Source organism: Thamnophis sirtalis, unplaced genomic scaffold (assembly GCF_051295495.1).
Source record: "Thamnophis sirtalis isolate CommonGarterSnake01/CBP01778 unplaced genomic scaffold, rThaSir2_p1.2 scaffold_8, whole genome shotgun sequence".
Lineage (NCBI taxonomy): Eukaryota > Metazoa > Chordata > Lepidosauria > Squamata > Natricidae > Thamnophis > Thamnophis sirtalis.
Genome location: NW_028261388.1, coordinates 39,466,660 through 39,745,939, shown reverse-complemented (window position 1 = coordinate 39,745,939; position 279,280 = coordinate 39,466,660). Strand labels below are relative to the sequence as shown.

At 37.7% G+C, this 279,280-nt stretch overlaps 6 protein-coding genes and 1 long non-coding RNA gene across 15 annotated transcripts; 3 read left to right on the top strand and 4 right to left on the bottom strand.

Moving 5' to 3' along the window:
• Positions 1–41,304: 41,304 nt before the first annotated feature.
• On the bottom strand, positions 41,305–42,237 carry LOC106557370 (olfactory receptor 5V1-like). Its single transcript, XM_014076595.2, has one exon. The coding sequence runs from the start codon at positions 42,235–42,237 to the stop codon at positions 41,305–41,307; it is 933 nt and encodes a 310-aa protein (XP_013932070.2).
• Positions 42,238–49,712: 7,475 nt separating this feature from the next.
• On the bottom strand, positions 49,713–61,039 carry LOC148044374 (uncharacterized). The gene is made up of 3 exons (XR_015697493.1): positions 60,904–61,039; positions 52,423–52,488; positions 49,713–51,516 (listed from the first exon to the last, which is right to left on the bottom strand). It is a non-coding gene; the product is annotated as an uncharacterized LOC148044374 (long non-coding RNA).
• A 4,256-nt stretch (positions 61,040–65,295) lies between these two features.
• Positions 65,296–86,454, top strand: POGLUT1 (protein O-glucosyltransferase 1). Its single transcript, XM_014076599.2, has 11 exons — positions 65,296–65,466; positions 67,181–67,271; positions 69,654–69,797; positions 72,883–73,018; positions 73,149–73,270; positions 73,957–74,016; positions 74,491–74,590; positions 77,790–77,848; positions 78,903–79,070; positions 81,394–81,450; positions 85,139–86,454. The coding sequence occupies exons 1-11, from the start codon at positions 65,382–65,384 to the stop codon at positions 85,293–85,295; spliced, it is 1,179 nt and encodes a 392-aa protein (XP_013932074.2). The 5' UTR covers positions 65,296–65,381; the 3' UTR covers positions 85,296–86,454.
• A 2,234-nt stretch (positions 86,455–88,688) lies between these two features.
• Positions 88,689–96,103, top strand: TIMMDC1 (translocase of inner mitochondrial membrane domain containing 1). 2 transcript variants are annotated; one of them, XR_015697492.1, is made up of 8 exons: positions 88,689–88,877; positions 89,071–89,236; positions 89,753–89,841; positions 90,736–90,803; positions 92,149–92,227; positions 93,104–93,214; positions 94,120–94,278; positions 94,741–96,103. XR_015697492.1 is itself a non-coding variant. In XM_087721498.1 (7 exons), the coding sequence occupies exons 1-7, from the start codon at positions 88,717–88,719 to the stop codon at positions 94,193–94,195; spliced, it is 750 nt and encodes a 249-aa protein (XP_087577624.1). In that variant the 5' UTR covers positions 88,689–88,716; the 3' UTR covers positions 94,196–96,103. The 2 variants fall into 2 exon arrangements, 1 of the variants encoding a protein (XP_087577624.1); XM_087721498.1 differs by having other exon boundaries at positions 94,120–96,103.
• Positions 96,104–98,723: 2,620 nt separating this feature from the next.
• On the bottom strand, positions 98,724–154,751 carry LOC106557383 (programmed cell death 1 ligand 1). 4 transcript variants are annotated; one of them, XM_087721495.1, is made up of 7 exons: positions 154,679–154,751; positions 124,835–124,938; positions 108,459–108,803; positions 106,567–106,866; positions 104,455–104,583; positions 100,113–100,212; positions 98,724–99,013 (listed from the first exon to the last, which is right to left on the bottom strand). In XM_087721495.1, the coding sequence occupies exons 2-7, from the start codon at positions 124,923–124,925 to the stop codon at positions 99,001–99,003; spliced, it is 978 nt and encodes a 325-aa protein (XP_087577621.1). In that variant the 5' UTR covers positions 124,926–124,938; positions 154,679–154,751; the 3' UTR covers positions 98,724–99,000. The 4 variants fall into 4 exon arrangements, with proteins under 4 accessions (XP_087577621.1, XP_087577620.1, XP_013932091.2 ...); XM_087721494.1 differs by having other exon boundaries at positions 154,614–154,726; XM_014076616.2 differs by lacking the exon at positions 154,679–154,751 and adding an exon at positions 154,001–154,127.
• On the top strand, positions 153,968–165,317 carry ADPRH (ADP-ribosylarginine hydrolase). 2 transcript variants are annotated; one of them, XM_014076614.2, is made up of 4 exons: positions 153,968–154,107; positions 156,773–157,118; positions 161,788–162,148; positions 163,369–165,317. In XM_014076614.2, the coding sequence occupies exons 2-4, from the start codon at positions 156,806–156,808 to the stop codon at positions 163,775–163,777; spliced, it is 1,083 nt and encodes a 360-aa protein (XP_013932089.2). In that variant the 5' UTR covers positions 153,968–154,107; positions 156,773–156,805; the 3' UTR covers positions 163,778–165,317. The 2 variants fall into 2 exon arrangements, with proteins under 2 accessions (XP_013932089.2, XP_013932088.2); XM_014076613.2 differs by lacking the exon at positions 153,968–154,107 and adding an exon at positions 154,634–154,763.
• IGSF3 (immunoglobulin superfamily member 3) lies at positions 165,297–268,315 on the bottom strand. Of its 4 annotated transcripts, none has more exons than XM_087721490.1 (11): positions 268,095–268,315; positions 266,653–267,384; positions 243,628–244,005; positions 214,826–215,236; positions 211,381–211,770; positions 207,607–208,008; positions 202,666–203,070; positions 178,658–179,068; positions 174,830–175,237; positions 169,590–170,015; positions 165,297–168,130 (listed from the first exon to the last, which is right to left on the bottom strand). In XM_087721490.1, exons 2-11 carry the CDS (start codon positions 266,723–266,725, stop codon positions 167,880–167,882), a joined length of 3,555 nt encoding a protein of 1,184 aa, XP_087577616.1. In that variant the 5' UTR covers positions 266,726–267,384; positions 268,095–268,315; the 3' UTR covers positions 165,297–167,879. The 4 variants fall into 4 exon arrangements, with proteins under 4 accessions (XP_087577616.1, XP_087577617.1, XP_087577618.1 ...); XM_087721491.1 differs by lacking the exon at positions 268,095–268,315 and adding an exon at positions 267,879–268,014; XM_087721492.1 differs by lacking the exon at positions 268,095–268,315 and adding an exon at positions 267,795–267,865.
• Between the last annotated feature and the right edge of the window lie 10,965 nt (positions 268,316–279,280).

Here is a 279,280-nt window from a genome sequence, read left to right as displayed (position 1 = left end):
ATGTCATTTACATGTCTTCATAAGAACTCGAAGAGAGATGGTTGCAGTATTAAGAAACAGTGATTTAGCGAAACTGCCCAGTGAACTTTAGAGACAAAAATAGCTCCGGGCCCGAGTCCCATACATTGATCCTGAAGCTACACATTGTGCAACAGAAGCTCCTATGAAAACTCTCAACTCTTCAAATTACAGGAAATTATACGAGAGAAGGAGGTCACTCAAGGTCATGTACAAGACTACTAGTAGAAAAGGATCTAAGGGTAGCACACCTTTTACTAGCTGTTTATTGGTGATCACTACCAAAGAGAATAAAAGGAAGAACCAGTGTAAAATTGGATTGAAACTAAGCATGCAGAATTTGAATATGATATAATCCAGATCACACCTAATCTTGTCTCACAGAAGTGTTTTAATTTTTAAAAAATGGGGAGAACCATGCAGAGTGTTCCAAGTTCTTTGGAAGAAAATGACAAGTGGAGAAAAGTGTAGTAAAATTTATGAAAGGTACTTTCAGAAAAAGGATTTTATTTAAAATATTATGCTTCCATAAATCAGCCCTATGGGATTTCTAGGAAAATGAGAAATAGGAATTATGTACCATGAAATTAAGAACAGTAGTCAATGGTCACACTCATATAGAAAATAATGTCTACTTCTCAAACATTCATTTGAATCCAAATACAATTTTTGATAGAACTGTAAGTATGTTTTCTTAAACCCTCCTACCAAGTCCCAGAACATGATGATATTCAACAAATGATCTTTACTAAAGTTGCATAGATATCACTGCCTGACTAGGGGATAATTCTACAGCTTAGAATAAAGACAAGTTGGTTAATAATATGAACATGTCATTTAATAATAAAGGGCTGGACAACAGAAAAAGATATTGATGTATTTCCATGTCATGTAAAGTTTAGTAAATAGCAATAGATAAAATTCTATGACTAATAGATTGTTAAGATAATATAAAAACTTTTTCCCCAAAAGTTTTGCCATTAAAAGATACAACAATAAGCTGCCACTAGTTTGACTGAACTTTCTGGTGGCCAAAGTTTGTTCATCTGGAAAAAAATTAACCTTCTACTTTCCATTCAGCCCCAAGAAAATTCATGAAATTAAAATATCTTTGGTCCTACCCAAAACCCATGTAAGAAATCTTGCAAACATCCTGAAACCCAAGGGGTAGCTGTGGAACTACGCTGCCCTGCATGAGAGTAAAGTTTTATGGAGAATTTTACACCCAATGTGGCCAAAATTCTAGATCAAATCTCTCAATATATAAAAGAAGTTTATTAGGAAAAGGGACACACAAGAAAGTAATAATAACAGAAACAGAATTGCAAATAGAATCTAAACAATGTAATTAAATTAGCTATTTAATGATTCATTGACTGTGATCTTGCCTAAATTCAGAGTTCATTGCAGAAAGTATAAATCAGTGTTATTCAACCTTGGCAGTTTGAAGATGTATGGACTTCAACTCCCAGAATTCCCCAGTCATCTTCAAGCTGCCAAGGTTGAGAAACACTGGCCTAGTTGAAGACAGATCATCCTGCTCTTGTGTTTGAATATTTGTAGATAACACTTCTCCCTAAATACAATTTTCTTCCTGTCACCTTTTTTTCCTTCCATTTTCAATTTTACAGAATATCGACAATAAATAGAAGCAAAATATTTTGAGAAGATGGGTTATTTCTTTGACTTATCAAGGAAAACACTCCGCTTATGACATCCTAGATATATAATTTTATTTCCAACAAATCTGGAATCATCTGCTAATTATATCCAACTTTAATAGATTCATTTCATGAAATAATAAGAGTATAAATCAGTTTTGCACAATGTATAAATGGTATAATATTGGATAGACTGTTTTTGGAGAACCAGAAGCAAACATTACATAATTGCCCCCTCAAACATGTTTAGGAGTATTGTTATCCTATATCCTCCTCCCCCCCCCCCCACACGCACAAAAACTACCATAGGAATTTGTCACATTAGGCTTGTTGGGAACTTTCACTCTTTCTTCTATGCCTTATGAAAATCTGCTAATGTCATGCCCGCACTACTTTATTACACTAGATACAAAATGTGACTGTTAAAGAGCATACACACTGTACCCATGGCAGTCCAATATTGAAGGATCTGTTCTGGTGATACTTTATATTGTTTTAAAGGCTCAGTTCAAGGTTTTACTCTGGGAAACGTTTAGTGACAGAGCTTTTCTTCTTTTTTATTAACCTATTATTGTTGTATTCTGTGTTTTTAATTATTATGTGTGGATTGCTTGGGTGAATGTATGTGTATGTTTGAGAGGACTGGGGCTACAGCCTGGTGCCTCCTTCACTGAGTGCTATTGCAGAAGTGTTAGGGGGCCCAGGCTCAATCCCAGTCTTAGAATGGCTGGTTTAAATGGCCTGGCGGAGAGAGCGGCGGCGATGGGGGGGGGAATTAGGGCTACGGACACGGGGGTGGGCCGGAGTATTACAGTCATGATGGGGAGGGGCAGGTATGGCGGGAACTTTAGGGCTAGCCATTACCAGGGAAGGAGGGTCCGCTACGTCACAGCGATCCCTCCTTCCAGCCGTACTAGTTCCACTCCAAGGCCAGATGGCGAGAGTTATCAGGGCCCTGGTCTCAGGCTGTTGTTGCTAAATGCCAGGTCTGTGGTTCACAAGGCTCCCCTCGTCCGGGACCTAATATTAGAGGAGGGGGCAGACCTGGCATGTATTACTGAAATCTGGCTGGGCCCAGAGGAAGGAGTCCCCCTCACTGAAATGTGCCCAGAAGTATTTCAGGTGCTTCACCAGCCGTGACCTCAGAGAAGGGGTGGGGGAGTGGCTATCATCATCTGAAGGTCTTTAGTTCCTCGTAGGATCCCTGCTCCGGAGCTTGTCGGGTGTGAGTCCTTGCTAGTGAAGTTGGACCTTGAGGGTCAAGTGGGCTTGTTGTTAACGTACCTTCCTCCCAACAGCGTTGCAACAGCCCTCCCCTCGCTCCTCGAGTCAGTAACCGAGCTGGCAGTTGAGTTCCCCAGATTTATGGTACTGGGGGATTTCAATCTGCCATCACTTGGTGATCACTCTAATGGGGCGCAGGAGTTCATGGCTTCCATGACAGCCATGGACTTGACCCAAGTAATTCGGGGTTCGACTCACTCAGCGGGTCACACACTTGACCTCGTATTCCTCTCGGAGTATTGGAGACGTGATCTAGATTTGAGGAGTATTAAGATCTTGCCCTTGTCATGGTCTGATCACTTCCTACTGAGGCTTGACTTTCGGAAACCAATCCCCCACTGTAGGGAGGAGGAACCGATTAGGTGGTTCCGCTCCAGGCGCCTGATGGACCCTACGGGATTTCAGACGGCGCTTGGAGAAATACCTGACACTCTCGTCCACAGTCTGGTCGAGTCCCTGGTCGCGGCTTGGAATACGGCGGCGGCTGTAAACCAGATTGAGCCTTTATGGCCTCTCCGAGGCAGCGGATCCAGGAGGGCCCCTTGGTTTAACGAGGAACTCTGGGAGATGAAGCACCAAAAGAGACGTCTAGAGCGCCGCTGGAGGGCCAGTAAGTCAGACCGAGCACTGATGAGAGCCTATGTCAGAGCCTATCTCGTGGCAATACAGGCTGCGAAATGTGCGCATTTTGCCGCTCTTATTGCGTCCGCTGATTCGCGCCCAGCCGCCTTGTTTAGAATAACCCGCTCCCTCTTGAAAGGGAGGGATGCGGATGACCCTTTACAAGATAGAGCTGAGGAATTTTTTCAGTTTCTAGTGGATAAAGTCGCTCGGATTCGGACAGACCTGGACTCCAATTGCTCAGAGCCAGCCGAGGTACCGGGGGAAGGTCTTGAGTGAAATTTATGGATCGAGTTTCAACTTGTCACGCCTGAGGAAGTGGACAAGGCCATGGGAGCGGTGAGTGCCTCCACTTGTATACTGGACCCATGCCCCTCCTGGCTGGTCGCGAACAGCAGGGAGGTGACACGTGGCTGGATCCAGATGATAGTTAACACCTCTCTCCAGGAGGGATCCTTCCCACTCCTTCTAAAGGCTGCGGTGGTGAGACCCCTCCTGAAGAAGCCGTCTTTGGATCCAGCCATTTTGAGCAACTACCGTCCAGTTTCCAACCTCCCCTTTGTTGGGAAGGTTGTTGAGAAAGTGGTGGCCTTTCAACTCCGGCGGTCCTTGGATGAAACTGATTATCTGGATTCCTTTCAGTCTGGATTCAGGCCTGGCTACAGCACAGAAACTGCTTTGGTCGTGCTGATCGATGATCTGTGGAGAGCCAGGGATAGGGGCCATGCCTCTATCCTGGTTCTCCTTGACCTCTCAGCGGCCTTCGATACCATTGACCATGGTATCCTTCTGCGGCAGTTGCGGGAGGTGGGAGTGGGAGGCACCATTCTTTGGTGGTTCTCCTCCTACCTCTCGGATAGGTTGCAGTCGGTGTTGGTCAGAAGGCAGAGATCGACCCCCAGGCCCCTCAATTATGGGGTGCCGCAGGGTTCAGTCCTGCCCTTCCTCCTATTTAATATCTACATGAAGCCGCTGGGCAAGATCATACGTCGGCATGGGATAAAATACCATCAATATGCGGATGATACTCAGCTGTATTTGTCCACCCTGTGCCAACTCAGTGAAGCGGTGTCAGTGCCTGGAGGCTGTCAGGGTCTGGATGGGAATGAACAAGCTTGCACTCAATCCAGACAAGACTGAGTGGCTATTGATGCTTCCTCCCAAAGATTGGCCATGTACTCCATCTCTCAGGCTGGGGGGTGAAATTATACGCCCCTCAGAAAGGGTTCGCAATTTGGGAGTCCTCCTGGACCCACAGCTGACTTTAGAACATCATCTGTCGGCTGTGACCAGGGGGACATTTGCCCAGGTTCACCTGGTGCACCAATTGTGACCCTACCTGGACAGGGAGGCCCTTCGAATAGTCTCTCACGCCCTTGTGACCTCAAGATTGGACTACTGTAACGCGCTCTACATAAGGCTGCCCTTGAAGAGTGTTCGGAGACTTCAGCTTATCCAGAATGCAGCCGCGCGAGCAATAGTGGGTGCACCTCGGTACACCCACGTTGCACCTATCCTCCGCGAGCTGCACTGGCTGCCTATTGGACTCCGGACATGCTTCAAGGTGCTAGTCGTTACTTTTAAAGCCCTACATGGTATCGGACCTGGGTACTTGAGAGACCGCCTCCTGCCAATTACCTCCCTACGACCGATCAGATCCCACAGATTAGGTCTCCTCCGAATTCCATCCGCCAGCCAGTGCTGACTGGCGACTCCCTGGGGGAGGGCCTTTTCTGTGGTTGCTCCGGCCCTTTGGAACGATCTCCCCGTGGAGATTCGGACCCTCACCACCCTCCAGGCTTTCTGCAAAGCCACGAAGATCTGGTTGTTCCGGCAGGCCTGGGGCTGAAGAATTTCCAGCCCCACTTGAAATGTTGTGACTGCTGTTGTTTTTACTTTCTCTGTCTTTTCTCTTATTTGTATCCCCTCCCCCCTTTTGGTTGTTAGCCGCCCCGAGTCCCTCGGGAGTGGGGCGGCATACAAATTAAATAAACATTCCAAACATTCTTTGACAGACAGTTTGGTTTTTATAAACCTGCCCAGACAGCCCCATTTATTCAGATGATTGTCTTCACAGGTATGCATTTCCCTACACCTTTCCAAATCTATTATTTGCTTCTATTCTCTTGACATTTTACAGATAAGTGACACAGATGTTTTAATTTACCTTTTAAGGATTGTTAGTGAGTTTCAAAATACTTTCTCTGTGACTATTACTTTTAAGTGATTCTTTACTTGTAAATGTTTTGTGGTGTGCTACTTGTCAAAAAACCTAAATACAATATAGTACAGGTGGTCCTCAACTTACAACCACGATTGAGTCCAAAATTTCTGTTGCTGAGACATTTGTTAAGTAGATTTTGTCCATTTTATGACTTTTCTTGCCACAGTTGCTAAGGGAATCACTGCAGTTGTTAAATTAGTAACACGATTGTTATATAAATCTAGTTTCCCATTTACTTTGCTAGTTAGAAGATCACAAAAGATGATCACATGACCCCAGGACACTATCTATCTTAAATATGAGTCAGTTGCCAAACATCTGAATTTTGATCACATGGCCATGGGGATGCTACAAAGGTCATAAGTGTGAAAAATGGTCAGAAGTACTTTTTTCAGTACCATTGTAACTTCAAACCATCAGTAAATCAACTGTTGTAAGTTGAGGAGTACTGTACAATAAATGCAATTACGTAATATGTTGAATTTTCATAAGAAAATGTTGCAATTAGAAAAATTATATGGTTAGAGTTAGGATGAACCTTAACCCCTAACCCCTAACCTGCAGCTATCATATGACAAGTTTTAGAAAGACATTAGATGCCGTTATATTCCTTTATTGCTAGAACTAGTTCTTGATGCGAGGCCAGAAAAGGCAATACAGTACAGGAATTCAGAACAAAGTGGGGAAATGATGATATATGTGTCATAACATAATGCAAATTGCATGACTTACTAGTACAGAAAGATATTATGAAATGCATACATCATTATATCATTTAGGGAATTACCTCATGTTCAGTGGTAGATTCTGGATCCCTTTCCGACTGGTGTCACCCACATGGACATGCGCGGCATGCGTGCACATACGTGCGGCACGTGCATGCATAGTTCTTGCCTGTGATGTTTTCACAAGCCTCCACGATGCTCCAGCTGCTCAGCAGAGCTTCGCGCAGGTGCCATACGCGCCATGCATGTGAGAGGAAGCACCAAAGGTTTAAAGGACAGGTATGGAGCTTGGGCTGGTGGGTGGGCCCTCTGGAGCACCGTACCAAAACATTACCCGGTGCTCTGGACAGGCTCCAGTATGCCCATACCGGGGTGTACCGCCTGCAACCCACTACTGATCATGTTCCACATATTGTCATTCTAACATCATTGTGCTTATAATAGTTGACACCATTATTCAGATTTAAACCAGGAAAGGTGCTTTAAATCCAGTTTAGGCATACTCACTCTACCTGTCAGTGGCCCTTTATAGAATGCATACCTTTTCCCGGTCTCATACAGTAGCCACAAAGTCCAAACTGCCTATTTGATTTAAGAAGACATAAAAGAAATACTGACTGTGTGTGATCACATGCCACCAAATTGTCACTGTCTCTATGATGTCTCTTTAACCCAAATCACACCCACCCAAGTAAATGCACAGCTTCCTTAATCTGCAGCTGATAGGTACAGTGAACACACATAAACCTGACACCCCACCAGTGGTGGGTTTCATTTTTTTTAGAACCTCTTCTGTAGGTGTGGCCTGTCATGTGACTGGGTGGGAGTGGCTTGCCAGCCATGTGACTGAGTGGGCATGGCCAACTTGTAAAATGTGGTGAAACTCACTTAACAATGCTCTTGCTTAGCAAACAAAATGTTGGCTCAGAAACTCTGGCATTGAAGTGTGTAAGTCTTAAAGCTGTCAAGTTACAAGACCCTTGCACCTCTAACTCTTTAGAAAAAAAACCCAGGGGTGTTCAAACTCGACAGCTTTAAGACTTGTGGACTTCAACTCCCAGAATTCCTCCTCTCGCTCTTCATCTTGATGATCTGCGGATGGGTGGGAGGAGGGAGCTGGAACCAGTTCCAAAACGGCACTGGAGATTTGTGGAACCTCTTCTATAGAAGAGGTTAAAACTGGCAGGAACCCACCCCTGCACCCCACACACCTCATTTTGGGTCCAAACTGCTGCATATCCCATGGCAGAAAAATGAAGCAAGGTAGGGCAGGATTGGGTCTTTAGAGATTGTGCCTTGGAAATTTGGAGTTCAGCTTATTATTTTCTTTGCTTTCTTGCAGAATGTTAAGGCTATTTGGAGGCTTTCAATTTTTGAAAGTTATTCACTAGCAAATAGATAAAATATACCAATATATTTTCAACAGTGATGGTTGCAAATTGTTCCAACAGCACAGAAAATAGGAACCACATATGACCCTGGGATCTCAAGATGTTAATTCCTAATATATGTTAATAATTAAGATTATTCTAGTTGTCCTGCATGAACATATGGATTTCCTAGTCATCAGAAATGTAATATATAGAAATGTATATATTATACTATGCTATTTGAGAAAACATATGCAGAATAAAACAATCCAATTACTGTTGTGAATAGACTATTTGGCATATATTTAAGCTTTAACTGAACTGTGATATATTGTTCTTATTATACTTGTTTGAATTTGACCCAACATTTTGCAATCCTTTTCCTCCTTTGCTCCATGTGCTTATGTGCCTGACAACCAAGAATGGCATTTGATGCATCTGAGGAAAAAGATTCTCATCCATGAAAAATTATGCCATATTCGTACTGTAAAAGCATTTGTTAATTTAAAATGTGGCATTCCCAAGCATGCCAAAATCATGTACATCTAACACCTCCCCCTCATATCCTCCTAACCCCAGCACATACTCCATTAGCCATGTTTATACACCACCTCCTCATGATGTTGCTTTTGTCTGATGCCCAGCCCAAGTCATCTTTAGCTGCCAAAACAATGTTTTACTTCCTCTTCCAACAAATATTTATTGTGGAGGTGATTCCTCAATACCTGTTAGAGGTTGGGATCTGCCCAGTCTCTATTGGCTACTTTACATTGTTGTAGACATGTCTCCTTTCCTCTAATCACTGCACCTCCTGTCATATCTGCATAGAGATTGATTTAAATGGGGAAAGACCCTGGTTTGGTCAATAGTTATTTCTATTAATGATGAGTTAATCAAAAAATTTAGTGCTTCTGCTGACAAACACTTCCTCTTGGGAATATTTTCTACTGTATTTATTAATTTGGTCAGTACATAATGGTACAGGTAGTCCTCAACATATGACTACAATTGAGCCCAAAATTTCTGTTAAGTGAAATATTTGTTAAGTGAGTTTTACCCCATTTCATGACTTTTTTTTGCCACGGTTCTTAAGTGAATCACTGTGGTTGACCTTGGGACACAGCAGCAGTCATAAATAGGAACCAATTGCCAAGCATCTGAATTTTGATTACATGACCATGGGGATGCTACAATGGTTGTAACTGTGAAAAACGATCATAAGTCAAATTTTTCAGTCCTGTTGTAACTTTCAACAGTAACTAAATGAACTGTTGTAAGTCGAGGACTACCTGCAATGTTTTCCTGCTCCTACACCACTTTTCCTGCTCCACATGGACTACTTCTCACTGCTGCCAGCAACAGTAGCACTGCCCTTTCCTTGAAGCACTAAGAGAAACTCACTCATTATTAATCACACTTTCAAACTTCACTCTACGCTTCTGTTCCATACCTAGAAGCTTTAATAATAGACAGCAAGTATAAATGGTGGGTGCAAGTAGATATAGAAAGGAGCTGCAATAGGAGAATTCTTTTCTGCTTTGCCCTGTGCTTTCCCTATCTGCAAGCTGTCACTGGGCTAATTTTGGACATAGATTTAACTTTCTTCAGAAAGAGAACCAGACCCACATTCAAAAATAGTCTGAATGGCAAATTATGGATATGGTACAATCCACACTCGTAACGTTTTCATTCAGACATATTGAAAGGTAGCTAAAAATCCTTATTCTCAGGCATCTGCCTACACTTGTCCAACCCCGCATTGAGAACAGCAATTAGCTATTGATTTTCCCATGGGCAATAATGCTTGATGGGAGGAGAAATAAAGCCAGGGGAATCCACCAATTACTTAGGTTCAATCTGTAAGGACAGCACTATTCACTAAGCATAATGATGCTTAGCAGTTGGGCAATGTAATTTATGTCAACATACATTTTTGCCAACTTAAGACTGGAGGAAATGAAGTTAATGTTATCTGGCTGTGCCATAATTGCATTGAAATTGAAGCTGGCCTATAAAGCGTATTTGTAGCTTGTTTTTTGGTGGAGTGTTTTTGGTGGGGATTTCATATATTAGATGTGGGGGTTGGAATCCTGATAATCATGTTTAGAATTTCAATACTGGAAGTTAGTGGGTTTTCAGGAGCTCATTTAATCATGACATTCTATGTCTTTATAAGGGAAAATGGCAATACTCCAACTTGGGAATATATAACATGCTCAAAGCGAATATAAGTTTCTGATCCTTAGCTTTTCGAAAAGGTTTTATTTATGTATTAATTTATATTTCAAGTTTCTGGACCACACATCTCCCTTAATGTTTACAAAGAGATATTATGAAATTCATGGAAACATCAGCTGAATTTCTCAGAGTATGTAACAGTTTTCATTCAAGGATGTTAATATGATTTTTATAAACAGGTGCATATGTTCTTATCTCTGGTTTTGTAGAGGAGAAACACACAATTGATTAAGTACCTTGCCATCTACAGGAGGAGATCAGTATTCATACATCCTGAATCCTGGTTGAGTGTTGATTAAGCCTAATTCAAAAAGAGTCTGTTTTGAAGTTCCTATTATTAGACAGATCATGCTTACTACATCTTGGCTTAGAATTAAGCAGAAAAAAAGGTCAATCAGAAGCATAAACAATTTGGGGTGGTTATATTTTTACCTTTCAACCAGAGGTGGTATTCTGCCAGTTTGCACCAGTTTGAGCGAACCGGTATTGGCGGCAGCGTAAGGCTCCACCCACCCACCCACCCACCCAGACGTCATCACGGACCTTCTGTGCAAGCATGCTCCTGCTACTGAACTGGTATTGAAGATAAGAGGTACCATTACTGCTTTCAACGATATATGAAAAATGGAATATAAACAGAACATTACAAAATTCCAGATGGCATTAAGACTTACATGAGTAGGAAACCTGTATCCGAAGAAGCAATATGAAATGTTTGCAAATAAAAGATATCCAGGATAAAGAAGAAGCATAATTAATTAGAATTTGTTAGTAGCCATGTGAGTTGAATTTTAACCAATATTTTTCACCATAAGCATAGTACGTAAACAAGAAGAATAATGTCATCTGAATTAGACATAACCAATAGATACTAGGTTTAATTATTTTTTTAAAGAACTTGGAAGATATAATTTTCTGATTTAAACATGCATTACATTTTACTACATTTATCTATAAGGTCCTTTTGAATAACCTATTGATCATTTTATGAGTTTGTAATACTGGCTCACAGTGTAATCTTAACTCAATAAAATGATCAAATCCTTCATTCTGACAATCTAGATCTAGGTAAATGGAAAAGAGGGGGAATGCTAGAAAGAGCACCACAGAAATATTTAGAACCACAAGATTAGTCAGACTTTGAATTCCAAAATCCTTAGATGTGTTTGTACAAGACCTGGAATGTCAGGAAAGCTACCTTGCAAAACAACTTAGAAAAAATATTCAAAATGAGCAAATCATATTGTTATGGTTGCTAAGATTACTATATCTAAACATTTTTGGAATAAGGAAATATGTTCTAAATGAAAGAACTATCTATGAAGATTTGTTGAGAATTGTTTGTATGCACACTTATCTTTCTTAATACAACCAGATAAATGATTTTGTAGCCCTACTTGCAGCACTGATGTACTAGAGCAGGGCATTCTATTCACAAGAAAAACATTTCTTCAGTTGGCAGACATTTAATTTACTGAAATTGCTTTCACTTTAAATTCTGGATGCCATCTTACTTCTGGGCAAGTGGTCTATTGGGACTATTAATTTCCAATCATGCTGTCATGTTGTGGCAAAAATGAACAAACAGCACACCCCCTTCTTATTTTACACACACACACACACACACACAGAGACGGACAGATTTTAAGTTGTGATAGCTAACCAATATAATTTGATTGTTGGTCCAATAAGACAATAATATTAGCTTCCAGCTTTACACACATTAGACCAAAACTATGACTGACTGACTCACTCTCTCTCTCTCTCACTCTCTCTCTCTCTCTCTCTCTCTCTCTCTCTCTCTCTTGCACGCGCATGCACACACACACGCAAACGCACACACACCAATATTCAAGTTAGAGAGTCAGCTTGATTGGTGGTAAAGTGTTGGCCTACAAACCAGGAGACTGTGAATTCTAGTCCTGTTTAAGACATGAAAGCCACCTGACTGACTTTGGGCCAGTCATTCTCTTCAACCCAGCTGGCTCACAGAATTGTCGTTTGACTACAATAGAAGGAAAGAATATTAGGTATGAGTTGCCTTGACTTACAAATAACAAAAAGTTGAGATGATAATAATACTATTCCAGGTCCTTGGTAAGGACTTGATAGGTGGATAAAAATGCTAAATCTAGTCTAGACTGTGAGACCAAACATAATAATGGGTAATAATGGATAATAGTGTGGATAATTGGTGTTGCAATACAGAGAGATAGTAGAATTGAAACAAAGAATTGGAAAAGATCACAAAATATTAAAATCTGAAAAATAAAGTTGAAAGATTATGGCATAAGCTGGCAATGGTGATCGCAATGGTTAGTGGCATACTGGGTGCCATACCCCAAAATCTTGGCTTGCATTAAGAAAATATGCACTTTCACAGAATTTCTATCTGTTAATTGACGGCACATTGCTGGGACCTGCACATGTATTACGCTGATCCATTGTGACATCCTATATTCTTGGGGAGAATTTCATGGGAATAAAGGTCAATGGAAGCTAATGAATTGGCAGTTGTGATTTTATGCTATTTTATATATAATAATAATACTGTAGTCCACATCTGCTTATCCCACAATCCTTGGGAAGGACTTGATAGGTAGACAAAAATGCCAAATCCATCTGAAATAATTGGTTGATGGTGCGACGAACTATAATACTTATTTACTTAATTGTTAAATTTATTTGCTGTCTAACTTACCCTAGGACTACACTAGGTGTCCTACAACAATAAAAAGGAAGAAATGATAAGAGTATAATCAGAAGTAAAATAAAAGACCAATAAAATAAACAATTACAAAAGCACAAAATTGCATTAATTTGATTACCAAAAAGATGGGTGGGTGGAGAGTAGAGAGCAAGGTGAGGAGATGGAGTCCCGCATCAATCCAGCAGCCACCTCCAGGGTGGAACTCCTCCATTTTGTTCCTAGGACAACCAGCAGAACCAGGTGTTCAACCCAGTGATGGGATTCACATTTTTTTACTACCGGTTCTGTGGACGTAGGTTGGTGGGCATGGCATGGTTTGGGGGGAATGGCAGGAGAAGGATACTCCATTCCCACCCCACTCCAGGGCAAGGTTACTGCAAAATCCCCATTTCTTTCTGATCAGCTGGGACTCAGGAGGCAGAGAATAGATGGGGGCGGGCCAGTCAGAGGTGGTATTTACTGGTTCTCCGAACTACTCAAATTTTTGCCACCAGTTCTCCAGAACTGGTCAGAACCTGCTGAATACCATATGTGGTTCAACCCCTTGCAGAAGGATAGGAAGGTGGTGGACAGACCTTTCCTTAGAGCAGAAGTGGGAACTATAGCTATTTTATGACTTGTGGACTTTAACTTCCAGAATTCCTAAGCCAACATCCCCATCCCCATCTTAGAGGGTAAGATGTTTCGGCAGGCATTACAGCAGAAAAGGCTCTTCTGGATCCCAATAGTTGGAATTCTTTGACTTACAGGATCCAACGTAGGCCCTCTCTGCTGGCATGAGTAGGACTGGCTTGTCCTAGTAGACAAGCTACAATTCACTTACAGCATAAATGTAGGGAGTGGAAGGGGGGAGGGCTTGTTATTGGTTTTTATTTTTTCCCCATACCGTGTTTTTATTGGTTGTAAGACATCTCGAGTCACTGTGAGTGAATAGGCAGCTATATAAATTTTCTAAATAAATAAATACAGCATCACTATTTAACTAAAAATCAAACATATGTTCTTCATTACCAAAATCAAGTTGAATAGCATTATCTACATTTACTGGTGACTGGAAAATTCTTATACATGTTTTGTGCACAAATGAAAAAAAATATTATTTATGCTTAGATGATTATATACTACCAGTATATATCACAGAAAGAAGTATAATATGTTTAACTTCAGAGAGAGAGATTAAATATATTTGTATTTAAAACTGCTGTGAAGAGTATTGGAAGCCACTTTATGTATTTTTATTTCCTTTTCCATTTTTTCTTGCACTTTTTGCTTTTTGTTTTGATTTCTTTTTTTCTTGATTTAAAGTTTTAATAAAAAATTATGCATATAAAAAATAAAATCTTCAAAATAGGATTAAATGTCACAGAAACTTATTGTTGGGAGGGAAGAGACGGAGAAAGTACAAACATTCATAATTCCTCTGTTTTTACAAAGTCAAATCATTGAAAGAAAAACTGGTAATCAAGAAACACCCCATGAGTATAGGAATTAATAGTCAAGTAGTACTGAAATGTAATCAATTAACTTCAAGCATCGGTTTCTTAATCTCAGAATATTCATATCACAAAAATAGAAACAAATAAAAAACGAATGGATGAGAGTATAATGTTTATTATGCATTCACAATGGTTTTCAAATTGGTTTAATATTTTGCTCATGTTTTCAAACTTAATATGCCTTTCAGAAAACACCAAAATAAGTTTTCATTTAAATCAATAATTTATACAGATAACCTTATTTTTTTAAAAAAATCAAAAAAATATGGTACAATTAAAAAACAGAATCAGAAAATATTACACATGCCTTTATATCACAGGTTAGATGTGTTAATTCAATTATATTACACATGTTTGGGAATAGAATAGGAGGGTTGCTAAGGATCTCATGCACACATAAAAACAAAGGATTATGGATTCAGAAGCAATCATTTTTTTGTGGTCACCTCTATTTTTTAGAACAAGTTAGCCCCCTTATGCAAGTGACTACCTGGAACCAACCTTCCTTCCTTCCTTCCTTCCTTCCTTCCTTCCTTCCTTCCTTCCTTTCTTCTGTGGGATATCATAAAAATACAGTACTGCATGGTCAATGAATAAATCCCAAATTATTTATTTTGATGAGTTGTGTTTAGCAGATCTTGTGGAAGGATTGGATTAGAGTTGACTTTATTTGATCCTTATGGCTTTTTAGGGTGTTTTTCTGTTCTTCAGTTACACAACTACAATCACATTGCAACAGATACTCAAACTTTCAGGGTTGTGCTCACTTAGCTATCTATTGTGGTAGCTATCTGCCCTTTACGATGATGTATGTATGATTCATTCCCTAGTTTTTTTCTCATATCCTGTCTGTCTTGACCAGTTGCATCATACTGAATGTTTGCTTGATGCTTCTTTTCATTCATAATGCTGGAGGAGACATTCCTAGAGCAGTCCAGGAAGGCCCATTGTTGCAAGATGTAATAGTGTTTCTAGCAATACCGAATGTGTAATATAAATTTTAGAAAGAATCTTTCAAAATATTCTCTAGGCTGTACATTTTACATTGATGTAGCTATCAAGTTCCATTCATTAATGCATTAGTGAATTCATATTTTTAAAAATATTATAATTGTAATCTATTTTTAATTTGAATGTATAATTGCTTTCTGATTTCTAATAAATGGAGAAATTCTGTGGGAATATTTAAGTTGCTCAAAAAATGTTTCCAGTTACTGTAAAAATGCATTAAAGAATGTTGTTTCTACAAGGAAAATGACTTTTGAGAAACTAATGCATTATTTTGTCTTGTCTGCCCTCTTTTCTCTAGTTTTGCAGATTTGCATGTTCTTCACTCTTGTACTTCCAGTGCAATTAGCTATTATTTCTTATGTATTGTTTGACTGGGAAAGAAGAATCTGTTTGGAAGTTAAGCATTCTGCAGCTTTAAAATATATGTTCCATTTGTTTAGTTGGAAACCTTGAGACTTTCTCTCCCCCAAATTATCAGAAGATGACTTACCTTCAAGTCGCCCCAGTACTCATTTTAATTAGGATTTGCAATACATTTGACAGCTATCCATAGGTTTCTTGGCAGTTTGGAAGATTGATGTGTATAATAGTTCAAAAAATAAAGCCACGGTAGATTCATGCTTAGTAGTAGGTCTCATTGTATTCCACATGAAACATTTCTTTAAATGGAAATTTCTTAATTAAAGATAAATAAATTGAATGAAAAAAATATTAATGTTCATTCATGCAGGCGGAGGCCAAACCTGTTTCTTACAAATAAGATCAACAGGTCTGAGTGAATCACTGAACTGTAATTTCTGATCTTTAAAAGTGGAATTATTATGATCAACAGGATTGCATTGTACGGATGTTTTGAGAATAAACTAAATAAATATTGTAAAGTGTTTTCTGCATTAAAATTGCTAAATGCATGAATCAGATTAGAGAGAATGCTATTTATTCAAGCCACTCTTGTGCTGGGGTGATTTACAAACTTGGCCCTTATTTGCTGTCAGATCTTTTCAATTGTACATGCATGCTGCACTAAAAACTACACTTATAAGTGTGCTATATGAATCTAGGTGCTGAAAACACAAATGTAGATGGAAAGCTAGGAATCTATGTTAGCAGCAATCTTGTTGCTATTCAATAAAAAATCATGACATGGAATATTTAGACCAATTGTGCTGTCCTGTTGCTTTACCAGGTGATGTGAAAATATCCATTTTACTTAGCAACTACTGGCTTATTTGGGACACGCCTATTGATATAGATGTAAAAAGAAATTTAAAAGGAAGGGAGAAAAGAATATCAATATTCTGAGCAAGAATGCAGTTAAGCAAAACCTGAAAGCAGGCATGGAAGAATATAGAAGACAAGTCTGCTGTCCTTTCATGCTGCATCTAATAAGAACAAAGAGGTAGCGTTATGATCACATGTGAATCAAGATGATGATGAAAACAGAGGCAGAGAAAGCTATTGCAACCTGTTTCTTTTTTAATCAATAATTGATTCATTCAACTGAAAGCTTCAGCTGAGCTCCTGACAACAGTGGCAACACCAAAATGTGACCATTGGTTAGAAGGCCAACCAGTGTGCTCGGGCTAGCTTTTTTTTGTGCCAATAAAAATAATTTGCCTAATGCTTTGAAGTGTCCTCTAGAGTGGATCAGTTTTTTGTTGTCTTGAAGAAAAACTATCCTGATAACAGCACTTTTCCTTCTCTAGTAGAATGGACTAGATGGTTTGGTATGGTATCCTCTGAGACTCTGTTATGCTGCACATAATGCATACCCATAGGAACTAGTTACCTAAGTTTCTTCCTTTTCCTTTTGTCAGGGAGTTTAACCAAATGGGTCAATATAAAAATATCAATAAATCCCAAATTGCTTGTTTTGATGAGTTGTGTTTATTAGTTTCTTTGGAGAGTTGAATTGGGACAATGGATGCAGAGTCTCAATCAAGGAATTATGACTGTATATCTTAGCCCTGTAGCTGGTCTGGCCTGTTGTTTTCTTAGGCACTACTGGCTGTTGTTTCAGTAGTGGTTGTTACAGCCAGACTCCTTTAATTTTCATCTTGTCCTTATGTTCAAAAATTAGGGGTGTAGCCTAGCTAGTTTCACCTACCATCTTTAATGGACTGGTTCTGCTGGAAGTCCTGCGAGTGGGATTAAAATAGCAGGACGATCATTGGTAGTTATGGTGAATGGATGTTGGTGATCTAGATCAGCAGACTTCCTACAAGTTGCTGAGTGCTAAATGAAGGACTAACGGGGGGGGGGGGGAAGAGTTATTGGGATGGTGCTAAATTTGAATGTGGGATGAGTGGATATGTTCCTAGGCCTGGGCACTGGGATGGATGAAGAGGAGCTCAGGGAGACATGTGGAGAGGGTTGATTATTTCATTATAATTGTGATCAGCTGAGGAAAATGTGACAGAAAGCTGAGGTTGGGCAACTTATGTGGGCAACAGAACCAATTGTTAAAACCTGTCCCATCTTCAAGCTGTCAGCATTCTCTCTGGAGGGCAGGCTATTAGATCTTTCATGGTCCAGGATTCTATCTGATGCTCCAGGCTATGTAATAAGAATTACATAAGGAATCAAGTTATGTAATAAGACCTTCCTGAGTAATGATTTAATGAAGCACCAGATCTGATATGTGTAAACAAGAACTGGGAAGGTGTCAGTTGTTTTATAGAAAGTCCAGAGGCACTTCTCTGCAGACAGCTGGATGTAAATCTATTGTTGGTCTTCAGAGAACAATTGAACTTGTTGCTGCTGTTACTATCTGCCTGATGTTCAGTGACATCCTTGCCTTAGCATATAGGTTGGTGGTGGAATCCTCAAGATTTGTGATATCTGGGGATCTAAATGTCCTCCTGGGTGATGTTGAATCAGGGCAAGTCAGGAATTCATGTCCACCACGGTAACTGTGAACCTGATTCAAGTAATTGAGAGTCTGATATGCTAGATCTGCTTTTGATCTCAGGGTAATTGTGATATGACATGGTATGGTGAGCTTCACCATCAGACCATTTTCATGGTTAGATAATTATCTGTCATGCTTATCACAATACATTCCATCCTATAAGGAGGCATAACCTATTATATCTGGTCACTCCAGACAACTAACTTTGTTAAATGGAAGCTGCCTAAAGTTTGATAAAATATGGGCAGCTACATCTATATTTTAAATAAACAATTGATGCTGCAGAATTCTAAGGAAGGTTGTGTCCCCCCCCCCCCCAGCTCGGTTATTTGAAGAATAGTTCAATTGTGATTCAGATCACAGCCTGAAATGAGCAAGTAATGAAGGCTTTAGATTAGATTGCTTCTATGCAGCTTTTTACCGTGTGTCCATCCCAGGATGCTCATGATTTTGTAAGCAAGTCCCAAGGATGGAATGCAAAGAGCACTATTGGAGGAAAACAAAGACTGAATCCAAATAAATTGTCTTGTCTAGTTCACCACTTTCCATTTTTAGGGAAAGTTGCAAGAAGGTGGTGGGGTCGTGATTGAAGTAAATCTACTAATTCTCATTCAAGATATCAGATTCAAATTATTCTATTTTGGACATATTATGTGAAGACCCAACTCATTGGAAAGGGGAAAAAGTGGGAAAGAGAAGAAGAGGACAACCAGCAGCAAGGTGGATGGTTTCAGTTTAGTGGCGATGAATGCACCATTGGGACACTTGAAAGAACTGGTTAAAGGTAGATCATCATGGAAAAAATAATAATCTGCGTGCTGGCTAGATGTTGAAAATTACTTAATGTCACTTAATCAGTTAACAAGTAATATCTAAGTATGCATTTTAATCCAGGCAAGTCAATTAAGGCTGTTCAAGTTTGGATAGGGAGAATTTGTCTCCAACTCAGTCCTACCAAGATTGAGTGACTGTGTTTGTTTGAACCTTTCAGGTCTGGGGCTATTCCTTCTTTGATCTTTGATACACAATTGGAGGACCTTCCTGGGCTTGCAACTTATAATTGAACAGCAGACACAGCTAGGGTAGCCTTTGCTCAACTTCATCTGTTATGAAAGGTGAATGACAGTTCAGTCAATCACACATGCCTAGTCACCTTGTGGCTTGACAATTGCAATGTAGGGGGGGGGGCTCTTCAAGACAACCCGTAAGCTTCAACTGCTCCAAAATGTGGCAGCACTGATGGCCATGCCTGAGTATGCCCATATAATTCCCCTATTTTATTTTGTTTTAAAAATCCCCAAAGGTCCACATTTATCCTGGAGCAGAAAAGATGTCAACTACATTTAACTGGCTGTGTTTGCTTGAAACACAAAAGTTACTATTTATTGAAGGAGAGATCATTTATAATAATTAAGCTGCAGTATTTGATGGTCATGTATTTTATTTAGCAGTTTGATAAAATCATATAAATTCTAATTGGATCTTGCAGGTAAATGTGGGCTGAATCAGACATGCCAAGACATACCTACCTACCTTCCTTCCTTCTTCTCCTTCTCCTTCTCCTAGCAACACAAATCTGCATAGGGAATAGAGCTATATCAACATGAGGGGGAAATGGTCAAAAGATACTTCCTTCTGTTCTGGTTATTCTGTTTTCTATGAATATTCCAGAGGGCTGTCAACAATTGCTTCAATGATTCATATGCAAGCTGCTCAAAAAATTGCCTCCTGTAAAATGTTCAGCAAAGACCATTTTAGGGATTTCTATCCATCCACCAAATTCCTAGAAACAAACAGAAATTACAATACATGGTAACACATAGAACATGTAGTGCTCTTAGCTTGTAATCCCTTACGGGGGGGGGGGGGGAATATAAGGAAAACACAGGAAAAATCTGTTTCGACTTTCCTTTCATTTTCAAAGCACCACTACTGCAGTCTCTCCCCCCCCCCCGTTGTTACTGCTCCTTCATAGGACTTTTAAAATACAGCACCGCATTTATAATGCAATCAAATGTCACAAACTATTGCATACAGTATGTGTTATACAGTAATTCTTGAAGAAATAGATCTTTAAAAAGTCATATATGCTTTAACATATCTGTTAAATAATTAGGAAAGAAATAAGATTCTCTATTGTTATCCTATACATTTCTGTGGCTATATAGAAATTTATATTTTAAAACTAAAATAATGAACAGTTATTCACAGCTGTGCAACGATGAGATGTATTTTTAAAAGTCTACCTCTCTGTTCTCATCATAAACAAGAATAGAATCAAATGAAAATTTTTCTTCCTGTAATTTTTTTGCCTCCATACGAAGATCAAAGGTGAACACGAGAGAAAATGTTGCAAAACTGGTTCTAAAGCTTTAAAGCAATACCATCAGTAGTAGTTAAAATAGTGCCTAGCTGCTACGTACATATATAAATTAATACCATGTGGACACTGCATAAGATTTGTAATAAAAGTAGTATGAAAAACCCCAAGGCATAGAGCTGCAATGAGCAAAATGATGCTGCATGAGTGAACAAATGCTACAGTAATGGAGGAAAAAAAATATAAATTGGACTATAGTGATGTAGAACCTCATTCTACATCATGTATTATTCAATGCAAGTTTGAATGCATTCGTTTTGAGGTAGATAATGGTCAGAATCAGTAATACTGAAAATGCGTTCTGCGGCACATGAATCTCACATATTTCTTATTCTTTCTTGCTTTTTCAAAAAAAAATATTAAAGGTTCAAAATATGTGTCCTAAATATATTCCTTTACAAGCTGAATCTTTGTCATAATGTTCTGATTCATGCACTGTTGATCTTGAACCATGTACAGGTGGTCCTTGACTTACAACACTTCATTTAGTGACTGTTCGAAGTTACAACGGCACTGAAAAAGTAACATATGATCGTTTATGACCATTGCAGCAGCCTCATGGTCATAGGATCAAAATTCAGATACTTGGCAATTGATTCATATTTATGACAATCACAGTGTCCCAGGGTCTCAGTCTTTTACCACCTTCTGACAAGCAAAGTCAATGGGGAATCTAGGTTCACTTAAGAACCATGTTACTAACTTAACAATTGCAGTGATTCACTTTACAACTGTGGCAAGAAAAATCGTAAAATGGGACAAAACACACTTAACAAATGTCTGCCTTAGTGACAGCAATTTGGGGCTCAATGATTGTCATAAATCGAGGATTACCCACATTCTTCCTGTTTAGCTTTTAAGATGCTCCCATAAACTTCTGGCAAATGGCTTACTGGTGTAAAAGGTTTCGCTATAGCATTTTTATTTTTCAATCTTTTTGACAATCTCAGAACAGCCCCTGGAATATGTGGAAGTGATGTCTTAATGCATCAAAAAGGTAAGACCCATTATCAATCCCTTACAATCCCAAATTGACCTGGAATAGGTTTTTTCCCCCCAAACTTGGCGGGCCATAGCACTATAACAATATTATTATTCTTATGTAGGAGTCCTCAAACTTTTTAAACAGGGGGCCAATTTACGGTCCCTCAGACTGTTAGGGGGCCAGATTGGCTGGGTGGCTGTGGCTGGGTGGTCATGTGACTGGATGGGTGTGGCCAATTTAGCAGTCTATCCACATAAATTAAACTTTAATTTTTTTTGGTCCTGGGAGTATTTTTGTTTGCTTTTGTTTGCAAGTTGCTCTTTTGAGACTTTTCTTTTTACTAGATCATTTTTTCAGTTGTTTAGGAGTCTAGTGATCCATTTCAGGAAACTCAGTTTTGCAGCAATTCTACTACTACAGCATTCACCATCCAGATTTTCTTTTTGCTTTTCGTATCAATACTCCGCTGTTGTTAGTTTGTCTTACATTCCTTGTAGTAGGTCTGCGTAATCTTCTTGCAACAGCTAAGTAGGTGTTCCACTGTTTCATTTTTCCATTATAAATTTTTATTTTCAGAAACTTAAAATACAAACTCCAAAAAAGAAAATTTAAACAAAACAAAATGCAATTAAATAAAAATATTAAAGAAAAAAGAAAAAACTGCATTAAAAAGACAAAAAACAAAAACACATATACATATATTATCTCCCCATTATCTACCAGTTCAGCCAAACCAGTAGTAGCTTGGTGGCCTGGGTCACTGGAACTGGCAATGACCCAGGCCTGCCACACCCCTAAATCAGTTTTCCCAGCAGTGCTGTAGGCACCATCATCTCGTTTTTTGCTTCTGCGCATGCGCAGAGCAAGTTTAGTTGTACTGCGCATGCGTTCACAGGGGCACACGCACGTGGCATATCGCTGAGCAAACCAGCAGTAGTCTCTGCTGGAACCCACCTCTGCCCATTGCATACTGACAAATACATTACAACAATAATAACTTCCTCCCTTTGTGAATCAGACCCCAAAAATATAAGCTTGTACATCTATTTGCAACCAACTTCATCAATTATACATTTATCTGCTATCCCCTCCCCTCTTTATACCTATACCTATATCAACAGATGTATGAATATAGTAGTTAACAGGTAATCTAAGTTAAATTTCAAAGCCATCTGTAATTAACTTATAGAAAGTCTGTAGCAGCTTCATATCTACCACATAATTATCTCTGATCGGTCCATGATAAAATATCACAATTTGTTTCTTAATAAAAAATTTCCTTAAGATTTTAATTTAGATGATTCTCCTTAATCATAAACCTCTGTTGTAAATATCGCTGCAGCATCCATTGTTCAGAAAGTCTGTAGGCAAAAACTATTGCCTCTTGTCAATTATAATAAATCCATTCTCCAAAGTCGATCCATCTTGCCAAGGAAGTCCAGTCCATCATTCCTCAATTCCATCATCTTCAAGTTCCTTGTATTCATGCCCCTTTATTGTTATTTTTTTCCATCTAAGATTACATACTGAGACTAGGTTCTTTTTTTCTTTATATCTGGCAACATAAAATGAGATTCCAGTTGATCAGATTACAAATCTAACTGTTCATCTCTCTTCTGAGTGTCATCATGGGATTGATTCAAAAATATTCTGCTGACCCATCAAGTTTTCTTTTATTAAAGTCTTTGAATAAAACTTAAAAGTTTTATTTTAAGTTAAAGAACATTTTTTCCAAAAGCTTTATCTCTTTTTCTAGACATTGTGAAGGTAAACAGTTCCTTTCAAGGACAAGAGAAGCTGGTATGCCATGACAAAACATCCACCAAGAGAAATAAAGATAAAAATTCCCAAAATAGAAAAAAAAAAGAAATTTTCCTGTCAAAAGTTAAAAAAAAATACGAGGTGTTTTTTTAAAAAAAACAAACAAATAAAAACAAAACCCTGGCAATAAAATCTAGTATAGATGAAAATCAGTCAAAGAGTTTTCACTATCAGAGAGTGAATTATCTTGCTGCCGATTTCCTGAAAATGAAAGTGAAAGAGCTTTAAAGTTCTACAATAAACAATAAGAAAATGAAAAAAAAGTTTATAAAAATCCAGTAATGGGTTATAAAATAGATTGGCATTCAACAAGTCAATTAAAATGTAAATCAAAATATAAGAAAATCTTTAAAAAGTGCAATTAAAACCCAGGCGTGCTTTACAACCTCCCACCAAAAATAAACAGTTGAAGGGAAAAGATGATTAAAAAAACCCCCAATCCTCTGATTGCTACTATTGAGAATCGCTGTCATCAAGATTCCATTTCTCTGAAGGTACATGATCATTTGAGGATTATCCTGGGTTGTTCCTAGTGCCCCCGTTCAAATCTAGGCAGCATAAGCTGCCAAATAACCAACATTGGTGCCATAATCAGGTGTTTGTCAGCAGGAGAAAAGGAATCTCCATCACTCAGCAATGCCATCTTGGGGGAAATCCTTTGTTCCACTGTTTCTTCATCTTCTTTGCATTTGTAGCATTTGCTATCTGTTACTCTTAAGGGTCTTGGACAACTGGAACTGTTTCTTTCTTCAAATTTCCCACTCTTAGACATCTTGTTATTTGCTTTGACTGCTATTTTTTTTAATGTACTAGCCATACAATATTTTACCTTGCCATTTCTCTTCTATATTATTCATTTGATTTTTTTTTTTTTGTAAGACAGTTTGGTCTCTCTAGTACTTTATGGTGTATTGGCTTCAGTGCATCTTCTTGTTCTTCAGATATTCTTCCAATGTTTCTTTTTCAACTGTCTGATGTACTTGCAACATTGCACACACACACATCTGTTTTCCTTGGTAAATAAATCTATCAGCATCGCTGCATGGATAAAGGGCATGATTCATTGTCATTATTTTTCTGTTCTTCCTATCCAGGGATTTTAGTCCTGCTTGAGTCCAGTCCACCATTCCAGCTGTGTACCTAATCACTGGAATTGCCAGGGTGTTGATTTGATGGTATTTCCTCCACTGAGTTTGAACTTTAAGAATTTCTTCAACTCTCATGATGTATTCACTACTAGCCTATTTTTTTTTTACTTCAGTGTGCTTGGTGCTGCCAATGCAAATATGAAAATATGGCAGGAACGTAGAATTTGAAAATAAGAAAAACTGAAGCAGATGAAAATATTAAAAATATTGTGGGATTTTTGAATGCAAACACAGCAGATATAACCATGGTTGAAAAGATGAAAACAGATAATTGACATGCTAATGCCAATGGATAGTAGAACAAAACACAAAATTGGAAAAGATTACAAAGTATCAAGATCTGAAAATTAAGATTGAAAGATTATGGCAAAAACCAGCTATGGTGGTTCCAGTGGTTATTGGTACACTGAGTACTATATCAGAAAATCTTGAACTGCCCGTAGAAAATCTGGACATTGACAGAATTTCCACCTGTCAGTTACAAAAGGCCACACTGCTTGCATCCACACATGTACACTACATTGATACATTATGATATCATAGGTTCTTGGAAAGAATTTGATGTGTACTAAGATCAATATCGGCTAAAGAATGGCAACTTCGATTTCACTTGATTCTGCATATAATAATCATAAATTTAGAAAATGCTTTAAAAGGAACAACAGCTTAAAATATGATTTAGAATTCTGCATTTGATTACAGATTTATCTCTGTTTCTTTATATAAGTTATAGAATTAAGTATGGGTGGTCCTCAACTTATGATCAGTCATTTAACAACGGTTTCACAATTATAGTAGCCATGGAAATTTATGGCTTGCAAAGCACTTCTAAGCCTAATAAAATGTTCCACCATTTTTCCTTTTATCACATGACTGGATTTGGGACACATTGCAACCTGTTCGCATTTATAACCAGTTGCCAAGAGCCTGGTGATCACATGATCACCATTTGCAATCTTCTTGCCAGCTTCTGAAGAAGCTAGGAGAGAAAGTTTCAAGCAGATAGAAGATTTGCGGTCCATTTCCATTAGACTGTGCTTTCCATTCTCCTCCATGCAGGGAAGGGTAATCCTCTCACATGGTGGAGGAATAGACCTTGAATCTGGTGAAAACTCTAATGAAGCTGAGATTATGAAAGGCTCTGATTGTTATACTTCACTAACATCCCTCTCGTCTCTGGAGGAGAAAATGCTAAAGGATCTGAACCTCAGCCTTCTGCCCCCTTCCTTCTGTGGCTAAGATGTCTCTTTTCTGGCCATTGCCCTGACCGTGGCTTTTCCTCCTCCTCTCTCAAGAATAGCCCCATAAACCATTGTAGATTGTCAAACTGTTAAGTCTACTAGAATTATATTTCAGCTGACTGAGATGATATGTATGGCTTGTTCAGTGTTAGTTGTTTAGTTCCAGTTCTAATGTTTATCAATGTTTCAAAACAGATAACTGATAATCACATTTTATTATGAGGTATTACTCAAAAAAATATTATGATAGATTTCAGACAAGTATATGGCAGATTTCACCTTCTCAGCATTCAACTCAAATGCCTATGTGAACAAATGTGGTTTCCACAGGAAGGCCATGTGTGTGTGTGTGTGTGTATGTTTGTGTGTTCCAGCATAACTCTGGAATGCCTTGAGCAATTTCAACCAAACAGATGACTTACTCTCTGGAAACAAATACTGTGGGGGCAAGACACCCCTAACACCCCTCAGGGTGTGTGTTCTGTTAAGATACAGCCTGTTGTGCCTTAAAATGGCTTCTACTGTACTGCCATAAAATGGCTTCTACTGTACAGTGCAGTGAAGTTGCCATGGTAACAGCTTCTCAGTACTTGACAAGGGGGCTCTCTCTGGTAAGGGGGAAAATCCAACATTAGAAACACTGTTTGGTCTGGACATTTTCAACAAGGTTTTGATTATTTTTGAGAACAAATGTATGGCCATGATCAATAAAACATTACTGCAACTCGGCCTGCCGGCACCACTATGAGACTGACACAACATACTTCACGCAGATTACATACTAGAAAAGAACTACAATGTTGAATAGTAGTGCAAATATCATGGACAAGAAGCGACTTCTAAACCAAGATAAGAAAAAAGCATACCAAATGATCATGGATCAAGTAGCAAAACAACCAGGTGGTATAATTTTCCTTGACACTTCTGGGGACACAGGGAAAACATTTGTAAGTAATTTAATTGTCACCGAAATCAGGGCTTTTCCTGTCTAATACAGTATTATGATAAATAAATACCCAGGCAAAGCCTGGTTATCAGCTAGTTGTAAATAAAAGCATTTGAGGTCTATGTACAAGCAACAGAAGCATCAAGATGAGGGCATTCTTATATTTTTTTCCTGTCCTTTGTATGCCTTAACACTAGTTTTCATTTTTGTACAAGCTTTTAAATTACTGGAATTTATTCTGGATACCGAATTAAATAACAAGGACAAATATATAATTGAAACACGCATACATTATTAAATTTTAGAGATACAATTCAGCTTTGCTATTTTACCTTCACATTTAAATAATCTTGATCCTTCTCTCTCATTCCAAAAGCGGTAATAAAATCTTAAACTAAAGAATCCTGAGAAAATGCATGCAGATGGATGGTGAATTCAAGTCCCACAGCTACCTCAGGCTTCTAAAATAACTGTTACTGTCTTTGTAAACCAGCTGCGCCTGGGGAACCTGACACTCAATTTGTCAATGTTTTATAAATTGTTTGCTAGACAGCAATAGAACTCTGGAGAATAAGGTCACAATCCATTGGGAACATCTCTCATACAAACTCAGTGGATTTTTTTAAAAAGTTCTTCGAAAAATACATTTTAATCTACAATATCCACCGCTGAGTTTATAAATAATAAATTCTAACTAGTCTTGCATTGAAAAAACCAATGGCATAGGAGTATTTGCACAAATGACATTTAAAATAATTTGTATGTGTTTGAATGGTAATGTTTTAATCACTGGTGCAAGTTAAACTTTTGTTTAAATAATAAATATAGGAATATATTTTTTCTGTTATAAGCACCCTTGGGATCTTTCAAAATAAGGCTACTGCTCTCCATTATGAAAATACCAGATACTGTTTATTTACATGTTACAACACATGCATTGTGGTATTTTTCTGAAATCATTAGACTTCTCAGAAAGAATCCACTACTATTTAGTCCCTGTCCTCTTCTGAAAAAAAATCTTCAATTGTATTACAAGTAGTCTTCAACTTATGACTGATTATTCAGGGACCGGTCAAAGTTATGATGGATGCCAAAAAAGCTACTTATAACCTAGATTCAAAGTTTCAATTAGTCCCCCCCCCGCGATCACCTGACCACATTTTAAGCACTTGGCAACCAAACCTGGATTTATGGCCGTCTCCAGTGTCCTGTAGTCATGTGACTGTGAGTTCTGATGTTTTTGCCAGAAACTAGCATTTACACAAAAATGCCTCATAGCAAACAATGGGTTCACTTAACAACCATGGCATTAGCTTAATGACTGTGGGGTTTGTTTAATGGCAGCTTTGTTCGTTTAACAGCTGCTACAAGAAAATTCCTGGAATTGGGTATCTCCCATGGTGGCCTACTTAACAACCATGCTTAATTACGACTGACATTGTGGGCTCAATTACAATCTTAAGTGAAGAACCTCCTGTACCATGTTTCAGAGTGTAAGATGGAACAGTTGATGTTTTCATGGATATTGCAACAAATGTTGAGGATAGCATTGTTTCCTTTATAAGTTAAGAGATTCTACAACACATAATTAATTGAATTTGTTGATGAAGCATTGTTTTCAAATTGTCCATATCTTAGAATGACAATGTCTTCTCCCCTGTTCACATTTTCTTGAAAATCTCAATTTTTCTATTTATATCTTAAAACTTGCTTTTTTTATTTTTCATTTTCATTTTCTTAAATTGTGTACAAAAACTGCCTAATCACTTTTAACTTTTGTTGCCGATATAAGAAAACCCCAACGTTCCTGAATTCTGAAATATATTAATCTGTTTACTTTTGCAATATTTTTCTAAACCAGAGGTAGTATTCAGCAGGTGCTGACCAGTTCTGGAGAAGTGGTAGCAGTAATTTTGAGTTGTTCAGAGAACTAGTAAATTCCACTTCGACTGCCAGCCCCCATCTATTCTCTCCCTCCCGAGTCCCAACTGATCGGGAGGGAATGGAGATGTTACAGTATCCTTCCCCTGCCACGCCCGCCAAGCCACGCCCGCCAAGCCATGCCCACAGAACAAATAGTAAAAAAATTTGAATTCCACTACTGGTCTAAACCGTAACCTATTGGCTAGAGTCTGTATCATCTGGGAGAGACTGCATAGTTGGACAAAGTATGAATCATTTTTGAATCATGAAACACTATATTTGCAGTTAGCAATTTCTGTTAACTATACTTCCAGTTTGGCATGTAAAAAAGGTGATTATGTCTTCTTGAGTACTAAGCTAGATAATTTAAGACAAACTAGAAATCCACAGTTGGAATCTCTTAACTCATAAAACCATGTCACCTGGGTTTGTGAACGGAGTCCCAATATCAGCAAATGAATGAACTGGATTGCTTATATATTATTTGATATTATTCTTTTAATTTATTATAATGTCTGGAGCAACATATAAATTCATATGCAGTAAGAATCTTATTCAATTAGCCATTCATGACAGCTAGTCTTAAAATCCTATATTTCTGTGGCCTGACTATTTGCTGTTGGTCATGAAGCAGGAAAGGGATCTCAAAAGAAGGTCTTCTTGAACATCACTTAATATTCTATACATTATACATTACACAATATTCTTTCTATGCACTTTGGTGAGAAAATAATGGATATCTTTAAGGCATATCAGAAACAAAAAGCAAGACATTTCAAAATTTCCTTCCTTATTTGGAAGTTACCACTTGTAATTGATCAAGAGCTACCTTGGCAAAATATTGTTTATATTCCATGAACAGAATATATGAATGGACAATGAAGAGAGAGTAATTATAAGCTGATAATTTGGTTCAAAGAAGATGAAGATGACAATGACTAAAAGGGAAAATAGATAATTTTGAAAGTGAAAGAATTATGTAATTTAATGGGTGCCCATGAGCAAAAATGAAAGGTGATCATATGTATGCATGTTTTTGAAGAGAATGTTCACATTATATAGTACAAAATAAAGGAAATAAGGGGAAAATAAAGCAAACAAAGGAAACAATGTTTCCACTGAATAATGTTTAACTGGGGAATGTCACAACAGAGGGAACAGAAATCATGCATATATTATCTAACTGTCAACTACTGAACAGCTCATAAGTACTTAGTCAAAGGAGCTCAATTTGCAGAAAAAGCTGTGTACTCCAGAAACATCATCTGAAATGGAAGACAATATACAAATGAAGATGTTTTTGGCATGTTTAAGTAACTATTGACACATCTACTTCTATAAATTTATTTAGAAATCATTGCCTACAATGGAATATCTCTAGGATATCCATCCTTGATTTGTTAATAGCATCACTTATAAATATAACTTCTCTTGTGATTTACTACACTCTAAGTGGAATGGAAGGAATAGCTAATCCTATGTGACAGAACCATGTCTGAGAAGGCTGATTATGTACACTAACAGGTGGTTCTAGAAGTTGGTTTAAATAGTCTAAACAAAGAGGACAAGTTAATAGTAAATTTAGGCAATGTTGAAGCTCAAAATCAGAAACAAAAAAGGATCTAGAAAGCCAAAAAGATCTGAAAGCACAGAATCATTTTTTGTTCTTTTATTTAAAATAAAACATTTAGATGTAATACATTTTAATTAGTAGATTCTGCCATAGCTATTTCATCACTATTTCACAAACCAAGTTTTGCCTGCAAATGTAGCTAGTCTCAATTATTGTAACAGCTGAATTGTAGTACTAATGATAATACAGTTTTTTGTACATTTTACATTTTTATAAGCTTTTTAAAACTTTTGTTTGAAATGTGGTCAAGTTGAAGGATTATTTTATCATGCCTATATATAATTTTAAGCATTGTAATCTTTTATTTGATTTTGTTATTCCTACGCTTTTTGTTTTTTAATTCTATTTTTTCCTGTTTTCTTTGTTCCCTATTCATCATTCTTTCTTCTTTCTTTTGTTTCTTTCCTAATATTTGCATTGTTTTTATCATAACAGTTTCTTCAGTAAAATTATATTAAAAATAATGATTAATTTAAAAAAACTGATTGTTTAAAGCAGAGGATGAGCTTTGTTACAACAAACATAGTTTGGATGCAAGGGGAAATAGGATATTAACCATCTAGACTAAGGGTGTCAAACTCAAGGCTCGCAGGCTGGATTTGGCCAGTGGGGGGCTTAAATCTGGCTCGCAGAACCAGCTTAGAAATAGCAAATGACCAGCCCACAGTGCCTCTGCTAGTGAAAATGGGGTGCAGGGGCTGTGTGTAGTCCCCCGTATCCCATTTTTTGGCCTGGACAACTACTGCAGCACTCTGCTGGCCAAAACAGGGGAGCCACATGCCACCTGTTTTGGTTGGCAGGGTGCTGCAGGAGGCATCTCTTTCATTTGCCATTCGTCCCATCTACCCCCCCTCTGCCCAGCCCACAGAGAACAACTACAATGCTGATCTGTCCCTCAAAGAAATGCAGTTTGACACCCCTGATCTAGACTAACACAGAGAGCAAGCCAACAGATTATTAATTGAATTTATGAAATTAACTTCAGTTTATGAACGCACTCCCACAGGGAGATCATGATTCAGGTTCCTTCTTTTAAATCTTGTAATCTTATAGGACCTGACTTTTCTGTGATTTTTCCTGTTCCTTGGAAAGATCTGCCCTGATATACAACAGGCCCCAATTCTGTTCATTTTAAAGAATTTTTTAGGTATTATGGACAAGTTGAATGTAGTCCCCTTTGGGTTGTTATGGATGATGGTCACAATTTTATATTTGGGGTTTTACATTTATGTCTAAATAATATATGATTTGGTTTTCTTTGTTTATTGTGTGTTTTCATGCCATAAGCTGACCATAATCATATTGTTATTTGAGTAGTCTTATACATCAAATTGAGTGAGTGAGTGAATGAAGAATGAATGAATGAATGAATGAATGAATAAAGTGAGGCTATTTAAAAAATGCTTTTTATTCGACTTCAGAAGCAATCAAATCTATGATTTTCCAGTAACAACTTTGTTGATCAATTCTGCTGCTCTAAACATTATTAAGAAAAGCACTTTCAGTTGCAGATAACAGACTTTTAAAGCTGCCTCAATCCTATTGCAATGATATAACACTTTGCATAGCTCTGAGTATTTGTTCTTCCACCCAGTTCTTTAAATTTTTCAAGCAGATATGTTTTAGCTCAAAGATTTTGCTTAACTATAAATATCTTTTGACTAGTTAATTGGAACCATCTGCTTACAGAATATGTATGCCAATTCTAGGCCATGGTTCCGCCTCAATTTTGATAACAGAATAACCTGCATCATTCCTTCTATTTTCAACATTTTTTTCTAATAAATGTTGCTATGGTACCTTGTTTCTGCCTTTATCATTGTATTTATCTGAAATAGTTGTGGTTGTCCAAAAAAAATTAACTTGATAAAAAGATTTAAAGTTTATATGAAACAAGGCATCAGAATACCAGTCCTAGTAGATTGAGTAAGGATGATCCCAATTATTATCAACAGATGTGCATAGCCTATCCCAGGGGTCGGCAACCTTAAACACTCAAAGAGCTATTTGGACCCATTTCCCACAAAAAAGAAAACACTGGGAGACACAAAATCCTTTTGATATCTAAAATGAAGATTGCATATATCATTTTTTACCATTATGCCATGTATTAAAACATGATAGAGTATTGCATTTATGAAATCAATGAACTGCTATAGAGAAAAAAGCAGAGGGGTGAAAGAGCGACATGGAGCTCCAGTTGCAGGCCCCTGGCCTATCCAAAAGTTGGCTTTATTTCATTGATTTTTCTCCACTTTTTCCCATATAATTAGACGTTACCAGCTAAAGCAGAAAGATGCACAATGTCCTGTCATATTTACCTATAGCAGTTATTAAAGAGAAGAACTAGTTGACTAATATCTAATTCCACCAGACATCAGGATATAGAATGTTATTTCAAATAATTATTGTTTTAAAATTAGCAAATATATATGTCAGCCATCCTTGAACAGAAATGTTGCAGAAGGATTTAAATCAAAACCACTGAAAAAGTAGAAGAGTAATTAGGATAGAAATAATAATAGTAGGTCAGGCATGATGACCCAAGTGGAAATCAGCTGAAATACCATAATTTGGTCATTGATATGATATTTTCAAGTTTGTGGATGCATTCAAAATAACGTACCCAAGTAGCATATCAGCATATGTTTAATTGCTTAAATTGCATTCTACAAGAATGATTCAGAGAGAGCGCTGTATGTAAGAAAATACATGAGACTACATGAAGTCATTTTCTGCAAAGCAAGTTGAATATTGACAGGCAGGCAGGCAGGCAGGCAAGGAGGATGAACTAGCTAAAAGAATAGAGTTGGAGAGAGCTACAACAAATGGGATACAATTTATAAGCAGTGGTATTTTGCTAGTGCTTTGTTGTTCATGGAGCAGATATCTGGAGACTGTTATAGGATCAAAAGCAATGTAAAATCTCAGTTTCTATTTCCTTTATTTTAGTTATATACTTAACAGAATACTTTTTAAAACATATATTTACTTACTACCAGGCTCTGCTGCCCTCTTGTGAGGAGGAGGAGAATATCTAAAAGAATGATCTAATCTGTTCCTTTGTGGACATTTTCATTTTTTTTTTAAAAAAAGCATCATAAAAATAGAATTCGCAAGTTCCATACATTTAAATTTTTGAAAAACTACTGATTTGTCATGTGATTAGGTTTCTGCCATTGCCTGTTAACATTCTATTCCCTTTTTCTATTTTTTGCCTGTAGAGTAATCTTCTCCAAGCCTGTGTTGAGGTAAAATTTCCATTTTATAATTTATAATATAATTTAATCTAGGAAAGAAGCCATCTTATTCACAAAATGGTAGGTCGGGGTAGGTAACACCTAATTATTTCCAAATAAATTGATAAGGCTTGTTTGCCATAATATTCTCTATCCCTCTATATTTGCTTTTGTCTATTTTTTGCTAGATGTGTATTCTTCCAGAGAATGTGGTCTGCATTCTTAATTTTCTAACATAAATATGGCTCACCTGGACATATTCCAAATATTTATTACTGTATTGGCAGATGCTTTGCTCTACCACATGCCATTTTCCAGTTTTTCTTTAATTACTGTGATCTAAAAATCTTTCAATTGAGGCAAGAAAATGGAGAATACCAAAGGAGCTGTCAGTGGGCACACTGCTTTCCCTAACAAAAGAAAGCTATCATCCCCTAATGAGTCTGTTTTTAAATAGCTGAAAATATCCCTGCCGGTAGCAAGTGAAATATATGAGAAAATAGTTCTGAAAGATTGAAATTGCTAGGTTTTTACAAACTGCCCTTAACAACAAGTTTACAGTATTTGTGGTCCAACATGTTTGCAGAAAACAAAGCATCTTACAAAAAATTGTAGGATGAGATGGGGACGAAAGAGATTATAGTGTGGAATATAAATATCTAAGTCTAAAATGTTTGGGAAAAAAACATCCCCATTGCCTATAAAGTGTCTTGAAAATAATAACATTATCATAACATTTTGAAAATGGATTTTTCATATATTATGTATGATAAATATTTTTTGTAAACATTCAGAGAGTTAGATATCAATCTGACTCCTTGAAAACAGAGCAGGGATAAGCTAAATGTATATATTTTACAATAGATGAAAGATGGAAAGTATATCAAAATTCATAAATAAATATGCATTTGTTTATTGAATTTCTATGCTGTCCATTTTCCCAACAAATAAAAATGAAAAAAAGGAAATAAAATGCTTAGTCGGTAGATTCCTTTTTAGATTTTAATTAGGATGTTCAGGTTTTTCCCTAGGGGCAGTAATGGAAGTTTAAAGAAAAGGCATATACTTGTTTTCAAATAAGAAATTGCAATTAGTAATGTTATTACTTTTCTGAATGTCAAGTTTAAGAACAGTTGGTTCTTACAAATCATTATAAAGAGAAGGCTATACATTTCTTGTCAGTCTTGCAGTAGCTATATATTTGCCAACAAAGTCGAGATTCCTATTGCTGAGGGTACCACATTTTTTTTACCTATGAAATAAAAATAAATATTTATAATTTATGCAAAGGGCTTTTCCTATTGCTTTAATAGGAACAAAGTTATACAATGTAATCTGAATCTTAACTTGCGTAATTTTTTTAAAAGTTTTAAAAGTTTTTTATTTTTTCATTTTTATAACATAGAATCACATGTATACTATTACATAACCAACATCATATTGTATAATAAATGTTTACATCAATTCATCTTACCAATAACTCCTAAAAACCACTTATTGGCTCTTCTGCTCTCCATACACCATATTTGTACTTTATCCATCACTTTCTTCTCCCTCTCTCCTCCCCCTCCCTACCTCCTTTCTTCCCTCTGTCATCCTTCCCTTCTCAACGTCCGCTTTCTCTCCTTCTTCTCCCTCCCCTTTCCATTCCTCATTTCTCTCCTCCTCTCCCCCCCTGCCCTCTTTCCTCTCCCTCTCTTCTTCCCTTCCCTTTCTCCTCTTCTTTCCACTCTTCATCTCATTTACTTGGTATATTTCAGCTTCTGAGCAAGCTCCATTTTATGTTGATGGTATTTATAATTCCTTTTCAATATACATATTTAATTTTTATCCTCCTTTTTAGTAAAAAAAACCTAATGTAACAGAAAAGTATACATATATAGTCATTGTGCTTTTAAGACCCTCCCCCCAACCCCAAACCTAATTTTGGTTGAGCTGTAGACCTGGTTACAATTCCCAGCTATTCTCATCATTATCTTTATATAATTATACATCCTTACATGCCCCCAATTTGTGATTCTGTATTTTTATCACAATAGTTTCCCGTTGTAGGTATATTTCATGTTCCCTCTCCATTTTTTCATACCTTGAATTAGATTACCTTTAATTGTCTCTATATGGCAATCTTCGCTGTTCAATGTTCGTTACACTTCCCTTAATATATTGTATAAAATAACAAGCGATAAACATATTTTGACCCATGCTTAGTTGTCCTTCTATTGTCATATTCACTCAATTCGCAACTCAATTTAATTATCATGTTTAAAAAGTGGATCACAAACCTCTGCTTTACAAGCTCCCCATATCAGTTTCATATTCATCCATATTCTGTACATTTTAACCTTTATTTAGCTATCTTTCCATTATCATATTCCACCAGTTAGCAACTCCATTATATTATCATATTTAGGAATAAAGCCCTTATCTTAACTTTATATTTTCCCATATAATAGTTTCTAGTTATTTGGTTTTTTCCTAGTAAGTCTTTTATTCCACTTCTCTGTTCCTGTCTTCTCCCTTTTCTTTATTTTGACACATCCACTCCCTTCAGTTTTCCCCTGGTCACCATCAAAAGAATATTTTATATTTCTCTTTGTTGGGGCATAATCTCCTGCTCCAATTTTTCTTATGCCACTAACAACCTCCAAAAGCACTTTTGTCTGTTTTTCTCCTCCTTTTGTTGGGACACCTCCCCTTTTCACAATTCTCCCTACACCACTGCCGGGATGAAAGGAGTTTTTTGTCTGCTTTTTATTTCCGTCCATTTCTACCCCTTCAATGTCTTGCTCCCCCTTCTTCTTTGAGTTCTTCTTTAGCTATCTGCTTCTCTGGATTTAGAATTCTAATTAGGCTTGATATTAATGATTTATGCATATTTTTTATAAATTCACATAATTCTTCAAATTCCCAGTTTTCCATGATGTCCAATTCCAAAGTTACAGTTAATTATACAGTTATGCAGTTCTTATTTCAGAATTCGGTTCCACCTTAAGTTTATCTGCTTCAGTTGCTGTGGAGAAAAAACAATGGGGCCATCTTAGTCTTTTGTTCTTCCTTAATGTTCAGTTCCAAAATTGCAGTTAGTTATACAAATCTTATTTCAAGATTCTGGTCCACCTTAAATTCAAACTGGAAGAGAAGCTTCAAACTGGAAGAGAAGCTTAATCTTTTGCCGAGCGAAAAAAAAGGAGGGAAAAAACCCCTTGGTATTTCCCAGTTTTTGATTCCGTTATTATTCTGTTATTATTCTTTCCCTTACCGGATCCGGTCATTTGTAACTTCTCACAATATATCACTTGGAACAAACTTGCAATCAGCCAGATTCAGGTATTCCTCTTTGCCTCCTACTTTTCCAAATTCTGATTTATGGTAGTTGGTTAATTAAAACTTCCTGCACAGTCAAAGTTAGGTTATCAGTTATCAGTAAGAAGAAGTGCTTTTTTTTTTAGTTAAGATATATTAGTTGGAAAAAACTCAAACAGAATAAATCCTTCAGAGTGTTTCATTTCTATTTCAAATCCAAAACCAAGTTTAGAGTTTATATTTGAGTGGGTTTGTCATTCTCTGCTTTGTCCTTTCTGTCCAAAATTGTTTCAAATAAATAACTTTTGAGGGGGCTGGTGTTTCAATCCTTCATTTTTCCTTCCTTCCTTCCTTCCTTTCTTTCTTTTTGAAAAAGTCCCAATCTGACCATCAATATTATTTATGTTCTCAAGATTTCTTTGCCTTTTCCAGGTTTGATTTATGGCTGTGGGTTAAATTTTCTTACCGGTCTTTCATCTCTTCCACACACTCCTGTTCCTTTTTGCTTTGACAAGAAGTCAGCATCTTGTCAGCCATATTGTAGTCAAATCTCTGACCTGCGAGGGACTGTTGCCTCCCTCTGGGTCTGATGAGATGCTGCCTTCTTTGCTCCCCCTCCGGGGAGGGGGGCTGATCCAAAAGGATCTTGGAATTGGTTTGTCAGACAGGGTTCATGTGAGGCTCTTGAGAGCCCACCCCCCCACACATCTGTCCAGCTGAAGAACTTCCTGTTGACTCTTGTGTAATTAAGATACCTTATAATTGAATGTTTATGTTTGTCAAGTAAAATATACACAATGCTCTATTTTCATCTAATTGCATCTAATTGATTCAGTAAAACAGGGGTGTCAAACTCAAGGCCTGCAAGCTGGATCTGACCTGCAGGGTGCTTAGATCTGGCCCACAGGACTGCCTTTGCCAGTGAAACTCAAGCTTAGCTGGTCTGCGGGAGGCCCTCCTAAGCTCTGTTATCACTGGCAGAGTGTTGCAGGAGGCCATTGCAGCTGAAAGCAGAGCTTGTGAAGGCCGCCAGCGGTCCTCTGAAGTTCTCTTTTTTCTGGCAGAGAGTTACAGGAGGCCGTCAGAGCCGAAAACAGAGCTTGGGAGTCTGATTTTGCTGGCAGAGTGGTCAGGCCACCACAGGCAATCCCGACAGGAGTGGGGTCGAGTTGGCCATGCCTACCCTGCCCATGCCCCCTTCTCTCCCCAAGATCAAACACAACCCTAATGTGGCCATCAATGAAATAGAGTTTGACACCCCTGCAGTAAAAGATATGTGGAATTTCTCAGTTTACTTCCATAGGAAGAATGGAAGAGCGCAGTGGTTAGGGTGCAGTACTGCAGGCCACTTCAGCTGACGGTTATCTGCAGTTCAGTGGTTCAAATCTCACCGGCTCAAGGTTGACTCAGCCTTCCATCCTTCCGAGGTGGGTAAAATGAGGACCCAGACTGTGGGAGTGATATGCTGACTCTGTAAACCACTTAGAGAGGGCTGAAAGCCCTATGAAGCGGTATATAAGTCTAACTGCTATTGCTATTGCTATAGGAGGTATAGTTAACCCAACACATCTTCACAAAAGTGGAAACTATGATCACAGTGAAGACTGAAGAATTCTTTGAAATTCAGTTGGGTGAAACAGTGTGCAATAAAGGAAGAAATATTAGAAATATAGAAAATTGATGTCAGAAAAAGACTTAGTAGTCCACTGAGTTTGCCTTTTGATGTTTTTTTTGTTGAACCATTTGTTGACTTATTGAACCAAGCTATATCAAATGGGTAACTTACAGAATGTTGGGACCCAATACTCTTGTGTGAGTAAAATTGGGGAAACTTGTGGTCACTTCAATGCTACTATGCCACTGCTGCTTCAGTGGCACTCTCTGACAATTTCCAATGAGTCAACGGAGAAGTCAGCAAGAAAGGTCAGAAGTTGGTCAGAAAAATCTCCTCCACAACTTTGTGCTTGAGCCATGGCAGCTACTCAAACACCTCCATTCACCCTTCCTGACCCATGCCATCGCTGCATGCTCTCATCAACCTGCACAGGACCGCTCATGTATCGCATGCATCTTCCCCAAACTATATTGCCACTCTGCACCATGCCTTAATCAGATGGCACCTCTTGTGCACTCCCACAAACCCTGACCCACCAAAGGGAGGAGGGGAGGAGGGAGGGAGGGAGGAAGATTTCTAAGTTCCTGGTCAGCTTTCCATAAGGAAACTCAATTGGGAAACCAGCAGGAAATTAATAATCAATCCCACTTCCACTTTTTTGCCTGGTTGTGGTCATTCTGTTTTTCTGTTTAGATAAGATAATATATCTGAAACAATAGACCCACAGAGTCATTGAGGTTTTGGGTCTTTGGTAGTAATGAAAGTATTTACTATTCTTGATTAGGGTAGATATTGGAAAATGAAATGAGATAGAGTCATGATGGTTATGCACATTTAATATCCTTTGGAAAGGTAGTATTTCCATTTTCCAACAAAAATGAGGAAATATTTGGCCATATAAAAGGGATCATATGTACCATGTCATAGATCCGTGATGGCAAACCTATGGCATGCGTGCCACAGGTGACACACGGAGCCATATCTGCCGGCATGTGAGCTGTCAGCTCCAGCGCACATGCGAGCACCTGCCAGCTGATTTTCAGTTTTCCAGAGGACCGGGGGAGGCTGTTCCCCCCTCCCTAGGCTTCAGGAAAGCCTCTGGAACCTGGGAAGGGCAAAACACGGGCCCAATGGGACTACTGGAAGTTTGGAAATGATCCTTTGGTAGGCCCGTTGGACCCATTTTTCACCGTTCCCAGGCTCCAGAGGCTTTCCTGAAGCCTGGGGAGGGCAAAAAGGGCCTCCCCACCCAGAGGAAATACCAAGCTCAGCTTGGAGGCGAGCAGTGCGGTGCACTTGGAGGGGAGTTGTGCACGCATGCACATGTGGGAGTCACTTTGCATTCTGGGTGCTAGCATGCGCACACACTATCGCACGCGCATGCTCACATTTTTGGCACCCAACAACCAAAAGGTTTGCAATCACTGTCATAGATGCCAGAGATGTTTTGAAATATGATTGTTCTAGTGAGTGCATGGGGTATCATTTCAAGCATTACAAAGGCAGATAGCAAGTAACCTTCTGGCTACCTATCTATTTTCAAGAAGTATTGTGCACATGGTTAGTGTGGAATTCTATCTATCTTTGTGCACTGTAAAGTATATTTTCTATTCTACTAACTCAGGCTTCCAATAATCCATTCTGATGATATACAGAGCTATCCAAAAAGAGTTAGCTAGAGATATCATCAACCTTTGATATTTTATAGACAATTATTAGAAACTAAGATACAAAGTCTTTGAGAAACATTCTTTCAGGAAAATGCTGCTTCAGCTGGCTGATTTCCATATGCTCAGTCTTTGTAATTTCTTGTGGTAAAAGCACAGAGTATCTGGACAGCATGATCTTTGCCATTGCTATAGTCAGGAATTCATGATTTATCATCCTCCATCAATTTATTTTAAACATAAACAATCTATTAAAATTAGCATTCAAGTGCATATTTGCAATACTCCTGAAAAGTTTCATATATGTCTTTGATAATAGCAGCAACATTCATTGCCTCTATTCTTTTCTTTGAATATCCAAGTTATAATGTGCATATACTCCACCATTTCACAGTTCCAAGATCATTTTGAAGGTTCTTTCATAACTTTCTTCTAGGATCCTTTCAGAATACAAAAAATGTTTGATATACAAAAGTGGCCCTTTTACCTTCAAAGGTAAACAAGGCCATAACACAAACAGACATCTGTCAGACAATGCTTGAACCATTTATCGCTCTGAGAATAATTCCTTTAGAAATGAGATAATAAAAATGTTGATAATTTCTTTGCAAATTAATTTCCCGTTAGGTGACCATAGGAATGTTTTTATTAAATGTTTCATTGTACTGTAAGTTACAGCTTCTTTAATTAGAAACCCTAGGAAAACTAATAATATAAAACTATTTTTAGCAAATATTAAAGAAACAACAATAAAATTGTCTTATTAATAATAATACAATAATTGTTAACAATCATTATAAAGATAAAATGTGACTCATTCTAAAAAACCACAATATAATAGTGTAAACTGTAGCCTAATCTTGGATCTGTTAGTGTTTTCAAAATGGATGAGTAAAAAAGATTTGTCTTCAGTACAGAAGACAAACAAGTAGAGGGCAGTTAAGTTATCTTAGGAAGGGTTCCATAAGTGGGGTGCTGGAGCTTTAGGTGGGTGAACCATCAAATGAAATAATAAACAGAGCCTTCAGGTTGATGTTAATGTCTAGGTTGGATGGTATCGGCAGAAACAATATTTTACGCAGCTGGATCCTAAATATTTGTAATCTTGTATCCTTTTTTTTCTCTGCTTAGGTTCTAATTGCCAAAAAAAATTTTTTTTTTCTTTTTCATTAGGCTGGCCTTTACCTCTTTATTTCTAAGACTATAAATAATTGGATTTAACATGGGAGTCACAATACAATATAGAGAGGAAACTAAAGTATCAATATCCAGAGAGTATCCTGAACTAGGCCTGTTATAATTAAAGTTAGCAGTACCATAAAATACTATGACCACAATCAGATGTGAAGCACAGGTAGAGAAAGCCTTCGTTCTGCCTTTGGAGGTCTTGATCTTCAGAATGGTGCCAATGATGCGGATGTAGGAGATAAGTGTAAAGAGGCAAGGGGTGAGTCCTATCAAAGCACTGGCTAGATGGAGTACAGCTTCATTCACTGATGTGTCTGAGCAAGAAAGCTTCAAAAGCAAGGGGACATCACAGAAGAAGTGGCTGAGCTGATTGGATTTGCAGATGTTTAAGGATGATGCAAGAAGGGTGTGCACCAATGAGTTTGCTAAACCACAGAACCAGGAGAACCCTGTCATCTTCCTGCAAGCACTATGGTTCATGATGCTGGAATAATGCAAAGGACTACAAATAGCCACATAGCGATCATATGCCATGACAGCCAACAGTACACATTCTGTTCCTGCACAAGTAATGAGGAAAAACAATTGGGCAACACATCCTATATATGAGATAGTTTTCCTGAGTCGAAAAAAATTAATGAGCATAACGGGGATTGTGGCAGAGATATAACAAATGTCTAGAAAGGACAAATTTGTCAAGAAATAGTACATAGGTGAATGCAGAGTAACATCAATCTTGATCAAAGTGATGATCAGAGCATTCCCCACTAAAGTTATTGTGTAGATTGAAAAGAACATAAAGAAGAATAAAATATAGAGATCAGGATGGTTTGAAAAACCCAGGAAAATAAACTCCTTTATAAAAGTTTGGTTTTCCATGTCAATAGGATTGTTTCTGAAAAGGTAAAGAAAAAAGTCTCAAAGACCAACACAATACTTAATTGATATAAGACATTAAAAAACCACCACTTGCTGGATTCATAAACCACCATTAATCTGTAATATTGTCTATTTGGGTGTTGTGTGAATCCAGCCTCTGTATTTCAAAAAACATTGTTTAACTGCTTTCATTATTAATTAATCACTTTAAATAATTATTAATTACAATTAATAATCATATTTAATTGATTATAGTTATTTTATAAGCATGTAAATGCACATATGTATGATATATTATATATATATATATATATATATATTTAAAGTTAGCACAAATTTATTTAAAGTAAAGCACAAATACAACATATGGTAAGCCTGGTAAGCCCCAATTATGGGAGGAAGCTAACTGCTTCCATCATCTGTCTATCGGCTCGTCACAAGAGTCCATCACGACAGAAACCCAGCACAAATTTAAAAACACACACACACACACACACACACACACACACACACACACACACACACACACACACACACACACACACACACATATATATATATATATATATATATATATATATATATATATATATACTTAAAGTCACAGCACAAATAATCAGCACAAATAAAAACACACACACACATATATATATATATATATATATATATATATATATATATATATATATATATATATATATATATATATATATATATATATATATATTTGCACAACTGCTTGAATATAAAGGATAAACTAAATTTATATTCTTTATCATATGCATCATAACAGTTCTATATTCCAGTAAATCCTTGAATAGCACAGCTTTCAATTTTGCAATATATTTTATACTGATAACTTGTAATAAAACAATATTGGATACTCTTGATTATGTTACTATTTTATGTATTATAATATTTATGCTCACTAGTACTAAATATCCAAACTGTTTCTGTCTTATATGTGCAAGTGTTTTTTTTAAATTTTGTTTTCATAGAATACTTTCAAAGTCTTTATGTAGTCTCAGTTTCATTTCTGGTTTCTATTTGCCTGCTAGAAGTAAAAGAAAATTGCAATGACTGAAGGAGAAATGGATTAATCAATCCAATCAATAGATAATATTACTTATAATTATATACTTTTTTTAGGGATTTGGATGGATGAGCCTTTCTAAAAGATTGAAAGGGCATGCAAAGGCATTCTTAAAATGGTGGAATCTATATCATTTCAGACTACAAGAATTAAATAATGGATTCAGGCTATACAATCTTATTGAAAAAAATCCTATCAGCCAGAGGACATCATAGAATCAATTCATAAGAAAATTGTTCAAGCAAAGCCTGTGCAGCCATCTGTCAGGATGCTTTAATTTGGATCTCCTTATGGAGCAGGACCATTACAATTCTATCAGTCTGGTACAGTGAGATATACAGCAAGAACTGTACACAGAAAAATGATTTACAGATTCTAGATATATTTATTTGTATTAAAGGTTATGCCACTCTCATCCTTACTACATTGCTTACCAAGATATACTGAAAATATCTACAAAAATTAACAATAAGAAGAAACACAAATGTAATAATAACAGTAAAAAATTGGGTATATAACAAATGTTTAACTCGTCACAAGAAGGCTGCCCTCATCTTCAAGAAGAATTTACGTTGGCTCTTCTTTAATATGCTTTAAGTTCTTAAATTACCCGCCCGAGTGTTGACTGTTGAATGCAAGTTGTGTTTTATTATTTATTTTGTTTACTCACTGTTTGTCTTTTATTATTGCACCCCCTTCCCTGTGATTGTAAGCCGCCCTGAGTCCCCTCAGGGAGAAGGGCGGCCTATAAATCTTAATAAATGATTAAAATGATTAAATGATTAAATGCTTCAAAAGTAATCTTTCCTTCTTTTCCTTGTCACCAGGAAAGAAAGGATAATGATGCATGCTATCTCTTAATACATGGGATTTCTCTTGAGGGATCTCACTGTATACAGGATCCTGCTGTACCTCCTATTTAGCACTGCTAGGGGTGAGACATTGAACTGAGCCAAATAAAAACTCTACATTATGCAGTGCAAATGGAATTAAGTAACTAACATAAGAGCATAAAAGGGTTTCAGATTGGAACCCACCACTGAAAATTGTCTGTAGTATACAAATCCACTTGCGGCAGTGTCAAAAACTCTTTGACAGATTTCGGCTTTAGCACACTCAAAACTGGGGCAGTGGGGAATAGATAGAAAGGTATTAATAACACAGATCAGGCAATTTTTTTTCTTTATGCCTTGATGAAAAGCTATCAAACAGAATTAATGAACTTGTGAGCTATTGGAAAATAGGAGTTTAAGCTAGTAAGAAGTTCAACAGATTCTGTGACTTTGTAAATTTTTAATGGACTATGGGATAGGTGAGCCTTCCGTCATGTTTGAAACTGCCAGGGATGTATTCAGTTCTCCCAATGGATAATGCTACATCTAGGACAATGCACACAGACATTAAAATATTATTATGTGTGAGATGCTCAGGAAGGGGGACTCACTGAACTGAAATCTTCATCAGAAGGGATGCCAGCAGATAGAATCATTAAGCACATGCCAGAGTGTGAAAGAGTCTAAGAGATGATAGCAGTTATAGTATCTGACTCTGTCAAAAAGGATATTAAGTTTTGGCATTAGGTGCATTGGTCCCAAAATGTGACAACCTAGTGATGGGCAGTGGACTAGAACAATCATTCCATAGTGTGTATTATTTGTTACTTTGCCTGCTTTTTGTTTATGATATTGTTGATCTCAGAGTCTCTTCCTTTCTGCCTTTGTTCCCTAAATATGTTTGCTCACATTTGCGAACCGGTAGCGAAGGTAAGTTGATTTCACCCCTGGCTTGGTCTTAGGACAAAAAATTAAAGCAATTCATAATCAATTAAGTTTGATGTAAATAAACAATATGCATAGATTGGCCTGTGTTAAGCAGAAATATCTGAATAAGATAACATCAGTTAAATTGCTGGGTTACCATCTGGGAAAGGAACAAGACAAAAGAACTATTTGAGATTCAATGAACATGCTTCCACAATGAAGATGATGATGAACCAAATTATTGTAGTATAGTGTAGTGTAGTATAATGTGTTGTGTTGTTATGCTATGCTATGCTATGCTAAGTTATGTTATTTCAGTTTTCCCATAATATATCCAAAATATGATAATTTGAGCATGGCCATTTGTTCTCCAAATGCTACTACACAGCATATTTCTTGACTCAGTTTCCTTTGTAGTCAATAGTCATCATAGCTATCATAACAAGGAGAAGACTTCTACTAGAAGTTATCAATTGCTTCATTGTCATTTCCGATAGCTGTACCTAGTGTTGTTAGCCTCTTGTCTACTTTATCCATACCATGTATAATTTTGTATACCTCAGTGATATCCTCTCTTGTTTGTCTCCTTTCTGGAGGACCCCCCCCATTTTAATTGTCCACATTTGAACCTTCTGTAAATCCACTGAGCTCTTTTTTAAGAAGTTGATTTATTGTGATATTGGCATCTGTGAGTGCACAGTGTCAACATCTTAATTAAACTATTTTACTATTATTCCAAGATCCAAGATCTTTTTCTTTATCATCCATTCCTAACTTTGATCCCACCCACTCCATAGCATGCTTCAGTAAGAAATAGCCCCAGACTGAATCAAAAGATAATAACTGAAAACAGTCATGTTCATCATATACTGTTATTGCTTATATTCTACAGGATGGCTGAGGAGATTAGATAAAAATTCCTATAAAGTGAGAAAAATTTCTAAATAACAGTTGCCTTAAACCGACAATTCTAAGATGCTGGATGAGAAGTGAAAAATTCTTCTCAACCTCTGTACTGATATTTATTTATTTATTTATTTATTTATTTATTTATTTATTTATTTATTTATTTATTTAGGTAAGCAACTTTGTATTCACAGAAGTAATTATGCAGCACCTAGGTATTTTCCGTTTTAAAAATGTTGAGATATATATTTTTATAATTCTTAGCATACTTGCCTCCATACAATAAAGCCCTTGTGGATAATGTTGCTTTTTGATTCAGAATAAGAGAACAAAACAATTTATTCTCCAGCACCCACAGACCACATTCTCAAAACAAGATGAAGTTTTAAAAATATTATTGCATAAATAAGTTTCATTGTATACTAACTATTTGTTTTCCTTTTATTTCTCTTAAATAGCGTACAACTGGGTTTTATTCTGTAGCCTTTTTTTCATATCCTGCAAGGTGTGTATTTTTTCTCATAAAAATGGCAAAGTCAAATATAAACTTCTTAGTGGAAATGTATGCAAAAATAGACATAATTTCCATCTGGACATTTTTATGAGAATTCTTCTGTTTATTCTAAATAAAACCTGTCACAAATCTTCTAGGGGAATTATTTCTGTCTTTTCTTATATAGGAGCAAATTAGATAATCCCCAAACCAAATTCATTCTAGCAGCCTAAGGATATTTCATACTGATTTCTCTCAATTAACATACTAATGCACATGAACTCCCACAATAAGCACGTATCAAAATTAATGTCTATGTCTTAACAGTATTTGAAATTAGGCTGAGTTTCTAAAACACTGTGATAGGCCAAGTTTAGTAGGTTGAATAAAGGATTTCTAGAGTTATGTGGGTTATCGTAAACCAAAGACCTAAATAATTCCCCCTCCCCTTCCAATGTTTAGGAGCACAATAGTACATCTCTCTGTGAGTCACAAAACAAATAAAAACAGTACTGTGGCATTATAAGTGCATAGCTCCTAATAGCTTTGAGCTTATAACTGGAATATGCATAGGCTGGTCTTTGATCTGCTTCTTTATACCTGAATTTGGAGGACGGGGGAACTTATAAGCAATTATAAGTTTACAATCTTTGTAACATCATTGATGATAAAGGCATAGCTGACAACAATCTTAACTGAAGTCAGTATAGATTGATTATCTTAAATCTGTATTGTTTCAACATCACTGATTTAATGCAGAGAGTATGTAAAAATTACAAATGAACTAAAGTGTAGTGTACTCATCTCAATATGCCAGTTATTTCATTCTTTGTCACTCCCCTTGCTCCTCAAACCATTTTTATAAGAAAAAATACACACCTTGCAGGATATGAAGAAAAGGCTACAGAATAAAACCCAGTTGTACGCTATTTAAGAGAAATAAAAGGAAAACAAATAATTAGTATACAATGAAACTTATTTATCTATATTTCATGATTATTAACCTTGTTCAGTTCTTTCTATGGGCATTTGGACATCTTAGAATCCCTATGCCAGATAAAAACTTCCTTCTTATATAGCCTTGGTTCCATTGAAGTTGTATCTAAGTTGACTGCATGAGAACTGAGATTATTACTATCTATGATAATAGACATCTTTATTTTATTTTAGGTGGATTACCAAACTATTACTCAAACATCGGAGCACTTGCAAATGTAAACTGAAATTGCTTTAATTAAGTTTTTAATTGCATTATTTGTATATAAGCATTTGTTGAATTTTTTGGTATATTTGCTCTTTGTTGCATTGTAAACTGTCCATGGATGCAATAACTGTTCTGAAAAGCAAAATACTGATGCCATAGAGAGAGAAATATATTTAGATGATTTCACCTGTGTTTCTATCATTTGTCAGATGACAAATTGTGAGCAGACATCCCCAACCACCAACTTGGTATATATGCAATGGTGTCATGAAGAGTAATTAACATGCTTGGAGAGCAGTGAGTTACAAAAAACTGATACATATTGACTGATATTTTTTTTTTAAGATTTCAGATACACCCTATTAAGTCTTGCAAATTAAGGGTAGCTTGTGACAATATTATGGTTCTTTTAGTTGTGCAACTAGTCCTTGTGCAAAGTGTTTTTATTCTTTCTCCCATTCCCTCTCTCTATCCTAAGATATTTCTTCTAAAAGCAACCACACATAGAAGATGGACACAATCTTTCAAATGGTGAGCCCCAAGCTTCTTTGGAACTTCAAAATTAATGTAAGCAGCAATGTCAATCACACCAGTTGCTAGTACAATTGATACAACGAAGAAGCCAAAAATCCAGAGTGGGAAAATTAAGCAAAAGTTATTTTAATTATGTAGTTTTAGTTTGCATTGCAAATGTGTTTTTACTTGTAAATAAATCCCATAGTGTTCAGGGATGCTTTTCCTAAGAAGCTCCATATTGGATTGAAATCTGGTTCACTTATTTGGGGGAAATGTGGAAAAAAAACTGGAGTAGAATCTTGCATTTATCATATAAAATGAAAATAGGCTTTTAGTAGAAGATGGAACATAGAAATAAGCCCATGGTTTTTTTGAAACAGTCATTTGGAAGGAATTGCATAATTTTATTTAAAAAAATACATTGATTATTAACTAAACAACTTTTAGGATTGAACTGGTATTATACCAAGGTAATGTTTAGATCATCTACTTAGAATTTTCTAATTTTTCTGTGTTAATTCTGCTGCAAAATTTTGGATTCTGGAGGGCAATGCCAAAATGTCACTCTTCTCATTTGGTAGCAAGAAGGAAAATAGAGTAACAGTAATTTTTACTTCAATAGATAGTTGCTTCTATCACACCTGAAGATAGATGACTACTGGGTTCAGGGCAAGCTGGTGTTCATACAGCTGCAACATATGCTCAGAATCAATTGTCTCAGAATCAATGGTTACATTGTTGTCTAAATGACAGAGCCATTTTACATGGTGACTATCAGTTGAGTAGATTTCTTAGTAAGCAATTTATTGTGAATGATTGAAAAGTAATTTCCTCTATGCAGAGACTTAATGGCTTTTCCAAATTAAAAGAAATTGCCTATATAGGAAAAATCCCTGGACTGAAGTAGGATTTATAAATGCCTGGTTTCAATTAGGATTCTGTATGCAGAGGCAAAGTTATAAATGTATTAAGAATAATTACTCATTCAAAATATTTTACACTTAACATTCCTCTTGTTGCATTGGCGATAGAGGTTTTGCATATACAACTTAGCGTGAATTTTTATTTGCTGAATGCTAAAACATTGTGTGAAGTCACACTTGATAGTATAAAATCCTTGAAAGATTTCACATATAAATCAAGTATTACCTTCAAAATGTAAATCTCATTTCTGATAATCTGCCCCTAATAACTTTATTAGTTTTAATATAGTTTAGGGCTCTACAGATAAGGGAGTGTTACTTACCAGTTTCGGAATCGAACATGTTAAGAAAGAATATTGCACCTACCTGCAGTTGTTGTATTTACAACTGAATTGCTTCCTCTATTACTCCTATAGATTAATTCAGGAAGCATTATTTAACTATTGGAATAAGACCTGGGGGACATATTGTATTGAGAGAAGCATCTCAGGAAAACATACAAAGAACCAGTAATTAGACTGTGATTCTATATGCACTTGTTGAAGACTAAGTTCTAATAAATCAAATAGGACATAGAAGGTAGTACTGTAAGCTGTTTATTATGTTTATTTGGAAAAAATATGCCATCATAAATCATACAGTATATGGATATATTTTAATTGGTATTTAGGTATCCTATTTTCATGAAAAATATATTAATAAATATCCTATTCAGAATATAAACTGGATTTTATTTTATGGTCTAGCAATGAGTAACATTTTCTAATAAATCAATTTTTGCAATTAATATTAACTGACAATACTTCCAACATAGGTAATTTATTTTTTTAAAAATCTTTGATTCTTTCAATTAGCCCTGGTGGATAAAGAAGAAGAGTGTGAAGGCAGAAGGAATAGTTTCTCCTTTATTCTGATGCTGACCATAGAATCATAGGGCTAGAAGGGTCCTTGGAAGTCTTCTAGTTCAACCCTGTGATCAATGAAGGAAACTTTTACTATCCCAGTCAAATGTTTTCCCAGTCTATTTTTGAAAACCTGTAATGATTGAGCAACCAGAACTTCAAGAATCAAGCTATTCCATTGATTAATTGTTCTGTCAAAAAAATTATCCTTACTTCTAGGTTGGATCTTTCTTTAACAAGCTTCCACTCATTACTTCTTATCCTCTAGTGCCTTAAGAGTAAGTCAATCTCCTCTTCTTTGTGATAGCCCCTCAAGTACTAGAAGTCAGTTATCATCTTCCCCTAATCCTTCTCTTTGTTAGGCTAGACATATCTGGCTTCCTCAACTGTTCATCATACAATTTAGCTTCCAGAACCTTTATCATCTTTGTTACTCTTCTCTACACATATTCTAGGCCCTCAACATATTTTTTGTATCATGGTGATCCAAACTTGATGTAATACTCTAAGTGTGGTCTTATCAATGCAGTTTAAAGTGGTACTATCACTTCTTCATTGTCTAGATGCTACCCTTCTGGTGATGGAGCCCAGAACTGGGGCACTTTTTTGGCAGCTGAAGCACATTGCTGATTCATATTTAATTGGTGGTCCACTAAGACACCTAGATCCCTCTCATTATTGCTAGTATTGAGCCAAGTACTGCCTGTTCTATACATATGAATTTGGTTTTTCCTACCTAAGTGCAGCACCTTACCTTTCTCACTACTTTCTCATTACTTATCAGATAGGGCTCAATGCTGAAGTCTGCCAAGATCCTTGTGAATCTTGAGTCTATCTTTCAAAGTGTTAGGAATCCCCAAGCTTGTGTCATCTGCAAACTTGATGAGTTCCCCTTGCATCCCCACATCTAGATCATTTATGAAGATGTTGAAGAGTATTCAGCCCACAACTGAACCTTGAGGTGCCCCACTGCATGCTTCCCTCCTAATAGATGTAATTTCATTAAGGACTACCTGCTGAGTGCAATTTGTCCTCAATTTGGTTGGCCCGTGAATCAAAATATAATAAATGCCTTCACTAAGCAGCACAAATATGCCCCCATCCATGATTGAGACAGACATAAATTATCCTCTATTAAATATTCTTCAGATTCCAGTCAAATATAGCATTCATTAGACTTTGCACACATTAACATGGAGGAGAATCAAGCAACTATCAACAGAGGGAACTAAAGAAAGAATAGAAATTGGCAATTGGACAGCAAATTCCATACTGATACAGTTTTCTTATTATTTAAGGATAATACATAGCACTTCGATGCAGCAGTGGGGAAAACAGAATGCTTCCAGATGTTTTATTGTGCAACTGCTCTGTCCTATTCATGGCATTTCACAGTGCTCCAAATAACCGTATATGCATCTTCTATGTAATTTCCATGCAGTTTCCCTGCCAATTCTTCCACATTTATTTTCAGAAAAATTCCTTTAAAGGAGAGAGAGAAAATATATGTAACATAACTCCTTATGATTGCTAGTATTACATCTTCTGCACAGCAAAGTTTTATTTTCCCAGAGTGGCTTGAATGTTATTAATTCAGGAAGCAGAATAGCATGCATATACTGTATGTTCATAATACTATATACTGTACTTTGGGATGAGTGACATTATGAAAAGTGTAGAAAAAGAGTAAGAAATAGTAAGCCAAAGAAATCAAGAACAGGAAATTAGTAAAATAAATAGAGATCATTCTAGTTTGTACCAAAACTGTTCACTTTACATTCCTTTTTATTAGAGATGTGCAAAATGTTCAACAGATAGCCCTTTCAATGCATGTGGCAACCTGGTTTGGCCTTTTTGTACAGAGACAAAAGCATCTGTGTCCCACCTTTTGCCCAGACACAATAGCCGCATTTTGGATCTGGGCAATGATTTAAAACATGTTTGTTCGAGATACAGGTATTTTGGGTGGATGACACAAGGAAAAGACAAAATCATCAGGAAGAAACAGCATTTGAAACAGTGAAGGGAAGCAAAAGGGATGATCAGGAGATGAGGTAGATGGAGTGGTTAAGTTTTGCTATACTTGCATTCAAATATTATGGTGTCACAAAGCACAAAGAAATGAAGTCACTAGTATAACTGATTGATGGGCTGGTCTACAGGTCACGTGGAAAACAGGACCTACCAGGGATTTATATCAACCTATATCCAGAAATCTTTGCTTTTATTTCAGCTAGATCATGACCTCTCATGAATGAAACCAGCTGAACCCTCAAACCACAATATGTTATTTCATGCATGGTACCAACATGTTTTTCATAATACGTGTATCAGGACTGCCTATTTCAATATCTAACGTTGCTGCCTTTATTCTATTAAACTACTTACCACTATTTGAGAAGTTGCTAAATGACTTGTTTTTTCAGACGTTCTTTTTCCATTCAATCTTCCAACCTAGAAGTAAGGAGAATTTTTTTGACAGTGAGAAGAATTAATCAATGGAATAGCTTGTCTCTTGGAATTGTGATATATATATATTGTCTCCTGTCTTGAGTAGTGATTTGCACTAGAAGCCCTCTGAGGTTCCTTCCAGCCCTATGATTCTATGTTCTACATTCTTTCACATATTTGCTTTGTGAAATCAATGCTCATTCATTCTCTCAAGTAATTTGCAAAAAGGATTACCTTCTTTAATCTTGCCATCAATTATTCTTGGAAACATCTGTCTTAAATAACAAAAATTGTCACCTTCTTTGTCTCCATTTACACAAAAAATTTCATCAGTCTGGATTTTATGTAAAGTGGAGGCAAAAATATCTTTGTCTGGTCAACAAGTGGTTCATGTGCTATATTTTTATGTCATGGAATTAAATTCTTCAGAGTGATCATTTCTTTGTAAGGTAAAGAGAGCCGTGTTTGCATATGTAACAACAGTACTTAGTATATCCAAGCGGCATTCCAAACAGCAAAGCATATTTCAGTTGTACTTTGTGTACTGGATATGCTTCAACATGTTTTCCTATGTTTCTTTCACGTGTGCAGCATAAACAACAGATACTAAAAAACAGACAAATTCTATAACACAGAATGCAATAGGTTAAATTACAGATTATTTTTTGATTAGCAGCCAAAAACCTGTGTGCACATGGGCACCAGCCAGCTGATTGTCAGGTGTGCATGCGCGCCAGAACCCAGAAGTTCAGCTTTTCTGGGCTGTGATCCTTTCGTGCATGCAGCAGTGCCGAAAACCGGCCTGCACATGTACACCAGCCAGCTGATTGTTGCCGTGTATGCACGCTAGAAACCAAATGTTCGGCTTTTCCAGAGCACAGCCCCAACAAACGCACAGGTGCACGCACACACACATGTGCAATGTTTCTGCACGACATTTTCAGCTCTCGGTACTGAAAAGGTTTGCCATCACTGATCTATACAATACACCTTAAAGTTTACAGGAAATAAAATCTTTGTTGTTCAGTGTTATGTGCCATTACATTGGTATTTACTTTTAACTACCAAATAGATTTGTCCCTGATGATCCATCCCTAACCTGGTCTTTCAATTCTTCCAACAATGCACCTAAAACTGCTGTAATGGAGTCCATCCAACATGTTGTTGGGTATTCTTTTTTATTTCCTTTTACCTTTTCCTGCTTTAGAGTCTTCTTTATAGAACTAGGGCTTTCCATAATATGTCTAAAGTAGGATAATTTGAGCCTGGTTACTTGTGCCTTGAGTGAGAATTCTGGGTTGATTTATTTGAGGAGCCAACTGTTTTCTTGTCTCTTCATAATATTTTCAGGAATCTTCTCCAACACCAAAGTTCAAAAACTCTTCCTATTCATTTTCAAAAGTCCAGTTTTCGCTTCCATAGCCCTGGTCATGTTATCATAGGAGAAAAAGTACCATGGATTGGTTGCCTTTAGAGATGGGATCTTAAACAAAATAGAAAGGACTCTAGGAAGAACAAAAATAGGAGATAATTGCTGGCAATTAAAATAGCAATAGCAATAGCAATAGCAGTAGACTTATATACCGCTTCATAGGCCTTCCAGGCCTCTCTAAGCGGTTTACAGAGAGTCAGCATATTGCCCCCAACAATCTGGGTCCTCATTTTACCCACCTCGGAAGGATGGAAGGCTGAGTCAACCCTGAGCCGGTGAGATTTGAACCGCTGACCTGCTGATCTAGCAGTAGCCTGCAGTGCTGCATTTTAACCACTGCGCCACCTTGGCTCTAAATGAATCTAGATGCCTTTGGCTAATTTAAAACAATTTCTTAGAAAGGTTCGTTGATGAATCTAAAATGAAATAGACTATGTTAGATTGATGAAGGTTTATTAATGGATTTGGGAAGACATATGGGCAGTTAAGAACTATCTGGAGAAATGTGCTGAATACCAGAGGAAGATGAGGTGGCCTGGAGATGAATCCCTCCACTACTTAAGGCTAGATCTGTTATCTATTAATTCAGCTCTAATGGAGTGGTGGTGTGACCCTGTCTTAAGAAGGGACCAAGCAACTCTGGACAACTTTCATCTAGTCTCCAACCTTTTCCTTTTAGGAAAGATTGTATGAAAGTGGACAGCCAACAGCTCCAGGGGATTCTATAGGAAGTGGATTATTTAGATCTATTCCAATCATGTTTCAGGATGGGTTTACAATATTGAGATGGCATTGGTCACATTTGCAACAGGGGTGGAATTCTACCAGTTCAGACCAGTTCGGGCAAGTCAGTAGCTCTGACTATCAGCTGGGAGCGTGTGATCAGCTGGCAAATCATGTGATCGCTGAATTAATTGTTAAACCGGGAGGATCCCACCACTGATTTGCAATAATATTTAATGAAACTAGTATGTGGGTGCACTCTTGAACTTGAAACTTTTTTGAAAAGCAGATGGCTTTTCATGTGGAGCTTTTGGACAGGCTTGTCTTCTGTACCAACTGTGCCTATTGTTGGGGAAGGAGGCCTTGTTCATGGTGACCTGTATCTTAGTTCACCTCCTGTTTGGATTATTGTGCTCTATATGACATAGAGTAATACATGGCAGCTGTGAATAGGAAGGCTATTGCCCAGTATATATTGGTGCCAGTTGCATTCATTCCTGGACCAGAAAAGACCATACATGGTTGCTTACGCCATGGCCAGTATGTTTCTGGGTGCAATTCAAGGTACTGTAGTGATCTATAAAGCTCTTAACAACATGAAATCAGTTTCTTATGGAGCAGTCTCTCGCACGCCTCCTTTAAAAAAAAACATTATGCAGGATTCAGCAAGAGGAACATGATCTGGATCTTATTAGTTAGTCATCCTATGTAGGGTCAGGAAGGTATTTTTTCTGTCGTGGTGTCCATCCTCTGAAATATAATTCCCTCAGAGATGGACTTGCCCCAACTCTGCTGAATTTATGTAAGGCTTGAAGGCCTACTTTTGTTTTGGTTGTGTGATTCAGTCGATATCAAAGTTATATTAATTAAGTTAATTGGTCTTTTTTCTTGGCTTCTGTATGTTATTTATCAAAGCATGTATTTGAGATAAATTTAATAAATAAAATCTTGAAGGTGTGGGTGGTCCAGAATGCAGCAGCATGGGCAATGTTTTGACATATTGAATAAACCTTTTCCAGAAAGCTACACTAGACCTTTTCATAATGTATCCAATGTACAATAATTTGAACCTGGCTATCTGTGCTTCAAGTGAGAACTTTGGGTTGATTTGTTTAATGATCTATTGGTTTTCTTGATTGTTTAAGGTATTCTCAGTTTTTCCAACATCACATCTTGAAGGCACCAATATACTTTGTGTCTTACTTCAAAATCCAACTTTTGTTTCAGGCCAATCTTCCTTTGAGACAAAGATTGTCCTTTTAGAAGTCATGATTATGTTGCATAGAAAAAAATTAAAGATAGTTTATGAAAAAGAAATATGACACTTCAGAACAATAGATTAAATCTGTACCTTGTCTGATTTTGCCATTTTAGATGTACTTGTTTATATAATGTTATGTTGATATTGTTGGATGCCCAAATATTAGGAATGAATTGAAAAAAATGTAATAAACAAATAAGCAAATAAAGCATAACTACTGACTTAAGACTAAAGTAAATGATTGTCCAAATATTGTATTTGACCTTATGTATTTAAAACATGTTGACCATATCCCAAAATAAAGCTAGTGAAGGATTAAAAGAACCTATACAGTTTTCTAATTTTCCAGAGCACCTGCATTTAAATAGAATATTTATTAGAATATTCTAATTATTTCATCATGTCACCAAATTGAGAGCAATTACTGTTACCCAAATATCTGATATTTTCTGATATATTTAAACATTAATCTTCTGGTTTGAAATAATTTAACTCCATGGACTAATTCTGCATATAATTATATATGTAGAAGAATAAAAATATACTATGATTTTATTAGCACATATTACAGCATCCATATCAGTACTAAGTATATATAAGTATATATTTCACTTGAATGTGAAAATATTTTCTCCAGAGATATACAGTAGCATTAGCCCACAATATTTATATTTTAATGAAAGAATTTAAGTAATTAAGCCACAAAAATACTAAACATATGATGTATATTTATATATGTGTGTGTGTGTGTGTGTGTATGTGTATGTGTATGTGTATATGTATATACATATATATATATATCGAACCTGTGCTCTATTGCCTCTTAGGCAGATGTGTTAACCATTGAGCTACAGAGCTCGACTCCTTATCAGCCAGGCCAGGGTGAAAGGTATATATTTAAAGTCACAACCCCTGGTATGCCCAAATATGGGAGGAAGGTCACACTTCCATTCTCTGTCCTTCAGCTCATCACAAGAGACCATCCAGACAGAAACCCAATATTTTTTACTGTCTCCTATATTCAAATCAAAGCCCAGGTTCAAATCCCAGTAAGGGTATGGCTAGCTGATGAGAGCTAAATAGCTTGAAATAGATCTATACTAGTCTCCCTTTATTTATTTATCAGCACAAATTTAAAAAAAAGACAAATATAACAAAGGCAACAGTAAAAATATTGGGTTTCTGTCATGATGGACTCTTGTGACGAGCCGATTGACAGATGATGGAAGCAGTTAGCTTCCTCCCATAATTGGGGCTTACCAGGGGTTGTAAAAATCTAATAGATACCTTTCACCCTGGCTTCACTGATAACGAATAAGAGCCTGTGGCCTAATGGCTAAAATGTCTGCCTAGTATGTAATATAGCCCAGGTTCAAATCCCAGTAAGGGTATGGCTAGCTGATGAGAGCTAAATAGCTTGAAATAGATCTATACTAGTCTCCCTTTATTTATTTATCAGCATATATATATATGATATGAATATGATATGAATATGAATATGAATATTGGTCTTTCCAAGCACTAGCTCTTTTATTTAGTTCAGAAAAAGTTTTTACTGGTTTTCAATTTCTTTTGCATTTTATTATTAAGTGAATCATCTCATCTGCGAGAAACACAGTTTGCCTCTGGAGTTCTGCCCTGATGCGTCTGTCTGATGAGCAACAGCATCCTTAATGAATGCTCAGGGCTCTGTTTCTAATTTTGGAATGGATTTAAATGAATTTGCTGCAATTTTCAGCCAATGGAGAATATGTTTAATGTACATCCTTCTCCTGTTTATTTCTTATGCAAACAGAATCTTCTTAACAATGCCCACTGCAGCTAATTTGCAAGTATAGATCTCAAAAATATTGTCTCGTAAAGTTTTAATAGAGCCCCATGCAACTTAATTATCTGTTATTGGCAGTTTATCTCCTGGGATGATTAGTTGGAGGAAGCTATTGAACTCTGAAATCACAAAAGCTCAGATGGAAGTTTGACGAGTTATTTAACAAGAGACCTCAATAGAAGGACTCCAGACACATATTTTCTCTAAGGCAATCTATTTTTCTGCATTGAATAATCTCCTTTAAAGTTTTGGTAGAATATTGTGTAATTGGAACAGTTATATTTAAAGTACACACAGATATGAACAGAAATGAATTCCTTCACTGATGAAGATAGCGATCAGATTCAGGAGAAATTCTCCCATCCAAGTAGGTCTCCTTTGTGACAGCACTGAAATCCATTCTGAATATTCTTCAAGAACTCCTTTCTTTTTAAGTTCCTGCTATCTACAGATGTTGAATCTTATATTTCCATGAAGCAACTGAATCTACTCTTGTTGTTAGAACAAACAGAATAACGAAAAACAATATGGAGTCCGACCAGGACAATTATGAACATTAAAATACTGCAATGAATTTTACTAAGATATGAATGATAATCACAGATTATTGGTGTCTCCAAGTAAATTAATTTCTTTCAATATTATATATTTACAGTAAAAATATCATGGGCTATTAAGAAGGTAGAAAAACAAGGGCACAACATGATGAACGGCAAGTACAGGTAGTCCTCTACTTACAACAATTCACTTAGTGATCACTCAGTTACAATGGCACTGAAAAAGTGACATGGCCATTTTTCACATTTATGACTATTGCAGCATCCTCATGGTCATGTAGTTTATGTTCAGATACTTTACAACTGTCTCACATTTATGACTATTGAAGTGTCCTGAGGTCATGTAATCACCTTTTGCAACCTTCTGACAAGCAAAGTCAATGGGGAAGCCAGATTCACTTAACAACTGTGTTACTAATTTAACAAGTACAGTGATTCACTTAATAAATCTGGGAACAAAAGTGGGGCAAAATTCACTTAACAAATGTCTCACCTAAATTTTGGGCTCAATTGTGGTCGTAAGTTGAGGACTACATGTATAAGACTCAAAATATCTTATTTTTTTCAGATTTTTCAACCTATTCCAATCTAAAAACAATCCACTGAATTTAGTGAATACTTATTGTCATGTATGAGTATGTAAAATATTGAAGTCTATTTTAAATACAAATCCCTTTTCATTCCTCTATTTTCTTTTTCCACTTTATGTTACCAAGAAATATTTAAGACATTTTACTTAGAAATAAATGTGGTTAGCTCAGTTCTGAACAAATACTAACATTGTAATCTTATAGTAGTGAAGCATTTATTTAAAGCAAGTGAGACTAAATTCTGATGGAAAAGATAGTTTTAGCTAATATTTAGCGCTTTCAATAAATACATGTATTGTACTAAAACTCTAAAAAGCAAAAAGAGAAAGCCCAACAACTTCATCTAAGTTTTTTGTCCAATGATACTGAACGTGAGCCTTTCTCACATAACCTGGTGCTGGCTTTCAGTGTGGCAGTAAAGTGCAAAAGCTTTTGCTTTCTAATGTTTACCTACTTTGCAAAATTAAGTTTCATGAATCTGAAAAGTCAGAATGAAAAATATTAATGAGAAAATGTGCCAGTTATGCCCCTTCCTCTATCAAGCAGCTCTTCTTTCAGTCACTCATGCCTTGATAATCTTTCGGTTGGACCATGGCAATGTGCTATTCACGGGGCTACTCTTTAAGAATATCCTGAAGCTGCAGGTTTCAATTCAAAGTGTTAGTTACCTTTTAAGCCCTAAGCGCATGGGAACAGATGACCTATGGAATCATCTTGTCCCAATTATATCAACTCATTCCTCCCAATCAGTCAGAGAAGATATGTTGTGCATCCTGTAGATCAGGAGTGTCAAACTCGCATCGTCATGGCGGCATCACGTGACATAAAGTGACTTCCCCCCCTTCGCTCAAGAGGGTATGGGCATGGCCAGTGCATGAAGTATTCGGCCCATGGGCCACAAGTTTGACACCCCTGCTATAGATCAAAGAATTTTGATTGGCAGGCTTAGGAAGGAAGTCTTTTCTTCTGTTGCCCTGCCCTATGGAATATCTTTATCCCGGAGATGAGGCGGGCCCCATTCTGCTAGCCTTCCTGAAGAGCATCAAGATCAGACTCTGCCACTGACCTGGGAATTAAAGAGTGACATGCAATCCTGAGGATTGGTTGGTGGCTTGAGGGTACTCTGCCATTTTAAATTTATAATTTTTAACCTCTTTTTAGTTCTGTTTTTCATTTTGTTTCTCTGTTTCTTTTATATGACTGTATGACTCTTATTGATAAACCATCCAAGTCACTTAGGCAAGAAAGCTTATATCTAAATTTGATAAATAAATGGTGGTACACTGTAGTGAATGTAATATCTGTTTGCACAGGATTCACATTTGACCCATTTCAAAACTTCTGAAGGTTTGGGACACTTCTATATTGTGTTTTTCCATTACTTTGGAATCAGCTTCCTACTTAGGTAATTGCATGATTTTATCTTTTTGGGAAAACAGTTTTATTTTTGTTTTCCCAAAACAGCGGCAGTACATGTGAAGTCACAATAGACACTCTTCCCTTTTGAAATGCTGATTGCAACTGATGAATGCGCATCTACTATAGGGATATAATTTGAAAATCTTCCCAGAAAAATAAAACAGAGCCATATCTTATGCTATTTCCTTTTCTTCCGTTACATAACAGAGTACATTTCTCATCAACTAATACAAGCTTTAGCATTTTAAGAGACTTTCATCTGGTAATCAGTTTGAGCAGAATAGCAGAGAGATTAAATATGTGCTGTTTTTCCTCAAATCAAGGTTTTTGGGTCATTGGGAGATCACTCACTTTAAACAATCCTGCCAATTTTCCTCTGTATGTATTTTATTTTAATAATAATAATTATCATGCTTCAGAGATTTCCTTTGCATTGTTTAATGCAACATCCAACACAACTACAAATTTATGTGTTTGTTGTGCAACACACTACCTATGAAAAAAGATTCCTGATTATTTTAGTAGTTCTATTCCCATATTTCCTCCAGTCTTAATCGCACAAAGAAAACTTGGCCAACCTGAAGTGCTATATTTGCAGGACAGCTTACCCACAATTAACAGAATCATGATTTTTTTTCCAAGTTCATTTTCCAAGTTCATCTAATATCCTGAAGATTAGCTAACCCCGCAGAGTAGTCTGTGCAGGAAAACCTGTGTTTAATACATATTCGGCATGGATACCACCTTGCAGTGATGAACTCCAAGCAGTGATAGGCTCCAAGCAGTGATGAACAGATACAGAATTAGGTTTTCATACAAATCCTCCAATTCAAATTACAAGTTCACTCCTGCCAATTAACAATAAGTAGCCAAGATCCTCTGGATGTGCCAGATGTATCTGTGCCAGATGTATCTTTTCCCGCAGTTGGCTGTATCTGTGCCTTTAGCACATGAGATCCACCAGCAGCTTCGTCCCTATGGAGGGTTGGAGCATGTTGCAGATTTCAGGAAGCTTGGGTGTTAGGAGACAATAAGTGGCATCACCGGGCCGGAGCCATTTTCTAACAGGCAGTTCCAATGCAACTATGCATTAACTCCTCCCTCGGTTGCTGCCTACAACAGGTTTTTGTTTTTGGAGAGGCCACTGAGTCTGTTTGAAATAAAACCATTGTCAGTAATCTGTCAATGTCAGTAATCTACATCTTTATATATTAGAATGTGGCATTAACATGGTTCTGTTGTCAGTACGTGAAGATGCACAATGCAAAATGGTTTTTCTGTTAATAAATTACCAACCCCATAAATCAAAGCGGCGGCGGGACACCACTTCTGAACTTGTGTGTAAACTATTATCGATGGAGGCGGAACTAGCGCAATCAGCTTTTCCTTTTTTCAATGAATCGTTCCAGTGAAATTCAGGAGGATGTGTGGGTGTGTTCTGCCTCGAGCGTTTTAGGCTTGCTCGGGGCATGCAGATAACTCCAAGTTTAGGAATCTCAGTCAGATCAAGTTTATTACCAGGCATTCTTAATAACAAAACTTACAGTTCAGTGTTAAGATACTTCTGACTTTCTATAATCTGTCCTATCACATGATGTAAAAAGATGATGATTTCACTCCCATATTGAGAGAGGAGGCAAATGACTGGCTTTTGTTCTGCACACAGGCAGGATGCCCCAGTGGCCAATCAGAAGCACAGTTATGATCACATGTCATGGAACTACATTTCCCATAAGGCAGTCTCTGCCGACATTTCCCAGGAGACAGTTTCTTAAAGGAGACAGTTCTTAATTCTATATCTATATATATTGCTGGGGCAGTACACTTCCCGCCTAGAATTAGAAATTCCATTATCAACTAACTTTTAAGTAAAGGTAAACAAAGGCATGTCATAAAACAATGCAAACTTGACTATCTAATTAACTAAGATAAACAAAGGCATAACATCAAACATGCAAACTTAACTAACTAATTAACTGAGTTACACAAAAGCATAGCATCAAATAATGCAAACAATGAGGCAAACACAAAGCATGCAAAGCTTGAGGTTCAATATTCTAGTTTGGTCTTCTTTAGCAGCAGTGATTAGTCTGGTGTAGAGCTTCTTGGCGCAAGTCTGCTGGTCATGACATGACTCCAGCGGCTTTGCGACCTGAACGTCAACCTGGCAGATTAGTTCATCATCACTGGGTAGGACTTGTTGTGGTGGTCTCTCATGAGGAATAAGACACTCAGGCAAGATGTCTCGGGATGAGAGTTCAGAACTGATTCCGAAGCTCCCTTTTATTCTTATTACACTCATTAGCATACAATGTTATCACTTAGGGCCAGAGCTGGCTATGGCCAGTTATTTTTAGGATTCATTCATCCTGTTTTCCACATTCCCATGCGCTTTCATTGTTTCGTGTACACTATGGCACATCCTGTGGGAGCATTTCTCTGCACTTATTCCCACATCTCCTCCTTTTTTATATTATCAACGGAGACCTCCTCTAAGTTCAGACGGACCTCGGTTTCCATGGCCAGAGCGTCCGCCCTATTAGAGGGAAGGAGGATTTTGCACACTTGTAGCAGGGATGGGAGGCATTGGATACAACAACAGAGTAACACCAGCAATACAATGATGGTTATTATCACAGGAATCAGTGATCTCAACCAGGAGCCATCAGGTAGCCAGGACCACAAAGCCCCCCATAAGTCGATGGTACCAGAGCCATCACTATCCAGGGGGTTGTTACGTACCAAGGACTCCATTTTTTCCATTGTGGCAGAAATATTAGGTTGATTATCATGAATGTACATGCAACAATGTGAATGAATCAAAGCACAAACACCACCTTTTGCAGTCAAAATAATATCCAAAGCAAAACGATTCTGCAATGTTGCGCGTGACTGCTGAGATGGTGCATGCGAACGATAAGACACCTCAGATGCAGCCTTCTGTCCTGGTGTATCCTTGGAACTAGATGAGGATGCCTTCTTAGAAGCATGTCAGGAAATCATATGCAACCACTGAGATGGTGTATGCGAACGATGGGACACTTCAGATTCGGCCTTCTTGTTCAATGCAGTCTCCCTCTTCAGACTGGTTTGGATAAAGTCTTTGCTGCTTTGAAATTGCTTTTTACATTGTTTGTTTAACATCCGGAAACACAGCATGTTCTTCTGGAGTTCATCATTATTTAGTTGTAACTGGATGTTGTTGAGGCAGTCTCCATAAACTGTCCATTGTATGAATATTTCATCCATGTCCTCGTCCAATGGATGGAGGTGTTTGGGGGGCAACTCCTCTTTGAGTTTGACGTAGAGCTGCTGCAACTTCTTCCAGCATTTCTCATGCTTTTGATAAAGCCTTTCCCAATCCTCTAAGAGGTTCGACCACTTAGTCTGCATAGACTTTCTATTCTGCTTCAGGTCGTAAGCTGTCTGAGGTGCCTCTGCCTTTTCTGAAAATTGGATGTCCAATTCTGAGTTTTGGATAACCAATTCTGAGTCTGTGTCGGAGTCAGGCATGGGGTTCGGCATATCTGACCCCTCTGTCATGGCTAGAAAAGATTCTATAACTAGGATTAGCACAGGAAATTTCCTGAATGTATTATGAATTTTGAGTTTAATTCACTTTTTGGCCACTAGGGTGCATTTCAAGACTGTGGAGATGCAGCCCAATTCACTTGATGGTCACTAGGGTGCATTGCAAGACTCTGTAGATGCAGGCGCAGTTCTCCTTTTGGCCACTAAGGTGGGTTGCAAGACTTTGTAGATGCAGGCGCAGTTCACCTTTTGGCCACTAAGGTGTCTTGCAAGGCTTTGTAGATGCAGGCGCACTTCACCTTTTGGCCGCTAAGCTGTGTTGCAAGGCTTTGTAGATGCAGGTGCAGTTCACCTTTTGGCCACTAAGGTGCGTTGCAAGCGTTAGCTTGAAATACTGGATTGTACTTTGTAGAAGAGCCACAGTAGGATGCAGTTTGTGACTAATGACCAGTAACTGATAATGGCATTTTTCTTGTTGAGGGTTGTAAAGCTAACTCTCCAGTCAAATGGTCATGAGGCATCGGCCTTATGACCATTTGACTGCCAGATGGCTCTGCACACACAAAGTAAAATGATGCCAGGGATGGTTGGGGCCTCTTTACTGCCCTTCCTTGCCAGAACAACTTATCAAGTAAGTTCAAAGGACTTGGGAAGTCAGATTCTCATATAAAGATCTGGGCTAGCTGACTGCTTTCTTATTCAAATTCCGTTTCCATGGAGACCTTTCCATGAGGCTTTTACAACCACTTAAGCAGTAAGGCTTGGAATTTGCTTTGATTTACTGAAACAGGTTTTTCTTTCTTTGCAAAGTCTTTGGCCTTAACAACAGCAGATTGGACTGAATAGGTTGCGGAGGGGGCTGCTTTGTCATGGGATTTCTGGGTCCCCCTCCCCCGGAGCGCAATTAAACGGAAACAAAGTCTATCTTGCTTTGGAACAGGGAGAGAGGAAGCATGCTTTTATCGCTGACAGAATCTGTTCTCTGCAAGAGAGGCTTTGCACTTCTCACACAAACACAGTCTTTCTTTAGCAAGGATAAGTTTTAGTTTTCTTCTCACTCAAACGAAGTTTGGTGGCAAAAATAACAGTTTTTCACTTGAGGGGAGTTCAAAGTGACATTATCTTTTTATTCTTCTGCCTTGAGCGCTTTAGGCTCGCTGGGGCATGCAGATTACTCCACGCTTTAGAATCTCATTCAGATCAAGTTTATTATCAGGCATTCTTAATAACAAAACTTACAGTTCAGTGTTAAGATACTTCTGACTTTCCATAATCTGTCCCATCACGTGATATAAAAAGATGATTTCACTCCCATATTGAGAGGAGGAAAATGACTGGGTTTTGTTCTGCACGCAGGCAGGATGCCCCAGTGGCCAATCAGAAGCACAGACATGATCACATGTCATAGAACTACATTTCCCATAAGGCAGTCTCTGCCAATATTTCCCAGGAGGTAGTTTCTTAAAGGAGACAGCTCTTAATTCCTACACTATCTTTATACTGCTGGGGCAGCACAGGGCACATACGTTAAAGTTGTAGCTTGGGGTTCGGCGTGATGCAGCGTCTGCAATTGTCTCTTGGGATTTTACATGTTTTTATTCTGTGTCTGTTTACTCTGGGCTGGGGAAGTAGCTCAGCAGGTGAGTGTTAGGATGATTTTTCACTGATCGGATGCAAATGGGACCGAATATATCTCGATATAATTTTGTTTTGCAGCGTGCTAATCTATGGGATTCAGGAATTCTTTCTCCACCATCTCACTCTTGATTCTCTGGAGTCATTCATTGTTCAGAGGCCAATATCATATTGTATTCCTTTATAAGTTTCCTTTTTTTCTTATATGCGAGAGATTTGAACATTTATCTGAAACTTGTTTCTTAATATGCTTTAACTATTTTCAATATTATACTGTTTTGCAAATAATGAAAAATAAATGTACTGAATTAAAACACCAAATTAAGATTTTTCTACGACCTGATAACCTACAATTTATGAGAAATCTTTGGCATTATGGTTAATTCTAGGAGTTTCACACATCTGCAAGCATTACTTTTTTATATATTAGAAAACAGAAACAAATCTTAATCACAAGAAATGATATAATAGCATTTGCTTTTGTAATTTATTAGGATGGCACAGCACTTTGATTCAATTTTCCCCCCAAAAAGTGTTTTGACATAACATATCTATGTCCAATTTGAGTAGAGCATCTTTTCCCATGCTTGCTCTTTATCTCTGAAGCAACTTTTCTGAATAAAGTGGGGATTTTCTGTGTATTAAATAATTAATGAAAAAGAAAAGTTTATCCAGGTAAGATTGCATCTGCAAACCTGTTTAAGGAGTAATTTAAGAAGTAATGCTGGAGTCCTGTGGACATTGGAGAGTGGAACTGAAGCCATTTCTTCTCACTTGTTGCCTTTAATATATGGTAACTATTGGCTCCAGCTTGTGACTCTGGACTATATAATCCCATGTGTCAGACGACTGTAGAATAATGTAATGCAGCATTATAAAAATGTCACCACATGGTTTTACTCACAAGATTAAATGCTATCTGAGTGCCACTGCATTTAAAACCATATCATACTGTGGGCATAAATGTAGATGATACCAGAAAGGAATTTGTGGCTTGGCATGAGCATTGAATAAATGAAGAACTTAATAAATACATTGGCTTATCAATGACAGTTATGCCTTCATCTCATCTATTTATGCCATACATTGACCTGCTTGATCAAAACTATACTGTGCAAATAAATTATCATTCATCAGATGAATTAAACCATAAATTAGAGGCAAATTTTATAACTATAATTTTAATCTCTAGTTTGCAAGTCCTTTTTTTCTTTCAAATCCAATTAATGTACCAGTACTCATCTACATATTGGCTAACTCATGCTTATCAGAACTCAGAGCACTTTATATGAAAAAAAAATACATTGTTGAAGGAAAAAAGAGCAAAAATAATATTCAACGTGCTAACGATGCAAAGTAAATTAAAAAATAGAATGATACGTTAATTCTAAGTAAAAATATTGCAAAACAAACATTTTAATATACTTAGCCAATGTATTTAATGACAAATCCATAATGTATTTTTCCTGCAGTTATTTAATTGTATAATTTAGGGGAAAATATTGTAATCATTTGAGGGGGGGTTATGTTTTCATATTTTTGGAACACGTATTAGAGGAAAAGATAAATAATTTTATCAAAAAACTATAAATCCAATTCCATTCATGTTGCAGGCATTGTATTCATAGAATATACTGTATATGGAAATCTTGCACTACCTACATCAACAATACAGTGGAAATAATTACATTTGCAAAACTGTTTCTATTTAAATTTTAGATGCACACTGGAAAAAAATCCTTGTTCAAATTGATGAAGCAGTGAAGAACTACAGCCCATGTGTGAAAGATAACTGCAAGTGCCATCAAAGGTAAGAAAGCAAAGGTATCTGATGGTTCCATCCATGGCTTGTGTTCTGATTACAAGTCTATTCATTAAGAACTTGATTGTTATTTATCAAATCAGCTGAATCTTCTGAGTTTGCATGCAACTATCAGCACTGGCTGGATTTGTATAAAATGTATATTTTAACACAGTTCAAATGGTCTGGCTACTTTCTAATGCTGTAAATTACATGAATAGAAAGTTATCATATGTTCCTGTGTCATAATTGATTTTTGGTTTAGTTACTATCTTTTACAAATCTTGCTCAGAGTTAAGTAAACTTTAGTTAAACCATATGTTGATGGAATATCAGTGCAGTTTGACTTCCAGTCCTTCCATTGATAGCATGGTTTTATGCACCATGCTAACTGTAACAGGATTCACTTAGAATTTTGTGTGAATCCAGCAATTATGATGTAAACAGACAGTTACGGTTTTGTCAACAAGTTAAACCATGGTTTAGTATTTAAGATATAGTTTCTCTTTTCCCTGTGTAGTTGAAAGGAAGAGTTCAGAGGCATTTTCTTACACTTTAGTTAAATCAGAATAATCAACAGAATAAGAGAGTTGGAAGGGATCTTGGGGGTTTTCCAGTCCATCCCCCTATTCAGACAGGAAACCCTACACCAGGGCTTCCCCAGGACCCAGTTATGTCTAGTACTTAAGATAAGATGATCATTTCTTTTCCAAGCTTTTAATTGTTAATCACTGATTTAACCTTTACTGTAATTGTATTAATTTTGTTATATTTATACTCTGAATTTTTATTGGTTAAAGTTATTTTGAATATTGGCATAAACGGAAAGTAGAGGTGTATATTCAATAACAACAAAATAAATATTTTTATTTTATTTAAATAAAATAATTTATTTACATTAAATTTTAATTTATTTAAAAACTCATCAGATAAAATTGTGCTTTCTTGTAATAATCTGTTTTATTAACCTAATTTTGAATACCCTTTCCTTAAAGGTAATTACACTTTTATTAATATATAGCTTGGTAAGTTCTTTTAAGATTGTACTGCATAATTGTTTTAATTTTAAACCATTTTCCATAAACTGTCCCAAAGAGGTTCTCTAGAAGGCACAAAAACATATTTTAAAAAATGAACTATACATATTATTTACAGCATTTTGCTGTAAAAGAGAATTCAATACAATTTCATAATGAAAACATTTTTAAAAAAGTAGGTCAGTACACAAACATTTTAGAATGAATAGAAAGAAAGCAAAATAGAAGAGCAGTAAAATAAATCAATTTAAGTGGGCCTCAAGGGATCAGTGGGTTCCAGCCACTGCTCATCGGATGAAAAGCGCTTAGTTGTGCTAAGCCAGGATTTTATTAAACTAGCAATGTTTCTCTGATTGAGTTAATATTAAGCAAAATCAAAGAATCATTGAAAGCTTCCTTATACCATGTTCATCTTGGTTACTAAATCTACAATATAAGGGCTGAAAGAGAAGAAATTTTGTATTTTAGAACAGACACCAGTCCTGGCCCCACCCTCCCCTCCCAGGAGTCTCCATGCAGCCCGTTCATCATGCCAGGTAAGTGTAGGGCCCGCACGGAGGCTCTGGGATGGCAAAAACCAGGCCCATTTCCGGCCTCCAGAGGACCTCCAGAGCCTGGGGAGACCATTTTCACCTCCTGTAGGCTTGGGGAAAGCCTCCAGAGCCTGGGAATGGCAAAAAAGAGCCTACCAGAAGTCTGAAAATGGGCTTGTTTCCAGCCTCTGGAGGGCCTCCAGAGCATGGCGGTGGCTGTTTTCGCCCTCCTGGAGGTTTGAAGAAAGCCTCTGGAACCTGAGAAGGGTGAAAACGCCCTCCCCAATGGTGCGGGAAGCTGCATAGGCCATGCCCAGCATGGCCACGCCCACTCAGCAACCAGGCAGAGAACCGGTTGCTAACATTTTTCAATCCCACCCCTGGTGCCATCCATGACAAAGTAAAAACTATATTCAGCAGACAAACAATATAGAAACAACCACCAAGCCAAAGGATCTAGAGCAGTGTTTCTTAACCTTGGGAACTTGAAGATGTCTGGACTTCAACTCCCAGAATTCCCCAACCAGCATTCGCTGGCTGGGGAATTCTGGGAGTTGAAGTCCAGACATCTTCAAGTTGCCAAGGTTGAGAAACACTGATCTAGAGAATGGAAGTAGTTGGGGAGATGACTGGAGGTAGCTGGAGGTACCACTAAACCTTCTCTGCCTTATTTGCTACTTCACCTTGCCCATTAGTGGGGCTGATTCCAAATCTGCACTGAGTCTTTGCCAAGCAAAACTGTATTCCTAACCTTCTTGTTAACTGTTATTAAACTAGCCTCTAGAATGTTTAACAATATTTAACAATCTCTTTCACTTTAGAGTTAGGGAACAAGACTTGGCTCCTTTTCGAGATGGAATCTCTGAGGAGTTGCTGTCAGAAGCAATCAGTCGAAAGCTTGGGACACACTATCAGATCATTGAGAAGAAGTTGTACCGGGAGCACGATTGCATGTTCCCTGCAAGGTGAGATATGAAATCCGTCAATCACATACTCAAAAAGAGAACGAGAGAGGAACAAGAAAATCCCCCTGCCCCATTAATTTATGGGTCATTGAGCAGAAAGTGTTTAAAAGGGCTGAAGTCTAACGTAAGAGAACTAACCAATTTTGTATTGCCTTGCTTGGAAATGTAGGAATTGGATTTGCTTTTGTGAGAAATCAATATTGACACTGCACTTTAGTTGTGCAAGGAGATGATATGGGTTAAAAGCTAAAAGAAATCAGGAATAAATACCTTTGAGGGAAAAGGATAATTGTAAAATATTATTACTTACAGTTGCTGGATTGTCAGGTAGATGCTTGTGGCTTTATTTCAGGTGCTTTATGATGGGAGTAAAACAAAAAGCACTCTTTATACTATCCGTTAATGGTATGGTGCTTCCCTGGGTTTTTTTTCCTGCTCAGCCCAGGTTTTAATCTCTGCAATGCTTCCATCCTATTCCTGTCGCTGGAATGGTGTAATTTTTATCCAGTCTCAGTCTGGTTATTCAGCCCATTTTAACATTTTATTTTAACCTCTTTGGTTTCATCCTACTTTCGAAGAACCGTTTTGCCTCTTATTGAACATCCTACCATAGGATAAGAGGTCTGTTCTTCTTCTGATATTTAACAAAATGTTAAAATATTGAAATATTCTAATATTTATTTGAAATATTATTTAGGACTGCAGGTTGAGTATGTTATGTGTTTTAGATCAATGGTCCCCAAACTTCCCAGTGCTGTGGAAAGCAGGGGGATATGGTTTTGGTCATGCCCATTGTTTGCATAAATGGAGCTTTGCATGCTCACCCGCGGCTTGCACGGGTTCTGTGCAAGGCTATGGCCTGGGAGATGGTGCCATCCAGTCTTAGATGAATGGTGTATGTTTAATATGTTATTTAAAAAAGTTCTGAGAAGTAACCTTTAAAACGGGGTTCCTCAAATTGCAGCCCCGGGGCTGGATAAGCCCACTGAACCATTAATCCAGCCCGCAAGGGACCACAATGCTGTCTTACCCACATCACCCTACCCACCTTCTGGAGGCTGAGGAGGCTAAAAATGTGACACAAATGGGCCTGTTTTGGGGTGGCAGAGAGGTTCTGAAGGTTCTGAATGGGCCCGTTTTTGGCATCCCCAGCCTCCAGAGAGGGAGGGAGGGAAGGAGAGAGATGCACACACAGCACAGCCACATCTCTTCACTAACCTTCTTTCCACCCCGCCAGGTGCATAACAAATTAAAGTTTAATTTGTGTGTATTGTTTAATGGACTGCTAAATTGGTCACAACTATCCAGTCACATGACCACCTAGCCATGCCCACCCAGCTAGTCCATCCCCCCCAACAATCTAAGGGACTGTGAATTGGTTCCCTGTTTAAAAAGTTTGAGGACCCCTGCTTCAAAGAATAAATATTTTTATAATAACATGAAGCCTCTAAATAAAGAATATATAAAGCAACAAACAGCTATTTTTCTGGTAATAATTTTAACAATTATCTTCTAATGAAATTAGAATTTTAGTAATTCACCATTCTAGCAATTTTGAAAATTAGAAAAAATAATTATTTAGAACAACCAAAGGAGGGAAATGTCAAAAATTTATAGGCTACTATTGCAATTAAGAAATATACACTTTAGCTTTAAAGGAAGTGATGAGATAGTGATTTTAGTAAAGCTGTAAAGGAAAAGAAATGGGAGTCATAGAAATCAGGTAGATTCACTTCAGTGGAAAACTTCTATTACTAGTATTTGACACTGATTAGATTAGTATGTTTACTGTATACATGGGAACAATTCCAAATTCTGAAGAGAATGTTAAGAAAAGTATTTTTTAAAATTATACACATTTTAAATAAAAGTGATATATTTATCTCCTTTTGAATTTTTTTCTTTTTTCCAAGCCTTGTGGATGTATGCTATTGAGTAAATGTTTACTCAAATGTTAACAACTGTTCAATGAAAATAAAATAAAAAATTAATCTAATTTGTGCTAATTAAAATGACATAAAAGCAGCATGAATTGGGTACCATTTACCTCTGTCAACTCTTGGAGTTAGACCAGATAAGGAGATAGCAGCATCAGAATGACTGGGATTCTACTTGATTGATGTAGTGTCAGCCCTTCAAGGTAGATCAGACTAAGAAACTGATGTCTTATAGGATAGTACTATCTTTATTGTAAAGCTATAACAGTGATGGTGAACGTTTTTTGGCTTGTATACCATAAGAGGGGGGGAGCACAGGGGGGTCGTGCATGGGCATCCTGCACCCATAATGCAATGCGCGACACCCCCCCCAGTGCGCATGGCACATGAGAGGTGCTCCCCTCCATTTTTTGCATGCTTTTTTCGCCCTCCCCAGGCCCCAGAGGCTTTATAGGAGCCTGGGGAGGGCAAAACAGCCTCCCACGCTCCCCCAGAGGCCCTCTGGAGGCTTCAGGGACCTTCAGGAAGCTTCTCTGAAGCCTCCAGAGGACTCAAAATGACCCTACGAGCAAACCGGAAGTGACTATTTTTTGCCCTCCAGAGGCTTCAGGGAAGCTCCTGAAGCCTTCGGAGGGCGTCCAGGGGAGCGGGGGAGGCTCTTTTCGCCTCCCCAGGCTCCTATAAAGCGGGCGAAAAATGGCTTTAAAAAAGGCTGAACTCAACTGGCCAGGGCATGCATGCGCGCTGGCCAGCTGACAGGGCAACGCCTTGCATGCCCTGACAAATGGCTCCGCGTGCCACCTGTGGCACACGTGCCATAGGTTCGCCCTCCCGGAGCTATAATAATAAATTGATGTTAGTCTGTGACTCCCCCACCCCCGAGCCCCTTTTATCCTTGTGTGAACTGGGGAGAGATTGGCTTATTCTGGGCTTGTTTTGATGCTCTGACAAACCTCTTTCAGCAAGAACATTTAAAAAAAGGAAAGGACAAAAAGAATTGTCCAAGTGAACTCATTTGCTTGCTTTGGTCATCTGTGAGGTTGCCTTTAAAAAAAAAAACTTGAAATAATCCAGAGTTTATTATGATTGGTGAACATAGCCAGTATATTCTACTCATAGATACCCTTTTGATATTTGATTGCCTACAGATGTAATGGAGTTGAGCACTTCATCCTGGAAATTATTCAGAACCTTCCTGATATGGAGATGGTCATCAATGTGCGGGACTACCCTCAGGTGCCCGCATATATGAAACCAAGAGTGCCTGTTTTATCTTTTAGCAAGGTGAGTGAACAGAGAGCTATTACCTATCAGTCCCAGTAGATAGGACAAATACCATATTTCATTGAATCTCTTGTATTAATGAAACATTTTGGTATAACTAACATGCCTTGCTCTCCTTTTTCTGTCAAAGACTTCAGAATACTACGATATTATGTACCCTGCCTGGACATTTTGGGAAGGGGGACCAGCTGTTTGGCCAATATATCCTACAGGCCTTGGGCGTTGGGACCTAATGAGAGAAAACCTCCAAAGGTAATATGAGGAGAGAATAGTTTTGTTGTATTTTTTTTTAAAAAAATAAAAGAATTCAAATTTGCATTGTAATAGGGCCCTGTGCATCAGTTCCTCATTCTGAAGAGTTTTCATTGAACTATAACATACACTTTGCTGAATGAAAGCTGCAGGTATTTAGTTATAGACTGTATAAATTCCAAAGAAATGAATGTTGGTCAAGTTCATCTAAGATGATATAATTGTGCTTCAGATTGAGAAAAATCCATGCAGAAAATAGCACATGGAGAGACGAAAAGCTAACTTTAGAAAGTCAGTAGGAAATTCACATGCAGAGATTTTGAAGATCTATTTTGATTTGGTGGATGGCATTTCCTTGGTAGATGCTGTTGGGAATTGGATTCTGGGACCGAATACAGCAACCTCCACTTTCTCTTTTTGCCATCCTATTTAGTCTCCATGCAATGAGCTGCAAGTAAACAGAAACACAGTACCAGAAGTACAACATCGTTTAAACATTTGTGAGCCCTCTTTAATTTTCAATATTTCTGCATAATTATAAACTAAAGTAGGATTTGTTCACCACAGAAGTCCTGAAACTAGATCAAGAGAATCAAGTAAATGAATAAAAAACAAACATACCATTTTTAATTGAGAACCATTAATATCAGTATTTTGATACAGTGTATTTATCAAAATATTCTTAGCTCAGCAGAAAAATGGCCCTGGAAGAAGAAAATTTCCAAAGCCTATTTTCGAGGATCCAGGTGAGCATTTTTTTTTCTATCAAGTATTTGATAGTCCTAATCTTGCTAATAATTATTCTATTGTACTGTGCTGTTCAGGGAAATTAAATTGGTCCAATTGAAATATATATATATATTTAAAGGTAATGTTTTCCTTAAGTTTATATCAACTCCTGGACAATACATGGATTTATCTCTGTTATTTTCTTGGCACCAGTGCTTTTGCTACTGCTATGTTCAGGAATGCTTTTACTACATAATACCTTACGAAGAGTAGTTAGAATCCAACTAATAGTGAGAGACACTAATTGTAGTAAAATAAAAGGTTTTTGGCATTCTGATCACTCCAAGCAGAGTCCCAGAAAACCAGTGGATGGTAGTTATAATTTTCACTTGCTCACTATAGTATTATATGATTTATTGATCAAGTTATTTGAAAAGTGCCAAATTGGAAAAAAGCCAATCTAACACAGTTCTGTGTGATTTCTGTGGTAGGACAAGTGCAGAACGGGATCCCCTCATTCTTCTTTCTCGAGAGAATCCAGATCTTGTTGATGCAGAGTACACTAAGAACCAAGCTTGGAAATCTGAAAAAGTAAATACCATTGAATACTATTCAAATGTTATTATTACTATTAGTATTAACACTGTTATTATTTTTTTTCCTTTCTCTTGTAAGGGACAATAAAACAATCCATTATGAAGTCAGATGAAGTTTTAAATATTGACAATCATTAGTACATTTCAAGTTTTTCTATTTCAAAGGAAAGAATATATTTTTGACAGGTTGAGAATTATCTATTATTCTACTGTACTTGATCCCTTTACTGTCAAAGACTGGTGGAACTCCCACTGGACTTGTTCGACTTATTTTAATATGTGGTATACAATATGATTTTATATTTAAATGTGAAAGCTCCTTTAAATACAACATTATGCTCTCGATACATGTATAGCAGGGTACATGTTTTTAATATTTTTTTTTGTTCTGTCAGTTGTTTCTTTGTTTGTATTACACTTTCCCCAAACAAAGGGGGAATGTAAACCGCTCTGAGTCCTTTTTTATTAGGGTAGTATATAGGTTTCAGTAAATAAATAAGTAAATCAATAAATAGTATCACTTCTTCCAATCTGATTATTCCAGCAGCCACTGTAAATTTGATTAAGCTGAGCAAGTATTGTGATTATAACAGTCGTGGTGGCACTGTGGTTAGAATGCAGTACTGCAGGCTAACTCACTCCAGGAGTTTGATTCTGAGTGGCTCAAGATTGACTCAGCCTTCCAACCTTCCGAGGTCAGTAAAATGAGGACCCAGATTGTTGGGAGCATGATACGAATTCTATAAACTACTTAGAGAGAGCTGTAAAGCTTTGTGAAGTGGTATATGTAAGTTATATACTTAGAAACCGGTATATAAGAGCTATTGCTATGGACCACAAGACTTGATATGATGGTATGTGGAAATCAGTGACGTGCGGTGAGCTTCATGGCCGGTGAGGCAAGCGCGAAAGCCCCACCGAAACCCCGGCGCTGCGTCTGCCATAGAGTGGGACCCTCACTGGCCATGAAGCTCACCGCACGTCACTCGGCAGTTCAAACTCTGCTCTGCAGCCCAAACTTTCTCCTCCCAGCTACTTGGCCTGTTGGACACAGTGGTGGCGGGGGGAGGAATGGGCTGGCTGGCTGGGGAGGGGGGAGCCCTTTAAAGCCCTGCTGCCGCGTCTTCCCAGCAAGACTTCCTTTCGGCTCGCGGTTTCCCTTGCCTGCCTTAACCAAAGCTTGGCGCCCTGCCTCTGCTTTCGCACCTCCCTCCCTCAGCTGTGCAGCCGCGTCGGCGGCAACTCTCAGCCTACGGCGGCAGCGTCACACAGGCTGTGGAAGGAGGAGAAGGAGGAGGGAACCAAGAGAGCTTTTACCGGGCGTGCGCTCCACAGCCAGGACCGTCATTGCGCCTCCAGCCGCGTTTCTTCCTGCAAAGCCCATCGGGCGTCAGGCAGAGCTCTCGGGTTGCCTCCCCTGCCTCTAGTGACTGCATTCAGGGTCATTTCCCTGGTAGAAATGACCCTGAAAATATCTGAAATCCTAATGTTAGCAATACACCTACATCATGCTAACCCAAATACCATCCTGGATTTTATCAGTCCAGCATACACATGCCCATTGTGTTTGAATTGCTTGTGGACTGATTTCAAATCATACTTGCAAGAAGTAGTCCTTAAAGGAAGTTTTTAAAAGAAGATTTAAAATAAGCCTTTATTGTAAATATGATAAGGGCTATACATTGTTGTAAGAGATTGCTATGAGCACAGTACATTCATACAGTCTAGCCATATGTTGGCACTAAAGGGTATCCTATCAAATAGATTATTCCACATCTTTTTTAATCTCTTGCTGATTGAACTTTAGTCTCTTTTTCCAACATCAGGATGCCTGATTTGGCACCATAGGGGGTAAATTAAATAACAATAATTATCTGTCTGATTTGTGCAAACAAGAACTTGTTTTTCTAGTATGTTCTACATGCTGTGCATGCTTATTCCATAGTCATGGAGTTTAATGTTTAATTATAATAGTACCTATTATGTATACGAAGTAATGTAACATAGGGCAGGTTCCAGTACTACCAGGTGATCTCATTCAGTGATATGTTTCCATCTCATAGCCCACAAAAATTACTTTAAACCTAGTAAGGTTTTGGGGTCTTGCCTCACAATTTCCAGTCTATGAAATGTATTTTTACAGACACAAATAACAGAAGCTAGGGGATGGTGAGAAAGAAATAAATACTATATGTTGAATATATTGGCACCTGCCAATATTTTGTTTAATCCTTGAAGCTGATAAGCCCATCCACATATAAGACAATTCTCAATTTTTTAACTAAAATACCCAGAAAAATGTGCCACCCATCGATGTATTAACCCACATTTTTATGTTATTTTTAATCAAAAATTTTAAACAAAATCTATCAATCTGCTGATTCATGGTCATGGGTGGGGTTATATATGAATATATTTATCAAATATGGGTACTTTAAAAATATTATTGTTTACATTTGTGGATAAGCCAATCTGAAGATAAGCCAAAGCCATTTTTGGAGATACATTCTGGCACCAATAGTGAAATTCTCAGTTTATTCTCAACTTTGTACTGTACTAATGTGTTGGTATTGGATCTCATCATATAAAAGAAAGATGTCCAGTATCTGAACATTTAGGTCAATATGAGATCTGCATAGTTTAAAAACCTTAAGTGTTTATAATTATTTCTGTATTTTGAAACATTCTGTATTGAAAATAACAGTTCACAGCTGCAGTTATTTATATGGAAAGTGATGAGAAGTCTTGGGGCATGTCTGACCAGCTGCTCAGAGTCTACAAAAATGGATTAGCATATAAATTGAATAACTAAACAACTTATATTAAATATGGCAGTTCTAATCAGTCCAAGACAGGAAAATGGATTAAAGAAAACCACAGCTTGTTGCATATGTGATATAAAAGTACTGCATAGCATTTGTGTGTGTGAATTAATGTTTATTTGGAAGAAAAAGAATCAATGAACATTCTAAGAAAGCTTGTGTATGGCTTCACTCTAAGAAAATTAATGAACTGAATATTTAGCTAGTTAGTTCTTAGATTCTCTGGCTTATAGCAACAACTTTAATCATGTATTGAAAAAAAATTAGAAAAATGTGTTTTACTGCATCTTTTTGTATAACATTTCCATTATAGTTTCTTAGGAAGGTGATTAAAAGCATATTCCTTTTTTTAAATAAAACCCTTTTTTAAAGGATACTCTTGGGAGACCACCTGCAACAGAAGTTCCACTGATAGACCATTGTAAATTCAAGTAAGTATTTGATTCAATCTTGGTAAATATCTGAATGCATGTTAGTTCAGTGAAAGCAATAGAATCGTCATTGATGCATGTGTCAACACTAGCCTTAAACTCAAGACGACCTTGCTTTTACTTTGGTATTGAGGACCAGTGTACCCATCCAATAGTCCTTAGCTGCTATTGCTATTTTAAATTGTTCGCCTTAGCTTGAATTTCATGGTGAAAGCTGGAGAATTAGTTGCATCCTAATTTTTTATAAGTTAAGAACATATAAATGGTATTGGTACTATGCAAACTTAATTTTTCTAAATATTCTTGCTATTTGAATTGTAATGCTATGAATTTCCATCATCTGTGATTTACAGCTGTGTTACTATAATGCATTCCAGGAATCTCTAAGACTCTCTGTATCTCCTGTGTGCCATTCAGCATTAATAAGTAATTGATATGATTAAACTCCTTAGGTTATCTGTAGTTGCTGTGATACCCAGAACCAAAGGAGCTTGTCATCTCAGGCCCCTGGAATTGTACAGCAATAATTTTCAGTTAGGTTTAGATGATAAAATGATGCTACTGAGAAGCTGGTATTTAAATACCAGCTTGGCATCTCTTGAAAAGAGCAAAACATTGCTAAGAATAGAAATTGGGAATTCTTTCATTTGGAGACTGTTTCTTTTCATTGTACTGGCAGATTGCAGTCTTAATTTCTTTTAGCTCCACTGTGGTTATTAAGATGTTGGTGAACATTTTAGCTGAAATATACATATATGCTTTATGGTGTGTTAATGTATTTATATGGGCTCAATAGGAGCAAGGTTTAAAAGCAGATAGAAGGGTGCAGAAGATGCAACAATTTAGACTCCTAAACGTTGGGTTTACTGTTTCTGGTTTTAGTCTCTATGTGGCAATATTTGAATGAAATATTTTTATCATATAGCATTAAGATTGTACTATAAACTTTCACTTTGTAGAAGACTAAATTACATTTATATTTCTGTAATGTAAATATAAATATGCTCATTGGAGAAGAGCCATATTTTAAGGCAAGTTTTTTTTTTAATATAAGATACCTCTTCAATTTTCGAGGAGTTGCAGCCAGTTTTCGCTTCAAACACCTTTTCCTGTGTGGTTCTTTGGTCTTCCATGTTGGAGAAGACTGGCAAGAATTCTTCTATCCACAATTGAAACCCTGGGTTCACTATATCCCAGTTCAGTCTGATCTTTCTAATGTGAGGTGAGATGTTAAAACTGCAGTGGCTTAATTATTTGTGTGTATTAATAGCTTTTATGTAAAATATGAATAATATAAAACTATTTAGAATTATGCATCTTATTTGACAAAATCATCAATAATGAGGTAGAGATAACTGAATTAAAATACATGGGTTACCTTCAAAGGTAGATTCATACAGAATGCATTTCATGGTTTGGATTAAACTGGTGTTTATATGATTGAGACTAGATGAAATCTATTTTTATATAATAGACAGACATTTAGTTGCCATAAAAGAGATTTTGAGTTAAAGGTGGTCTCGATAAACACCATTTGTTCAGCAACCGTTTAAACTTACAACAACACTGAATAAGTGGTTGTTTCAAATGGTCCTTGGAATTCTAGACATTGTGACATCTCCATGATTATATTATTGTGATCTGGGCACTCAGCATCCAGCTCAGAATGACAAGATTTCAGCAAGCCCCAGTCACAACTTCCATAGTTCTCTGCAAACTTCCCACAAGTAAAGTCAGTGGGGAAGCTGGCAGGAAGTCAAAAATTGCAGTCATGGGAGGTCCTTGCTTAACAACCTTACCTTCACAGTTCTTGCTTAACAATAGCACCCAGGATGGCCACAACCAGCCACTAAACTGCACAGTCACATGACATTGCACATTATGACCTTCTTGTGTAGTGATGCTTATAATTGGCCTAACTATTTTATTCCTATTTTTAATTTAATTTATTGTAATATTTATATATAGTTTTTAAGCACTGGTTTGGAGAAAACTCATTAGCACTTTTTCGTGCGGCTGTTGATAAACAAATAGGATTGCCAACATGATCGCTAACATCTGATGATGGATATGACACAAGAATAATACTAATAATAATACTTTTTAAGTTTATATATCACCCAGATTGGAGCATCAGCATTTTCAGCTTCAAGCATACCTAAATTATTAAAAGTAATCATTAAATATTATGAAACAGAAAAGCCCATAATTAACCTGTATAAACTTTGTTGTTGATAAATCATTTTAACTGGCATATTTTGAAAACTGATTGGAATAAAGAATTGGCAATTTCCATGTTTAAATAATGAGAAACTGTCAATGTCCACATTAAATTTTGATAATTTTAGGTTAATTTAAAAATGTTAAATAAAACTATGGCTTAATTAAAAATAATAATATTTCAGACTTATTTTGTTGCATAGGAAAGAAATGCATAAATCATATTTTTGGTGGAGATCAATTGGGAATAGACTATTAAAATACGTTTTTACATGCCCTTATTTGGTTGTGGTAGTGCAATAGTTAGAATGCAGTACTGCCCAGTACTTCTGCTGACTGCCAGCTGCCTGAAGTTTGGCAGTTTGAGTCTCTTCAGCTCAAGATTGACTCACCTTCTATCCTTCCAAGGTGGATAAAATGAGACCCAGTTTGTTGGGGATAATATGCTGACAGTAAACAGATTAGAGAGGCCTGTGAAGCACTGTGAAGTGGTATATAAATCTAAGTGCTATTGCTGTTGTAATCTGGGGAAATTATTCATTATATTATACAATAATAAAAATATTAAGACAAGATTTAACACTTTCATACATATTTTTTAAAATTAAATACCTACTGCTTGAAAATTATGGCTAGACAACAAAACTGGATTCTGTGCTGCCTTATTACTGCCAAGACAAATATTTAGTTGCTTGCTTACTTGTTGGTTTTCATAACTGCCCAATTCTACATGATTATGACCTTCAAATTGGAATGGTAAATGTCTGGTTACAATTGCTCAGTGAATCGAAGAGCTGATGTTATCAATGAGTTGTTTATAGACATACTATAGATTATGTTTGGATGATTTTAATGAAATACCATCTTTCACTGAAATTGTGTATGTACTCATACACATGTCTATGTATATATGTATATCTCAAAACAACTATGTAAATACACTTATTCACATGTTTATATAGTTGTTTTGCTTCCTTCCCCCCCTTATTTTATTTATTGTGCAATTTATTTTTATTTTTTTTAATTTATTTCTTTTTTACTAATTCAATTATTTGTTTTTTAATTTATTTATTGCATTATTTTATGTTGTATTTTATTGTATTGTTATTGTTGTATCTTAATGCTTTTGCTGAAGGAAGGTTTAGAGTTCTATTGAATTAAAACTCAAACAAATGAACAAGCACATAAATAGCAAGTTGAAAAAAGCAAACCCAATCCATTAAAACTAACAGATTTCCCTTGCTGAGTTTGCTCATATTTATTCTGCCTAAAGCCAATCTTAGAAACCTAACATTTTCTGATTTTTATCCAAATATATGTTTCAGAGAGCTATTGGAATTTGTAAGAGAAAATGATGATGTTGCTCAAAAAATTTCTGAGAGGTAAGCTCTTATTACTGCTATGCTTTAATTGTTTGGAATTCCTTAGTATAAAATATATTTGATCATGAAGTCCATAAGATTTTCCCAAGATTATGTTTGTAATTTGTTTAAAAATTGAAAAATGTCTACAGATAGTCCTTCCTTAATATCCATTTGTTCAATAACAGTTCAAAGTTATGACAGTACTGCAGGAAGGGACTTATGACCAATCCTCAAAGTTATGGCCTATGCAGCACCCCTACGATCACATGTTCCACAATCTGCTTGCACTTACATATGCAGGGATGCTTCATTCCCCATTAGCCTATCTCCCCCATCTATCCTTTTGGACCCCTTTTGTTCACAGTCGTTGCCACCCTAGCTAACATCCACTGTCTTCTTGCTATTGATGAAGCATGCCCCTACACAAGGCAGTTGCTGGCTGCACAAGACTTTCTTTCTCAGGTCCCACATCATGCATTTCTTCCAGAGACCAGGGGAAAATGGCTGTCTGTAGCCAGCAGCTGCCTCACAAAGGTATAGGGCAAGAACCCTTCAGCAGCTACAGAGAATGGTGAAGGGCAGCAGAGCACAAAACAGTAGAGACCTCAGAGTGCATGTTGACGAGGGCTGGACTGGCTGAGGCTTCATGGAACAGTTTCAGCTTTGCACTGCGACCTAAGGAATTCTGTTGACAGTGGCAATGAGGAGCTAAACAATGTGTATATTTGATATTGCCCTTTATGACCACATCAGTTAGTGACAGAAATCTGGTTACAATTAACGTAACTTGAGGACTACCTCATTACTGCTTCAGACAGGAAGGCGGTGCAGAGACTGGTGGGGATGGCAGAAAAGATTATTGGCAGTTATCCAGGACATAGCATATAAGCATTGCTTATATGAGCAGGGTCCGCAGGAGTATCTTGGACAGTACACATCATCTTCATGAGCTGTTTTCCTTGTTACATTATGGGAGGAGGCTTTGTGGTATTCGAAGCAGAACATGCAGATTCAGGCACAGTTTTGTTCCATACAGTTTCAACCTTGTAAATGCTCAAGCTTCCTCTTTCTGCCAGGGGTGGTTTCCAGCTGCTACTACTTCCGGTTTGCTCAGGGACGCGGTATGTGCGTGCTTGATGCGCGTACATGCGCAGTACTAATAAAAAGCTTCTGCGCATGCACAGCAGAGACGTGCAGTGAGGGAGGCAGGGCCTCACCACTGTCATGATGAAAAGAAAAAAAAAGGAAAAAGGCAGAGGTAGTTGCTGCCAGAGTCACAGTGGATGACTCTGCTTAGTGATTAACTGCAGGGGGAGGCGAGAAAACCACATGCCTCCTTTAGACTATTGTTATGATCACTTGAGCAGAGTTAAGCAAGAGTTAAAAGGCGAAAAATTCCTTATGCAAAAGAGGCACGTGGTTCTCTCGCCTCCTGCTCTGGCAGCAACAGGTCTTGCCTTTTTCTTTTTACATTTTTTACATTTGCATCATGGCGAACAAGAGGAGAGTTGAAATCCTCGGTGACACAGCTGGAAAAGGTATGTGGGTCGGGAGGGAGGGGGGAGGAATTCAAAATTATTGTAATTTAATTTGTAAGTAATTTTTTATTGTAAGTAATTTGTGTGTGTGTGTGTTCGTGCGTTTCTTTCTTCACTTCACTCAAGCAAACTCTCTCAATTTGAGAGAGATTTTGTTTGAGAAGAGAGGGAAGGGGCAGATGCAGGGAGGGCAGCCTTGTTTGAGAAGAGAGGGGCAGTCCGCCAGCAGAAGCGGGTCTTTTACCCGCCTCCGCTGGTGGGCTGGCGCTTTCTTTCTTTTTCCTGCTGTGCCTCCCTTCCCTTTCTCCTCTTCCCCCCACCGGGAGCCCCATCCTGCTCCCCTCTCCGTTTCCTCCTCCTCCTCTCCCCTTTCTTTGCCGGCTGCCGCCTCGCCCCCCACCTCCTCCGTCCCTGCCGCTGTGTCCGACAGGCATCTCCGTTTGTCTGCCATAAACGTGAGATGCTTGGCAGAGGCGGCAGAGCATGGCAGATGCGAGAAGCAACATCCCTGCCACTGTGTCCGACAGGCATCTCGCGTTTATGTCCGCCATAAACGCAAGATGCCTGTCGGACACAGCGGCGGAGACGGAGGAGGCAGAGGGGCGGGGCAGCGGAGCTCCTTCATGTTCATCCCCTTCAGGGCTTTTCCCGCCTCCAGGACATTCCTGAACTGCACGAAGGCAAAGCCCCGGAGCTTTCCATCGGGCTTCCTGGGCAGGGAGGCTTCTAGGACCATCCTGAAGGCAGCAAAGGCGCTTTTCAGCTCCTCTTGCGTGCACTTGAAGCTGAGGTTGCGGACGATCAACTGGGCCTTCTTGGGGGCACCCCTGGCCTTGGGGGGCTCCGGTGCTTCCCGGGGGGTCTCTTCGCCGCCGCCTTCTCCTGCTGCCCTCCACTTCTTCTTGAGCGGCGCCAGCGCCAGACTGACCTGGCGAGTGCTGAAGATGTGGATCTCACTCAGGGCCTGCTGCGCGTCCTCCGGTAGGGGAAACTGATGAAGCCCAGCCCGGTGCACATCTCTCCACCGGGCGCCGTCACGACCACCGCCCGCCGCACCGGCCCCGCCGCTGTGTCCGACAGGCGTCTTGCGTTAATGGCGGACATAAATGCAAGACGCCTGTCGGACACAGTGGCAGGGACATTGCTTCTCGCTGCTGTCACGCTCTTGTCTCACCAACCGTAACCCTCACCACACGTCACTGATGCACAGAAGCAAAAAGCAAGATGGCAGTGCTTATGGCGGCGCTGAGAGAACCAGTTCAGGAGCATGGCAAGTCGAGTTACTACCTACTCAGCCGAACCATTAGGAACCCACCTCTGCTTTCCACTATATATTCAAAATGGACAGTGATAAATATTTATATCAGTGGTGAAATTCATTTTTTTTTACTACTAGTTCTGTGGGCATGGGTTGGTGGGCGTGGCAGGGGAAGGATATTGCAAAATCTCCATTCCCACCCTACTCTGGGGCCAGCCAAAGGTGGTATATGCCGGTTCTCTGAACTACTCAAAATTTCCACTACCACTTCTCCAGAACCTGCTGAATTTCACCCGATTTATATGTATTTATATGTTAGGGTATAGTTATATACATATGTATGTGTATTCTGTAGCATATATGTGTGTTATGTGTGTGTACACTTTTGAGAGGCAACAGAATTTCATTTTAATATGTGCCAGAGTGCCCACAGAAAAAAATGACAATAATGGTTATCTTACCTCTTATCTTATTTGTGTTGCATGTAAATTTAGAAATAATTGCTAGGATGTGTTTATGTCTTGCGGGAGGAAGACCTTTAAATGATATTCAGTTTTAATACTGATAATTATACATCATTTAATGTTTACTTCCACAATTGGAAGAGGTTTGTTCTGTTTTCTTTATAGCAGGTAGCACTTTCAACACTACATCAATTCGAGTTACATGTATAAGTCTTGCTTTGATTTTTATATAAGTGTTTAAATTTTAGGACTAAGTCATAAAATTACAGATTCCTGGATAGGCATAATGACTGCTAAGCTTTTTTTCTTTTTTTATAGCCCAGGTGTATATTTAAGCTTTTGAATTAGAAAAGCAATTGACTGTATTGACTTTTGAATTAGAATTCAAAAGTGAGTTTTGAATTAGAAAAGCAATTGACTTCTTTGCTTCATTGTTTGGTCCCTAGGGGTCGCCAGTTCATCATGGACCACTTGCAAATGGAGGACATTTCTTGTTACTGGGAACAACTTCTAAAGGAGTACTCTAGAGCCTTGACTTATAAAGTAAAACGGAAGAGCAACTATAATGAGATATTGCCGAGACCTATGAAAACTGAACTGTAAAAACCCCCCACCTCCAAACAGGAGTTATGGACATTTTGAGATCAGGAAAGGAGGATTGTTCCTTTACCAGTGGAAGTTCTTTCGGTGTGTTGACAAACTAAAAAGAGAAGAACATTGTTTCTACTTACTGCAGTGTATGAATGACAGACTGAATTCTATTTTATATTGTGGTCAGTAAAATTATGCTAAGAAGAGGGTGAAAATTTTGCTGAGTTCTAGCATTCTTTAAAATTTCTTGATAATTGTTACTCATATCTACTTACTCACCACAGTGTCATATTGACCCTACTTTGTGGGTTACAATTGTTAAATGGATCATTAATCTATTAATGAAATCATCCCAAATTGTTATGAAATATTGCATTCCATTTGACTAATGTACCAATACATTCCTGATACAGTTTAATTCATCGAGAAGCCCATCATTCTAAAATAAGCTTCTGGAAAGCTTATAATCAAATGCAAGTAGCCCTCGACTTAAACAACAGTTCGTTTACTCACAGTTCAACAGCACTGAAAAAAGTGACATGACTCTTTTTCACACTACAACCATTGCAGCATCTCCATGGTCACATGCTTAGCAACTGACTAATGACAGTTGCAGTGTCCCAGGGTCACATAATCACCTTTTGAGATTTTCTAATAAGCAAAGTCAATGGGAAAGCCAGATTCCCTTAGCAACCATGTTACTAACTTAACAATATAGGGGTTCATTTAACAACTGTGGCAAAAAAGGTCATAAAATGGGGCAAAACTCACTTAACAACTGTCTCATATAGCAACAGAAATTTTGGGTTCAATTGTGTCATAAATTAAGGATTACCTGTAATTCTTACTTTGACCAGCTCTGGAGGACTGATCTACTAGCTGTATTTAAACAATTTGTAATAAATCATAGGTTTCTCTTCATACGTACAGGGTTTTTTTTCCAATTACTGTTTTTATTAAATAATAATTTGTGAGCGGTATATTAGTCAGTAGGGATACTTTAATTGTAATCCCAGATGTAAAATACAGTATCTTTTGCAAATAGATTTTTATTTTTTTTCTGAGATGGGGGCTGTACTTGTCTTCACGTTCTCTTTTCTCCATATTAATGGTTGCAACATTACAAATGTCCAAAAGATTAATCCAAATTAAAGAATTAATCTATTTCCTATGGGTTTGTGTTTTCTGAGTGCTTTAGCTCTTCAAATTTCACATTCATATTAGGTAGATTTCATGCATATGCCATCTTGGATCCCTTTAGTCAGATTTTATAACAAAACAGATCTGGGTTAAAAAGAACCAAAAGGGAGTCCGATTTAGATCTACACAATACAATAAACCTAAAATATCACTTAAAGAACTATTCATTGGGATTCAAATGCTATGACTTTCATGCTGAGTCGGTGGTTTGCACACAGCCTAAACATCTTTTCCAGCTTTCATCTTCCACCTTTATGTAGAGGTTGCTTCAGGCTATTACTATGCTAATGATTGAAAGTATATTAATCAAAAGAACTATTCAGTTTTGAACTTGTATGAGTTCTGGTTTCCTGTGTTACATTTCCTGCATTAATGAACCAGTATATTTAGGAGGGACATGGTGGCTCAGTGGTTAAGACGCTGAGCTTATCGATCAGAAATGTCAGCGGTTCGAATCCCTAGTGCCGCGTAACGGAGTGAGCTCCCGTTACTTGTCCCAGCTTCTGCCAAACTAGCAGTTCGAAAGCACCAAAAATGCAAGTAGGAAAATAGGGACCACCTTTGGTGGGAAGGTAACAGTGTTCTGTGCGTTTACTCATGCCGGCCACATGACCACAGAGATGTCTTTAGACAGCACTAGCTCTTCAGCTTTGAAATAGAGATGAGCACCGCCCCCGAGAGTCGTGACCCACTTGCACATATGTGTGAGGGGAACCTTTACCTTTCATATTTAGGAGAAATTTTAATAATTTAAAATAGGACAGGCAATCTTCTCAGAGTGGTGAGCTATCAGTTCCCTGGCAAATGGAGTGTGCAGGGTTGAACTGAGGGGTTCTTGGTGCTGTGACCTTGCAGATGTTTCATTACCAAACTAAGTAACAGCCTTGCAACTGTAGGAAGTTATCACCCACCCCTCTCCCAGAAAAATGAAATATCCTAGGAAATATTGAAAAGGCAGAATATTTCTCTGGATGGGAAAAGGAAGACACATGTTTTAAAAGACAGGATATTTCCCTGTAGCTTCCTGCTCATCCCCACTTTGTCAATGGGCCATTAAGAAGACCAAGCTAGTCCACTTTACATAATAAAGAGTTCTCTCCTTCAGCTCCAGGGGAATGGGATTAAGGCATGATAATATTACCCAACTCGCCACATGGCATCTGAGAACTCAACCAAACCTGGATTCAGAATATCAATACCAATCAGAATAGAAGATCAAGATCAAAGGTCAGAGAGGGAGTAAAACCAGGGACTTAGTATCTCAGTCCTCCCTTCTCTTTTCTCCACCAACATTAAAGCATGTGATCACCTTTTCTGCTCAGGAGCTCAAGCCATGTGGTCCTGTCCACCAATAAACCATCTTTCCAAGTAGCCTCCATGTCTTCAGTGTCTTTTTCCCCACTTGGAGCCAAACCCAGAAGGACATTTCTTTCAACACAACCATAGATGCAACACAGTTTAAAGGATGGTGGTACTGATGAGAAGCACATTCTGTTCACCTGTATTGGAGTGGGATTAAGAGGCAAAACATGTTTTAAGATTTTCCAGTATAATTCTCACAAACTGGTTAACCACAGGTCTTTGTCCACTGAGCCTCGTTTACGCAGAGAACCTTTTGAAGGGCGTTCTGGATTCCCGTCTGAGAGATGAGATGTGGAGGAGGGGGGGGGGGTTGGAACGTCAAACCAGTAACAGAAATTTAACCAGTGGAACTCAAGTTGAAAGGTGGGAAGAAGACTGCGGAAATCACGGGTGCAAGGAGGCAGTTTCGATGTGTTGGACAGAAAAAAAGTTTGAAAGGCTAAGAACAAAGACCTGGCTAGTGAGGAAAGGAAGAATAAAGGGGATTTTGTTTTGCCTTTTCCCGATTAAAAAGAATAAAGGAGATGGCACCGAGGGTAAAAGAATGACGTATTTCTAACCGCAGGCAGACAGAAAGGGGAGAGGGGAGGCAAGAAAGAGAAAGAAGGACAGAAGGACTTTCAACATTCGTTGTTTTTTTTTTTTTTTTTAAGAGTAGTGCGGAAACCATGTTATTTCGAAAGATAAAAAAAGGGTGAAAAATACCGCCCGCCTTTCAGGGCAGATTCTTTTTGACGCTTCGTGTCTCCTATAGAATACGAAGAGGGTGCGCTACGTCCTCCAAGGCGACAGAGTGGCGCTCTTTTCTTTTTGAGGCGTTAATGCTTAGACGGGAAACTCGCGAAGACTTCCCGGGCAAGTGCCGGCAAATATGGAGCGGGCGGGCGAAAGGACGGCACGTCCGCTGACAGGGTTCGATGAAGAAAGCTCCGCTCCGGTCCCTGAGATGCTCGGATCACTTGAGGGCTCGCCGCCTTGGCTGCAGTCCCCGGACTCGGGCTGGGAACGACTTCGAGAGCTCTTTCGGCGGGAGTGAGTGCATAGCCAAGAAGAGCCAAGGCTACTTGGAGCTCCAGTGGGTGGCGGGGGGAAAACGTGTATAATTCAAAAATGAAATGCTTTTTTCGAAATCCTTGCATATCCCAGCAATTATTATTCCAAAGGACATGGATAATTTCATAAAACAGTTCCTGAATACATTTCCTGAAACATATTTTTTTTGCAGCGAACACCGGGAATTCCCAGAAGAATCTATCTATATCATTAAAACAACATTTACAGCGGGTCTTGTTGGCTTCGTCTATGGCGGTATACCTGGATATGTAAATGCCAAAAAACAGTACATTGAGCAATGTGGGGGAGAACTCTACCATAATCGGCTGGATGCTGTGGTATGGACACACATTTTGACAAAAATAGAACATATTTAAGTGTAATCCTTTAAATAGTTTTCATTTTTTTTCTAACTTGCTGCCTTGTTTATGAGAAACAAAAATCAGAAAACAAGCACTACAGAGGGACATTACAGAGGGATATATTTTCACTGACAACATTTTTGAATGAAATGTGTGGCAAATCATATATTAAAGAATACATTCTTTTAAATATTCAATATTAATAAATATATTAGTATGTACATTACTTTCCTTCTTAGTTTATTTATGGTATTAAATTCAGTTCACAGTCAGTTAACAGTTAAACTGTCTTTGGTGATCAGGTGTATGTAATGTTATGTAACTTCCAGTAATGGATGGGTATACATTACTTTTACAAAACACACAGAACAGAAAGTTGTGTAAGGAATTTATGGAGCTTTTGTGTGGTTTCTATTATCACACTTTGAATTCACATTAGTAATGGATATAGCATGCCTTAACATCATATAATTTTGCTTACTTTCTCCAAAGCAATCTATGCAACGTACAGCAAACAGGGGATTCATCCGATATGGTTGGCGGTGGAGCTGGAGAGTTGCTGCTTTTGTGACAATATTCAAGCAAGTGTATTTTTGTTACCTATGGGAGATGAGTAGGAGGCTGTGTTCATGATGGATGATCCTACAATTCAACAATAACCTACAATTCTAGGATAATATTGTAATAATATTATAATATATGAATATTAGATACAAAATGGTTACTGTTCCCCTTCTACTGTTTCTGCATTTCTAATTCTCTTTTATTTTCTCAGCAGCGTATTTCTATTTTCAAATACGCTATTGAGAAAAATAAAATTAAAATAGAACTAAGGAAGACTCAGGGCTTGGTTATGTCTTATGCTTCCAAAAAGAATTGTATAATAGTTCCCTTCCAAAACAAAAAATAAAACAAGAGGGTCAAAATCAAGAGAAATTTTTAAAAGTGTTACTTTTGTGAGAACATAGAGGCACTTGGAGATCCGACTGGCATTATTATAGTTCCTTTGTACAAATCAGTTTTCTGATTTCACAATCCCAGAATGTTAGCTTTCTAAAAAAAGTTTCAAATTGGTCCTAGGTCATTTGCTCCTTAGAAGTTAGCAGATTTCTTCCCAGTGCAAATACTTATTTGCAAATGACCTCATTATTTAGGTTCTGTTCCAGCTCAGCAATTATGGGTGTCAGGGTAGATATTCATGGGTAGATATTCATGAAGATGAAAAATACAGTTACTATTTCTTATGAATTATGCTTCAGGGCATAAATATGTTCACTGAGAAATAGATTTTTTATCTAATGTAAAACATTTCAGTGTGTGTATGTGTGTGTGTGTTTCATCCCATTTAAGAAAATATGTATTTTATTTGCAAATTACAAAAATACCTAGCCAGAAAAATAACAAGCCAATGTTTTCACTTCAGAATTTATTTCTGAAGTTCTTGTTCTTTCTTATTATTTCTCTCCTCCTTGCAGCACAGTGAATACTGGCTTGTCTGTATATCGTGATAAAAGTACCATTGGTCACTATACCATTGCTGGAGGTAAGACTATTGATTAGAGAAAATTAACAGAGTTATTTTTTGATCTGTGTTATATTTTGAATCATTCAGATACTCAAAAATATATATACAATAGATCTTGATCTAAATGTTCTGTGTATATAAACTGGCTGTTTGAAAACTGCAGCAACCCTTTGATATAGAAAGGCTTTCCTGGATTTCTATTAAAGTTCCTTAAAAAAAATCCTGGTAACTAATAGGATAAACCAAATATTTTATTGTGATCTTCTTCATAATCTGCTTTTATTTCAGCTTGAGTTGTGCAAGCATCCTGTAATAACATATGCTGAAATAAATGGTGTTTTCTTACTTTTTACTTACTGCTTTGTAAATTCAAGTAACATGGCTTACAGATATTACAGACAATACCTTTAAACTTTTGGAATTACTCACTACAACTTTCAGTTTCAATGTTCAAGGATACTGGATGCTGAAAAACCATAAATCCTCCATACTGCTGCAGCTCTCACCACACAGGCACATACACAGTATAGCAGAAGATATCATGATATTAGAGTTTTCCTTGCCTCTTTTTTCATGGTTTTTTTTTCAGATTTTTGAAAAAGAAAATCTAAAGCTTATCCCCAATTACAGTAACAAACTGAGTTGAAATTTAGGTTTGTTTATTATTTCCACTATGTAAATATTGAGCCCAGAATTTTCCTAACACTGAATGAATCATCAAATTTATCCTGGAATCTGCTGCTTCATATATACTGTATGTCTGGAGGGAAATGCTATTTTCCTTTTCACTGAAATGAAGTCTACTAGCCGTTTCACTTGAATATGCTGTTGGCAATAACTTTTTACAGTTAGTAGTTGTAATATGGGAAGTAATATTAGCAGAGAAAAGCTTGGAAACAGTATAATAATTTTTACTACATAAATATACAGATTTTTAAAAGAAGCTTGGTAGAAAAGCCATGTTCTACCTTTTTTAAGTAATGGCTACACTGTTGAATTATATACTGAGATAGGATATCCATATGTATACACCAACATTCTAATATTTCTTCCATACACATCCAACTATAGAAAGTTACACATGCACAGGCGTGCACACACTAAGAGGGAGAGAGAATTTTAAAGATATACATATAGCCCTATAGATGTGTATGGGTGCATACTATCCGTGCCTTAACAGTTTGCTACAGAAGATTTTGCCCTGATTAGTAAAAAGTAGATATTTGGCATTGAATGTATGATGTGTACAGCCTTGGAGTTACATTTCACTAGACTGGATAAGCAGGAAGTGGAAATGACTTAATAGAGGCACCTTAGAGTACTGAAATTGAACTTGCTTTGTCTGATTGTATTCTATTTGTAGCTTGTACCGGCAGCTTGTTCAGAATGTACTTGGGCTTGAGAGGTCTGATTGGAGGCAGTGTTATTGGAGGACTCTTGGGGTAGGTGCATGTGCACGTGACCATTCTGTGCGACCCCCACCCCCATACATGCGCGGGACCCCCCCGCATGTGCCCCGCCCCCTGTGCATGCACATGCAAACCCACACATGCGCACACAGGCCCCTGCCCCCTTCATGTATGCGCTTCTCCCACATGCTCCCTGTGCATGTGCGACAGAGACCCAAAACCAGCTGGACACATGCGCGGTGGAGCTGAGCTGGGGTGACCGCTCGTGTGCCTGCAGAGAGGGCTCTGCATAGCACGTGTGCCATAAGTTCACCATCATGGCCTTAGGTAATATAATATTTTTGCGTAGTAAAAGAAACTAAATATGAAAATCAACATTTATAGTTAGACTAAAAACAACTGCAAAATCTGTAGTTTATACTTTGGTGAAGAAGCTGCTACAGTATAACTCAAAATCAAAATACTTTAACAGTGTAGTTTTGAACATGGTTACTTGGAAATTTGTTTTCATTTTATTGATTCACTGACATTGCAGAAGGAAAAACTTACAAATGAATTTTTTCATTTGAAAAATTAGGACAGAAGGAAGGAAGCTACCTTTTATTATGATTAGAGACTACCAAACTTTTAATATGTTATAACATAAAAGTACCAGTTATATTGCATGCTGAATGATAAACATATGCCTAGTAATTTCTTACTTAAAATATTGTGTACAAAGATGATTTGATTTTTTGTATTGATTATACAATTTAGCTTTATTTCCCACATTCCTTTTAAAAGGAAAAGGTTTAAGGAAGAGTCAGATATTTAATGCTAGCAATTATTGTCTGATCCTTTCATTACCGTAATTTCTGCTTGGTTGTGCCCCATATAGCTACATTTATTTCATGTGGTGTTTTTTGGCAGTGGTTCTCTGGGAATATTACTAATGGGACTGCAAAATGTTGCTGGAGAAACCTTTATTGAGAGAAAGAAAAGGAAGAAAAGTGAGCTATATGCATTAAAGATGGCAAAGTGGTAAGAAATCAGAGTTATTTCTTTATATAAGAAAAAGTTGGGCCTTAGTCTCCATAATTCAGAGATCCTTGCTATTTCCACAATAATGTGACTTGATATTTGTATGCAGTCAGATATGCAAATGTGATACCACGTGTAGCATGACTTTGTTAAATAATTTATTTTATATATTTTGACTCCTGCAGCTCCATTTATTCAATTGATAAAAATATTTTACAAAGTAAATGATGCAAAACCATTTGTTTGTCCTTGATAGAATGAGCATAAGTATCTAATTAACAAGTTGAATAAGGTAGTTACTCTTTCAAGTGAGGTAAGTATTCTTGATGGTTAACATTAAGTAATACAGCAGCAGTGGAAATAAATAGCCTAATAGTTTTATCCAGCAATTCTCAACCTCGGCTTGAGTTTAAGGTATGTGGACTTCAACTCCCAGTATTCCCCAGCCAGCCATGGGCAATTCCTGGAGTTGAAATCTATACATCTTAAACTTAACAAAGTTGCCAAAAACTGGTCTTATCAGTTCAGGTAGCTTTTCACAAGGCTTTCCTGAGGCCTCCCTGACATCATTCAAGAGACCATATGAGGCCTCCATAGTGTCTGGTGAAGCTAAATAAAATACTTGGGAGGTCTCATAGAGGGTCAGCAGCTGCACATTCCTTGGCTGGGCATGTCTCTTCAGAAATATGTTAGCACTACTAGATTCTACAATTTAAAAGGAGGGTTGTCTGGGAGCAATATCTATTCTTCATATTGAGTTCTATGTGGAAAGATTGGCTTTTTTGGAGAAAGCTCTTCTAATTCTCTTCTAATATTCTCTTCTAATATTAGACATTATGAACGCTATATACATACAATTATGTTTGTTACTATCCAGAAATATTGAAGCCTTTTTCTTGGTTTAGGAAAGCCACTCTTGATAGCCATGAAGATATTTCAGAAGGAACAGATAATCATCTACAGGAAAAAGATGACAGATAATCTCGGAAATTCAAGTTTAAAAATGGACTAGAAGCCCTTTGTTGGATGGAGATGCCTCTAGACAAATGATTAAATATGTGCAGGTGACAACAACTTTTTTTGTAAAAAAATAATAAAGATGTATAAAAATAATTCCTGGGAATATTCATATAAAACATAAATTCTTAGATGTACTATTAATGCTCCCTTAAATATAAAAAAAATCAGTAAATCTATTTGAAAAACTCTGGCTTTTGTTCAGTTTTGATCCCATAATATAAAAAGTTTGAAAAACGTATGTCTCAATATGTACCTTATATTGAATCTTTATAGTAAGTTAGTACCTCACATTCCCAATACTTCTTTCTAGACAGAATTGTCTAAAACTCCTTCATTTCTTAGTGCCACTCCTGTGCCACCAATGATAATGAGATGAATTTATTCTATTCCTGCAACTATTACTTAGGAAATAATTACCTCATTTGAATGAATGTTAGGGAAAGGAAAGAAAATATTTCTGTGTCTGAGCAATCTCATCCAGCTCTGTTTTGACTTTCCCATTCTAGCAAACAACCATGAGATGAAGATGAATAAAAAAACATATCTCTCAAATATGTAAACTGGTACTGGCATCTAATTGATGCATCAACTGATCCCCCTTCCCCCAATAAATATGGCATGGAAGGAAACTACATACCACAGTGAGTGATTATGTGAGTTAGTTCATGAAGAATTATGGTTGTTTAAGTTTGTATTCTTCGAGCCTATTTCAGCTGACCCAATCATATTTTATTTGTAAGATAATTTCAAACATGTTTTCAAAAATAATAAATAAAATTTTTAATACTGTTCTATTATATGGGTTGCAATATAAAAATTAACCATTTTTATATATTACACTGAGGAACATAAGTAAATCACTTTATATTTCCTATGTTAATTTATAAGATGTGTTTGAAGATTTTTGTCTCAACACTGAGACATTATGTGCCATTTCATTTACAATATTTAAGCTTAATTTGAAAATGGGAGAAAAGCTGCTAGAAAATATTTGGGGCAGCATAAAAATGCATTCTTAGAAGAGGGAAAATCGAGCTAATTCAGATGAAGCGACTGATGGAAAAGGTTGTATTATAAAACAACATTGGAAGAAGAAATATTCTTCCCTTTATTAGGGGTACTTTTACTTTTTGAAGAACTTTTTTGAAATCAGGGAAATTGTGGACTTCAAAAAAGATAGCAGTAAATAGTCACGAGCATGCTATTTGTGTTTTGTAATATATGGATGACCCCCATTCAATTCAGAAAAATCGATATTTGTAAGATTGCGTATACATATATTAATCACACACATATAGCGTGATTGACACGTGTTATACATATGTTATACACACACATGCTTATAAAGAGATACTTTCCTATAAATATTTAATTGTCTCATTTTCATAGTAAACTTGATGAAAATGAAACTCTTAACATTATTCCAGCAGTCCCCAAACTTTCTGGCTCAGTGGCAACGGGATGGGGGATGAGAGAGGATGGTTTTGTGCACGCACTGCTTGCATAAATGCAACTTCATGCACTCACCTACCACTTGGATGCTCCAGTTCACAAAGTGTCAGGCGACAGACCAGGGGTTGAGGACCCCTGCATTATTTTGTACTTTACAGATTTATAATTGTATAAATTAGATGAAATATTTTCAGTATAATTGAGGGTTTGAAGCAGTTGCTTCTCAGAAAGTTCCACAATGACTTATGAACTGTCTAAAATTTAATGAAGAGACATTGATACAAATTTTTTTGTTGACTGTATGTATACTGTATGAATACAAAGCAAAACCTTTGATATGAAATCAAGAGCCATTTTCAAATAAAACTGGAATGTGGTATTTGTTACAAATCACCTGAATTAAAGTATAATAATTAGTGTCTTGAGTAATTTATATTTACATTTTTACTTTTTAGCATATCCCACTCTGAACTTAATATTCTTTATCCCTTCCTGCTTATTAAAATGATTTTTATGACCACCCATCTCACAACAATGACTGAGTAACATACAGGGATTAAAATAGCAACTACTACTGATAACCTATGATGCCTAACATAAATAACACATCTCACTCCAACAAATTCAAGCCAATTTATCCAGCACTTGTCTAGAATAGCCCTTACATCAGTGCTGCAAAAATCCCCAAATAACTATTCCTTACCCAGAAGATAACTGGTTACCATATTAGGACATTAGTTGGTATTCTGCAAAACAAACTTTAATGGCAAAGAAATAACAGTTCACTCTCTTTATTAGGTATTAATAAAGGCTGTTGCCTATGTTCATTTGACTTTACTCTTCACTTTCTCCAGTGGTATTCTGGAGTTCTTCTGAGAACCAGGTGGTTTTTTGTGATCCATGGCCATAGATAACCCAATCCCTACCATCTAAGATAGTTTAGCATTTTCTAATTTTGGCATATAAAGGTATGATACCAGAAACTATTTTACCTCATTAAAATCCTATAGCATAAATCTGGGGCACACATTTAAATCAGCGGTAAATTGATTATTCAGATGACCAATAACCTGTGGCCACAGCAATACCTAGTAATACAGCTTTATAAGAACTTTTAGAAGGTTTTATTAATTTTAAAAAAATGAATACACACCGTTATAAAAAAATGTTTAAAACATACAGAATGTACACTGACATATACATGCAGTAAATAAAAGTACATTAGCATTTCAGTACAATTATTCATGTGTAATCTATGCTAGTAGATAATGTATTTATAAGTTACTTCATTTCTGCAGCCCATTATATAGTTGGGGCCATATATTTATTTTGCAATGTTGGAAAAATAGTCAAAATTGTCAGCATGGAATGGTCTAGTTTCTTTGTCTAAATGTCAATTTCAGTAAAGATTACAGTTAAAAAGAACTTGTATCAAAATTGAATAATATATTACTGTTTCTAAGATGGACTTTTATTAAAAAACTGAACAAACATTTAAATAAAACAATCTGAGGGCATCTTCACCATGATGAAATTTCTTCAAGAATGCAATGAAATTCAATAGATCTGAAATATTTTTGTTGCATAAAATGTAATCTAAGATGTGTAGAATCTAAGGTGTGTAGAATCAATTTTTAGAATTGATGTCAACAATACTTTCCATTATATAAACTAATAGGAATATCTATTTATCCTGTTGCTCTGTTTAACCTGTAGAACTACTATCTTCCACTGGAATCAGCTACTTAATCTTGCATTTTGTCAGTTGCAAAGAATCAGACCATTCATAAGGTTGTATGATAGAAAATTTATTCAAGCTTATATACAAGAATCTAGTCAACTTATGGGCAGCACTAAATTGGCACTAGATAAGGGTCAACGGAATTCAACGGAAACGGGACTTGGATCTCTTGTGGCAATGCAAGGACATTAAACTGATGATGCATTTAAATCTATTTCCAGTATTCTATCTATATTGAATTGGTTAATCACTAATGGAATATAATATTTGTTCTTTAAAATGGAAAGAAAATAAAATTCATTGTTTTAGCAATAGCAATATCAGTTAGACTTATATACCGCTTCATAGGGCTTTCAGCCCTCTCTAAGCGGTTTACAGAGTCATCATATTGCCCCCAACAACAATCCGGGTCCTCATTTTATCCACCTCGGAAGGATGGAAGGCTGAGTCAACCCTGAGCCGGTGAGATTTGAACAGCCGAACTGTAGAACTGCAGTCTGCTGAAGTAGTCTGCAGTGTTGCATTTAACCACTGCGCCACCTCGGCAGGTCATTTTCATTATTAATTGATCAAAAGTATAAACCCTGCCTTCTATAAAAATATTGCATGTTTATTAATTCTAGATTATTTTATAGCACCAAGTTAAGTTACACAATTCCTTACGTTGTTCAGCTCTCCATTATAAATAAGCAGGGTTATTCATGTTCCAAGTTTCATTTAAGGGAAGTTTCAAAATGAAAAGCTATGTTTACCTACGTAGTAGGCATACTATAATTCCTAGGAATTACCAGTTTTCAGAACAATATATAATAACCTTCATATTTCTGCTATTAAATGCATGGAATTAATAGGACACATGAGAACATCTCTTTATTACTCTAAAATCCTATCTTGCAAGGATCAGTTCACAAATATTAATGAATTTTGGACTAATTGTAGATTTTTTTCAGGGCACTATTTTACAGTATAGGATTTAAAAAAAAGTTTTCCAAGTCGTGCTGTACTCTAGTGATATATGAGTACAAACATAACATTTTAATAATTTTTTTGTTGGGCTTATATGCTTCTCCAATTGTTATTAACACCAAGCTTCCATACCATCTTTTTTAAATAAGACAAAAAAAAAACAATTCATACAAAGAAGTAAAAAGGAGTCACAAAATCAGGTTATTTTTAGTTTAAAAAACCCCCAATACCCAAGCATTAATGACAGGCAAAACCCCAGCGCAAGGAACACCTCCCTTTTGTTCCCAGCAGTTTGAATGTGATTTGCACTGCTCCCCCCCCCCTCGATTTTCCAATCTTGTTTTCAAACTTGAAAACTGCCTTCTTCGAACAGGACTACAACTACCATATAATTTTGTCTACAACTTGTCATTTAAGACTTTCTCAGATGCAGTCCTGATTAGCGTCCAAATCCACACAAAGATATCCATCTTCTTCATGTATGTAAAGGGAAATCTTCAAATATGTTTGTGATTTATAGTCGCCATTAAATTCTGTTAGGAGAATTCTTCATCCCACCTCAATATCAGAATCTCTTACCAAAATAAGTGGGAGCTGCAACTCAAAATCAGGGTGGAGATCTGAGAATACAAAAAAGAATGTAAAATACATGAAGAAATGAGTTTGTTGCAAATTCAGTGGAAAAAACCTTGAATAACTAATATAATAACACAAGATGTTACGTGGTTTCACATTTAATGTGACTAATAATTTCATAGGTATGGAATGTTCCCATTAACCTTCAAGGTCTGCAATAATGCAAGGGGTATAATACTGTGTAAAACTTTAATAAATATCTCTCCTCTTAAATTCTCACTAACAAAAACTCGGAGGAAGGAAACAAAGATTTATAAGTGGGGTCAAAACTCACTTCTCTATTTGTTTTTACTTGACTCCGTTTTTATTGGAAATGAAACATTATTTAGGCATGTTGTGGAATTCAGATTGTTTTTCTTTTAAAGTTAATTTTAAAATATTGCTACCGTTCTTGGAAATGGAAATGTTGATAAAGCCAGTAACAGATATGTCTAACCCTTTCACCCTATATGTGTTTTTGTGTTAAAAAATAATTCTTAACAAAACTTTTCCTATCTTACATGGATAAAAGTTATACTGTGTGTGTGGGGGGGGGGTGTAGAGAGAGTGAGAAAGGAGGAGGAGGAGGAGGAGGAAAGGAAGGAAGGATATAAATGAATAAATAAAATAAATTATAACTGGAGAGTTGAAAAGAGCAAAATTCTAAGGTTCTAAGATTTACACTACTGTGGTCAGGAGCACATTCAGGAACCTGATGTCCAAACTATGGATAAAATGTAAACAGGATTCAAATATTCCTTTCACCTATCCAAATTTCATAAAATTATTCAGAAAGGTTTTGATTCAGTGTATTCAGTACCTGAAATAACCTTGAGCTTTAGTTAACACCTACTCCTACACATCAACTATTAACTGTATTGGTTTGTATGATGTGCGATTTGAATAGTAAAATAAACTTGTAAAAACAGTTTGACAATAGTTAGCAAGAGTGATGTTGGGCTCCTTTCTTTCAAATGAGTTTATGGAAACTGGGGGCATCTTCTGTGAAGAGCTTATAGGTGCAAGGCGAAATTGAAATGGGCTATTTCCAACTCAGTTCTATTTTCATTTGTTTAAGAGGATAGTGCAGAGCACCAAGCTTACCTCCCCAACATTGAAGATTTCTGCCCACTAGATTGTTCCTCGAGTCCCATTTCATCTGTTGCCAGTGACTTATGTGTGGTGGACCTTCGATGCTTGTGAACTAGTGCAACAACAACAAAATTAAATCACTGATTTTTTTTGTTATTATTTCATAAAACACAAAAGAAATAAATCTTCCATTTGAGTAAAAAGCTAAGTCTTAATCTGAGCACACAAATAGTTCTACATTCAATGTTATCTTACATTCTTTAGTAAACAATTTTCCTTTTTCAAAATGAGAGGCTGTCATAGTCTAGATGTATTTGTGTGTGTGTGTGTTATCAAAGCACTTTAAGAAAACAATTCTAGACACAATATGATATGAGTTTAATACATTGCACTCTTACATACCTTACTCATTGAACTATTACTATTTTACCACTCTAGGTCTAAGGAAAGAGTTTCATTAATAATTACAAGCAGTCTCAAGCTACAGAGATGATGGGAGAGTATCTGAAGGGCAAAGCTTTGATCTTGTCATACTCTGTTCCCTCCAATTCCAAATAATTTTTGGGTTATCTAACTGGATTTTCCATCCTCTTCAACATATTTCCTTCTCCAAAATGTGCCCTTAAAAACCCCATGTTTTCTTTTGGCCTCACCCAGAATCCCATAAAATTTAATTAGTGAAAATTGATCGTTTTGTTTTAGATTTACTGGTCAATTCTACTCTGGATGAAAGCCAATAATATATGGTCCTCTTCAACAGCTCCCAGAGCTATTTAATCCATTTTACCTATGGTAACACTTTTAGCTGTCTGCCAAGAATCCTCTCTGATCCTAATGTTTCATTCAGATGGTTGTAAGATTTTATGCCATCTTCTTTTCTGCCTTCCTGTTCTTAACACTATCTCCTAAGAGAATCTAACCTACCTTCTATTTCCAGGTCCTTATCAATAAAATTAAGTACAAAAGTAAAGGAAAATATTTTGCTCAGGTTATTTTTTAATCCTCCCACTATTCACTATAGAGTCCACACATTGGTGCTGGTCTGTGACAAACTGGCACCAAAGCATGGCTGTCTGCTAGTTTATCACAGAGCACATTTTCTTGAGTAGTTTTTCAGGATATATTTATATAGGGCTATTTAAAAATGAATAAAAAGATTGTTCATTCAATGTAAACTGAGTGGAAGAAGTCATTTTTTATTGCATATACTTAACCCATGTTATCTTGATTAATTAACCACATCTAAGCTACTCTTCATTTTTTTTATTTTTAAAAAATCTGCTAGCATAGCAATTTATCTGGGTCAGTGAGACAAATTGGGCGGCAAAAAGAAGGCAATTAATCCAGATAAGAGGGTTAAATTCAGCTTTAAATAAACTCAATTGTGCTTAGAGTTAGACGACTCCATCACGTCAGCTGAATCCTGAGAATACTCAAGTCAGCAGTCCATTCTTGTATACCTAGTCCCCTGAAGAAAAGAGAACAAAGTGGCCAAAAAAGGGGAAAATGCATTATAAAATTCATTGCCAAAGCCTGGCAGTCCAAAACATATTTCCCAATAACTTATGCCATTCAACAGTCAAGATATCAATTGCTCCCTGCCCAATAATAGGAACTTGGCTAGTGAAATTTATAACCTTATTAGTACTATTAGTACTAGTACCAAGGCTCCAAAGTAACCACACAAATCTTTAAAAAAACGGGTAGATGTTCATTAACTCCAAAGCCAATTGACTTTTGATCTTACAGTAATTGTCTACTGTCAGAGCCTACTAAGAAGAGCCAACTAGGTTAGTGGCTTGCTGGGATATTGTACACATTGTAAGAAGAACCTGTCTCTAGTTTGCAAAGCATATGTGGTGGACTTTGACCAGCTTTGTGCCCACTCCTCTCCTTATATGGCAAAGTAATTTGTTAGTCTTTAATAGAAAGGTTTAGACAGGTTATCTTCTAGATAAAGCAAAAATAATTTCAATACATGTTCAGGATTAAACGTTTGTCAATAAAAGTTTTCATCTGGTGAGCAGTATGGGACTCTCCAGGTAGTTTTTAAAGTGGTGGAATGCTGCAACGGAATAATTCTGAAGTTTTTATTTGAATTTTTATTTTTATTCATCCATGGAATTATTTCTGAATTCTCAATGAAAGGATAGTGTTGTAAATTTTAGTGTAAAAATACAGCTCTGGCAGTGTATTGTCAATTTATCTTAAAAATGCAGAATTCATAGAAGATTCTCATCTATATGGATCCAAACCATCTACAGTAAGTCTTCATAAGTAATCATAATAATTTGCTTTTATATGTGGACTTTTGTTAACTAGTTTTTTCTAAGATACATGTATTATTTATATTTGACAATCAATTTATACACATTAAAGTGATGAAAACAAGAAAACAGTGCATCTGCTTCCATATTTTACAAAATGCCTTTGCATAACACTAGGAAACGCAAAGAATACCTGCCTACATTAAATAGGCTAAAGCAGACCTCCAGGAGAATTTCCCTCTTTAACCACTACCCCAATAGAAATTCCAAACCAACATTATGCAAAATCCACAGCACAATGAAAAACAAAAGTATTTTACTCTTAAAGACCACTTTTTATTTTCAAAATTGCAGATTAATAGTTGAGGGGATTTTTAAACACTTGTCTACTTTTTGATACATAGGAAGAGAGGTTCCTAGAAGGAGAGATTTCCAGAAACATCTCAGTCATTTTCTGCAAATATAACAGAGGCTTGTGACACCATAAACAAACATGTACATAATTATTATGTCCTGAACTTTGATGAACTGCAATTCATGCTCCATCAGATATAAAGGGCAACAGAGAAAAAACTATTATAATAATATTTGTTTCTGAGCTTTAAATATCCTGTGATGAGAGACAGTATTTAAAAATAAATAAACTTTTTTTCAAGATCATTGTAACCTTATTTTCACAAAACCTCTGAATAATCTATAGCTGAATTAATTCACTCTATAACCTGGCAAAAACAGATCATATTATAATGATAGAAATTCAAGAACTAAGCGCTGCATAAAATGCTGGCATCAACTATATCTCTACGACTAGTATAATGCTCTTATCCCCCCAAAAAAGGATTAATCCTCCTGTTCAGTTTCCAATGTGAAACCTGCTTTCTAGACAATATCCTACTGAAAACTGGCCAATAACTATATGGAATGGTCTAAAAGTTTGAAATTAGAAGTATAATTTGGATATATTTATATAATTTATCCATATAAACTGGACAAAATATCTGAAACCTGTTAAGGGTTAATTTCTGAGATAGATTAATGTTGCTAAACATGAGTGAAGATTAATGGCAAAGACTAATTAAATAGCAAAACTGACGAGCTAGGATTCATAAAATGCTCTATTTCTTTGAGGATATGATATAAACAAATCTTACTATTCTATGTGTGTTAAAGTAGGAATGTGTGAAATAGCCTGACTCTAACTTCTATTCTTCAACTTTGATTGAAGACATCTGAAATAAAGCTGTACCTTTGTGTGTGCATTCTTAGTAGATTAGATGAGATGGAGATTTAAAATGGCAATGTAATCAATACATTCAGGTAAAGATGAGTACAATAGCAATAGCAGTTAGACTTATATACCGCTTCATAGGACTTTCAGCCCTCTCTAAGCGGTTTACAGAGTCAGCATATTGCCCCCACAGTCTGGGTCCTCATTTTACCTACCTTGGAAGGATGGAAGGCTAAGTCAACCCTGAGCCGGTGAGATTTGAACCGCCGAACTGCAGATAACAGTCAGCTGAAGTGGCTGCAGTACAGCACTTTAACCACTGCGCCACCTTGGCTCTTGTACAACTATTCATACTTTCCGATAATTAGAACTTAGTTGTCAGTGTATTTCACATTTTATTTCCATATCACAAGAATTAGAAATATGATACCTTTGGCATTAGAGGCTCTGATGTTCATCAAATGAGTGTTACATTCATTAAAAAGAAAAGGCCCAAATCTTGCAAAAACACCAAATGTCATCAGATTATTAAAATCTCTTGTGATATATGATAAGTTTTCATTATTCCCACTTGGGAACTCATAATATTCCTGGGTAAGGTTGCTGAAAGCTGATGAGCTTTCAAAAAAATGGGAAAGGGACACTTATACAGGATTGCATATTGTCAGAATATATTGACACCCTATGATTATCATTTCATGTTCAACATAAATCATACTAGGATACTAAATAGGAGCAATCAACATAAATCATGAGCTATAACAACAAAATTATAGTCATAGGAATATAAGGAAATAGGTAATATGATAGCTGAGAGGATAACAATGCTTCAGCTAGTGACAGAGGTATCAGTACTTACCATAGCATTGGAGTATTCCTAGCATTACTCCGGCTAGAAAGAAAACCAGGATCACTATTGAAGAAATAAGGACCCAAAAAGGTAAAATCAATGGTGGCAATGTTGGTTCAGAACAGTTATTTGTCACATCTGAAATAAAAGTTGAATGTAATATTGAGAAATCCAGGATCATAGTGAAGAAATCATTAGTTCTATGATACACTCAATTAGAGTAGAATAGAATAGAATTCTTTTATTGACCCAGTGTGATTGAACACACGCAAGGAATTTGTCTCCAGTGCATAAGCTGTCAGTATACATACAAGCAGCAAGTGATAATCATAAAATAAAATCATCATAAAGCAAGAAGTGTTCATCATAATCATAAAATATAATAGACATAAATCATTGATACAACTTTCAGTGACAGTCATAGGATACTAAGCAATCAACATAAATCATACTACGATACTAAATAGCAGCAATCAACATATATCAGGAGATATAACAACAAAATTATAGTCATAAAAATCTAAAGAAATACCCTGTTTCCCTGAAAATTAGACCTCCCCAGTTTCCAGTTTCAGTTTAATAGAATTTGTATGCCGCCCACTCCCATTGGGACCAGATAGTAAGCCCAATCGGGCTTTTGAGTGCATGCGCTTAAATAAGCCCTCCCCCAAAGATAAGCCCTCCTCAAAAATATTGCGACACAGCAGCAGCCATGAGATGACCATGCTCACCGCCTCCTGCACCTCAAAAATAATAAGACCTCCCTGAAAATAAGGCCAAGCGCTTATTTCAGGGATCAAAAGAAAATAAGGTCCTGTCTTATTTTCAGAGAAAGATTTATTTTCGGTAATATGATAGATGAGAGGATAATAAGCACAGCCTTACTAGGTGGTTTAACTTTCTAGGACATAGACAGTGTTGTGGGAATTAGTTGTTTAACAGAGTGATAGCATGGGGGGAGGGGGGACTGTCATTATGTGCGGTTGTTTTGATGTGCAATGCCCTATAGTGTTGTCTTGAAGGAAGAAGTTGAAACAGTTTATGTCCAGCATGTGAGGGGTCTGTAGATATTTTCACAGCTCGTGCAGTATACAGGTCCACAATGGAAGGCAGGCTGCTTGCAATTATATTTTCTGAAATCCTAACTAGCCGTTGAAGTCTGTGTCTGTCTTGTTGGTTGTCTTGAGGGTTGTAGAGGTGCAAATGTAGCATCATGATATAATCCTCATGAAGTCAAAGTGCTATATGAATTCAAATAAGAAGCCTTGAAGAAAAAAATAATGGATGAAGACGAAGAAGAAGAAAAAGCGGGGGTGGGTGAAATCTGAAAAGGTTGTGTTTGTATAATCAAAAATAAAAAAGCTTAAAAACAAAAAATAACATGAAGTAGCATAGCCATATAGCGAAAACAACTGTATAAAGGCCTAGAAGTTTATGGAATATATAAGTAAATGGTGTAAACTAGCATTAGCTATAGATGGACATTGCATCAGTCCCTGTGGAACTATAGGCTGCTAAATGTTTCTCAGCTACATGAATACATAACATTATCCTCTATTTTCCTCCCCTTACAATGAAAACATTTAATGTTTTTTTCTAAATAATGCTAACACAGCGGGGCCATCTTTTCCTCCTGCTATATCTTCCTTTATCTGCCCACTATGGCTTGAGCCCCTCCTTGCAATCACTGCTCACTATCTTTCATAGCATTTCGGCTGGGCTGCAGCCTTCACCTTTCCCCCCAAAAAAGCTTGATTGGTGAGCTCTCTCCGCCTACCCCTGTGACTGATGAAACAGAACTCTAGAATAGTGAAAGATTGTCCCTCCCTCTCTTCCTTTTCACTGATAGAACCAGTTGAAATTAGAGCAAATATGCCCTATATATTGTATGCAGTGGTGGGTTGATGGCGAGTCACTTACTTTCTATTAATTTGTGTGACTAAACATGAATAACTCTGGATCCCATTCATTTCTTTTTCTAACCACAGTAGCAATTTTCATACAAAAATAAGATTTTTTCTTTAATTATTATTAATTCAAATAGCGTGTTTTGTCAATCACTCAATTATTATGTTATACAATAAAATAAGTTTACCTTTACATAAAATGGAGGGAACTTACTCAAGCTATAGTTGGTTGACACTTGGAAATCTAAATAATGAACTGAGCACTGGATCAATATATTTTCTGTCGTGCTTAACTGCAAGGTGCCAGTAATATTAAAACAACCAAATATTTTGTTGCTTGTGACAGTCCAATTCACTGGCTTTTCATTGATAGATCCATACATCTTTGGCTCTGAAGAACCTCCATGAGACAAACATATCAGTGTCAAATTTGTTGAGTCACAACGTTCACTGGACAAATTGCTGGACAAATTGCTGGACAAATTGCTCAGGATAATAGGTGTACTAAATGGAACTGGAAGACAGAAAAAAGACAACGAGATATTAGAGAATATGACTCATATGGAAAAATTGTTTGATATTATTGGAATTTGTTCAAGCAGACATGAAGGCTTTCCCCCTAAATTTCCTTGATTATCCTGAATTTAAGAAAATTCTCTTAAACATTTCAGGCAACGCTGCCAAGTTTCTCTTCTGTGCAAATGTTTTCCCAAAATAGGACAGCATCTTCATTATTAATCTTTACTGAACAGCAATGAAAACTTATTTATTTAATTAGGTACTTGGCGATTAATATAAAATATGTACTGAGAATGTATGTGTGTACTGCTAAGGATGGTGCTAGTGGTTAAATGCAGCACTGCAGGCTACTGCTAGATCAGCAGGTCAGCGGTTCAAATCTCACCGGCTCAGGGTTGACTCAGCCTTCCATCCTTCCGAGGTGGGTAAAATGAGGACCCAGATTGTTGGGGGCAATATGCTGACTCTCTGTAAACCGCTTAGAGAGGCCTGAAAGGCCTATGAAGCGGTATATAAGTCTATTGCTATTGCTAACATTGTGATTTTATAGTGATGTTTCAATTATCCAGCTAGCTTTGTGCTATCCAACAATCTTTAAGTCAGGTATACCAGAGGTATACCAAAAGATATACCAGAGTAACATTTGGTATCCCAATTGTTGCACCCTATTCTGTAACAGTAACAAAATCATTGACTGATGCTGTCCTTAACATTTTTTATGTGGGACAGATTAAAGTAAGTATCGATAAACCCTCCAGACTTCATTTCCCTTTCCAATAAGCATTATCCCTTTTCATCCACACAACTGTATAGAACTTCTGAGAAAAATATTAAAATCACTCATGGCAAATTATCAAAAGCTTCAGTTTAGGGTTGGTTGATTGGAGACAGAAAAATGGATATTCAAGAAAGTACACCTACTTTCCTGAAAGAAGTACAATATATTCTTTTTAAGAAGAAACACAATTCATAATCTAATTTTACTTTTACTATTCTAGTTTTATAACTAGTTTATAAAAGTAAATCTAATTCTTTAGAGGGAGACTAAATAAATATTCCTACAAAAAGAAGAAATAGTGGTAGAATAAAATAAATTAAAAGAAATTTATTTTATTATTTATTACAAATAATTTAGGTGAATTCACTGAGTTTTAACAAAATTGTATACAAATGATAAGCATGAAAATGATGGAACTTGCTGAGCTGCTAAATTAATTTCTTGGGTCAGAAAAAAATTATTGATAACTGGAAACCCTGAATGGATTTCTTTGCATAAATTATTTTATGATTTCTGCTTTTGATAATTAAATAGGATAGATGATAGAAAGAAGATAGCTATGTTGTAACCTCAGACTACTAATAACTGCTGTAAAGAAGACAGAAAGTTTCTTTGTCCTTTTAAATTTTTTATTATTCTTACACTTTCTCTCTCTAGTATTTAACTTTCTCTTTAATTCTTTTTATTTCTTTCCTAGTTTTCTTATATTAGTTTGTATTAGTTTTTATCTTCCTTTTAAAAACTCTTTAATAAAATTAGAGCAAGAGAGAGAGAGAGATATTTTAAAAATGTCAGTAGATTACACTTACCTATTACAGATAAATGGACAAATAATGTTTGTACGTTATTTGGCCATAAGGCAACACATTTATATTCTCCACTATCATTTACTGTCACTGAGGCGAGTGAAAGTGTAAAATTCTTATCTATCTTTGATCTGTTCATGTAAGAGCTGTCCTTTTCTGATTCAACTTCTTCACCGTTCTTGTATGAAATCACAACCCGGTCTGACATCTTTGTAATTCTAGGAATAGGCTTTTGCCAGTAGATGTAGTAAAATGCTGGAGATGAGCCTTCAGGGATTTTGTGACTGCAAGGAAGTCTGGCTTCGTCTCCTTCTTGGACTACAACCCTTAATTCTTGACTGGGAGTACCTAAGGAAGAAAAATATACACAAATGCACAATCAAAACTATGACCTACATCTATTCTTCAAGTTTTTCATTACAAATATACTTTGAAATAATGTGGGAGAAAATAGGGATGAATGAATTAACAAATATATTGAGATATCATCATGTAGTAGAATCAAGTGAATAAAACTGTAAGTCCACTCTGTAATGATTGCCTATATTTATTTACTTATTAGATTTATTTGCCAATCGTCTTGGCAAGTAAACTCTACATGCAATAAGGCTTTAGAAAACCATAGAAGATAAATTATTCTAAAATGATAAAAAATGGAATTACAAAGATAAAATAATGGTTAAAAGCTGGGGAGAGAGAGAGCAGGATGCACAGGGAGAGTGGTGAAATTACCTCTTAATTCATTAACCACTTCCTCCGTTGGGACCCCAAGCCATCTGGAAGAGCCAGGTCTTCAGGCTCTTATGGAAGGTCAGATGGGCGGGAGCCAATCTTACCTCAGGGGGTAAGACGATCTAAAGAGCAGCAGTGCCTTGGACCTTGTACCCCTTAATACAATGTGCTCTGAAGGAAAGCTTTCAGTAACTACATAATGTCTCCAATACAGATAGTCATCAACTTACAACTACAACTGAGCCCAAAATTTCTTTTGCTAAGTGAGACTTTTGTTGAGTTTTGCCCCTACTTTTCTTGACACAGTTCTTAAGAGAATCAACACAGTTTTTAAATTAGCAACACGGTTGTAAAAGGAATCTACATTCCCCATTGACTTTGCATGTTAGAAGGCTGTAAACAATGATTATTTACTGTAAAAAAAGTAATTCCATATTTGCAGAGCTTACAATTTAACTGCTTTTCTTAGCTAAGGTAATCTGTATGGGTCCATTAATAATGTGAGCTAATCATGTCTTGATGGTATGCAAAAATGATATCTCCATCTGCTCAACGATAATCTCTTATGGCAAAAACCTATGATGGATATTAGTAGGCAGACAAAGTACTCATGTTGGTTAAATGGAAGGATCGAGCACATGTACAGTATGTATATGCATACAGGATCTGATGGGAGTCAGACTAAATGTATATGGGATCCTTGGTGCTCTCTAAGCTTGGTTGTTTTCTTGAACAGTTTTCATTACCAAACTAGGTAACAACATCCAATTTCCCATAAGAGAAGCTCAATAAGAAACTATTTAGATTAAAACAAACACACTGCAGCAACCATCAACACCAGAAAATGGAGACAGGTCATCTACACAGCTTCTAGCAAAATGTATATTTGCTTAGCTTTATCAAAAAGTGCCTGGCCTCTCAACCTAATATATATAAACAACAGTTGTGGAAAGGATATCACTGTTGTACAACAAAAATATCTCAAAAACCTCCAAGAGCCACATGGCATCACCATGACACACAAATCAACTAAACCCCACCAAAACATCCTAAGTAAAATAAAAGACCCAGCAGCCCCACAAGAAAAAACAGAAGTCATCTACAATAGCAGTTCCCAACTTTTCCACCTTGGCAGCTGCCCCAGTTAGGGGGGGGGGGCATGTGAGTGGCAAGCACACACATGAGTGCATAGCTCCATCGGTGTGAGCACTCTCTACTCATGTGAATTGATCTTCATGCACGAGCGGAGGGTGCTTGAGTGAAGGGCGCTTATGCTCACGCGCAAATGGAGCTTCATGTGTGAGGGCCCTCTACTCATATGAGTAGAACCTTCCACACAGGAACAAACGCCCTCCACTCAAGAATCCTGCATTCATGCAAGCGGAGCTTCATGCACAAGTACAATGTCCCATTATTCACGTGAGTGGAGCTTCACTTGTGCAGCCTGGTTTCAAACAGGCCGTGGTCCAGTAGTGGGCTATGGCCACTGATCTACAACTTACAGTGCCACTATATAAGACAAACAGCAGAAAACTAACAAACTGCATCCATGAACACCAACTAACAGTCAGGAGACATGATGAAAACTCTTTAGTTTCACATGGACAGAGACAACCATAGTTTCAACTGGGAAACTGTGAGCATCCTAGACCAAGCCAAGTCCAAATGCTAGAGAATTCCTGGAAGCCTGGCACTCAGAAAAATCAGCCATTAAAAGGCATGTAAAGATAAATAACCTCTATGTACTATTCAAAAGATACAATCAAAAAAGCCAAAAGGGAAACAAAAGACCAAAACATCACACCACCAGCAGTCACCAGCAGTCAACACCAGAATTAACACTGGACCAACAATCATGAAGTAAAGAATGCCCAAATCAAGGAACCACACCAACTCAAACCAATAAGTTAATCAATGAACCACCAAGACTACTCCCACCAGTGTCAAGGAAAGCTGCTAAGATATAAAATGAAAACAAATCACACTCCCTGTCTAGCATTGATGATGTTACCTAGTTTGATCATGAAACATCTGCAAGGAAAAAAAAGTTCAGAGAGCACCAGACTCCACAGTTCAATTCTGAACTACAAATATTCTCTTCTATCGGTACCATATTAAACATATTTTGTGAGTTGATAAAGAAATCTCTGAATGTGTTGCTACAATAATAGAGTAGCACCACTCTCAGCAGTTACATACATTTAGAGGAGAAATAAAAAATAAAACAATGTTTTGTTTTTCTACATTGCTTACTTCTGCCTCTTGCTTTTTCCCCATCTGTCAAAGAGCAACTTACACTGTCAAGTGATACTAGAATTCAAGTAAAAAAAAGGATCCTATTCCCTTGCTTTTTCCTACACCTTCTCTTTTTCCATGTAAGATTTAACACTAACAGAGAAGCCACTAAAGCTTCTTTTGATTTATATGGACTTTGGTTTGCATTCAAATTACGTTGTGCAGCTTACAACTTGTTCCAAGTTCCTAGATCATTTTGCTACAGACATAAGGACATCTGAGAAGGTTTAAACCCATCCAATGTCCTTTCTATAATTCATCTGTCCTTTTTAAGTATTTCACAAAAGACCACTTCTCTCAATATAACTATGAGTGTTAATTTTATTTTCTGTAGAATTCTATGGGGGCGGTGTGGTCAACTGTGAATGGTAACCCCCCAATATGGGAAATCAGCAGTCTGATTATCAGTTTCTGAAAGGCTTCTAAAGGTTTCTAAAGGTTATTTTGACTTACATGGACTTTGCATTCCAAAACCCAAACTATAGTTTTCTCAAAGTGCTTGTTCAAAAGACAACTGGATATGTTTTTTTTTCTTTAAAGAAGAAGACATTTCGCTTCTCATCCAAGAAGCTTAACCAAATGTGTAGGTGGTTATAGTTTTGCCCACAGCCTTGTCTCTACACTTTCAGAAAAAGAGAACAAAAACCATTTCGGCAAAACATACATAAGCTTACATAGAGATATTGGAATTTTATTTTTATTTTTTGCTAATATCACTCCTATCTTTGTAGACTATGAAAGTGTAACTTGCATATGCTTAAAGCACAGAAGAAGTTTTCCAAAGCACCAGAAGGCAAGGCAAAAACAATGGATGGAAACTAATCAATGAGAGAAGCACTCTGGAATTAAGGAGAAACTTCCTAATAGTGAAAACAATCAGCTAGAGGCTTTTAAGGAGAGACTGAACAGCCACTTGTCTGAAATAGAATCTTCTGCTTCAACAGGGGGTTGGACTAAAAGACCTCCAAAGGCCCTCCCTTTGGTTAATTAATATAAATGTGGACAGGGAGAATGATGTTGCCCACAGTTATGGAACAAGTACAACTACTTCTTGCTAAACATAGAAGACTAAACATATGTTTGTATAAAAGCAATGGGGAAATCGAATGACTTTAACCCAAAGATTTAGGAATAGAAGTGAACTGTTGGCCCTAATAATTATAACCTGAATAAAATTGGCTGTGTACTTTAGCAACCTTTCAATGAAAAGGAACAAAATTGATCTTTCTATTGATATAATTTGGATCAAATTATACAAGAAACAATGTGATGTATGGTGACTAAGGATTTGAACCTGAGTGTCCTTGATCTATATCCATCATTATAATCATTATGTGTTCAATATATCATCTCTTACTTATTTACTGCAAATAAACAGCATTTAAGAGATGACTGCATGTTATATTGCATGTTATATTGCCATCAAAAGAAAGGAAATGAAAGTGTGTTTGGCTGCTGTACGTCTCTGCTGTCATCCCAAGGGTGTGCACGACATGTCATTACTCCTCATAGTCAGCTTTAATTTTCAATAGGGGATTCCCTGAAAAAGTGAACTGATATTTAAAAGCATACCATAAAAGAAAGAAGAAGTGCAGCCTACACTAGAAAGTAGTTTGGCGTAACAATGACTCCAGCATTGACATTTCTAGTGAAAGCAAGCTTAGACATGAAAAGTGCATTTTAAATAAAAGCTATATATTTAAAAAAAGGACGTGGGTGGCTCAGTGGCTAAGACGCTGAGCTTGCCGATCAGAAAGGTCGGCAGTTTGAATCCCTAGTGCTGCGTAATGGAGTGAGCTCCCATTACTTATCCCAGCTTCTGCCAACCAACAGTTCGAAAGCATGTAAAAATGCAAGTAGAAAAATAGGGACCACTTGGTGGGAAGGTAACAGCATTTTGTGCGCCTTCGGCGTTTAGTCATGTTGGCCACATGACCACAGAGATGTCTTCGGACAGTGCTGGCTCTTCGGTTTTGATATATATGCTAGTCGTTCCCCTTAGAGTTGGGAACGACTAGCATATATGTGCCGGGGAATCTTTACCTTTTATATATATTTTAAAAACTCACCTCAAGTTTGCTTTTTATATTAGCATAACCATGCATCCAATTAATGTCTAGGATTGACTACCAATGCCCTGTCTCCAAAACTTCTATGGCAGGGTTATAATTTAATACTAAAATATCTACAGAACTATGTAGGATTACATTGTTGTAAACACCCCAAATCCCTATTTTTCATATAGCCTGGTTCTAGAGGAGAACTGGCATCTGTAAGTAGCATTTTGTTCATTCTTGCTGATTTCTATTTCACTTAGACAGAAAAGCACCCGTGATCAAGCTTTCCACTGCTACTGATAATAGTAAATGATATTATTTTTAAAAAGCATGTAACATATTTAAAATCCTACATTTCACCTCATCACAATACTTTTAAAAAGTGGACATGTTTGCAGTGTATTTCTTTTAGGTAAACAATGAACAGCTCAAAATAGGATTATGCAAAAAAGTTGAACATTATATTCATTTAAACACAACACACACACACACACACACACAAACACACACAAACAATTTTGAGGTATATTAACAAATATCCAAAGTTTAGACAGGGTGAAATATGAATAATTCTTAGCCCTATTATATCTGAATTTCTTCAGCAGAAAATATGACTACTGAAAAATATTACTAACACCACACACAATATTCATAATAATTCTTCTACTCTGCTAGATAACAACACAGCTCTCAACCCTATTAATCCTGATTAGCACATTGGTGTGGGACACTGTGGGAAAAGAGTGAGCAGAGGAGGAATGGTGCATGAAAAGAGGAACCAGAACACAGAGGTTCTGTGAACGATCATAAAATTTCCCAAAAAATTGCCCCCCAAAAGCCTCAAAAACGGGCTGAAAAAAGGCCTGAAAAAGGCCGAGAAAAGGCACAAAACGGCGCATGCAGAGGCCAAAAAATGGCCAGTGGATGGGTGGAGCTTCAGCAATATTCAGTCTATAAGACGCACAGACATTTTCACCCCCTTTTGGGAGCCAAAACAGTATGTCTTATGTTGCAGCCGATCTAACATCTTATAGTCTGAAAAATACGGTAAGCATGGCATAGTGGGGTGAGCTCCCGTTCTTGCCTCAGCTCCTGCCCGTCTAGCAATTCCAAACCATGCAAATGTGAGTAGATGGGTATTTTATGAGTCACGGTGGCACGGAGTGCAGTACTGTCAGCTGCCTGCAATTTAGCAGTTCAAATCTCACCAGGCTCAGGGTTGACTCAGCCTTCCATCCTTCCGAGGTGGGTAAAATGAGGACCCAGATTGTTAGGGGCAATATGCTGACTCTGAAAACCACATAGATTGTAAAGTCTAAGTGCTAATCACTTCGTGACCCGTCAAAAGCGCGGACGGCAAAAGCGCGATCGACAAAATCGCGCCTTTGACGTCATCACAGCGCGACGAAAAAGATCGAAAAATTCAAATAAAAATTAATAAAAATTAAATTAAAGCAAGCCGATTCACATAAAGGTAAGGGTTAGGGTTAGGGTTAGGGTTAGGTTAAGGGTTAGGGTTAGCTTTAGAGCGTTAGCGTTAGCGTTAGGGTTAGGATAAGGGTTAGCGTTAGGTTTTTCGTTACTTTAACGGTTAGGTTTAGGGTTAGGTTTAGGGTTAGGTTAAGAGTTAGGTTTAGGGTTAGGTTTAGGGTTAGGTTTGGGGGGGTTAGGGGAAGGTTTTAGCTTTATTTTTACATTTTTTCGATCTTTTTCGTCGCGCTGTGATGACGTCACAGCGCGCTTTTGTCGAGCGCGATTTTGTCCTACGCGCTTTTGTGGTGGAACCAATCACTTTTGCTAGATAAATAGGTAACACTTCGGTGGGAGGATAAAAGCGTTCCTTGAACCTTGGTGAATAGTCATGCTGTCCACATAATCATAGAAGAGTGTTTGGAGAATTCTGACTCCCTCAGCTAAGAAACGGAGATGAGTACAGTACTGCCTTCTAAAGTTGGAAACAATTGGATAGGGGAAGACTTTACCTTCATATGTTAAAGTGATCAAATTGGCTACTTGTTTCCAGCATATGTAGAATTAAGTAGTTTGTCTACAAAAGTAAATGAGACTCAAGATGAATGTTGTTTTGCATGATGATCATATATAGTACTGTAGTTTCCCCCAAGAATTAAGATTTGCTTGTTTTCCTGTGCTGATGATAGCTATATTCCAGAGGCAAAGAAAAATTCTACAGTGCCATCCCAAATTACATTAGTAGGAAAAGATAAAGAGCTTGATGTTCTCTCCAGAAAAATGTTGCAGACTTAAATGTAATAATGTCTCCCATGGCTTCTATTTATTAAGTGGGAGGGAAGCAAACAATTTCAACGCAGCATATAGTTTTGTAGAAGGTGAGAAATATAGCAGATCACTTATAGTAGCTTTTTCCCGCTTTCTCTTTAAGTAAAGGAAGGTTGAATCTAACAAAGTACCATATTTTTTTGAGTATAAGACGCAACCGAGTATAAGATGCAGCAAGGTTTTGAAGATGAAAAGTTAAAAAAAAGTTTTTGCATTCTGCAAATCTCCCAAAATGGCCTGTTTTTCGTGAAAACGGGCCCTTTTTTCAAAAAAGGGCATGAATAGCCCTTACGAGGCTTGTAGAGTGCTCGGGGGGGGGGGGAGAATGACCAAAAAAGGGCTCATTTTTTGCAAAAAAAAGGACCATTTTTTGCCCAAAAAGGGCATGGATAGCCTTTAGGAAGCTTATAGAGTGCTGCTGGGGGCTGGGGGGGGGCAAAACAGGCTGTTTTCTGCTCATTCCTGCCCTCCCCAGCCCCCAGGAGCCCTCTAAAAGCCTTCTAAAAGCTATGCACAGCGATTTTAGTGAAGGGGCAGAGTTTCGGGAGGCAAAAAAAAGCTGTATTCAGTGTATAAATGCACCCAGATTTTCAGCCTCTTTTTTGAGGGAAAAAGGTGTGTCTTATACTCTGAAAAATACGGTATATTATTTTAAAGGTTTTAAACATAGAGGTAATCCTATCTCCCCTGGCTTCTTCAGTATCCTCTCTGGCGGATGGAAGGAGTCTAGCAATTCTCAATCTAGAAACCTCAAAAATGATTTGGAAGTAGGCTTGGCAAGAATAAACATCCTGAATCACTGGTCCTGCTTCCACAGTCTCAACTTTAAAGTTCAGTAGCTGTCCTAAGTGCATTTTCACCCATAATAGGAGATGGGGAGGGGGGGGAAATTGCTAAAAGAAAAAAAGAAAGCAAATTTGGGTTAAGGCACCAGGCTAGAAACCAGAAGGCTGTGAGTTCTAGTCTAGACTTTGAGCCAATCTCCCTCTCACTCAGGATTCTGATAGGGGTGGGGTGTGGGATCAGTGGCAGATTAAGGCTCACTGATGCCCTAAGCATCTTGGTGCCCCCCTCCTTTGTACATACTGTAGAAGTCTTTTATTGGGGTTTTTTTTCTTTCTCAACTTTTTGGTGCCTCCTTTGGGCCTAGTGCCCTAAGCACGTGCTTAGTCTGCTTAAAGGTTAATACACCACTGGGGGGGGGGAATTGAAGGAGGAAGGAGCATTAAGTATATTTCCTGTACGTATATTTTACTCATTCATAAAGAGAATAAAAGCAAGATATTAATAGATAACTAAATAAAATGAAGTTGCAGGTAAAGGGAGGCTTCCGCATTCCAACAAGTGCTTGTCAACTGTTTAAAGTTGATTAAGATTACTCTCTTAATTAATATGTGAATTTCCTATGTATGTAGCCACCCTGTTTTCCCCAAAATAAGACCCCCCTGGATAATAAGCCCAATCAGGATTCTGAGCACATGGACTTAAATAAGCCCTCCCAAAAAAATTGCAACAGAGCAGCAGCCATGAGGTGACCATGCTCATCATCTCCTGCACCTCAAAAATAATAAGACCTCCTTCAAAAGTAAGGCCAAGTGCTTATTTTGGGGGTCAAAAGAAAATAAGACCCCCCCTCTCTCTCCAACACACACACATACACACACACACACACACACCATAAACTAAACTTTTTGGGAATTAGCTGTCTTAGTCTAGAACAGGGCTGTCAAACTCCCGACCCATGGGCTGGATGCATCACACATTGGCCCGGTTTAGCGAAGGGGAAAAAAGACCTGATACATCATGTGACGCTGCTGTGACAACACAAGTTTGACACCCGTGGTCTAGAAGATCTTCTAAAAAACTGAATTCTTTGAGATACTCCCTCTCTAGCTTTGCATCCTCCAGATGTGTTCACTGTGAATACTATTATTGCCAACTAGTACAAGAAGTGAAATTTGCAGTCTAGTAGAGCTGGATATCTGAAAAAATAAGTAAGATTGTTCTAGGCTCTATCAGCTTCATCCAGTAATTATTTTATTTTTCATAATTATTAAACATTTTAAAAATTAACTCAAAAGAGAGGCCTGAAAACAAAAGCCCTTTCCCATAGCATCACAAGTGATATAGAAGATACATTATGTGTGAACCTTATTCCACTATCATGGCCAGCACCCAATATATGTCTTTTGGTAGCAAAACCTCTTAAATAATAACACCATTATAGTATGTAAGGACTTTTTGCAATAACCAAAAAACAACATTGAATCACATTATTTAAATTCCTAAAAATAAACAAAGTAAGTATAATCATATTTTCTATAATTAAATACAACGGTCTGCGGAGTCTATCAGACATTACATGGAGAACAAAGCTTCATTCTACTGTAATTAATCCAGCTTAAATAATAACCTTCACAGTGTGAAAAAACAAAAGAACTTCCTATAAACTCAGCAACTGCATTTTAGAGAGATGGAGTACAGAGAATGGCCTTCAAGCAAATCTCAAGAAACTAGTTGCAGAAGTCTTATGTACTTGGGATCAAACTGTAGGAACTTAAATAATCATCAGCACTTTGGATTTTGAGTCAACTGGGAATCAATTTGAGGCAGAGTTTCATTCTCTGAAAAATGAACCAGCCTTATCAAATGCCACAAAAGCAGTATTAAAGCACCTCTGTCCTTTCACAGCCCCTACACAGACTATGTTACCATTATCTAGTGGCTTTCCTACTGATTGATTCCCATACCTAATGGTATGTAAGGTAGCTGGAAATGAACCCTGCAAGAAGGGAAAAAAGCACAGTAGAAATCAGATATCAGCAACTGGATCATTAGTGTAAGTTGGTTTTTGATATATGGCAGAGAGAGTTGAAGTAGATTGCCTTGATAGTGATATGGAGTAGAGACAGCATCTTGTGTTCCTGTCCTTGAAAAAAACACTAAATAGATCACGTTCATGTTAGGAAAAACTATTTGTATCCATCAACCTAAGCAAGATATGGTCTAAATATATGAAACAAGGGCCAGATTTTTTCCCCAGGAAAGGTCATATCTTTTTATAAGCAAGCTTTGATCAAGAAGTGATGCTAAATTGTGGAACTGATTCTTCTGTGGAAATGCTAACCATCGCAAATGAGCAGCATTTTCTTCTTGTCCAAATACCAACTACAAGAAGTCATTAATTTTCCAATGACTGAATATGAAGCAGAAGAAAGATAAACCTGGGTCAGATATAATATTAAGTTACTGTTTAGTATTATGGGAATGGACTGCAATTTGTCTTTAGCAAACATAAGGCTATCGTACAATTGTGAGAGGAGAAGCCTAAAAGCTCTGAGTTTTAATGAAACTTTGTTTTCCAACTGCATCTGAATTAGGGAAACCATGATTTGTCCTAATAGTGGTATTGATTAAAGTAGCATATGACACTAAAGTTTGAGTCTAATAATATATACATCACTTTATATTTTCTCACTCTGATTCTTATTTAGAAAAACGCTTTTGGCATTTTTTTGCAATCTTCATGGCATTACTGCAAACTTTACTACATCACAGATTATTCCTACCTAAAGTTATGATTAGAAAAATTCCCTCTTTAATTAGATCTCACAGTTCAATTTCTTCTATTGTGAAAACTTTCAATTAATGTATAGCAGGGAGTCAAACTCGATTTCATTGAGGGCCGCATCAGGGTTGTGTGTGACCTTGGAGGCCCAGTGTGTGTGCGCGTGCATGCACGCATGCATGTGTGTCCGGCATGAGTGTGGTCATGGTGGACATGGCCATGATGGGCATGGCCATGGTGACCAGTTGACATAAGGTTGAGATGCATTTTTCCCTTCTTTCTTTCCACAGTTTTTTACTATAACCGTTTTCCTATTTCTTCTAACACAGGGGTCTCCAACCTTGGCAACTTTAAGACTTGTGGACTTCAACTCCCAGAATTCTGGGAGTTGAAGTCCATAAATCTTAAAGTTGCCAAGGTTGGAGAGATAACACTGGCAAACATATATTACTTATTCTTCATACTTTTTATTTCTCAATTTATACCCCATTGTTTAATGGTAAATTGCTTTTCCAGGCAGAAGAGCTATTTATACTACTGTATTTTTATTATTCAACTAATAATAAAAATACAATAACATAAATAACATGATAATACAAGATCTAACAGCAAAGGTAAATTTCCAGGATAGTAAATAGAAATGGTTGTCAATTAGGGATTGTTGATTGTAGATTAAATGGACCCACAGTATGTAAAATCTGGCATTAAACTGTAGTATTCACATAGGATGTTGCTTGTTTCTTATCCATATCATGCATTTAGTTGAAGACACATAATTGTAATCTAGTCCAATCCACTCTGCCAGCCAAAAACGGGCCACGTGGAGGCCCTGCGTGGTTCCTGCATGACCAGGAATGGGTTCCGGATTCTTTTACTGCTGGTTCGCTCGGGAACACACTTTGGGCGTTCATGCACTTTTCACGCACTTCACGCACTATGTGCACATGTGCAGTAGTAAAAAAATTGCTTCTGAACATGCACAGAAACAAAAAACAAAATGTGTTGCCGATAGAACCAGTTTGGATGTGTGGGCGGCCGAGTTACTACCTACTCAGCCGAATCGATCCGAACCGGTAGGAATCGACCTCTGTGCGTGACCTGTATTTCGTCTCCCCAGCCTCCTGCAGCACTCTGCTGGCTGAAATTTCATATTTTACTTGTATTTTGAAATTGGATTTTATTTTTAAAACAAAGTATAGGGCACCTTAGGATATTTTATAGTACACCTAAATTAATTTTATTTTATTGTCTTAAAATGTATTATTTTAAGATAGGTACTTTATGCTATGAGGTTTCATACCAATGTAATAAATCAGGAATAAATGCTAGGAAAATAGTATTAAAGCACATCATACTAGTTCTTCATAATGTTGGGGTGTCTGTGCTTCCAAGTCTGTCTTGACTCCTGGTAATTGCCTGAACAAGACCCTGCAGTTTTCTTGGCAAGATTTTGGAAGTAGTTTGCCATTGTTTGTTTCCTAGGGCTGAGAGAGAGTGACTGGCTTTGTGTCTAAAACAGGACTGGTCTCAGAGTCTCTAGTAACCACTACACCGAACTTGTTTTTATAATGTTCACTGGCACCCAGTTTATTCTGGAACTGATTCAAGATGTTGCATTTAACCTAGATAAGCTTTCAAGGCTTAGAATTGTGACATCTAAAGCAATGCTTCTTCCCACATTTCAACCCTCTTTCAGAGGTGTATAATGAGTGCTATTTAAATGTTAGCATTTGTAGTGGTACTCTCTAACTTCAGGATACTGTCCCTAGGAAGGTACGATGGATATAATCTGTTCTGTGTTTGGGGTGTTATGCAAATATTCCCACTAGGCTTTTTAGTAAGGATGACATTGAGATTCTTTAACTTCTATTGTGTTTATTACTGCTTAGTTTTATTTTATTCTATATAATTTATGTGACATTTGAACTGTTTTATTCTATATAATTTATGTGACATTCGACTTTCAGTTGTTGAACATTATTGCAATTGCTGCATAGATTACTTGATTTTTTTAAAAAAAATAAATGGTTAGATACAGATTAACAAATATTTTAAATAAAATAATAAATATGTATGTCATCAAACAGTTTGCCTGGTTAGCTGGTGGGTTTCTTGTTTTTGATCTACCAAATCAAGTATTTGTTTTATATATATATGTATATATGTATATATGTATATATGTGTATATGTGTATATGTGTATATGTGTATATGTGTATATGTATATGTATATGTATATGTATATGTATATGTATATGTATATGTATATGTATATGTATATGTATATGTATATGTATATATATTTAAGCTATCTGGTTTTTCCCTCTTTTTTTGCTTGCCCTTGGGTTAAGTTTATTTGTTTTGCCAGAGTTTCTGTTCTTTTTGAACCATTTCATTTGTAAGTTCTTTCACTTTTCATTGGTGATCATCTAACTTTTACAAAACATTTTGCTGGATTAGTTCCTCTGCTACCACCCACTTAGGCCTTTATGTAACTTTCTGACTGGATTGTAGAATTTCCAAAGAGTTTTTCTTATTGATCAATCCAACCAAAATTCAAAACAACTCCACATGTCTTAGATGAGACATTTCAGAGTACTGTTAATTAATTCCCTGATGTTTCTGAGCAATGAATTTAAATATGTTGACATGCTGGACTTTCTGTGAGAATTTTTCCACTTATATAACAACTTGATTTTGATAACTATGGATTTTTTTATCTCCCAAGTGAGTTGGTTTTGGAATATTTTAATAACTAAGTAATGCATGAATGAATATAAAAGACTTTCAAAAATGCTATAGAAAGTAAAGTTCTATAGAAATATTAAACATTATTTTCAAGAGTCCCTAGGTAACTTTAGTCTGAAATGACAGAAATGGGGAAATTTGTAAGAAACTGGGGAAGCCCATAAGGAGATAGGTGGCATGGGAGAATCCCTATGTTGGAAGGGAAACAACAAGAGTTACTGCAATGTTTTTATTTTCATGAGAGGTTAATTGCTATTCTTTGCTGAGATCTGCCAAGTTTCTGTTGTTCAATTTAGGCTGCTACACACATGCCCCCCCCCACTGTTTTCCAAGGTCGTTCTATTTTGGTTGAAGGTGTCTGATTCTTTCAATCATTTCTCTTTCTCTATCTCTCTCTCATTCCCTCTCTCTCCTTCCCTCCTCCCTCTCTCCCCACTCTCTCTCTCCTTAGAGCCCATTTCCATCCTGGAAGAATGGATCAAGCTGAGCAGCACTAGTTGCAATGGAAAGAGGATCTGTCTAATAAAGCAGGACATAGAGAACATGTCTGAGCAAGTTAGTGTCCTCTTTCTGTTGCTTCAATGTACATCATGTTTGTAAGCTGTTTATATTAGATGTAGATATTAAGATATATCATTTACATATGTTAATGGAAAGCTGTCAAACAGGAGAATCTGGGAAAATGGCTTTTTTCCCAAGTTGTTCCATGGATACACAATCTTGGTGAATAAAGAGTTGGCATGTCTCTTCTGCTTTCTTCCTGAGAATATTGCATGCAATATGCATTTTGTTTTTAACAGTTTTAATAATACTAATTAATACTGATAATATAGATTTAACAAAACTGATTATAATTACTACTTTATACTGATCAATTTTATTCCTTTGATTAATCTTTTTTCACTTTTTTCATTTTCCTTTTACTTTCCAATCATGGTCCATAAATGTAATCTGAGTTGCACACTAACAATTATGTGACAATATTAAATTACAATTGGTAATATTTATAAAATATTAAAATAGAAAGAGGCCTTTTGAGTCACTGTTTCCTTCAGAATTATGCAGGTTTAAATTACAGAATCATTTTCATATTGAAAACAAATCTGTCCAATGTTCTTGCTTCCTCAACTAGACAAAATAAAGGTAATGAGAACATTATTTAATCAATTGGTGTCAACTTGCAAAGCATCCCCGGCCTGCTCTCGAGTTTCCATAGAAAAGGGGGGATGGTAAACCAAGGAAACAGCACAGCAGCCACACACAGAAGTACATTCCACGCATATCTTTCTCAAGGCTGTCTCCCAGGTTACCTGCAGCAGCTGGATAGGCATGATCTCTACAGGCCGCAAAAGTGCTCCATTGGAGAATGTGATTTATGACACACCCTGGGGGTAGGGGGAAAACAGGGTCATAGTTGGGGCATAAATTATGTGGGGTCAGAGTTGGCTTCACCTGGGGACATGCCGACATGTTGCTCCTAATAAATAATTGGATTTCTTTTGAAGCTTGGCTCGAGACTCATGATTTAATTAGGGCATCCCTGACAATTGGTATTTTAGAAATATTATTATTATTGAAAATAATTTAGATTGCAACTACAAAGTACAGTAGTTACAAACCATTAATCTTTTTAATCTTTAATATGAATAAGAAGTTACTGGAGGAAATTCTTACACCCTGTACATTTCAACTCTCATTCATTCATTCATTCATTCATTCATTCATTCATTCATTCATTCATTCTATTTATCTGCTGCCCATCTCATATTCAATGACTCTGGGAAGCTTACAATATAACAATAACAATCTCAATGATGGAATTATTGGAGATGATGCTTCCAGACATTATCTATCAGTTGTAACCTTCTTCTGCAGAACTTCTGCATGTTCTCATTACTTCTTCCATCTTTTTTCTTTAGGTTAAAAAAAATCATTATAGAGGAAAGGATAGGAGAAGGAGAAGCACAGTCTGGATCAGAGTCAAGAGAGGAATGCAATTATTATGTTCCCATATGCAGACCAAGTCCAGCCCCTCTTGAATCCCATTAAGTCTTATCCAGTACCAGTTTAGTGCTGACTAGATTCCTGTGAATAGATATGAGCAATAAATCAGTTTAACTGGATCTTAAAGCATGTCCTCATTCTTTGCCCCTAACAGAACAATGGTCATTTGAGAAAATATTTTTTTAACCAAATAATTTTATTTTGGATAATAATATATATTCCTAGCTACATTTAATATAGCAAACCAACCAATAAACAACAGGCAAATCATAATTACAGTGGTTCTTTTTCAAACCTCTTGTACTATGATTTTTTTTGAGGCATTTGTTTCTCACATAAATGAAATATTGCTTAAGAAACTGGGCAAGTTCCCAAATCCCATCCCTATATTGTAAGTGGAAGCTGAAATAGATTGCCTTACCTGGTACCTGTTGTCAGTTTATGCTTAGTCCTGTTCATTAGGCAGTTTACAGCAAAGGTGAAATTCAGATAGGGACTTTCTGATTCTGGAAGTGACTCCTGTGTCTATTTCTTAGATGTTCATTGCTAAGTGGTAATGAATTATTGCTGTGAAATAAAGCTGAGGCTATTTTTAAATGTATATTGCATTTCTAATTGGTAACAGGCAAGGTAGATCAAGAGATGCTCTTCTATGTTTACTGATGTACACTGACTTACCTGAATTACTATGCAGAAGTTCAAAGAGACAAAGCCAGAAAAAAACCTTTAAGCTGAACAAGTTTGGATTGGTCTTCTGCATATGCATCATTTCTTCAGTTTACCTGAACAGAAGCAACAAAAGAGCAAGACATTACAAAAAGCAAAATAGAAGTCCCACAAGATAAACATGCTTTAATTCAGCCTTTTATAATGTGATTAGTTTGGGATACCTGCATTTCCTATAAATCTCAAATTTGGTAATGGTGTTGACAATTTTAGAAGATACAATTATGTAATACATTCAAGGAGCACCAGAATGCACAAAGCTAATTTGGGAAAGATTATAAACAAATATACCAATTGTTGCAGCCTAATAATTTAGCACCCTCCATAATTATTATTTTTTCATCTCTGTAGGAATGCAGTGTACTATATGAGTTTAGTTAATGGTAATTAATAAAAAACATTGGTGAAATATGGATTTAAGATTAAGATTAAGAACTGAGTGCATGTTGTGTTCTTTTAACTTGCTTTGTCTTGTATTTTAAATTTCTTAGTATTTTAAATTGTTTTTTATGTAAGCCGCCCAGAGTCCTTTGGGATTGGGCGGCATACAAATTCATTAAATCTTAATCTTAAATATGGACTTCAAAAATATACAATTATTAAGTACCTCTCTCTCTCCCTCTCTCCCTCCCTCCCTCCCTCCCTCTCTCTCTCTCTCTCACACACACACACACACAGACACAGAATCTGTCATAAAACAAATACTTTGGAGCTTGATCTGAAAACACACTGAAAATTAATAGAATGATACCTGCAATTTAAAAAAATCGAGCAAATATACAGTACTGAGGAGAAAACCAGGTAAATGAATTTAGAGGCAATGGAAAAACTAGAATAGAATATAGAAATTCAGATTTAAATAGGAACTGAGGTATAATTAAATTGTGTTAATGTAGTGCTGTTTTTAATTTGAATTCAAGACTCTATAAATACCCATAAAGAAACAGGTAAGAACCATTTTAATTTCCATATCTGCTAGGAGAAGTTATTAAGAGTTAAGAAGAAAAACATCAGCAATATTGGGATGGTAAAAGTTCTAAAATGAAAATCTCATATAGAAATATGAAAGAAATAAGATTAAGATTGAAGTGGCAGATCACGTGTTACCAAATGTGCAATAAAAGGATGTATAAGGAAATAAAAGAAAGCTAAATATTTGTTCTTTCCAGGGGAAATTAATTAATACAGTGGATTGATTAAAATATTTGGGAACAAAAAGCAGTTATGGCTGACTACAAAATGAGTTGCAAGCCTTTCTCTGATCTGATCTCTGCAAATCAGGCAGTCACCAGGTGAGTAGAGGGTAACTGGTGACCTAGATATCAGCAGTCATTTCAGCAATAAGAACCTTTGTTAGCATAGGAATATGGGTAAACTGCTAATAGTCACTGCAACATCCTATCTTCCTTATTTTTAAACAAAGAAGGTTTTCCCACATTGCTAAAATGAAGTGTTATCCCACCTATCCTTGAATTAGAGGAAATATACTTGACTCAGAATTTACTCATTTCTCTTTCTGAAATATCTCTATTTTCAGTACTGTTGAACTAATGTTCTTTCAGGATAATCCATTACAAAGTGTAAAAAATTTGACCAAGCTTGAGGCTGTCCTTAGATGGTATCAGGGTACAGTAAACAATTGAAGCCTGTTTCACTCATAGGTGCTAGACAAGTGAAAGTCAACATCATAGTGACAGTGCAGAGTATTTTGCCATTGTATGTTTGTGCTAAGGTTCAATAAATTCATTCATTCATTCATTCATTCATTCATTCATTCCATTCATTCATTCATTCATTCATTCATTCATTCATTCAATTAATTTCAGGGTCACTCCCAACTGATTCTGGAAGTCTTCAAGTGGTTCATAATTAGATGTTGTTTGCATGAATCTACACATACTTATGGCTGTTTATTAAATTGGTTGTTTTTCGTCTTCCAACTATATAATCTATAACAAATGGTTCTTATTCCCAAGCAATAAATAAATAAATCATTGTTCTCAAGTTATTTGAATGTTCTGCAACTAAAGCAACTATGTATTTAGAAGGGACCCTTCAAAGAACATTAAATCCAGTGCTAATAGCTGTTGGAGGAAAAATTGCTACATACATTTCCTTTCATAATTTAAAATGTTCCTAATAATACTAGTAATTGAAAAGGGAAAGGAAAATTCTAAATTTTGATGAGATAACAGATTAAATGGACCTTAAATAAATAATCAGTTTCTAATTATCTATTTGCAGTACAACAAAAGATAGCAAGTATAAGGAAGCAAGAAAATCATTTATAGTCAACTTACAGTAAGCAGAATCTGTGATTAGTCGCTTGCCCTACAAATCAAGTCTTCTTTCAGCTGTCTGATTACAAAGTCCCAAGTCACCAATTCTTTAAACAATGATCATAGCAAAAGGTTAAAATAAACTAAATTCACCACCCACACAACTTCTCTTTTTCGATGTCTGAAATATTGCAGCTTTCACCAACACTTTCCATTTTATGAGAGACAGGCTGATAAATCTAGCAACTGTACTAATCAGCAGTATGCCCCTTAAGGAAGTGTTTAAGAATTATAAATATGACTTAGTAAATGTAGGCTTGACGTATCTATAGCCTTGTTGTACTTTTACATTGTGCTTTTAGTATCTCATGCTATATAGACCACTTCCTAAATTGTACTGTTTTACATTTATTTTTAGGTAATATGTCATTAAGTCATATGAACATGAACGTCCTTGTTAATTTTCCAAAAAGGGATTCCATGCATTTTAAATTCCATGCATTTTATGAACTCCTTAAGAGTTAAAACTGCTGGGTGTTAGATAAACCCAGTGAGGACTATGTATAGTACTGCATGTAAATGCTGCTTTATGTAGAATGAAAAGAAAATTATGTAGTCCAAGAGAACCAGTGATATATTTATATATGTTAATATTAGATTTCAGTTTTAATTATATAATGGGGAAGGAAAATTCACTTTTTAGATCCGATGTCTCCAACCCACTTTTTCCAAATTTTGGAGGACTGGCTAGGCTGATTGGATATTTTGAGAGTTAAAATTTAAGACTATCTGGAAATTTTAGATTGGGGCAATGATTCCTACTACATTCTGGAGTCCTTCCTAAGTATGTATGTATTAAGAAGGCTCAAAAAACTAAAATTATTAGCACCATTGAAGCTGTCCCTTAAATACGTTTGGAAGAAAACAAGAATAAAGTGTAATAAATGCAAACATTTATTTATTGAAAATATATGTCACTACCAATCTACTCTGGGTGATAAGCAATCTATTTGCTTGTTCACACACATATAAATTTTAATGTTGATAATGTGTATCTCACAATCCTGACTAACATTAAAAATTATTCAGTACAAAAAAGAAAAAGTGAGACACTATATCAATTTCATAAAACTGAAACAGATATATTGGGCTCTCTCCTAGTATTGTTTTTAAATATTTTCCATGTATTAAATATTACTGTGGAATTAACCTTTTCTTTTTTTAAAAAACGAATTCTAGTAACACATAAGCTTTTATGGCAGAGAGTATCTTTTTGTTTGATGTGAAGAGGTAGCATTATCATGTGATTTGAGGACTGTTCGTGTTTTGATCTACTTCAGTAACAGAAAAATTATCTGTGGAGATTCTTAGTCACCAGATCTTAGTTGTCTCAAAGGTGCTTTTTCAAAAGGCAACTGGACTGTTTTTTCATGATTTTTTTTTACTGATAGGTACTATCCCCCCACCATCAGAATTTATGAAGCTTCTTGGATCAGAAATGAAATGTTTTCTTCTTCCTGAAGGGAAAAAAAAATCCCAGTCTGGCTGCCTTTTGAAAAAGCATCTTTGAGATAGAAAAGTTATCTGTTTAAATAATAAGGGGACAAATTTTGCCCAAGCAGGGTTTTTTCTGTAAACTAAAAGCTCAAAAAGGTTTTCCTGAGCTTTTCTGTTTTCCAAAACTGAAGGACTGGTGAGACTTTCATTAAAACTTTTTTCAATTCCTTTATCTAAACTCATATATTGTTTGGATTTTTTAAAACATTGACAGGGCAGTAGGACGTGTATTTATATTAACTACACACAAGGGGATTTTTAGAAACCAGAGTTATCGTGAGTTCTGAGGGCACTGAATAAAATGGATCAGAATATTTTCAGTATTTTACAAGAGAAAAGATAAACAACTATTCAATATCCCTTGTGTGATAGGGATGAGTCAGTAAATTATTGAGGATGTATAAGACTGTGATTTCAAAGCATTAACCTTAAAGACCATTAGAACTTCTTTAAAATCTGATCAATTATTTTCAGAGTAAGTTTATTTTCCATGAAACTAACACATATTTTAGCCTGAAAGGGGAAGCATGTACAGAAAAAGAGGAAGATTCTCAGCATCAGGCACATTTAAGAACATTATTAACAGTAATAATGATAAACTCAAAGAACTCTAGAGGAAAACAAAGTGTGCAAAAATAAAATAAAAGCAACACAATTCCAATAACTAGAAATGAAACAGATGCAGGAAAACTATTACTGAAAACTAAATAAAAAATCTGAAAAATAAATGCAAACAATTAGTTGATGGCTTGTAAGCTTCCAACACATTTATCCATGAGAGTAATATATCGGGATAATCCCAAACTTTACAGAAAGATTTTTTTTTAAAAAAAACCTAAGTGGTTGACACCCCCCCCACACACACAAACACAAAGTTACTCAGCAGGCTATTAAGAATTTTTTGCCTCATGTTTTGCAAAATTAAAAAGAATTTTTACAAAAAAAGGAGCAAATTCTGTAAATTGAGTACTGAAGACACTTGAATTAGAAGTGCAGAACTGCAGAATATTCAGTATGAAAATACAACATCCTGAAAGGAAGTATGGTTATTGCTCTAGAATGGGAAATAACTTACTCTAACTCCCTTAATCATTTTGTAGATCTTTGTGTGTGTGTGGGGGGGGGGAGGTTGTTTCCTGTTCCCTGTGCTTTCCCATAATAATTCCAACCAGAGCTATTAACTTGAGATGAACGGCCATATAAATTGAATAAATAAATACATACATAAATAAAACTCCATGCTTTTCTTTGTTACCAAAATTTACATCCCTAGAGCAGGGAAAGGTTTACCTCAGATTTGGATTACTGATAGATTGAATCTGATAAACCTGAAGATATTCTAACCACTGGAGACCTTTGGAGCAATGTGAGATTAGGGTTATCTTTCCTTTCCCATGCAGCCCAGCAGTTAAGGGGCTCTCCTAATACCAGAGGAAATCATCAGGTGCTTTGAGCAGTCATGATCTCTCAGCCTAATTTGCATCACAGGGGAGTTCTTTAAAAGGAGGTTGTTCTATATACTATTTCTAAAAGGGAGATAAAGTTTACAAGAAAGTAACTAAATATAAAAAGAAATAGGGAAGATTAGCATTCACCTTCATATATTTGTCTCCATAGAATGATGATAGGTCAGCAGATTGTTATTAATGTCTAGTGACCACATATATTTTTCCCCAAGAGCTTGCTGCAGGTGACCCTTGGAGTAAGGTGACCAGATTTTCAGATTGGTAAAGAGGGACACCATTGACCTGGGGGGGTGTGTGTTTCTTGATTAATTTTTTTAAAAAAATTGGGACTTTTTAGTTAATCCTCATGAAGGAATAATTCAATTGAATTGATTAGGAATAAGATGTTCTGATAGAATAAATGGTCTATGGTTCATTTATTTTTATTTTCATTATTTATTAGATTTTTATCCCACCTGTCTTATTTTTACAAATAACTGAAAGGCGGAAAACATACCTAATCTTCCTTTTAATATTTTCCACATAACAAGAAGCCTGTGAGGTGGGTTGGGCTGAGAGAGAACGACTGGCCCAAAAGCAGGACTCGAACTCATCTTCCCTTGGTGTGTAGGCCAGCCCTTTCACCACTATATCAAAAGGCTCTCATTTAGTAGGAAGACACGGAAGAGGTTTTTTTTTTTAGTGTATTGAGGGAAATGGGGGGAAATTTGGCTTGAAGCAAGATTTCTGGGATAGGGTCTTTCTTTTTTGGGTTGGCTTTAATGCCCATATCTTGGCATTCTGGGAGTTCTCCCCTGGGAAGGAAGCTTTGACAGAAATATTATTTTTGCTCCACTACAAAAGGCCAAAGTGAGAGGGAAAAGCACTGATGTTGGAGGAAGATGAAAAGTGAGCTTTAATCACATTTACTTTTCATCTTTCTCGCCTGCTTAATTATTTTTATTAGTTTATCAGAATATAAAAGACAAAAAAATGAAAATAAGGGGAAATTAAGAGTGGAAAAAGGGAAAAAGGGAAAAAGGAGAAAGTGTGTGGTAGAAGGGGAAAAGGGGGGGAGGCATTGACTTCTGACTCTTTTTTTAGCACATTAGAAGATAATAACATTACAACCTCAAATTTTTACTTTTACACAATAACATATACTACCCAATTCTATAACAACAAACTATCTAATAGGAAAACCAAAACCAAAGTTTTACTCCCCCTCCCCTGAAGCACAAAAGGGGTTTCCGAGTAGAAACAAAATTAATTGTGTTCTTTAATCAAAGCAGTCAATTTTGCCATCTTTCCTAATTCCATCAACTTTTGCAGCCAACATTTCTATATTACTTTGCAAGCATTATTTCAAGAAGCCTTGTTTGCTATCATTTCCTTAAATCAGAATATATTATTATCTTCATTCAGCAGATGGGGGTAGGTACCTTAACTGACAGCTGTACTTTCCCTAAGGTCACCTAGCTAAGATGACATTTAAACTGGAGACTTTGACATATCAGCTCTAGCTTCATAGGCTTACAGTGGAAGGGGCGTTTGCACTCATCCCCCTTCTTACGGAATTTAGCTGTTGGACTACAGTTCTTATTTGAATCCCAATTGAAACTAAGGGCAAAACAAAAAGAGAATATACTCTGAGAAGGAATTAAGCAGCCTACAACTTTTTACTATCAGAAAGCTAACTCACTATTTGGTTGCCTAAAATTTACTCTTAGCTTCACATTCAAGGGCTCCTTTCTTTCAATAACATCCCAGTTTAGAATCTGGCAAGGAAGACGTTTGCTGCCCTTGCTGCTACTGGGAGCCACAATCCTTTTGTGCTCTGCTAAAATCTCTAGAGGGTTAGCTGTGCATCACAGCCCACATTCACCCTCCTTCTGCTCCATAATCTTTCAGATGACACACATTTCCTCATCTAAGGAAATCTCTCTGCCTACATACACACACATACACAAAGTCATGAATTATATGAAAGCACGTCTTCGGACAAGTCCCTAATACAGCAGCCTCCGTTCCCCATGGGAGGAAAAAAAACATCAAAAGACGGTTGTCTGAGATGACCAACCAATGTGCTCGTGGCACTTACTGTCTGCAAACAAAAGAGGCTTTCCCAACCACCACCCATCCTCTGGACGGGACAGGCTTGCATGGTCCCTAACAGGATACTAAAAATCTCCAATCCTTTTTGAAGGGAACCCAATTATTGGGAGGGGCATGTTAGGAGTCCTAAAACTTGCAGGGGACACTCTGAGTGCACAACATCCTCAGGTTCCCATCCTGTGGAGAGCCTACCCTCATCCCGAACCATTCGTTAACATCTCTTTATCAACCGTGTTGTCTTAATCTCTCCCCACCCATAACCCATCCCCACTCCTCCAAGGAAAATAGCCGCTCAATCACCCCTTATCTTTCCTTTTCCATCAATCGCGCTTCAGCTGCTCAGCGGCATGTTGCGCAGGTGCCATATGCTCCATGCATGGAAGCGGCAAAGACCTCAAATACCAGTAAGGAGCGTGGGTGGAGGGGTGGGCCCTCTGGAGCACCGTACTGGAACAGTACGGGGGCGTACCAGTCATGACCCGCCACTGGGGATCATTGCCCATAATCAGATGGCATAGACTGAGCCTCCCAATACCATCACTACCGGTTTGGCCAAACTGGGACGAACCTGGAGCAGCCCATCTCTGTCTGTCTGTCTGTCTGTCTGTCTGTCTGTCTGTCTGTCTGTCTGTCTCTTTCTCTCTCTCTCTCACACACACACACACACAGATGTTTCCTCTGCAGTTATGTCTGATTCTAAGGGGTGGTGCACATCTCTGTTTCTTGGTCAAGGGAGCCAGTGTTGTCTAAAGACATTTCTGTAGTCGTGTGGCCACCATGACTATAGGCTAAGGTACACAGAACACTGTCACTTTCCCTCTGAAGTGGTACCTATTTATATAGTTACATCTGCATGCTTTCGAACTGTTAGGTGGGCAGGAGCTGGGGCAAGTAACGGAAACTCACTCTGTCTAATGACTTTCAGGTCTTGACTTTCCAATTGGCAAGCCCAGTGTCATAACTGCTGAACCATTGCACATGCATGTGCATGTGCAAATGAACATGCACATATAAAGACACATATACAAACATAAAGACTACAAAAAATATACTGTATGAACATTCATTTAGAATAACTGAAAATGGTAAAAACATGTGCAGTTTACCAGAATTTAATGTTACGTATTAAGCAAAACAAGAACACTCGATAGCACCTGGGAAAAGAAAATATTATTTAAATATTATTTTCTGCAAGGATGTATAAACTTTTCAGGTTATGAAGCTTGTTAAAAATGTTCTGGAATCTTTAATCAAGAGAGAAATCACTAATGATAAAAGAATAGCAATATGTTTTACTACTGTTTTATTTGGGCAAATATATTTATATAATATATTAAAATTATCACAGTTTCACAAAGCAAATGCCTCAATTATTGTCCAAGATACTTATTTTAAGTAAATTATTTATTGTAAATGCAAAATTAACATTTCCAGTATACAAAAATTAAAACTTGACTCTCATAATTACTTCAGTAGCTAATGTTTTAGTCAAACATATCAATGTTCAGCGACTCAGATGTAATTGCTTATGGATGCCCTGGATATGTTCAAGCAATATTATTTCTTCTTCATTATCCTCATCTTTAGCTTATCTTGAATTCACATCAATTTCTCACAGAATCTTAAAGGTTCTGAAAGACCCAGATTGAAAAGCTCTATGTTACAGAATGTAACAGTGAAAATATATTTTTTACCAGCTTAAAGTTATCCCACTAATGAAAAACTATGCAGATCAGTCCACATCTTTCAGTTTTTTTATATATCATACTTAGATTCTATTCACTTTTTACAGATTTTTTAAAATCACATTTATTTCTTTTGTAAGCAATTCAGGGTAGCTAATTCCCATTTCTCTTTTCCCACCCAACAACCCTGTGTTGATCTGAGAGAGCGTGATTAGGTAAAAGTCACTCAGTGACTGGGATCAAATTTGTTCTTTTCCACTACAGTACTGTGAGAACTCAAGATCTGGGGGAGGGTGGTGTTAAGTTTATTCCCATTGAGAACTGGAGAAATCAAAACCTTTCCTGCGTCCCCACAAAGTTCTGCAGGTAAATAGTGATCTTGATCGGGCAGGGGTGGGGATGAAAGTAAAGCCTCCCTACCAAGATCTCTGCAGGGAAGATTGCTTTTGCCATCAATGGCAGAAGAAAACAGCTTTTGATCTAGACTGGTGGCGGGAAGAGATTAGAATTGACCATTACCAATATGAGGGTGTGTGTTGTGTATAGGCGAGACAAAGAAAGATCAAAATGCAAAAGATCAAAATACATTATGCAATTAATTAATTAATTAATTGTTAATTCAGTTCTTCACCCTAGCCAGGTTATTCACCCATGATCTATCCCATATTGATGGAAAGGTAGATTCCGAATGGCAATAAGGACACAAATAACAAGCAACACTTAGTCCATATTCCAATGTTTTCTGGAACAATTAATTTCAAGAAAACCAATAATTGTTCTACTACATATGAAAGCATATGAAAGGGATAGTAAAATTAAGTACAGGTATGTGGAGAATTTCTGCTCATAATTGCTCACAGATTATTTATTCATGCTCTGGGAAGTCCCCAAGCAACTGGGAGAGGTGATTAAAGCTTTAAGGAAAATTCCATTACAGGTTATCTGTGAGTGTGAGAGAGAGGGAGGGAGGGAGGGAGGGAGGGAGGGAGAGAGGGAGGGAAAGAGAGAGAGAGAGACAGAGAGACAGAGGGAAGGAAGAGTGGGAGGGAGGGAGAGAAATATTTGCAGTTTAGGAATTGGTATGTAGCACTGAATTTTTCCAAGTTTGGTTTCTGGATGCTGATCCTTCATTACCCTTCATTTAGATCAACTCATCAGTACAGGAACTCTGGGGAAATGTGGCTCATTAGTTTGCAGGATTTTGCAAAAATTTGAATGAAATGATCTTGTGGGCAAATGTTTATGATTTATATCTTGATGGTGATAGTGTATTTGTCGCCTAATAAGGTGATGGTTCTGTATTGTTTGTTTTCTATGTGACCAATATTGTTGATATTTATGTGCTGGGATTGGTGTTTTTCTTCCCCTGTGTTTACTGAATTTTAGTTTAATGTTGGTTATTAGATAATAAATATTATTTTTCTATTTAAATCATTAATATGGTGATCAGCAGCTAGCACTTTTTAAAATATAAAATGAATATCAACAATGGGTAAAAAAAAACTCTGTCTCAGACAAAATCTAGACAAAATAATTGACAAAAACTTGTCAATGAGTCAATATCAGATGTGAACACTCAGATCCAAAGGCAGAGTTCCAGCTAACTACTTTACTATTTTCTGCCTTCAGTACAGGAATCTCCCCAATCTGACAGTATTCTCTTGGGGAACAATTAGATAAGCCTCCAAGGAATTTAGGTAGGGTCAGTCCTAGCTCTTTTGCAGTCGCACAGTAACTCAAGGCTAACTCTATGCTTGATCTCTTGTCTGCTGGGTTGGGTGCTTCCCAACAATCCACTAACATCCCAACTTGCAGGTCTTAGGTTGATTCATTCATTTAGAAAATCTGTATCTTATATGTGACAATTCTAGGCAGCTCACAATAAATTCATTAAAAACCAGAATAACTGTAACCAATTGAACTCCATAGCCCTTATATCTCATCCATAGCACCTTCTACATTTGTTAGGGTCATTTCTATCTAGTCCAATGTTTGATGATTCTCACACCCTCTGCATACCCTTCTAGAAGGCTAATAGGGTGGGAGATATCAGGGAGATACTGTTCCATAGGGTCAGGACAACCATAGAAAATGTGCATCTCCTAGGTCTCATCAGATGGCAACATTTAAGGGAAGGAACATGGAACATATCCACCCTGACAGGATGGACTATTACCATAAAGGAGAAACAGCCCTGTACTGTAGATAACCTGACCCTGTGTCATTCAGAATGTTCATGGTGGTAACCAGCACCTTGAATTGCACCTGGAAAGCCACTGGAAGCCAAAGAGCAGCAATGTAACATGGGAAGGACATGAACTGTACATCACTGCATGCAGGTTCAATTGTAATTTCCAAGTGGTCTTCAAAGACAACCCCCTATAGAGGGCATTACTCCAACCAAGAGATAATTAAGGTGTGAGTAATGGTGAGCAATGCTACTCAGTCGAGGAAAATACACAATTGATGCACAAGCTGAACCTGGAAAAAAGGCTCCCCCTAGCCATGATTGCCATATGTTCCTTGAGCAGGAACCATGATTCCAAGAAGACCCTAAAATTGTTATCCACCTCTATGAAGAAGTACTGCCCAATAGAAAATTGAGGATGACAATTCACTGTACCCTGGCGCGGACGGACAAGGATGCAAAGCTACAACATTCCAGAGTTGAGTCCAAGCTAGTTCCTCTCCACCCAGACTTTCCCAGTCTTCAGGTACTGGATAAACACCTGAATGTCATCATCTGCTTAGCATGCCTGCCTGAGATGTATAATTGAATATCATCAACATACTTATGGTACTGCAACCCATGCTGTTGTATGACCTATTTCAGAGGCCTCATGCAGATGTTAAATAGGAAAAGGGAGAGGCCATAGCCATACCACATAGAAGAAGCATATCACCATCAACTCTATTACTAACCACAATTGGAATATTGTGTACTATTCTGACCAATGTACTTCTCAAGGGAATTGCAAAAAAGAGCAACCAAAAAGTCTGGAGTAAGTCTGTGGGGAAAGTTTGCAAAATGTAGTGTTTTTAGCTTAAGCAAAAAAAAAAACTTACTAAAGTGATTATGTTAAGTGTACAAACTGATACACACTGCAGGAAAATGGGCTAGAATGTATTCTGTTCCTCTTCTTGAAGCTCTGAGGTTGAATAGTAGAAAATGTAAAGCACCTAAAAGAAATATTAGATCATATGGTATCTGGTTAATTTACTACCACAGGGTATAGTAATAAGCAATTTGGACAAAGGAACAAACACATTTATAAAGAATAAGGCTATTGTGAGCTATTAATCACAATGGCTATACAGTAGTAGCCAAAATTGTGGAAATCTTTTGGGAAAAGTGTATTTTTGAGGTTTGAGGGCTAATAACACCACTTTTTTTTTGCAGTAGTACCATAAAATTATATATCAAGGGAAAGATAATTTAATCAAGAATGTAATCAACAAAGTTTGCTTAATTATCTGTATTCTATGAAATGTTATAGCCAAATAACCAGAAAAAGAAAGCACAATGTGCTTAAGTTGATATCAGATAACTCTCCTTCATCTGATTGAAGCGAATGAGCATGAGTGTTTAGAGAGCCAATAAGGTGTCATTTTGTTTTGGCAATGAGCCAATCAGATCACAATAGTATTCAGTTATTGATGTCATGTATTGAAGCTGGGAGGAGGACATTTATCAGTGTGCTATGTGATTGCTTTCAAGTTGGTTGGTTTTTTTGTGTTCTTTCATTTAGTGAGTTGTAAAATGTAATAAAATTAAAGTAATGGTGCAAAGAGTTGACTGGTCACCCAGAAAGCAATGTAAAGTAGTATTATTACTATTATAGTATTATTACAAGGCCTCAGTTATAAATAAATTAGAAGAAAAATTGGTGGAAACTTTACCAAAGGTGGAATTTCTACGTTTTTGAAGAGGCATAAGGAGACTCAGTCAATACAAAACCACACTGGTAAAGGCAGGAAAATGTGCACACCAGCAAGCAATGATAGAAAAATTAAGAGACAGTGCCTATGTGACAAAAGAAAGTCATTTGGGTGCATACAAGATGAAATGGTGCAATGCAATGTGAAGTTGAGTGCAAGGACTGTTCGGTATACACTGCAGGAATTTGGACAGTGTTATTGGGAGCGATGAGAGTGGTGTTATTAGCCATCAAACCTCAAAAAATAATGTACACTTTTCCCAAAAGGTTTCCACAATTTTGTCCACTACTGTATTAGGGATCGTGAATATCTTCACATGTGATCAACAACCTTGTACTCACAACATCGTGCATATGGGTTTCCCAGACCCTATTCTGAGAATAGAATAATAGAATAGATGAGTTTAACATAATCCAAACCAACATTCTTATGAACTTTTTGGGCCTCTTCGAGTCTTGTCCTAATGCTAATAGCTGCTTCAAGGGCTTGAATGATATAATGAAGCATGAAAAGTTAAATTTCATTCACAAATTATTAAACTACAATACCAAAGGCGAACTTCAGGAGATGTATTTTGCATATGTATTTGGCTCATAAAGAATATTTAAATTCCTGTCTCTGACATTTAGGAGTGGTCTACTAGGGTTTGAACATCATCCTCTCTCTCTCTTTGGTAGTTTTTGAGAATGTCTAACCTGTATCTGTTCCTCTTATGCTATGGACCAATATTTCTCAGTTCTCAAAAATATAGAATATAGAACAAATGTACAAAAATAAATAAGTTGCTGGTTCATAGCTTATACTACTGACCCTTTTTTCTCCTACCATAGAATGTTTTAAGAGAAAACAACAAAAGAGGTGTATGTTATTCAGTAGGCTGGCCTTCTTCTCCTGGATAACGGGATTGTGAGAATAATAGGAAAGGGAGAAATTACAGTATTTAATTTAACCCATGTCACTGCTCAATATTCCCCCCTCATAAGTTTCAAGGAAAATAACTGTATGACAATGCACATGCATTGAGAGAAAAACTACATTGCCAGCAAATTATTGAAAGAGCAGTTTAAATCTAGAAGAGCAGCAACAGGACTGAATCTATTGGGAAAAAATTTCAAATCTAAAATTTCAAATTGGGCTTCTATCCCCAGCTATATCTCTTATTTGACGTTAGTGGCTAGGTAATTCCTGCTACCAACATTAATCTTACTGAGAATAGCTCATCTGACATCCTTCCAACTAATTCCTGCATGTGAGAGGTCAATGTACCCATATTTCTCCTCCTGCTCGCCTTTCTGTAAAAAGAACAGAACAGAACAACAGAGTTGGAAGGGATCTTGAGGTCTTCTAGTCTAACCCCTTCTCAGGCAGGAAACCCTATACCAGTTCAGACCCATGGTTGTCCAATCTCTTCTTTAAAACTTCCAGAGTCAGAATATCTCCACAACTTCTGGAGGCAAGTTGTTCCACTGATTAAATGTTCTAACTGTCAGGAATCCTCCTTAATTCTAGATTGCTTCTCTCCTTGATTGGTTTCCATCTATTGCTTTTTGTCCTGCCTTCAGATGCTTTGGAGAATAGCTTGACTCTCTCTTTGTGGAAATCCCTGAGATATTAGAGCACTGCTATCATGTCACCCCTAGTCCTTCTTTTCATCAAGTAGATACCGAATTCCAGCATATATGTTTTAGCCTCCAGTCCCCTAAAAATCTTTGTTGCTCTTCTCTGCATACTTTAGAGTCTCAACTTCTTTTTTACATCATGGCAACCAAAACTGGATGCAGTATTCCAAGTGTAGCCTTATCAAGGCATTATAAAGTGGCATTAACACTTCACATGATCTTGATTCTATCCCTCAATGCAGCCTAGAACTGTGATGGCTTTTTGGGCAGCTGCAGCACACTGCAGGCTCATATTTAAGTGATTGCCCTTTAGGATTCCAAGATCCCTCTCACAGTTACTATTATTGAGTCAGGTATCACCTATACTACCATGCTTTCCCAAAAATAAAACCTGATCTTATAGATTTTTTGGCTCCAAAATAAGCACTAGGAAAACACGATTTCAGGATGATCAGCCAGTCTTCGTGGCCCATGCACACAATGTGCGGATAAAAGGCAGCAAGTGCACGGGGGCTGATGGTGTCCTGCAGCAGTTGCAGCCTGCGTATTGCAGGCAAGTTGATTACCTGCCAAGCAGCAGATAGCAGAAGAGGCACAGGGTAGAGGCACACAATCTGGATGCACCATGTGGGCCATGGGAAAGCAGAGAGTTGGTCGGCCAGAGTGGGTGGCCGGCCACGGGAGGCTTCTCTTTATGTCTCTGCCTGCATAGATAATCAGGTTTGCCTGCCTTCTCCTTCCCCCTGCACCTATGCCTCCGTCTGCTTCTGGTGTTGCCGCACAAAGACGAGCTTCCTGCGGCCATCCACCTGCTCTGGCCCACCAACTCTCAGCTTTCCCACATTGTATCCAGATTGCCTGCCTCCATCTCTGCCTCCACCTGGTGCTTGGGCAAGTAATCATAGTCTATGCGTTGCATAGGCTATGGCTGCTGCCAGACACCATTGGCCCCCATGCCCTCGCTGCCTCCAGTGCTGGACACACCTCCCCAGGTTGATGTCAATCTTCACTAGGGCTTATTTTTGGGGCAGTGCTTATATTAGGCACATGTTTAAAATCATGCTAGGGCTTATTTTTGCAACAGGTCTTATTTTGGGGTAACACAGTATACCAGTATATTTAGTTTATCTTGCCTCAACTTTCATAAATTCTCTTTTAAAAATTTTTTTTTTAATTCTTTTTGTCTTTTTTTACTATTTTTTATTGTTTTACTTTTTTTTGCCTCATAAATCTGTTTTTATTTTTTTCCATTTCATTTTCGTACAGTCACATATATACTGTGCATAACCGGGGCCATATAACATTAAACAATAAACACAGCCATTCCTCTTGTCAACAATACCCCCCAAAATAGAAACCCAATGTACCTCTTTGACCCTCCATACACCCTTTCTTTCGCCCCCCTCCAACTTTCCATCTTCCCTCCATCATTCCCCTCTACCCTACTTCCCCTCCCCCTCTACCACTCCTCTCTCCCGATACCCTACCTTCCTTCTCCCCCTCCCTCCAGTCGTCTCTCCCACCCTCTCTCCCCCTCTTTCTTCTATCCCTCTACTCCTCCCTTCGGTGTATTTCTACAATCTATTAATATATTCAGCTTGTCCTATTTTTACAGTGGAATTAAAGAGCAATAGTATACAAGTGCCGTCACATTACTTTAAAATCTAGCACATACTATATATCCCCCTCCCCCCTCCCCCCTAACACCCCACCTCCCTTTCCCCCCCCGACTTCCCAGAGCCCGTAAACGGTATAGATTTTTAACAAACACAGTCTAAAATATATTGAGACAAAGGAAATTAAAAAAAAAAGAAGTTAATAACATCTCTGCATTGAACTCAGCTTCTTCCTGTTACACTAACTTTGAGCAGTTTAGATTATTCCTAATCTTAAGCATAGGCTATCTGTAATTTCTTAGTCCCATATTTGTTTTGTATATAGTCAATCCATAAATTCTCCAATTTACTAATTGTAATCACAAATTCTCAACTACCCCTTCTTTTTATGAAGGGTACTGATTCAGTTGATCAATCACAGATGTAAACCTTTCCTCCAAATATCATAGGATCAGCAAGCAAGCACTTCATTCAACAGAGGATATAAAGCAAACATGTTTTTTGACTCACATATCAAACAACTTTCTTAAAGCAGCCGATCATGATTATTCACTTATTCCAACTACGTATAGTTATTGTTCCACTACAAATCTCCTTGAAAATTTATTTTCATATAACTCTAGTCTGAGGTTATTGCTCCACAGATATGATAAAATTAACTATGATCCTCATAAACCTGTAACAATAACAACATTTGTTTTAAGGCTGCAGACTTTTTTTTCTGAAACAAACACAGTTGTACTTCTGGAAATGTTTAAAATTGTACAAAATGTGATTAATGTACACTTTTGAAAGTTTATTCTTCACACCTGAATGTATATATTGAAACCTGTTCTTTATTAGCTAGGCACATTGTTAAGGAGAAAAGTGGAAAGTCTTGTGGATCTGATCCAGTCATGGTATATAAATATATGCATGTTTTAGAAGTGGTATTCAGCAGGTTCTGACCAGTTCTGGAGAACTGGTAACAGAAATTTTGAGTTGTGCAGAGAACTGGTAAATACCATTGCTGACTGCCCCCACCCCCATCTATTCTCTGCCTCCTGAGTCCCAGCTGATCGGGAGGAAATGTGGATTTTGTAGTAACCTTTGCCTGGAGTGTGGAGGGAATGGAAATTTTACATTCCCCTGCCACTCCCACCAAGCTACGCCCACCAAGCCACTCCCACATAACCTGTAGTAAAAAAAAATTAAATCCCATCACTGGCATGTTCAATACATCCACTACAGTCAATAGATTTAAAAAGTAGCTCTGGTCATATCTGGACCTCGTCTTAAGAAAGATGAATGTTCTAATCCTGAAAATATTCATAATGCAAAAGAATCTTATTTAATCGAACCATATTCTGCTGAAAATTTAGTCTAAACACTTTTTTTCTTTGGTTAAAGAAAACTGGTATTAATGTACCAGTTTCTTTCTTTGTATGGGTCCTCTCTTTTAAGACAAAAAATATATGACACATAATAAACATATAAAGTCACCAGAAAAACAAAGATATATTTAATGGAACAAGGCTGGATTTAAGCATAAGCTAAACAAGCTACAACTACAGCCTTAACCTATTGAATCCTGAGGTGGCCAGAGCAGAGCCTTCAGAAGAATCTTCCAGGTTTCCAAGGAATTTGTTAGAAAGAGAGAAGATTGGGGTTAGGATATCCTTACCAAGTATAATGTTTCCTATCCAAACTAGAAGCAACTTCCAGAACTGCTAGATTCTTCAAAGTGTTTTGAATTATCTTCCAGAGTCATAGGGTACTTTGAAATCTTGCTGGACAAAAAGGCTAGAGAAATCCTCTTTGATATATCAGATAAGCCTGAAGTAATCCAGGGCGTGTTTAGCTTCTTTCAAAGCTAAACCATTGGGGATTCCCTGTTAAGAAGAATGGAGGGAAAACAGAAACTGCAAGTTTCCTCTTAGAAATGTTTGGTCTTGCTCATCCCCACCCTCGTGCCACTATGGAAAAAAAAAAGAGGCCAGGATGAGTAATACTCTTTCATACATACACTTAGATTTAAAGTCTACAGATTATGAGAGCTAGTTAGCAGGAATCCCAGAGAATGACATTCAGCCTATTCTCTCTCTTTTTAAAAAATGATTTTTATTGAACAATTTTCTTCATTTTATGTCACAATTTTCATCTTTACAACACTTCGGTATCAGTATATCTCAAATGTACATACAGGTTGTTTTATGTTTTTCTTCCGTGTGTGTGTGTGTGTGTGTGTGTGTGTGTATACACACACACCTTTCTAACTACTAACTAGAAACTGACAACATATATTAATGTAGACAACCTTATGTAAAGGTTGTTGCGCATGTGCGAAGTGTGATGGCTGCCAGCCTTCTCTGCTCCGGCCGGGCGAGTGAAAAAACATCAAGAAAACCGGTAATTTAGTTCAGAGATCATGCGGGAAGGGGTCCTACCAGTGGAACGAAATCTAGTGGACCCGAGCAGGTGCCTATCTGGGGGGTCGCTGCTATCGGGCGGCTCCCGGTCCATGCAGCTGCCCATAATAACTTTTACAGCGTTTGGCGCCGTTGCTGACGGGGCCATATGCGACAGCTTTTCGCAGTCCTAGCTCTGTCTCTCCTTCCGACCGGGAGGGGCCCTGGAGCATATTGGACTGTTGGAGTATTACTGCTGGCAGAGAGGAGGTGGCTGGTGTAGAACGGCGCTGGACGAGGTCAGGCAGTTGGTCGGTCTGCTGCTGCCGCGGCCTCCCTAGCCACCCCCTCCCTCTGTTTCCATCGTTTTGCAACATGTGGGATCCCCAGCGTCTCTAACATCTTCCTTTTGACATCTTCCGCTCTCACTTCTGTGACCCTCGGACTATATCAGACTGTTCCAGAGAGGGGGTGGTCAGCTTGGCATAGCGCTGGATAAGATCAGGCAGCTGGCTGCATTACCGTTGCCGCGGCCTTTTTGGGCGCCTCCCCCCTCCGTTCCCACTGGACCTGGCCTTCCCTATGGTGTGGCCTCTCCCCTGTCTGCTTTCATGATTACGGGGTCTACTTTCTTATCACCGGGCTCTCCCTGCCCACGGCTGCTGGACTTTGGGCTTACTTTTGGATTTACGACCTGGACTTTGGACTTACGTCCTGTCTTATTTGGTGTGACCACTGCTGCCCGTCGATGCTCAGGGAAGCCACTTTGGATTTTTTTGGACCCCCTGCTATACCATTCTATTCTACAGGAGGAGAGAAGACGAACTATTCCCCTTCATATCACCGTTAATTTCAATCGATCAGAACTTTTTATGATCCCACCTATAGACGTTGCACAATATCAACAGCTGTGCAAACTTTGTATGTGGAATGTATGTGGTATGTATGTGATTGAGTGATCCCACACTTTTAATCTAATGTAATTCATCTTACTATTTTAGTGTATTTTATTGTATCACTGTATATTTTTAACATTAGTGGGGTATGCATGTGGAGAATGCCTGGCCGGTATGTATGAGGGGATTGAGAGTGCGGCCTGGAGCCCCCTCCACTGAGTGCAGAAGCAGAAGTGGATGGGGGCCCGGATCCGCCTCTCGTCCCAGAGTGTATGGCACGAATGGCCTGCCGGGGAGAATGGGGGCCTTGAGAGGGAGGAGGGGTCTATGGGGACAGGCCAGAGCATCCTGGTTACGTTTGGGAGAGGCAGGTATGACGGGAGTTACAGGGCTAGCCATTACCGGGGAAGGAGGGTTTGCTACGTCACAGCGATCCCTCCTTTCGGCCCTGATAACTGACCAGGTGGCAAGAGATGTCAGGGCCCTGGTCTCAGGTTGCTGCTGCTAAATGCCAGGTCTGTGATTCATAAAGCTCCCCTCATCCGGGACTTAATATTAGACGAGGGGGCAGACCTGGCATGTATTACTGAAACCTGGCTGGGCCACGAAGGAGGAGTCCCCCTCTCAGAAATGTGCCCAGAAGGGTTTCAGGTGCTCCACCAACCATGACACCAGAGAAGGGTGGGGGAGTGGCAGCCATCATCCGAGAGTCATTAGTCCCTCGTGGGATCCCTGCTCCGGAGACTGTCGGGTGTGAATCCCTTCTGGTGAAGTTGGACCTAGGGGGTCAAATGGGCCTGTTTCTACCTCCCAGCTGCGTTACAACAGCCCTGCCTGCGCTCCTTGAGTCAGTAGACGGACTGGCGGTTGAGTTCCCCAGACTGATAGTACTGGGGGATTTCAACCTGCCATCTCTCGGTGAACGCTCGGATGGAGCACAGGAGTTCATGGCTTCTATGACGACCATGGACTTGACCCAGGTAATTCAGGGTCCAACTCATACAGTGGGTCACACGCTCGACCTCGTGTTTCTCTCGGGGCAGTGGAGACGTGATCTGGAATTGAAGGGCATAGAGATCTTGCCCTTGTCATAGTCAGATCACTTCCTACTGAGGCTTGATTTTCGGAAACTACTCCCCCACTGCAGGGAGGGGGAGTCGATTAAGTGATTCCGCCCCAGGCGCCTGATGGACCCTTCGGGATTTCAGACGCCGCTGGGAGAGATACCTGACTCCCTTGCACACAACCCGGCAGAGTCCTTGATCGCTGCTTGGAATACAGCGGTGGCTGAGGCACTGGACTGGATTGTGCCTTTACGGCCTCTCTGCGGTAGTGGATCCAGGAGGGCTCCTTGGTTCACCGAGGAACTCCGGGAGATGAAGCACCAAAAGAGAAGCCTAGAGCGACGTTGGAGGGCTAGTAACTCCGAATCTGACCGAACACAACTAAGAGCCTTTATTAGGACTTATTTAGTGTCGATACGGGTGGCAAAATGTGCTCATTTTTCTGCTCTTATTGCGTCCGCAGAATCTCGCCTGGCTGCCCTGTTTAGGATAACCCGCTCCCTTCTGAAAGGGAGGGATGCGGGAGAACCCTTGCAGGGAATAGCTAAGGAATTTGTTCAGTTTCTGTCAGACAAAGTCGTTCGGATTTGGACGGACCTGGACTCTGTTTGGACAGTACCAATGGAGATGCCGGGGGAGGGCCTTGATCGGATTTTGTGGAGCGAGTTCCAGCTTGTCGCTCCTGAGGAAATGGACAAGGCCATGGGAGCGGTGAGTGCCTCCACCTACTTACTGGACCCGTGTCCCTCCTGGCTGGTCTCGACCAGCAGGGAGATAACACGAGGCTGGCTTCAGAGGATTGTTAACGTCTCTCTGCAGGAGGGATCTTTCCCGCACCCTCTGAAGGATGTGGTGGTGAGACTTCTCCTTAAGAAGCCTTCTCTGGACCCAGCTATTCTTAACAACTATTGTCCAGTCTCCAACCTCCCTTTTGTAGGGAAGGTTGTTGAGAAGGTGGTGGCTTTCAACTCCGACAGTCCTTGGATGAAGCAGACTATCTAGACCCTTTTCAGTCGGGTTTCAGGCCTGGTTACTGCACTGAAACTGCTTTGGTCGCGCTGATCGATGATCTCTGGCAGGCCAGGGATAGAAGACATTCCTCTATCCTGGTGCTTCTTGACCTCTCAGCAGCCTTTGATACTATTGACCATGGTATCCTTCTGCGACAGTTGCAGGAGGTGGGAGTGGGAGGCACCGTTTTACGGTGGTTCTCCTCCTACCTCTCGGACAAGTCGCAGTCGGTGTTGGTTGGAGGACAGAGGTCAACCCCTAGGCCCCTTAAATATGGGGTGCCGCAGGGCTCAGTCCTGTCCCTCCTCCTATTTAACATCTACATGAAGCCCCTGGGTGAGATCATATGCCGGCACGGGATTAAATACCATCAGTATGTGGACGATACTCAATTGTATCTGTCCGCCCCGTGCCAACTCAGCGAAGTGGTGGAAGTGATGTGTCAGTGCCTGGAGGCTGTCAGGGTCTGGATGGGAGCGAACAAGCTTGCACTCAATCCAGACAAGACCGAGTGGCTATTGATGTTGCCTCCCAAGGATAGTCCAGATATTCCATCCCTTAGCCTGGGGGGTGAAATCTTACACCCCTCAGTGAGGGTCCACAACTTGGGTGTCCTCCTGGATTCGCAGCTGTTAGAACATCATCTATCAGCTGTGACCAGGGGGGCTTTTGCCCAGGTTTGCCTGGTGCACCAGTTGCGGCCCTACCTGGACCAGGAGGCACTTCGAATGGTCATTCCTGCCCTCGTCACCTCTAGGCTCAATTACTGTAATGCGCTCTACATGGGGCTGCCCCTGAAAAGTGTTCGGAGACTACAGTTGGTCCAGAACGCAGCCGCGCGAGCGATATCAGGTGTACCTAGATACACTCATGTTACACCTATCCTCCGCGAACTGCACTGGCTTCTGATCGATCTCCGAACGCGCTTCAAGGTGCTGGTCATTACCTTTAAAGCCCTACATGGCCTAGGACCTGGATATCTGAGAGACCGCCTCCTGCCACATACCTCCCAATGGCCGAAAAGATCTCACAGGCTGGGCCTTCTCCGGGTGCCGTCGACCGGACAATGCCGGCTGGCGGCCCCTCAGGGAAGGGCCTTCTCTGTAGCTGCTCCGATGCGTGGAATGAGCTACCTGTAGAGATCCGGACCCTTCCCACTCTCTCGGCCTTCTGAAAAGCCACTAAAACCTGGCTATTCTGGCAGGCCTGGGGCTGTTGACTTCATGAATGAAGTCCAGCCCCACTCAGATTGAGTGTATGGTGTGTTGTTTTTAAATTGTTTCTCTTTTTCTCTTTTTAACTTTTTATCTTAATTTTGTTTCTGTAAGCTGCCCGTAGTCCTACGGGATTGGGCGGCATATAAATTTATTAAAAGTTAAAGTTAAAGACACTGTGAAGCTATTATATGTACATTTTTATCACATCTTGTCATGCTTTAACATATTCTTTTAATGATTCCTTAATCTTTACTTCTATTCGCTAAACAGTTGTACCATAAATTCCAAACCAAATAATATTCAGTTTCTCATTCAGCCTATTCTCAAAGGGGTTGAACATTCTCATAGTTATTTCTGCCAGCTGTGACCTTTGCTGATCCAGCCAGGTTTGATGTTGGTCACTTATGTCCTGACCATATCCTGTGTTTGCAAAATCCTCTAAATGGGACAACCTTTGAAATCTCTAGAAGTTGTAGGTGGGCTTCAGCACTAACCTATGCAAAGAACCAAGATGACACAGTGTCTGCACTGGTTATTATTTGTTTAGTAAGCCAAATTTAAAATGTGGTAATATTTGTCCTAAAAATCATAATGGTTTAGGCCCTGATAATCTGAAGGATTTTATCATCAGTAAGATATTCAGATGTGTGGCAAAGCCTCCCCCACCCTTGTGACATAATTGCTATGAGGAATTTGTAAATCTGGCACTTGAGGGTGATCAGTATGTTTGTCAAAGGGACCAGGACTTTAAAGTGAAGTTGCCTTCTTTGTGGTTTAATTTTATTTTATCTTCCATTTTTATTTGTGTGTGCATCTATACTGTAAACTAATTAGAGCATTCTATATGAAAGGGGGGGGGTGTAGCATATAGTTGTTTTTGGTTTAAAAATTAAATTTTAATCTAAATGTTTACATTTGATTTAAAATTATTTGTTACATTATTATACTGTTAGGTAAAGGTTCCCCTCGTACATATGTGCTAGTCATTCCCGATTCTAGGAGGTGTTGCACATCTCTGTTTTAAAGCCAAAGAACCAGCGCTGTCCAGACGTCTCTGTGGTCATATGGCTGGCATGACTAAACGCCGAAGACGCACAGAATACTTCCACCAAAGGTGGTTCCTATTTTTCTACTTACAGTTTTTACATGCTTTTGAATTGCTAGGTTGGCAGAAGCTGGGACAAGTAATGGGAGCTCACTCTGTTATGCGGCACTAAGGATTCGAACCACTGAACTGGCGACCTTTCAAGCTCAGCATCTTAAATAAAACTATTTTTTTTAGCTTAAAAGTATTGAAAGCTGCTCTATTAGCACTTCTCTTTATGGAAATCTAGGGATTTTGTATAGAAGTGTGCAGGAGGAGGGTGTTTTCTGCTGTTGCTCCAGCCCTCTGGAACATCTTGTAAGGTTGGCCCCAAACACCACCTATCTTTTAATAAGGGGCTAAAGAGATGGCTTTGGCTAGGGTGACCAGACGTCCCGCATTTGGGGGGCAGCACGCCTTTTCATAAATTTTCCCGCGTCCCGCACGGTTCTTAAAAACACACGCTTTTTTTGGCGCTCGCAGCTCCCTCGCTCCCCCGCCCATCAGCTGCTGGGCTGGCTGGCTCATCATTCCGTTCTATCCTACAAATTTAAGCCAGCCCAGCCTGCCGCTCACTGATTGGATTGGCCTGGACTCCCGCCAATCAGTGAGCTGGCTGGGATGGAAAATTTTCAGCATGCCACGTGCTGAAAATTTTCCATCCCAACCAGCTCACTGATTGGCTGGACTCTGCTAAGCTGAGCACGCCTGCGTGAGTCTCCATTTCATTTCATCTTTTGGGGTTGCAGCTGCGCTTACTCACTGGTGAGTAATCATGTTATGAATTGGTACCGGTGGGAATCGGGAGGCACTGGGGGGAGGAGACAGCCCTCCTCTCCTCCTTCTCCCTCTTTGCGGAGTTCATTTCACCTCCTCGCGTCACAGCCAGCCCTTGTGCTGCGCCGCCATGGGCGGCAGAAGCTCCGGAACCGAGTGGAAGTTCTCTGCGCGAGTGAAACAGCCCCCGCCGCTCGCACAGAGAACTTCCACTTGGTCACGGACTCACGGAGCTTCTGCCGGTGTGGCGGCGCCTGTGCTGCGCGGTTCCCAGCGACCACGCCGCGAGTCCGCGAGGCGTGGTAGCGTCCCGCCGCCCTACCCTGCGGCTCTCCTGTGGCGGCGTCCGTTTCAGTCGCGCAGAGAACTTCCACTCGGTCCCGGGCGGCACAAGCCCCGGGAATGAGTGGAAGTTCTCTGCGCGAGGTGAAACGGCCGGCAGCCGCCTCGCTCTCCTGCCTCTCCGTTCCCAAGCAGCCCCGTCCTCTCCTCCTCCCTCGGTCCTTCCCGCGTCCGCCTCGCCAAAATCTCGCTCCCCCTCCCCCTGCTTCAGCCACTGCTGGCCATCGCCCAGCCACTGCAGCCGCCTCCCCTTCCTCCCTCCCTCCCCCTCGGACTCCTCTTCCCACCCCCGCCGCCTCGGCTTGGAAGGGCCGGGAGAGCGAGAGCGAGAGCGAGAGAGAATGGAGGAATCTCTCGGGGCTCGCCAGAGCGCTGCTCCTTTCCCAGAGCAGAGAGAGAGAAGGAAAGAAGGGGGGAGAGAAAACTGGGTGCCCAAGCTCTTTCCCCACATCCCTATGCAGTGGGGAAAGAGAGGTCACTCCCAGTGAAGTATCGCCCCCACGCTCGCTGCTTCTGCCGCAGCCACCCAAGGCTGAGACGGGATTCGGGGTTTTGACAGATGCCCGTTTCCCCCTCCCCGCGCCCGAGCCCTTCCCCCACATCCCTATGCAGCGGGGAAAGCTCGCTGCTTCTGCCGCAGCCACCCGAGGCCAAGACGGGATTCCCCTCTGCCAGTGCTGGGCAGCAAAGCTGAGATGTTAAGCTCACTCCCTCTTCCTGCAGCACGCCCCGATGCGAAAAACGGCAAGATCCCGCGCACTTGGGGCTGCTGCGATGTCCAGGGAGGCTCAGCTGGTCTGAGTAGGCAGGGCAGGGGTAACACGGTGCCCAACTCAGGTGCTCCGAGCAGAGGGGGAGCCGCTGCAATGTCCAGGGAGCTCCAGGATGACTGAGAATCCCCCGTGTTATTCCAGATAGGATAGAATATTGCGTTTTCCACTTTCTCCACTCCCCCCAATGGCGGTTAAGAATCGGCAAAAATTTGGGGCGTGTGTCTGCGGGAGAAGGAAAAGGAAAGAAAGGAAAAAAGAGAAGAAAAGGTCTTTTTCTCTCCCACGGTTGTTTCTGCGGGGCCGCTTGGAGGCGTTTTCCCCACGGCGCGTGCGTGCGTGCTCCTTTAAAGTTGTGGCGAGAAAGCGAGAGGTGAACCCCACTTCTCTCCAACGTGTCTGAAGCACATAGGGGAATCGCTGCCCCGCTCAGGTTTCAACTTCGGGGGAGTGACCGAGCGAAGGAGGGGAGAAGAGGGGAGAAAAAGGGGTTTGTTGTAGAGTTGATAAAGCTTTAAGAGTTTGGCGGCGAGAGGATTCTGAATGGATCCCAAATGATCGGGACTCGAAACAGCTCTATTTTGTCCTGCTTTTTGTGGGGGGAAAGAGAGAGAAAGAGGGAGAGGGAAAAATTTTTGGGAACGGCCGTAGCCTTCCTCATCTGGATCCTGGAGCGAAGCGTGGAGAACAACACAAAAAAAGTGTTGGGTTGGGTTTTTTTTGGATACTCTGATTTTTGTCTCTCTCGTTACTGTTTTCAATTCAATTCTTTTTTTCCCCAGTCTTTTTTAAAAACTGAATGCTTCTACCTCCACCCCTCCTTCGCCGTCTGCCCCGAGGAGTGTTGGAGTGGAGGGGAGGAAGAGGGTTTGAGGCGCGGGGATGGAGGTGGTCGCCGCTGAGTCCCCCCGCCCGGGTTCCGGCGGAGAAAAGAGGACGGGAGTGGGGTGGGTGGGTGGATCGGCTGGCCAAGACGACGTAATCCCCCGCTTTCCAAGCTCGCAAACAGCAGGGATCTCTCCAACTCTTTCTTGCTCTAAGTATTTTACACTGAGGTTTTTAGCTCCAGCAACCCTGTTTTTAAAATGCTGAAGACCCATCCTGATCCCTCTAATGACGTTCCAGATAATGAAATATGCACGGCATGTTGTAGTAAATTTTTTTGCCAATTATCATGGTTGAAACAGGATCTGAATTGTAGAACTCCAATTTGCTTGGCATAATGTTTAAAGGACTTTGATTTGAAAAGAAGAGATTTCAGAGGAAGAAATGGCTGTGGCTTCAGAGGAACAAGTGGCAGCCTCAAGTTACATGAGCTCCCCATATGTCATACCTACATGCTTGCAAATTCTTTTACTTATTGGACCAAAGACCCAGCTAGGAAAAATGATAACACATGGAATCCTTTAGTGAATGCTATGCAGCAGGATGTGTATCAAAAGCATAGATTTACAGGAGCTTAGTAGAAATGTGCTGTAGTACTAATGCAAATCAAAAGCAGAAGAATTTATCCTTGAGGATCTTTACTATTTTCAGCCTCTTCCCTCTTCAGGCTTCAGAATTTAAGGAAAGAGAGAGGGAGAGGGAGAGGGAGGGAGGGAGAGACAGGGAGAGAGAGAGAAAGAGGGAGTGTGTGCACAGGAGTGGGGATTTTCTAAAAGTCCCATTGAATCCAGAGGAGGGGGGAGAGGGAGAGAGAGAGAGAGAGAAAGAGGGAGTGTGTGCACAGGAGTAGGGATTTTCTAAAAGTCCCATTGAATCCAGAGAAGGAGAGAGAGAGAGAGGGGGGGGGGAGTGTGTGCACAGGAGTAGGGATTTTCTAAAAGTCCCATTGAATCCAGAGAAGGAGGGAGAGAGAGAGAGAGAAAGAGGGAGTGTGTGCACAGGAGTGGGGATTTTCTAAAAGTCCCATTGAATCCAGAGGAGGGGAGAGAGAGAGAAAGAGGGAGTGTATGCACAGGAGTGGGGATTTTCTAAAAATCCCATTGAATCCAGAGGAGGGGAGAGAGAAGGAAAGAGGGAGTGTGTGAGGTGGGGTGATTTCCTAAACCCCATTGAATCCAGAGGAGGGAAGAGAGAAAGAAAGAGGGAGTGTGTGAGGTGGGGGGATTTCCTAAACCCCATTGAATCCAGAGGAGTGTGTGTTTATTTGTGTGTTTGTGTGTGTGTGTGTGTGTGAGAGAGAGAGAGAGAGAGAGAGAGAGACTATCACTGTGTTGTAGCTTATGATTCTTGATGAATGTATTGTATTTTATTTTATTTATGTACACCGAAGACAAATTCCTTGTGTGTCCAATCACACTTGGGTAATAAACTATTCTACTCTACTCTACTCATTTCTATTTCAATTCTAATAAGGAGTTTAGCTTCTCTCTCTTGAAAATGTAAGCTAGCATAATGCAAGCTAGCTTTAGCTTTCAAACAGTTCATTTAGTGACCAAAGTTACAACGGCATTGAAAAAAGTGACTGATGACCATTTTTCACACTTAGTGACCATTTTTCACACTTAGCGACCGTTGAAGCATCCTCATGGTCACGTGATCAAAATTTTGATGTTTGGCAACAGATTCATATTTATGATGCTTTCAGTGTCCTGGGGTCATATAATCGCCTTGTGTGACCTTTTGACAAAATATAAATTTTTTAATCAAGCCGCCCCCCCTCCCCCCCCCAGTCAATGGTGTCCCTCTTTACCAATCTGAAAATCTGGTCACCTTAGCTTTGGCAGTCAGCTTGGGACACCAGTAGGAAACAAAGATAGTTGATTAATGAAAGAACCCATCTCCCCCACCTCACACCCACATACTCTGCCTTCCTCCTCCCCCCAATGCACCTTTGGTTTCAATGTTTGTTTTAAACTTTTTATGTTTTAGCTTAGATGTAACTGTGGTAAGATGGACAGCCAATAAATTTTATTGGGCGTTGGTGGAAACCTTCCGTTTTCCTCAGCTAAGCAGATTTTTCTGATCACCAAACACAGAAACAAACACGTGGAGCATCCTCCTTTCTATCCAGGTCTAAGTAGATCCTTTTGAATGGGATGGCCAATTAAAGTTTTCTCTCAGTGTTTGTGTGTGTGTGTGTGTGTGTGTCCCACCTCAGAGGAATCTGCTTAGGTCTGCTTAGCTGAGGAAAACGGAAGGTTTCCACCAATGCCCCATTCCTGCAACTTTAACTTGGCTTTCGCTTTCTGCCACCCAGAGGACATCCAAACAAAACTTCCCGTGAAGCAAAGCGTTTGATCGAGAGTTACTTCTTTTCCGGCGCTCGCCGGCAAACTCGGTTCCCCAAGACCCGGCTGCAGCTTTTCTTACCGCCACCCGCGGCTTTCGATTAGCCGCCGCCGCGGCTTCTCGCCCCCGTTTTCTTTCGGGTTTCAGACGCACGAATCCGCGATCGCTGTCATTCGCAGATCGTCACTGTAAGTATGGCTGAGTCATCTCTTTAAAATAACCCAAGGGAGGGCCCGGTCGTAACCAAGATTACCGGCCGTGCCCTGTTCCTTCCACTACTTTTCCCGAATGCCCGGTTAGGATAATAGTATTTATAGCCTTGTGCATTCAGAAATCTCCCCCGCAACTGCTGTTAAGTAAACATTGGGCGATAGCCTGAAACAGGCCACTGCCCAAACTCTTGAAGCGTCTTACTTAATGGACCCTAGTCCTTAATAAGCAAGGGGGGGTTACTCGTATCGCAACAAACCGGATCGTGCGGGTTTTTATTAAATAGAATCACGTGTATTCGGAAATATACCACCGCCCCCTTCCTCTTTTTCCTCCTCCTGAGGGGTTTTTAAGGGTTTGCTCTTAGCGATTGTGGCAAAAGACCGCACCCACGGCTAAGGCCGAGAGAACGCGGAAGAGAACGGGATATAAAACCAAGTCGGTGGTTTGCGAAACCCGCTGAGAGCGGAGACGCCCCACTTACCTCCTCGGGAGCTTTTTTTTGCGAAGGAGCGACGGGGGAGGGGAGAGAGGGCGAGCAGGACCCACCTTCTCCAAAAGCAGGACTCGGCTCGGACAAGGCGCTTTGGACAGCGGTTGGCTGCCGTCTCCGTAGGACTGAATTGGGGCTCAGGTATCCGGGGCATTGCTAGCAAAGAATCCGGAGTGGCGAGCAGGGGAAACAGAACGATTTGATTTTTGTTTTTAAAAAAATATTCTTCGGCTTAGCGAAAGCCACAATGTTCTCTAGGGACTTTCGACGAGACTGGGAGAATTGTGCACCTGTCCCCGAAAGTATTGCTCAGTCCTGTAGAGCTGGGTACTGTCCCTTGCCTTGTGGCTTGAGTGACAGGCTAAATGCGATGAGCCTCGAGGTGCCTAGCACAGAAACACTGAGGGGCATCTTTACAATTGAATCGATCTCTCTCCTCCCCCCTCCCCCCTAACAACGCCTTTTCATAAACTTGACAGCTTCACTAATTGAGGGTTCCTTTTTTCGGAGCATTGGTTCCTTAGTTTAGTAGCTTCCGCTGCACGTCTTGTTTAACTTAGTTATGCTGAATTAACCTATCTTCATAGTGTACAAGGGACATAAACTCAGGAAAGGGCTGGGTTGGCATTGCCTCTGCCGCAAGTCTGTGGCTTTTTTAAAGAGAGAACCACCAAAATACTCTGCAGGGTTGTTAATATATACCAATCTTCCTTCCTCCAATGAACATGACATACTAGGATGTCTTACAATACTGGGTATTGCACAGCATTGTTTTGACAGGACAGTATTGTTTTGCAACTTGAATTTCATCATGGATTTGATTTAGAAACACTGACAAGAGTTTGACATATTTGAGATACATACAGAGAACATGTAATATTTGATATATGTTCTCAACACACACAGACACACACACACACACACACACAGACACACACAGACACACACACACACACACATGCAATTCATGTCCGGTTCTAGCTTTTGGATTTGTTTTGTTTTGATTTGCTTGGAGCTGGATGGATAAATGTGTGCCACGCAAACAAAAATGGGGAAAACTGATTGTTAAATGGACCAACTATAATTTTTCATTGGGATAAAATGAACCAGGAACTTACTTCAGTGTTTAGTCAGTGTTAGAACTTCTCATTAATTGGCTAAACTATTTGAAAAGAAGGAACAGGTTTTTTTCCACAATGAAAGTGGCAGGAAGGAGAAGATTTACCTCCAGTGTCAGGCTCTGGAAAGAATTAAAATAAATTCCTTGTTTTAAATGGTCTAATTTGAAAGCTACCTTTTATTTTTTAGTTTTGTTTCATACATGAGAGAGTATGTATTAAACTACCAGTTTATACAATCCCCCCCCCAATTGATTGTGGATAACACCTGCCCTCAGTAACTAAGAATGAGCATTATTTGAGCTCTGCATCTCCTGACCGCAAAATGTTTATATTATTCATTAAAGCAGCCTATACTTTTTTAGGTTTCTGCATGAATTGACTTGTTAAAACAGCCATTTTTTCTTTCTATTTTTTTAATTCATGCAGAACTCTAAGCAAAGCATCTGTATGCTGCTTTAGCTTGATTATATCTTTTGCTTAAGTTCTTAAGCACTTTTTCTAAATCATTTTAAGAGTGGCATGACAAAACCGCGCTCGTCAAAACAGCGGTGATAAAACCGCGTTGCTAAAGCTGCAACATCATCACTGTGCGTCATCACCACCGCGACAACAGCGCGGCGACAGAAGGGCGCTTTAAAACCGCGCGGTGGCAGAAAGCCGATTTAAATTAAGGTAAGGGTTAGGGTTAGGTTTAGGGTTAGGTTTAGGGTTAGGTTTAGGGTTAGGTTTAGGGTTAGGTTTAGGGTTAGGTTTAGGGTTAGGTTAGGCTGAGTGCTTCGGAAGGCGCAGATTTGCCCTCCGCCCTTATGTCAGCGCGGTAAGGTCGCATTTGCTTTAGCGATTCGGACGACGCGGATTAGCACTCACGCTTATGTCTCCGCAGATAAGGGCTTCGCGATATTGTGGTGGAACCCATTTTAAGTGTTTGTCCAAGTAATTATATAAAAAAGATACTGTACACAATAAAACAATTGCAATTGTGTTGTGTAGGTAAATCATAGTGTGTGTTTTAACTTATTTTTATTTCAGATTTTGCTTTTAATCTTATTGTGGCAACACAACATGTGTTCTGGCCTGTTGGAGAACTATGTGGCTGCCATGGTGTTGAGTGCAGCTGGAGATGCCCTGGGCTTTCGTAATGCAAAATGGGAATTTCAACGAAGCGGTGAGAAAATTCACAATGAAGTAGCCAAAATGGGTGGCGTGGACCATCTTAACATACAAGGTTGGAAGGTCAGCGATGACACCATTATGCACTTGGCTACTGCTGAAGCCTTGGCTGCTGCTGGCAAAAACCCAGATTTATCCCACTTGTACAAACTCCTTGCAACAAACTACAGGGATTGCATGGATGACATGACTGGACGATCTCCAGGTACATTTTTAAAATGTTTCCATGGGAATGAGTAAATAACATTTCTCAAATGTCACACTTTACCAGGTGTATTCTGCTTCACTCTTGGAAAAGCTCCATTTACAACACTATTTAATGGCCTTTTTAATGATTTCTATTTGAAGGTAAACCTACTTTTGTGACCTGCACAGCCACTTCTGGCTACAATTGCTGAAAATTATTGTATGCTTTAGTAGCCACAGTTCATACTTAATTTTTTTCAAGTCAGATCTTATTAGAGGGATAGCACCATGTGGTTCCAGATGGTTTGGAATAAACACCCCCACTCTCTCAGGGCATTGGTTATGTTGATTGGAAATGATGGGACTTAATTACTAACCAATCTAGAGAGTAGCAGCATGTAGAAGGTTAGCAGAGATATAAGAATGAAATGAAAATTGTAAAATTGAAGGCTAAGATGAGATTTTTCCAAATATTTACCTCATTACTCAATCTTCCCTCCTACCATAGTTAGCTATTTCTCTTCCCTGCACTATAACTCCTTCTCTTAATCAGGACAAATATCTAAAGGAATGTTAATCTCTCCAGTCTATTCCTAGAACATACCAAAATTTGATTCAAGTATATTGTGGCATTTTCCTTTCCCATCAAATATATTGAAGATCCTTTGATCGGTCCAGAATTCAGTGGTTTTTGTAGTAATGGGAGTCTCTGGGTTTTCTCACGTAAAACCTCTATTGTGAGAGTAGCACTGTTTACCAATTCTGTTTCAGGTGCAATTTCAGGTGTGGTAACTCCCTTGAAAAGCCCAACATGGTATAGAATAACCAATGGACCATCTTTTCCCAGTGTGATTGGAAAGGGGGCAGTTTCTATGTTCATTTGACTATTATAGGAACAGATTTTCTTAGTTGTGATTCCTCCTCCTTTGGAACAGCCTTCTTCCCAGTATGAGATTGTTTCCCACTGATTTTACAGAAAGCAACTAAAAACTGACTATTGGGAATAGAATTGTGATGAGGGGATTACTGTATTACTGGTTAAGTTCCCATGTGTTTAAGAGTACAATAATATATCCTGCTAAGTGACAAATCATGGTTCGTTTGCTATTAATTATTTGATTTCTATAGCCATCTATCTCAGCCAAGTGACTGGGTGAAGAATACAAAATAAATAAATATATTTTAATAATTGCCAGTAAAGCCAAGAAATGGCATCCTTTATACATTTAAGGGCCCAGGCACATAGCTAGGTTTTAAAGCCTATGAAAGGTTAACAGGGGCAGGACCATTTTAATTTTGAAGGAAAAATGTTCCAAAGAGCAGGGGCCATGACTGAGAAGGTACGTAATCTGGTTCCTGTCAGTTGACATTTCTTGGCTGGTGGAATCTGCTCCAATGCCCAACCTGCTAGACCAAATTGGACTGGTAGAAACTGTTAGGAATATAATTCTAACAGTTGAGTTGGCAATATATAAATTATATAGCAATGCTGTACCTGTTTCTTTAAATCATACTGTAAAATGTGATTGGTTGCTGTTTCCTCAATCGGCCAAAAGAGGGAGTCAGAATGACTGTTAGCTCTCTGTTTGTTAGATGCTGGGCTGATCTGATTTGGAAGCTGGCTGTTAGAAAGTGCCATGAGCTATTGTAAGTTTTGCAACTGCTAGCAAACTTTGAGTACCAGACTGTTTGTATGATTATGGACTATGTTATTTGGATTATCCCTTAACTGAAAGACATTGATGACTGACTGTCTTATCCGTGTATGACTTGGACTGTTTGATGGACTCTGATACGTCTATTTCCACAAAAGTAAAAGCCTATTTAAACTGCAGTGTGTCTGTATGCTGGTTTGTGTGTTCTCCAACACAACTCTCACAACGCTTCTCAACGCACTTGCTCTCCCAACGGGGAGCTTACCTAACAGAAACCTTTGGGAAAAGATGGTCCCAATTCCAAGCCATTTAGGGCTTTAAAGAAAGTAAAATAAATGTGTGACACACTATTTATTACCTATGCAGCCACATTCTCTTACCAGTTGAAACTTTCAAATGATCTTCAAGGACAGGCCAATGTAGTTCAGGGATTGCATGAGTGTAGTACAGCACTGCAGTAGTCCAAACATAGAACAATACCCAAGAATCCAGTTTGGCTTCATGCAATGTGTGAACCTAACACTTGCCTTTTGAATTTTACTGAACAGGCATATTTAAATTTATATTTATACATTTATTTAAATTAATATATGCCTTTGATCCAAAGAAGTCTTTTATCAGCTTATAAATGAGAGTTAAAAAAAAACCTTCTAAAAAAAGCAAGGGTTGTAACATGAGAAAATAAAATCAGGAGAAATTGAAATGCAAAAAAATCAAATGCATCAAATGCAATTAATCTGATGTGTTTCTATGTTGTTTAAACCAGGGGTCACCAACCTTTCGAACCTCAGGGATCACTAAATTCATAGTTTTACATCCAGCGGACCACTAATATGATTTTTTTAAAGGATAAATAGTATTTTATGCAATATAAAAATGCAAATAATTTTTCTGTGGACCACCAAAACTTTCTCACGGACCACGGACCACCAGTTAGTGACCACTGGTTTAAATGTTTCTGTTCTGTTCTTGTGTCTCATTAAAATTCAGAACCCAATGACTACTTGGGGGATTCTGGGAATACCTAAAATCTATTAGCTTCAGGTTATGCACCACAGGTATAGTGCTCAGATATGGTGTACTCTGAAAAATATAACTGAGGATGGGTTGTGTGTTAAGTACATATGTATGCCGTGCCATCATTCCCCTGAAAACTTCCAAATTAAGATGAAATACAAAGGACAGTTTTAAATGACTTTTAGAAAAGTCCATGTCCATGGTTTGGGCTTCTTGTAGCTCCTTGTAGAATAGCTTGTAGGTTTTCGGTTCTTGAGAAATTTATACATCTGTAGACTTCCTTATTGTTTTACAAGCCAGAAACTCTGCAAATCATAGGGACTTTCCCTTCTGGACAAGCATAGGGAAATTCCTCCTATTGCCCTGACCTTCAGAAAAGCTTGCAAAGTAACCTTGCTTTGTAAATTCTTGGTAGCTAGGTAGAAACTTTTCTTTGGGATCAGATTACATTAGTGAAGATAATTTATCTAAAGAAGTATTTTGTCAACCTAAAATTGTTTTTTTTTAAATCATAGATGACTATATGTCAATAAATTAACTCACATTCTCCTTTACAAAAATACATCGTACATACCTCTTGGCTCTTAAAGGGTTATAGAACTGGCAGTGGTTACATAGATAGTGAGTCTGATTCTCTATTTAATAGAATCAACTACATTAAAATGCCTTCAGATAACGCCTGTCCAGACTTTGTTTAAACATATTCAGTTTTGTGAAGCCTATCACCTCTCTGAGTAATTAGTTCCACTGTTAAAACAGTTCTCTAATTCTTATGCATTTCTGTGACTTACATCATTCTCTGTTCTATTCTGTACAATGATAGGAAACAACTCTTGGTTTAGTTCTGTGCGAACCACACTGTCTTATGATTTTGAAAACCGGAAGATGTCTACTGTAGATCCCTAAGCTCCAACCGCCCAAGTACTACATTCTGCTTCCATCATTGCTAACCAAAGTCTGTGAGAAGTCCAAAAACACTCACCCATGCAGATTTTTAGCAATTGATATTGGGAGATTGATTGCTTCTGTTCCCAAAAGATACTTTGGACTTCTCTCTAGTTCCTTGCTGGATTTCTTAAAGATATTTTCATTATGTGGAACCTAAAAACATATTCATGAAAAATACACAAAGAAAGAAGTTGTCAAATAATCCTTTCTTCCATTTCTCTTTCTCTCCCCCCCCCCTCTTCTGCAATTAGAATGTGTAACAATTCTCTCAATTTTCATGTAAACTAAAAGGGATTGCAGATGTTTGGAAAAAAAATGAAATCTTTTCTTCCAGGTGTAATATATGCATACTTTGGTATAAATTTAAAGGGTTTTCCACTCATATATATTCTGATTTATATACTGCATATTCTTTATTCTGTATGTAATCAGAATTAAGTCCCACAACTTTCAGTTGGGACCTAATTCCATATAAGTGTACATCTAATTACATACTCAGATTGTTTATTATGTTAATTATGCTTTTTGTAATTATTACATTATCTGCTTCTTCAATTTACTTGCTTTACCAATATTGTCAAGGCTGTTCAGATTTATGAACAGCATTAACAATTTTCAGTTTCACAGTGGTAAAACAGGCTTTTATACAAGAGTGGGTTTGTATTGAAATGGATTGCTAGTTTTGATTTCCTTTTTGCATACAGTTTTCTATGATAGTTCAATAGTATCACTTTCACTAATTGCTACTTTTGTAAACTAGGCTTCTCTATTCTGGGTTCTTAAAATGTATTAGAAATGCCGCCACATCTTCAGACAATATTGGCTAGGTTGATTAAGGATAATGGGCCTTATTAGAAAACATATTTAGAAACACTCAGAGGGTTATTTTACATTGTGCAAGAAGACAGACACAGCAAAAGTTTATTTGGGGAGATTTTTCTGATAAGTCATTTGGAGTTATGTTTTTTTGGAAAAGTTTGGCCTAACCTCTATTTCTAGTGTTTAATTTTATTGTTTTTGCTGCCTGCTTAATGAACATGTTCTGATACAATGTTCCATCTTTTACAGGTGGTACTTGCATGTATTATGCTATGAATTTGGATCCAGATGACCCAGATAGCTGGATACCTAGTTTCTGTGAAAATGGAGGAGGGTGTGGAGCTGCCATGAGATCAATGTGCATTGGACTAAGATTTTGTCATCCAGAAGACCTGGAAACATTAATTGCAGTCAGTATTGAGAGTGGACGAATGACTCACCATCATCCAACTGGTTATCTTGGATCCCTTGCATCTGCTCTTTTTACTTCTTATGCTGTGAATCAAAAACCAATAAAGGAATGGGGAAAAGGTCTAATGGAAGTGATCCCTAAAGCAAAGGCCTATATCAAGAAGTCCGGCTGCTTTGTAGAGAAAAATTTGGAGCATTGGTAAGCATGGGTATTTGTGATGTTAATAGTTGAAAGTCGTAAGCATATCTGATATTTTTGTGACTGTATAGTGCTGAGCAAGCATTGAATGTATTCTATCCAGACAACCCACATAGATAATTTGGAACAAAAGAATAATCTATGAGTGGTCTTCCCATTTGAGCTCTCAACTGGAGAACACAAGAGAGTTCCAGAATGGAGGGGAAAAGGTAAACAAATAACAGAATAAGATTTGGAAGAGACCTTGGAGGTCTTCTAGTTTAACTCCCTGGTCAAGCAGGAAACCCTGTATCATTTCAGACAAATGCTTGTCCAATTTCTTTTTAAAAACCTCCAGTGTTGGAGCATCCTCAACTTCTGAAGGCCATTCCACTGATGATTCTAAAATAGTTCCTGCGGATTTAGAATAATCCACTAATTGTTGCCGACAATAGGGGTCAGTGCTCATCTCCGTTTCAAGGCCATTGAGTCCACCTGTCTGAAGACTGTCATGTGGCCAGCATGATGTCACAAAGTGCTCTTACTTTCCCACATTTGGATTGAATCAAATGTTTCATCCCTGACCCTTGCATCTTAATTGCTGGACCAGCACATCATGCTCTGTCAAGAAATTTCTCCCTAGTTCTAGGTTGTTTCTCTCCTTGATTAGTTTCCATTCATTGCTTCTTGTTCCATCTTCAGCTGCTTTGGAGAATAGGTTGATCCCTTCTTCTTTATAGCTGACCCTTAGAGATTGTAAGACTGCTATAATGTCACCCTTAGTCCTTTTAATTAAACTAGCCATACCTAATTCCTGCAACCATTCTTTCTGTTTTAGCTTTCAGTCCCCAAATCATCTTTGTTGTTGTTCTCTGCACTTTCTAGAGGCTCAATATCTTTTTTATATTGTGGAGACCAAAATTGCATGCAATATGTATTGTATAGATAATAGGTAATGGGCAATGCCAAGTTTTGTTGCTTTCAATGCTGATCTGCATATCTTTCTAGGCACTATTTGATAACTTATGCCTCAATCCTCCTAATTATATTGGGTCCATTTATATATTTTATACGTCTAAAGCAACATCTTTTCACTGAATTTTTGTTACATTGGACTTCAATGTTCCTCCATAATCTTCCAGCTATCAAGTGGGGAGGGTGGAGTGGTTAGAGTTTTAATACAAATTTGTTAAATTACATATATCTAGCTTATCAATAGAAACTTTGCATTTCTATTTCAGGAACTACTTTGAAAGCCAGTGGAAGAAATACCTGAAAATCAGAGGCATCTCAGACGGGATCTCTCCTCCTTCCTTCCCTAAAGAATTTGGTGTGAAAGAGAGAGACGAATTCTACACTTCCTTGAGTTTCTCTGGGTGGGGAGGTAGTAGTGGCCATGATGCACCCATGATTGCCTATGATGCCATCTTGGGCTCTGAGAACTGGACTGAATTAGCTCTGCGGAGTTTCTTTCATGGTGGGGATAGTGACTCTACTGCAGTGATTGCTGCATGCTGGTGGGGGGCAATGTATGGCTTCAAAGGGGTTAGTGAAAAAAACTATAAAAATATTGAATACAAAGACAGACTGGAAAAAGTGGCTAAGGAACTATATCATCTCAGCTTGCCTACCCAAAAGTCCTACTGCTAGAGGTGAAGCAATTGTTAAAATTCGGCAAAATATTTACCTGTGAACTTATAAAAGAATGCGAATAGTGAATACATCTAGATTGTGATTTAAGTTATTCAGTAAATATTACTGAAAAATCTATCATCTATACTTTAAAAAACTTGAAGAATGTATTTGAGGATAATGTAACATTTAGCTGGAAAAGTAAAGGGGAAAAGATACCTCTCATTATATTTGTAAAATTGGTTGGGACCTCTAATCTTTTGTGTTTTGTTTGTATTTAGGAATGTAGCAGAAGAATCTGAAACAAGACTTTTTGACACATGCATTGGGCTTTCTAGGAAGTGTGTAGGCAGATAAACATTGTCCCTGCTCCAATTTTACTTTTTGGATTGTAGTTTTAGATGATCAGGGAGAGCCATTAGTCCTCTAGCTGCAACTGAGCTGTTGTCATCCATCATTTCAAATTGCTGCCATAAATATAAGCAATTCAAGTCCTGCCTTAGCCATGAAAGCCAGCTGGGTGTCTATGGTCCAGGCACTGTCTCAGACCAACTCACCTCCTAGGGTGGTCATTGTGGGGAAAATAGGAGGGTGGGGTGTTGGATGCATTGACTGCCTTGAGTTATTTGTATTCATAATGTATTTATGTAAAAAATAATAAAGGCGGGATATGCATACATACGTACACATTCACTCTGTGTACTTTTGACTGACATCTTTGCAAGCAGTGAAATACACCTTGGCCTCAGGAGTTATAACATTAAGTTTTGCTTAGCATTTTGCAAACTTTGTTCATTCAAACCAAATAGAGTTCTGAACTAGTTGTATTGAAGATGTCTGGCTCATAGATTATTTATTTGTATCCTGCCTTTATTATTTTTACGAATAACTTAAGACAGTGAACTTATCTAACACTTCCTTCTCCTATTTCCCCCCAAACATACACCCTATGAGGTGAGCTGGGCTGAGAGACAATGACTGGCTCAATGACCATTCAGCATGGTAAAAGTGGGATTTGAACTCATGTCTCATCGTTTCTAGCCTGGTGCTTTAATTACTAGAACAAACTGCTCTCAGACTAAAAAAAGTCTTTGTGTTTTAAGGACAATCTCTTAAGGAAGAACAAATGATAAACAATTGCTATGCATAGAGATATTTTGCATAACTCCAATAATATACTGCCATATTAGCTTAGATTCCCATTCCTTCCTCAGAATTGTTGAATCTTTAAGGAAAAGCAGATCTTCCGTTTGCCATTATAGCTAAGCTCCAGCAAAGTTATATTTTTATAATCTTAGCTTTCAGGATGAAAGGGGAACAGACCAGTGAAATCCATTCTTCTGTACAAATGAGTCACTATAGACATTTGTTCAATGCTCATGTTGTGTGTCCATGCCAGTGATGCCAAGCCATGGTAAGAGCAAAAACATTGTGGCTTGCTGTGGTTGAACACCCAACTTGACATAAACAGCACATTGATAGCTGGTATAAAATTTTTGTTAACAGTTCAAAACCATTATTAACACAGGACAATAAATCACCATTTTAACACAGTTTACTACAGCTTGCATGTGTGTTGTATAAAACATTTAGTGCAACATGGTACAAAGTTTCTCTTTAATAATAATAATAAAAAACACATTTTCTCACATCATGCAAAGGTAGCTTGTTCCTTTTCTCTGGGTAGAGAAAGAGTGGTCCAAAAAGCTTTGTGAAAGCTTTTTGCAGGCGGTGTCCATGTTTTAAAAAGAAAGCCCATTCTGAACTGGTAATCAGTTTGGCAGCACAATGGACAAGTCATTTGCAAGTGATCCTTGGTGCTGCTTGTGGGACAATTCTTCCACTATTTAAGAGGCTTTATGACATCCAAATACTTTCCCAAGAGTCCACAGTCCACAGATTGGAGAGTTAGCCACTGGATGTCGCTGTGGGATAACTTTCCATAAGCAGGCGTGCAGAGAAGGATTGCTGGTAGGGAAGCATTAATGCTACTAGGTCAGTTGAAAATATTTCTGATGCAAAGATAAGAAACAATGTTGTTTAGGGCACGGATTGTCCCACTCCCTCCTTTCCTTTTTAAGACCTTAACTCAATTACCGCTCCTGCCCTCCAGCAGTATATGTACAAGATGTTTTACATCAACAGAACTGTAGAGAGAAGCTAGGAACTTTTGAGTGCGTCTGTGTGTAGGTGTCTCATTTTCTTTTTAAATCCCCTCTGTTCTGAATTGACAGTATAGGCAGGCAGACTAAAATATTTTTTTTCAAATTGCACATTATATAAGATTAAGGTTTTGCAGAGGCAGATTTGGTTCTGGGAACTTTCTGGGTGCTTTATTAGAATGTTGCAAGGATGGGAAACTCTTTTAAAAACCTCAGAGCTTAGATCAATATTTCCCCCCTTAAGAACAACCTGCCTCAACCTAAGGTCCTTTAGATGTGTTTTATTACAAATCTGTTATTTCTAGCCAGCATAACCAAAGGCCCTGCTGGCTGGGAATTATGCAAAGTGTAGTCTCCACCCATCTCGGAGATTGAGAAAGTCTGCTCGAATTTAGTATAACGGGCATTTCTTTCTCTTGACATAAGGAAAACCTTTGCCTTGGTGTTAAAGCACCATTCATCACTTTGTTATTCCCACAAATTGCTTTAATAAGGACAAATTAGAAAAACTATTAGTTTTCACTCTTCAGGAAGGAAAAAAAACCTGCTGTATTGCTATCTTCTTACCACTGATCAACCACCTTCATGTCAAGGCAGCATAACATGCTGGCATATATCGCTGACACTATGAATCATACAGATCCACCTCTTTTATGAAAATTAGCAACCAGCTGTGCCAGGAAGACTTTTAGGAAGACAGTAAACACACTTTTCTTTTAAGTTTTAAAATTTCCCTGTCTCTGCAGCTAGAATCAGGGCACAAGAGATCTGGTCTGTCATGTATAACAAGCATTTTCCTGGACATGGAAAGCGCTCTTGACTTGAAGTAGGGATTCCACCTGAACTGAACCAAGGTCTCTTAATGCTGTGCCTTTCATAGAAAGAACAACAGTTCTTAGCCCAGCATATTTTCACTTACTGTGATTTATGCAAGGCTGGTGGAATGAAGATGAGGGTTAGTATACCTGAAGAAATAAAGCTGAAATAACAAAGCAGCATATACATATATGGGAGGAAAGGAAGAACATTCATACCCCTTCTTGCCTGATATAAGCTGCTTTGTGTAGACAGTGCAGCTGGATATAACATTTGTAAGAAACAGAAATTGGTCAGTATGTCAGCCCTTTCTCTGCTCTGTTTCAACATTCCACAGTTATTACAGTGCCAGGCCACACAAGGAGGCAGTTACTTCTGCACTGCTTCCTAAACTTTGGTCAAGATTAGGATCTATTTTTTTTCCCTGCTGCAATTTCTAAGTGTGATAGTGGAGCATATTTAAACCAGGGCCTTTTTGGTCATTAGAATTAGACAGGCAATTCTATGTGGGGAAATCAAAGTTTTCCTTTGATGGATTGTAATTTCTTTTTGAAGCTAAAAACAAAGCCCCTCCCCCATATGCATTTTCAGTCCTGAAGTAATAGGAAACATCCAGACCTAGATGGCAGAAACAATGCTGCTTAATATGTAGTATGGAGTGATCCTAAGTTCATTTCTCAAAAGCAATATGCCATTTCTCTGGTCCACTCCAAGGACATGTAGCTGCTGAAACAAGCCCATTTGATAAAACAAGCTTACTCAAAATAAAGTGCCCCACTTTGGCACAACCAGAGCCCAACTTAATCAATACATTCTGGAGTCTGTCCTCTGCATAATACAAGAATACATATTTGAGCAACAGAATTACAGCCCAGAAGACAAATGATGACACTGGATGAAAAGGAAAACAGTATGAAAAGTCATTATATACAGCGAACAAATGGACATTCTATCCCCCTTAGCAATTGGCTGGTTCTTCACAGGCATTCTGGGGTGTTCAGGCTCCTTTAGCCCCAAAGGTGATAGGACAGTGTAGCAGAGGTAAGCTGGTATCCAAAAGTTCAGATGGTGAATAAAAATACAACAAAATAGACCTCCTTTGGGTTTCAGATGCAGCTTTACCTCTTTTAGAGCTCTGCCATTTAATCAATAGTTCCTGGATGAATGCTGAGAACAGGAGGCTCCAGACACGTGGGGGAATAGTTTAGGTGTGGCTCTTTGATCCATAACAAAGGGACTCCATTCTTTCCTTCTGAATTCTTGCTGGAATTTCGGCTTTTGAATCGCACCAGCAGAATGGTGATGATGAGAATGCCAAAAATGGGAAAGGGATAAAAAAACACGAAGTAGAACAGGGAATCATTGTTGCAGATAACAGACTGCAGAGAGGAACCTAAAAAAGAGTGAAAAGGTAGTAATAAACTTTCAAATCAATACATTTCTTTTTTCTGTATATACTAAACATCTGTGAGTCTATGCCTGTGTGTGCCTGCATCTGTGTTTGTTAAGTCAATCTTGATGTTCTGGCAATTATATGGACAAACTCCAGTTTTAATATCCACACAATTTTCTTGGCAACATCTGCAGAAGAAATCTATTGTGGCCTTCTTAATATGAGAGACAATGATTGGCCCAAAGTCACCCAACTGGTTCTGTGCCAAAGGCAGGACTAGAACTGGAATCTTTCTGCACCTAGTCCAGAGCCTTCACCGCTAGACCAAACCTCCCCTTATAAACAACTATTAAGAAGCAATATACCAAGTTAGGATAAAATCAGTCCTGTGTGAATTCTTTTAACCAAAATGTTTTCTTTACTACAATATTCAAATTTAGCAACTGTATTTCTCAGTTACTAAAAATGAATATAAATTGCCTTATGTACAGGTCATGGATTGGCAATCCAAGGGAAATTAATTTTTAGAACTTTGATTCCTTTTGATCTCTGAGCCATAATCTTTCTTTTTTGATAAAATACCATACCTTTAATTTTAAGAAAAATATATATCAGAGACTGTGGAGAATAAGGATAGTATAGTGAACTGGGACCTGAGATATACAGATTCAACTACACCTCTACTAATGGAAACTCACTAGCTGATTTTAAATCAGTGATTTTCTTACTCAATTGATTTAATGAAGGAAGCTTTCCATGGAAGCTGCCCTGAGCTCCTTAGTAAGGCAGTTAATACATATGTACAGTTATTTTTTCATGCCAAACAAATTAAGTTTGATGGCAAAACAAAAGTTTGGTCTTAATTAATGCTTTTGGCATTCTGTACATAGTCCTGGATCTTAAGTTGCATAGCTCTGCATTACAACGGGGAAACTTCTAAGTTAGCAAATGCTCAATTTGCATGACATTTTGATGTAGAAAAGTAACTATTCCCATTAATATGCAACAGGTATAACGATGCTAGAAACCTGTAGTGCCAGAGATCGTTCTGCAGTACTCCTGCAGTGCTAATTTTCTTCAATTTGTTTCAGAAAAAATCTAAAACGCATTTAGATTACCCAGAGTGACATAGTTTTGAATATTTTGTAATTTGCTCATACATTACACCCAGCATAACTTGTAACTTCCACCCATATTTTTAGGATATATCATTTAGTTATTTTTTAGTTATTTTTCTTAATTGCTTATTCTGCATGGCATACATTACTTGTAATCAACATTGAAAAAATGGGCAGACTTTACTGGGTTGGAAATAACTGATACACAATCGTTGTTTTCATTAACTAATATTCTGAAAACATTTTATTTAATATAGATCCTTCAAAATATTCTCAAGCTATGTTCTTACTGAATTTTTACAAGCCCCATTCCTATCCATTAAATACCTGAATCATCTTACCTGTATCTTGCACATAAACAGTTATAAGACCAGAATCTTCTTCTGTAAGTTTGTACCATACTCCCTTGGGATCAGGTAGCCACTCTTCCACATGGCATGAGTAATTGCCAGCATCAGAAGTAGCTGCCTGCAACACAGTCAGTCGATAGAACATGGCTGAAAGTCTTTGAAAACGTAGTCTCCCTTCCCAAGGGCTGGCCTCTCGGCTGAAGACGAAATCCTGGCCCACTCTTAACAAGGCCTCTTTATCTTCTTCATTCTTGTGACCAGTTTGTCCACTTCGGTCTTTATTCTTCATGATGAACCATGTCACAGCAAAACGGGAATCCTGGCTGGTAGGTGACAAAATGTTGCAATCCAAATGGAAATGGTCCTGTTCCGGCACTGTGAGGTTGGCTATTGTTGCATCCACTTGCAGTGAGGCATCTGAAAATATTGAAGATATATAAAGGCCAATTAGTTTCTCTAATTGTACAGAACATGAGCCAATGCTGAAAAGGAAAATTTGGAATTTTTTGATTGAATGGCCCTCCCTTCAGAATACATTTTACCTGAAATGAGACACAGAATTTAGGTTGGCCTGCAAAGACATGTTCCTCTTCTTGGCATAGAAACCAGGAGATCAAAAAATGCATGGTAAAGAACAAGCTGCAAGGGTGTACTGCCAACTTTCAGATAATCAAGGAAGAGAGTGTTAAGAAAACAAGTGCTGGACAATGGAATGTGCCCATGAGGCAAATATGACAAAGAAGAACATATTCAGGCTTTTTAAAATGTCCTGACTGGAATAAGATTACTCAAAGACTGGAATGGAAGATTTCTGGTAACATTTAATGAGGCAAAGAATTCCACAATATCCTTTCATAAATTTTCTTTTTCACCCTTATCTAATTATATAAGAGGAAGCCATAAAGAGAAACAATTACCTTATTTTTCAGAGTATAAAACGCACCGGAGTATAAGAGGCACCAAGGTTTTGAAGAGGCAAAAAAAAAAAAAAAAAAAGGTAGGTAGGTAGGTAGAGGGATAGAGAGGGAGAGAAAGAGAGAGAAATATAGTAGGTAGGGAGGGAGAGCGAGAGAGTGTGTAGATAGGTAGAGGGATAGAAAGAGATAAATAGAGATAAATACAATGGATTGATAGGGAGAGGGAGTAGGTAGGTTAGTAGGTAGAGGGATAAAGAGAGAGAAGTAGAGAGAGAGAGAGAAATACAGTAGATAGGTAGGGAGAGAGTAGGTAGGTAGGTAGGTATGTAGATAGATAGAGGGGGAGAGAGAGAGAAATGCAGTAGATAGGTAGGGAGAGAGAGAGAGAGTAGGTAGATAGAGGGAGAGAGAGAGAAATACCATAGGTAGCAGTTAGACTTATATACCGCTTCATAGGGCTTTCAGCCCTTTCTAAGCGGTTTACAGAGTCAGCATATTGCCCCCAACAACAATCCGGGAGAGAGAGTAGGTACATAGATAGATGTTTCCAGGTGTATTTATCCATGTGCTGGAGAAGGAAATCGCTGACAATCTGCAGCACCTAAGACTTTGTTTCTGCTGGCACAGCACTTGATGAATATACTTCTCATCAATCAGTTAAAGAGATTTCCGAAAGAAAAAAAGTTTTTGCACTCTGCAAATCTCCCCAAAATGTTTTTCATGGAAACAGACTCGTTTTTTTCCAAAAAAAGAGGCACGAATAGCCTTGAGGGAGGGGGCTTGCAGAGTGCTCCTGGGAGGATGGCCCCCGCAAAAACGAGAAAATAATGGCCCGTTTTTTTTTTTTTTTTTGCGAAAATGGGTCCATTTTTTGTCAAAAAAATTACAGGCATAGCCTTATGGAGCTTATAGAGTGCTCGTGGAGACTGAGCTCCCTCTCATTTCTGCCCTCCCCAGCCCCTAGGAGCTCTCTGAAAGCCTCCATAAGGCTATGCACGGCCATTTTGGTGAAGGGCGCGGGGCTTTGGGAGCCAAAAAATGCTGTATTCGATGTATAAGATACACCCAGATTTTCAGCCTCTTTTTTGGGGAAAAAAAGAGGTGCATCTTATACTCCGAAAAATACGGTATGTGACATAAAAGAAAATTTTAGAGCTAGAATTACCAGCAAATGATGATAATGTACAACAAAAGAATGAAAATGATTTCTGGTATTATTGATTTCCAAAGAAAAAGTACAAAATTGAGAATGCAGTTTGGAATTTCAAGCTGATACTTATCCATTCTCAGGATGCTTATTAGAGAACAAGCACGGTAGTTATTGAAATATTGGGAAGGCGGCAACACTTACAGAACTAAATTAATAGAACTAAGTTCAAGAAGACCATTTAGATTATGGGTGTTAAACTCGATCACGTCATGTGACATATCGTGATGATTTTTGCCCTTGCAGAGATGGGGTGGGTGTGGCCTGTGCATAACGCATACGGCCTATGGGTCGCCAATTTGACAGTTTTCCACAAGTTTTTAAACTCACTAGCAGAATCTAGATTCTACATTCTGCTAGTGAGTTAAAAAACTTGCTGAAATTTTAAAGTCCTAAAACAATGCCCCCCTCCCCCTTCTATTTATATATAGCTCAGGAGAAGTCATAAGGTTTCTGCCTTAGATTACTCTCCTTCATATCGCTGGATGCTGCTAAGAGGCCATCTGAAAACATTTTGCCCAAAAAGAAAATCCAAAAGCTTAACTCTAATGTGTGCAGCATCACAATGATTATAGCCTGGAGGCATTTTTACTCTAGAGACCCATATATTTTCCTTCTCCATCCTGAACAGTTGGGGAAAAAAATTCTTTAGCAAGAATGTCAAATATTTTCACATTCTCTTAAGAGCTGGCAAGTTTTTCAGAGTGCAAATCCTCATCAACAAGAACTGTAGCTCTTTTCTTATTCAGTCTGCTGATATTTAGAAACTATATTATAAACATTTCATAGGCATAAATCTTGAGGAATCACAGAAGGTCTATGTAAAATTTGTTAAGAGCAAATACACTGATTTGAGTGGCATATTCCACAGACAAAATTTCACACTTCCATTTTTTAATATAAATCACAAGCATTGAAATATAAAGTATTAATTTAGAGTGTAAAAGTTATCCATTTATTATCTATTAAATTTTTCTTTTGTGCTTTCATTTTGTGTAATATAAAAAGATTCCATCATAGAAAATAGAAGTTCAGTTAAACTTTCCATTTGAAATCAATCATTTAATTTTGGGGGCTGCCTTGTCTCCTTGCTTTATACGCAAGACTAAGATCTTTTAATAATTTGTCAGCTTCAAATCCATACACACAAGGGAAGAGAAATTTCATATGCATTTTTAAATGGAAAAGACTGTTGCAACTTTACCCAAAGTCCATTTAAATATAGTAATACTGGATATTATTTTTCAAACTACATTTCATACTCTTAGTAAGGCTCAAGGGCCAGGATTAAGATTGGGCAGCTATTCAGATACAAGGCAGAAATCATCTACCATAAATGCAACCAGGGTTGCGTGTTGAGTCCCTTACTCTATACTCTTTATGTACATGACTGTATTTCCACTCACACTAGTAATACTATTACTAAATGTGCAGATGATATAACAGTGATGAGACTAATCTCGGGGGTGGGGGATGAGTCTGCCTATTGAGATGAAATGGAGTGGAGACAATAACTTGGTCCTTAACACCAATAAGACCAAGAAGCTTATAGTGGACTACAGAAGGAATAGACCAGACACCTAGCCCTTGCTTATCAATGGAGACTGAGTGGAGCAAGTGGCCAGTTTTAAGTTTCTGGGTGTTATCATAAAAGAGGACCTGATCTGGGGCACTCACATTGCAGCACTGTTCAAAAGGGCCCAGCAAAGATTATACTACTTGAGACTTCTCAGGAAACAACAAATGAATGAAAAACTGCTGATGACCTTCTATCGCTGCACCATAGAGAATATTTTAACTTATTGCATCTGAGTGTATGGTTTGCCAATTGCACAGTGGCAGATAGGACAGCACTCCAGAGGGTTAAGGTCATTGCCCAGAGGATCACTGGTTGCCTTCTCCCCTCTTTGGAGTAGCTTTATAGCTCCCATTGCCTTAAGAAAGTTAAAAACATTTTTAAAGATCCATTTTATCCGGGGCACCCTTTTTTCTGAACTATTATCATCTGGCAGACGGTACAGGATAATAAAAACAAGGACAAATAGGCTGAAAAACAGCTTCTATTCCAGGGCAGTAGCCATATTGGATTCTATTGTATAGTGCAATATTGGGTTTTTAATTTCAATTATATAGAAAGTAAAGGACGTATGTTTGTGTTTTTATTTTTATAATTATAATGTACACTGAAGACGGCATTTAATTTTGTTGTACCATGTGCAATGACAATAAACTAAACTAAACTGTACCGTTCAGCAATTCCTTAAAGTTCATGACAGCTGTCCAAGTTAAGGCAACATTAAATTGGTAGTGACACAGAGTTCTTTCTGTTTTATATCTTTAAGTATGAGGATAGAAAATTTGGGACAAAAGTTTAAAATTTTGAACATCGTATTTTTCTTTGCTTTTCTCTTCTTAAAGTTTCATTTTTTTCCCCTAGATACAGAGGTGGAAGATGAATCCAAGCATGATGGAATTTCTTTTCATCCAACAATATTATCTTCAGTGTTATCATTCTGTGGCTTGGCCCTATTCTTTAGAGCAGCGGTCCCCAACCTTTCCATCTTGATGGCCCGGGGGGATGGTGGTTTCATGTGTGAAGCCTTCCCCCCCTCTAAAGAAGAGAAATGCATAAAAGCGTAATAGTTTTTGGAGTTTTTCTTCACGTTATGTTGGGAAAAACCTAGCCTGACAGGCAGGAGAGAACAAGTGAGGACCTAGTCTAGATTCACTGCGCTACCATAAAAGGGACAGAACCAAACCTCCCTGAATTCCTTGGAGCTTTATCTAATTGTTCCCAAGGGAAAGCTGTTGGACTGGAAAGATTCCTCTATTATGGGTAGAACATAATAAGGATGTTAGTTTGAACTCTGCAGGTGTTTGGCTTGGTTGCTTGTGCCTGACACATTATTAACTAGCTAAAATCAGTGACTGATAATTTAGTATTATAGCAAAGGGATATAAGTCAACTGGTCAATCTATGTGCTGACTAAAATCCATGTAAGTTAATTCAGGGCAACCAGACAGTTCATAGAATAATTTGCAGTGAGCAGAAATTAAGCTGCTTTCTCCATCTGTGAAGCAACTCTCCAAATAAACAAATACTTTACCTGGCTTCTTCACCAAAACTGTTGTTAGCCCAGACAGATCTTCTGCCCTTTTGTACCAGGTATTCGTAGGATTCAGCAGCCACTCTTCCACTCGACAATCATAGGTCCCGCTGTCCTGCATTGTCATGTTCTGGATAGTAAGAAGATATAGACCTGGCAAAGGACTTTCCAGGTGCAGCCTGCTCTTCAAACCATTTAGAGTTGCTAACTCTCCATATAAAAGAGTGGCCTGCCTTGTCAGCTTTACAACTGCTTCTTTCTCTGGCTCACCAGATTTCCACACATACCATTCCACAGATAACTGGGAAGCTTGACTGCTCCGGTTAGTGACTAGACACTCTAGTGTTACCCATTCATTTTCTAAAATGGTTAGGTTCTTTTGGCTCTTGTTGACTTCCAACAGATTATCTAGGAAAATACAAGAAAATAATTATTAACTGAAAAAGACCAGCCCAAACCTTAGTTACAATTCTACAGATTCAACTTTGCTGTGATGGTTTTTATGTATTATCTGTAACCACAGGTAATATAGAAAGTCTACATACCCCTGTTAAAATGCCCATTTTTTTGAAATGTCATCGTCAGACCAAGATAGATCACTTCAGAATTCTTTCAAACTTTAATAGAACACGTAAGCTGTACAATTCAATTGAAAAACAAACCGAAACCTTTTAAAGGGAAGAAAGTAACAATAAAAATGTACAATAACATGGTTGCATAAAGATGCACACTCTTAAACTAATACTTCGTTAAAACATAGGACATACGTGAATCATAGGCGTAGAAGCCTATGAGCACAGCACATCTTGCTTTGGGAATCTCTGCTCACTCTTCCTTACAAAAGCATTCCAAATCTATCGGTTTGCAAGGCCGTATCCTGTGTACAGCTTTCTTCAGTTTCTCCCACAGATTTTCAATTGGATTCAGGTCCAGGCTCAGGCTGCGCCATTCCAAAACTTTTCCAAATCTTATGATGAAGTCATTCTTTCGCTAATTTGGAGGTATTGCTTTGGATTGTAGTCATGTTGAAAATTCTCCTTCATCTTCAGCCTTTTAGCAGAGGCCTCAAGGTTATGTGCCGAAATGGATTAATATATGGAACTCTTCATAATTCCATCTTAACTAAAGCACCAGTTGCAACTTAAAGAAAAGAAGCCCCAAAGCATAATGCTGCCACCACTATGCTTCAATGTGGGCATGGTGTACTTTTGGTGATGCACAGTGTTGTTTTTGCACCAAAATTTTGCTCTTTTGTCAAACTTGACATAGATTTTTGCAAAATGTAGCCGGGCTTGGAAGTTTTTATTTATAAGACAAGGCTTCTGTCTTGACACCTTACCCCACAGCCCAGAATGAAGAATAAGGGAGATTACTTGCCAGAAATTCCTGCAGGTCCTTTAATGTTGCTGTAGGACTCTTGGCAGCTTCTCAGACCAGTTTTATTCTTGTTTGATCATAAATTTTGGTTGGACATCCAGTTCTTGATAATGTCAATGTTGTGCCATATTTTCTCCATTGTTAATTGTTGTCTTCACTGTGTCCCATGGTATAGCCAATGTCTTAGTAATTTTTGTGTATCCTTCTTCTGAGTGATACCTTCCAACAATAAGATACCTTTGATGTTTTGTAAGCTCGTTGTAGACCATGACTTTTGCTGTAAGAGGCAACTGAGTAAATGTCAGAAAAATCCTACAGAATAGTTGAACTTTGTGTGGGCTTGATCAGAGTCATTTTATTTGATGAGTTGTGTATACTCACTATTTAACATCCATCTGAATGTAATTAGCTAATTCTCAGCCACATCCTTACTTATACAGTAAGAAGGTGTGAACAACCCATGATTCAAGTTTCTTATTGTTATTTGTGGAATAACACCCCCACCCCAAAGAGATTTTAGTTTGTTTGTCAATTAAATTATTTGCAGCTTACAGTATATGTTATATTAAAGGTGGAAAGAATTCTGATCTGATTTATTTCGGGTTTTTTACATCTCAAAAACCTGGCATTTTTACTCGGATGTGTAGACTTTCTATATCCACTGTAGTCATTTGATTTAGGTGCCACCGGTAAGCCTATTCTGGGAGGCCTGGATTCAAATATTCCTTAAAAAATAACCAAGCCATTGGGTCATCGTTTCAGAGATATTTTCTTTCCAGATTCCTTACTGCTTTCAACAATGACAGAGTTAGCTCATTTATGATACATAGGTACCTTGGTTGAAAAGGATGCACAGTTTTGCCCAGTTGGATTCAATGCATACTGATAAAGATACTTTGTATTAAATTCATTGTTTCACATAGTTTAGCATCAGAAAAGCACATACATACAATATATACTGCAAGCTTTTGTATATGTATGTGTGTACATATATATGTGCACCATGCAATAGGAAAGATACTGCAGGCAATATGGATTCTTATGCAATAGCACATAGGAATGCTGTAGCTACAACATCCACTAATAAAACTGAGGGATTACAAATGTACCAGTCAGAATTTGGAGCAGCAGGCATTCCACCAGAGATTAAGAACTTTCCTTATATTTGTCTTTATTAGGACATAACTTCCTTAGAATTTATAAATTTATAATTTCTGTTTAGTATTGTGCTATTCCATAATCTTAATTATATAATTGTTACTTGTATTTTTTTATTTATTAGAGTTTATTAGTCAAATTGAGTACTTTAATTGCATAGAGCAAGCGAGAAAGAAATTAAAACTTACATAAAAAATTAAATTATTAAGTGTGATTTGCTACAATGCTAACTGGCTATCAATATGATTTTTGGATAACACGATCACATTTTTTCTACATGTTGCACTGAATAGCATTGAAGTTCAAAGGATGTTTGAGGCTATAAGACTGAAAAATTTAAGATATTATGGCCTGCTACATGCATGTGTCAGCAGAAAATATTCCTCTAAATAACAACTGGTAGTGATAAAATCTCTATAAAGCAATTGCATATAACAAAAGCTCACACACTGTAATGCCTAGAACTAGTAATCTTCATCTAACTTTCAATAAACTCCCATATGACAATTTTTGTTTTTAAATTGAATAAGTTTTTTTCCCCATGGATTGGACGTTTCCCTGCTTCTATTCCTCCTCATAAGCTAATCCTCTGTTTATGACTATAAAGCTATCTGAAACCTGGTATTCTCAAGTTGTATTTTTGTCTGCAGCTCCCAGAATTCTCCAGCAAGCATGGCTTTGGGGAATTCTGGGAACTGAAATTACAATATGCTAGAAGGTGCTAAGTATCCAGACTTCAAGTTTTGTTATGTTTTTCTGATACACATATATTTTAAGTGACAGTAGGTTGTGTGCCCTACATACTGTGATGTAGGAAATGGGTTAAAAATATAGGTTTTCTAAATGCTTCTATTTCTAAATTCAGCAACCTAGATTGTTATATTCAAGGACATTTCTGAAAGCTGTTACTGAGTGGTTTTATTAAATAGCAGGCTGCCATGGAATCAGGGAGAGACAAATAAATTAATAGATTGGCATTCCACAAATTGAGAGATAGGAAAAGTGAACTTATTACAAGACAAAACTTGGCAGGACTGGTCAACTATGCATTGGTCTACTGTAAAAAGCTTGGCATTCAAACTTTTAATTCCAGCCAGTAGAAAATAAGAATATCCCTTTAAATTGTTGGAAGTTGCCATGAATCAATATTGGAGTTGGTGGCATATAAACAACAACAAAAAATGATCAGGAAAGGAAAAAGAGAAACCAAGCACTATTTACATGCAAAGATTTCAGAGCCCCTCCATTCCCATCTATTTAAGCATAGTCTGCTTAGCCCTTGAGAAATATTACCTGGTAACTTGACAGTGACTTCAGTCCGGCCAGAAACCTCCTCTGCCAATTTATACCAGGCATGGTTAGGATTAAGCAGCCACTCTTCCACATGGCAATAGTAGCTACCGCTGTCACTGACCTGTGCCCTCTGCACTGTCAGACTGAAGAGACCTCCGGAGAGTGACCTCTCAAACTGCAATCTTCCCTTTAGCCCTTCTTCTTCCGCGTAAGTGCCGTACTCAAATACAGAGCTGTGAGTGGTCTTCAGAATGAGCTTCCCATCTGTGTCTGAGGGTCTATGAACATACCACAGGACTGCAAAATGAGAATCTGGGCTGGTTTGAGACTTGACAGAGCAATTCAGAGGGATAGGCTTATTTGCCACAAGAACTATACTCCGCTTTGATTTGCTGACCTGTAGCTTTGTTACTTGGAGGTGGGGTAATGGAGGAGAAGAGAGAGAGAAATGCATGGATCAATTAATTATAGTGGAGACGGTTGCGTTAAGCTTATGATACAAATTGCTATTGTACAACAAAATAATGTAATGCACTTTGCAGCTGTTTTATCAATGCTATATTCAGCCGTATATATACAATTTAAGCAATTTATGTTTCTTAACAGCCATCTTTTAGAAACCATAGTTAATATTTATATAAACATTTCCCCTAAGTTTGTTACCTAAAACATCAGTTAATAATCTCTAGTTAATACTATATAGATAGTACAATATATACACAGATAATAAAATGTATTACTTCTTATAATACAATTAAAAAAAACATATCAGTTAAATAAAGCAAAACTTCCCAAACGTTTTAGGACAATATATATGCAGGGCATAAATATATTGAAAGATCAAGAAGATATAATTTTGTATTTCATTTTCCATTAATCGTATGCCATTTTAAGAAAAAAAATAATCTTATTTTATCCATACTCTTTTCTTTCACTTGCTTTCACTCACCAAAATGAAAACAAATAGAATTTGGAGCTACCACTACAGAATAATCAATCATGTCAATAGATTTTCTTTAACACAATTTATACAATTTATCAGCTATAATGAAGAAAATTAGAGATTCCAATATAATTCTAATTCCCAAGCAATTATCTAGACTACAATAATCACTTTTATAAACTGTTAGATAACCTGTGATCTATTGGTCATCCTTTTAGATATATTTTCTCACCTAAACAGAGAATGAAAGTTCAAATTCCTTGCCATGGTCTGTCTGTCAGTCATGGCCACATGACTTTTTCCCAAACTTCCTCATTGCAAATGAGGATCACATGAGTATAGAAGCATGATGGTGATGCAAAATAGCAACAGTACAATACTGAAATGGCAACAATTTCCAAAAATTTCATTCCCACTGATACAACAGCTCCTAATATCATGTAGGTTAGCCCATTTGAGATACCTTGGCTGAATAAGTTTTGACCTATGATGTACTTTTGTCCTGTTAAAGGTGACAGTCAGGACAGTTTTAGTAGTATATAGATTTCCCACTACTTTGGCTCTTTAAAACATCCTAAGATGTTTTAATGTTGTAACACAATGTTACACTTGTAACACAGAAGACAATACTGTGACTAGTCTCTGACTTTGGTAAAGTATTTTCTACACATCATATAAAAATAAAAAGTCCCCATGAGTACTCAGCCAGGAACTTCCCCAATGTGTACAATGAAGGCAAAAATGTTGATATGACATAGTATGCATGCCCACACCCACACACTAGACTAGGGCTGTCAAACTCCTGGCCCGCGGGCCGGATGCATCAGGGTCTGGCCACGCCCAAACCGGTTTAGCAAAGGGGGGGAGTCCAAATATGTCACGTGACACTGCCATGATGATGTGAGTTTGACACTCCTGCTCTAGACAGAGTGTATTTTTGTTAATTTTTAGAACAATCACACGTACCTCCCTTTGCATTAAAAGCCCCCACTCTATTAATCCTTGCTTGCTTATATGCTATAAAGATAGCAACAGGGAAGAAGGTGGGGAGAGGAATGAGGCGAGGAAGAGGTAGTTTTCATGATATAGTAATAGAAGTTTGCCTTTCTAATATAGGTTTATGCATCTCTGCAAGACATTAAGAAGTTCCCCTGGAGCCTATATTGCTACTGGCTTTAATCAGTATGCTAATAAAGACTAGAAAGCTGTGCAATGATGTGACATATAGAGAGGAGTGAAGACCTCCTCACTTCTCTCTAGAGAATGTACTTTTCAGGGAGGCTTAGGCTCATGCCAAGCAGATACTTTCTAACTTATCAGTTTGAGAAAATAATGTCAGTTACCAAGTTCAAAAGAAAAAGGGTTATTCTTCCTGGTCCTGCCAGTCCTCCAAGTCTCAGAATGAAAAACCAACCAATTCACACACACAAAAAAAAAAGAAGAAGAAGAAGAAGAAGAAAAAATCCCTACTTCTCCCAATGCTGTTTCTACTTCCCTAGCTAACAGTTTATTTTTAATTGGTACTGGATTATTTCCTGGCACTGTTGCTAAGGGAGCATCAGTTGCTATAACCTCAGTTGCTATAGTAACTATATGTTAAGTGTGGAGCTTTAACACTGCTATTAAAGCAGTACACATACAATCCCAAGCATTATGTCTCTTTACATATGTGTAGACCTAACATATCAATTCCTATATCTGTGGGAATATACTGCAATTGCATATAGCAAATACAGAAGCAATACAAATGCCACCCTTCCCCCCTTTATTATTTTTTCTTAAATTCATAGGAAGATAGAAAATATTAGAGTCCCCTTGATATAAGCCCTTGAACTGAAAAAAAAGAGAAACCACAGTTCCCCAGTTGGCATCATGTTATGATAGCTTTGCACCACCCTGTGGCTCATTATTGAAAAATTAAATGTTTCTGCTTTTGAATGACAATTGTCATTATGTTGTCCAGAAAACTATGGAAATAATTTTGAAGGTAATAATTTTAATCAGGCTTGGGTCCAGTAGATGGTGAAATTTCACACAACTCAGCTTCAAATTATTCATTGGGAAAAACCTTGTCAGCTGCTTACCAAAGTTCTGCAATGGGCTCTAATTTCAGGGCAGTATACTAATGGGTCTGCTTTCCATTTCCAATTGCTATAATGCTACTTAGTGTCTCAGCTTCTTTCTTTTACAGATTTTAATGCTAAAATGCACCATCTCATATGAAATGTATAGGATCTCAATACAGCACACTAGCTTTACATTTTTAATGTTTCTTTGAAGGGAACAGGCACTTTTTTTAGCCCAAGATAATACATTTTTGTCTTTTGAGTATTGCATTTCTGTACTGAAATACACACACAGAGCACCAAAATATCAGCCTGATTTTTCATAGCAATGTAAGGTGTAAAAATGGGACATTAAGCCTCTGAAAGACTTAGGTACCCTTTGATATTTTAAAATCCCTCAGTCTTGCAACAAAGAAACAAACATATCCATTGTAGAGGGTACAATAGGGTCCTGACATGCTGATATGACCTCAAAGCTACGGATTATATACTCTTGCATTAAAAAATGTTCATTCTTCCATGATCTGACAGAGAAATCATTTGCACTTTTCATGGTATTAGCACATCACAACATTATGGATGATCTTGGAAGAGAGTATATATTCTGCCAGCCAGGTACAATTTACCATTTGTGCTTGCCTGGAAAACAGTGAAACAGTGAATATTAAATGACAAAAATCAAAGATAAATTGGCATATCTATCATTGGCCACAACTGGACTTAGAAACAATTCATATTCAATGAAAAGTGCTACAATAGTATAAAGTTTACACGAAAAGGTATAGAAATTCTATTGTGGGCAATCAAAGAGATGTGTATTCCTTTAAGTATAGATACATAATACATTTGAATCCATATAAAAAGCTATAGTTGTTTCACAGTTTTCAGTAGCTCAGTTACCCTCTTGCAAGAAAATTAATTAGTTGCAATCTCTCTATCACCAGATCAATAGAGGAGGTAGATATATGTTGGCTGTCCTTATGCTGTCAGTGACGCTAAGAAACCAAGTCCTCCATACAGCAATAGAGGTTTATTGGGATTTAGAGGTTTATTGGGATTTATATGCCGCCCTTTTCCCTGAGGGGACTCAGGGCGGCTTACAACCACAGGGGAGGGGGGTGCAAGGTCAAAAACAAAACAATATGTGCACAAAGAAAAAATGATAAAACACAACTTTCATTCAGCAATCAAACACTCGGGCGGGTAATTGGAAGCCTATCCCCAGGCCTGCTGGGAGAGCCAGATCTTGAGGGCTGCGCGGAAGGTCTGGATAGTGGTGAGGGTACGGATCTCCATGGGGAGCTCGTTCCACAGGGTCGGGGCAGCAACAGAAAAGGCTCTCCTCCATGTGGTCGCCAGTCGACATTGACTGGCAGATGGGATTCGGAGGAGGCCCAGTCTGTGCGATCTGATTGGTCGATTTAGGGAGGTAATCGGCAGGAGGCGGTCTCTCAAGTACTCAATAATAGCTCAATAAGCAATGGCAAAAAAGATAAATATATCAAGAAAATAATGATTGTTCAATCCAATTATTTAATTAATATGGAAAAAATAAGCAAAGAATTAAAAAAAGAACAGAGGACATATATTGGCATCAGAGTCATTAGATCAAATTACGATTCTTTGTGGCCTTTATATATTTTAAACTTAAATATTATTATATGAAACCATACACTCTTGAATTCATAGCTAGGAAAATGCCAATCACTATTTCTGTTGTTACCAAGATAAGGAATTTTCCTCTTTGTCCGAAAGAAAATGAATAAAATGAACAAATCTATTGATCCAACTATAGTCTCAACACACACACAACCCTGATGTTACACATATATAGAAGAATTTTAATAATATATAGTTTTTGCAACTGAGGAAGAAAAGTGAGACAATCTAAAACATTTCACGTTGCATGGGCCATCCTGTGCAGATGTAAAATGTGCCCTCTGTTTCCTTCCCGATAATACTAATTGATTTTAAAATTCTTGAATTTGGAGGATCAAAGCCTTAAGCCTGATACAGGTTATTAAATATTTTTCTTTTTCTTTTAAAGCATATTTTCTCATGAGTTAGTTTGGTCTAGTGCAGTGGTGTCAAACTTGATTTCACTGAGGGCTGCACCAAGATTTTGTTTGACCTCGGAGGGCCAGGATGGGCATGGCCGGTTTTGACATCACTCGTGTTGGTGACGCCTGAGGTCCAAGCGCTCTGCCAGCAAAAACCGGCTCCTGAGCTCAGTTTTCAGCTGGGATGGCCTCCTGCAACCCTATGCCAGGGAAAATGGAGCTCAGGAAGGCCTTGTGTGGCAATATAGAGGCACTTTGCTGTTTCCAGGGTGGCCTCATGGGCCAGATCTAAGCACCCTATGGGCCTTGAGTTTGGCACTCCTGGTGTAGTGGTTAATGAACTAGGCTAGAAACTAGGAGACTGAGTTCAAATCCAACCTTAGCCATGAAAGCCAGCTGAGCAACCTTGGGCCAGTCATTTTCTCTCATTCCACCCCACCCCACTGGGATGTTGTTTTGGAGGAAATGGGAGGAAGCAGTATTAGCTATGTTTTCTACATTGAGTTATTTGTAAAAATAATAAAGACGGGGTATAAATAAATATATACCACATTTTTCGAACTGTAAGACGCACCAGTGTATAAGACGCACCAAGATTTCGAAGAGGTAAGTAAGAAAAAAAGTTTTTGTTCTCTCCAGCCCCCAGGAGCACTCTGCAGGCTTCAGCAGGGCTGGGGTAAGGCAAAAAGGCCCCCGTTTTTCACTGAAACTGGCATTTTCTTTTTCTCTAGCTCTGCTGAAGCCTGCAGAGTGCTTTGGGGGTGGTGGTAAGGGGAAGGCAAAAACACCCCTTTTTTGGTTAAAATGGCCCATTTTTTGTCCATTTTTCACCCAAACGGGGGCATTTTCCCTTTCTCCAGCCCTGCTGAAGCCTGCAGAGTGCTTCTTGGGAGGGGGTATAGGGGAAGGCAAAAAATTCTTGCGGGGACGGGGCTTTGGGAGGCCAAAAATAGCTGCATTCGGTGTATAAGATGCACCAACATTTCCACACTCTTTTAGGGGGGGGAGGTGCATCTTATACTCCAAAAATATGGTAAATATAAATGAGATAAAAAGAAAACAAATCCACACCTGTCCCCTAATTAACCAATAATTAATCTAGCTAAACCACTGGCAAAATGTTCCATATAGTAGTGAAAGAAGATCTGTTCAAGAACTCAAAGAGAAGTGGGGGAGATGATGAGAAAAATGCTGATATATAGACACAGCAGCACTAAAACGTGATACAGAATGCCATGGGAAACCAGTATGTAATAAAGAGAGTCAAAGTCTGTTTTGTCCTACTTTGAAGGTACTCTTCCCTGGAGGCTAGCAATCTTCAAAGACAGCTTTCTCTTATAGAGAACTTATGAAATATTACAAAGTTTCCCAGTACTTGCCCTAGTTTTATAGTCTCTGACAGAATTTGGTGTTTTTGATGTAGGAGAATGAAGGACAACGGGGTAGGCAACAACAAAAAGTTGAGAAGAGCTTTATGAAAAATTCGCATTTGCATGTTCACGCGACATGTTTACAGTTTAAATGAATTTCAGAAAGAGTCAAACTATTTTCCTGCCTAATTTCAAAATTATGGCTGAAATCATGACATTACTTTCACTCAGTTTTTCTTGGAAAATATTATACAAAATAAACTTTGAATCTGGACAAGTCATGTTTGTCCCAAGCACAGTGAAGAAACTTTGTAGTGACAATGCTTTCCCATTTATATGTCATAAACATACAAATAAGAATTCTTCATTCATAAGAGTTCTTCTCAATTTTTTGTTGTTGCATACTTCGTTGCCCTTCATTCCTGCAAAACATCAAATTCTGTATGAGAAGTTTGGACTCTTTAGGTGTGTTGATGCCTAGAGAGTTTTTGGCAAGTCCCTGCAGTTTTCTTGGCAAGGGTTTTTGGGTTGTTTTTTTTGGGGGGGGGGGAAGTAGCTTGCCACTGTCTGTTTTCTACAGTTGACAGAGATAGTGGTCACCCAGTTGGCTTTCACAGCTAAGGTGAGACTTAGGGTCTGCTGATTTCTAATCTGGTGTACTACACTAAATTGGCTCCTGATGTATGTGTATGTTAAGATTATTTTCTTGTTACACATGTTTGTAAGAATCCTGCTACCTAGACTATTACTTCTTATATTCATCCATGATTTAATACAGTATTTTCATGATGTCTCCATTGTGTTTTGATATTCATAATAATTAGCAAGGACTTTGTGAACTTCCTTCCAAACGCGCGTAACTTTCATAATGTCAAACTTTAGGGAAATATATTCAGTTTCATAAAAGTTATTGCCAACAAATGGGGAAATATCTATGCCAGCATCCAGATCAAAGTGGGATGTTAGAATTTCCCTGACAAAGGTTCTGTCTCAGGGCCAGTATTCTTCAATATCTTCGTAAATGACTTAGATGAAGGAAGGAGGAGAAGGAGAACTCATCAAATTTGCAAACTCAGGATGCAAAAGGATCTTGACATACTTGAACAATGGTCCCTATCCAACAAAATGAAATTTAATGTGAAGAAAAGCAAAGTTGTACATCTGAACAGAAAACCCCCCCCCAAAGGTACAGATTAGGCTAAACAGTAACTGTGAGAAGCCTTCATCCTCAGAAAGTAGGAACAGTTTAAAAACTTATACAAAGAATCTTAACAGCGTTGGAAATTTCCATCACTATATTACATAGCGAAGCATTCTCACATTGAAATTCATTTTCCTACAGCTGTTATCTGTTTACAATTGACATTAAGAAGTCTGTCTAAAAGGCCATTGGCAAATGAAGATACAGTTTGGGAATCATTAAATTGAAAAAGGAGCAAGAATGATATTGGGAAATTCCTTCCAACGGTGGAAAATAACAGCAAAGGAGGAATGGTTCACAATGAAGTCAATTTACTCTCTTGGAGATAACAATAATCAAACAAAAATAATAGAATTAGAGACACAGGATATAAAAACAAATCCCTACGATATGCAATAATCTGGCTGCTGCATGCACTATCCTCTTGCATAGCATTAAAAAAATCCAACTCAAACTGCATTAACCATGCCAGAAATTTCATTAGAAAGCTGATGATACAATGAGAATATGAGCAAGGGATGGAGTGTTAGGTTGTGAAATTATTATTAGTGCAGTTATTAACTTGTCATTTCACTCTAGTGTTCTGGTAACAATGAATTATTGTCTGAAAGCAGGCCAACATGATTGAATTACTACACAGGAAATCTTCTAGATAAATACGAACATTAACTCTTTCTGTAAGAGCTTTCAAGATCTCTCAAGAACTATATACTGCATTTAAATGTTCATATCAGAAATTAGCTCATTTTCCAAAGAAATTGATAGTAAGCATCATGCCTATTTCTTTCCTCCATTTGGTTAAAAAGAGGATTTTTACAAAGAATCATCCCTAAAACTGCACTGTGCTCCCTGAACATACTGTTCAACACTGTTCCCTTTTAAAATAAGCTGCAAAACCCTTCACATTTTATCAAGCTTTAAGTAGAGATTATTATAGAAGAGAACATATGTTGCTAGGCTAAGTTGTGGATCCCTTACAGCTCTCTGATTTTGGTTGTTTCCTTGAAAAATGTTTTTTTACTTGACCAGATAGGTATCCATCATGATAAAAAAGATAACTTTATGAACTATAAATGGGTTAACATTACCATACATCAAAAACATCCCCAAAACAATTAACAGACTACACAGTGTCATTGTCGTACACAAACAAATGGCCTCTAAATCATTTTAAGTATACAAAAACAGTAGTCCAAAAACAAAGAAACAGACGCTATCCACAACATTCAGAATAAGGACTGTAATAGTCACTATATAGGTCAGACAGGTAGAAAACTATGCAGCCATGAACACAACTATCAGTCAAAAGACACAAGGAAAACTCCTTAATCTCACTCCATATGGACAGATTCAATCTTAGCTTCAACTGTGAGCATCCTGGACCAAGGTAAACCCAAAAGCACTGTGAAATTCTTGGAAGTTTCATATTCAGAAAAATCAACCATCAATAGATACATACAGATAAGCAGATTGTGTGCAAACAGATTACACACAATTCTAAGAAGGAAACAGAAAGATCAGAACACATGCTTTCCAGTAGCCAACAGGCAGTTAAGCAGGAATCAATACCAGGCAAATAATCAAGCAGAAAACAACATTGTACTCAAGGAAGTTTCAATGAGAAAATACCAACACTGGCAGAACAAGCAATTGGATGTAAACAGAGAGCAAACCTCTTACTCATTTGTACCCTGATGCAGGTAATGAAGCATCTGTTAGAAAACAACCAAGCACAGAGAGTACCAAGGACTGGAGATTTTTATTTCCACTACTGTTGTACATGCAGAATGATATATATGAATAAATGGATATATTTCTATGTGAAATCATAAAAAAATCTGATTAAACCCCAACAAAGTATATGATATCAATAGGATATAAATTATATCCTTTTAAAGGTAAGAAATACTGTTGCCAGATGACAGAGCACCTCCAATATTTAAATATCACCAATTCTATTCTAGTCTAGTCACATTGCCAGGAATACAAAAATAATCATGTCACTTAAGCAGATATGAGAAAATAACATATTTTATGATATATCAGATGAATTAGCTGCCCTTCTTTCTATACAAACTAATGTTTTAAAATAACTGTCGCATTACAATAATTTATAACCATTTAGCATTTGGTTATAAATACTATAAATAAGCAGATAGCTGCTGATGAGTACATAATAGCATAGGCCAGTGATGGCGAACCTTTTTTGGCTGCTGTGCCAAAAGCGGGGTAGGACGGGGTGTGTGTGTCATGCGCCAGCATGCCACACCCATAATGCTATGTGAGCAAATACCTGATTTTGCTGCGTTTTTTTCACCCTCCCCAGGCTCCAGAGGCTTTCTAGGAGTCTGGGGACGGTGAAAACAGCCCCCTGCCCCCCAGATAACCTCTGGAGGTTTCAGGAGCTTCCCTGAAGCTTCCAGAGGCCGAAAAACGGACCTACAGCAAACCTGGAAGTTCGGGAATGGTGACTTCCGGTTTGCTCGTAGGGTCGCTTTTTGCTCTCTAGAGCCTTCAGGAGGCTTTCCTGAAGGCTCCGGAGAACAAAAAACAATCCTACAAGCAAATCAGAAGTCTGTTCCTGAACTTCTGGTTTGCCCATAGGGATGGTTTTTCGCGCTGCGGAGGCTTTAGGGAAGCTTCCAGAGGGCAAAAAAGCCTCAAAAGAAGACCGAAATCAGCTGGCTAGCACGCACATGCCCGCTGGCCAGCTGACAGGGCAACGCCTTGTGTGCCCTGACAAATGGCTCTGTGTGCCATCTGTGGCACGCATGCTATATGTTCGCCATGACAGGCATAGGCCATTGGGGCTTCTACAGTCCTGTGAAAAACTGTGATGCCCTCTGGAATAGCAACCCTTGTGCAGTGAGCATGGATGGCTTCATCTTTGTTGGTTTTATGGAAGTCCCTGAAAAGCTCCGCCCACCCCTGGAAAATTACTGAGGTACTGAGATTGTTCCATTGGTGTTTAATAAATCCTGCCCTCCGTTAGCCTTTAATTACAAATTTTAATTTTTTAAATGAATTATAATAATTATTATTTTAAATATTAACTGTTTTATAGTTTTATTGTACACCACTCAAGAGTCGCTTTTTCATGAGATGGGCAGCCATGGAAATTTGATGAGTAAATAAATGTGAGCCTTTTCAGATTTTTTGAATCTTTGGCATAACTTTGTCACTGGATGTTAATGGCTTAAGCTGAACCTTTTGATGGATAAAAAGGAGACCGCTTGCCTACAGGTAGTCCTTGAGATATAACCCAAATAGTGCCTGTTATTGTTGCATATCATGGCAGTTGTTAGGTAAAATTTGTCAATTAGTGAACCCCCTCCCCATCCCTACTCTCCCCAATGAAACATTAAATGAACATAAAGGTCATTAAGTGGAAAGCGGGGGGGTGCCTCTTGGGGAGAGGTGGGTTGCCAATTTTTTACTACCAGTCCGGCACGCTTCCCCACGCATGCGACATTTCTGCATGCACAGAAACGTCAGGGTGGGTGAGCAGAGCCTCCCGCCGCGACCACTACCAGTTCAGCTGATCTGGGCCAAACCGGCAGGAACCCACCTCTGCTTTTCGGTATGAGAGGTGATTGGAAGCCTAGTACTGGCCCTGGCCCCCCTGAGGCCTCTCCCACCCTTAAGATGCCCCATGCTCCATTTCCACTTATCTTCTGAAGAATTTCAATGCTTTCCAAAGTGCTGGAATGCATGGCCACATAGCACAGTTTCAAAACTGCCCATTTTGTCCAGTTCACAAAATGGTGTTCGCATTTGTGTTGCTGCCATGCGGCCCAAGGACTTCATTTTGCTGACTTAACAAGGTCTGCACAGTGCTACAACTTTCGGTCACATTCAGAAACTTCTGCAGCACTGCACTTATTTCTTGAAGGCATCAAAATGAAGCAGTTTGTCTGCAGGCCACCATTTTGTCCCTGCCCACAAGGGACCAGTAAAAAATGGTGGCTGCATTTGGATCACCTCCATGCTGCCCAGGAATACATGTCCTGCCCTCCTTCCATAACTTGAGATCCCTACACTTCAACAACGAAGTGTGGTGTGTGATGGGCATGTGGGGAACAAGCCCAAGCTTTGCAGGGTTCTGGCAGGACAGAATGGGAGAAAGAAGCAGGAGAGTGCTGTGATGGGTTGTAAGGGCAAATGACTGCAGGGCTGTTGCAGTCATAATAACTTTGAATTGGGGTTTTGTTTAAGTTTTGGGGGGGTCTGTTGTAACTTTGAACATTCATTAAATGGTCTATCATACCTTGGACTATCTGCACTTAATTTATTTCATAACCAAAATTCATCATCCTTTATATTCAGTTCGAATCTTTACCTAGAGTAATTGCAAACCAAATACAACCTATAATTGGTGATTAAGATTTGAGATTTTTCTTGTCATAAACTATTCATTTCAATCCACTTCCATGGGATTTATACTTGGACTTTGATGCTGCCATTCCAAAATGGTGAATTTGTTCCTTTTAGCTATTGCCTAATATTCTTGCATGCATAATTCAGATCAATGTCTTATAATACGACATTACACTTCACTTGACAGTTTGATACCCTAATATTCTTCTGTAAAATTTTTGTCAAAAAGTAACTTTGTTTCCTTCAATGATAGTAAGTTGTCTAAATTCTGAGATTGCAAAGCATTTCCAAACCACATTTCTGCCACTTCCCTGCTAGACACCACAATGAGTTTTATGTTGAAGAATGCACTATTTTGTTTTACTGAAGCATTAAAAAAAAACTATGTAGCCCAAAAACTTGTATTTTTGACTCATTTGTCCATAGAACATTCCTCCAGATGTTCATAGAACATTCTGTCCATAGAACATATCTCTAAGAAATGAAGCCAAAAAAGCAGAACCAAGGGAGAAGCAGGATGTCAACAATGGGAACAGATTTTAGAAGACAGTGCAACACAGATACTGAGAAGTGATACTTAGAAGAATCTTAGATGATTCTAAACCAACAAAATGTGCATGGAAAATAAACAGGAGAGAGAGATTTTCCCTCAGTAAAACAAATATGAAAGAAACTTGGTGGGATTATATTCATGACTGGCACATAGAGCTGGAAGATTACAATTTATTAAAAAGGAACTGTGATGGCCCCACTGGAAGCCAGTTTGGAAGAGAAAGAAGAGTTGCAACCAGAGCCATCACACGGGTGATTAAGCATGAGTGTCCAGAGAGCTCAGGGGCTGAGGAAGTTGCAGTGCCAGGTCCATCTGGCATGGGGGAGGGAGCAGTCGACCGGTTAGCCACTGCCATTAGCAGAAACAGGGGAGCCCCAGCTGCCAATCGGCTGTCAGATGGCCTACACTAGTAGGGGAAGATCGGTTAGTGTCAATGAGCGGCAAAAGACTGCCTCTAATGAAGAATAGCTGCTACCCAGACTTGATCCACTGGTGCCAAGAGCAAAGTGTAGGGAAACACAGAGGAGGTTGGCAAGGCTACTTGTGAAGAAGCAGCCTTGCCCCTCCTAATGAAAAACACTGGCCTTGGGTTGATTCAATCAGTTATGGGGGAAAGTTTGTTTGTCAGAAACAACTGTTTGCTCCTGCAACACATTTTCGTTAACTTTGCGGAACGTAGGAACTTTCTTTGTAGACATTGGAGCTTGCTTTGGCTTTGTAAACTTTGGACTTTGTTCTCGTCCTGTGGATTTTGGACCCTACCCTATGAATTTTGGACTTTACTCTTGCTTTATAGATTTCAGATTGGCTCTTGCCTTATGGATTTTAGACTTTATTATTGTCTGGTGGATTTCGGACTTTGCTCTGTAGACTCTGGAGTCTGCTCTTGCTTTGCAGAATTGGGGACCATGCTGTTGTGAATCTTGGACCTTGTCTTTGGTAATGTGCTCTTGCCATTTTGGGGAGCCTGTCCTCTGGGAAATTGGGGCTAAACTTTACCACGGTAACTGTGGTGCAGTAAGGGGACTGTCAGGTTGCTTTGGGGATCTGCTTGATTCATGTATCCTTGTGTAATAAACATACTAGTCTAGCATCTGCTCCTGCTTGCATGACTCAGGTCAGAACAGAAACAGACCCAACAGAAAGGATGAGGATGTTTAATATAAGTAAAAAAATGGATAGTAATTCCAGAATTGGAATATGAACATTTTGAAACTATTTGTGGAAAAAAGGAGATAGAAACAAACATGCCGTCTCCATGGAATTTTATTATATACCATCTGGGTAGATAGAAGGTACACTTGACCATTCTTTCTAATAGTCATGGGAGATTTTAATTACACAGACATCTGTTAGAAATCCAACTGTACTGGAGTGAAAAGTCAATGAATCTTGTCCTCTATTATTGATTTCATTTGTCCGAAAGTAAAAGAAGACAGTATTGGGGTTAAAACTTGGCTAACAGTTAGATAAAGGAGTAAAATTAAAAATGGTCTAGAAAGATTTGAGCTGCATAGTAGAACAAATAAGATTGAATTTAACACAGAGAAATGTCAAGTTCTATTCACTACTGCTCAGTCCCCATTTGGAGTACTGTGTCCAATTCTGGGAACATTTTAAAAGGACAGAGGCAAATTGGAGCCCAGAGGATGGCTACCAGACAGTGAAAATTCAGGAAATCAAACCCTATAAGGAATGGTTAAAGAATATGGATTTGACTAGCTTACAGAAAATATCACTTGGGGAAGATACAATAATAGTGTTCAAATATCTGAAGGGTAGTTGGAGAACACTGACTTCTGAATTGCTCCAGAGAATGATTTAGATCTACAAGGAAGGCTAAAGCTCAGAAGACATTTTGTGACTGTATAAGCCAGAGAAAAAGACATGACAGAAGTTCTCTTTGGTGAGAGATGTTGAAATGGAAGCTGTATGGTCATCTGCTAGAGATGCTGTACTGTAATGGATCTTGCAATGAACAAAGGGTTTGATTATATAAGGGGACAAAAGGAGAACTCATCAAATTTGCAGAGAACACCAAGCAAGTAGAAGATAAATTCAAGATTCAGAATGATTCTGACAGACTTTAATACTGGGCCTTACATAACAAAGTGCAATTCAGTGTTGAGAAAAGTTATGTAACAAAAACCAAATGCACAGGTATAGAGTAGGTAGTACCTGCTAAATAGTAGTAACTATGAGAAAGACCTACCATATTTTTTGGAATGTAAGACGCATCGGAGTATAAGACCCACCAAGGTTTTGAAAAGACAATTTTTTTTAAAAAAAGTTTTTGCACTCTGCCTCCCCAAAATGGCCTGTTGGGCCCGTTCCCCCCGCAAAAAAGACATGAATAGCCTTTAGGGGGCTTGCAGATTGCTCCTGGGGGTGCCCCCCCCCCAAATGAGCAAAAATGGCCTGTTTTTCACAAAAAGGAACCCATTTTTTGTCAAACAAAATTGCATGCATAGCCTTTAGGAAACTTATAGAGTACTCCTGGGAGCTAAGGAGCAAATTTGAAAAAAAAAACACTCAATTTTTCACTCATTTCTGCACTCCCCAGCCCCTAGGAACTGTCTGAAAGCCTTCTACAGGCTCTGCACGGCGATTTTGGTGAAGGGGGTGGGGTTTCAGAAGGCAAAAAATGCTGTATTGAGTGTATAAGATGCACCCAGATTTTCAGCCTCTTTTTTGCGGGAAAAGGGTGTGTCTTATATTCCGAAAAATATGGCAGGTATCCTAGGGGACCACCATTTAAGTATGAACCAGCAGTGTACTAGTCTAACCATTCCCTCAAACCCTCATATTCCCCAAGAAGTTAAAGGTGATGCTGCATTAGTAGTCGAGTAATAAAACTTTAATCTTAAGAAACTGAATAGAAACCTGTATATATTATACAACAGCAGTAGGAAGAAAACAGAGCTGCTTAACTCATTGTTTGCATCATTCTTCACGCAAAAAGAAATTATAGCCCAACGTACCCAAAAAAACTACGGTAAAAGGCAAACTAGAGATAAAAATTAAAATAAGCAAGAAAATGGTAAGAGAACACCTATCTGATCTAGACGAATGTAAACCACGAGACCTGATAGATTACATCCCAGACATCTGAAGGAGCTGGCAGATGTTATCTCAGAACCACTGTACCATATCTTTCAACATCCTGGAGCACTGGGGCAGTACCCGAGGATTGGAAAAGGCTGATGTGGTTCCAATGTTCAATAAAGGGGGAAAAACAGACCCAGGAAGCTACAGACTCTTAATACCTGGGAAGATCCTGGAAAAGATAATAAAAAACCCCAGATCTGCGAACAACTAGAGCAAATTAAGTTATAATTAGTAGCCAGCCTGGGTTTGTTAAAAATGGATCATGCCAAACCAATCTTATTTCATTCTTTGATAAAGTCACTAAATTAGAGAAATGCTGTGGACATAGTATAATTAGATTTTAGTAAGGCATTTGACAAAGTAGACCATAATCTACTTTATACATAATATAATTATACAATACATACATACATACATACATACATACATACTCATACATACATGACCATCACACAATTGTCAGCAACGTTAGACAGAGTGCAAAGCAAAGAAAAAATAAAAAGGCAAAGAAATTGAACATGAGACGAAATGAAAATCAAACATAGCTAAGACTAGATTACATTAATATACAATTTACTTTCTGTTTATCTCTCTATCTTTCTTTCCTTGTAAACCATTTTCTTCCACTAGTTCTATTCCCTACTTTATATAACTTATGTTTAAATGTTTTACCGCATTTTCATGTTCTTATCAGCTCCACATAATCAGAACTTTTTCAATCTTCCTTTCTATCAACTTCTCATGTATTTGTTTTGCAGTTAATTCTCATTCGTTCTTTCTACATAACATTTCAACCTGTTTTTTAATACTTAATCACAACTTTTATTTAATCTTCATTCATTTAATATCCATTCATTCTTAACCCTATATTTTTCTTGTTTTTACTACAAACATATCTTAAAGAACTCATTCCTATTACACTCAGCTATATGTTTTTTTCTAACATACCCAATTCTCACTTTTATGTGACAATGATTGGAAGCATACTTGAATACATGGACATTTTTGTGTCTTTCCTCTTTCTTTCTTTCTTTCTTTCTTTCTTTCTTTCTTTCTTTCTTTCTTTCTTTCTTTCTTTCTTTCTTTCTTTCTTTCTTTCTTTCTTTCTTTCTTTCTTTCTTTCTTTCCAATAAATCATTGAGCACTTTTTACCAATATTGGCATGTTTCCACTTTTGGACCATCATCTCTCTTTAGTAAATATTTTACCAATTTGCACAAATTAATTTTTTAACATTTCAATATAGATGAACTGGAATATTGTAATTAAGATTAAAAAGAAAATTTGTTTTGGCAGAAAGTAAGAAAAACATGAGTGATCCCCATTGGAACTTTGCTATAGTTTATACATGGTTAACTTGCAACCACTCCTTCTCTTTCCCAATACTTTAGTTTTGATACATTAATTCAATTACTTTGGTTTATGACATTGTTGCACCATGCAATCTATATAACATTCACTGCAAATAATTTTGGTATGCAGACAACATATCATCATCTCCCTACAAAAACACATATCTATATATTTTCCCAACCAGCACACTTCTAATGTCGCCAGAAGCATTATTTATATAAGTATATTAAAAATTCCAATGGGTATCACACATGTTTTTTCTTACTTTCTGCCAAAACAAATTTTCTTTTCAATCTTAATTATAATATTCCAGTTCATCTATACTAAGATGTTAAAAATTAATTTGTGCAAATTGGTAAAAATGTTTTTGACCTCACACTTTCCTGTCACAAAAATAAAATGCTTTACAATTTTGTTTCAAAATATTCCAGAATAGACTTGCTGTTTGAGTTACTTTTCCCACAGAACTAGCAGAATCAAGAAAAACCTCTCCTGAGAGGATTTTGCTATGTATGCATGCACTGACCTGAAGAAAAGGAGCAATCTATGTTTTACAACTGCAGACAGAATGATATACTCAGAAGGGTTTACACATCTTTCTTGATATAGCCCACTGTCCAGGAGAATAAATCTGTTCTATATAAAGTATATGACCCGTTTATTCCTTCTTCAAGAATAAATGTAACAGACCAACAGAGAAGGTACCTCACCTCTCCCCTTTAAACCCTTGTTTTTAGTTTGTTTTAATTTTTGTAATTTTAATACATTTTGTATTTTTAATTATTATATGTTATTTCTTATTGATGGTTTGGTTTACACTTTTGCTAGTTTTACTGAGTACATTTATACCAATTAAACTTGCATGAAAACTGGATGGTGATTTAAAAACATTAGGGTAATGGCTCCCACACAGATAAAATGTCTGACCCACAAGCTTTAGAAACTAATTACTCAAAAAATTGAGCTACCAGGGAAAATAAAACTGTCTCCTGAGCCAGAAGTTCTACATAGACCACCAAAAGCTGTTGATCTTATCTAACCTACAGCCATCTAACTGTTTTTTTCTCTTTATTTCAGTTTCAATCAATTTGCCTGTTCAATGGCCCATGGCTTTCAATGCCACCTTTATAGAGCGAACAGTCTTTCCATTAGCTACAATCCACATCCTGATGTAGAGACCGAATTTAGTGATTAATTAAATACTGCTCTTGGCTGTTTTTCCAATTATATCCGGGTTTCCTTATAGATACAGTATTTCATTTTTCTGTACATATCTAAAACTGGAAAGTTTTTACATGTGTGCCAGTAAGAACTACTGAAGAAGTGTTAGTGTATCTATATGAATGCTTACATTTGGATAGCAACAGGGCTTCATGACATTTCTGTTCAATGAATTTTAGGAACACTTAAATACTCATCAAATATTTGATGACTTATAGTAATAGGTGGGAACATTATAAATCCTGGAACAATGATGACATATATTTTACCTACTCTGTTATAATTCTCTGTCAAGATGTATCAAAATATTGGTTAATGGAATATTCAAAACTTAGCTTCCTAAATTACAGATTATATTTTATTTTGACTTACTTCACTTGTATTACTTTAGCTTGGGATCTGAGAAAGCAGTAATTGATTATTACAGTGTATTACCAAGGCACAGATTGCCATCTCTGGCCTTTCCTCTTCATTATAATGAGCAGCATTTATATTTTTAGGTCACTGAGCACACTACTTCACTTCTACCAAACCTGATTTAATTGAAATAGCTGTCTGTAAATTAGAAAGGAAGCCACAAGACTCTCTCCCAATTAATGTTCTCAAGGGGGGGAAAAGTCTTTTTGGAGGCATTAAAGTAAACCACTTGTTGGAGCCAGATTTGAGAACGTAGCAAGCAATTTGAGACTTTGGGAACTAGTTTTTTTTAAACTGCTCAAGGTTTCTCTGCTACCTGCATTTTATCTTTTGCTTTAAATCATACAAACAGTAAATAAAACACATTAAATTTATAAACTAATTGCAGCTTAACATAGTGTGCTTTTTCAAGGTCAGTTATTTCAGCTACTGCTTAAGTATAAGAGAAGGGATTTCTTGCTCAAATTTTTAATATTTAGCAGACATTTTTACCATACAAACACTGTTGGATGTGACAGGGATCTTGAAGTCGTAGTGGACAATCATTTAAATATGAGCCAGCAGTGTGCTGCAGCTGCCAAAAAAGCCAATTCAGTCCTAGGCTACATTAACAGAGGGATAGAATCAGATCACATATAGTATTAATATTGCTTTATAATGCCTTGGTAAGGCCACACTTAGAATACTGCATCCAGTTTTGTTTGCCACAATATAAAATATGTTGAGACTCTAGAAAGAAGGCAGAAAAGAACAACAAAGATTATTAGGGGACTGGAGGCTAAAATATGTAAAGAACGGTTGCAGGAATTGGGTATGTCTAGTTTAATGAAAATAAGGATTAGGGGTGACATGATAGCAGTGTTCTAATATCTAAGAAGAGGGAGCCAATGTATTCTCCAAAGCTACCAAAGGCAGGAAAGAACCAATGGATCAAGGAGATAAGCAACTTAGAAGTAAAGAGAAATTTCCTGACAGTTAGAACAAATAATCAGTGGAACAACTTGTCTGCAGAAGTTGTGGATGTTTTTAAGAACAGATTGGACAAGCATTTGTCTGAAATGGTATAGGGCAGTGATGGTGAAACTTTTTTCGCTCGGGTGCCAAAGTGGGGGGAGCGCAGAAGGGTGGTGTGTGGGCGTGCCACACCCACAATGCAATGTGCGACCCCCAGCGTGCATGCACACATGACCAGTGCTCCCTCCCATTTTTTGATGCTTTTTTCGCTCTCCCCAGGATCCAGAGGCTGGGGAGGGCGAAAACAGCCTCCCCCCCGGAGGCTTCAGGAACTTCCTTGAAGCCTCTGGAGTGCAAAAAAACGGTCCTACAGGCAAACCGGAAGTTTGGGAATGGACTTCCGGTTTGCTCGTAGGAACGGTTTTAGCCCTCTGGAGCCTTCAGGGGCCTTCTGGAGGCTTCCCTGAAGGGCTCCGGCAGAAGAAAACCGCTCTACGAGAAGCCTCTGGAAGGCCCATGAAGGCTCCGGAGGGCTAAAACCGGTCATACGAGCAAACTGGAAGTCCGTTCCCAAACTTCCGGTTTTCCCATAGGGCCAGTTTTTTGTGCTCCGGAGACTTCAGGGAGGGGCGGGGGAGGCTTTGGAGCCTGGGGAGGGTGGTCAGCTGAAGGGGCAACGCCTTGTGTGTCCTGACAAATGGCTCCACGTGCCACCTGTGGCATGCGTGCCATAGGATTCACCATCCCGGCTATAGGGCTTCCTGCCTAAGCAGCGGTTGGATTAAAACATCTACAAGGAACTTTATGGGTTTTTTTAATTTATAGAAAGGACTGGAATATCTACAGATGCAAAACCAACTAACATTGTCTCTTCATTATTCAAGTAAAAACAAGGGCCAACAAAGTTCAAAATGGAGACATTTCTTATTTGTAACTACTTCTAAATTTCAGCACTTAATGCAGCTCATATCTGAAAACCTAACTGCATTAATGTACCACAAGCATGTAGATGCACAAATCAGTCAGTAATGCTGTTTGTTAGAGGTTATGCATAAATATTTCTATTTAGTAGTCTGCAACACAGCCATATGTCATGAGAAAGTAGGAATAGAAATAAACTTGCTGTCTTTGAGGCACTCAGACATATTTACTTCAGCTTGTGTCATGCATCTCAACTTGAAAATATATTTCAAGAGATTGAGGTAATCAACAAAACTAATAAATATGGAAAGCGCCATCCTACAATTTATTCCATATTTTCTGCATGTCTTAAGATGACCTCTACTACCAAATTCATAATCCTATCTGAATAATTTCATAATTATTATTATTATTTTTAGAATGAAGTTGGGGAAGCTTAGCACGTTTGGCTTACTGGAAAGCAAGAAGATTTAATTTCCTTTGCTTTCAGTAAATGATGTCAGCCAATTTGTATGTCTTTATTGAGAGAAGTGGTGATCTCATTTAAATGTGAAGTTGAATATTATTTAATATTACAGAAATTATTTTTTTCAGTACAGCATTACTTTCAGGAGATCAAAAACCTTCACATGCTTTAAATCAACAGTCATTTATCATTTTAATCAAACAGACAAAAGGTAGCTAGTAGAAGTTGGACTAGAATACCTCCATAGTCCCGTTGCTATTTTTTTATTCTGTATTCAGAAAAAAAGTTATTAAGTATCATAGTTAGCTTGCTCATTGTTTTACACCATATTTAATTTGTTTCCTTAGATTATATTTAAGGTGAAGCCATTTCACTGAATTTAGATACTACAAAAATGGAAGTAAAACCTTCCAAATTTGCCTTTGTCGCCACCTCTAAGGTAAGAGGGAAAAACATTAGCCAAAGACTTTTGCATTGCTGATATTATATTCAAAAAGATGTATTTCTTTGTGATTTCAATTCTATAGTCTATTCATCATATTCTGTTATAACAGGATCTATTAATATGGTAGATTAAGAAAACATTTTGATTTCCATTTATTTAACAAGAACTTTTATCTTCTGAAAAAGATACCTTGTTTGGCATGGGGGAGCTTTCATGAAAAAGTACTACGGTATGGACTTAGTTATAACACTAAAAACAAATTGTTGGTCTTAACATTCTTAAAATATCCTATATGCTAATTGCAACTCAGCATATATTGCTTTGGAGTCCTTGGTGCTTTCTTGAGTTTGGTGATTTTTCTGGAAATGTTTTATTAGCTGACTATGTAACCTCTTTAGTGTTAGATTGATTTACTCTCTGTTTGTATGTAGTTGTTTGCTCTTTCAGGTTTTCTTCATCAGCTGCATAATCACTATCATTACTTTTTTCACTGTTCTCAAAGACCAAAGCCATGTCAATCTATAGTCAGTAGACTTTGAGATTCTGTTTTTACTAGCACAACACTTTGTAATGCAACATTATAGCATCTAACAGGACTCAGCATTTATCAGGACTCTGGGGATTGAAACTGACTAGATATAAGTACTGCTTTACATTATTTATAGCCCTATACAAAATACAGCACACTGAACTTAAGAATTGTTTGCCAATTACAACTACAACTAGCAATAAAAACTGTGATAAGCTAAAGATACAAATGCCTATGCTTTTTAAAAAGTTTAATATCAAGCCCCATTTTCAAAAATTATACAGTGATTTTAATATCCAACCCTTCTTAGGTGCTCGAAGGAGACTGAAAAATGATGTATAAATAGAAGATAACGACATCATGGAATTACATACTGAACAAATACTGAAGTAAAACATTTATTTTTTTCAACTAAAGGAAAAAAATGACATGTTCCAGACACACATGAGTCTGAGACACAGAAATGAGACTACTATAGAAGAAACAATTCACTAAAACATTATCCAACTTAAATGAGATGGAATGAGCTAAATAAATAGAATTACTGATATTGGAATTTAGCCAACAATTTATGCCCGAAGAAATCTCTTCTTGAATGACATAATTGTGCATTCTTATTGAGTATAATAACTACAATGTTACCCTATAATTTTACTTGTTTACATTGTTGTAAACATACAGTTTCTTTCTAATTCCAAACACTAATTTCAGTCTGAATTATTCCACATGCAAGGAATTGTTTATCGTGATTTATGTTTTTATATAGGGACCATTCAAATGTGATCTTGTATATTCTTTTTTCAAGTAAAGTTCTATAAGGAATCTGTATAGCAATGCTTTTTTATGACTATCAAATGGCCTCAGTATGTTTTCTTAAATAGGTTTTTCAGACTTTTTAAGGAAGATAAATTTTTAATCATTATGTAATGCCCACTAGAAGCAAAAATAAGATGCATGAAATACATGTAATAATAAATGTATGTATGTATGTATGTATGTATAGGTAGTCCTTGGGTAACAATGGAAACTGGGACCAAGATTGCTGTTGATAAACAATGCGAACATAAAGCGCAATCATACATAATGACAGCAAATATGGGAGTCCTAATTGCTGTCATAATCCAACACTAAATAGATCATTAAATGGGAAGAGACGAGCATCTCAGGCAAGAAGTAGGGGTGTGCAAGCAGGCACTATGGAGTGCAGGTGGGCTGGCAGAAGCCATCGGTGGGTTGGAGGAGGCATGGGAGAACCAACGTAGGGTATGGGTGGGCAGGAGAGATATTACAGAATACAAGATCCTGGACTTCTTAGCAAAAGCGATTGGAAATCTTACTTGCCAGTTTCCCTAATGAGTTTGTTTCTGGGAACATGGTAGGGAAGGTCACAAATTCCAATAAATCACATGATCACAGCTTGATGCTATAAATGCAAGACAGCCACCTGAGCATCTGATTATAATCATGTGCTGCTGGGGTTTTGCAACAGCCAGAACTTCGAGAACTGGTCATAAGTCAATTTTTTCAGCCTTTGAATTAACTTTGAGTGGTTACTGAATAAATGGACATAAGCCAACACCATCGGTACTCAATAATTTGTCTTCAGCTTTACATTAAGGGATCTTTTTATTTAAAAAAAACTGGGTTTGAGAGACACACTACAGCAAAAGTTGATAAACAACTGTGAACGTTCTCTGCTAACTCTAGCAGTGCTCTGGTACCCATAACAACCATACTATTTACTCACAATGGAGCAAGTGACTACTTCTCTTTTATGATAACTTCATGGAATCTGAAACAGATTTGTGTTACATTTCTGATGGTATGCACACTCTTGAGAACACATAGATTTAAGGCAGTATCAAGAAACTTAAAAACTGCCATCTTCCATTGATTTAAAGGAGGAAAAAAATATTTAGAAAAGGAAACCTTATAAATGATGAGTAATTTCAGGCTCTAGAATGGCAAGCTTTCATCTTTAAACCCTCCCATTAAATCCTTGGCAATACCGCCAACATACTTACTAGGTCGCAAGACCCTGATCTCCAACAGGTTGGAGGTTCTATCTGCCAATCGAGTCCAGCTGCTATTGTAGTTCTTGCGCCACAGCTCTGCCACACACTGGTATTTGCCTGCTTCTGTGTCACTGGCCCTGCTAATGCTCAAGCGTACATTGTTGCTGGACTCTGCTTTCTCAATTGCTGTTCGGGTTCGGAATCCAACATATCTATCGCCCCATTGAACTCCTCCATCACGAGTAAATGTGACCAAATCATGAAATTCAGTGCTGCCAGCTGGTTGAAAACGCCAAGTCACAGATACTGGCACCCATGAAGGATAGTGTGGCTTGATAATGCATTGTAGGTCAAATGATTCATTATAGGTCACTCCAGGTGTGCGGGAGATGGCTGTAACTGCAAAACCAGCATCTGCAAAAAAAATACAATATTAAAACATCACTTAAAACATTAATAAACCTAAATTAACCTATATATGCAAAGAAACAACTAATTTCCTAACTAAAAATTCACAGAAAATTGCTGCAAGCAGTATTTTTCTCAGTTAACGTATCAAAACGTATCTGGAACACTATACATCCTCTTCATGATTGGTTTTCTTTGTTACCTTCTGGGAGGAGGTTTCACAGTATCTGAAGCAGAACTAGATTCTGTAATAGCTGTATAGTAACAATCTTGTTAACTTCCAAGAATGTTTTTTCCACTATGTATTCTAAATGATATGTGATTAATGTGTGTGTGTGTGTGTGTGTGTGTGTGTGTGTGTGTAGCATGTGTGTATGTGTATGTGTGTAGCATGTGTGTGTGTGTGTGTGTGTGTGTGTACATATATAAAAAGGAAATTCCGATTCCCTCTCTCAAAAGAATGAATGAATACACACACACACACATTTTTTGAGAGCAGGAATCAGAATTTCATTTTTTAATGTGTGCCAGTTTGTTCACAGAAAAAAGTGAGATAAGTAAGGGTTATCTTATCTTGTTCTTATATGGTTGCTCCAGAACTGCAAAAGAACTTTTGTACACGTACATCAATCAAGTATCTCAAGGATTCTAATCCTTGAGGGCATCATTATAGCAGAGTTCTGGTCTATGTAATTACAAAAAGAATAGGTCAAATTTTGGCATTAAAGCCTTTTTGGAATATATTTAAGGATTTACAGGCAAAAAAGAGATTAAACGAGGAAGGAAAAACTAACATTTTCCTTCTCTTTGACTATAGTAGACAATCAGAAATAATACTGGACATAGATTTCTGACGCAATAGTTGAAAACTCACATTTAAGAGGCACTTTTTAATACAGAAAAGGCTTAAATTCCTTCACACATTAGTGCCTCAGTGAAGCCAAGAATCAGTTTTATAATGTGAAAGAATTATGCTTCCCTAATCCATTCCTGTAACCCACAGGTTACAGGAATGGATTTTGCTTATCTAATAAACTCTCTTTTTACGACCTTGTAATAGACCTCTCAATTAAAAATAAAGTTTAAAGTGGCAATTCCTCTGTTTGCACTTTGTATAGAAACAGAGATTTTGAAATATCTGATTTTTTTTGTGCTTACTGATTGAATTGTGCTGCTTGCTTTATGCTAGAAAGTACAGTGCCGGCTGGCAACTACAAGGAGGAGAGCCTTTTCAGTAGTAGCTCCGACCCTTTGGAACGAGCTCCCCGTGGAGATTCATACTCTCACCACCGTCCAGGCCTTCCGCATAGCCCTTAAGACCTGGCTAGCCCGTCAGGCCTGGGGACAAAGATAAGCGCCCCTCCCGAATGATGAATGAATGTTGCTCATTATTTTACTCTATGTTTGTCTACGTCACTGTTTGTATTTCCCTCCCCTGATCTTATGTAAGCCGCCCTGAGTCCCCTCAGGGAAAAGGGCGGCCTATAAATGTTAATAAACCTTCAAACCTTCAAACCTACATATTACGCATAAGTCCTCCCTTAAGAACCACAAATGAGGGTGGCAACTTCGTTGCTATGCACAGTGTCAAGTGACTGCACCAGACTTATCGACTGCTGTAGTTAAGCAATTTACCGTTTCTCATTGTGGTCACATGACCATAACTTGCAATATCATGCCAGCTTCCCCATTGACTGTATTGGAAGCCAGTTGTGAAGATTAAAGATGGCTGATCCTTCACAGTTGTAAACTTAATTTTTCAGTGTTGTTATAACTGTGAATGGTAACTGAACAAGACAGTCTTCATTCACCCAAAGTAGAGCGAGATACAAAATAAGCATAAACATTTGTTTCTCTCCCAGTTATGAGTTTATAATTTATTGATAAAATAGCATAGTATAGACTTGATAATTACCATGCATAGGAGAAAACTTACATTTTGGAATGATGCTTAATTTGGAGATAACTTTTTGGAATTAAAATTGATAAAATAAATTAATAAATTTTAACTAACTCAGGTTGAGACTATCATTTTGGTAGCTGAATGTGAAGAAAACTTATGTAACCTTTTGCTGAATATGGAAGATGAGAATGCAAAATATGGTCTGATGCTTGGTATTAAAAACAGACAAAACCAACCTAATGCATAGGAGTAAGATAATAGTAGAAATAACAGCTTTTTTTCCTGGTCTCAATAATGCACAGGAATCATGATTTTATATTAGTAAAAGAAATAAAACTTTTTTTTGAGGCAAAAGTTACACAGATATAAATAAAACAAAGGTTTGTACAAAACACTATCAAGTTATATGTTATTAAAGACACGTCTTCCAAGACATAACAAATGGTTGCGAAACTCAGACTATCAGAAAATCTGGATAAAGAAAAACTGTTTCCTTTAAGTTGGTTCTGGAGAAAACTGTTGGAAATACAGCATGGCAGTAATTATTGGACAGCAAGAAAAAAACTCTCAATATTAAGTAAGGTAAAGGCAGAAAATAGACTAGAAACCCCAACAATGTAGCATAAGCATAATTTTTTTGACCATAGAATGCAGAAGCAAATCTGAAAAAGATACAAGACAACAGGAAAAAAGACTGGCAGAAATGAGATGCTAGATATTAATGATAACAATGATGACAGGAAAAATGATAACGGAGCATGAGCTTACCTGAAATAAAAGAAAGTTACTGATGAACAATTCTGTTGTCCACCAAGTAATGAAGATTTATAAATAATAACAACTGAACTAATTTTGGACGGCACAGTAACATTGGAGTGATTCCAATACAAGTGTTTACAAAGAAGCAGGATAAAAAAGGGGGGAAGGTGACTTAAAACTCTTACAATCCCTGTGAGGTTGTGCAAATGCTAGACTGCCCAGCTTCCCAGTTTTTCTATGCCTGTCTAGGAATCAAAAGTTAGCATTGGAGATTAAGGCCAAGGAAAACCAGCACATGGAACAAGGATTCACCATCAGTATCTTCTATTAATTTTCACTTGTCTCTATCATCTGTCCTACCATTACAAGGGAAACATGGGTTGGGAGTTATGACCTTTCACACCTGCAAGTAAGCCTGATCTAGAAATGCAAAATCTCCTAAGAATAGCCAGAGAATCTAACTTAGATTTTTACAAGAAAATATCATTTAAATATTTTTTAAAACACTACTTTTATACAAATGCTATAATCACCAACACATGACAAGGAGAATTCTACTACCACTCAAGAAAGTTCATGACCAACAAACCTGGCCCTATCTGCCACAGAAAATAAGATGGTTAAACATACCAGAATAAATAGACTATTATCTATTTTAAGATAAATTTCCATCTCTTTCCCCATGTACACTAGCAAGCAATTGTGATATATGTGCTTAAAAGAACCATGAGTTATTATAAAGGAGCCGAGGTGGCGCAGTGGTTAGAGTGCAGTACTGCAGCCACTTCAGCTGACTGCTAAACTGCAGTTCGGCGGTTCAAATCTCACTGGCTCAGGGTTGACTCAGCCTTCCATCCTTCCGAGGTGGATAAAATGAGGACCCAGACTGTGGGGGCAATATGCTGACTCTGTAAACCGCTTAGAGAGGGCTGAAAGCCCTATGAAGCGGTATATAAGTCTAACTGCTATTGCTATTGCTATTTTGGGGGGCTTCAGAGCTTCTTATCTTAAACAACTATTTTAAGCATTTAAGAGTAATGTATATATTGTTTGGGCATAGAAAGAGAAAAATGAAGGCTTGCCGAGTTATTTTCTCCAGAAGATTAAAACAGATGATGCAAAAATGACAACATAGCATTTTACATTAACAACCTGTACAATTACTAAAGGATTTGGGGACATTTATTCTTTTAACAATAAAATGAAAGATTGTTATATATGTTGCCTTAAACTCCTTAGAGGGAAGGGAGGATTTAAATGCAGTAATAAATAATAGAGTTGAATAATCTTTTCAGTCCATTCTTGGTCTTTAAGGGCATGCTTGGAGGTTATTAGCCATTCTAGGTAGACCAGATCCAAGAAATCAACTCCACAGGAAGGCTAAAACTGCTTGTATTGAGACTGGCTACAATAACAGAATCTTGCAACTCCAATTATGTTGTATTTCCTCTGTCTACTAATACTTCAGTGAATTAGGGAAATATCTATCCAAGCCACTTCCAAATCTTATTTGGCTTTTGCAGATTTTAAATATGCTTCAGCCCCTTTTGATTAGCACTAACTTCTATTTCTCTACCAATGTCGTTTCTTACTTTATTCAATAATCTGCAAAAGTGGAACGTGCAAGAATGAAAACTAAATTTGATTTCACTGAAATGGTATTAATGTCAAAACAATTATAATCATGGTTAATATTAGTTTTCATATATGCAATCAATTTCCCTTTTAAATTCCCTTATAAAATATTGACAGTCACAATGTAACAGCATATTTGAAACCATCCCAAGGCCGAATATGAAGTTTTGGGGAAATGTTTATTAGGTACCTCTGACTTAAGCTGAGGACTGTTAGGTAATAACTGGTGGCACTTTTATACTCACCTAGTGCAGTGATAGCTACTGCTGAGCCATTATGCCGCTCTCCAATCATCTGCCACTCCCCATCCAGCCTACGTGTCCATTCTGTAATACGACACTCATAATGGCCCTCATCTGCCTTGATGCTGTTAAAGATCTCAAGCGTGAAGGATCCAGGCTGTATCTGCTCCATTTGGATCCCCCCATAGTTACTGCGCTCGATATAAGAAGGACCAGGACGAAGGGTTCCATCCCGATCAAGTTGTATAATGTCACTGCGACGGTTCTGCTTATCCACAAGTTGCCAAGTGACAGATAATCGGTTTTGGGGTCTAAACCCAGTGCGGACAGTGCAACCAAATCTCAGGCTCTCCCCTTCTAGAAGGTTTGTGGCATTGTTGGATACTTCTATTGAAATATTGGTTTCTGCAGTAAAGGAGAACATATGTGATTACAATCAGGACTGTGTGGGATATCCCATACATGCATATTTCTTCCTACAGAAATACAACATGTGACCCAACAATAAGAGGATATATTTGGAAAATTATTTCAAAACTGAGCTACTTGAAAAAAAATCACTTTAATGTTGTAAGCAGCTTTTGTTTTTTAAACTGTGTATCCTTATATTGTCCCTCAGTAGTACATGTCAGGGGATAATCAGAAGTAATGGAAAGAAGTAGCTAATAAAATAAATCTTTGGATTTATTTTATTCTTATTATTAAGTAAAAGAATAGGGCAATATCTGTCCTGCATCTTCTACTTCCCTTTTTAAATACTTGAGGTAAAAATAATCCATTTTACAAATATCCTAACTACTTAAGAATGGCAAGTGCATGGATTTGTTTAAACTAGTCAGCACAACTCCTGCTTTTCCACAGTTCACTGGGTTTTAAAATGTTCCAGTTACAATAGAAAAGACATTTCTTCCCTTTTCGAACTCCATATTTTTTTGCCCTGCAGGAATCCTATTTTTTCCACTGCAAACATAGACCTGAAAAGTGAGCTAAAGGGGATTAAAGGAAAGAAGAACGAAGCTAAGAGAGGTATTCAGTTCTGTTTACCAATGAGAGACAATTTCGTCAACTATTTTAGGGAAGGATGTGTAATAAAACAAAATAGTAAAAGCTGGCATTCCCCTTCCCTGGTTGAGTTGTGAGCCGCCCTGAGTCCCCTTCGGGGGAAAAGGGCGGCATATAAATGTAATAAACTGAACTGAACTGGTTATTGTTTTTCACTTTTGTATAAATGTATTCTTTTTTAAGAAGAATACAGAAAAAATGGGATACGATAGAAATCAGTGTACTGCTTCTGTAGTAATTTTCAATTATAAAAATCAAATTATTTTCTAAAACCATTCCCTCTCTATTCTAATCATTTTATTTACTTTGTTAATGTTTGTGTCTGTCTTCTGTAAATTATCAGATATAATTTCCATTCATATAACATCCAGATTCAGGCTATAGTAATTACAGAAGCATTATTTACAGTACTGAATAAATCAGTGAATATATAGACACTAAATCTGTATAAAACTGATACTGTATTTTTAAGGTAGATTGCTAGATAGCTGGCTGTATGGATGGATGGTAGATAGATGATAGATAGATAGATAGATAGATAGATAGATAGATAGATAGATAAGAACGTGTGCATGTGAGACCAACTTACAAATACCATTGTTATCTAAGAAAATACCATATTACTGCTACAAGTGTTTCATCAGCTATGAGAAAGGAGCAAAATAAAAATCATATAATCTCTAAAGCAGTTTGGTAGGATAAGACAGTCAGTCCAAGTCAACTTGAAATATGTGGAACACAGCAATTATTTGAAACAAGTTTTTTGGAATATAAGAAGGTTTTCCGGGAAGCATGTATTGTGCCTTCAAATTCTCTGAAATTCTGAAAAGATCAAACTTAGTATTATTTACTAATCTCCTTGTTATAATCAGGGGAAGAAGTCATAGCATCAGAAAAGGAACCAGAGGAAAGTCTGATTTGGATCCAAATAAAATATGATGCTTATGACTTAGGGTCAAATTCTAAGTCCAGGTTTCAAAGAGAATTTTTTTCTATACATATTTCAAAAATTAAGTTCAGGAGACACGTGAAAGGAACGGAAAAAGGGAGTTAAATAATTAATTAATCAGCCCCAACATAAAGACCTTAAGAATACAATAACCTTTTTAACCAGATGAATAGGTCATCAAGTCCAACACACCCTAAGACAGGGATCAACAGATGCATTCAGGAACTTACACAAGTTCAGATGACTCTTTTCCATTATTACACAAGTCTGAGATAATTCTGATTTGCTTCCAAAATTTGCTTGGAAGAGCAGTATAAGTCTTCAGTTCTTTAAAAACAATATAGGATGCAGGCACAAAAATACTTTTTGCATGTACTAAATTTATATGCTACAATTTGAAATATTTTTCTGAAGCATAAATCACTCTGCAAATAAATATGTAATTTGATGGTACAAAGCACTATTATACAAGTAGTCCTCAGTTAACAACCATTATTAGGACCAGAAACTCCATTGCTAACCAATGGGATTGTAAAAAAACAACAACTGCACTGACCTAGGACAGCAGTTTGGCAATTCCAGGTGTGGTTGTTAAGCGATCCCTGCGAGAGGGATCTTGGAGTTCTAGTGGACATTCACTTAAATATGAGCCAGCAGTGTGCTGCAGCCAACACAGTCCTAGGCTATATTAATAGAAGGATGGAATCAAGATCATGTGAAGTGTTAATACCACTTTATAATGCCTTGGTAAGAACACACTTGGAATATTGCATCCAGTTTTGGTTGCCACAATATAAAAAAAGATGTTGAGACTCTAGAAAGAATGCAGAGAAGAGCAACAAAGATGATTAGGGGACTGGAGGCTAAAATACACGAAGAATGGTTGCAAGAATTGGGTATCCTAGTTTAAAGGATGTAGGATTGAAAAGGACTAGCGTGACATGATAGCAGTATTCCAATATCTAAAGGGCTGCCACAAAGAAGGGGGGGGGGTTGAACCAATTCTCCAAAGAACCTGAAGGTAGGACAAGAAGCAATGGATGGAAATTAATCAATGAGAGAACGAACATAAAACTAAAGAAAAATTTCCTGACAGTTAGAACAATTATAATCAGTGGAGCAACTTGCCTCCAGAAGTTGTGGGTACTTCAACACTAGAGATTTTTAAGAAACGTTTGGACAACCATTTGTCTGAAATGTTATAGGCTTTCATGCTTGAGCAGGGATATAGACTAGAAGACCTTCAAGGCCTCTTCCAACTCTGTTTTTCATGCATGGACATTGAATGTTATGTCATTATGCTAATTCTTGCCGATTTCCCCATTAACTTTGCTGTGGGAAGCTGGTAGTGAAAGTCAGAAATAGCAATCTTGTAACTGCAGGATGCTCTGACTGTTATAATTGCACACCAGGTGCCAAGTATCCAAATTATGATTACATGACTGTAGGGATACTGGGATAGTTACAACTTTAAAGACTAGCCATAAGCCTTTTCATTCACAGTCATGGGTAACTTTGAATGGTTATTGAATGTGTGGTTGCTAAGCGATGTCTATCTGATTTATGAATTTATTTGCTATAAAATGCTTGGAGCTTTGTGGGAAAAGTGGCATATACATTTTTTTCAGTTAAATGAACCTAAGATCCTCTACAGACTGTTCTCAACCAAAGCAAAGAAACCTACCCATTAGCTGCTTGTGTCATAATCATTATAAAGGTCCCAGAAACCCACACAATCAATAGAAGCAAAAAAGATATATGCTTACTAAGCGGCAGCACTGTAATAGGTGTGTTCTTTGGCCGTTTGCTTTCTCCATCAATAAATTCACCAGTTGTCGTCTTCAATCGCTCTGTCACTCGACAGTTATATTTGCCGCTGTCTTCCAATCGGAGTCGGTAGATTTTTAGGATATAAATGCTGTCACTCTCTTTGGCTACTTTCAGTTGTCCCAAGGCTTCTCTCTGGGCAAACTCATTGTTAAGCACTGGCACAGCATTAGCACCAAAAGTAGCAATGAGAGAACTATTGAAGGCCCAAGAGATGGAGAAATACCTCTTTGCAACATTTTGTACTTCCAAAATGCATCTAAACTCCACAGGTTCACCCACGATGTATGTCCGCTTCTCTGTTTCTAGTCGAACGTTGATATCCATATCTAAAAGAAACAGAACAAACAATACATACACATACACACATACAAACCAATGAAACTGTGTCACAGCCCTATACAAACATGTAAGAGCTAATAATCTTAGATTATTAATGTTAAGAAATTATTATTTGAGAATTGTTTTGAACATACTACATGTATTAACAATTCTGTCTCTTCCTGTATTTTAACTTCATCTCCAAAAGCTATGTTTTTGTTTTCTCTTTCATCTTTCTTATGCATAGGAAAGCACAAAAACTATATACGTGGTGCAATTAGATACTAATTTTCTGCAAAATAATAATTTGCTAGCTACTTTCATGCTAACGGATTGAAGAACTATACCAATTTAGATTATATCAATTCAAAAATTAAATTGTATACTATCTTAAAAGAGTTTTTATAAGAAATGTTTTCTACTTCAAATTTTTGAATTGTTACGTAAGTAAACAGTTTATATGAATTTATGTACTGAATACATCAAAAGACTAGAAACAACTAATTCCTACCAAAACTACTGACTGATGGGCCAAAAAGAGGACATCACCATTCAAAAAGGACCACAACATAGGACAACAGCAACACAGGGTAAAACATAGCTTAGTAAAGGCACTGAAAAGAGTAATGAACATTTTATATGAATATTAAGGTATTTCATTTATATAAAAACAATCAGAAAAAAGTCTATGAAACTTTTAATATATAGAAACTGTGATTAACTGTAAAGAAAAAAAGGTGTGTGTCCAATGTACAGTAAATAATACTCCCCATTTTGTGCGTTTTCAGAAACTGTGAACATAAATTTAAATGCCCTAAAGCAAGGCAGTATATTTTGTAACATGACGAGGCAACCTGAGGCTTATCCGATGTTTTGGATTCCAATAGCAATAAGCTCCTGAGGTCCTATGCTATATACCTGCTAGGAAACTCTTAATGGGCTTTTGCAAGCATCATGAATTAGCATCAGCCAGAGCTAGTCCATCTTAAACAATTAGCTAGTCCATCTTAAACATTCCCTCTATGCTTTTACTTGATATAGCCATTGTTATATCAAATCAGCAGTTAGCTAACACCTACTTTGACACTTACCAGAAGAAGCTAAAGAAGCTGATCAAATGCTCCAATTAAAGGAAGTGTTAGTATAGCTGACCACTGTGGCTTTGTAACTGCTGAAATTTTTTGTAAGTGAGCTGATTACTAGAACAAGGAAGGTAAAATAGCATTTAGCTTAAGCTGTGGTCAAGAATGCCCAGGTGAAGGTGCAGAGGTAAAATGTTCATCATTAACGTGTTGAAAAACACATCCAGAACTAGAGAACTTAGCTAAGTATTTCCCCTTCTTGCTTATTATGGGTTGTTAGCCTAAATTGTTCCAGTCTTCAATAAATCAAGAACAAATGATGAACTATCAGGAAATCATAATGTGCATACGGTATATGGTTTAATGGTATAAAACAGCTTGTTAAATATCAGAAAACATGCTTGATTTGGACGGATCCTAAGCATTATTTCTGCACAGAAATAGTTTCTATTTCTAATAGAAATAGGGTTGAACCCCAATTTTTCTCTGGCTCAAATTGTGCTGGGTAAAATGAACCGAGTATTGGGCTGGGTCATCACCCAACCAATTATTAAGAAATTTTGGAAGTTATAATCAAAAACATTTGAAGAATCAAGTTATATTCCAATTTTACTATAAATAAAAAATGATTCTATCCTTGATAAAACATATTCACACTAGTCAGGTTTATACATACTTGCACTGCCAAATCATTTTCTATAAAACTTTCTCTAAATAACTACATTTTCTTTTCAGTCAAACAAAATCTCTTACAGCATTCTTGCTAATCATTTTTGTGCTAGAACACCTTCAGCTGAAGAGTATGTTTTGGATATCAAAAATGTAAAAATAAACTTCATTTGCAACAGTAACGCTCACAGAAAGTTCTAAGAGGTTTCTGACCAGATGGTGGTACAATGTACCAGAGAGGAGTTAGTTCAGGTGAAAGAGGAAGATATGAAATGCCAGTTACAAAGAGAACAAAATGAAAGTCAGGAGAAGAAGAAAATAAAAGGGAAAGAGAACAAAAGAATACTATAAAGTCAGTACTGAACTAAACATTGGCTTATGGCTTATAAAATGGAAAATATTTTAACCACCCTGATATACATACAACACTGAGAGGTTAAATTAAATTCACAGGTTGATGCTATAGCTAAAGCCACTGTCAAAGCAAGGATTCAATTCTATATTGGCAATTATGGAGAGAAGAACAATAAAAGGACTATTATTCTACTGTTTTTTACATTCACTCATATGAACATCTTTCTTGCCAACAGCTGCTCAAATTACTTTTTTTTTATAAACTAAATTAGCAAATCTGTAAATAATGGAACAATGAATGAACAGATTATTTGATGCACTGACAATTAAGATAAATCATTCTACATCAGTACAAGAATATCGGATTTTGTTTCAAGTTTTCACCTGCATCTGCCAACTAAATGATTTATCAATCAATCAGTCAATCAATGATGTATTTAAAAAGTGAAACTTGGAGCTATTAAGTTGTAGTCCTAATGTTAAAAGTAGTGCAGTTGCTATATATACATACATATATGTATATACAATCATATAAATGTACATAACATTATCAACATTTTAAGAGATTGCTAAATCTCATTAGATTTAGGCATTGTCACTAATATTCTTGTGAGAATCTTGCAAGGGGGGAATCAAAATGTATGAGACTTTGTAATATTATGAGATTTGTTTAAAATTTTAAAATATGTATTTTAATTTTGAGTTCTGCTTTCTCCTGAGACATATCCACCGTAATACCATATAATATAAATTTTACGTTTCCAACCAGTGCTTTATGAAACAGCCCTCAAAAGCTTTTGGTAGCGATATGGTGGTCAACATAAAAGAAGGATGCAAAGTCTCTGAAGCTCCTCCTAATAAAATTATTGTCTATCTTGAATCCCCTGATCCCAAAACCGAAATCACAAGAGTGCATGCAACACTGTGAGAGAGGTTAAAAAAAAATTGGCACACTAACCAGTTCCTTCCACATAGACCATAGTGCTCTCCGACTGCTTGCGTGTCATAGCGTACCAAGTGCCATCAGGGTCCTGAATCCATTCAGCTGCTTCACAATAAAACTCGCCTTCATCAGAGGACTGAAGATTGTAGATCGTAAGCTTAGATTGAGTCTCGCCCACTTTATCAAGACGGACATCTCCACTTGCATGGCGCTGGGTGTATTCACTTCCTGCACGCAGTACAAAATCTTTGCTGAGGGAAATAACTTCCACAAGAGGCTCATCTGGTTTTTGACGATACCAGGCAATGGAAATGTGGCTGTGTTGTTCAGTATTCTTGGTAATCTCACACTTTAGCTCTAGAGAATCATGTTGTACTTTCTTTAGAGTCTGGGCTTCCGAAGTTACTCGTAGGGAGTCAGGAATAACTGCAGTGAAGAGATGAAAGAACGGAATATAAATATATATACATATATTGAGAATATTTGCTGTGTTTGATCATGCAGAACAGCATTAGTTGATCTGAAAAGCAGAAAAAACTAGAAGGATAAAGGTGATGAAGAAGATACTCAATAGTTGTATTTATGTTCCTTCCAATATTGCAGTATATATTAAATAGAAATGAGAAACAATAGTATTGTTACTTTTTACAGTATAGAAAGCAAAGCCAGGGGAGGTCATTTCTAACAGATTATAAACATCTATATCCAAATTAGGCTTGGTGGGAATACATTTTTTTCTAAATGTCCAAAGCCTACATTTGGCCTTTCCTGCTTAATTTTATTTATGCATTTATTTATTTTGTATTTTTTTATTAAATTTATATTCTGGCCGTCTCGCCATGAGATGACTTTAGGCAAGCTTAACTAAGAGCAAAAAATATTGCGACCAGGAGAAAAAAGTAGGCATGACCGAGAAAAAAATTGTCCCTCCTAATTTCATTTATATTTAAAACCAATTAACAAATAAATATAGTAACATGGTCACTCAGAAGGTAATTAGTAAGCTATCACATTAAAAACTACAATTTTGTATGTAAGCTATTTAGGGGCTGCAGGTGGTCTTCTTCAAAACCTAAGGGACTGATTTGGCTTCAAAACCTAAGGGACTGGTTTGCAAAAAAACTCAGCAGCACTTTTTCATGCAGCTGTTGACAAAAATAGGATTGCCAACATAATCGCAAACGTCCGATGACAGATATGGCACAAGAAGAAGAAGATGGTCCTTGCCTATCCATGACTGAAATCCTTATTTTATTACCAAACCTATAGAAATCTGTAATAGGAATAGGAAAGACTTTTGCTAAAATTCTGAAGACCAAAACTAAAAGAATTGTATTTAGAGAGATTGCTATAGTTTGGTTTAGCATATGACAGCTTCTTACTACGTCACTTAATTTTTCAGAAGAATTTCTCTAATTGATATCTTTACCTAGGTTATTTAATTTACTGTCCAGATCCTACTATATCATTTCCACATCATCTACTGTATTCTTTTCTCCCTCTTCATACATACATGCATGCATGCATGCATGCATACATATATACATATTTCAAATGCAATTAAAAATATACATACTCTTAGATATTAATTTTAATGTTATTTAACCATCCTATAAATTTCAGTATTGGTACAAACTGCTCAGACCTTCCTAAGGAATTATTTGTGGAGTGCATACATGTGTTTCTTTGGCATTATACTATCAGTAATCTTTGTCCCCAAACACTATGATTATCATTTTATTTACTGTTCTTTTCTTTTATAAATTAACAGTATCTGCAAATAAAATTAATATACAGAATTTAGAGGCAGACTTTTTCTTATAAGGATAAAAAAAAGCCAAATGCATAGTCTTTCAACTTAAAGGCTTAATTAGCTTTAGAAGCCATATGTAAATACTTTTCCAAATGCTGTTTTACATGCAGTGACTTTAAAGCACTTATTAATTTATTGTATTCAAATCAAACTAAAATTAACCATGTGATATATCTAAATGGGTGGGATTTGGGATAATGACGACCAAATTATGTTTTTGAATTTGCAGGCTCTTTGAGCTTGGTTGTTTTCTCGCAAAACCAATCTAAAAATCTGCCTAAGTCTTCTTAAATTTGCAAAGTCCAAGGATTTATCATAAAGAGAGGTTGGTCTAGTGCCCGGTTGTCAAACTTGCCATGTCATGTTGCTGTCATGTGACATTTTGCAATGTTTTCCCCATTCGCAGAACTTTAGTGGGCATGGCCTGGGCGTGATGCATCCACCCCTTGGGCCACCAGTTTGACACCCCTGGTAGTGGTTAAGACACCAAACTAGAAAATGCACAGGTCAACACAGAGCACATGGACACAAAAAGACAGAAACTCAAAGGCCCTGTGAAAATGATGCATCAGAAAAACCCAATTATCACTATTTACATTAAACTTTGAGAAAACAGATGAATGTGGCTGCAGATGCCCTCCTGCGATCAGCAGCCCCCTGCACTGCTGGGGCTGATGCCTCATGGCAATGTCTCCCCAGGGAGTCAAGCCACCTGCAGGGAATCAACAAGGGGAGTTAAGGAACCTAAAAGGAGGAAAATAAAATGACGAAAGGTCTAAAAGGAGAAAGGAAGAGAGGAAAATAGCACAGTATTTAGGGAGAGATCGAGAAGCACGTCTTGTTCAAGTGGTGGTGAGTCACAAAAGCTGGGGATCCCAGCAGGAAGAGGTGGGAATTAAACTTTGCAGACTCAGTTCTATTGGATGGTACGTGAGAATAACCCATACAAGGATGCTGTCTCCACTGAGTCAGGAAAATGCATCAGGCCAATGTCATTAGGAGGTGGGGGGCAGTTGTGTGGTTGGTTGAGGGTCGGTGCTGTAGGTTCTAGATATGTCAAGGAAAAACCACTTAAACTCTCCACCAAGTGAAAGTTGTACATCACTTCCTTAGAGAATTAACTGAGAAGGTTAATTCTTAAGACTTACCTTGGTAAAATTAAATTAAATTAAATTAAATGCACAAATGGTTTATGTTAGCCACCAATACAGCAGACTTAAATTTAAACAAATTGATTTCATCTAATCTAATACACCACCATCTGTTTCCAGCAATGTTTATAATGCATTAAATTCTGAATGTAAATGGGAACTAAAAAACCTTCCTAAATTCTTGGAAATGTTACTGAAATATAAAAACAGAAAATTAATGAAATATTAAAATATAAGAAGAAACTTGAATACTATGTGGACATGAGTTGGAGATTTTTCTTCCTTTAATAGTGGCTTAACAGTTGTTTTTTTAAATTATCCATTATTTAAAAAGTTACTGTTTAAACTAAATAATTCCTAATAAAAATTGGTGACATAATATTGCTTTTTAGCAAAAAAAAAAAAATCAGTTAATTTTCTGAATTATAAAAAACAATATTTATAGGAGAGATTATGTAATGTATAATAAGCGTGGGATGAATTTTGCAGCTATTACGGGGAGAGGAACTCTTATCTTTTATCTTTATGAAATGAGTTGTAATTCTCAATTATTGCTAGGGTTTTTGTAAATGATACTAGAACACTCATTATTTACTAGATTTTCAATGAAGAATAAAAGGAGTTTTGTTGACTGCTGCAGAATAATACCACAGATCTGTCCTCTGGTTATAACAGCATCCTAGTTTGTGTTTACTAATTGTGTCAAATGATTAGGATGAAAGAAGTACATCTGTCAAAGTAATTGGATATGGTCAAGCAACTGAGGAAAAGGGGCTGGTGGCATGTACTGAACATTTATTTTCAAGATAGAAAACTAGGTCAGCCATAAATCCCCCTCACATGATATTACAAGGCATTTGCCATGATCCACAAACTCATTTAAGAATTAACTATATAGTATGTTGTTCACAAGAATCAACAAGATTCTGATCCTGTTTTATTAAACACACACACACACACACACACACACACACACAAATACATCTATACAACCACACACACACACACACAGAGGAGGAAACATACAACTGATACTCTGAAACACTGTAGTTTCAGATCATAAAGAGAGACAAGGAACAACATCACTGTATTTATCATTAATCAGCATCTGCTGCAAGATTGCTAGTGACACTGCCGAATTCAGAAAGCAAATATGCTTTTTGGAAACTAGTGTAAAAAGAATGTGGAGATACTTTCTTTCAAATAAAAATAGTAACTGATTGTTCTATTGGAGTACAAAGATAGAAATACAGGTGTCCTCCACTTATAAGCATTCATTTCAGAAAGGCTTCAACTATAATGCAGATGATTCCAATCACCAATAATTCTTTTCAGCCTTAGAGGGAGCATTTAAAACTACTGGACTTCCCACAACGGTCTAAGAAAACACAGGCAAGAAGACAAGAACAAAATCAACTCACCGTAGAGCAGCCCTCAGAAATCTAAAAAAGGATCAGACTATCATCATCACGCTGGAAGATGAAGGCTGAACCATGATTACTATGGACAGATCATGATATTTACCAAAAGCAAAAGAATTATTCCTGAAAATAATTATTCTCAAAATACCTACTATGAATTTTACTCATAATATTCAAATAGCTGAAATATTTTCTTACACAATGATTATTGCTAAATCATTTTCTCTAATCAATATATTTGTTTAGTAATGCAGCCTTACTCATAAAACAAATCCCTTCTTTTCGGTTTGTTTCCAGAAATAAATAGCTATTTTGTGATTAAATAGTCACAATTATTTAAAATCTTCAGCAAAGATCCTAGAAAAAGGAATGAATGTATATGTGTATGTGTATATTTATATGTGTGTGTGTGTGTGTGTGTGTGTATGTATAAATATATGTATATGTATGTATGTATTTGTATGTATGTATGTATGTATGTATGTGTGTGTGTATATACATACATACATACATACATACATACATACATACATACATACATACATACATACATACATACATACATATATATATATATATATATATATATATATATATATATATATATATATATATTCGTAGATTTTCATGGGTGTAGGTATGCTGGTCGTGTTGTATTCGGGTCATTTCCTGTGTAAGATTGAGATTGGTCTCACTTGCCATCTTCAGGCTGGGTTGTGGGCTTAAAGTGTGATCAGAGAAAGACGGCAGCTCCGACCATGCTTTAAGTCCAAAACCCAATATATGGGTTGGGCCCAAAACCCAGCCTGAAGATGGCGACTGAGAAATGTTGCCAAGACAATCGCAATCTTACACGGGAAAAGACCTGAATACAACAAGACCAGCATATACATACATACATACATACATGCATGCATGCATGCATGCATGCATGCATGCACATATATATATACACATACACATACACATTCATTCCTTTTTCTAGGATCTTTGCTGAAGATTTTAAATAATTGTGACTATTTAATCACAAAATAGCTATTTATTTCTGGAAACAAACCAAAAAGAACACACACACACACACACACACACATTATATGCATTAATTTAATACAGGTAGCCCTCAACTTACAACAGCACACTTAGTGACTATTCGAAGTTACAACTGCTCTGAAAAAAGGGAGTTATGACCATTTTTCACATTTATGACCATGGTAGCATCCACACGGTTATTCAGATGCTTGACATTTGGCTCACATTTATGACGGTTGCAGGTCCTGTGGTCAAATGATCACCTTTGGCAACCTTCTGGCAAGCAAAGTCCACGAGGAAGCCACTCACTTAACAATACTTTTATTAATTTAACAACAGCAGTGATTCACTTAACAAATGTGGCAAAAAAAGTTGTAAAATGGGGCAAACCTGACTGAACAAATTTCTTACTTAGCAACATACATTTTGGCCTTAATTGTGGTCGTACGTTGAGGACTACCTGTAAGAACAAACTAACTTACATAATTGCAAAATGGACATCTGTGTCCCTGAAGCTTGATGAAATATTTTACTTCTGCTAATAATTTTCTTTAAACTTTTGACTATTTTATTGAAACAGTCAGTAATATGAACAAATGCATTTTCAAATTGCAGCTTTCTCATTCTGTATTAGAAACAGGAGAGCCGGTTTGATGTAGTGATTAAGCCACCAGGGTGGAAAATGGGAGACGGTTGAGTTTAGTCCCATCCAGCCATGAAAGCCAGCAGAGTGACTTTGGGCCAGTCAGTCTCTCTTAGCCCAACCTTCCTCGCAGGGTTGTTATTGTGGAAAAAACACAATGAAAGCGTGTTGGATATTTTCACTGCCTTCAGTTATTTGTAAAAATAATTACAGCGAGATACAAACAAAAATCTTCATGCCAACTGCTAATTTAAGAAGCTCACAAAAATCTTGTCTTTGTGTACTGATTAGATCATTCATCATCTTCCTCATCACTGAGGAAATATAGAACAGTATTATTACATCATTGTTTACTCTAAACATGGAATCAAAATATAAGCTGAGTAAGGCAGTAGAACAGAGGGGACTACAATAAGCAAATCTTTATATTATGGCAAATGTAAATCAGTGTAATGTTTCAATCAAAAAGAGATGAAAGGATTAAGTCAAGGCAGGCAGGGAATAGATGATTCGGAGGAAGATTCAATGAAACAAATGTGGCAAGAGGAGATGGCAGCTGTGGCTGGGGAGGGGGTCGCTTTCCATCCAATTGTACCAATTTCTTAATTGGAAGGTCCTTCAGACTAGTGGCCCCCAAGATTTCTGACTTTGTGGACCAATAGTGGTGGTATGGGTAGAGGGAATGCTTTTGCAGGAATGGCAGGTGAATGTGTATGCAGCTACATTTGCGCAAGCGGCAGGCAAGCTGTACCCATGTGTGTGTTCACCTGTCACTCATGCAAGTGGAGCTGCGCACATGTGTGCACTTACTCCCTTCTTGCGCAGCCTGTTTGGAACTCATGTACTAATTACCTCATGACTAGATTATTGCAATGTGCTTTCTACCTGGAGATGTCCTTGATGACTACCCAGAAGCTATAGCTGGTCCAAAATGCAGTAATGCAAGCAGCCACAGGAGTAGTTTGATACACATGTTGTCATCTTGCTCTATGTGCTCCATCAGTTGCAGATTCGCTTCAGGGTACAGGAAGTCCTTGACTTACATCTATTTGTTTTGTGACTGTTCAAAATTACAATGGCAGTGAAAAAAGTAGCATATGACCCTTTCACCCTTAGCTGGCTCTCACCTATAAAATATTTCATAGAATTTTTGTATGTGTGTGGGAGTGAGAGGGGGGGGAGAGGGAGGGAAGAAGGGAGGGGAGAGCGAGAGTGTGTGTTAGATATTTGTTAAGGTAGTGTTGACTCCCAGTGTATGTCTGGACTAGTCCCTATAGTTTTCTACAGTGGTTTGCCATTGCCTCCTTCCAAGGATTGATTGAGAATGACTAGAAATCGGTCTTCTGATTTCTAACCTGGAGTTTTAATCATTACATTGAACCAGCTCTCATTTTATAGGATAAAGTCTAAATATTTGAGGGCTACCCTTAGCTGAAATTTTTCCAGTGGTTTCTGCAAGTCCATTAAAATTGGGGGAAGCGAGGTTACTCTGGATCCTCTCAATTGAACAATGCAATTTAGTGGGACCCTGGAAAACACCTTCTCTCTCACCAGACCTGTCCTTTGGAAGAACATTCCCCCACCCTCAGTAATTTTCCTGGCTTCCACTATACAAATATTCTTTTAAAACTCTTTAAAAAACTAGTTTTCTTCCCAGTTGTAGGGTTAGGCTGTCTATCAGCTCCCTAGTGATTTTTATTGCTTGATTTTGTCTAAATACATATGCATTTCCCATCCACACCCCTTTATCATTTTCTCTCTGGTAGCTATATTATAGTCACTTTGGAGTTGGGCAACCTTCCAAATTTAGGAAAACAAATCTAATGGAATTAAATATTTAAGTATTTGGAGAGGAATAACTAAAACAAAAGATATAATAGCAGAGACCTATAAGAAATCAACAGATAGAGAAATAATTATAGTTGGAAAATAGGTAAGGATGATTCAATTATTATGCAAGGGATGATCATATATGGATTTTGAGAATACCAAAATTAAAATTTAATAACGTTAATTATTCCTCTAGTAGCTGAATTTTAGAACATTCTCTAAAAAGGAGCCTCCCTTAATATATATTTTAATAGTCATTTGTTAAAGGCCACAAAATTCTACACATGGGTTCTTTTTAAAGAAAGATTGGGGTTAAATATGTTTAATTCTGGTAAAAGGTGATTTTATTTTATTATTACTCATTTAGTGTCTTCTGCCTTTAACCTTTATAGCTCTTTTAAAGGTGACACAATGAGAACAAAGAAAAGAGAGAAATCAGAATATTCAGTCCATGGAAAGGGATTGGACTACTTTTACTGCACTTTCTTCTTTGCCCAAAATTTGATAATGCTAGTAAAAAATATTAGAAAATTATTGAAAATATGTTAATACTGTAAAATAAAATTCATTGAGGTCCTATAGGCAATATATAGTTTGGATAGAAGAAAGCATCTGTGCCCCTTTATATTACTATATTTCAATTTCCATCAGTCCTAGCCAGCAAAACCATAATCAGGGATTATTGGAATTATGTCTGCAATGCTCCCTCTAGCTATAAATATGAATGGTTCTTATTACTCTCATAGTAGCTAAACCAGGACAGGGAAGAGAAAAACAACATCAGGAAATCTGTTCATTGTAAGGATCTCTATCAACCTGTACCTGAAAGGCAAATATTTTCTGATATGCAGACTGACACCCCAGTATCACTTATTTCTCTTTGCTGTTTAAGAAATGCATTCACTGAGATAAAGGAATTAGTCCCTGAATTAAAAAAAAGCAACAATCCCACTATTAAGAAAACCATTCCTCACCTCTTTCTAGAACAACATTTTTTCTTTTATTTACATCAGAAGTCTAGATTTTGAAGGCTTTTAAGATGACAGGGGCAGGAAAAAGTATAACGTATATTTCCCCTTCTGACACATTCACTCCAATTATATGGCCCTCACCATACTTTTCTCTTTTAAAAATCAATGTATAAAAGAACAGAGTTAATCATACATTTATAATTGGTTTCAGAGGGTGTTTGAAAGAATTAACCCAGTTTTTCTTATTTTTCTTTTAAAGAAATCTATATTTAAAGAGAATTTTTTACACTAACCAATTTTTAAGGAAGAGCAAAGTCACAAATTTGTTCATGAACTTACTCAGATCCAAAGTGGCCCTGGTGCTTCAGATTGACCATTGGCTTACCTGAAGGGTCCTTTTCTGTGCACTGCAGGAGAGTTCAAGCAATGGGTTAACTTAGTCTGGTTGCCCTAGGACTGAGGAATCTTTTTCCTTGGCCATGCCTCCTGGTGCTTGTTAACGCCAGATTTTTGACGAGTTCTGGAACCAGTGAGGGATGAAGATATGATGATGCAGTGGAAGGAAGTCCGAGATGACGTGATGGTCCCGAATCCCTGGGCACGAAGACCCAGGGCGGGTTGGACTCTCCCGCAGTGCACAGAAAAGGACACTTCAGGTAAGCCAATGGTCATTTTCCTGTGCACTGCTTGGAAAGTCCAAACAATGGGACATACCCAAGTTACATGTCACTAGGACGGGAAGAATGTCTGACCTGGGATTCGGTCGTGGAAACAACCACCTGGAGACCCGCCTGCTGAACGATGCTTTGGTCGATGCATACATGTCTGATCTATAGTTTCTGACAAAGGGCAATGAGGATGACCACGTAGCCGCCCTGCAAATGTCGTCTATGGGGCCTGGGTTGCCTAGGCCGCGGTGGTGGCGGCGCGCCTTGTGGAGTGAGCGGTGACATGTCAAAGAACAGTCCTTGACTGATGTTCGTATGCAGCTGCAATACACGCTCTCAGCTACCTGCCGACCGTAGAGGATGTTACCTTCTTACCCATGGACCCGACACAAAGAGGGCCTCTGATCTGCGGAAGTCAGCTGTCTGTTTGATGTATCTCCGCAGGGCCAGTCTGACATCCAGTGTATGCCAGATGCGCTCTCTCGGGTGCCTGGGGTGCAAGCAAAAGTTTGATAAAATTCCCTCCTGCGCCCTATGGAACCAGGTGTTAATCTTTGGGATGAAGGTAGGATCTAGGCACAATACAACTCTATCTGGATGGATGATACAAAGGTCCTTTCGGACCAATAGAGCCGCCAGTTCAGATATGCGCCTGGCAGATGTTATTGTGACAAGAAACACAGTGTTTAAGGGGAGGTGTCGAAGTGAAATAGTGTGTAGAGGCTCGAAGGGAGCTGAAGTGAGAGCCTGTAAGACCACCAATAACTGCCAGGTTGGATACCGGTGAACTACCGGAGGACGTAGGTTGGAGGCACCCTTGAGGAAGCACCAAACCCTAGGTATCTTGCTGAGGGACTGGGCCGTAGTCCCAGACCAGACGGTAGATAATGCAGCTACCTGGTGTTGGAGGATGTTGGGGGAAAGCCCCCTGTTGAGGTCCTCTTGTAGGAAGTCCAATACACTGGAAACAGGTGCTGTGACTGGATCAAGGTGAGATTTGTCACACCATTTTGCGAAGGTAGACCATGTGGAGTTGTAAATCCTGGTCATTGAAGGCCGCCTGGATGCCTGGATGATATGTATCACCTCTTCCGACAGGAGGAGGTCCCCCTGAAGTGTCAGACAGCAAGCTGGAGCCACTGGGGGTCCGGATGGACTATGGCCCCCTGGCTGAGGGAGATCTGACCCTGAGGGATTCGCCACCATCTGGACACCAACAAGCTGACAAGATCGGCATACCAGGACTTCCTAGGCCAGTGAGGTGCGACCAGCAGTACCTCCGCCCTCTCCGCGATGATTTTGTGGATCACTTGTGGTAACAGAGGAAGTGGTGGAAAGGCATATAGCAGTTCCTGGGGCCACCTGCAGTGGAGAGTGTCTGTCCCCTCCGCTCCCAGCAACTGGAAGCGGGAGAAAAACCAATGGAGTTGCGTGTTCTTGCGGGTGGCAAACAGACTGACCGTTGGAGTGCCGAATCTGCAGAACAACAGGTGAAACAGGACCAGGTGTAACCACCACTCTGCATTGTCTATGGCGGTCCTGCTCAGCCAGTCTGCCGCCCCCGAGATGTGATCGGAGCGGATGGATTCGATGTGACACTCTGCCCATCTGCCCAGGGCCTCTGCCTCCGCCATGAGTTTCCTGGATCTTGTGTCGCCCTGGCGATTTATGTGGGCTTTGGTGGCCATATTGTCCATCATCAAGCGAATGTGCTGATGTAGAATGTCCTGTTTAAAATGACGCAGAGCGAGTCTTGCTGCCCGCAGCTCCAGGAAGTTGATGTTGCAAGCTGCTTCGACTGGAGACCACTTGCCCTGAGTTGTACGTGCAAGGCTGGTGTCATGATGATTACACTCTCCGGCTCCTTGAAGTGATGACCTTTCTGAAGTGCGGCAGACTGCCACCCTCTGAGGGACCTTCTCACGGCCGGGAGAAGATGGACCTTCATAGGAGAGTTGCTTCTGTTGGATCTCTGGTAGGGCAGGAGCAACCACTGCAACTCCCGGGGATGGAGACGCGCCCATGGGACAACTGAGATGCACGAAAACATCTTCCCCAGCAATTACGAGAGGAGCAGAACAGGTACCTGCCTCGACCCCTGAACTTTGCATGCTAGAGAGACTAAACTGTCTATCCTGTCCTGGGAGAGGGACACCCTGCAGTTGGAAGTGTTTATCACCTCCCCCAGGTGGAGAAGGTTGGTAGTCAGAGTGAGGTGGCTTTTTTACAGTTTCAAGGAGAACCCGTGGTTCCAGAGGGACCTCACGGTGATATGGAGATCCTTAAAGGTTTGGTGCCTGAGGTGTGCTGCGACTACTGACAGAATTTTTGTGAAGGTCCTGGTTGTCGATGACAGGCCGAATTGATAGTGCTGACCAGCATAAAAGAACCGTAGGAACCTTTGGTGTTGTGGCTGAATTGGGATGTGTAAGTATGTCTCCTTTAAGTCGATGGACGTTAGGAAGTCCCCTTGGCGAACCCCTGCAAGGATGGTCTACAGGGATTGCATCTTGACCTCCTGTAAGTGATGTGACAGTTGATGTTCTTGAAGTCCAAGATGGCCCTCCATCCCCCTGAGCTCTTGGGGACCAGATAGAAAATGGAGCGAAATCCCTTCCCCTCCTGGTCAGATGGTACCTGGTCTATGGCATTGATCTCCAGGAGGTGATGGATCTCCTGCTCCATGAGCTACCTTTTGGAGGGGGTGGGACATCGTATGAAGTTCCTTGGGGGGGGGGATGAAAGGAATTCCAGTGACAGTCCCTCCCTGACGGTCTGCAGGATCCAGCCGTCCTGCGTGGTCTGCTCCCATTGGGATACGAACAGCTGAAGCCGTCCCTTGATGGAAGTGACCGTTGGTGGTCAATTGGATTTGCGGAAGGGCCTGTGAGAAGCCTTTCCCCCCACCATGGTTGGATTTGCGGAAGTTGAACTGCTACCTACCCCTGCCCCAAAAGGACTGTCTGTCCTGGGATCGATTGGTAGATTGGTTGTATGATCTGGGGGTAGCGGAGGAGAGGGAGGAATCATTGGAACAAAAGGACTGCCTCCTGAAATAGGGGGTGGACATGATCCTGCTTCTTGGTCAGGGTGAGAAGGACCTTCCGTTTATCCTTAGATTCCATCAGGAACGGGTCTAAGACCTCCCCAAACAATTTAGCTCCCTTGAAGAGGAGAGAAGCAAGCTTCCACTTGGCCTTCTGGTCAGCCTGCCAGTGGCAAAGCCCCATGAGGCACCTAGAAGTGACGTTGGAGGCCAATGCCCTGGAGGCAAACTTTGCTGCATTAAGTGATGCGTCGGCAGAGTATTAGGCTACTGCGATGATTTTTGTCAGATCCTGGAGGAGGCGAGTGTCCCACGCCGGGAGCTTGGACTGCAGTTCATGAAGCCAAATAATGGAAGCCCTGTTAAAGAACGAGGTGGAGAAAGACGTTAATGGCCCAGGCTACCGCTTGGTAGTCTTGTGGCAGGCCTTCTCTGCCTTCTTTTCCTCTGCCTTAAGACCTTCCATCAGGTCTGACGGCAGGACAGAATTCGAGGTGAGGGCTGCTATAGGAGGATTTACCAAGGGCAGTGTTAGAACATCCTCCAGGGCATGTTCCACTGAATACAACTTCTTGTCCCCACCACTGGGCGCGAAAAGAGAGCCCGGTTGAGTCCATTGCTGCTGAATCACATCCACATTGAAAAGCCCTTCAAAATGGCCACCACATGGTGTGAGGGTGAAGAGGAGAAATGGCGACCGTGAAGTGGCAATGTGGTCGCCAGGCTCTCTGCAGCTCAGCGCAATCAAAAAATTTTAAAACATTTGTCGCCCTGCTCCCAGCAGCTGCCGAAAGGTCTGCCACCCTTCAAGTGAAGAAAAAAACTTTAAAAGGACATCTGCTGCCATCCACAGTCAGCGCGGCCAGCGGAGCACCCCCCACATCCGTTCCTACCTCAGCTCGAAGTTCGTAGGCAGTAATGGAGAAAAAAAGGCTTTAAAAGGAAAACAAAAAGAAAAAAACTGAGAAATAAATTCAAATGGCAAGGAAAAAGAAGATTAATAAGAAAACTATTAGGAGAGTCCAAGCCTGGTTTAAATTAGAAGCTGGAGCTCACTGAATTAGTCCCTAATTGGGCCAGACTGAGGAAGAAATCTGGCATTAACAAGCACCAGGAGGCATAGCCAGGGAAAAAGATTCCTCAGTCCTAGGGCAACCAGACTAAGTTAACCCATTGCTTGGACTCTCCAAGCAGTGCACAGGAAATTGCACAGCTCTAACCTAAAGCAATGCTTTTGAGCTTCACAGAGAACCTATGGCAGGGGTTGGCAACCGACTGGAAGTCCAGTTCCCCCACCATAGAGTCTTCTCCTAGTGCAGCATCCCTTTTTTCTCTACCTGTCCTAACTGAAAGTCCTATTAATTGTTGGGCCAGCCGGTGACAGGGAGCCACAGCATTGGGATGAAAGAGCAACATGTGGCTCCAGAGCCATGGGTTGCTGACCCCTGACCTATGGGATGGTAAGAAACATCCTGAAAAGTTAGTTCAATTTCTAGTGACAAATATCTGACAGTGATACTAGGGCATAGTAACCATTTTGTAAATGTCAGTGCCATAAAGGCTAAATGCCAATGCCATAAAGGTTACTTATGCCCATTTTAGAATTTGCCTGTTTACTAAAAAATATTATTATAAAACAGATTTTTTTTCTTGCACTGGTTGTTAGTTATCAAGTTTATTTTTAAGAAAGGAAAGCTGACACAACAAAAATAAACAATTTTCTGTATTCATTTTTAAATTTTAAATATACGCTGATAAATATCCTGAATTTATTTTGACTTTCCCTATTTCTACAAGTAATTTTGATTCCCACAGTGTTAATACTTGACACATTTATTATGACAGCAATTGCAAAGAATATTAAAAAGGGGAACTGATGTTAGTTTTGAAAAAAGAGCAAAGAAAATTGCATTTCATTAGTTCTAAATTTTGTGAAAAATATTAAAGCTAGTCGTGCAGTGAAGCAAAGGAAAAAAACTATATCCCTGGAGATAGAGAGTTTTCAAGTTCTGTGCTAGATACTACTATCAAGCAAAAGCAACTGATAATGAAACTACTCTTTGCATAATGTTTATTTGTGATACATCTGCCCTTGAGTTGAAGTAAACTATCAAATTATAATTTGTCATGCTTCCAGTATTTCAAAGACAGAATTTCAGTTTTGACCACAACTTCTATATTAGTAATATAAGTCCTACAAAGACTAGTATTTTGGAAGATCATGTACAACAGAAATATTTCACATCTTTACTCAACAGTTCAGTTGTGGATTCTGTATCACCATCTCTCGGTCAAGACTTTTTATACAAGGATAAAACCGGAAATAAATTATTATGTAGGAAAAAAAGCTAGTTTGGTGTAGTGGTTAAGTAACAGGTTAGAAACCCATAGTGGTGAGTTCCAATCCCTGCTCAAGCAAAAAGACAGGTACAAAGAAAGCAGGCAATAGCAAACACTTCTTGCCAAGAAAAGCATAGGGACTTGTGCAGGTAATAGTCAGAGTCGAAAATACATTCCTCACCCCAAAAGGTAAGCTGAGGTCCTGGAAAATTTCAAGTTAGATTTTAGGTGATACAATCAATGTCATTTAGCAGTGTCTTTTGTCAGTTGAAGGTTCTCTTGTGAATTGCATCACAAATCTGCCTATATCTATTATTTTTTTGCTGCTTAAGAAACCCAATGACACTTTAAATCTGTTTGGTTCTCAATCTGAAGCAGGCCCTGATGAGGCATGTTGTTTGACTACAACTTCATACAAGACATATATTAGCAACAAAAATATCAGTTTCAAAATTACTGAGTTTTTAGAAACACAGAAGAAAAAAATGGATGAATATTAAGCTTAAAAATAAGAACTTATATTTCAAATAGGAAAAGTGAACAAAGGTCCATTTAAGAATTTTTTCTCTTTAGGTTTAAATTAGTTTTGAAGAAAACTGGGGAAGGCTTGTCTTGAGCACATGCAAAATAAAATCAGATCCTCCAGTTATATATTTAAAATTAATGAACAGGTTTCCCTTGAACATATAGGCATTAGTTTTGAAACCTAGAACTGTATCTTATTGTTTCACACAAAATTCATAATTTCTTCGAAAGTATATTTGTTTTTATTTCCAGTACTTCAGTCAATGAAATCTACTGCAAATCATCCCGATTTTAGTAGATCCTAATGTGTCTCCTGCAGAACTTGGTTTGACATGATAGCAATAGCACTCAGACTTATATACTCCTTACAATACTTTACAGTCCTGTCCAGTGGCTTACGAGAGCCAGCATATTGTCCCCAACAATCTGGGTCCTCATTTTACTGACCTCGGAATGATGGAAGGCTGAATCAAGTAAGCAGTGAATTAGCTTGCAGTACTGCATTCTAACCATGCGCCCCTATGGCTCTTACGATGGGCAGCTAAGTATGCTTCTATCTATAGCTATACAATTAAATAGATGGATGCTTTGTTTTCCTATTTTATTCCTTCATACTATTTTAAATAAATTTAAATAATGCTAAATAATTTCTTGCAGTATGGTATAAGTTATGATTATCTGCTGGGAAATATTTTAAACATTTTCTCTATTAAACCGAATAAGGAACTAGAGAAATTAGCTCTTCTTTAAGTTCAATTTCAAAGTTATTGTTTGATCCTATTCGAATCTTTCTTTATTCAGGGATCAGTTTATTAGCTGTACTTAATATGGAAACATTGGGTCATGGGTTTAATTCTGACCTTTAAATATATTCAATAAAGCTACTTTGCACATAAACTAGGCTGATTTAATTCCAATACAATTCTTTTTAAACCTTTGTAAAACAGACTTTTATTAAACTAAGGAGGATTATGTATATGTTTTCAAGCTTGTTTCTCAACTACCTGGCATCAGCCTATTGCACTGCTCTACATTACTGAATAATACAGCCTTCATTCTTCTTTGTTCACAATCTTCTTTCTTTCTGTTATTTTTTTACCTGCATCAACTGTCCTATATATTCAGTGAAGACTCAGACCAGAAATAATTTTACCAACATTAGCATTCCATTGTGAACTATTTTCCTGCCAGGTGAATTACTCTGGGTCAGGAACAATTATTTGTTGTTGTTATCCTGCTATAGTCATTTGAATTCACAGAGTCAACTGAAAGAACAATATCAAACAATGACATTTTTCTGATTAATTTAAAAACAAAGTGATGAACATAGAATGCCAAAATTTCAAAGAAGAGTTTAGAAATATTAATTATCACCCAAAGGAAATTACATGCTATTCAAATTGTCCTAAACACTTTCTTCTCACTCTCAAGAAACCAGCTAAAAAAACACTGCTTCATGCAGTGGCAAATTAATGCTTCTGCAAACAATGGTTACAACATGTGCTATCTCCTTATTATTTTACATTTCTTTTCATGTCCCAAATCTTCCAGGGAGCTAAGGAATTGAGTATTTAAAGCTTGTATCTCACAGTAATCAGTCACTGCTGGTAAAGAATACTTGCACTATAATTATGCTTCTTTCAGAGATCTGTCCTAGCTAAACAGTTTAGCTTTGCTTCCTCCTCCTCACTTGTCTGCCTAAATTTAGCAAAAATAAATAAATAAATCCCTGACACAGATCTGAACAGAGGAGATATCAAAGTCTGAGCTAGGTGGCAGAGAATCCTTTGCCTGCACACGATTTCTTTGTTCAAATTTACTTTATATTATAACACCTCATATGTTATATTATGAAAATGTTTTATTCTGAAAAGGCAATGTACATCCTGTCAAAACTAATGTCTAAACTGAAAGAACCTCAGTTTTAATTACCAAAAATATGTTTCCTAAGAACAGGTTTCATGTTTATTTTACCCTTGACATAGAAACAAGTACAGAAGATGAAAGAGATGAACTACTGAAAAGGTTGTGTTAAATTTCCAGTTTCTATCATTCCCAGACAGCATAGCCAAAGGCTTAAGCATCTATAGATACTGTACTGTAGAACACAATTTTAGCCTGTTTCAGGATACGTCAGTTTCAGATATCCTAACTATTTTTACAAGTAGTTAAAATGGAAGGAATGCCAGATATCTCTTCTCTGAATAGAGATTTATCAATACCAATTTCCTAAGTTACATACAAAAGTGAATGACAGAATGACAGAAGTGTTCATCTTTACCCACAAATTCAATCATTGTTGAAACAATGTGGGTGGCAGACCTCCTAGGCAAGATCACAAAGGTATATAATAATATTATGTAAGATCTTATATAGTTCTCTTCACTAAAAACATCAATTAGAGCTTGGGAATGCGGAGAAAAAGAACTCTAAGTCAGGCCAATTTTTCTATCACATTTCGAATTAATTCTGTATTTTATTTATGTTCAAGGGATTACATATACATCCTTGGGTTTCGGATTTCAAAGAAAGTCTAGGAATGCAGAGTAAATATTGTCCCCTTTTCATACATATGGAGTTCATGGGGAATAATTGGGAACATGAGAATAGGAACAAATAGAGCAGGTATTACTCCTGCTATCTTACAATTTCAAAGCCACATGGAAAGAAATAAGATGACAAACTAAATCTGTTTGTTATTGAAAGTTCATATTCTATTAATATTCTGTTTCTGATCAAATTACAGATTTTAAACAGAGATTACTTAGTGTATTAAGCAAAACTGCCTGATCGGAGAAGTGCAAGAACAAAGCACATACAAAAACAAGATGACAACTAAGTTAATTTTAAATTGTAATTCACTATGAACAAAATCCAATTAATTCATGTAACCAGTTTTATAAACCATGGAAAAAATTGTCTAATTGGAGCTATATCAAAATCCAATTACTATTTTTATAAACATTTATTTTATTTTATTCAAAGCATTAAAATACAAATTCCAAAAAAGAAGAAAAATACAAAAACAAAACATGACTAAACAAGACTACAGAAACAAGTACTTAAAATTAAAATGAAAAAAACAATAAATTGTCCTCCTGGTAAATATACTTCAAAAACAATAAATCCTCCCCCTTGAGAAGCAGGTACACAATTTATAAATTTCTAGAATACTGATTACCAAATCCACTTAGCCTTACATTTATCTACTATATAGAAACAAAGTTAACAGGGTGGGCATGGCCAGCGAGTTTGACATCCCTGATTTATTGTATTCTGTTTGTAGAAAAGTCCACAATGGCTTTTGGCCTACCGTAAATCACCACAATCATTGCCTCTGGTCTGTCCAGGATCAAACATCCTCAATTAACTTTTAGTAATGAGGCTTTTCCTTAAAATATTAATTGGTATCTTTCCTAACAATTCGATTTTATTCCCCAAAGAGAAAGAAAGAAAGAAAGAAAGAAAGAAAGAAAGAAAGAAAGAAAGAAAGAAAGAAAGAAAGATCGATCTAAACTCAAGGTCATGCTTTAACTTAAATACTTAGAAGGTTTACAGCCTAAAAATTTAAGAAGCACTAGATTCCAATGAACTAAAAGACAGTACCTGTCGGCCTTCTGACTTTTTTCTATCAATTGGTATTTATCTAATATAATTTATCTTTATACGCAATCTCTAATAAAGAAGTAAATATTCTAATATGTTTCACACTTTTTGATGAAATTATTAACAATTATGCTGAAGGAATATCTTTTAGAATCATGGTGCAATTTATTTTGCCATTGAGTATAAAATGAACAATTTTATAAACAAAGTTGTTCCGTAGTTTCTATGAGGACCTATAATTTACCACACCTGGTACGCACACCATTCATTCTGTGAGCATACACATTTTGCTACTAAAACGAAAGATAACATGGCATTTCCATGCTATGTATAGCAAGAGAGTTCAATTTTATTTCAACAGCAGTAACAGTAAAACTAGATAAATAGCTTAGGACAGGGGTGTCAAACTGGCGGTCCGTGGGCCAGATGTGTCATGCACAAGCCACGCACCCCAGCTCCACAAAGGCAAAAACGTCACGATACGTCACATTACGCAATCATGTTTGACACCTGCAGCTTAGGAGGTACATGGAAAATTACAAAATATAACTTGGTCAAGCATCTATTATTGCCACTATCATCTGTCCACAGAGCAGCTTCCTAACTTTGCTGAATGGGAGGGGGCACTGCCATCTTTATTACATAGTCCCATGGTCTCTTCCAATATAAAGCAGGAGCAGTGAGAACTCTGTTGTTTCCTACAACCATGGAGAAGTTCATCATGATTGCCCAAATAAACTGTGGTATTAGCTCTTCCAAAACTGACTTATTCCCCAAACATAGCAGATAAAGTAGGATAGTGAGCTAGTTCCATGGAGACATGAATCTTGGAGTGAGAAATACTGGAATATACATAAAAGTAGAAAAGAATAGGAAAACTTCATCAGAGCAACAGCAGGAGAATGGCAAGGATGACAAATGAGATGTTTTCACTGGTGATTGAATAATAGTCTCTTTCCTTCCTAAAGTTTATCCAAAATGCATCTGGTTGAAACAAGAAGAATTACAGGCTGCTTCAGAATTATTTTGCAATTACTAAGGCAAGGGATGGGTGCCCTATGTTACCAGCTGCACTTATGGTTTTCATCTTTCCCACTTAACATTATTTTCTGAGGCACTGAATCAAAGAAGCCTTCATGATCCTATTTTTTCTTTTGTTCAGACAAGGCATTATTACTGCAGAACTTGCCCGAACAACAGGATTTTCCAAAAAGAGATACCAGAGAGATACCAAACCACTGCAATCACTCATTAAGAGGAAAGAAGAAAAGATTAAATACTTTTTGGGAGAATTTAGCAGTAGGCTGGGTATATTTATACCATGACCACTGAGTTCTTTCTACATAGATAAGTAACATCAATAATTTTCCTCTCTCCTGCCTTTAATATTACAAAAGGGAGCTGGTAAGGCAAAGGCTTACAAATTTTGCAAACACTACTTTACCAGATAGCACCTGAGGCCTTATTTATCTGTTACCTAGAAACACAGTTATAGATCTTGCTATTCCTTTATTTGCTAATAAGAAAAACCAAGGGAAAATGTTGTTAGATATCTTTCCATGACACAAGGATTCGAAGAAGCCCATTCTTACCAGTATGAACCAAAACTCTATTTCTTTTCATGCAATGTTATTTAAACTCTGTACAACGTAAACACATTTATAGAATATAAGTCCACCTTCCCACCCCCAAGAAAGACAAAGACAGCATACATTGTGTGTCTGTGGATTCTCTTTCATCCAGGTCATAGCTGTCCCAAAGAGCTGAAGAAGCGAATGGATGAGAAGTGAAATGTCTTCTCTTCAAAGAAAAACAAGAAAGTCCAGTTGCCTCTTGAAAAAGCACCTTTGCGACATACATTACATAACTTTAAAGGACCAATTTCCACTACAATAAGTGGTGTGGAACTTGTAATTATGCAAAATGCCCATTTATGTCACTTGAATTATACTGTAAGTATTTTGAAGTTTTATATTTCAAAAGTTGTACTTTTGTCTTATTTATTCAAGTGTTTATGTTTCTCCAATCAAATTTACTCTAGGTAACTTACATTCCTTATTTACATAAGTAATATTAAAAAGCACCCAAATATTATTTACTTTGTTCATAATTCATATTTCTTCAGGTCATCCATCTGGCTATCAGAACTGAGTATGTGATCCATTTTCCATTAAGCTCTTAGAATAGAGAGATACAGGTGTTACATTATTATCATGCTCATAATTTCCATCCCCCTGCTTGAGGGGGGGAGAGGAATTTTTCAGAGGGGTAGCCTGCTACTGGACTTATTCAGAGTAACTTTTACTAAGTAAAGCTGAGGGCTAGGCGTATTAATTATTAGCAAACAATTAGCAAACTACCATTAGCAAACTTTTGCAGCCATGAATTAGCTTCAACCAGCTCCTTCTATCTGTGCTTTTGCTGAAATTAGCAGTCAGCCAGCATCTGCTTTAGCATCTCTAGTAAAGAGTGAAGGGACCGACCACAAATGTTTCATTTGTAATAAGTGTCTGTCTACCTAGCAGGATGTGGCTTTGTAACTGTTCTGAAAAATTTTGCAAGTGGGCCCATTACTGGAACAGAGAAAGGTTGCATGGCATTTAGCGTATGTTGTAGTCAAGAATCTGTGGGCAAAGTTCTAGGGGTAAAAAATTCATCATTAGCATGTTAAAAACATACCCAGAAGTGGAGAGATTAGCTAATGACATTTACCCCCATGCCTATGTGTTAGGGATGTTAGCTCAAACTAATAAATCAGGACAAGTAATGAAATATCATGAAATTATGATGTTTATACATATGTGGTCTTACGGTATTAAAAATGTTTGCTTAATATCAGCAGACACACTTGATTTGTACTTGGATTCCAGGTGTACAACTTTACTTGTTTATTTCTGCACCAAAATAAAGTATCGGATCCTAGTTTCCTCTGTTGGCATGATTATTGGATCAAATTGCACCAAGTAAAGTGAATCAGTGTTGAGCTGGGCCAATAAGGCTTCTGCTTTTTAATGAAATGTGTTATTCAGAAAAGGTGCTACCAGATTCCCCTTATGTATTAGTAAGACTAACTAAGAGAGTTAGTGTTTCTCACAAAATTTTAATAGCTAATAAGTAAGTGTAAATAATAAATATATTTAATTGGATTAATTAGAAGTATGAATGACAATCAAAATATAAGCCTTGTCTATGACTATTTATTCTATGTTACAGGTTGCAATTTTAAGTTTATTCTTGTCCTTTTTTTGCTTTCAATTTCTCTGAAATCCTTGTTCATAAAAAAGATCAAATTAGCATCAGCATATTCATTTTTTTCACTTTTATATTCTTATTTGTTATTGAATAGGTAGGGTACAATTTGGGAACTTGGTATAGTTTGAGCCTAAGCGAAGATAATCAATTTTTTCCTAAGCATATGTACTGCCTAGCCTCACATTAATGACACAGTAGTTTTCCAGAATTAGAGAAATTTTCATAGTTACAAGTATTATTTAAAATTTCTGGGACCGGTGAGAATTACAAATTTTCTAGCATTGATGATGTTACCTAATTTGGGTAATGAAAAGTTTGCGACAAAATAACCAAGCTCAGGAAGCAGTAAGGACACTTCATATTAAGGTGGCAAGAAAGTAGGGACAGTCAAGCACAACACAGGTTATGTAGACATTAAACCCAGGGTCAATCAAAATGGACTCAAATGTCTATACACCAATGCAGACTATGAGGAATAAACAGGGTAAATTAGAAATTCAAGTAAATGAGGGCAGATATGATATTGTTGCCATTACGGAAAACTTGGTGGGATGAAACTCACAAATGGAACATACAGCTAGAGGGATTTAAATTCTGTAAAAGAAATAGACCAAATAAAAGAGGAGATGGAGTTGCACTATATATAAGAAATAACTACATCTCTAAAGAAATAGAGCACAACAATGATGAAAATTATATTGAATACATTTGGGTCAATATTAAAGGGTGGGGGATGACATTGCCATAGGTCTATACTATAGGCTACCCAACCAAACAGAGGAAATAGATGTACTTTTTGCTAGTCAGCTAACAAAGGTATGTAGGAAGCACACATTTTGGTTTTGCCAGCTGGGAGGCTGGCAAAGAAGCCTCATTTTCCCTGCCTCCCACAGTTCTCGGAGGAAGGAGGCAGGGAAACGAGCCCCGGACCTCATCTCTGCCTCCTTCCTCGAGAGCTGGCTTCGAGGAAAGCCAGCCTCTACTGTCACTACGCCCTTCATTCACCTTCCACCCGGAGGCTCTGCTGGCGGTCGCCTCCCAAGAGAAGCTCGGGTGAGATGTGCAAACAGCCACGAGCCTCCCAAGGAGGACGCTCAACACCAGGGGGTGGAGGTGGTGCCCGCTGCTACTGCTCCTGGTAACGCAGGCTTCTCAGATAGCATTAAGACCGCCTCCTGCCACTTACCTCCCAACGACCAACAAGATCGCACAGATTGGGCCTCCTCTGGGTGCCGTTGACCGGACAATGCCGGCTGGCGGCTCCCCAGGGGAGGGCCTTCTCTGTAGCTGCGCTGACCCTGTGGAACGATCTACCCGTAGAGATCCGGACCTTACCACTCTCCCGGCCTTCCGTAAAGCCACCAAGACCTGGCTGTTCCAGCAGGCCTAGGGCTGTTGATCAATATCCAGCCCCACTTAGACAGGATGGATGGTGTAATTTTAATAATTGTATCTTTATTTTAATTTTAAATGCTTCTTTTATCTTGCCTGTAAGCCGCCCAGAGTCCCAAGGGAGTGGGCAGCATACAAATTTTATTAAATTGGAAATTGGAAATTAAGTTGCAGGCGCACCGATTCCAGCAACTGTGTTTTGCCTTGAAACTTGCTGGCCTAGCAACCCGAAGGGGACATTCTCCCAGCGCCGCCTCAGGCAACAGCTGAGTCCTGCAAAAGAAGTGGGTGGGTGGGGCAAGCATGGTGTGGACAAGTGGAGCGAGAGGGAACGTGGTAACCAGGCGGGCGGGGGTGAAGGCAAGGGGATGGACCATTCCAGTACGGGGCCTCTGGAGGACTGGTGTGCAAATGCACGCTGGATTTCTGGCACTGGTATGCGTGTACCGGACCGGCTGAAACCCACTTCTGATCCACATAGAATCACACTTATAATTAATCATGGAATTGAAAGACCTTTGTAGCCTAATACTCACCAATCATCTATCTCACTCATTTCTGAATCTCTGAGCAGCCTAATCATTTTCTGTACTTATTCCCTCTCATCCATTTATGTCATTAACAGAAGAATAACATTTATTTTGCATTCATTCAGAATGTTCTACAGTACTTTCATTATTACCATTATTATGTTCATTAAAATATGTATGCACTCATCTACAATTTTTTACTTTCCAAAGTATCTGTAACACTACAGACCAGACCTCGGCATTTTACAACCTTTGGGCAACTTCTGGCCCTTTGGCTATCCCTCTCCAGCCTATGTGAAGTTAATCAAATGTCATTTCATTTATAATTAACTCTACAACTTCACTTCCATGCATAGACTCACATCCTCACACGCAACATCAGACCACCTTCATTCTTACAGTTAGTCCTTGACTTATAACAGTTCCAAGTTACAATGGCACTGAAAAAAGTGACTTATGGTAGTTTTTTACACTTATGATGGTTGCAGCAAATGCAGCATTCATGTGGACACATTATCAAAATCCAGAAGCTTGGAAACTGACTGCTATGTATGACAGTTGCAGTGTCCCAGGGTCATGTGATCAATTTTTGCAACCTTTGACAAACAAAGCCAATGGGGAAGGCAGATTTACTTTACAACCATGTTACTAACTTAACAAATGTGGCAAGGAATATTTCTACATGGAAGCAAATTAACCTCCCTTAAAGTTATTCTGTGCATCATTATGGTAGCGCTGATCATTCCAATAGTTGTAGATGCTTCATTAATATCATTTTTGTTAAAGCAAGTAGTCTCAGCATATATTTGCTTTCCAGTAGTATAAACATTAGTATGAGAGCTCAAAAGTTTGTTTCTTTAAATAACATCGAACAATGACAAAATGATCCATTAATGTTCATTATGAACCACCAGTATGCTAAGTAGTACAATTCCTTTTATACACTCTTTACACACATTTCACAGCACTCAGAAACAATAAAAATTCCCTCTACTCCATATTCCCTAGGACCAGTCTGAAGCCAAATAAGTGCTGTTCAACTAATGTGATGATAAAAAATTCATAACTTGATGAAAATTTTGTTTCACTTCTTGGAAAAATAGAAACTTACCCATATTTCTCACATTTTAGTATGTTATTCAATGTCAGTTGAAAAATCAAAGCAACAAAATCCTAACTACAAACCGAGATAGCACTAGTTAATTTTGTCATGTGACTGCATTGGGTGTTCTAAGCAATATTTTCAGGATGAATTAAAAAATAAATTCAGATTTTTAAAAATCAGGCTTAGTTTTGCGACTCTATCTTGAATTAGTGACTGTTCAGTTAATGACATTATGATACAATATAGATTGATAACCTGCGAGTTTGGGCATCATGATTAATTAGCATCGAAGTTTATTTATATAAATGTGCATACCCCTAAAGTAGAAATAGTAATTAATTCTCTACATGCTAGTTAGCTTTCAAATTTTCTTTCCCCAGGCTGATAAAGCCAGAAACTGATGTGATTAAAAAAACCAAAATAAAAGATGGCATTATCCTCTCATTGTCTCTGAAGTGGAAGGCCCTAGTTTTACATTTGAAAGTCATCCCTTAAAGATATTTTTGTAATATATTTTTGTAATTATTTTAAAACCTTTACAACTAACTTTTGTAAACCTGTACATATTAAAATCTCATCCTTCCAAACTATTTGTCTAAATTTGTTTGCAAATGTTTTCATGTTGGGTTTTGAGTCCCTTTGAATCAGGTATTTTGTTTTTTTTCTTTTATTCCTGGTAATTATGGATAAATCCCTGCAGCTTTCTTGGCAAGATTTTTTTGAAACTGGATTCCACTGCCTGCTTCCTAGGATGAAGAGAGAATGACTGGCAATATGTCACTCAACTGACTTTATACCTAAGATAGGAGTAGAACTCATAGTCTCTCCTTTTCTAATGTGATGCCTTAATCATTACATCAAACTGCTCCCTATTATTACTAGAATTTTGTATAATAGAATTATTATTTATGAACTATTAACGAATTCAAATGTAGAAGTAGCTGATTTTATAAATATAAAACTTATGTGTGTTCTGCTATTCTGCCAGTTTCTCTATAAAAATGGATCTATTCTGATTTAATCATCTCCAAGCAATTTTAAAATATAAATCCTTTAATTTATTCAAAAACATTTCATTTAAATCCTATAATCATCATTGATCTCACAAGTTTGCTTTTTCCCCTTGTGCTATTTAAATTAATTAAAATAAATGGAATTTAAAGTCACTGTAAATTAAATTTATACTTCTGCATAAAAAGGAATTTTAACATAACAGCAGAAGCTAGCAATATTTTCATCACGTAAGGGGATGCGTGGTGGCTGCTATTATTAACTTAATTTTAATCATGCAAAAACCTCTCTGAAACTTTACCTTTCCTGTAAAAATGAAAAAGGTATCTTACATGTAGAATAAAACAAACGATGAACAGGAGACAATAATCTGTATGTAACTTCATGACAAAACATCCACCCTCAATCACAAAACACATCATCTTCAAAAAATATGTTCTGTTTTATCTGGTCAATAATTGAAATAAAAGCATATTATTTGTTATATTCAAGCAACATGTATATTCTTAATACTTTTTGTATAAGTTTATAGATGTCTATAAACTTAAAGAAAGCAAATATGAATAGCCTAGTGCATCCTTTCAATCTTTTCAAACTATAGTAACAACATTTATTTAATGGCATAAACTTTAATGCTATTACCTTTAAAACCCTACATTGCTTGAGGTCATGTTATTTGAAAGGCCGCCTCTCCAAAATTACATCTATGTGATCCACCAGGAAGGCAAGGCATGTTATAGGCCTCATCCATTAGAGTGGTACACATACCTGGTGGGACCAAGAATAAGGGCCTTCTTAGTTGTGGCCTCTTCCCTATGGAATATCATTCCCCCTGAGTTAAAATTGGATGCCGCTTTGTCACTTTTCTGTAAGGCCTGAAGACTTAATTTTGTCTGCGGGTCTGGAGACCTCACACTGATACGGAGTCAATCAAATGACTATTATCATTTATGCTTGTGACCTTTTATGTTGTGGTTTTTAATACATTAATCTGCCCTCAAGTTACCATATGTGAGTTGGGTTAATAATTAATAAATAACACTTGTTGGTCTTAAAGGGTATGACCTCTTCCTAATTATTGATTACTATAGACTGGCGTTCCTGTTACCTTAAAATAATTATATTATTTTAAAATCTATGCCAATTTCCATAAGTCAATAAATGAATATGTGAGCAACAGAAGAGATTTCTTAATAAAAATATTCCACAGTATAGCAACACAACTGTAAAATCCTCTTCTTCACTGTATCAGCTTCACTTACAGTGATACTCATAAAAACTCGATCATATGACTGAAGCATATTCAGAAGGTTATAAGTATGCTTTAAATTTCTGGCACAAACCATTTAGTACTTGGAAAGGAGTTCTAGTACTTGAAATAGATAAAAAGAACAAAGAAACAACTAAATGATTTGGAAAACTGGCAATATATATTATTCAATAATTATGTCATAATTAAAAACTTTACAGTTTTATTTTATGAAAGTACATCAATCTCCTCAATAAAATTTCTAGTATGACTGTACAAATTGTTTTGTGATCATTAAACAAAACATTATCTCAGCTACGGTATTTTTAAAAAAGTAAAGTTACAGAATAAATTTAGTTTCAGTTAAATTAATATATTTTGTAATTAGTTTTATTTAATAGAATATTTCAATCTTTGAGAGAGAGAATATTCAATATTTTTAGGGTGAGATACCAAAAAAGCAATATATGAACAGAGCCACGCATCAGGCCTCCAAAAATGCTCCAAGGTCAGGATGATGCATATGGAGCAACATCTTAAAGCGACCACATTTTTCTGATGATTGAATGGCAGCTTCAACAAATAGTCAGGTGTTCATTTGCTGTACATTTTACTTTTTAATATTTTTTGTTAATTTGTGATGATATTTTGGTAATATTTATTTTAATCATTATCATTATTTTTTAACTATATAATTACTATTTTTCTTGATGCTGTTGAATTTTTTTTGTATTTCACTAATTAGTAAAAAATTAACATCAAAATTTAAAAAAAAAAATTAAAAGATAAATGTGTTTCATAGAAAGTTACTACTACATTTTCTTTCCAATGCACCCTGAAACATCTTTTGGAAATCAAATCTGAAGCACTGTACAATGCTTTTCAATTAAACCCATTAGAAAGATGTAGGTGCTAAGAAAAACTTTGAATCACACCAACCTTGCACGCTTTTAAGGAAAATCTGTGGGCTTGATCTTCCAATCTTACTTAAAAATGGTTCTTGACTTCCATTTGTATTGGTAGTTTTGTCAATCTATAAAATCCTGTTCTCAGTAGAATTAAATTTAAGCTTATTTGCCCAAATCTATGTCAGTAACATATTTCATTTTGCAGCTTAATTTTTCCCCTCTAGGTCTAATTTATGAAAATTAATAATAAAATACACTCAAACCACCATTCTCCACAATTTATAATTATGCTCTATATTTTTATGAAAATAATACAATACACTTTACCAATTAGCTTCATCTTGGCACTGTAACTTCCAAAATATCTTTCATCAGTTGTTGGAGTATGGCATTCATACTCGCCAGCATCCCTGTCTTGGAGCTGTGTTATGTGCAGTTTAGCATAATCCCCTTCAATTCTCTCCACATAGATTTCTCCACTCCTAACACGTTGAGTATAGATTGCATAAGGGAAGGATGGATCCATGGTGCTGACAATCTGTACTTCCCTTTCTGGAGAAGATGGAAGATATATGGACCACTGAAAATTCTGTTGTGATGGTCCTTGATAACCGCTGACCTTGCACCAAATGGTGATGTGAGAATTTTCAGTTCGGTATAGAGGCCCTTCTTGAACAGTGACTTGACGCTGTGCCAATGACCACCCTAAGAAGAAAAAGAAGAAGTTAAATTTATTAACTGCAATATATTCCATTTTGGTTTATCGTTTCATGTACATCACTCCTATTTTCCAAAAGAAGAGTAACAAGTAATATATAACCATTTGTAAAGACAAATGTTATTTTGTCAAGACCAGGATTGCAAATAGTTCTATTTCCAATTAAGTCATAAAATAACATCAAAATATATTCTTATTCAGAAACAAATTTTAAACACAGATCTGAAGACAATATTTTTCCATTTCCTCTACTATGCTGACTGGTGTAATATATCTGAACCTTTAAATTTTTGTAATTGAAAGTACAGATAGATTTAACAAGAGGAAATATCTTCAATAGAAGACCAGGATGCTTCTGGGCAGTTTATAACGTTACTAATCAAGACACATTACATACTCTCCCCTGCTTTAATGGATTTTATTTGTTAAAATGTAAGAAAAAAATGGAGAAAAAAACTCTGCAAAATGTAACACTGAAAAGTTTGATCACCAATGAAAGCTGTATCTAAGAGTCTACATGTTGGCTTTTTTCCGCTAGTGAATTTTCTTATAAGTAAATTATTGACCTTTTATATTTCTAAAAATTTATAGCGAAACTATGATATTTTATTACAAAAATTAACCTAATCTTTCTCCAAATTTACATCCTTCAGTTCTGTCACAATAGATTACTAGGAAGCCAGTAGTGATGTACTTTGTCAGAGAATGTGTGTGTGTGTGTGTGTGTGTGTATGTGTGTACACATCTTACATACATAACTCTGGATGGGAAACAATCAATACAAAAATAATGTTAAAACCAATAATTAAAATTAAACAAAATGATATTTATTTCTTTATCAGATTTCTAAATACCTAATCACAGTTGTATGATTTTTACTGTTTACAAGTAATACAAAAAAGAACAATCTGTATAAATACTATGGGATTACCAGCGTTCTGGCCTAAATGCTTGAGAAAAAAGCCAGCTCTTAACAGTCTTTGGGAAGGCCAAGAGGGTTGGGAGGAGGTGTTCCGTAACATAGCCATTGCAATAGGAGACACCTTTAGTTCCATAAGATAAACCATTTAATAAAAGGGACCAGGAGCCCATCCATCATTGTAGGTCTTCTGGAATAGGCAGAAACCCTTGGCGACAGAGATGGTCTGGAAGTAACCTGGCCTAATGCCATGCATGGCTTTAAAGGCAATAATCAGCACTGGAAACCAATGCAACCCAAGTATCAGTAATGCTGCATGGACAAAATTTGGAGCATGCAAAACTGCACACAAACTGCATTCTGAACCACTTGAAGCTTTTGAAAGTTCTTCAATGGAAACTGCTGTATAACTAATTGTAGCAATTTGTTCAGGGAATGACTTATGCATGAGTAACAGTAAATAGGCCTTCCCGGTCTAGGAATGAGCACAATTAGCACTCAAAAAGTATTTATGCAAAGGCTTTCCAGGCCATTGCTGTCACTTGTCATCCAGCAGGCATCATGATGCTTGGAGAATAACCTTGCAAGTGGTTTCATGTAGACGTTAAACAGGAGTAGGGCAGTGGTTGGTTTCCCTGATCTTCACTACCGGTTCGGTAATCGTGTGCATGTTCCGTTTGTGCGCACGCATGCGCAATCCACTGCCCCTGCGACAAGCTGATTGTCAGGGCTTGCACAGGCTTCACACGCTGTGTATGCGTGCACAATTTGCCTTTTGCCATAAAAGCAGGTATAGAGCGCAGGTGGATGGGCCAAAAGAACTACCATACCGGTTCGCTCTCAGCTGCTCTGGAGCACTACCTGTTTGACTGAACCGGCAGCAACCCACCTGTAAAGTAGGGAGAGTGTTGAGCCTTGAGCCATCTAACCTAATAGTGGGCTCGAGTCAGTCTTCTCCCCTGCTATCAATACTAACTGGGACTATCAATACTAATTGGGACTTAGAAGAAGGAGGAGAATCTACAAAATTGTGTACTCCATTTCTAACACCTAAAACTGGTTCTAAAGGACATCATGGCTTTCAAGTTATTAAAAGATCTAGGAGGTCACCACCTACATATACCCATCTGAGCGCTTCAGAAGTTATCCAAAAGTATAACCAATTCTATTTCAGCCTATAACTCTACTGAAAAGGTCCAGATCTTCAGAATCGATTTACCCACCACTATTAATGCATAATATGTGTACCATTTCATCTGCCAACCAATTCTTGGTTGTTCTGATCCCTTTAAGAGAACTATGCAAGCATAGGTTTTATGCATATTTTCAACTGAATAAGTAGAAGAAGAAAATGTAATATTTATGGACATAAGATGCTAATACCAGCAGTTTATACAAGACATTTTTTCCAGAAACAATACTGCTACAGATTAACACATACTTGTTTCTATTAATCACATTTTATGTCTTTAAGAGTAAGTCTCCTGAATTACTTTTTAATAGAAACATTGGAATAAGACTGTTTTTGTAGTTTCAAAAACAGAACTACTGTTTGGGTATGCCAAAGACTTCATATGACTGTTAAGCTTTGTTATAAAAACTAGAATTAAAGCTTGAGATTTACATTAAACAGGCTTAACAATTATTTCCAAGAAGCATAAAGCTTTAAAGAATCTGGCAGATCTGATAGACTTCCCTCTTAGCAATCAGGATATGAAACAGTCTCTTGGAGTCTGATTAGTAGCACTTATTAGAAAGATTAAGGTTACACACAAGAATTCCAGCAAAAGGTCGATTGTTAAATGGAAATTTATATATATAGGCAATTTAAGGCACAAGACTGGTCTTTCTCACACTTTTTAAGGCAAAGGGAAATGAAAGGAGGTTTGTGACAGTTGGAACCCTTTGCATTTGTCAATTGTTTTGGCAACTGTTGCTGCTAGACTTATCAGTGTGAGAAATTATTCGGATAATACCTTCCTACCAGCCTAGACCCACACCATATTATGACTCACAAATTTTTAAAGGTCAGGATTATTTAGCCTTCTTTTAAAGGAGATGTGTTGCTTTGATCTGCAAAAGAACATATTGTAAATCCAGAAATGGATTTGTCATCTCTTTGGAGTACACTGGGTAGACACTCAAGGAATGCTACTTCACTCTTATAAAATATAATAACAGAATCTTGAACGCCTGTTCAAGTAAACAAAATCAAGGTCAAGTTATTTTGAGTTAATTTCCTCTCATTTACTTCAATGTCTGAAGTATATACAGCAATCTCCTTTTTAAACATATCTTTCTTTCTCATCTCTTCTACTTACAGTAATAGTTCATTCCCCCATTTCCCCCCCTAACAGCTCTTTCATAACTTTCCAAGGTCAGCTCTAAATTCCTTTACACTAACCCACAATTGTGTGTATGGTGAATTTAACATAAAAAAACAACTAGATTTCATACAGCCACTGAATGCAGTACATAGTTACCATGACCATCTGTTATGTTGAAAAGCCAGTGCCCTACACTTAATTGGAAATGGTTCTGCTCAGTTTGTTATTTTTTGTACAGCACAATAGTTTATGAAGTAAAAAACCTCCATTTCCAAGCACAAGAAATTTGTAAACTAAGCATATGAATACTATTCTAAAGTCAGTTCCTCTTTTACCCTTAGTAACAAAACTCTAGTCTGTCTTATCAGCTAAAATTATATTTAATTAAAAAAACACTTTCTCTGGGAATTGAAACTTTAATGTGATGGGAGAGCCTAGTAGTTTAATGACCCTGAAAACATTGCTGATCAGAGGCTGATGCTCTGATAGTGTCATCTTTGCCAGTTAAGTTACATGAGGTGTGTGAAACTAAAGGTAATCTACACAGCAAGGAGAACAGGTAACTGTGACAGAAGCTAATCTATTTAGGAAAAATTAAATCTAGAAAATACATCAGCTAGCCATTTCTGCGATGTTCAGAAAATTGTACAACTATGGTTAAAACATTTAGTTACAATATGCTGAAGTGCCAAATAATGAAATCTTCCATTTGATGGGAAAGAACACTAAACTTGCACAGATAAATCTGAAAGGGATGATGTCATCAAACTAAAGACAGCATAATGTTATTTTTAGAAGTCAGGAAAGAATCAAATTCTTATCAATTAACATCTATATCTGTTAATAAACAGCCTCATTACCAGTTTATATAGCCACGAGTAAGAAATTGTGATAGTTTTTACCTTAAGAATCTAGGAGGGAACCTGAATTCAGAAAAAAAAAACCATTTACTAAGAGTTCTTTGGTCTTAGCTTATCCTCTTCCAATAAATCTTGGTTGTCAACGTATGATAATCAAGAACTTGGTAGTTGCAAAAAAGTTTGATCACTGAAATTTCAACCTAGGGGATCTAATCTGCATGGATGATCCAATGATTATTTTGCTTTAATGTGAAATTAATTCTACTCTGTATTTTGCACAGTTTGTAAGGTCTCCTTTCTTGGGTATTGGCATATAAACTTATCTTGTTTTGCCATTAATTACTGTTGAAATATATTCAGTACAGGTATCTTATATGAAAAACAACCAGAGAATCTATATAAAAGAATAAGACAATTCTGAAAATGAACACAGAAAAATATCCACAATTTTATAAATAAAAGATCCAAGCAAGTTGTATACAGAGGTATCATGGCAGTGAAAGCAGACGATGAAAAGTTACAACTGAATTTGACTGTCAACCCTATCAGGTAGCCTATACTAGGAATTAACTCCATGGAAGGCTATAGGAGAGGGAGTAGCTATGAATTTAGCAAGTCAGGCTATGATATACTTTCTACCCTTATGTGATTTATGAAGTACTCTGGCTGAGCGTCCTCCACATATTTTCTGTTTGTTGTGTATTCAAAGCATGCTTTTCTCCCCTTTGTGGCTTTGGTAATGGATCTTTCCTACTGTATATTTGTCCAGGTAATGTTCCTTACCCTCTACAGAAGTGCAAGCAAGAAAGGACAACAAAGTGAGAACATCAGAATAATTAAAGCAATGGTTTTTCTTATGGAAATGTTATAAAGCTGTACAGTGTGGAAGAGTAATATAAAAAAACCAGATGCTTTAAAGTTGTAGATTTGGAGACAGCTGCTGAGTGTCATGGAAAGAAATGCAAAAAGAACCAATCAATCAGTTACGGATTAACAAAGACAGACTGGTTTGTAAGGCAACCATCAGCAAACAGAAACATACTTTGGTATGTGGTGTAAGCAAGTGATGAGACTAGGAAAACCAAATTTGACAAGGTTAAAGTAAACAGAAAAGTGGAGAGACTACAAGTAAGTTGGATAGGTAGAAGCAAGATAGCTCCGGAGAGCATCTTGTATCTTGTCCCTGGCAGGGACAGATCAAGATAATGACTATTTCCCTATATAGCCTTCCCAGAGGTAGACCATACTTGAGAGTGCAGAACTAAAATTGAATTATTTTGGTCCAATTAGTAAATTCAGATTTGTACATTTTATGTTTTGAATAGGTTCATATCTTTCCTAGTTATACAAAAAGAGGAATCTTTGTCTGCTGATGTGGCCTGCTTAAAACTTTACTACAATAATATCTGGAGTGCTCATGTTTTTATCATGAAAAAATGGCAAAAATTTCCATAGAAGAAAAAGAATTTCAAAAACTGTCATTTTTTCTATCATGAGTTGAAGTGGAAATAATTTGGTTAACCATGACAGTTTGTATTGAAAAAGCACATTCTATGACACGATGATATGCACTTTTCACTGAATGGGAAAACAAGCGCTCACAGGTAAAAATGATTCACCATAACAAAATGGTTTGTTCCAGGTTAAATTGTTCTAGTATTGAATCTTTTGAGGTAAGCCTCATCAGGAAACAAATTAACCAAAGACCAGTGGAACTCTATTGACAGAGGTTCTAATAAGCTAGAATCTAGACAGCCTGATAAGCATCTTCTTTCCATTTCACATTCTCTCCTCATTCCAGGATTAAGATGGTCCTTACCTAATAACTTCTTCCTTCTTCGTATTGATCTCTGTACTCCTCTACACTTAGCTAAATTAAACATTCATAAGCTCTGATCTACCTTCATATCTTTACACATTCCATATGTGCAACCTTAAAAGGCAAAGATTACATAACTAAAAAGGACACAGAAATTTTATTTACTAATTTTAATATATCCAAGATACCCAGATTTAAATACGAATCATCAATGAATAAAAAAATATTGACCGACTCAATGAAAAAACATTATTTTTAAATATCTTTACCAGACTGACAAAAAAATACTCTAACATGCATTAAGAAAAGATCAGCAAGAGTAAAAAATGGTATTTCAAAATTACAGTACTGGTTTTCTCAGTGAAAATCCTAGCATATTAATTTGTTGATTATCACGCACATACTAGCCTGTATACAAAATAAAATCATGTGAATTTCTAGCAACTGACTAGAAAATATATATAGCACAAATAGATTCCGTTCACTGGAATAATGCATTCTAAGCTTTTATATCTGACCACACTTGCAGATAAGCTTTCTGAGATAGAAAGCAGCAGGTGAAGCTAAGTAAAATAATATTGAATGCCTGTACAACTAGCACATGAGCCCCCCTCCCCTCCCTGGGCTATATGCTCTCTCCCTTACACTTTTTTCTCTACACCAATGACTGTATCTCAAAGGATCCCTCTGTTAAAGTACTGAAGTTGGCAGATGACACAACAGTCATTGGTCTCATTCGAAACAATGATGAATCTGCATATAGACAGGAGAACGATCAACTGGCCCTGTGGTGCAGCTGGAACAATCTGGAGCTAAACACTCTTAAAACTGTAGAAATGATAGAAGATTTTAGAAGAAGCACTCCTATTCTACCACCTCTTACAATATTAGGCAGCACAGTAAGTTTCTAAGTTCTATTATCTCCAAGGACTTGAAATGGATAAATAGCAAGGTCAGGCATGTTAGAAAGAGAGGGCGAAGATAAAAGAAGACTTAAGAACTGCCTTTATAAGATACGGCTCACAAAATGTCTTGTAGAGAATATTTATTAAACTCTCAAAAGTCACTTTTGTGGTAGCCTGTAATCCCTTTTCTTCTTGTTTAGGCAACATTCATTTTCTAAGGGAAGTCTTCCTTTCTCTTCTTAACAAGGTTACTAATCATCATGGTATTCTTCTGTAGACTACATTTAAGGTAAACTCTAGGTGATAAACAGAACACTTCATCTCCAACTGTGTGAAGTAGAATAGGTTTGATATACTGTATGTACAGTATAAAATAAGGCTTAAAAGAGGAGGGCTTTAAAAAAATATAAGCAAGTACTCAAGTACTCAAGTAAATGTCTTTGGTTGTGGCAGCCAGATCTGAGTGCACTTCCAAATCCTTGGGCATACTTTTTAATGGGCTCCATTGTACACTCCTATCCTGACCTGAGAATTACATTGGAAAAGAATACTTTTTTATATATATAAAATTTTTATTTTTTTCATTTTCATAAGATATAATCACATGTATACTATTACATAGCCAACATCGTATTGTATTATTAAATGTTTACATCAATTCATCTTACCATCAACTACCCAAAACAATTATTGGCTCTTCTGCTCTCCATACATCCTATTTATACCTTATCTATCTTTTTTCTCCCTCCCTCCCTCCCTCCCTCCCTCCTTTCTTCCCTCTGTCATCTTTCTCTTCACTACTTCCCCTTCCTCTCTTTCTCCTCTCTCTCCTTTCCACTCCTTTCTCTCCTCCTCCCCCCCCGCTCTCTCTCCTATCCCTCTCTTATTCCCTTACCTCTTTCCTCTACTTCACACTCTTTATCTCGTTTACTTGATGTATTTAAGCTTCTGAGCAAGCTCCATTTTTTGTTGGTGGTATTTATAATTTCTTTTCAATATACATATTTAATTTTAACATATGTCTTCTTTGTTTAAAAAAATAGAACAAAAAAGTATATATAGAATCATTGTGCTTTTAACCCACCACCTCCCCAGCCTAATATTGGCCGAGATGTAGACCTGATTACAATTCCCAGCTATTCTCATCATTATATTTATATAATTATACATCCTTACACACACCCAATTTGTGATTCTGTCTTTAAATCTCAATAGTTTCCCATTGTAAGTATATTACATGTTCCATCTCCATTTTTCCATATCTTGGATTAGATTACCCTTGTCTATAAATGGCAATCCTTACTGTTCAATGTTCATTACAATTCCCTTAATCTACTGTATAGAATAACATGCGGTAAACATCTCACGTTATTCATCATAAAAGTTCTATATATGTCCATGTTTCATATATTTTAACCCATGTTTACTTGTCCTTCTATTGTCATATTCAATCAATTAGCAATTCAATTAAATTATCATGTATCAAAGTGAATCACAAACCTCTGTGTTACAATCTCCCCATGTCAGTTTCATATTTGTCCATATTTCATGTCTTTGACCTTTATTTAATTAGCAACTCCATTTTATTGTCATATTTAGGAATAAACCCCTTATCTTAGCTTTATTTTCTGATATAATAATTTCTAGTTGTCTGGTTTTTTTTCCTAGTAAGTCTTTTGTCCCACTTCTCTGTTCTTGCCTTCTCCCTTTTCTTTGTTTTGACACGTCCATACTCTTCAATTTTCCCCAAGCCACTGTCAAAAAGATCTTTTATATTTCTCTTTGTTGTTCAATTTTCCTTATGCCACTGACACCCTCCAAAGCATCTTTTGTCTACTTTTTATTCCCTTTTGTTGGGACACATTCCCCTTTTACAATTTTTCCTATACCACTGCCAAGTCCAATTGAGTTTTTTGTCTGCTTTTTATTTCCCTCCATTTCTACCACTTCATTATCTTGCCCCCATTCTTCTTTGCCTTCTTTTTTAAATACCTGCTTCTCTGGGTTCAGAATTCTATTTAGGCTTGATTTTAATGATTTATGCATACTTTTTATAATTTCACATAGTTCTTCAAAGTCCCAGCTTTCCATGATGTCCAGTTCCAAAGTTACAGTTAGTTATATAGTTCTTAATTCAGAGCTCTGATCCACCTTAAATTTATCTACTTCAGCTGCTGTGGAGAAGAGCGATGGGAGCCATCTTGGTCTTTCGTTCTTCCTTAATGTCCAGTTCCAAAATTGCAGTTAATTATACAAGTCTTATTTCAAGGTTCTGGTCCACCTTAAATTTAGTTAATTCAACCACTGCGAAACGGGAAGAGAAGTTGGAGCCATCTTAATCTTTTGCAGAAAAAGAAGGAAGAAAAAAATATATATTTTTTGCATTTCCCAGTTCTTAACTCTGTTATTATTTCCTTTCCTTGCCACTCCTCACCTCTTATTGGTCATAGCTGCTCAAAATATATTAATTGGAACAAGCTTGCATACAGCCAAAAGTCAGGTATGTTTCTTCTTCACCTCCTGCTTTTCCAAGTTCTGATTTATGGTGGTTGGTTAATTAGAATTTCCCACACAGGCAAGATTAAGTTATTAGTTGTCAGTGAGGAGATAGTGCTTTTTTCTTGATCTTTCTCCTTGTTGCATTCCATCTCTCATTAATTAGGTTTGCTTAATATATGTTAGTTAAAAGACACTCAGACAAAATAAATCTTCATGCTCCTAGACTCCTTTAAACATGTAGCACTTTAGGTTATTATGCAGTATGTTACCCCGAAATGAAACAAAAAGATCAAATAAAATCAGAGGTGTCAAGCTTATGGGGAATAATTTTACCTAATAGGAGAGGATGCATGTCCAAACAGAATCATCTATTGTAGTCAGGCTAAGTTCATAGTGCACGACCATGTTAGGAACTGTCATTTGTGGATTTATGATATATTCTTCAAGAATGTAGATTGCACTATCTCTAAAGGAGTATAGGTGTTATATCGACCCAGTTGGGCTAAGAACACTAATCCAGTTGCAGCAAGACTTTAGCTGAAAATACTTTTAGCACAACAGGTACTAATAATGTATCTCTAGTGTAATAAAGACTGTAGGGAAACAAAAAATAAGATGTTTCCAGTGTCCTGTATCAGGTGAGCAATGAAAACTCTGGATTGAAGCCAGCAATTCAGAAGAGAGAATGATATGGAATTAAGTAAGCAGATTCTACCTAAGAGACTTCCTCATAGGACAGCTATGACTTCCTACTCATTGGTAAGGAAATCTCTAAAGAAAAGATTACATGTGATATGCCAACTCCCCATTTGAGAAAAAACCTGACAAATATAGTACTCTTGAATCAACACATTCATGAGGAATAACTTTTCTACAGACAGTCTGCTTCTGCACATGGAAGAAGCTGACACTTTTTGCATCTATGTAAGTAATTCATGGTGAGCTCAAAAGTATCAGTTTCAGTACACATGGAAGTCTCTGAACATTGATGCCATGCTGAGACACCTGCACTGCAGCCATGGAGACTGGCTGTTCAATTATGTCACCAGCATAACTTGAAAACAGGATAAGCTGCTCACCACGTATGAATGTTATAGGCCAACGTGTCAACAGGGTTTCTCTCACTAACATATAGGATAATCTTTCTAAACTTAGAAAATAAATAGCAATCAATATGGTTGAATTTACCAATAATTTTAATGATCAAGACAAATTTCTATCTTGCATTTACGTTTACATCAGAAATCATGTATTTTATGTAAATATAAATACTTTAAACTGTGGATCTCAGAAAATGGAAGTTTCCACCTTTGGGGGATAAATTTGATAAATATTTTATTTTGTATTGGGCAAAACTTCTGAATGATACGGTACTACCTACCATTAGTTTATGAATTAATACTGTACTATATATCCATGGAAATTTGATACTTTTAAGCCTAAATATGCCTTTGCCTTTCTCCTTGACAGAAAGGTACATTGCAAAGCCATGGTATATTTGTTCAAGATAATTATCTGAAAGCCAGTCTAGTTATGAAAATAGAAGTAAATTAAAGAATCTCATATTCTCCTATAAAATTCTCCAATGCAAGGCAACACACAATGAGCTACTGAGCAAAACATCTCCCGCATGACATGCTCGTATGTATCCTTATATATAAAAAAGTTCTAGTTCTGATTCAACTGGCCATAAATCATTCTTTCAGAAGAAAGATTTTGTTCTTCAATCTTAATATTACTTGGATATTTTTTTTCCTGTATTCCTGGAGTGGTTTTAGATGATTGCTAGTATTATTCCCAATCTTCTCCAAATGTAGACTATGTCTTTGACTGGGGACCAGTGGAGACCAAGGATTATAAAGTGGTTTCATGACCCTTTTCAGACTAATTGTGGTGAATGACATTTTAAGGCCATTAGATCTTTCTTTGGAGCAGATCATGTTTCTAGAATCTGCTTAGTGAGAAAAGGAGAGTCAAAGTTTTTGAGATGTATACCGGGCTGTTCAAGATAGCAATAGCAATAGCAGTTAGACTTATATACCGCTTCATAAGGCTTTCAGCCCTCTCTAAGCGGTTTACAGAGTCAGCATATCGCCCCCACGGTCTGGGTCCTCATTTCACCCACCTCGGAAGGATGGAAGGCTGAGTCAACCTTGAGCCGGTGAGATTAGAACAGCTGAACTGCAGATAACAGTCAGCTGAAGTGGCCTGCAGTACTGCACCCTAACCACTGTGCCACCTCGGCTCTATTGATCAGCCCAAGTAGCTTAATGAAGTGCTCAGTCTTACCCCATCATCTCAGTTAATTTAAATAGGGTCACAATCAGTGGTAGGATTGATTTTTTTTTTACTACCGGTTCTGTGGATGTGGCTTGGTGGGCATGGCGAGGGAAGAATACTGTAAAATCTCTATTCCCACTCCACTCCAGAGAAAAGATACCATAAAATTTCCATTTCCTCCACACTCCAGGGGAAAGTTACTACAAAATCCCCATTTCTTCCTAATCAATTGGGATTCGGGAGAGAGAGAATAGATGGGGGTGGGCCTGTCAGAGATGGTATTGACCAGTTCTTCGAACTACTCAAAATTTCCACCACTAGTTGTCCAGAACTGGTCAGAACCTGCTGAATAACATCTTGTCACAATTACTTTTTCATACTTCGGTGTCACCTAATGAATATATTTTGTTTGTGAGGTAAATAAATCAAGCATCATACTTTGGTATCATTTATGCACACATACAACATTTATATAGCAATAGGTTCCACCTAAAGTTCTGATAATAGTAGCCAAAGATGCAAACATTTAGAAGACTAAGTCTTCTAAGACTAAGGAAAGGGGCGGTCCTTTTGTAATGGAACTGTATTTGCATTTAAACTATTTTCATTCTTTTTTCATTTAAAAAGTATTCAATCATGAATGCTTGAAATTGTTAAAAGACCATCAGCTATTATACAGAAACAGGAAAAAGCACTCTGAGAATGTCAATACCAATTTAGTGAAAAAAATAACCGCTAATGCATTTATCTGCCCAATTTTAGACAATCTCTCACAGCCTAACAATCCATTACTGTTAAAAACAACAATAAAAAAATCTAGTTTACTGGAAGTGTATTCATATTTTTTGTTGAAACATTTATATATCACTTTATAGAGAAGTAAAGTATTTATAGAATATTTAAAAACATTTATTAAACATATTAATATTAAAAATATTTTCCATCATATATAAAATGTGTTTGTAGATAGCATAATCTGTACAGAACGATCATTACTTCTATAAAAATATCACTAAGAGAATCCAAAATAATTTGCTTTATGTTTGTTTATATTGTACTGTACAACAGGGGTCCCTAACCCCCAAGGCCACAGGCTGCTCCCAGGGCACAGCTGTTCAAAACAGCATGTGTGCACAGCTCCACTTGTGTAAGTGACAAACGCTTATGCCTACTAGTCATATGGAACCATCCTCTCTGCCCACCCCCCTTGGTTAGCCAATATTGGAAATATTGGGGACCGTTGCTATACAGTATTGTTATTTTCATTGCTATTGCTAAAATAATAAAAGGTATCAAGTATCTCTTCCCTTTTTCAATTTACACAAAACATGCTGTTGAACATTTTGTAATAATATGAAATCTATGTTGCCAGATGGATATCCATAGTTTTCTGACTTCTGTGACACTGCACTTTAATGTATTTTTCCCTAGCATTAAAAAAATAATTTTATCCCACTTTTATTATTTTTATAAATAATTCAAGGCAGTGAACATAGCTAATATTCCTTCTTCCTCCTATTTTCCTCACAACTCTTTTAGGAAATTGGACTGAGATTTCTTTGCTGAGAAAGAGAGAAACCAACATGAAAGAGGAAGACCCAGAAAGCTTTCATGCCTAAGGTAACACTAAAACTCACAGCCTCCTGATTTCTAGGCTGGTGAGTTAAATATGAAGCCGAATGGCTTAATTTAAATGGCTTGATTTAATGTAATTTAATGTACCGGTATATCAAGTTTTATTTAATTTATCTAGATCGCATAAATTTTGTTTCTTACAAATAGAGGTTTTATTAGCCATATGTTTACAAATAATGTATGCCACTTTATGAGAAGCCAAATATTATTTCATACAGTGTTTGTGGATGACTCCAACAGTATCTGGAACACTCCTGTTAATTCTTCAAAATTATATTTTTGTAGCTGAATAATCCATTATTTTTGTAATATTAACAGGATTTCCATTCAAGCAAACTTGCAGCTAGAGCAAATTGTAATATAGGATACAGGTAGGATGAAGTTTACTTCTCCATACATCACATCAGTGGTTGCTCGTTGGCAACAAACTTCATTGAAAAATAACAAACGTGTTGATTCATTTGTACATTTAAAGGTGTTCCTGTAAAGCACTACTTCATTTTCAATGTAAATACATCCTTCACCACTTTGTGGATAACATTATTTTGTAATATTTATTTAGTTTAATACCACCCATCTCAAAAGTTGATCAAAGATACAGCACGATTTCACATATTTAAAGCCACATCAACCGAGATGAGTTCAGAATTTTCCATAGAAACTTTGATAGAGCAATAATTGTGTAGCATAATTGATTCTGAAAATTCATGGGATTTGTGCTACAAGATTTGATAGTGGATAGACTAGCTCCTCATTTGAAAGGATTTAGGTAATTCACAGAGGAAAAGTATACCAATAGTTTTTCTGAGGTATTATGTTTCTTGTTACCAGTTTCTGAGACATACTATATATTGCATTATTTGTCTTGGTACAGAGATTCTCCAAAGTCATCCAAGGTTGATCCAGAATATATTCCTCTGATTTAGTATAACAAAGAATGATAATCTGTGAACAGTATTTTCAACATTGGAAAATATGTTTATATGCATGCAGATCTAGAAACTCAATGTCTTGAAGTATGGCTTGCAGATTATGAATATTTGACCTCTTCTTAAATATTATTGACTCAGGAAGATTGACTCAGCCTTCCATTCTTCTGAGGTGGGTAAATGAGAACCCAAATTGTTGGGGGCAGTATGCTGACTCTCTAAACTGTTTACAGAGGGCTGTAAAGCACTGTAAAGCAGTATATAAGTGCTAATGCTATTATATAAAGCCTCTTACATCTTAAGACTATTTCAATGTGAGACTAAGCAACATATCCATATATATAGTATAATAAGTAACACTTTAGTACACAATATTCAGACTAGTTAGGAAATAATTTAACGGTTCTATAATTCATAGTACCCTGAAACTTCTTTCCAAACCTATTCCCCATATCCCCGGTGTGACCAATCTAGTTCAGGCAAGATGTTTTCCTAATGGTCAGTCCAGCAGACAGTAGGTCTTCTCTTCTCACAAAATATTAGTAATGTATTTGCAATATTTAGTACTAATTTTTGTAGGATGTAAAGAAGAGTGAAAAGGTCTTAGGACTAACAGATATTATGAACAGTATATACTGAAACAATATTCTAGCACTTCATTGTTCAGAGAAAGAATCTATAAAATAGTAAATTACATTATATTATCTTATAGCAATTCATAGCCCCATATTACCCTATCATTATTTCAATCCAAACAAATTGGATCATATTCATATAAATACATGATTTATCTCATACATACTACACACATTTCTTGTTACTCCCCCCTGCTCATAGAAACAAGTACAGTAATATATTATTATTAACTCAAAGGCTTGTAGGTGATCAAAGTGGCTCTCAAGTCTTTTTCAACCGAGACTGATTGTCCACCACATGGCTTCCTATTTTCACACATACTTTGCTAGCTAGTTTTTTGATTTCTCAGATTATGTTTAACCTTAAATTCTTAAAGTAATTAAAGTAACTTAAAAGTAATCTTCATTACTTTTATTTAGATCGGAATGGGTTCCTTTAAACATAGCCCTCCAATTTTGTTGGACTGCAGCTTTCACCATTATTCAAGACTGTTAATACTGGATAGGGCTGATGAGCACCAAACTTCAACAGGTTACAGATCTGCTGTAGATTATAGCATCTGTAATCCTATTGTGACACTAATTAAACTTCTGTATAAATGTTTTATTTGCATCCATATCTACATCTAAAGCTGCAGGAACAGAGTGGAAGAAACAAGCACATGTAAATCTATGGCTTAACTACATTTTGTGTTGTGTCCCTTTATATGTACATAAAAGCAGAACGAGTAGAGGAATGAGATGCCTAATTTCTTTTAGAACTCTGATTTGCATATTTTAATGTTAATTAATTTTGCAATAGTATCCTTGGATACTTTTCAGGCAAACAACATTTTGAGAATATTTTCAATTACATTCACTGGCCTTGCAAACTTAAGAGCAGAATATTTTGACAGAAAAAGGCCAAAAGAAAGGACAGATGTATTCAGCAATATCATGAAAAAGAAATACTCTCTAAACTTCCATTACTTTTGAGAGGAACTTCAATCTCAGTTTTGCCTTAGGAAACAGCTATTATTCCTTCCCATATCTGATAAAATTCTACACTTACCGTATTTTTGGGAGTATAAGTCGCACCTTTTTTTCCTCAAAAAAGAGACTGAAAATCTAGGTGCATCTTATACACTGAATACAGCATTTTTTGCCTCATGAAGCTCTTTACAAAAATGCCTGTGCATACCTTTATGGAGGCTTTCAGAGAGCTCCTGGGGGCTAGGGAGGGCAGAAATGAGCAAAAAAATGGGCCATTTCCTCCCCCAGCGCCCCCAGCAGCATTCTATAAGCCTCCATAAGGCTATGCATGCAATTCTTTTACCAAAAAACGTTTTTGCTCAGTTTTGGACCCCACACCCACCAGGAACACTCTGCAAGCCCCCATGCCTTAAAAAAAAACTGGGCCCGTTTTGACAAAAAACAAGCCGTTTTGGGAAGGTTTGCAGAGTGCAAAAACTTTTTTTTTCTCTTTTGGAAAGCTTTTTAACAGATTGATGAGAATTACATTGATCAGGTGCTGTGCCAGCAGAAACAAAGTCTTAGGTGCTGCAGATCGTCAGCGATTTCCTTCTCCAGCACATGGATAAATACACCTGGAAACATCTACCTATCTACCTACTCTCTCACTCTCTCTCTCCCTACCTACTCTCTCTCTCTCTCTCCCTACCTATCTACTGTATTTCTCTCTCTCTCCCTCTCCCTCTCCTTCTATCTATTTAAATACCTACCCCCCTCTCTATCTACTGTATTTGTCTTTCTCTATTTCTCTCTCTCTATCCCACTACCTACCTACCCTCTCTCTCCATCCCTCCTTCCTATATTTCTCTATTTTTCTCTCTCTATATATATATATCCCTTTAACTACCTAACTACCTACCTAACCCCCCTCTCTCTCCCTACCTACTGTATTTCTCTCTTTCTCTCCCTCTCTATCTACCTACTTTTTTAAAAAAAATGCCTCTTCAAAACCTTGGTGCGTTTATTCTCTGGTGCGTCTTATACTCTGAAAAATATGATACCTAAAAAAAGCAAGGGCTTAGCGGCACAAAGGGATCAAGATACCAGTGCAAAGATAAGAGTCAAAACACACACCCAGATTATTACAAAGTGCTTTTAGCAATTTAGAGAAGAAAACTAGTCATACTGTTGCAATTCAGGCTAGATAATGTCCTGGGGCCATATATAGTTATGGTGACAAGAAGCAGATCAATCATGACACAGCAGTTGTGTCTAGGAAATTTATTCTCTACCCAGAAAATGTAGAAATCTTACACAAGAAATAAGAAAATGGTTTGCAGCCTCGATTTTTGGTAATGCCCTGAGTTTGCAGGGAGAAGGGAGGCCTATAAATCTTAATAAAATGTCTAAAAATGTCTAAAAAATGTTCCATAGAGGTTATGTCAGAATGCATTAGCTTACTTTTAGGTTTGTCAACTTTCCTTTAAAAAAAAAATGTTTTTATAGAATTTATAGAAATAGGCAGAAATAGGCAGTCAACAGAACATATCTTTTGAAACTTCTGTCCTGAAACATTATCTCTTATCATCATCTTTTCAGACTCAATAGAATTTCTATTTTCTAAATTAAATTCAAATCATTAATTTTCTGCACATTGGTACAAACATGTTTTTTCTCAAGACTGTATTCAACCTACATATTATCACAGAAAACAGCAGGAATTCAGACACAAAATCTGAAAATTGCCTGTGCAAGCTGTTCTTATACTTAACAGAGAATCAAGAAACAGTAAATGGTAGATAGTTTCAACTGTGGTAGACATGCTGAAAAGTCAAGAACACTTGTTATCTATCCTTGAAGCTCTCTTTACAGTGGTTTCAAAGTCTCCTCAATGACATTGTTGGGCATTTGCAACAAATTAGTGATGCAGTACTCAGTTTCAAGTTGTGAAAGGTAAAATCTGTAACCTAAAAATAATGAAAACTTAAGTTTCCAAGAAATAGAAATTATTGTATATATGCATATTGTATATTCCTGAGTATATATGGAAACTCTGGCTAAGGGTTCTACTATCTTTTGGGGGGGGATTTTTTTTTTAGTTTTCCTCCCATACCTACCGTATTTTTCGGACTATAAGATGCACCGGAGTATAAGATGCACCATGATTTTAAAGAGATAAATTAAAAAGAAAGATGTTGCACTCTGCAGGTTTCCCAAACCCTTTGCACGCCTCATTTTTTGCAACAAAAAATGGAGGGCATGCAGAGCTTTGGGAGGCCGGGAGGGCCCAAAAACAAGCAAAAAAAACCCCCCCAAAAAACCCCAGTCCTTTTCGCAAAAATGGGCCATTTTTGCAAAACAAAAAAAGGCAATGCAGCCGCTTTGGGGGGCTTGTAGAGTGCTCCTGGGGAGGGCAAAAACAGTTCATTTTTGCTCGTTTTTGCCCTCCCCAGTCCCAGGAGCATTTTGCAAACCTCTGCACATCCATTTTTGCAAAGGGGGTGGGGTTTGGGTAGGCCAAAAATGCTGTATTCAATGTAAAAGAGGTACCCATATTTTCTCCCTCTTTTTTGGGGGAAAAGATGGGTCTTATACTCTGAAAAATATAGTATTTGCCAAAACTTGAAGAAATATAAGATTTACTATGGGTTCTACATTTTTGCAAACAGTTACCAATTGTGAGGAGACAATGATTCAACCAATATAAGTAAGTTTTTAATCGAACTCTCCATATTCCAGCTGCTATAAATTGCCACTACTTATTAAGAGTCAGGGAAGCAGCTATTGGCATTGTTCTGTGAGCATAATATAGAAACAGATGAAAAGATCATGCATATACAGAGAATCCCGTCAGTTTACACTGTATTTTATAAATATAGTGTTAGCCACTGGTGAGAGCCTACGGAAATACAAAAACTACTCATAATCCAACAAGGAGAAAATGAATTCTGTAACTTTAAGTTTATGGTGCTTTATTTTCTATGTATTACTCTACATGTATTAGTATCAGAACCAGTATTATGGGAAGAAGTCAATCTTAGAAACACGTATGGGCCTAGCGGTGCCTGACAGAAACATTTACAGTCTCATTACTGTGCAAGGGTTATTTACAATATTATACCCCATTTCTCCCCATTATATACTCAGTATGATCAAGTGCCACTTTCTTAAAGCCTTGGAATTGAAGCACTGCTGTGCAAGCAAAAGAAAATCAGCAGTATCCTCTGTACAACACCCACATGCCAGATGAGACTTTTCAATCCACTGCACTATGGGGAGCAGGAGGGAAGAGTTGCAATTTCCCCATAATTACACCATCATATTTCATTGCTTTCAGAACTCACAATTTCACTTCCAATTCAGAGAGGCTTATGAAATCATAAGCAAATATGAATTATAATAGATTTTTATGGTCATTTTTCTAAATTCTATGGGATGTAATTAACGCTCTGGACAAAGTCATCTTTTCTGAATCATTAGAAAATTCAAGCAACAGAACAAGTTAAAGTTTTAATTTTGAAATTATGCATTTTCTCTCTTTAAGAAAGCAAAGCAAATCCATCCCAACTCTGAAGTTTTCTGGGGAGATGAACATAGCAAGGCCTTCAGACCATATGAAATCCTTTTATAAATTATATCAGTTTAACATGCCGACTGAAGATGTCTGAAGAATTAGATACTCTTCACAGAGATAATATTCCATATCTACCATATGTATGTATGTATGTGTATGTATGTGTATGTATGTGTATGTATATACTGTGTTTCCCCGAAAATACGACCTGTCCTGAAACTAAAGCCTTGCCACATATTTCGGATGGGCAAAAATATTAGCCCCCCCCGAAAATAATTCCTTTGGACAAACCCCCCTCCAGCCAGGCAGAGCTCGCTGACCTAGCGGTATCCTGAAAGCACCAAGCTGCTGGCACGAGGTGGGGGGCAAAGGTGCTTGCGTTGCTTGGTGCTTTTGGGGTACTGCTAGGTCAGTCAGCGGCACTGTGCCCAGCTGAAGAGGGGGGGTTGCCGGGCAGCTGCTCTCTTGCGAGTGGGCTCCCAAACAGCCAGTCACAGACTCAGGGTTGAATGGCTGTGTTGCGCTGTCGCAGCAGCAACACAGCAGCCATGAGGTGACCACGCTCGTGAGCAGCCACCCAGCAACCCCCCTTTCCAGCCAGGCACAGTGCCGTTGACTGATCTAGCAGTACCCAGAAGGCACCAAGCAACCCGAGCACCTGTTCGCTGCGTTCCGCCTCCCATGGTTTTGTGCCTTCAGAATGCCCCTAGGTGAGTGAATGGGGCTCTGGCTGGAGAGAGGGGTTGCGTGAGCGGCTTTTTCACTCCCCAATCGCACGACTTGCAGGCTCACGATGCTCTTGGCTAACTCTACAGTACCTGCAGAGCCAGGGCATTTCTGCTGCTGGTGCTGCCCACCACTTGGTTTTTTTTTTTTTTTTTTTGCAGTTTTCAAAACATGGAGGATGGATGCTGCTCTGGAAGTACGCTCTATGGTAGTATATAACCATAGAGCGTACTCCCAGAGCAGCATCCGTCCTCCGTGCTTTGAAAACTGCAAAAAAAAAAAAAAAAAGTGGCGGGCAATATGTATGTATGTATGTATGTATGTATGTATGTATGTATGTATGTATGTATGTATTAAAATCACCATCACTTTTTTTGATCAAGTGAGTTGAAGAACTGAGATTTATACAGGCCTGCTTTGATGTAGCCATGCAATTTGCTATTCAAGGGGGACAGTTAATTTAAACTGAATTATAGTACTCCCAGAAAGACGCTTAAAAGATTGACATTTACCCTTGAAGTTGAAACTAATTTATATTTGTCTTTTGTTTTAAAGCCTTTTTCAGACCCCTGAATTTTCTGCTCATTTGAAAAACTAGGTCTTATAGTAATACAGAGCCCTCTACTGTTCTGCTGTAACACCAGTGTTACGGACAGAACAAGAATCTGATATTAGACTGCTTTGTTTAGAATAGTACTGTTCTTAAACCAGAAAGATTTAATGTTCAAACTTATTGCCTTTGTTTAATAAACAAACATTCTAATTTATTAATGTCAGTTCTCAAATTACAATAGGCTTGTCTGCAGGCTACAACTTTAGGCTCCATTCTAAGAGAAATATTTCAGCACTGGAACGTAAGATTTATTTTTGCTTTACTTTTTAATAAAAGTATGCCTAAAGATTGTGGCTCAAGCAGAACATTTGTTACAATATTATTCATTTTTAAAGCAATTGGGCAATAATAATGCAATTATTTCCACGAAATTTCAAACCTTCCATTCCCTACCATTCAGTCAGAACTGAATAGGCTTCTTGGATGAGAAGCAAAACATTTTCAAGAAAAAAAACTAAGGAAGTCGAGTTGCCTTTTGAAAAAGTGACTTTGGGACAACTATGACCTAGATGATTAACAGTCTCAACAGACATATTCCTACAAGTTTACCAGCCCACACCAGCATCTGTAGACAAGGAGGGATGTATGATGAGAGGTACATTGCAACATCATGATGCAAACCCTGTCAGCCAGTCATGTCTACGAGGGTAGGATTTGCATTGTGATGTTACTGTGCATGTCATAATTTGTATCTACAATTATTTGTAGTCATTTATACCAACCATGTACAACTAGGTAATAAATTGGGGTGTGAACAGTTTAGAAAAAAATCACTACTGATAAACAGTTTCTTTAAAAAGTTCACCAATTGCAGAGTAGTTACTACATTTATTCAGAAGGCATTTTTCACTGCTGTGTTGATGGGGCTTCATTATCTGCTATATCCAGAATCAGAATCAATCTTTATTACTGTAATTTTGCTATATCCAATTTTATTCAACAGACCACATGCATCTAATTGGCAAACTATGTACATGAACTTTGGAAATCTGAATGTGTTCCCCCACTCCTAACTTATATACTGCCTCCATGAAATAAATACAAGGACAAGTCTATCTCTTAACCATAAAAATTCTGATACTTTATAGAACTACATGAACTTTCACTTTGTCCATTTTTAAGATATGCAGATGTTTAAAATACATACCAGCTACAAATCACTTGATGGCAGGCAGAGACTGCCCTACTAAGTATTCAGATAACATTCTTCTGGTTTTAATTCAGCCAGATTTCTACCTTTTTGCAAAAAGTAAAGCATAGCTTGTTATTTTTTCTTTAGAAACAAAGGCTACAATGCTACACACTTTTTACTTGGAAGTAAACATTACGGAAATTTGCAGAATTTTCCTTTGATAAGATTTTTAGCACTTTAATTAAATACATATATCATAACATACATTTTTATTGTAAATTTCATGTATCTAGCATTTTCTCCAGTGATCTTTATGTCATAGATAAATTGGGTTTTACTATATTGCAAGATACTTAGTTATCTTATTGCAATATAGTGACAAGCCACATTAGCATGAGCAAAAAACATCTAGCTTCTACATTCTCAAGTCTTGTGTTCCTTTACTGTTTCTATACTTATCAAATACCAGGTGGTACTTCTTACCTCCTAAATGCACTACTAGCTGAATTCACAGCTGATCCTGATATCAAACACTCAGATTAAAAAGCCAGACAGAAATCTGTTTGAGGCACAACAGAAAAGGCCAAGACACTGCTTTCAATAACCTCACCAAACTTCATATGCTTGTTCAGAAAGAGTTACAGAACATTGTACTAGCTATAATCTAATTAAATCCATTGTGTTAAATAAGTTCCTTTTCTTCCTCTGATTCCAGCCTCACCCCAATAATAGAACTGTTCAATCATATAAGAAAACACAACTGAGGGGAAAAAAAGGAAACGATGAGTTAAAACCTGCCAGATTTTTGACAGAGATAAGCAGTTTCTTACCCAGAAGCATGAGAGATGTCAGCTCCAGCAGAAGGTACCTCATCTTTGTAGTAAAGAGAAGATAAAAAGGCATCACTGTTTCCCACTTGCAGACTTCCTTATTCTTTTATCTTCTGCTGTCAAAAATACCAACTGGTTTATATCTCCAAAGACAAATATTCTGATATAGTGGAAGGACAGGAAAAATGACTGAAAAGAAGGGTGGGGGTAGAATCAGTGAAGTCCAGGCTCAGCAGAAGATGTAGAACTGTCTTCAGAGGCTAAATCTTTGTTTCAAAAAGATTCCTTTGCCTTTCTTCTAAATCCTACTTTTTATTTTTCCCTCTATAGCACCTTTGGCATGCACTCCTTTTCTTGATATGTCCTCCTGGAAACAAGAAAGGTGCCCAAAATCGATTCATTTATTCCATCTTACAAGACAGAATAACCTCTTGACTCAGAAAATAGGTGTTTGGTGGCGCATGATAAAATCTAGACGATTAAGCAAGTTCTTTTGACATTTTTGAAAGTCCCCAAAGGATCAATCATTGCATATAGGAATTGGAGTCTGTCAATTTTCCTTGGGGGGAGGCACACTAAGGTCTGGTAACTAAAGCTTTAAAGATTATTTTCCCCCTATGTTGGCTTCACTGTTCAGGGGCAAACAAGCAACCAAAAGATGGCACTTCAGCTGCTGGTGGTCTTCAGTCTGGATTCCTTTCTCAGGTGCCAAGAGTTGATATCTGTTTCTTCCTAAGAAAGGAAGGGGGAGGGGGGAAAGAGACATGAAAACTTATACCGCAGAAGAAGAGAATAAACTGAATTGTTGCTCCGAATTTTCCCTCTACGGGCCGTGGATGCAGAGAATTTGAAGGGGACATTCGACGGAATTGGAGAAATGGAGCTCATCAGAGCGACGGACGGCCCGCCCTCTCTCTCCCCCCAAGAGCATCAGCATAACGAGGAAAGACCAGCCCGCTATTGTTTCAACCTCTTACTCAAGAGAGCCGCCTCCCATTTTCTCAAACTGGAGAGAAGGGTTTTAACAGGGCGCCCTCTGCAAGAACGGATTATTGGCAAAAGCAAGGGGGGGAGGTGGAGCCTGGGACCAGCCGCGAAATGCCACAAGAGCAAAACGAGAAGCAGTCAACTGCCGAGATTACATCTGGCTGGAGTCCGGCAGATTGCGAGCGAAGTCGACGGTCCGCGCATCCAGAAGACCGTGTACCAAGGCAAAGAGCACGCACCGTCCGGGCTAAAGCTCCGCCACTTAGGAAGCGAAACCTGATTGTTCACTCTCTCCGGCTACTCCTTTACCCACGGCTTGGCCACTCCACGTGCCCCGCTTCTTTTCACCCCTCGCGTCGGCAGCCAAGACTTCGGCAGCGGCGGCTGCGGTGCCGCCTTTTTTTTTTTTTTTTTTTTTTGCTTCTCGCCCCGCGCTTGGCGCTACTTCAACTAACCTGTCCGCTCCGGGTTCCTCCCCTCAGCCTGCTGCCACCGCCTTCTCCTCGGCGTCTCCGTTCGGGCTTCATTCTCTATTCAAAGCTGCTGCAGGGGGTGCCGAGCGTTTCCTCTCGGCTTGGAAGCTCCGCCTCTTCAGTGCCTCCCCGTCCTGCCCTTTTTCCCAGCGTCCGCCTCCCATTTCTCCCTCGCGTTTCTCTTTGTACCTTTCTCGTTCACCTTCTCCTCCTGCAAAGTGAGAGAAAGCCTCTGGCTACTGAGAAAGAAAGAAGGAAGAAAGGAAGAGAAAAAGAAACAAAGGGAGGGGGGGCATTATTTGGACAGGCTAAGAGAAGTTTGAAGACTGCCGTTCAAGCTGGAGCAGGTTTATTTTTCAGTCCCAGTCCTCTTTCCAAAAGGCAGCAAAGAAAGTCAAAACTGGGCTATAGGGAAAACACATGGTGTGTGTTCCCTTTAAATCGTTCGTTAATCGTTGCGATCCTGCAAAAGCTAGCCTTGCTGCATTTCTACTCAGTTAGGTCAGCTATTGGTTACTTATTAATCGTTACTCAGTCGGGAATTCATCGAAGGGAGGCACTGAAAGCTGACGGCGTTTATAATGCCACAAGTTTATAGAGCAAACAGCTCAGAACAAATGTTTCCATGCGTCTAAGAGCAAACAAAATGCCTATAATTAATTCAACTGTGATTTTGGAGCAATCCCAATCAGCTGCTTCACTCTAGGTTGCTTGAAGATTAAAACCATAATACACAAAAGTTTGCAGAAGATCTATCCAACATGGAAAATCCAAAGCATGCAATTTTACATACTTTAAAGATATGGATAACATTTGACAACCATTTTTTCTCTCTCTTTATGCTTTAAGAGCAATACCGTATATTATGAATGCGTTGTTGCATGCTGCAAAAATGATGGTATATAAACATGTTGCAGCAGGACCCGGAAAACGGCAGAAGCTTCCTTCTGTTTCTGCTTGCAAGGCAATTTACAAGGAAGTGAAAATAGGCGATTCCTGGTGTCATTAATGAATAGACAATGTTGTGCTTTAATCCATTCAGCTGATCTTGCAAGTTTTCTTTACAAATATATTTTGAGTCATTGTAGTGTAATGCTGTAGGAGATTCGGGGGAGGGGAGAAGAAAATCATTCCTCCATAATGCAAATGAAACATACCTTACTTTGATTTAACAATTTGGCACTGCCCTTTTTCTTCCTTCTGACCTTTGCTTTCTTATAAGCTGACTAAATGCTCTTGAACTGATGTTAGGCATTGTAGAAATGCACAAAATTGGGATTTTCTCAATATTTCTTAAGACTCAGTCTGCACCCACCATTACTCATCCATTTCCAAACTTCATGATTCAGCTTACAAAGACAAGTTGAAACAGATGATATGAAAGGGAAATTAACAGTGAACTTCAATGCCCTCATTTATGGGCATTATTGGATTTATATATTGTGCTAACTCATAATATGTTTTGTTTGATTCTCGTTTAGTAATGAAGCCCCCATTCAACCAAACCTTTGGTAGAGCCTGCCAATCAGCCCAAATTTTGTTGCCAAACTTTACTTTTTAATGTGATAAAAAGTTTTTTTTAATAAATACAAATGGAACAATCTAAATTGTATTGTATTCTGTTTAAATAAATTAAAATTTACTTTTTGTCCATTCTCATTTCACTTTTCTCTACTACACCCATGATGGTGAACCAATGGCACAGGTGGCAGGCAAAGGCCTCTGTAGGCACGCAAGCCATCAACCAGTTCAGCTCTACCACGCCTTCTGCCAACCAGCTGATTTTCAGGTCTCAGCCGCGCATGTGGAAGATGCGTGTGCATGGGCAGAGGGTGGCCCAGGCAGGGACACGTGTTCCTCCCCCAGCTTCCTGTTTTTGGTCCCAGGAGGCTTTAGGGAGGCCTGCTAGGCCCAAAATGCATGACATGTGTCATGCACACGCATGTGTGGGGGTGTCATGCACACATTGCATTATGGGTGTGGGCACGGACGTGCACACTTTCGGCACACGAGGACAAAAAGGATAGCTATCGCTGCCCTAGACCAATTGTTTAGAATGCAGTCCTTTACACGTTCCTTCTCCAGAAATAGTACACTTTTGCATTATGGGTTAGCAAGAAGCATAAACCCAACCAGCAGTGCTTTAGTTAATACGCACCAATTTAAAATATGTACATAAGTAAATCAATACAGTTTTGAAACTGCTAGTGCTGTTTTATTTTTTCTCTTCAGATTGTCAGCAGCGTAAATCCCTGTCTCCCAAAACAAAATCCAAGATTTCTTGAGTGGGAGAATAGTTTTTTTCAGTGAGAGTAGTTGTTTATCTGAGCTTTGAGAACAGAAGAGCTGTTTGTGTTAAATACTGGAATATGTATTTTCCTTTGAATAAGAAAAAAGCAATCCGAAATGCATCAGATACTCATGTAGTCATGGAACGTTTTAGCAATGCATTTTATTCAGCATTCCCAATTTATCACTTTTCCTATTTATTATTTCAGAATTGATACAGATTTCACACCAGGATAGGAAAGAAGAAGAAAGCTAAAGAATATTTTTGTTGTAAGAGATTTTTAAGAGAATGATGGAAGCTTCAACCAGGAAGCGTTTCTAGTTCTAACATTTGATAACATTGCTACCTGACTTATACAATGAACTCTGGAAAATAATTATCATGGCCCCATCAGAGTCTGGTTTGGAGGAGTTGGAACTGGGAGCTGGAACATCTGACAGGGATGGCACATCTCCCTTGGCATGTCTGGAGAGGCCAAGGGCTGATGCTGTCCCAAGCCCCTCAGACTTTGGAGGAGGTGGTCGACCAGACGGAGCACTGCTTGCCATCACAGACACAGGAGGATTGGCTGGTGATAGGCAGTGGTGCTGATAAGCAGCAGATCTCCTCTAATGAAGAACAGCTGCCTCTTCCACACCATGCAAAGGCACAGAGGACGGAATGTAGAAAAGCTCAGAGAAGGGCTGAAAGGCTACTCAGGAGAATGCTCCCCCACCCCTCCTCACAAGCAACACCTGGATTGGAATGACTTAAGGCGAAGCCATTGGGAGTTAGTCTTCACTAGGAACAATTGTTTGTTTGGATTCACCTGTTGCTTTGCCTAGCCATGAGGACTGCCTTCTGACTTTTCTCTTGGACTTTTGCCAAGTCTTGTGAACTGTTGATTACTCTTTGCTTTGTCTTTGGAACTGTCTCTTGCGTTGTACCTTGTCTTTGCCCTGAGCACTGATACTGATTTGGAACCCTGGACCTTGCCTTGTGAGCATGTTCCTACTCTGTGGACTTTATTTGCAGGATAGACTTAAGAGTGGTTGCCCTCAGGGTAGCGTTGAGGTAGAGTCTTACTGGTTGTTGGAGGGCCATTTGCTGGAACATTTATTGAGAGCAATAAAGGACTCCCTAGAGGCCTGCCTTGCCTTTCCTACCTGAGTCATAATAGTAATTTGATAAATTGGTTTTTCTACTGTCCCCATTTTAATTAATTATTTATTAAATATACATGTCTACCCATTTTACAAGAATCTTCACTGATTCTTTCTTATCCTTATCTATATAAGCTCTTATTTTAGTGTAATTTATGGAATTAACTTGTCTGTTTATGTAAGTATGTGAACATAATAAGAATTGGGTCTTATACTGAGATCCCTATTGCTTTTACTACTTTTATTATTCAATATTTATATCATTGCCTATCAATGATAGTGCTATCATAATGCAGCATACAATAACACTTGTTGTTTTGGTGGCTTTGAGCCAGCCTTGACTTTTCACAACTATAAGACCTTGTAGTTTTCTTGATAAGATTTCGTAACTGGTTTTTGCTCTTTTTTCTCCTAGGGCTGAGAGAGAATGTGTCGCCCAAAGTCAACTGGCTTTGTGCCTGAGGCAGAACTAGAACTCATCGTCTTTAGCCTGATGCCTTGACCACTACACCAATTTGAGTTTCAGTAAAATATAAATTGCTCAGTTTCCTCAAAGACAGGCAACATATAAATTTAATAATAAATAAATAATTGACATATTAAAATAACATCAAAAAATAAAATATCAATTAAAAGTTCAAAAAATAAATGTCCGCACGCGGATCAGTTCTCTTAATTTAACAATGAATTTATCACAAAGACGGGACATTACAGATAAGACTCCCTACTCAAGTTATCATATCTGTAGACAGGCTCACACAATTAGCATAGGTAGGCCATGCTACATACTTTTATCCATGCCATCATCATACATATCGTCCCTAAATGTGTATAAGATTGCACCCATAAACAGACAAATTACTTACAAAATGATGGAAACTAGAAAAAGAATACACTACACCTGATCCAATTCACAATTTCCCTTCTCCAGTTTTTTTCTCATCCTCAGATTTTTCAATGCATATTTGAGCAGTATTTGAAACCTCACTGGAGGAGAGGTAGCTCGGGAGCTGGATTTTTTTACATGCATTGGGCTTAAACAAAAGGATAATGCATCTTCAGTTGGTAAATATCTTATTGATTTGTTCTCACATATTTACACATGCAATGTGTAGTTGTTCCTAAGAAGAATTAAGCTACATGTAGTGTTTGAGAGAAATGTGAAAATTCAAAGCAAGGATACATGATCGGTTGCAGAGCCTAGTAAAAATAAGAAACATATTTTTATACATAACAAAAAAAGAATCTTGTGTGAATGTTATATATCTTTTATAGCATGTTTCTATACTATTTAAATGAACATTGGATATTTTTAGCAGAGTAACCATAGAAATAAATATTATAGAAGTTTTGAAAGAAGCAGATAATTAGTAAATGCTGCTTAATGCTACTGAAGATATCCTTGGCATTCTCACTCTTAATCTTCTTTGACAATATTATATTTCATACTAACAATATAATATATTAAAACCACGGAATGACTTTATAACGTTATAATATTAATCCATTTTAATTAAAGTATACTTTAATACTATAGCACAGTGATGGCGAACCTATGGCATGTGTGCTGGAAATGGCACACAGAGCCAACTCTCTGGGCACACGAGCCATTTTCTGTTGCTCTTCGGGGTTCTGGCGTGCCAGCCTGCTGGTCTTTATGTGTGTTAGAGCACTGGAAACAGAGGTGGGTTCCTACCAGTTTGCACCTATTCGGTAGAACCGGTTCGTCAAGTCTACCGAACCGGTTAGAAGAGGTTCCACCAGTGGACGCGGAAAGCAGGCCACACCTACAGAAGAGGTTCCAAAAATTTTTGAAACCCACCACTGGTCCTTGGATAGGATTATTCTACACTATCATGCTCATATTTATAAAACTCAGTACCTCTGTGAAAGGTAAGGATGACTACTGCGTTTGTGGTGCAATCAGAACATTGTGTGTGTTGAAGTTGTTTTAACGCAAACCAAAGATGCCTTTTAAAAAACAAGTTTACATCATATTCTTCTGCATGCCAGTGCTGTGTGTGAGGTAATTTAAGGTGGTTCTGACAAGTGTCGTCGGCATCTTCATATCCGGTCACATGGGCTGCAAACCACTCCCATCCAGTCACATGGGTGGCAAGCCACTCCCACAAAGGAGGCCACACCCATAGAGTAGGTTCGAACAATTTTTGAAACCCACCACTGACTGGAAACCATAAGAGAAGCCGCCCAGTGTTATGCATGTGCTGGGATGATGATCTTTGGGTTTCCGGCACGTGTATGTGCAGAAGCCAACTGTTTTTTGTGTATGTTTGCATGCCAGAAACCGGAAGGCCAGATAGCCTGTACGATGCACACTCTGGAAACCGAAAAATCATCTTCCCGCTGCATGTATGTGCACCAAGCGGCTGCTCTTACAGTTTCCGACGTATGTATGCAGATGACCCAGCTGGTCTTCATGTGTGCATGCACGCCAGAAACCAGAAAACCAGGTGGCCAGTACGCATGCTCCCGTTTCGACATTCAGTGCCAAAAAGGTTTGCCAACACTGCTATAGCATGCTGAAGGTTGATAAAGGCACCTGTGTGTTCTTTCTTTGGATCAATCTCTACCTAACTTAGCAATAACTATAACTGTTCATGCTTAAAATTTTGGAAAAAGTGTATCGGAGCTGTGTAAAATTTCAATTAAATCAGGCTTTTTAAAATTCAGCTCCTTAAAGCAACAGCATATCTCTTCAGGCTTATGTGGAAGCATGAATGCAGCTGCTTTAATTAGTAATGCAGAGGTACTATCTGAATTCATAGTAGTTACTCTAAAATGTTTTCTAAGATTGTCCAGCCCTAATTACATGTAAAAATAACTTAATTGCACATTCCATGGTGGCACAGTGGTTAGAATGCAGTATTGCATGCTAACTCTGATCACAGTCAGGAGTTCCATCTTGACTGGCTCAAGATTGACTCAGCCTTCTATTCTTCTGAGGTTGGTTAAATGGGCATCCAGATTTCCGAGGATAACATGCTGACACTGTACGCTGCTCAGAGAATGCTGTAAAGCACTATGGAGCAGTATGTAAGTCTAAATACTGTTGCTATTGTCTTCCTATTATTACCAATTAAAAATTTTTTTTTTACTGAACTTTCAATAATTTTTTTATCTTCTGGTAATGTTTCATGGTGAGTTAGGCATCTCCAAAAGAGTAGAGACAGTATTGCGGTGAGATCAGCAATCAGGAGGTAGTTTCTGGCCATCTTAAATCTTCCCAGATAAAGGAAAGATTGTGAGAACCCCTATTTGTACTCCAGACAACTGTTCCTATATATAAATTGCAGAAATTGGAAGAAAGTTGAGGGATTTCCATTAAGCCGCAATGTAACCAATACAGACATAAAATTCTGCCAAGCCTCACCTCTTAAACTCTTTTGGAATTTGCCTTTAACTACTTTTCTGCTATTAAAAATCTTTTGATTGACAAGACTTGTAACATACACTGGAAACATTTTTTTTACATTCTTAGTGAAAGAATTTGTTATTTACAATTGTCTAAAACAATTGCTATTATATTGGTAGTCCTCATTTTAAATTAATCTCATATTATCAACGAATTTATATTAAAAGTTACTTCTAGAATTCCTATTTTTGAGCTCATTTGTATTTTTAGCAGAGGTGGGTTGCTCAAGAATAGGCCTGGATCAGGCGAACCAGTAGTGGCGGCAGTGGAAGGCTCTGCCCACACACCTGGACGCTTCTGCATATGCACAGAAGCAGCACGCGTGAATGAACCAGTAGTAAAAAAAAATGGAAAGTCACCAGTGATTTTTAGTTAAATCTTTTCTTGATCCATTTAAACTGAGGTAACCTGTAAAAGTCTCAGATATAAAGCTGAATTCATTCTAGTTTCTATAATGGAAAATTATCCCATTCCTAACGCAGCAAAATATCCCCAAGCATAACATTACCACCTTTATGCTTGACAGTTGGTATGAAATTATGGAACATAGTGTTTGATTTCTGCAGATACAATGACACCCACAGAGCTCCCCAATTTTTACTCTTCATTCATCTGTCTGTAGAACATTTCTCCAGAAGTCTGGAGATAATCCAGATGCATTTGGGGAAACTTGAACATCTACGTTCTTAGTGAGCAATGGTTTCTCTATTTTCTACTGTAAATCCTATTTCCACCCAGTGATGATGTAGTCATGATTACTGACTTTAACTAGTGAATGAGAAACATACAGATACTTAAATGCTGTTCTGGGATTTTTTTTATGACTTCCTGGACAATTTATGCTGTACTCTTTAACTGAATTTAATAGTAATGGCACTCTTAGAATAATTAGTATTATCCCAGATCATATCCATTTCTAGATTATATCTTTGTGGATTAGTGAAGTCCAAGAGCTTTTGAAATAGTTTCGTGATTTTTTTCCTGGTTGATTTTCATCAATGATTTTTAATAGAGATCTTCAAAATTTTATTTTGGGCATGAATAGTGAATATGCAAGCTCTTATTCACTGATAAACCTGTCACGCACAGTTCACAAAGGCACTACTACAAAGCAAATATGCCACAGCAGAAGATAAAACCAAAGAGAAACTTTGAAGCAGCTAGGGGAGGCCTCCCCATCTCCATCTATTTCACATCCCTTTCTTCTTACTACATTGAACCTATAGGATCTGTGTGTAGCTCCTTATCAATCTTATGGTGATAAAGACAGCTAAAGATTGTAAGATTTATGTAGGATATGTATGGTCTAAATCAGGCCTGTTTGTCTATTGACATTCATAACTGCCCATAATTATACATTTAATTGTATTGATTGAACTAAGGGGACAATTATTTTCTTTTTCACACTGCTATATTTATTGCACAATAAAACAAGACCACATTTTGGTGTTATTTGTTCACTCTGACTCTTTGTATATATCCACAAGACTTATTCGTGACCCGACAAAAGCGCGAACGTCATAAGCGTGCCGACAACACCGTGGCGCTAAAACTGCGATGTCAAAAGCGCGCCGACAACAGCGCGCCGACAGAAGCGCGATTTAATTTAAGGTAAGATTTAGGGTTAGGGTTAGGGTTAGGTTTAGGGTTACGTTACAGCGCGCTTCTGTCGGCGTGCTTTTGTTGGCGCGCTTTAGGGCTAATTCGTCGCTCATTCGTCGCATGGTTTTGTCACCGCGCTTTAGACACCATGGTTTAGTCAGGCGCACTTTTGTTGTGTGCGCATTTGTGGTGGAACCGATTTATTTGCTGTTCTGATAACATTCAGTGACAAGATATTGTAGATCAAATTTTAGAAAAACTTGTAAGCAGTTAATTTATTTTCACAGAACTATGCATGTATGTAATGTGAATATGAAATATTCTGGTTCTATTTTTAGATATAAATTATAACATTACATATCTATGTGATTTAATATTTGTAAACAATCAAATTCAGATTTTCCTATGTGTACTTTTAATTCCTTAGCATCCTCTGCCAAGATTTTATTTTTAATGTCCAGTAAATAATCATATTTACTGGAGCCAAGGTGGCGCAGTGGTTAAATGCAGCACTGCAGGCTACTGCTAGATCAGCAGGTCAGCGGTTCAAATCTCACCGGCTCAGGGTTGACTCAGCCTTCCATCCTTCCGAGGTGGGTAAAATGAGGACCCAGATTGTTGGGGGCAATATGCTGACTCTCTGTAAACCGCTTAGAGAGGCCTGAAAGGCCTATGAAGCGGTATATAAGTCTACTGCTATTGCTATTGCTATTGCATATTTTAAAATGCTCCACTTCCTAGAATTGTGCTATGATTCCATAAAAGTGATGGTAGAAAGTTAGCATTTATAATTACTTAGCATGTCTGTGTTATTTATGCCTGCAGTATACTGATGGATCAGAAACTCTATTGTAATATGTCCCAAAGGTGCTTTTTTTTCAACAGGCAACTGGATGTTCTTGTTTTTAATGAAGATGTTTTGCTTCTCATCCAAGACGCTTCTGCAGCTGACTGTATGGTGGGGAATGGAAGGATTTATATACCAGCTGTCTGCAAGAATATTGCATTCCCCACCATCCAGTGAGAGCTGAAGAAGCTTCTTGGATTAGAAGCAAAAGGTCTTCGAGAAAAACAAGAAAGTGTAGTTGCCTCTTGAAAAAAGCACATATGGGACAACCATAACCTGGATGACTAATAATCTCTGTAGATATCTATTTCAGCATGTAACAAAATAACAACAAAGTTGGAAGGGACCTTGGAGGTCTTCTAGTCCAACCCCCTGCTTAGGCAGGAAACACTTCAGACAAATGGTTATCCAACATCTTCTTAAAAACCTCCAGTGTTGGATCACCCACAACTTCTGGAGGCAAATAGTTCCACTCATTAATCGTTCTAATTGTCAGGAAATTGCTCCTTAGTTCTAGGTTGCTTCTTTCCTGGATTAGTTTTTATCCATTGATTCTTGTCCTCCCTTTATGTGCTTTGGAGAATAAGTTGACCCTCTCTTCTTTGTGGCATCCCCTGAGATATTGGAATACTGCTATCATGTCACCACTACTCAGTCTTTTCATTAAATTAGATATAACCAGTTTCAGCAATTGTTTTTCATCTATTTTAGCCTGCAGTCTCATAATGTTGCACAATTGATGCCACAGAAATTTCATAAACCACCAAAACAGATAGGAGAGGGGCTAAAAGTATTTTAAGAAAAACTGACATGTTTCCAGATTTTCAGGACATCTGTCATTAAGCTGTATTGTTCACATGGTGACTAATCTTAAAGCTTTTTTTTTAAACAAATGCTGGACCTAAACATTTGCTAATGTGTATCTCCCATTTTCTTATGCATATTTTAATATTATCATGCTTATACTCATGTATGTATTCTAATAGCCTTTTTCACTTGCTTCCTTCTACATACATTGTAGTTCAGTTCTTATCATTCCTAGCTACCAGTTGAAGCCCAAGATACAATTAGGTTTGGGGAAAATTGAACTCTAGAGAAAACCAATTAAGGGTTTGAGATGGAAAATGTATTGGTCATTGTTGTTTGATATTTTTCATGAAGTGCAACTATTCAAAGTTTTGTCACTGCCTAGTGATGATGCCTAGTGATAATGTCTCCATACTAGCTTCACCAGATTGAATCTGGCCCTCTGGAAAGATGAAGAAGAGAAAGTATTCTGAAATCTCTCCATCAAAATAATGCCACCTTCACATGCCCCTGGTCTTTTCTGTAATGAAATCATGATTTTGGGCTAATCATTGTCAGCCTAGTTCACCTCACTGGAAAAATAGAAAGAGAAAGGAATATTATGTTCACCACTTTGAGTTATAATCAAGATCTTTAAAACCAAAACTAAGGTTTACAAAGTGAGCCTATTTATCAAGGTTAAGATGTATGTGATCCCCTCTTTTTTAAACATCTTTTAATTCTTTTTTCCCTTGATTAGGACTGAATTATGGGGTTTGAGATTAGGTTACGTGTAAAATATGAAAATAAGAAAATGTTTTAATTGTGAAGAGATGAAGATAAGATAATAAATTAATTTCTGGGACATTAGTTGAAGGGATTAAAGAGTAATATTTTCAATTTCTTGTTTCTAGTAGCTCTTAATATAATTTTTCTTGATTAAATTGGATCAGGTTTTAAAGATTTGTTTATAGATATGAGTTAAGAGATGGTAAGAAGGGTATTGTGTAATGTCCTGGAAAGAACTTCTTTCTATATTTTTTGTTTCTTTTCTTTATTTTTCCCTTT

What these genes read in the sequence shown, in the direction of transcription:
- ADPRH (XM_014076614.2), top strand. Translation starts at nt 156,806, where the DNA reads ATGTGTTCTGGCCTGTTGGAGAACTATGTGGCTGCCATGGTGTTGAGT. An exon ending in CATGACTGGACGATCTCCAG is followed by an intron (nt 157,119 to 161,787) that starts GTACATTTTTAA and finishes CATCTTTTACAG; the next exon opens with GTGGTACTTGCATGTATTAT. An exon ending in GAGAAAAATTTGGAGCATTG is followed by an intron (nt 162,149 to 163,368) that starts GTAAGCATGGGT and finishes TTTCTATTTCAG; the next exon opens with GAACTACTTTGAAAGCCAGT.
- IGSF3 (XM_087721490.1), bottom strand. Translation starts at nt 266,725, where the DNA reads ATGCCTTTTTATCTTCTCTTTACTACAAAGATGAGGTACCTTCTGCTG. An exon ending in TGCCAAGATGAAGCTAATTG is followed by an intron (nt 215,237 to 243,627) that starts GTAAAGTGTATT and finishes TCTTCACTGCAG; the next exon opens with TTATTCCTGACTCCCTACGA. An exon ending in TATTACAGTGCTGCCGCTTA is followed by an intron (nt 208,009 to 211,380) that starts GTAAGCATATAT and finishes CCTTTACTGCAG; the next exon opens with AAACCAATATTTCAATAGAA.
- LOC106557383 (XM_087721495.1), bottom strand. Translation starts at nt 124,925, where the DNA reads ATGATGCATATGCAGAAGACCAATCCAAACTTGTTCAGCTTAAAGGTT. An exon ending in TGTCCATTTATCTGTAATAG is followed by an intron (nt 106,867 to 108,458) that starts GTAAGTGTAATC and finishes TCTGTCTTCCAG; the next exon opens with TTCCATTTAGTACACCTATT. An exon ending in AGGAATACTCCAATGCTATG is followed by an intron (nt 100,213 to 104,454) that starts GTAAGTACTGAT and finishes TTGTTGCACTAG; the next exon opens with TTCACAAGCATCGAAGGTCC.
- TIMMDC1 (XM_087721498.1), top strand. Translation starts at nt 88,717, where the DNA reads ATGGAGCGGGCGGGCGAAAGGACGGCACGTCCGCTGACAGGGTTCGAT. An exon ending in CGAGAGCTCTTTCGGCGGGA is followed by an intron (nt 88,878 to 89,070) that starts GTGAGTGCATAG and finishes TTTTTTTTGCAG; the next exon opens with CGAACACCGGGAATTCCCAG. An exon ending in TCACTATACCATTGCTGGAG is followed by an intron (nt 90,804 to 92,148) that starts GTAAGACTATTG and finishes TTCTATTTGTAG; the next exon opens with CTTGTACCGGCAGCTTGTTC.
- LOC106557370 (XM_014076595.2), bottom strand. Translation starts at nt 42,237, where the DNA reads ATGGAAAACCAAACTTTTATAAAGGAGTTTATTTTCCTGGGTTTTTCA.
- POGLUT1 (XM_014076599.2), top strand. Translation starts at nt 65,382, where the DNA reads ATGCAGCGTCTGCAATTGTCTCTTGGGATTTTACATGTTTTTATTCTG. An exon ending in GATTGCATGTTCCCTGCAAG is followed by an intron (nt 69,798 to 72,882) that starts GTGAGATATGAA and finishes GATTGCCTACAG; the next exon opens with ATGTAATGGAGTTGAGCACT. An exon ending in TCTGATCTTTCTAATGTGAG is followed by an intron (nt 79,071 to 81,393) that starts GTGAGATGTTAA and finishes TATATGTTTCAG; the next exon opens with AGAGCTATTGGAATTTGTAA.